Source organism: Anolis carolinensis, chromosome 3 (genome assembly GCF_035594765.1).
Source record: "Anolis carolinensis isolate JA03-04 chromosome 3, rAnoCar3.1.pri, whole genome shotgun sequence".
Taxonomy (NCBI): Eukaryota; Metazoa; Chordata; class Lepidosauria; order Squamata; family Dactyloidae; genus Anolis; species Anolis carolinensis.
In genome coordinates, this window is record NC_085843.1 from 72239246 (window position 1) to 72523717 (window position 284472).

General features: G+C 40.4%; 1 protein-coding gene across 4 annotated transcripts; it reads right to left on the reverse strand.

Annotated features, from left to right (window-relative positions):
• Positions 1-11842: 11842 nt before the first annotated feature.
• On the reverse strand, positions 11843-242525 carry app (amyloid beta precursor protein). 4 transcript variants are annotated; one of them, XM_062975030.1, is made up of 17 exons: positions 242199-242517; positions 178133-178300; positions 126828-126957; positions 100598-100710; positions 95938-96131; positions 90037-90239; positions 76246-76413; positions 69017-69150; positions 63702-63776; positions 62259-62417; positions 39551-39679; positions 37812-37911; positions 30546-30767; positions 23723-23776; positions 17980-18080; positions 15815-15961; positions 11843-13098 (listed from the first exon to the last, which is right to left on the reverse strand). In XM_062975030.1, exons 1-17 carry the CDS (start codon positions 242274-242276, stop codon positions 12997-12999), a joined length of 2277 nt encoding a protein of 758 aa, XP_062831100.1. In that variant the 5' UTR covers positions 242277-242517; the 3' UTR covers positions 11843-12996. The 4 variants fall into 4 exon arrangements, with proteins under 4 accessions (XP_062831100.1, XP_062831101.1, XP_062831102.1 ...); XM_062975031.1 differs by lacking the exon at positions 23723-23776 and having other exon boundaries at positions 242199-242525; XM_062975032.1 differs by lacking the exon at positions 76246-76413 and having other exon boundaries at positions 242199-242512.
• Between the last annotated feature and the right edge of the window lie 41947 nt (positions 242526-284472).

The window sequence follows — 284472 nt, forward strand, 5'->3', positions numbered from 1 at the left end:
CGACCAACCAAACCGCCCTGCACGGTGACCACCGCTACGGTATCCACCCGGTCGGGCAAGATGGGCCCTTCATCAACTTCGAGTTCGGTGGCTTCGGCCATTTCCACTCGATCCCGCCTGGCTTCGCCGCCATCTTCTTCCGCCATGAAGATTGCCTTCAAGAGGGCTCAGGAGGAATCCAGACGGGCTCAATCTGACTCGGCAGCTGTGTGCCCGATTCCCCCGATGCCGGGAAAATCGCTGAGGGTCGCGTCGAAACAACCCCCAGCAAAGAAACGAATGATCCAGAGGTCGTCCTCCTCAGCGTCTTCGAAGAAGGACGCCCCCTCCTCTGGGCCTTCCTCTAGGAGATCCTCTCCTATCCAACCAGCACAACGCCTCCGCTCCTCTTCCTCTCCTCATGGTCAGTCCTCGGATGCGGACGCTCAAGCCTCCCCCGACCGGTCGGTCAGGACAGTTATTAAGGCTCCCCAGCCGGCACCATCTCATCTTCTGGCTCGACAAGAACTCTTTCCCCCGGCTCAAACACCTGAGAGGGGTAGACAGATGACGCGCTTAGCCCACGCCGCCCAGGCCTCCGCGTCCAAGGGCGTTCCTCCACAGCCGGCTCTCCCTGCTCCTGAGGTAATACCTCATCAGGACTCTGTGCTTGTTTCTCCTCCCCGGTCCCCTCAAGGGCCCGAGGAGGATGACCCCGATATCGAACGCCCCGAGTCGATACTCTCCGCCTCCGTTGTCTCTCTCGGTCTCGACCTCTCCCCGCCTCACGACGCCTACGAGGTCGACCCACCTTCCCCGACGGATAATATTCGGGCTTTCTCCGACCAGATGGTCAGAATGGCAGACGCTCTGGGGATGGAAATTAAACAAACTTCAAAGGCCGTTACCGACCCCGTTTTCAAGAGGGTTCAAGCCCAAGCCCCGCCAGCCACCTTGCTGCCTTTTCTTCCATACCTCCTGGATGTCATCCAGGCATCTTGGAAGACTCCATCTTCGATACCTCCAACCTCTAAGAAAATAGAGGCCTGGTACCGAACCGATGACGAAGGCTTGGAATGGCTCAAGCATCACCCTGACCCAAACTCCATGGTGGTAAAGGCCTCCCAATTGTCGGGTTGACACTCCAACTCCCCTGCCGACAGAGAGGGCAAACGCTTTGATGCGGTAGGCCACAAGCTGTACTCCGGTGCTCTCCTCCTTTGCCGTATGGCAAACTACGGGGCCTGCATGGGCGCTTATCAACAGATCCTCTGGGAGAAAGCCCAACCCTTCGCCAAGCTTTCTGACGAAGACCGGTCAGTCCTTTCGACCCTCCAACAGGAGGCGGACTCTCGCACACCACCAAATTCAAATGGCTAAGCATACCGGTGATACCGCCGGAAAAATGATTGCCCACGCGGTCGCGATCAGACGGCATGCATGGCTTCGGTCCTCAGGACTCTCTTCTTCCTCTCGACAAGTGATCGAAGACCTTCCTTTCGACACCCAGGGCCTTTTCAATTCTGGCACTGATGACAAACTTAAGTCCAATCACGACTTCAAGATTCTCGCAACAAAGTGCGGGACCGATCAACCTCAGGCTCAGCGGACCCGATGGTTCCCGCAACGGTACCATCGCTACCCTCAGCCTTTTCGTCACCAGCCGTTTCGACGCTCATCGAGCTCGAGTCACCACAGTCATCAGCAACAACCTCGCCGCCAGCACCAGGTCCCGAAAGGTCGGGGCAAAGGTCCTGCAGCTATGCCACAACCCCAACGACGGGCCTGACGCCCACTCTCTCGGGGATCTTTCTATCTCCACTACTACTGCCACTACCATGCCGTTCCTAGGCCCCGACCAGATCCTTCCTCTCTGTTCTTTTCTCGACCGCCTAGCTCCTTTCTACCGCGAATGGGAGTCTATCACCTCAGATGCCTGGGTTCTTCGCATTGTCAGAGATGGCTATGCCTTGGAATTCGAAACTTTGCCACCCACGGGTCACATCCTCCACACCGACCCTTCACCGGAAATATGTGCCGAGGTCGACTCCCTTCTGGCGAAGGGCGCAATCCAGCCTTCTCCTTCCGAGCAGGACACTCGAGGTTTCTTCTCGAGATACTTTACGGTTCCCAAGCGGGGCGGAGGTCTTCGGCCTATCCTCGACCTACGAGCTCTAAACCTCTTCATTCTGCCTTCAAAATTTTGAATGGTTTCAGTGGCCTCCATCCTCCCGATGCTCCGACACGGAGACTACTTCGCCTCTATAGACTTACGCGACGCGTATTTCCACGTCTCGGTGCGTCGACCCCACAGACGCTTCCTTTCCTTCAAGCTCCTGGGACACTCTTACCAGTTCACAGTTCTCCCTTTCGGCCTCGTCACGGCCCCAAGGGTCTTTACAAAGGTGGTCGCCGTGGTGGCAGCGCACCTCAGGAAACAGGGCATTATGGTCTTTCCTTATCTGGACGATTGGATGATTGTCCGACCCCTCATCCCTTCAAAACCACGTCTCACAGACTCTTTCTCTCCTGCAACGGCTGGGCCTTCAGTTGAATGTCTCAAAGTCTCAACTCCTCCCAACCACAGAGATCCGCTTCATTGGAGCTCTCTTCAACTCCATCACGGAAACCGCCTTCCTACCGAAGGACAGGTTCCTAGCCCTTCAACAGCACCTTTCTCTCCTCCTCCGCAACCGCAGGATCCGAGCCCACGCGGTCCAAGTTCTTCTGGGTCACATGGCCTCCACGGTCATGGTTACCCCTTTCGCCAGATTACGTCTCGGACCTCTCCAAAGATGGTTTATAGACTCTTTCAAACCCCATCGGCATCCGAGCTCAATGTTTCTCACGGTACCGAACCACGTTCGCCTCTCCCTTCGTTGGTGCCAGGACCCAGCGAACGTTTGTGTGGGACTTCCCTTCCATCCCTCCCTACCGTCAGTCACCATCACGACCGATGCCTCCAATTTTGCGTGGGGAGCCCACATGTCGTACCTCACCGTCAGGGACCTGTGGTCCACCCAAGAAAGGTCTCACCACATAAACTTTCTAGAACTGTTATCAATCTTCAAAGCCCTCCGGGCGTTTGCTCGCTTTCTTCCCCACAAGTCTGTTCTAATCCAAATGGACAACGTAGTAGCCATGTACTACATCAACAAACAAGGGGGTACGGGCTCGAGAAAACTCATGGCTCTCTCGATGGACATTTGGCTATGGTGCATAGCGAGACACATAACTCTGTCGGCAGTTCACCTTCCGGGGGCTCAAAACACTCTAGCAGACTCTCTAAGCAGAATAACGACCTCCCCTCACGAGTGGCGTCTCGATCCCGAGATCCCGAAATCCGTCTTCGACGATTGGGGCTGGCCAGCTCTGGACCTTTTTGCCTCCCCCTCGAACGCTCAACTTCCTCGCTTCGGAGCGAGACTACCTCCAAACTCGACTCCGGGCTGTCTCGGAGACGCGTTTCTCCTCGACTGGACTCTCGAACCCGTCTATCTTTTTCCTCCCTTCCCTCTCATCTCGAGAGTAATAGAGAGACTCTATCTAACACCGACATCGGCCATCCTGATCGCCCCTGCATGGCCATGCCAGCCGTGGTATCCCACGCTACTCCGGATGTGTGCGGATCCTCCCCGCACTCTCCCAACTCTCCCTCATCTACTATCTTCGCAGAAGGGACAGGTCCTCCACCCCGACGTCCCGTCCCTACACCTGACTGCCTGGAGGATACTTCCTTAAATTCTCTCCACCCAGACCTGCAGGTGATCCTTCACGCCGCTCACAAACCGGCCACATTGAAGGCCTATGCTTACAAACTGGCAAAATTCCAAACTTTCCTTCGGGACCGACGCGTCGATCCCGCCTCTACTTCGATCCCGCTGGTCATGGACTTCCTATTTTCCCTTGCGGATCGTCAACTTTCTCTGGCCTCGATAAAATCCTATCTCGCTGCTCTCTCCTGGCATTTCCAACGTCAGGGACAACCCTCTCTCTCTTTTCTAACAACCTCATTAAGACCTTCCCTCGAGGTTACAACAACTTGCACCCTCCAGTTCAACCTCCGACTCCCGGATGGAGCCTTGAACTCGTCCTTTCTCAACTAGCTTCAGCTCCCTTCGAACCTATGGCCTCTGCAGACCTTCACCTTCTCTCTTGGAAGACTGCCTTCCTTATCGCTATCACCTCTGCGCGCAGGCCTTCGGAACTGGCTGCTCTCCGGGTGGACGAACCCTATCTCCGTTTCCACCACGACAGGGCTGTCCTTCGCCCGGACATCACCTTCCTACCTAAGGTGGTCTCTGCTTTTCACCTGAACCAGGACATAATACTTCCTGCTTTCTTCCCTAATCCTTCTTCTTCTCTAGAACGGAAACTCCATCTCCTCGATGTCAGGAGAGCCCTCCTTTTCTACAAGGACAGGACTAAGGACATACGTAAGTCACCTAGACTGTTTGTGGCTTACGCTACCCATAAACTGGGCGAACCACTTTCTTCCCAAAGACTCTCACACTGGATTGCTCAGACCATCGAGCTCGCTTATCAGCTGGCCAAACGCCAACCCCCCTCTTCGATCCGCCCTAGATCTACGAGGGGCCTTTCCACCTCTACGGCCTTCCTGAGGGGCGTCCCTCTCGACTCCATCTGTCGAGCGGCTATCTGGTCCACTCCATCCACCTTTGTTTCACACTACAGAATGGACTCAAAGAACCTCAAGGACTCGGCCTTCGCCAGGTCCGTCCTTTCTTCCTGCCTTACCTAATGTTGCCTTACTCAAAACCAGTTTTCGGGTTTATCCTTCTTACAGGCTGACCGTTGTCATCCACCCCGTTTGTAATCGATGTGCTCAGGGATTCTTTAACGTAGTGCTTGTGTACTATACTTACCCACTGCACTGAAATGTATTTTTTTGAATACTTCTCCCTCTGTTTTCAGAGAATGAGTTTATGCCTACCTCTGTATTTTCTTACAGACTATTGCTCACTTACAATGTTGTGATTGTGTTCTGGATCCTGACAACAAGGATCGGTTTTTTTGCACTATATGCTATTGCATCGCTTCTTTGACCGTTGCATTTGCTTGTTTTTGCACCTTGTGCTCAATAAATGTGTTGTTTGGACACTAGACTGGTTATCGGGTTTGCTATCCCACCTACCTACACCTCAGCTTGCTAGTCTCCATTAGTGTGCATTCACAGAGTACACGAAGAAAAAGGACAGGTTGCTTACCTGTAACCGTGTTTCTTCGAGTGTACTCTGTGAATTCACACAATCCCGCCCTTCCTTCCCCACATGCAAACCTCTCCCTTTCTCGCTGCCTTTGCGGCGTAGGAACTGGAGAGCGGGCGCGGAGGGCGCCCTTTATACCCTCCGGGAAGAGGGGCGGGGTTACCGCCAAATTTCAAACTTTAGCTTGGAAGAGTATCCGTTGGAGCCTGCGCAGGCGCAGCCTTCTCCATTAGTGTGAATTCACAGAGTACACTCGAAGAAACACGGTTACAAGTAAGCAACCTGTCCTTACATTTGATACTGAATACATAAAATAATCCACTTTACTGGCTGGTTTGTAATATCTTTTGTTTGTCAAAGGGCAAGTGTTCTAATATTTATACTGTTCTTGTCACTTGTGCTAGAAGAAAAAGCTTTAGAGCATTTAAAAACAAAAATGAAAGATGTGTTTCAGTACATAAATGAAAGAAAACACGTGCTCATCACTGAGCAATATTTGCTACCTATGTTTAGCTTGTCAGTTTCATTTATAGTTGTTCATTTTGCTTTAGAATTGCTGGTATATTAATGGAAATATCCCATTCAGAGGCTTGGAATGCCCATATTAATAGGGTGGCTTTATCCTACTTGTAACATTGATTCTGATTACCAAAATAATCTGGAAAGTTGTAAGATACCTCTCCTTGACTTTTATTAACTTTTTGGACACATTTGTTTTTCACATATGCTTCTTTTCCTTTGTTATTTTCAACTGGAAGCACAGCAATTAAATATATTCCATTATGCCAAGATAAATTAATATTTGAATTATGTGGTTGTAAATCCACAATAGAGGAATCCCCCATTTTCCATTGAAATGGTCCATTCCATGAGGTTTATGGCTGAAAAACTAGCTAGCAAAGCAAACGGTTTTTAATATTAATGATAAAAAAATGCTACGGGAAGAGTGGTGTTTGTAATGCCGTTTGTACCAAATTCATTTTTTAAATAATAATAATTAATATATGTCTCTCCTTGATGTTCGAGGTGGGTTGCAAAATGGCTAAAAACAATCATGAACATTACATAAAATACACATTTTAAAATGTATTTCTACTAATACATATATTAAAATACACAGGACAAAGATTAAAATACAGCGAACACAAGACATGAGTTTAAAATTTAGGATTAAAATGCACCTTCCACGTTCTGAATTAAACTTCATACTAAGGAAATCAGCTACCATATCCTTAATGTTTAATTGGACCCTCTATCCCCTCATGTAATTTGAACCCAGTATAAAACAATCTTGCTCTGTCTTCCACATAGCATTAACATCCCTTCAGTTGCTTAAACATGACTGTCATATCATCTCAATAATTTCTCCTCCAAGATAGACATACCCAGCTCACCGAGGTTTTTCATTGGGCGTGGTTTCCAAATCTTGTATGAGCTTGATCCATATCTGCTGAACATAGTATGCCAGGTGAGATCTGGCCTAAGGATAATACCATGGGAATATTACTGCCCTTAATGCTGATGCTGTACACTTGTTGTTGCAACCTAGAATTGCATTGGCTGTTTGGTTTCTGCAAATATGTAATTTGTGAAAAAAACTCTTGACCGTAATCGCTGATTGACAGTGGGATATCCTCCCAGGGAGCGTGGTGGAGTTTCCTCCTTAAACAGATTGGATTTCCATATGTTGGTTTGGGGGAGGTGCATTTTGATTCTGTATTCCTATGTGGCAGAGGGTGCCTTTCACTTGTTTCTATGCAAATATGGCTCTGTCTTTAAACTGGTGAATGTGACAGTTACTTCTTTTGAAAATGATTTTACTGTATGTATTTATGAGGGTGGGAAGCAGTTACATTTCAGACTATTTGTAGACAAGAAGGCAATTTAAAATCTACATATATTGAAATGAACAGGGAAAAGACTCTTAAACTACAGTAGTTTTTTGAAACACATTCAAGGAATGGCATCCTATGCATTATGTAAGTATGATATTTTAAAAAGTAATGAAGATAGTAACATTTTTACATCTGCAATTAGACCAGCAGCCAGTGATAATGTCAGGATGAGATGACCTAAGGGTCCTGCAGTGTCAGAGCCAATGGAAATCTGATGCAATATGGAAGAACTGTGCGAGCAACATTCTTCAGTGTTAGGCAATTATTTTTTGAAAAGTTGCAAGTCCTCCTAAATACTCTTCAGCTTTTTTTCAGAGCCCCTCATGGCGCAGTGGGTTGAACCCTTGTGCTGGCAGCACTGCTGACTGACAGGTTGGCTGTTCTAATTCATGGAGATTGGGTGAGCTCCCTTTGTCAGCTCCAGCTCCCCATATGGGGACATGAGAGACACCTCCCACAAGGATGGTAAAACATCAAATATCTGGGCATTCCCTGGGCAAAGTCCTTGCAGACAGCCAATTCTCTCATACCAGAAGCAACTTGCAGTTTCTCAAGTGCTCCTGACACACAAAAAAGTTTGTTTTTCACTGTTGCTTAGTAACATTCAGACGGTGAATGATTTTTGAGGCAGCAGAGGGCAGCCAATCTTGGGAAATAAAACAGTACAACAGTTTTATTGACTGATTTTTTTGTAACTTAATTTATACTTTTACTAAGGGAAATGTCACTGAACAAAAATGGATGCAGCTAACAGCTTCACAAATGACAGACATAAATGCCTAAAAGCACTTACTAGTTTCTGTTTTGAACTGTAGCTATGCTCAATCAAGGTTATTTTCTGCAGCCAAGCCAGTGATGTACCTTGAAAGGGTATGTTCGAAGTAGAAAGAAACAACTTACTTGGACTAGAGTACTTAAGGTGATCCATTTTGTTTGAGTTAATCAATGGTCGTTATTTAGCACAAAATTAGTATCACTGCAAAGAAACAAAAAGCTTTCATCTTTTGAGCATCCAGAGTCTTCAAGCTGATGTGCAGCAAAACAAACAAACAAAAGCTACTGGACTGAATGCAACTTAAAGTTGATCTTTCAAAAATGCTATTTTCCCCCTTACAAATATGTGTGCTTACATTCTTTTTTGTTAACTAGACACATTTGTTTTGAAAAGATTAGATGCTTTGGCAAAATTTTACTCTTTTGTCACCTGAGAGAATGTTCTTATTGCTAAATTTTAATTCAGCATAGTGTGGCCAGATCAAAACCTGGCTGTACTTGCTAGACAGCTCAGCAATATAGTCCAAAAAGTACACTTGCCAAAGTTTATTCAGATGGAAATAATATTTACTTATGTGCAGTATTGTAAACAAAGCAAGAAAGATGGTATTTTAAACATGTTGTTTTCCTAAGAGGTGAAAGAGAGCTATTATTGTGTGATGTCGTCATTTGAATATTGGACTACGCCTTTGGGGGACCTGGGTTCAAGTCTCCACTCTGCTATGGAAGCCCACTGGTGACCTTGGGCTGAGTGCGACTTGCCCAAGGTCACCAGTAGGTTTCCATGGCTGAGTGGGGACTTGAATCTTGGTTTCCCAAAGTTTAATACTGGGTTTCTCATCCATCATATACTACAGATTGAGTAACCCTTATATGAAATGCTTAGGGCCAGGACTGTTTTGTGTTTTAGATTTTTGTCAGATTTTAGAATATTTGTCTTTGCAAGTCCACACATAATTTTGGAGATGTGAACCAATTCTAAACACATAATTCATTTATATTTGAAGTTTAATTTATGCAATATTTCAAATAATCTTTGTATAATCATGATGCTGGGGAAAATGGAAGGAAAAAGGAAGAGGCCAGCCAAGGCAAGATGGATGGATGGTGGCCTTGAGGTAACTGGCTTGACCTTGAAGGAACTGGGGGCAGCGATGGCCTACAGGACGCTCTGGCGTGGACTGGTCGATGAGGTCACGAAGAGTTGGAAGTGGTTAAACGAATAAACAACAACAATTTTAAATAATTTTGTGTATGAAACAGTTTGTACACTTTGAACCTAAAGAAAGCTCTATGGAAACACTTTGGATTTTGACTTCTGGATAAGGGATATTCAACCTCTATTTTTATAACAGAATCATACTTGAATATATTAGAACTATATGTGGCGGCATCACAGGTCTACTACGCTTTGCTTGATCATGACATACTACTTAAAGAGGCCCATCTCTGTAATCAGTGCTAGGCTGTGCCAGTCTGGGTGTTGATAAAGACAGTTCTCTCTGGGAATAAAAATATGTTTCCTCTTCAGTACAACTCCTCCCAGGCCGCAGACATCACTCTAGCTTTGAGGAAGCCTATTAGGGTATATAACTCCCATTTTAGGTGTGCCTTTGTATTGGTTGAAAGAGCAAGAGTGGCATGTTGCCTTAGAACTGCACAGACCTACAAAGAACTGTTCCAAGATGCATACTCAGGGACAATGCATATAAAGCTGTGTCAGTTCTCAGCTGATGGATGCAAGAATATTTGTGCTGAGGTCCTGTATCAGAGGTTGTGATGATGCATGAGGCACTGAGCAAGACATCCCACTGTGTCATGAGGGGTCCCATACTCAATGGGACATGCTCTGTAATGGCCACAGTGCTGGCTCTGCTTTCATAATGGTCCCAATGAAATAGCCTCAGCTTTCCCCCTGAGAATACAAATTCAGCTTTACACAATCGTATGATGTGATTTGCCAGTTGTGGTTTTGTTAATGAATCATTTTTCCATCTGCCATCGGTGTATGTGTAGGGTGTACCATTGGTGGCTGTTTTGCTTTAGTGTGTGCCTTGAATCGGAGTAGGACTTGAATGGATGAGGCCCTGCACACCATGATGAAGGATGAAGATTCATATGCAAATTTCAGGGGTGAAGCCCAAACCTGGCTGTAAGGCAATTCACGTCTCTTACCTGCCATGCTAGTATTCATATCACATCTTCTGCAATGACTAGTTAAGACAAACAAATGAAATAAATGTTAGTGCATGGTATGTATTAAATCTTAGTCTTGCTTTCATAGGCACCCTTAAAATCCAATTCATGGTTATGATTTTAAAATAATGGGAAATATGGGTAAGCCACAATAATGATGCACTGTTTATCAGAAGAAAATGAGCAGGTGAGAGAAAATGGTTATATAATCCTTCGCACAGATGCTGCAAATTAGCATGGTTTCCTTATAGATTTCTGTGATTTTGAATATTAATATCTTCTCAAAATTTGACCAAAAATGTCCTCTTTCAAAGAGTTTTTCTTTTTGGTCTCTGCTGACCAGAATATGCCTCTTTGATGTTATGCCACAAAGATAGAAAGGCAACAGACTAGAAACAATTTTGTTGTCTTTTTTCTTTATAATTATGCTAAGCTTAATCATATCCTGAGTTATATCCTAAAATGAATTGTCCCTGTGGCAATCAGCACAGTCTATTGAGCTACATATGATATTTTGTGTGTGCATTTTGTCAGAGTGACAGCCATTGTCAGTGAAATAATACTGACACTTAAAGCTCCAAAATGTCTAACAACAACTCTATTGTTATGATTTATTCCTTTCTTTGGCACCCTTTGTAAGCTTTGAGAGATGTTGTAGGCACATGAGTCTTGATCCCTATCGTCACATTATTGAAGGGATGGCTTCAAATTCAATTTAGTAAAACCTTAAGGAACTGTTCAAGCTGAGTTCGTGTTTCTATTAAATCCTGTATCAAAGAAGAAAGCACAAAATGTAGGTGAGCAATCCAGATATCTAAGTGGTTTCCTATGCCAGGAATGCATAACCTACTGTGAAACCACTGGACAAGAAAAGATGAAACTATCACAATAAAATAAAAGACTATGTGGAGATCTGATCAGAATAATTTTTTGTGCCAGAGAATATAAAATTGATTAATCTATTATTAAGTATGTCTATCAAAATATATTTTGCTCCCTTGAAGGATGACAGAAGTATTGGCTCTGAAAGTGGAGTTTTAGAAAGTTATGGACATGTTTTGTATATTCATGAACTCCCAGTTGAGGGCCTATCAAGAAAAAAATACACAAAGCTTTCAGTTTCACATAAAGGTCTTTAACTGATTTGCTAATTTTACAAGCAATAGCTGCCCCACCTCTTATGCAGAAAATGTTAGCATTAAACAGTAACAAAGAACGAATAATTGTACTCTGGCACTTAGGTTTGGATTCTGAATGGACAGTAATAACTTTGCTGGCATTTCCAAGGATCCCCACTTGAGTCTGAGTTTCTATATTATGACTACCACAGAAGTAGCCAATGGCTGTAGAAGCCGAAGAATGTAGTGTGAACCTATGAACAGGCCTTTTGGCAAAAAGGTGTCTCATAGCTACTGCCAAAATTGTCTCTTTAGCTACATTCCCTGTCTTTCCAAGTTATAGTGGTTGTGGCAGATTAGAAAAAGCAGGATGTTTCAAGTGTCACCTGTTCCGCTTCTTCCACTGCCCCTATCATAAGGAATTAGCTTTGGTACTTTGGTAAAGGTCTGACAAAAGCCACAAATGAACTCACTTTTCCAAATTCAATAAGGCACTAAAAACATTACATAAGTCCCATCAAAAGCCCGCTCTTTGGTGAATAGTCTGTGGTTTACTGTACTTTGGTTCACGATGGGAAGGAATGCTCAAGACTTCCTCAGTAAGCAGGCAACTCAGGATAGCTGTCACAGAATCACACCACTACATTGGAACTCCTCCAGGAATGTATTTATTTACATTAAAACACTATTATACAAACTCAAAAAAGAGACATTTCAGAGGGAAGGCATGCCCAAGCAAACACCCCTCTCACCCAATGCCATTTTGTTTCACTATATTCAAAATGGGAATTCTATGATCCAGGCCTACTGGGAGGGGAGACCTACCCAAACCTCACATGAGAAGATATGGTGGGCACTGTTAAAAGAAATCTCCCCCTGAATACTTATTTCTTCATCCAAATAAAACTCTTGCCCAATGGTTTTATTTGTAATTTATTTATGTAACACAGTGTAGAAAGCTATCAGTTCAGAAGCAATGATTCTGTACAATCGTCCTGCAGAAACATTTGTAGGATCCCCGTTAATTTTTCAACCAGCAGGCACTTTCCCCACCCCCCCCCCCCACCCCTATAAAAGTGCTCACAATTAACAGGGATTCTTTTTTAAAAAAGATGAAAAGGTACATGGGAAAAAAAGTATTACCCCCTTAATGCCTAAGGTGTGCACATAAAACAGGCACAAAGAAACAAACGTGTATTCCCATGATTTCTACATCACTAGTACAGCAGAAGCAACAATCTGTACAATAAAATGCAACTGCAGAAAAAAATAATCTTAACTCATCTGGAATACTTTTCTAAAAAAAATAAGAATCATAATCTTGATCGTAAAATGCATAGTGATCAGAAGGAAAACTCAGCAAAGAGAAGCAGCTCAATCCCACATACACAGAAAGCATCCCCCATCAATTCTTAAAGCATATTTCAATTAGGACTTCCCCCCATCACAAATCACAAGAATAATATACAACTGGCTAAAGGAGCTATATGATAAATAATTGGGAAAGAATCTATTCATGCACTAGTTCGGTACAGTTAAACTTTACAGTACACAAAAAACATTCATTAATAATGTAGTGTAAAGATTGAAATGTAAAGAGAGAGAATACATTACTGATTTTATAATTCAAGTTCAGGCATCTACTTGTGTTACAGCACAGCTGTCAAAAGGCGATAATGAGTAAATAATAAAACAAAGTGTTTTTTTGTTTGCTTGTCTGCTTGTTTCCACATTATTCTCTAACTGAACACCAATGGGCAGTGAAGCAATCATTTGCTGTCCAACTCTTGAGGCTGCTGTGGTGTCCTAATTCTGCATCTGTTCAAAGAACTTGTAGGTTGGGTTTTCATAGCCATTTTGTTGCATCTTAGAAAGGTGGCGTTCCTCTGGTGTCACTGCAGCATCCACCTAAGGCAGCCGGAAGGAAAAACGAGTGTCATTCCTGGCATAGGCAGTTTATAACTGTCACATTTACTTTTGTGTTCCTAATAATAATAATAATAATAATAATAATAATAATAATAATAATAATAATAATAATAATAATAATAATTATAAACCCGTCCTATCTCCCCAAGGGGACTCAAGGCGGGTTCCAAACAAAGTGGCAAACAGTCAATGCCATAATAAAACAACAAGAAACAAGCCAAATAAAAAAAAGTAAAACAACTTGAAATAGAGTAAGTTCGAAAGCAGCATTCCCCAAACTTGGATCCTCCAGCTGTTTTGGACTTCAATTCCCTGAAGCCTCAGCAGGCTTTGCCAGCAGTCAGGAATTCTGGGAGTTGAACTTCAAAACATCTGGAAGACTTAACATTTCGGAAACGCCTCTTCAAAGGAACAATCACCTAATAAAACATCAACCAAGAAGTGTGTTACACAGGGTCCTTCCACTTTGATTGTCATGACAATATTATAAGGAATCTTGAGATTTGAAATTGAGGGAGGGGCCTTCTAGCGCTATTACATAAGCTCTGTGGCTCATAAAAATGGGAGGTCACAAATGAAGAAGTGATGTGGATCAAGAATGAAAGTGAGAAAAAAAGTCTTCAAAAGAAGAAATGCAAGATGATGACAATGAGCAACTATGGGCCAGTTTGTATTACACAATTATAAAAGTTGGGGGGCTCTAATTGGGGAGCTCTAGAAGGCTCTGAACAATGCACTGCAAGTGGTGCAAATAACCTAACTGTATGAGTTCACAGATGACCACTCAAAGAACTACAGTTGCACGTAAGCAACTGTAGTTCTTCTACCACACTCAATATTTAACTGATCCTTGATATTAAAATGTGCTAGCGGCTACTTAAATGAATATGTATTGACAATCTTCAGTTCTTCTATTCTACCTTCCCCCTAACAGTTCCCATAATGGAAGTGTCCCGTCTCCCAGGGGCCTGATTTGCATTTTCCCATGGTTGTAGGGAATAGCACCCTTTTTGCATTTTTTTCCAGGGTTGCTGCAGACTCAGCAGTACCCTGACAGTTAACCATTAGCAGAGATTTGTAACCATTCTGCAAAGCCTTTGCTGCTGAAAGCTTGCAAAGTATCCTTTTGTTCTTGAGACCGCCCCTTTTCCTGGGGATGAAATCTCCATTTTGAGAAGCCTTTTTTGCCTTTTTACAGAAGAGAAAAGAGCTCAGATGTGCTTGTGTGGTCAAGCCAGGCCAGCTCAGACAAACCATTGTAAGTACTGATCTCTTGCCTTTGAAACTGGTGCTGAGCTTAGGTAGGGAAAGACCTGCTCTTTCTAATATAGCAACTCAGCACTGGGGCAGAGAATATCTCAGGATTTCTCTGCCATTGGAAGAAACTCCTACTACTTCGTCTCCAAACTAGCTTTAAGCTTAGTTAGGGAAAGATCTGCTCCTTCTAATATAGCAGCTCAGGGCTAGGGTAGAGAGCATCTCAGGATCTCTTCGCCTTTGGAGGAAGTTAGCCCAGCAGCTAAGGGGAAAAGCAAGAAAGAAATATCTGCATGATTTTATAAGTTGATTGTTTATATTTGTAACCTTAACTACGTGTGCCATGTCTGTCAAGGACTTTGAGAAAATAAAAATCTTGTTTGATGTTCAACTTGAAGTGGCCTTGGTTACTGGGACTCCTGAGTTTCGAAGTAAGGCCCCGCAGTTCACCCGGGCAAAGAAAGCAGCACATCTTAGTTTACCAAAGGTGCCCGGGTGTGATGGCATAGGAAACATCTATAACTTTGTATGAATCACACACGATCTGTTTATAATCCATTTGATACAGCTCACATTTGAGTCTAGAGGTTAATTGTCTGAACATTCCTATTTAAATGTCCTTTAATTTTCATAACTACAAAAAGCATTAATAATCTGCTGCTTATTCAACTTCTGAGATTCTTAGAGATGCTGTCTCTGGCAGCAAAAACTATAAAGAGAAGTGTAGTGCAGTAATTGAAATCACAGTGCAAGTGTTTTTGTGAGACACTCCACACCAGTGGTTCTCAACCTGTGGGTTCCCAGATGTTTTGGCCTTCAGCTCCCAAAAAATCCTAACAGCTGGTAAACTGGCTGGGATTTCTGAGAGTTGTAGGCCAAAACACCTGGAGGGACCCATAGATTGAGAACTACTGCTCCACACAATCTCTATACCCAATACATCTAAAGAGAATTGTTCAAAGAAATGTCCTGCTTTAATTATAGCCTTAGAAAAGAATATGGATTGTGTAATACATACTATGCACGTACATTTCAAATGAGAATATTATTTCCAACATTCCTCACAAAATAGAGTATAAGTGGTTAACTTCAATAACAACAACTTTATTTTTATACCCTGCCCCATTTCCCCGAAGGGACTCGGGGCGGCTTACATGGGGCCACGCCCAGGCGAAACAGACATTATAAAACTCACAATATAAAAACAGATCAGTAAAAACAAATAATATCGCATATACAAAAATCATACATTGATAAAATCCTGAAAAGAACATAAAACGAACTGGGCCAAAAGTGCAAGTAGTGCGAGTTATAATTAGGGGAGAGGTAAGTAGCAGAGACAGTATCATACTCCTAGTACTACATAAGTAGATTCGGCTCTATTTTTACCGCTCCTACCTCAACTTGTGGAATAATACTAATTGTAACATTCACTTACCTCCACTACACCATGATGGATGGATGTATACTGTTTCTTCTTTAGCATCACCAAAGTAATGACAATCACAGTTGCAATTACAACACCGCCCACCATTAGTCCAATGATGGCGCCTTTGTTCGAGCCTACATCTTCAGCAAAGAATACCTAAATATCAATAGCAATGGTAGAAAATTAGTTTCAGAATTTGAGAAATTAAGGAACAAGGCATTCTTGGGACTTTCTAACTTAATACAAATGTTAAGCTACTATCCAGTGATTTCTCAGGCATTTTACTTGGTATCAAGTTCAATATTTAAGTTATTTGCTTATTTATTTATTTACAGTATTTATATTCCGCTCTTCTCACCCTGAAGGGGACTCAGGGCGGATCACATTACACATATAAGGCAAACATTCAATGCCTTAACATAGAACAAAGACAAGACAAACGCGGGGCTCTGAGCTGGCCTCGAACTCATGACCTCTTGGTCAGAGTGATTTGTTGCAGCTGGCTGCAGCTGGCTGCTCAACAGCCTGCGCCACAGGAAGTTACATTTCCTTGGTTGAGGAAAATTAGTAATGTGAAGTTTTTTCTTCTAATCTTGAAGATCTTATTATCTAGCACTACTAAGAACTCCATCTAATCAATAAGAACTTAGGTAAATGTTGAGAAATATGGAGCTACAAATGATGTGAACTAATAGACCTATTTGCAAGACACTCTGGAGAGGGAAATCACACATTCTTGTAATAGTTAGCATTTCTGCAGCCTCTGTAGTGGAACTAGCAGTGCTAAGGAAGAAGCTAGCTTTCAGGAGATACCCAGAGAGAATATAACAGCAGAATTCAATGTGTTTTCTGACACTATTGGGTAATAAGAGTTCTTAAATGTTTTAAAATTAAATCTGGATGCCAGATTATGGATTTTATCTAACTATGAGAAGACATCAAACAGGTAAAAGGATAAATAAAGGATTTCTACTGTTAGGGTGATGAACAGAAGTCAATTAGGATAAGTGGTATGCATCCTAGAATCAAGAGATACATGACAGTATTGTGTGGACAGTTAGCTCCTAAAAGGGTCTTCATTATGCACCAATTTGCAAGGCAGGCAGTTTACAAAACGTATTGGAAGACTAAGAAATTAATTAACTGATAAGGGCTGATGTCCTCCATGGTTGATCTTAGATTAAGAGTTGCTTATGCATGACTTCTACGGGTCCCCTACCACCAACCCCAGGATTCACCATTTCGCTGTTATAGCCCCCTTCCCATGCCATTCCATTGCAGGTGGAGAACTGACAGAAAGGCATTTGCCTATGGGAAAATGGCCAGATCCCGTCTGCTCTCTGCAAGCAACAGAACAGTAGAGGATGGGTGGGTATCAGAATGACATGAGTCCTGCAAGGCTGCTTCAGTTATAGCAGAGGAGGGAAGGGAATTCCAACCTTTACAATGACCACAGAGGTACATATGCAAGCAGCCCAAAAAGTACAGGGAAACAGGCAGAGTATCCTATTCTAGTTTCCAGAAGGAAAAGATTTGATTGCTACTCACACCATAGGATTTCATTCACACATTAATTCATTTATGTAATATATTCAATTATATAATTATTGCGATTTTTTAAAAGTTAAAGGATTGTGCATGACTGTTTGGAAAGAGACCATAAACGATGCTCTTTCTACCCTGAAAAATCCTACAGAAGTATTAAAACAATAAAAGGAAAAAAACAAAAACAAAGAGGAAACCATGAAATGAAATAATGTAATAATTACAGCTAAGGAGATATACGATACAACACAATTAAGAACAAATGAATATTAATTGTAAACTTAAAACTTGTTAGTTAACCAGATTTTGTTTGCATTTAAACTAGGCTATACTATATTCAATATATTTATATTTGACTTTTCATCCAAGGTGTATAAGGTGGCACACTTTCCGCACAAAAACAGACACAACGCAGGGTGAGTAGTGTGTTTGTCTTCTCCTGTCCATGCATGGCAACTCATAAACTTCATAGATTTTTTTTTAGGCAAGAATACCCAGATATGGTTTTGCCAGTTCTATCCTCTGAAATATAGCCCACAGCACCTGATACAGTCATTCTCCTGATGCTTTTTCTAAGGGAAAAAGTAGCAAAACATGGATTTACTAATTACTGTAAATAATATATTCACCAGTTTCTGATGATGTACTTCATATCCCGAGTCATGTCTATACTCTGCATCCATTTTTAGTTCTGAGGTCTCTTCTGTTTTCACATTGGTTAATCCAGAACCTAGATTGTGCAAACAAGCAAGACAAAACCAGAGCAAGTAATACAACCATATATTTCAACAACTGCAATTGCTAACAGAAATTATATTAAGCAAGGAAGCCTTTAAATAAATATATGCTGTGAGATAATGAAACAGGATGTGGTTTTAAAACTTAACAAAGAAACAAAATGGGACAAAATCAGGCAATGACTTTAATCCCATTAGTTAATTCAATGCAGAGTACATCTACAGACTTAATTGTTGAATACTGAGTAAACAAATACCACTGATACAATTGGTTTACTGTAGTTAATATTAATAGGATTTAGACCTCAATAGATTTTCAACAGTGGTCAAGGGAAAACTGTTTCAAGAACCAATTTAGCACAATGGTTGCTTCTGAGAATAGTTCACAAAAAGAAAACCACAAACTTAAAAAAACCCCCAAAATAATAACATAAGATTCCTAAGGTAAAGGTAAAGGTTTCCCCCTGACATTAAGTCCAGTCATGACCGACTCTGGGGGTTGGTGCTCATCTCCATTTCTAAGCCGAAGAGCCGGCGTTGTCCGTAGACAGCTCCAAGGTCATGTGGCATGACTGCATGGAGCGCCATTACCTGCATTTCTGCAATTCATTAAATAGCTCATCACATGACAGAACCACTGGAACAGACTGCACCTCATTAGCAATTTTGTTCCGAATCAAGGTGTCTCTTCCAGGTATCTTTCATGGCATTATGAAGCATAGTGGCTCAGCCTTCCAAGGTTGTGCTGCGCTTCCTTCTCAGGTACAATATAACAAATACTGAAGCTAGTATATAAGTTTTAGCAATTGCATTGTGATTACTTTAAATGACAGTTTACAATTATGTCTGGAACAGAAGTGTACGTTTAACCTCTGATGCCAAACCAGGATATAAAATGCAATTTCTTGTTTCAGACATAACATGAAACTGCAAAACAGAGATGAATGAAGTATGCCCCTTGAACTGTAAATGGCCCTCCAAGATTGGTTTTGCAGCTTGTGGTCCTGCCAGGATTCCTAAAGAAACTTTGTTCTGATTCCCTCAAAAAAGTGAAATTTCTCAGTTAAAGAGTGTATGATAAAATGGGATAAGAACTTTGGTTATAACTTACAGATGGATCACTGGGAAATATATGGTCAAAGAAGCTGAAATTCATATTGTGTTATAACTTTACAGATAACTTTTGTAAAATAATGCATTATTGGTATATGACTCCAGATAACCTGTCTACAATGTATAAAGGTGTATCTAACCTATGTTTGAAATATGAACAATACAAAGGAGCACAAGTGATGGACATGAGAAAAAGCCAAAAATTGGATTCAAAAGAGTGTCTCATATGAAAGTCCCAGGGAGTGAGGAATGACATTTAAATTGATAGCAGGGCTATCCCATACTATTTGACATTTTTTTAAAAACCCTGTTCTTTAAAAAAGTAGTTTCTTGCTCACTTCTTGTTTTAATTTTGGGGCTATTTTGGCAGCCCATGTGGGCTTGGACTCAAAGCAGTAAACTGGCACCTTGACCCACCAGATGCCCACACTGGCTCTAAAGTAATCATCAACCAAGCGGTAAAGTCAGTTCATGAGTGAAAGGGGGGATGCCCATCGGCTTGTTATTGTTTCTTGGTAAATAAACCTTGATTTATTAACCTAGGAACGTTTTGTTCTAATGAACTCACTGAGAAAATTTAATGAACCAAATTAGAGAGACACTCCTGTGTGTTTTTTCTCTGAATAATGATATTGTCAAGTTTTCTGTCAATGTATAACTTTAATATATTACCTTTAGGAAAGGGGATTGTGCCAATGCAGCACAATATTCTTGGGAATGAAGTCCTAATGTGTATTGAATAGTAATATTTAAGCACATAAAATATTTATAAAGGGAATCTCAGCTTTATTTGCATGTATTATGTAAAATGTCATAATATTTGGATTTAAACTTTCAACACTTAATCTCTTGCTATCCTAAACCTTCGTTAAAAAACAGAAACCACTGTTAATTCTAATTTGTTTATCATAATATTTCCATACACGAAGAGTCTGAGATCTATAACAGAGCAGGCTGCTAAAGGTATCAGTGGCAATTTCTTTCTAATTTCGAGATAGTCACCATTTTATGGACACAGCATGAGATGACTAGAAAGGTGCTACTATAGAACTATAAATCCCCCCCCCCCCAAGTTATATAATCAACAATGCAAATTAGTCTTAATGAAATATATAGGTTGTTCTTCAAAGTTCAGATGGGCTCCAATTTGCTGAAAACTTTGCTAAGTCAAAGAAAAACCCTTATGTCCTAAGAGGGGTCATAAACAGTACAATAGGGGTAGACAACTGTGGCTCCCAGGAGCAACCAACAGAGTTTCACAGTCTGAAATGATACAACATGACAACAGGCACAAAGCCATTTCTAATTTTGACAAAAAACTTTTTAAAGACGTTAATCAGGAAACAGACCATGTGTGCATGTGTAACTTATTTTAAAAATGAGCTGCCACTCTTGGGAGGCTTTCTGGAGAGGCAACTGATTTTTCACCATAGAGAAGAATGGTGTATGTATACTTGTTCTTTGACAAAGCTCTATCATAAATAATATTTCTGCATGGGAGATCGAGACATGGCATAATCACACCAAACCTATTGCTGACAATGACAAGAGGTCTATCTTGGAAAACGTCCTGAGACAAATCTGATACACCTTTATGTTTCTTCATGAAGCCATTATGTGTGGACTCACTACAAATAGGTTGTTATGGGTGTAATTAATGGAAATCTACTACAGTGTTCCCTCACTACTTCGTGGTTCACTTTTCGCAGATTCGCTGTTTCATGGTTTTTCAATAAACTCTAAAAGACTATTATAAATCAGACTATTATAAATCATAAAAAATTACAATTTACAGTCTAAGGAAGGGAGGAAGGAGAAGCCAAAGGGAGAGAAAAGGAGCCCAAGCACCAACGAGAGAAGAAGGGGGCGATTTATCAACACACGATTGGTTGATAAAGACTTAAAATAGTGTATAACTTACTAAAATAATGTATAAATAATAATAATAATAATAATAATAATAATAATAATAATAATAATAATAATTTTATTTTTATATCCCACCCCATCTCTCCGAAGGGACTCAGGGCGGTTCACAAGGGGCTAAGCCCAACAACATACAATAAAATACAACAGTATAAAATACACAATATAAAATACAACAATATAAAATACATAACAATCACAGTAGATCAATAACACAGCTTCAACAAAGTAAAAACATGGCCATTAAAAGAGGCGATAACATGGCTCTTCAGTCCATTGTCTTGATGGAGAGGTAATTTTGACTTTGAAGCCATTATTTTGGAGCAAATATGTAGCAAATACTGAGAAGAGTTTATTCATTAGCTTTGGAAACACTACTGATTGAACAAACAACATCCTTATGCCAGCTACATATCCTGCAACAGCTTTCTGATTGTTTACCACAGGACTAGTGACCCTGCAGTGTGCTTGCAAGGAAGTATTTTGTTAGCCCTAGCTAAGATGAAAGCACTAGAAAGATGCAAAGACAAATGTAATCGACTTGATTATCCTTACATTTGGAAATACAGATAATACATGCAGCAGTAGCTGACATCATTCCAAAGCTCTGTCATTTACAGGTTATATTTCAGATGTTAAATATGTCTGGTTTCACTATCAACAAAGAGCTTGAAAACTCTTTTATTTACTATGCCAGAGGAAGACTAAGAATGTCATTATTAAATTCTTGACCAATATTCTTCTGAGATTAAGCAGGACTTGTTCTTCACTTTAAAAGTCATTAAAATAATACATATTTCCTATGATCAATCCATTTTCTCTGTAGCAAAGAGAAATATGTTCCTCAGCAACTCAACTTGCAAATTAAGCTTCTATTTACCTTCCAATGACCAATGACAAACCATGAGAAATGGAGGTGTGAGGAAATGTACATGCTGTAACACACATCTTTAACTACTTGATGAACTCTTCTAAAATGTTTCATATTGTTTGAACCTGCTATCCTTGCAGCGAGACAGGTTGTTTTTATCTTAGTGGAAAAGATCTACATTCCCTACTCTTTGGCATGCCATAAACATCCAGAAATCAACTGAAAACTTTGTAAGATCTTTAGTGGTTCGTTTGGTGGTAGGATGCATATGAGAGGTATGATGTGTGGGTGGACAAGTCCTAAAAAAACACATCTTTTTCTTATTGTCCTAACACTATACTATGCAAAATGATATTTCATGTAAATACCTTAGGAAATATACAGTGTAGGATATTTTTATTTATTTATTTATTTACATTATTTATATTCCACCCTTCTCACCCCGAAGGAGACTCAGGGCGGATCACATTACACATATAAGGCAAACATTCAATGCCTTAACATAGAACAAAGACAGAGACAAATGCAGCTCCGAGCTAGCCTCGAACTCATGACCTCTTGGTCAGAGTGATTTGTTGCAGCTGGCTGCAGCTGACTGCTCACCAGCCTGTGCCTCAGCTATTTTAAATGTTCTTATGAGAGAATAAGTTACTCTATTTGTCATTACATATAAGTAGAGTAACTTAAGTACAGTAACCCATCTGTACTTGACCTTGGATCAGAAGATTACAGTTCCTTGTAATTTTAACAGCCGGTGATATATACTGTTTACACCCAGAATTGTGTAGTCATAGTTTTAGAAAACTTCTAAAATTGAACAAATTCATTTTATCTATTAGAAAGTACCTAACAATAATTTTTTGATGTTTTCAGACTTACTATACACCATTTACATAGCACTTTATGTGCAAGTCAACCTGATACATAAGCTTTTCAGGGCAAAATTATGGATTTTGATAAGTCAAGGGTTATTCCAAAGAGAGGGAAAAGTGCTAATGCTACCTCAGGGAGACAGCTGCTCCCTGCTTCTGCATCTTTGCATACTAGGGATTTAAAAAAGCCAGAGATGGCACAATTATGGAGAGAAAAGAGGGGAATCGGTATTTCTTTTAGATTCTCCAGTATGAACTAAACCCTGACCCTTTTGCCATGCAGAGAAGGAGGTTATTTTTTAAAAGTCTTAAGGTATGGTGTTTACACTGACCCATGGATAAGGTTTTTTGGGTTGAGTTTTTGACTACAATTTCTAGACTTACACAGGAATATAATCTAATACAGTATCTTGCAGGAAACCTAGAGAATTAGGTGGAAGTGTTTCCCTTTTTAAAAAGTGTTCACACTTGCTGGGTTATTTTTAAGTTTCCAAAACAAAATATTTATATTTCATGTACAGATATATATCACACAAAATGCACAAATACTTTGAATAATAACTAATGTTCCAAGTTCTGAGGAAAAACCCTGTATGCCAGAAGGGGAAACCAGTTCACAGATCACCTAAACACTCCACTTTTAACATTTTGGTACTGGTAACAATTATATGGGTCAGATGAAAATGTTTAAGGGAGATGGTCATTCTCAAACACTGGCAGGAGATTATTGCTCAAAGTGATGTTTCTAGAAAGATTCAAGAGTTCAACAGAGAAAAGTGATCCATTCATCTCAAGCCAAATATGGGCATGCAGGGCAAATACAGGTTAGGTAAAAGCCATGCAAATTATATACCTGGTCGTGTGGTGAGTCCTCTGTCTGCAGCTGGACGGGCATCAACAGGCTCAACTGGGTATGCACAGCCAAAGAAACAAACAAAAGGAAAGAAAAAAGAGCAAATAAAAAAATAAACAAAAGCTTCAAAATAAGTCATTTACAGTTTTGCTTGGGATAGTGCAGGAAAGATATATGCCATAAACAAAGTTAACAAAAGCAACAGCTTGAAAAAGATTTGCTTTAAGTTAATCCTGGAGGAAAGGAATGGAAACCACTTGAAACTAAATGTTTATATGCTACTGATGTTGCAATCCATTACCTCTAAGTCAACATATTAGCTTTTATGAACCAAGTCCCAAAGGCTTCCCAACAAGAATAGGCAATTTGCAATGTTAAAGGGAAACAGAGAAAAATGTGCTGTGCCTTTTGCTTAGGACAGACAGAAATATGGCAAAGCAGTTCCTTTTTTTATATATTACTAAATTCATTTATCCCAAGAGTCTATTGGCTTATGTTTCAGACATCATTTTGTAATTCTCTCAATACAATCATAGAGCAGTCTAGCATGCCACAGCACATCTAAAGAAAAATCTTTTTTAGTATTTTCCCTTGTAAAAGGAAGAAATATCTTTTTCAGATAATGCTTTCGGAGTTGTAAAAGAACAACATTTCTGAACACTAAGACCCATGGATACACCTATATTACCTATACCTATATGGGTTCATGTAACTCTCCAGATGTCACCAAAGTGTAACTTCAAGAATTCCTTACTCTGCTGGTCAGTGCTACTGGAGATTAAAGCCAAACAACACTCATGAACCAAGGCAAACCTTATTGGTCTGCCTTGTTATGGTCACACAGCATGTCCCAGCAACTGAGCTAGGAGACTTCTAAGACTATGGAACAGAACTTCTTCCCAAGAAAAGGAAGCCTTATTAAGTCTATTCCATGGTCTCTAGCATACTACTCTGACTTAGCCTTCTCCAATTTGATGCCTTCTACATTTTTTGGGCCACAATAGCTATTATTGCTGGCTGAAGCTGATAGTAGTCCAGAAGATGCAAACTTCAGGAAGGCTACTCAAGCCTGGTGCAATCCATCTTCTGAAACAGATACTGGTGAAATTTAAACTAGATGCCATTACCAGTCAACTAATTAATAAATTCATATAGCATTGTCAAAATGCACAGAGGTTCACATAATACAACAGGACAAGTCTTTCCTCAGGAGGTTCATAATCTATAGTTCAACAAAGGGAAATGACACTGGAGTGGAAGAGAAATTAAGATAAAAGAAAAAGGGAAAGAAAAAGACATTACTTCAGTTACACACATATAAGAATGGCATTGCACAGATAGTCTGGGAGAGGATTCTGAACATAAGACATAACAAGGGAGAAAAGGCACAAGCATTTCAGGGAGTAGAAGACCTTTGGAAGAGAGTGTGTTGGTAGGGCCAGATAAGCAAGGTTCACACATAGAGAATGGGGAGTTAAAGAAAAAATGAATTGCCCACAGGATGGGAAAAATTGCATTGCTTACAGGAGACAGTAAAAGGGTATTAAAAGAATTGCCATTTCATTAGAACAACCTCTGAGGATGCCTGCCATAGATGTGGGTGAAACGTCAGGAGAGAATACTTCTGGAACATGGCCATACAGCCCGGAAAACACACAACAACACAACAGGAATGGTTTGGGAATCAAAACACTGGATAAAATTGAAATGATCAAGTGGAATTTGAGAAAGAAAAATGTATCAGCCAAGGTCAGAAATGAAAAGGAGAAGCAATTGAGCATTTTAAATGTAAAGCTAATACTAAGACTGCACAATGTAGTCTCACTATTTGCTTTTAAAGCTACGTTCATCCTGTTAGCTGAATGCATAAATGAATTAGGAGGTACAAATCCATTCTTTCACATTCCTCTGGGAAAAATGAATAATGAAAAAGGAAGCACTAGTGACATTTTACACTGTCCAGTTACAAGGCTATATTTTCACTTTAATTGTCATGGCTATATCCAATACAACCTTGATACTAGTAGTTTAGTGAGACACTGGAGTATTCTGGATGAAAGTTCCAAATTACTCCAAAAACTCCAAAAAAATTAAGCATTCTGTTCTGTACTTATTCCAGAAAGTGAAAGCTGATTTGATTTATTTTTAATTAATGTGTGTGTGCTATACACACACACACACACACACACACACACACATATATATAGAGAGAGTATAATCTTAGGAAAGAGGATGAATAGCCTTGATCAAAAGTGAGCAAAGCACACCAATTGGTTACTCCAAGGGTTGACAAGTTTTGGGGTATCTCTTGCAAGACTCTTTAAGGACTCTTATACATTTGGGAACAAAAAAAGGTCACTCTTTTTAAAAGCTCTCATCCTAAAAATATACTCCTTTGAAAGTGTGCCCTCATTTTAGATGTGGTTGTAAGAAGCAAAAAGAGTCTACAGAGAGGGCCCAGGCAGCCTGTGTGACATACCTTGCCCATTTGGGGCTAGTCTATCATACACTCATTCAATTGATGTAGAACACTGACAGTACTACAGACTGAAATAAATATACTTAATAGTTGCAATCTATCTGCCTGCTAGTGTGCAGATCCATTTTAGCTATTTTCCTTCAGCCAATCCAGCTTCTTCGGCTCTGCTGGATGGCCGTAATGGCAAAGGTCTGGCCATCACATTTTCCCATCCATAATGGGGCCATGTGGCAGCCAACCACAGCTCCTACTCACCTATTCAATATTACGCGGCACGAAAAGATTATGTGTCTTATGCAAACTGTGTCTGCTTCCTTAACTCAGTTGCTGAAACCCAGCCTCCCTTGAAGGGAAAAAAGGAAAGGGTGCCAGGAAGGGGGCTTCCTTAACTCAGTTGCGGAAACCCAGCCTCCCTTGGAGGGAAAAAAGGAAAGGGTCCATGCTTCTTTAACCCTATTGCTGAAACCCAAGCTCCCTTAAATGGAAAAAAGGAAAGGATCCCAGAAATGAAAAGGGGAGTCTTGTAAGTTACTCACTGTCCCAAATGGGCCGGATCTAGCTGTATTTTTCAGCTGCAGTCTAAAAATGGCCATCCGGCTGCGCATCCATTTTCAAGAGGTGCACAAAAATGGATACGGGGCTCTACCGGTATCCAGCCAGCAGAAACGGATTGAGGTTCAGCCAAAATGCACAAGCCTAGAAGCTACAGCTTTCAATGAAACCATATGCATGAGTCTTAAATGACCAAATAATTTCCAGCTTCCAATAACAGAATGTACCAAGAGCTATTTCATAACCTACACCAAGTCAAACACATTGCCAGAGGATACACTCCAGAGAGTTGCAGCCAATTGCTTTCCTTTGAATTTACCTGTATCACATTATTTCAGAGCTTGAAATTAACATGCTAATTAACTCATTAAATTATCAACATGCTAGATTTTCTAATTAAAATGGAAATTAAAAATATACTGTAGTGAATTAGAATTTGTTAGGCTGGGTGCCTCTTCTGTCACATTAAGGAGCACTTGAAGTTTTGCTGCCTGAACAGAAGAAATATACAATTAGAAGAAATGCATCACATGACTCTGTTAGGCAGATCAATCTGTGTGACTTCTTTGGGAAGAAAGCAGCAGATAAGGAACAGAAAGACTGTTCTGGTACCTTAACCATAGCAAAAAAGGTGAGTGTCGGAAAGAAAGGGAAAAAGTGAATATAGAAAAGAAAATTGGCCGATTTGTTTGCCCAGAAAGGCAATCAAAAAGTGAGATTTCTCTTTCATCAGAATGCCACAATTTTTACACTGAAAGGGGAGTTGCTTCCTCAAGGGCCTACATGAAGTGTTCCAACTATTTCTAGTTTGTATGTATGTGTATGAGAGAGACAGCAGGTATTCCTGACTGGATTTGGTTATATATTATTGTATAATATATAATCTTATATAGTATTGTTTAAACTGCATTTAACCCCTTCATAATCTTGGGAAGTTAAGTACAATACTTTTTCATGCACACCCTCCCTCAACACACATCCACTTCTTTCTCTCTTGCCACCTTCTTCTGTCCCTTCTGCTTTTCACACACACTGCCTCCTTCTTTTTATGTACCATCCCTTTTAAATTATATAATTAAGGTAAGATGGATGCAGAAAAGATTAGCCTTGGGAGGCATTTGCTCATTAAAATTGATGATGAAACAGGTGAATTTAGGATGCCTAGCTCCTATGAACACACTCTTTGTCATCAGTACATTTTCCAGATTGCTTCTTGATTGATAGTAGAGACACAGAAAGAATACAGTTCTTTAGCCGTGTAAACAATATTCTGCATATATCCTCAGAAGTTCGCACATTATTTCATATCTCAAATTTTCAAGTCTTGATTCATTCACCATTCCTTGTACCGATTCACATATTGTTGTTGCAAGCAAAACATTTGAAGAATGAATGAAGTGTACGTATTAGTGGGAATGGAAGGAAAAGATGTACACGAGTGACAAACAGAAATGAAAAGGCTATAAGAGGAAATCTCATGCCGCAGGACATAGCTTTCCCCAGTCTGAAAGTACTGGACCCCACCATTTCCAGAAACAATCACATTATGTGTTTGTAGTCCATTGAAAGGACAGAAAAATAGTGATAAAGATATGATAGTAAATTACTTTTCCAATTCCAATGGTCAATTACAATGGTCAAGTAATTTTCCAATATAACATTTCAAGTTATCTTTTGCTATAAGCTTATTTTAAGCATAATTCTACATTATATCTTTTAATGAACTGAGAGCCATGTGTGATCAATTCAAATGGTCATCCATTCCACCATGGCCAGTAGATGCCAGTGAAGATCACAAGTAGGATATGAATGCACTAGCCCCTTCCAACTCATGCTCCCCAGCAATTGGCATAGTGGAAACAGAGATAACATATAGCCACCATGACCTATAGCTGGTAGCCATGGGTGCCATAGGTCCATATTTTACATTTATTATGCTTATTTATTTAGAAACCACAACCACATTTATGTACAATACATAATAAAGAGAAGTATTTTTCCTCCCAAACATGAAAAGAGATAATCTCTAAATTGAGCACTGATCAATGTACAACAAACCATAAAAAAGAAAATCGGACCAATTTTCAGGAAGCTGGAGGAAGAAAAGAACCAGACTAATCTCAAAAACTATGGATTCATACAACATCGCTTAAACATTATTTTAAAATATTGGTATTTCCTTGTTCAAATTGTATCAAAAGAAAAGGCAACATGCTTCGAATACCAAGTGCAAGTGTGTAGATTTCACTGCAAAAAAATATGTGTTAGATAAAATACAATTTATAAAGACACTGAAAAGGATGGGAGCTGTTTATCACACACCTGAACTGTCACAATAGGCTACCAATTGCACTGACTTTTGTACAAGAGAATCACCAGCTGATCATTTTTGTTGCTCCTTTGATGAAGTACCATTTGATTCAGCAGTTGTTTCCAAGATATTCACTGATTCCCCCATACTTGCTATAGTTTCTTGCCCCTTCCAACCCAACACCTCTTCAGAAGATTGGGAGACATTATGAAAAATGGTGGTACTCATCAAAGGAGCTGCAACAGAAGGAAGGGGGAATTTGTGAAAATTATTTCTCCCCTCCCTACTCCAAAAGATATCTTATCTCCTAGATAAGACATCTTACTCTGTATAGCAACACATTACTTCATCATTTGATAGTAGAAAAGGGGTTTGTAAATCAGCAGTGGCATAATAGTCTATGTAGAGATAATTTCAGTTCGAAGCTACACTGAATAATTTCCAAGAAATACCTAATGTTTTGTAACCAAAGAGCAAGTTGTGCAGTGTTTTTGACTATGTAGAACATATATGAATATTTAAAGTGGTACAGTAAGGTAATGACAAATATTTAAGGCTATTATCAGTTCTAAAGTGATCCATGCTTCTAGTTACCAATTCAACAAAAAAGAAACCATGCATTCTGATATTTGTTGCATTGAGAATAAAAGAAAGGTTTGGTTAGTATGTTTCCCACACTAATCTTTCCCGAATTATCTGAGTGATGATTTCACTGTTTGAGTTTGGAAAGCTCCTTTTGACAGAATAACCATCATTGTGGCTTTTCTAATAAATATGGCGGGAACTGAATAAAATCTTGCCATGTAGAAAAATGATTCAGGAACAGAATCCTATCCATTTATCAAGTCTATCCATTAAATTAAATGGAGGAAACTACACAAATTGCATGTCTAATTAAGTCCACAATTCTCCCTTCAAGTAGTTAGTCTAGCATTATTTATATTACTTTCTCTCCATGTTATACTTCTATTAGTATTATAATTCAAATGACTGGTGTAGGAGAAGTATACATCTCAGTTATGAAAGAAGTTTTAACAAGAGCAATTCTGAAATAAGCTGTCAGGTAAGGTTCTAGTTTAATGAGCCATAGTCCCTTAAATTTCAATTTACAAAGTCTCCACAGCAGCAGTAACTTGATAATTGACAGCTCAAACCACCTTTTTTAATTAGGTGCTTATTATTTCAGGTTGCACTCAATTCTGACAAGTCTGACACATTAATTTTTTAGTGGGGTCATACATTCTCATGTATATTTTGACTGCTGCGCTGTTCAAAGCAGTTCACAAAGTTTAACTGTTAAGATTTACCATGCATCTCAATGTCTGTAGACTGCCTCAAACTAGAGAAAGTTAAGCTACTCTAGCAGACATTTCACTAATCAGAATGAACAATGTTCTGGCTGAGTCACAGAGGTCAAATCTTTCTCATAATAAATTGGCTACAATGGCACATGACCTCCATCCAAGCAAAGCTTACATTACCTTCATTTTCAGTATTTGCTGGGACTGAATCAACTGCAAAGGGATGCCAAGGTTGAAAGTTATCTAGGCTGACCTCCCCATCGACTGGAAGGAGTTCAACTGTTGTTTTTGTCTCTGTCAATGAAGGCATGAGGGCATCATTTCCATAACTGATCCTGGGCTCACTGATCATGTTTGCCAAGACATCGTCAGAGTAGTTTTGCTCTTTTTGAAGCAGTTCATCTGGGGGGGGGGGGGGGAATAAATTCAACGAAAAATGTCAGTTTTGCTACTATATTAAAAGAGTTGCTTCAGTTACACTGGTAAATCATTGCAACAGAAATCACATGATTGATTTAAAACATATTTTAAATAACAAAACAGTTAACAAAAATAAATCCTAGAAACAACTGCAGCAAATGCAAGCAAACAGGATCTGGAACAATTCACATTGTTGTGGGTCAACAGCTTTGTGTTCTATACACTTTGTTTTTAAACTTTTGCTTCAAATTTATTTATTTACGACATTTATATCCCGCCCTTCTCACCCCGAAGGGACTCAGGGCGGCTTACATGCATCAAATGCATCTTATACCAATAGTACACTCAGGCCTCTGCAAACTAAGCCTCCTCTCTGATACACACATTTCTATTTTCCTTCTTCATTGTGCTGATCTGTAGTGGAGACAGTAGGTCCATGGGAAAGAATCTATCAATGAATGATATTAGTCAGCTATGTGGACTGTCAGCTATTATATGTGACCTGACATAAACCACACAGCATGTGTTGCCTTGATGTGCTATGATTATCACCCACAATGACAATACCCCTCCTGGGCAACTCACTTGACTCTGCATTATCCAGCTCTGTTGCTGCAAGAAACACATGGAAAGATCAAATTTCTCACTGGAATCCAATGACCCAGAGACAGTCAGCTCCAGCAGAATGCATTTATTTCGTGTCAATGCCAGCACTCCACTCATTTTCTAAATTGGGATTGATGCTGCCATGCAAGCTTGTCTAGCTAGCCAAGATATTCCTGTGATAGTTCATAAAGTTGGTAGAGCTAAGCAGGAAAAGAAAGGAGGAGGAATCCAAAGAATGGGTTTCCTTGACAAGAACACCAATACGCTAAACTAATGTGTTGTTTTTAAGCCATTTGGTGACAAAATGAAATGAACATAACTAAGTGTAGTTAGGACACGATTACTACTGTCTCTTCTATATATGCTGACAACAAAATAAGCTTGCAATTTTTTTTTAGTATTGACCTATTCAAATTGTTTCTTAGAATATGAAGCGACAAAATGGCTTTGGTTTCCCAATTCCAAGAGGAGCACCTTTTACATGAGTCTATGTGTCTACTTAAAGCTAAGACATACTGATTCCAACTGGACTTATTCCCAAATGATTAGCCAGTGTCTTCCATATAATCAGGGTAGAAGATACACCTCAGGTCTCAGTCCAAAGGTTAAAGGAGCTATCCAACATGCTGAATGATAAGGATTCAGCATCTTAGGTAATTCCTATTAAAACCTAGAGTACATTCACCACCCTACTTGGAAATAACTTATTACTAGTACATATTAGCTTTTGTTTTTAAAGTAGGTCAAGTTGTGGTTTTCAACTGAGGAAGTCTATGCTCCTTTCTACTCTTTTTACTGGTCAGTCTGATCCCAAGAATGCAAACTCTTTTGAATTTAACTATGAAGATACAATTCAAACATAATCCCACTGATCACTGCCTCTTCATAAAACATGACATGTCATCTGGCCTTCTGGCAACCCACCAGATAGCTTTTAATGGGACTGAATGGCAGTCTACATCTCTATCTGGCCTTTTGAAATTAAGACTGCCCAGGATTAAAAGATTGGCAGCTGGTAGCAAATCATAGAATTATATTTTACGACGTAGTGAGAGGGAGGGAAACTGAAACACAATTATCTTCATTATACCCTGCTCACTGTTACATGCCAAAGTGTAGTGATCAACTACTAGTTAAACTTTGTTCTAGAAATTTATGGACTTGATATGTGTATATGTAGGTAAAATAAAATGCACACTGATCTTGACTGCCTCAAATAGTCAGTTGTCGACAACTATTATTTTTCCTTTTGAAGAAATTAAAACAACAGTAACACTTTCATTAAGTCCGACCAAAAATCCATGAAGTTGTGCATTAGCTTTCAGGTTTTCCAAAAGTTCTTCATCAGGTGTTTATCAAGCACAAAATTGGGGAAAAGATTAGGGAAAAAAACTCTGCACAATGTATTTGCCTCAAATTTCATATTTATAAATAGACTGGAGTGGACAAAGAGTTCATTTAGTAAAATTGCAGCTTCATTTAGTAAAATTCCTGCTCTTACAGACATCTCCCAGTGTCATTCTGGTGAATTTGTCCAACAAAAAAAAGGTAAAATGAGTTAGCTATGAATTAAATCAACATCCAGCTGATCCTTCCCCACATATATACTCCCAACGATACTCTTCACCTTTCTCTGACTGTTTACAAAAAATATTGAGAATTCACAGAGGCCTTATGTGGTGAGACCATTCTCATGTGAAGAGTGGAAATGTGTATCCCAGCATCCATTACCTGAAATTAATAACCATATTCAGGTGCTTATAAAACATACTAAAAGTATGCTACTTGTCTTTCGTATTGTCATTATGGTCACCCCTATGTACAAGGAGCTCTCTTCCGAATCCAAGTGTCTCCTAGATCCATGAGAGCTCTCCAGGAGATTTGGAACCTGAAGTGCGCACAACATATCTCCTTTTCGGACTCTTACTTTTGCTCAAATATAGTAGTGTGCCCTCCACCCCCAAGTGTTTATCTGAGTGGACCTATAGTTAAATATATTTAAGAGAAATATTGACAAGCTAAAGGAGGGCAACTAAAATGATCAAAAGTGAAAATAAGGGTCATTATGGGAAGGGGGGGCTAGAAGGGGGAGAGGGGGATCAGATAAGGCTGCTGGAGTGGACGTCCCCCTGCTCCGCTGTCTGAAGTGGAGCCCGCTTCACTTGGGCATCTAGAAGGAAGGACACTGACACTGGAGGGAGGGGAAGGGGAAGAGGTTGGGCGGGCCTGGACTCACTTCTCACCAGAAGGAAGCGAATGCAGTCGGCGGAAATATGGGACAATTGATGTCCCAACCCAGGGTGTAACAGGATGCAAGACATTTTATCTAAATACGGGACTGTCCCTTAAAATCCGGGACAACTGGCAATACTGCTGGAGACCATGCCCTATGACGAGTGGCCTAAAAAGCTGGGTATATTTAGCCTGCAGAAGAGAAGTTTGAGAGGAGACATGATCATGAAGTTTAAATATTTGGAAGGGAGGGAGCAGGCTTGTTTACTGCTTTCCTGGAGACGAAGAGTCGGAGCAATGGGTTCAAATGACAGGAAAGGAGATTCCAGCTAAACATTAGGAAGAACTAATGGCCCATGTGGTTTCTTCCAACTCAATAATTCTATGTACAAAATAAAAATAACAAAAGTTTTAAAAACTCAGCTGATAGACCTACTATGCTTGGGAACTTGCAGTTATATTTCTATTCCAGAAATGGCTCCGAAGTCAGACCCCATCATCTAAATCTAAGCTTTTCAAGGAAACTTCATTTCCCTAGGGTTTTTGCTGAACCTTTTTAGTTTCTTTTCACTCTCTTATTATTCAAGCTAAAATGCCCAACTCCACCCAAAGTGGCAAACCTTTCTTTAGATTAATGGTTTGTGCTAGCAGATGAGTGCTGAAAAATTACTCTGCCCTTTTCATTGATTCAGAATCTCTATATGATCTGCTGTTATAGAACAGGAAGTACAGAAAGTGATTTTAAAGAAAGATGATACAATTCCTGCCCCTTACAGTTTTTTATGGTTGTTCATTTCTCTCTTTTTTCTTTCTTACTCTAACCTTTTTATAAAATGCCTGCACAGATACTGCATATTTAGTGGAAATATTTTAAGAATAAGTATAGGCAAAATCCAAAGGGCAAAGTCATTAATCATCTCAAGGAACACAGATCTAGCATAGCAGAAGTCTGAAGCTTATCAACATTCCAGTTTTGTTTAGATGCCAGAATAGGTTTAATAAAACTATTCTGTAAAGTAAGGAATATGTCTTAAAGGTGTCCCATGAATGCATACACACACACACACACACACACACAGGCCAAGTTAGCTTAACGTGCTTCATAGAAGTGTTCTGTTCCATTCACCCTATACAGCCAACTGTCCCTGCCAGCAAACTGCTCTTGAGAAAGAGAGCTCCCACTGAACAAGTAGAGAAAAGGGGGAGCTGGGAAATGTTTCTTCTGCCAATTTCCTTGAAGGTAATCCATATTAGGAGTTCAGCATCATTTAAGGTCATCTTCCACACTTGCCAGAGATACCTATGCCCCATTTATCGGGTGAGCTATCCTCTGAGGAGCTTCTCAGGCCCCTTCTACATTGCCATATAATTCAAAGCAGATAATCTAGATTATTTGCTTTGAACTGGATTATATGAGTCTGCACTGCCCTACAATCCAGTTCAAAGAGGTAATCTGGGTTTTATATAGCTGTGTAGAAGGGGCCTCAGATTAGGCAGCCAAAATAGAAGATGAATTGCAGGTGGGAAATTTTCCTGCTGTCTCTGTTCCTAAATGAACTAATTCAAATCACTTCAAATATGCTGCAATGCATTTCCCCTTTCTTCCCCTAAAACAAGACAAATTTCCAACTGTGCATCCTCAGTCTTGGAGTAATACCTAGCATATCTCTGAGAGTCTCCCGCATTCACTTCTGTCTTTAATATACTACCCTCTCTCTTCTTCCTCTACCTCTTCTTTATCTTTATTATTATTATTATTATTATTATCTTTATTATTATTATTATTATTTTATTGTATGACACAGCAAACAAGATAGATATGCTGGATTTCGTTTCACAAAATCACAAGTCGAACACTTCCCTAGTGTCTAGGACTGTGTGATGTATTTTCGGATGATGCGTGCAAATACCAGTAGGGTGGCCTTTTGCAGTTGACAGATCATAATTTTGTCAATGTCTATTGTAATGCCTTTCTCCCTGTGGAGACTCAAGGCGGTTAACACTCCCCACTAAACAAGTGTAAAAGGTGCAATACAAAAGTGGGGAAAAAACAATTAAATAGCAACAGTGTGGTAAAAACAGAATTAAAATACATTACATACACTAAAATGGCCTTTAAAACTCATATTCCCCCCAATCCCACCCAGCCTCCCCAAAGCCCACCCCTTACCCTTCCCCAAATGCCTGTTGACATAAGACGGTGTTGACCTCTCTGTATAGCTTGATTTTCATCTAACAATAAAGGGGACTTGCGGCTATCAGGTATTGATAGCCCAACACATTTTTTCATCTCAGTTGGGTTTCTCTGAGAAAACCTACTTGTAGTCTCATTAGTAATAGGGAATCAAACAAGTCCTTATTGCCAACAATACTATTATAGTGCATATTAGCACATTGAGATTGTTGAACAGAGAACTCAAATACCTCCCAATTTCTAGAAAGTAAGAAAGGAATACATTACACCAGGGGAAAAAAAGCCCAATATGTGATAGGGGCATTTTGGGGGTAACTGAAAGAAATTATTTTTCTATTTGAAAATACACATAGTTGTAATTGTATTTTATTTATTTTAATTTTTTATATGTCATGACACAAAATAGTTTTTAAATTTTCATATTCATATGTTAATACATTGGCACTATTTTGTAATTTGTATTATGTCATGCTTGCTGTTAGCTGACTTTGAGACCCTATATTGGGAGAGACAGGATAAAAATGAAGTTAATTAAAATGTGTGGTCTATTTCACAATTTAATCTTACTGAGTACACCAGTAATTCTCAGGCTATCTGAGGTGCGGTACTGGCAGTTACTTTTTTTCTAACATGCAAGGGACCAACACTAAATTGGTAGCCATTTGAGTACATGGAAATTAGTGAAAACAGCCTATAGTTCTGGGACCCGCACCAGTTCAGGTACCATCAGTGTAAGTTGTGTGATCTACACAAAATGGACAAAGAAAGACACATAAACAACGGTGACACCTATATATCTAGTCTGCATAATTTACCTCTTTTGGGTAGATTGCTTTCACCCTCAACAACACTTTTAAAATAATGCCCTCTTTTCTTTACAGGTCAAAAACCCATCTGACCACCCTAAATAAGAGCAGAATGCGTTTTTGATCAAGATGCATAGAGAAAGAACAAACAGTGAAGTGTACAAGTTTTAGTAATGAAGATTCAGTTTGGATAGCAAAAAAGCACCATCTAATTATATGAAAAGCTGGATAATGAAGCAAAACTAAGCATCTGTTAAGGTAGAAGAACTCAGTAACCAGATGTGAGACAGATGTTCATGGCTCTCTTACATCACAAGTACTGAAATATACATAGGATTTTTTGTTATGTGCTAGGAATTCATTAAATACCATCATCCTGTATATTGCTAAGTCTTTAGAACTTATAACTAAGGGAAGGAAATGCCTTTGGATGTTCTGTATATCCAGAAATGAAAAATCTGCTTCACATAGCAAGCATTCACAACTATCTAATGTTTTATATATAAAGGCCTGGATCATTAATGTTTATTTAGACTACATCATATTTACGGCATGGGTGTTAAAATTTGCCAAAGTGAAGAGCAATAAGAAAGGATTTAAGGGTGTAAATTAGCCAAGAAAGTTAGCTCGTAGAGTGCATTGCAGTAATCTATATGGGATGTAACAAGAGTGTGGACCACCGTCATCAAGTCTGACTTTCCAAGGTATGGGCGCAACTGGTGCACAAAATTTAATTGTGCAAAAGCTCCCCTGGCCACCACCAAAACCTGGGTTCCAGGCTCTTTGTAATAGATGGTGCTACACCATTCTTGAACAATTATGAACTGTTAAGGAACTATTTTTCCATTACAGAATTCGGAGAACAACTTCTAATACTAAAATGTTTATTCGCTTTAGGAAAAAAAAATATATAGTGAGAACCCATTCAAAACACCATAATTCAGGATGGCCAGAGCTTAAGATAGAAGACAACTTTCTCTCTTTAAACATGGATTCTCTAATCTTTTCTGGTACTGTGTCCTTAATTGAGCATATTGTATTAATTCTCTGTCCCTCTTTCTAAGTACTTCTAACTACTTTAGTAAGAATTTTTTTTGTCACATTTATTATCACTGATACCAAAAGGCCAAGTAGGTTTTTAATTTATTATTTCCTGCTTTTGTGCAATGGCCTTCTCACACAACTTACCAACTTCATCCTGAATCTCCTCAGCAACTGCTGGAACATTGTAAAGGAGGGAAAGTGACTGGTTCATGCGTTCATATGTCACACGTAGATGTGTCATGACCTACAGGGGGAAAATAGCAACTTAGAGCATAGTTGTGATAGATGCCATGTCACAGCAAGCAGAAGTAATGCATTTCACTGGAATGCAGGTGGCACTAACTGCAACTTTAAGAATATGTCACAGAACCAGACAATTCACAGCCCCATCAACCATCTTATTGATTTTATAGTTAAGAATCCATTTGGAGGTCACAAAGTAAGTCACTCTTGTCTTGAAGGAATAAGGCTTTCTGGCAGTCACATTCAACAGTGTGCTTTGTAGTTTCTGCCACCCTTGTCAAGGAGGCTTAACTCACATTAAAGCTGCCTATTAAAGCCAATGTCAACATGTGGCACAAGGTTAGTAACAGAGAGACATAAGAATTTCAAGCCTTCTAGATTTATTTAACAAAGAAGGCTTTAAACAAGCATGCCAATGCTCTTCTAGGTTGCAGCATCACACTGAAAGGCCAATACTATTCTCAATGGGAGAAGACTGAGAGAAGATGAAAGGGAACTGATATGACACCTTAACTTGGCTGGTTTATTAATTGATTGTAATGTTAATTATTTAATGCAACTACATATTTTAACTTATTGTACAATGTTTAGTGTTGTCTTTTGTTTAAAATTTTTATGGTTTTTTTGTTTATATAGGCATTGAATGTTTGCCTGCTACTATGTTGGAAGCCACCCTAAGTGCCCATAGGGAAATAGGGCTGGGTACAAATAAATTATTATAAAGTTATTGTTGATACCATATTATTTTTATGACCCTCTTTTTCCACTTACAGAGCTAGTTTATTGTTTTTCTTTGAAATATGGTAAATATTCAAAAACATTTGGTACTGATGCCTCAATTTATGTAATTTTATTGGTATCTATTTTTATTTCTGAAATTTACCAATAGCTGCTGCATTTCCTACCCCCAGCTTATACTCGAGTCAATAGGTTTTCCCAGTTTTTTGTGGTAAAGTTAGGTGCCTCGGCTTATATTCAGGTCATCTTATACTCGAGTATATATGGTATATTTATTTATTTACTATATTTATATAATGTTTTTCTCACCCTGGGGGGGACGGGGACTCAAGGTGGTTTACAACGTATTAATGGCAGAAATTTAGTGCCAACATACATATAATATAAAAAATCATAATAGCGAAACACTAACATATAGCTATACATTAAAATCATTTAAACCATTAAAGATATGCATACGCAACATTTAAACATTAAGCCAAAGCATTGAAACATCTTAATATAATATTAAAATCATATGAGTCATATTAAAATTATATGACTCTGCACTGACAAAAAGCATTTGTCATCATTGCAAGAGATAAACCTCTATTACAAAGAGACAAGGCTAACTTTCATGAAGCAAAAGGACAGGTCAAAAAGAAAAGTCTCCAAATAAAATGATCCAGGAAAAATTAGTCTATGTCTAAAAGACATACTACAAAAATATCATGATCACATTTCTTCAAAATTTCAGAGTATCAAATAGCTAGCAGATATCAACAGAATGTTAATATATAAAGAGAGATAACAAACACTAATTTGCTGTAGGATCTGCATAGCTTTAAAATAAGTCAGCTTCTTAATCAACAAGAAGTTATATTCACACAATATTAAAACAAGTTATGTGATGCATACATTACCTGAGATCTTATCTGGGCAGCTTTCTTGGGATCCACCATACGGACATGCTCAAAATGCTTGAGTGTATGTTGTCGGTCTTTCTGTTCGGCACGGACATACTTCTTCAGCATGTTAAATACATGCCGAGGCTGCAAAGACAAAACCATCCCCATATATCATTCAGATTATAAGCCACAAGGCAGTCAGAATTTTTGCCAGTAGGAATATGTAGTCATTTGAACTGTATGAGCAAAAATGTTCCAACATGGCATATGTAGTAAAAATTGAAATGATGTAAATCAAAAGAATCTTGCTTTCAATGGTATCACAAAACCTGGTTGTCACAAGAAAGAGGCTAACATGTTTAAATTTTTTCAGGCTCCTTATACAATGTTTTAACCAAAAATTAACTAAAAATAGTTAATTATCTCTGCTATCTTTCATTCAGCAGGGCACCATATTATTCATCTGGAAGCTCATTAGCAGAGCATAAAGACAATTAATTGGGGAAATATTGTGTGCCCTTCCATTACACCAATGAAAACATGACTTTCTTGCTCACCAACATGTGCTTGAATGCTCCTATTTGGAATCTATCTATGTATGTCTTCCTCTCTCCAACTGTCTCCATAAAATTCAAACCTAAGAGGATTGGGCTGGGAAAGTCCAACCCAATATAAGGAATGGAGAATCTCTTGTCTAAAGAATAGACATAGGGTAGGGGGGTTCGCATCCAGCGTCAAATGCCTTCTCTCCAGTCAGTGATGGGTGATATGAGGACCTCTACATTTCAAGTATTCTGCAAAGAATAGAGCTGGGATGTAGTGGTAGATATCCAGGATGGTTTGCACTAGGAGTTTCTCCTGTATACACAAAACTAAAACCAATGCAGATTAAAAATACACCCCTCCCAGGGTGAGAAGGACAGGATAAAAATGTATGAAATAATGTATGAAATGTATGTATGAATACATACAAATGTATGAAGTAAATAATAATACCAAAGCACCAGTGTGTGCATGTGTGTTTGTGTGTGCACATGTATGAGTGAATAAAACACAGCTGATAGTTTAATTAAATTTTAAGCTGTATTTACCTCCAGGTTGTAAATATGTAGTATTAAAGTCATGAAGTGGTGGATCCAGAAATTTCCCCCTTTATCTAAAATGCTTGAAGGAAATGAGACCTCTGTTTGAAATGGAAACAATTCAGAGAGATCGAGCATGATGGTCCTCCAAGTGTAGTGGGGTGGGTCACAGTCGGTGACTATAAACCCAATTTTTGGAGGCCTGCCGTCGGGCCAAAAGTTTGAAATAATAAAAAAAGAAACAATTCAGAGGGCTGCAATGTTTTGAATAAAAATATTTGGCCACTGATTGCTCAACCTTCCTAGCCAGGATTGCAGCAGTGTGTTTCCTCAATCATGTATTCTCATCTGTGGTTGTTTTCTACAAATGCATCCCATATATCCATTTTCCATTACATAAATAAGATTATAAAATTGACAAGTAATGTTTTGTTGGATATAGTAGCTTTAGTCCGTCACTGTGCTCCTAAAGGTAACTATATTCTTAAGATACTTACAAGAGATACAATGTTTGGAATCACAGCACTGAAATAAAGGTCAGGTGATGAAGAGTTTTCAGAATAGGTGCATCTCCTTAGATTTAATAGAAGCCGTGGTGTGCCCACTCTTTAAGCTAGTATGATGGCAATACCTCAAGATTGCAGTATCCTCTAGACCTTTTAACCACTCCACGTGGAAAAGGTGAGACATCTGCTGTGTAGCTGCAATTTTTTGGTACTATCCTGTTTTCTGGATTCACTGATCAACACACATAGAATCATAGAGTTGGAAGAGACCTCGTGGATCATCCAGTCCAAACTCCCTGCCAAGAAGCAGGAAATAGCATTCAAAGCATATTCCTAAAGGGAAACAAAAAACTGCACCTCCTTTAGTTGAACCTACAGTTCAGTAGTAGATATCATGCTTTCACCACTATCTAGAACAGTGATTCTCAACCTGTGGGTTCCCAGGTGTTTTGGCCTTCAACTTCCAGAAATCCTAACAACTGCTAAAGTGACTGTGATTTCTGGGAGTTGTAGGCCAAAACACCTGGGGACCCACAGGTTTAGAACCACTGATTTAGAACGTTTTCTGAACCTATGGCCTCTTGTGATCTGAAGCTACTTACCTTTATTTGTTTTTATACAACTTAGAATTTTTCAAAAATGTAAATGTTTAATACACACAGGCTAATAAATAAGCAACCAAATTGTCAAAATATGGCAAAAGGGTGGTTGAGTAGTATATGAAAAGGAGACAGAAGTTGTTCAGATTATATTTTGAGTTGTTTTCACATTACAAGCACAAGATGATAAGCAAAGAACTGATAAATCTTTATTTCTTTATGGAATGTGACGGACATTTTTATCTGCTGTACTGATCCAAAGATGTAAGATATGTTATAAGGAAATTAAACTATCATATCATATGAATGGTCTTGAAACACTCCCTTGAATACACTGAAGGATTTGTACAATTTTCTGATAATAATTCTTATGATGTGAAGAGCCCAACTAGGAAAAAGTGAAATGCAGAAGCACAATGACATAAAAATAGTATGGTTTTACATGAGTGAAATGACTTTAAATTGTATGCCAAGTCTTAAAAAAACAAATATGAGATGTTAGAGAAGGGGATATATTATTGACATTGGATAAGAATTATTAAAGGCTTTTAAAAAAACAGTAAACTATAACTTGAATGGAAAACCAATAACCTAATTTAGAAGCAGAATAATATGAAATAAGATACTAAGATTACTCATTGAAAGATATTATTTTCATCTTGTGTACAAGTTTATGCCATAAAAATGAAAAGTGTAAAATTAAGTATGATTTAGCGTTTATACCTTAAAAGTCAATTGAGCTATCCAACCATCTCTGATGGTCTTAAGGGAGCTAAAGTGTTTAAATGGAAAAAAAACAACAACTTTTCTGTCAGGATCCATGTTTCCTGGGCCTTCACATTGGCGCCAAGAATCAGGCCCCTGACATTCCCGCACATTCCTGGACTGATAAGCAGGCCGGAGCCGGCCTTGAGACACCAACGGACAAAGGGGGTTTTTGGCGGGCACTATGCGCGGGTTTTCCACCGAGCGGGAATTGCATGTTTGAATGTGGGAGGAGGGTATATAAGGAGGCCGAGGGCATCACCCAGTACTCTTGGCTTCTTGTGCATCAGTTATCCTTCGGTAAATGTTCAGCTTCTTTACGCACCGGTCTCGTGTTTTCATTCTCGAGCGGCTGGGGTGAGCCGACAGTCAAGCCAAGAGTACCGGCGCCATCCTGTGTTACAGTGAGGTGTGGAAATGGACGAAGAGGAAGAGACTTTAGTCGGAGCAGAGGGGGGCATGTCCCTCTCCGGACAGTTCGAGGGGTTTGCCGCTGTGGCAGCCTCTACCGCGTATGCGAACCCTAACGGGGTCACCCGCAGGCGAGAGAGGGCGCAGAGGGGCGACACGGAGCCCAGAAGCGATTTGAGCTTCGTATCCCCACAGAGGCTAGAGTTCCTGGAGGAGAGAATGGGCGCCCTCGAAACCACGCTGGATGTCATGTCAAAAGCAATGGAGCGCCTCGCCCCTCTCCTCGCGGCAAGCTGGTAGGGAATGGCCCGGGCCGGGTCCAAGCAGATGACGGGCGAGGAATGGGCCCAGGGGACCCAGAGAGACATGGGGGCCTGCGCCAAAGCCCAAGCAGGGCTCACGGGGACAGAGGAGGACGGCGGCGGCGGCGGCGAGAACAAAGGAAGACCCCAGAGAGAGCTGTTGGATTTTCCCCCCCGGCGCCCCCTGCGCACGCTGGGCGCGGTGCTGGTCATCAAGGGGAAGCGGCAGGGCATCATCACCGAGCCCCGGGGGACATGCAACGCGCTGGGCTGTGGGGACTGCCTGCCCCACTCCCTCAGCAGAGAAGGGAGGAGTTGAGAATCGAGTACGGGGGGAACCCTCCGAGCTGGACTTCTTCCTGACCACCGTCAGAGGCTTCATGGAGGACAACGGACAGACTTTTATGTCTGAAACCAGTCGGGTTAGGGCCATAGGAGCTTTCTGCAGCACTGGAAGGCCGTTTCCGCAATCCACTGGAGCAACTCCAGGCGAAGGAGGGGCTGAGAACCATCCTCCAGGGGCAGAGGTCAGTCTCCCAATATGTGGAAGAATTCCAGAGCATAGCAGAAAAAGTTAGAGACTGGAGCGACGTGACAAAATTGGAGTGCTTTAAGGAGGGGCTGAGACCTGAACTCCTCTCCTGTGTAGCACACAGAGATGATCCAGGGACGCTACAAGGCTGGATTCAGATGGTAGGGCGCGTTGAGACAACACTAGCTCAAGTGAGGAGACAACGAGGAGGCGGAGGGCCACAACGACAGCAATCCCAACCGAGCGGAGGGACCAGGAGGCCGGAGAGACCCCCTACCGGGAAGCAAGCCGAGGGGAGAGGAAATAACAACAAGGAACGGAGCGGATGTTTTGTGTGCGGTCGTGTAGGGCACCGAGCCGCCGAATGTTGGCAGCAAAAAGGGGAAGGGGGCAACCAGCCCAAGCCCAAGGCTGCGGCCGGAAAGTGGGCAGAGGAAGAAACGCCGGGAGGAAGCCGACCTAATGAGCTAGTAAGTCATGACAAAAAAATGCTGGTTGTGCCAATTAGAATAGAGGGGAAGGACAAACACGCCACATGCAAAGCCTTTATTGACTGCGGGTGCTCAAGGAACATCGTTACACCCGAGCTTGCAGGGGAATTGGGATGCGAGATGGTGGCACTTGAGACACCGCTTGCGTTCTCGCAACTCGATGGGTCCCTGGCCTCGGGAGGGGTAGCAAAACACTGCATAGAGAAGGTCAAATGCCAGATAGGAGCCTGGGGAGGAGAGGTGTCGTTTGTCATATCTCCAATGGCAACCTATAACGTAATATTGGCATACCATGGTTGGAACAGGCCAATCCACTTATTGATTGGGAGGCTAGGAGCCTACTCTTCAAGAAAATAGAGAAGGAGATAGGCAACAAGGGGGAGGAAGAGCCTGGCAGGTTAGAAGAACTGGCTAGGCAATTGCCCGAGGAATATCGTGACTTTGTAGATGTTTTCGACGAAAAGGGAGCCGATAAATTCCCGCCCAAAAGGAGAGTAGAAGTGGGGATCGAACTAGTGCCAGGGGCAGAACTCCCCAAAGCCAAAATCTACCCGATGTCTGTGCAGGAAAAAGAAGAACTGAGGAAGTATATTGACAAAAACTTGGCACGGGGTTTCATAGAACCATCGAATTCCCCCCTGGGGGCCCCCATGTTATTCAGGCGTAAAAAGGACAATTCGCTTAGGCTATGTATTGATTATAGAAATCTTAACGCAATCAGCACAGATAACAAATACCCATTGCCCCTAATGAAGGATTTATTGTCCCAACTGTCAGAGGGGAAAATATTCACAAAACTGGACCTAATCGAAGCATACCACAAATTGAGAATCAAGCCAGAAGACAGGTGGAAGACTGCTTTCTCCTGTACCTATGGATTATTCAATTATCGAGTGTGCCCTTTTGGTTTAAAAAATGCAGGAAGCGTATTTATGCAGCTAATTAACGAAATACTCCACCCGTTGTTACACAGGGGAGTCTATGTCTTCCTGGACGACATATTAATAATGGGGGAAAACAAACGGCAGCACGTTCAATTGGTGAGGGAAGTACTCCAAAAGCTAAGAGAAGCAAAACTCTATGCCAAGATAGCTAAATGTGAATTCAACAAGGACCAAATAGACTTCCTGGGGTACAGAATTTCATCCCAAGGGATAGCCATGGATCCCGTAAAGGTGGAGGACGTAAAAGGGTGGGAAGCCCCCAAAACCCGTAAACAACTGCAGTCCTTCCTTGGGTTTGCGAATTTCTACCGGACATTTGTGAAAGACTTTGCACAACTGACACTAACTCTGACCGATCTGCTAAAGACAAAAGGGAGGGGGGAAACGGCCAGAGTAAAGGCTCCGGGAGCCAAGCTGGTGTGGACGAGGGAATGCCATGAGGCCTTTGAAGCCCTAAAGAAAAAATTTACAGAGGAACCGGTGTTGCAACACCCTGATATGTCCAAGCGATTTGTTGTACATTGTGATGCGTCGGATTGTGCGTATGGGGCAGTCCTGTTGCAAAAGGACCGGGAGGGTAACCTAAAACCGTGCGGGTACCTGTCGTGTAAGTTCAATGATGCAGAGAAGCGCTGGCCAATTTGGGAGAGGGAAGCCCTAGCTATCTTGAAAGCGCTGGAATGCTGGAGGCATGTTTTGGAGGGAAGCGGGATCCCTTTCGAGGTGTGGTCTGACCATAAAAACTTACAATACCTGAGGTCCCCTCGCAAACTGTCCCCCAAACAAATGAGATGGGCCCAATATTTCAGTAGATTCGACTTCCAATTGAAATTTTTCCAGGGGAAACATAATGTACTGGCTGACGCGCTCTCACACATGCCTCAGCATGAGGGGGGGGGGGCAAGACTCCGAGGGAGGGGTGTTTTCAGAAAAGCAGTGGAGCCTAGCGATAACAACCAGAGCACAAGCTGAAAGAGAAAATAAACTCACGGCCGTCAAGACGGAGGGAGGAACTTGGGAGAAGGAATTAAAGCAAGCGTATCAGGGGGACGCCTGGTTGATTTCCAATGAGGGGAAGGGGGAACTGCGTGGAGGTTTGATGTTCGTCAACAAAAAGCTGTACATTCCTGAAAAGTTGCGACTAGAAATGTTGAAACAGTATCATGACAGCAAAGGGGCGGGCCACCTGGGGCTCACAAAAACCATAAAGCTATTAGCAAGGCAATGTTGGTGGCCGGGGATGAGGGGGGATGTGAAGTCACACATCGCCAGGTGTGATCTGTGTGCGGAAAACAAAACACCCCCGGGGAAACCACAAGGGCTGTTACAAACTGTAGTAGAACCCACGAGACCGTGGGAATGCATAGCGATGGATTTTGTGGGCGAACTACCCCCTAGCCGAGGGTGTCGATACATTTGGACCGTTATGGACCTGTTTTCCAAACAAGCCCACTTTGTGCCGCTGCAGAAACTCCCCTCGGCTGAGAAACTCGCTGAGCTGTATATTAAGCACATTTATCGCCTGCATGGGTGCCCCGAGAAGGTGATTAGCGATAGGGGGGTCCAGTTCACGGCGAGATTTTGGGGGAAGTTCTTAGAGATGCTGGGAGCGGAGAGGAGCCTGAGCTGAGCGTTCCACCCTATGACCAACCGGGGGGGGGGGGGGGGGGTCGAACGCACACAGCAGACATTGGGGCAGTTCCTGAGGATATATTCCAACCGTAGGCAGAACGACTGGGCCGAACTGTTGCCGTTCGCAGAGGTGGCCTTTAACGGGGCGACGCACTCCGCCACGGGGAGATCCCCCTTTAAGATTGTATACGGCCAAGAAGTGGCACCATTCCCAAAGCTGCCTGAATGGAAAGAGGAGGGGGAGTTCGAAGGCGGGGAATGGCAAATGAGGATCAGAGCTGGGTGGCAGGATGTAGCGGCGGCACTGAGGGAAACGCAGCGAAAGTACAAACTATTTGCTGACTGAAAGCGCAGGGAGGGGGAGATATTTGAGGAGGAGGACTTGGTTTGGCTGAGTACAAAAAACCTGAGTCTGGGGTTCCCCTCAAAAAAGTTGAGCCCGCGTTACATAGGCCCCTTCAGAGTCTCAAAGAGGATCAACGAGGTCACATACCAACTGAAACTATCAAAGGATCTAGGGAAGGTACATCCGGTATTCCATTGTAGTTTGCTCAAGAAATACAGGGGTAAGTTGGACAATGGGGAAACGTAGATGTATCTGTTGTTTCTTTCCAGGAGGAGGAGGAAGAAGAGGAGGAGGACACCATGTCAGGATCCATGTTTCCTGGGCCTTCACATTGGTGCCAAGAATCAGGCCCCTGACATTCCCGCACATTCCTGGACTGATAAGCAGGCCGGAGCCGGCCTTGAGACACCAATGGACAAAGGGGGGTTTTGGCGGGCACTATGCGCGGGTTTTCCACCGAGCGGGAATTGCATGTTTGAATGTGGGAGGAGGGTATATAAAGGAGGCCGAGGGCATCACCCAGTACTCTTGGCTTCTTGTGCATCAGTTATCCTTCAGTAAACGTTCACCTTGTTTACGCACCGGTCTCGCGTTTTCATTCTCGAGCGGCTGGGGTGAGCTGACACTTTTCAGTAACAACTGTTTGTTTAACCAAACAACTTCTAAATCTGTCTCTCAAATGAGGATGGACTTTTACATTTGCACTTGAGAAATCTAAAATAAATGAAGTAGTTTTGGCTAACAATCTAACATAGGTAGTTTGTTTTGCGTGTGCAATATTAGTAAAAAAAAGAAAAAAAGGAAACTGCACATGCTCACTCTTGCTAGTTTCCTGTTCTCATAAAATGTGGCTATTCACTCAACTAAAAGAAAAAACAAAACAAAATAAAAGTTGTGATTTTTTTTCTTATGTGACCCCAAAAGAAACTATTTTATCCTGCAATTGCTACAATGGGGAAAAATAAAGAGGCAACCTGGAGCTGTTTTAGTATTTTTGATGACAGCTCACAAATCCTTTGTCAACAATTCATGAGGTGTAGGGCTTCTGAAACATTTGAACCACATTTTAAACTGATACACTGTAACTAATAATATTATCTTTAACATGTTAATTTCAGAATGAATGAGGTTAGAATAACATTCCTTGGGGAGCCCACTGTATCTATCTGCACACTTTACTGGCCCCAACTTTCAGAATGATGCTGATGGATGAAGACTTCAAGGTGCACCAGGATACTTGAGCCAACTTAACCCACCATCTGGATCAGCTTGGCAACAATGCTCTACTTCAAACAGCAGGCTGTTGTACTGCAAACACTTTGACCTTAGACCTGGCTACAAAAATATTCAGTGCCACAGGGCTCGGCTTGCCAGGTATCGCAAATTTTAAGGGACAGTCCCGTATTTGACTAAAATGTCCAGCATCCCATAACATTCTTTCCTGGGACATCAATTGTCCTGCTTATATTTGAATGTTATTGTTTATCAAAATGTATGTGCCCTCAAAGCTTAAACACTATTTTGAATACAATTTTAATAGCACTTTACTGTTTTCATCTTGCCAATTGCAACTTTGGTGTTACTAGTATTGTATCTCTCATTTTCACTGTTGACACCTGGCAAACCTGCACAGGGGGAAGGGTGGTCAATGTCTCTCCTGTCTCAAGTTCAAACTGTTGACTTCTCACCATAGATCAAATACATTGCTGAGGTCTCCCTGGCCATGAACCAATTATTCAGCATTCTGACTGAAAAGTACAGATAAGCTCTGCGTGCTTTTTGCTCTGAGAGCTTTTGCCTATGAGAGAATTGCCCTTTCCTTAGAAACCTCCAAGGTCTCCCTCCTTTCCAACCCATGTCCTCAACAAAAGAAATGGGCTTCAACAATGAGTTACCGGGAAAGAGCCTACATAGTTAATATCATCAGGCATTTCTTTGAAAAATAACTCTGCTGATTTGCTGTTGTGAAAGCCTCTGATTTCTCACTCTAGGGCAGTGGTTCTCAACCTGGGGTCCCCAGATGTTTTTGGCCTACAACTCCCAGAAATCCCAGACAGTTTACCAGCTGTTTGGATTTTTGGGTGTTGAAGGCTGAAAACATCTGGGGACCCCAGGTTGAGAACCACTGCCCTAGGGGGTAGCAGTCATGAACAACAAGAATAAGGTAGGTCCAAATACTTCTGCTGTTTAAATATAAAACTGAGTGGTTTTCTATTCCAGGTGATGATGTCTAGCTGTACATTAAGCTGTTTTAAGCAAGCGGTGGTAAAACCGTTGCTAAAAAAGACCTCGCTAGACCCATTGGTTTGTGACAATTACAGACCAATCTCCAACCTTCCATTTTTGGGCAAGGTTCTGGAGCGGGTGGTTGCCACGCAGCTCCAGGAGTTCCTCGATGACACTGATTTTCTGGACCGCTCGCAGTCGGGCTTCAGGCCTGGGCACAGTACCGAGACGGCTTTGGTCGCCTTGGTGGATGACCTCCGCAGGGAGCTGGACAGGGGGAGTGTGACCCTGCTGGTTCTCCTGGATATCTCAGCGGCTTTCGATACCATCGACCATGGTATCCTTCTGGGGAGGCTCTCCGGGATGGGGCTCGGGGGCACGGTTCTGCTGTGGCTCCAGTCCTTCCTGGAGGGTCGTTCCCAGATGGTGAAGCTGGGGGACACCTGCTCAGACCCCTGGCCATTGACCTGTGGGGTTCCGCAGGGGTCTATTTTATCCCCCATGCTATTTAACATCTACATGAAACCGCTGGGAGAGGTCATCCGGAGTTTTGGAGGGCGTTGCCATCTCTACGCAGATGACACGCAAATCCACTATTCCTTTCCACCTGACTCCAAGGAAGCCCCTCGGATGCTGAACCAGTGCCTGGCCGCTGTGGCGGACTGGATGAGGAGGAACAAGCTGAGGATCAATCCTGACAAGACAGAGGCCCTCCTGGTCAATCGTGCGTCGGATCGGGGTATTGGGTGGCAACCTGTGCTGGACAGGGTTGCACTCCCCCTGAAATCACAGGTCCGCAGTTTGGGGGTCCTCCTGGATTCAGCGCTGACGCTTGAGGCTCAGGTGTCGGCGGTGGCCAGGAGGGCCTTCGCACAACTCAAACTTGTGCGCCAACTGCGACCATACCTCGTGAAGTCTGATTTGACCACGGTGGTCCATGCCCTAGTTACCTCCAGACTGGACTACTGTAATGCGCTCTACGTGGGGCTTCCCTTGAAGACGGCCCGGAAATTACAACTGGTCCAACGCTCGGCAGCCAGATTAATAACGGGGGCAAATTACAGGGAGAGATCCACTCCCTTGTTTAAGGAGCTCCACTGGCTGCCGTTCATCTTCCGGTCCCAATTCAAGGTGCAGACCATCATCTATAAAGCCCTGAACGGTTTGGGACCCACCTACCTCCGTGATCGTATCTCCTTCCATAAACCTGCCCGTTCCTTGCGATCATCCGGAGAGGCCCTGTTATCACCATTGCCTATATCCCAGGCTCGCCTTGTAAGCACAAGGGAGAGGGCCTTCTCTGCTGTGGCCCCCCGATTGTGGAACTCACTTCCCACTGAAATAAGGCAAGCTCCCACTCTGTTAGCTTTTAGGAGAGAATTAAAAACATGGCTCTTCCATTGTGCTTTCGGTGAGTAATGTCTGTCATATATCTCCGTATTACTCCCCTCCGAACTTCTATCCTCCAGATTACCCCTTCCAAATGTCCCTGCCCATAGTGGAGTACTTCTCTGTCCCTCTCACTCCGGGTTTTATCTTTGTGTTCAAGTGGCCTGCCCTTGATTTATAGTTTTTTTTTTTCTTGATTTCTTGATGTTCTGTTTATTATTATTTATTGTATTTTAAATGGTGTTATGATATGTTGTTCTTATATTTTATTATGTTGTATTGCTCTGGGCATGGCCCCATGTTAGCCGCCCCGAGTCCCCATTGGGGAGATGGTGGCGGGGTATAAATAAAGTTTTATTATTATTATTATTATTATTACATTAAAATAAAAAACCTGTAGATAGCACCTAGCTAAAGGTTTCTGTATGTCACCTACAGAACTTGCATGGCAGTATCTAGCACCTAGTCAAGGATCCCTGGGTCCTGCTATTATCTCCCAGCACATTCCATTTTTGTCATTCCAGTATGCTGCATTGCTACTTGAAATGATGTCTTAAAACAAGGTTTAAGGTGATTTTTGGTGGGTGGGGGAACTTGTAAATTCATTTGAAAGTGTATTATTGGATGAATTTTTACTGATTTTATTGTTTGTAGCAGGGCTGAGAGATTCATTGTAGAGAAATCTAGGTATTCAACATATCACATGAGCACAGCACTGCTAGTTCAGAAGACCCAGGGTGAATCTATTCTAGGGGTAACAAACTCATTTTCATTGAAGGCCAATCAGTCTTATAGTTGCCTTCAAAGGGCCATTGAATCCATGGAAGGAGAACCTGTGGATACAGAGGCCAACTGCAATTGTTTTACTTAGTAGTCGGTGTTCTTTAGTTTGTGCCCAATTTGGGTCCCTATGTGTTACTGAATGACAATTCCCATCACTTTTTATTATCTGCCAGGCAGCTTGAGGATAATGGGAATTGCAACCCAACAGCACTTGTGGCTCTGAAGTTGGGGAAATGTTAGCCATTTTAAAGTCAGACATCATATTCACAAGCCTTGTATCTAAATTAAAACCCTACTATCTTGACTAAACAGAATAAATTGCAGCCTTCTGGATGTTACTGTAACACAACTCCCATCAGCTCTAGTCATGATGTCTAATGATGAGGAATACAGAAGCTGTAGTCCAGGATCAGGAGGGCCATATAATATGACATGGTGAGCTGAATTTGGCCTGCGGGTCTTGAGTTTGACACACGTGACCTATACTGTAGAATAATACAGTTCGAGTTCACTTAAAACTGCCATGGCTAAATGCTATGGAATCCTGGGAGTTGTAATTTGGTGAAGCACCAGTTAAAGATCTTGTAAAACAATAATTCCCATGATTCCATAGCATTGAACCATGGCAATTAAAGTGGTATCAAACTGTATTATTTTTTCTACAGTGTAGTGTCGACGCACTTCTAGATTTCTCTACTGTATCGGAATAATGCTCCAAGTTGTAAGACTAAGAAGTCTTACAACTTGGGGAAACTGGGTAAACAACTAGGATTTTATCAAAGCAAAAGCATTACTCTAAATATATGTTATTATTTAAGGGTTTTTGTTGCTGTTTAAGCAAAGTTGCACTGATGTCTCCTACTGGCAGACATAGTACTAGAAATAGCATGGACTATAAGGTCAGGTTGCTTACCTGTAACTGTGTTTCTTTGAGAGATTCTCTGTGAATTCACACTTGTGAAGTATACTGCGCCCACGCAGGCTCTAACGGAAACTTCTCAAGCTGTATATTTTCAATTTTTAGCGGTAAGCCCACCCCATCCTCCCTAGGACATATAAGGCACTCTGGTTCCGAGCTCCCCAGTTCCTGAGCCGCAGTGGTAGCTAGAAAGGGGGAGGTTTGATGTTGAGGGGAGGACGGGCGGGTTAGTGTGAATTCACAGAGAATCTCTCGAAGAAACACTGACCTTGTCTTCTTCGAGTTCTCTGTGAATGCACACTTGTGGAGACTAGCAAGCTAAGGTTATGGATGGCTGGGCCGACATCAAACCAACACCGTATAGAAACCAGCCAATCAGCGTCTATTGTATAGTAGCAAAAGAAAGGAGCCATAGTGACCAACAGGAAAGCGCCAGTTTATCCGAGAAGGAATGACTGTTATGAGGAGACAGTCATAACTGGAAGTGGCTATTTTAACACCTTAGGTAGTTAGTGGTGATGGAGGAGGCACAGGACCCTTGGATGACAGACAGAGCCCTGAAGCAACTTGTCACTAAGAAGTGACTGTAGTGATCAGATGTCTACAGGTGCCTCCAGCATAGAACATATTAACCACCTTATGGCAATGGGGAAGGGTACGAGATACATCTTTGTTCAAGACGATGACACCAGCAAGGCTGAAGGGCCCGTTGAATCAACACAAGACAAGAAAACTTCCAAGAAAAAGGAGCTTGGGATGTGAGCCGCAAGTCACCTTGTTGTATACATGAGTTTTGTGGGGCTATAGTCCTTTTGGGAGCGGACCCAACCTGAATGTCAATTGAAACCGGGGGTGGGAGCTAACCCCGTTGCAGCTGAGAAGCCCGGTTCCGTTATGGAACAGGGTCATGGCAAAGCCGGAGGTCGGCATTGACCTAGCAAAGAAAACCGCATGTAGTTGGGATGTCGGTATAAGTCTATAATATACAATGAATGTCATGAGGGTGGTTCAAATGGCCGCTTTGTAGATGGTTCAAATGGCCACTTTGTAGATGGGGGCCAATGGAACACTCCATAGAGCGGACCTGAGAGCGTGTGAGGTCCACAGTTGGGCAGGAGCGGACCGATGGAAGTGAGGAACTGTGTGGTAGATGGCAGGTGAGCTCATTGGCCAACGCAATCCGACTGGGAGGGGGTTCCTGAGTTGGAATTGAGTGTCGCAGGTTTGCATGGTCCTTGGGGTGAGGAGTACTGGAAAACGTTATATCCCGTGGGTGTTTCAGCCATGAAAGAGAAGGGCTACTTCAACATCGAAAAGGTGAGGACACTTCTCGATCGGCAATGTGGGGAACAATGAGGACTAAAAGGAGAACGTCCTAACCTGTGCGGAAGAGTGAGAACACCTTGGAAAGGAGGGCAATGACCCCGTTGGGGACCACCTAGTTTTCCATGGGTCAGGAGACAGGGGTCATCCACCTGTAGGGCCGCAACTGGGAGGAGTGCGGGCTGAAGTAATGGCCAGAAGAAGTGCCGCCTTTCAAGAAACCCAGCAGGGATCTGCGGTAGCAAGGAGCCTGAACGGTGGTCGGTCCGAGCGTGAGAACACTAACCCTAGGAATCATTCCAAGAGAAGGGAATAGACTGGTGGGTGGAAGTTGTCGTATTGCTTTAGAAGTAGAGTTACCAGGTGCATGGCGATGGGGGGGGGGGGGTGACCTGTGCTTGCAGGGCCCAGGATATCGTTGCGAAGTATGCCTCAGTGATGAGAAGCGAGGCTTGTGGATCATCAGGTGAGCAGAAACCCAAGGGTGTGGGATGCAGAGGCTGAGAGTATGGTGACTTCTCAAGACCTGAGAAAAACCTGAGACCGAGGAGCCTTGTAGGCACAAGGCCCCGTTGTCGTTATCCAGCAGACCTAATCAGTTTAGGCCTGGACATAGAGGGTTTTTTCCCCTATCTTACTTATTTATGTTGGAAGTTTTGGTTCTTTTTATCATACCAGTGTCCCTGTAGGAGATGGTTGAGTTCACAGGTGGACGGTGTCTTAACCTGTGCAGTAAGGCAGGACCGAGAGTTGATGAACTAAACGGTATTCAGAAGGGTTAATTGACACCCATTATGTATTCATTTGGTAGGAAGAATAGACTGGGGATCACCATCTGCACAATATGTGGTGCATTCCGTGTCTGAGCTCTGAGCCTGTGTTGGGCAGGCAGCGGAGACAAAAGTATGATGGGCTCAAAGTTAATTTGGAGCCACGGGGCAGGATGAGAGAGGAGGAAAGGAACCTTGGGTTTGAGCGCGCTAGCTGTAGGTTAGCTGTGACTAGAGATGATGCGAAGTACGAGAAAGAGCGAATGGAGGAAGAGGAGGTGTGTGGCCCAAGGAAAGCACATCGGGCAACCATGGTTGAGACCACCTCTCATCCGGAAATCAGTGTCCGTCCTGTGGAAAAATATGTGGACGGAGAGCAGACCTGTATAGTCATCAACATAATAACCATTGCATAGGCATTACGCTTGGAAGGCCATTATAGGCGAACACGGGGATTGCCTCAGAAAGTGAGTAAGGAAAAAACCCATCATCATGGGTCGGTTGGTCCTCACTGATGTTATGACTCCCAGTGAATAGCCCTGAGAACGGAGCTAATCGTACCTGCAAGTGGAGGTAGCAGCTACTGAGGGCTTTTGTGTAAGCTAGGGTAAGAAGTTCGCCGGGTCTTAGCAGTTGTTGGCAGAGTTATAATCTGCCGTTGAAAAGCTATTGAGAGCAGACATATCACCACGTGGAGATGATCCGAGTATGGAGCAGTTGGAGCCACGGGGGGAGGGGTGGGGGTGGGGTGAAAACTGACATATATATCCAATAATGGGCAGAGGCTTGAAGAGGCCTGCCAGAATGTCGACCATTCCATCTGAAGTATGAGACGTTTTGGTTTCCTTGGCAAGTGAAAACATAAAAAGGTGTAGATTGGTATATTGATGAGCCACAGCCACTAAAATGGAGTTAGGCACTTTTCTTCTTTTTGTGTGTGTGTCAGGAATGACTTGAGAGACTACGAGTCGCTCCTGGTGTGAGATAAGTGGAAAACTGGAAGGACGTTGTCCAGTGGACGCCAGGATGTTTAGATGTTTCTAACACCCTTGTGGAGGGTTCTGTCATGCGCACACATGAAGCTGGAGCTGATAGAGGGAGCTCATCCATGCTCTCTCTGGGTTGGATTTGATGCTGGGAGCCTTCAGGTCAGCAATCCAATCTCCAAGTCAGATAGGTTTAACTTAGTACGCCACCAGGGGCTCCGGCCGGGCAAGTAATGAGGTTGGCATTGAGGCATCATTCTCAGGGAGAGACTTAAGAGTGGCAGTAGTAGTTGTTGAAAAGGAGGCTTTCCCTAGGGTGGGAGGCATTGAGGTCTCCATCAGAGTATGAGGGTATGGCCCAGAGGGAGATCATTGTTTGAGGAGGACAGCAATATAGAAAAAAAGAAGTCTGTCCAGCCCAGAGGGGAGGAAGGCAGAGCTATCAGGTTTCCTCCTATGTTGAGAGGGGGACCGTGGCTTATGGTTGCAGATCTAGCCGTGGGATCGACTTTTCGAGTTGGACGAGGACGTTGAGCCTCAGGATCAACTCTGACAAGACCAGCCCTTCGAATCTAGGGGAGGCCTTTGAGGAGCAGATGTAGTGAGCCCCTAGGAATTAGCCCCGGGGATGCTTCTGCTGTTCGTCAACCCCGAGTGGTGTCTCCGTATGTTGTTTCAATGGGATTGGCAAGCCCGGTATCATGTGCCGAAGGCCAGATTGTGGGCATCACCTTGGTTACAACACCAGCGTTAGTGGCGAGTGGGAGGGAAGGGCCCCCGGCAAGTGAAGTGAACACTAGGCTTCCCCAGCGGTAGTGTGGTCGGTAAGTCATTATTAAGACTAAGACCATGAACTCAACCTGGAGAAGAGTGTGCACGCTAACTTCTCTCAGAGGAGGTATAATTAATTTGGCCATTATCCTCAAGCCCGAGCTCGTGGGCCCAGCTTGGATAGGAGCATTGGGGCTGCTGACGGGACCCACTGATGAATACAGCCCAAGGCATGGGACCTGAGACCAGCATAACGGGCTGAACTGTCGCTGGCAGGCCTGGAAAACCTAGTGGGGCAGGTAGCTTCACGGTGGTGCCATCGTCTCCATATTCCAGGAGACTATGGATGTTGAAAGCATTTCCCTCTCCCGGCGTCGAGAAACACGGGGAATGAGGGAAGCTGGTGTGTTGTTGGGGGCTGCAGGTAGCGACAGGCAGGCGCATGGAAAAAGAGGGCCATCGAAAATGTAGAGCCTCCGGTGATCGTGTCAAACCCGGAGGCATCTCGGCTCCAGACACGAGGGCAACAAGGAGAGCTTGTCCTGTGCCATGAAAAGAAGAGCTATCCAGGATGGAGCTGTCGCAGCGAACAACCACCGGGGGTGGTGTTGTGGCGCGAAAAAAACAGTGGCCTGGTTTGCCCTTTTTAAAGGGTTTTTGCCTAGCTCCGGACAGATTAATCAATTTGGTCCGACCAAGGACATCATAGAAGCGGCGAGAAAGGAAATCTCGGCAGAAAGTAAGCGGTATTTTCGAGATAGTATGTCTCAGATGGTAGGAAGACCCAGATCCTGCTTCATTTGAAGGAGGATGGGGTGGGGGGGGGGTTATAAGAAATGCTGATATGCGCCTGCGTGGTGAACGACGAAAGGACAGAGGCATTACACCATGCTCATGGCCTTTCCCCCCAGGTACTTTGGAGTTTCAGTGAGGCCATCGATACTAAGCGTTCTTTTCTGGTAATCATACCCATAGAATCTCAGAGCTGGAGAGACCTCAAGGGCCATCCAGTCCAACCTCCTGCTGAAAAGCAGGCCAAAACCTTGTAAGGACGGTATCAGGATTCTTTCAGGCCAGAGAACGGATAATCGACTCACGCTCGACCCCTTTGGTGCTCGGTTTGGTGAACGCTGCACGGTCAGTACCGAGAAATGTTTTGGCCAGCCTTGGGCTGAGGTGTATGAGCTTCACATTTTCTCGCTGCTTAAGAGTCAGCAGGGAGGGGGAGGCTGCAGTTAGCCCTAAAGTCAGCAGATGGGGCTCAAGGGCAGTGAAGGAAGCCAGTCTCGAGGCACCTCTAACGTAGGAGGCGGGGAGATGGGCATATATTCTTGCGTCCTCGCCCCTCCCAGTAATGGCGAGGGTGACTATGAGAAAGCCTGCCCAGCCAAGGGAGACCAATCCTCTGAAGCCACAATTTGGGGGTCCATAGCATTGTGATGCCGATCTTTCCAGCCCCCTGTCTCCTGCTGAAGCAGGTAATGTTGCAGGTCTATTAACCATAGGTTTGACCGTTCAGGCAACAGGGCGGAAGAGGCGTTCAGCAATACCCACTTCCATGAGGGGGAAGGGGGCTGAAGCTGCCGCCGGCGGTGTTCTGAAAAGGGGGAAAGCCCAGCGAGAGAGCGGCAGCTTGAAGAGGGAAGCTCTCTTTCTTTAACTGTCTGTGCCAGGAAGGCACAACATGACCGTAGTCGCAGAAGAGGTAATCTCTTTATCTTGCTATGAACAAAGTTCAGACAAGCTGCTGCGGCGGGAAAAAAAAGGAACTGGGGAGCACGGAGCCAGAGTGCCTTATATATCCTAGGGAGGATGGGGCGGGCTTACCGCCAAAAATTGAAAATACACAGCTTGAGAAGTTTCCGGGCGCAGTATACTTCACAAGTGTGCATTCACAGAGAACTCGAAGAATCATATACAGCCAGATTAAGAGTATAATTAGGAAGCCCAGGGGCTCAGATAGTGCAGGACAATTGCCACAGAAAAGCAAGTTTATTTCAGTTCCAGAAGGTTTATTTAATAATGAAATTACTTCATTTTTCAGGAAACATATTTTGTTGTCTGCAATGTGTAATTTAGAATTATTTAAAATTATGTATTTTAATATTATGTATGAAAGCATTTTAATATTAGGTTTGAGTTTTACAAAATGTTATTTCATGCAAAATGGAATTGTTAATCATATAAATAAAATGGGCTGTGGCGCAGCTGGCTAGTAACCAGCTGCTATAAATCACTACTGACCGAGAGATCATAAGGGACGCTTTATGCGGGAGGCTAATTTACACCACCATAAAACTGCCAGCAAAACACGAGGAAAGGAATGAGGAAGTACAGCCACTACTGGACGGTGAAGCAACAGCTCCCCCTGTGGCCGGAATCGTGAAGCTGGAAAAATGTTAAAAATGCCTCTGAGTCTGTCTAATGTATGTTGTTGTCTGTTGGCATTGAATGTTTGCCATATACGTGTTCATTGTAATCCGCCCTGAGTCCTCTTCGGGGTGAGAAGGGCGGAATATAAATAATGTAAATAAATAAATAAATAAATAAATAAATTATTATAGCACAATGAAATTCAAATTTGTTGTGAGTTTTTTGCATTGTTCCCAATGAAGACAAGGCTTTGAATTTCAAGCTTTACAACATTCCACATTGTTTTAGAATCATTTTAAAGGCTTTCTGAGAATATATGTGGGAGTAAAAACTATAAAGCTGAAAAAATACTCATGGAAACCAGTAGAGGCTCTCTGAGTTCTACCAAATAATTTACTTCCTTCCTTGTGACAGGGAAAAATGAATATTTTCACTGATTTGTCCTAGAAGACAGATTAGTTAGCACTTACAGGGCTGGCTTTCTGAACATACAAAAAAGGCATATGTATTTCTTGTCAACATTGGTTCTATAGTGCAAAACCATCTGTTACACTGAAAATTGGAATTTTTAAAATACAGTCTCTAGAAAAAAAAGGTTTCCCCTTTCCAAGAATATATAGGCTGTGCCAAAAGTCTCAATACATAGGAAAAATAACAAACTAATATTATATTTTACATTGTGTGTGTGTATCTCTCTCCCCCCTCTCATACTTATAGATATAAAAAAGTAGAGAGTATTTTGTAAAAATTTCCAATGAATATTTTGTAAATGAAAGTGCATTTAGCTACCATTTCCCACCTGTATTTATTGTTATTGTGTGCCTTCAAGTTATTTCTGACTAATGGCGACCCAGAGGGAATTTGCCCTTGCCTTCTTCTTCTGAGACTGGAAGCATATGACTTGGCCAACGTTGGGTTTCCATGGCCCAGCAGGAATTCAAACTCTGGTCATCAGAGTTGTAATCCAACAGTCAAACCACTACATCATGTTGGCTTTCCCAAGACTATATACTTGCATTCATATAAATCACACATACATATTTCTTCATTTTGTTGCCAAGTTGTTGTGCTCAAAGGAACTAACACATCTTTGACAGCTTTGGCAGAAATATACATAAGAGTAATGTATGAGGAACATACATGGAAGATCAAATTTAGCACACCCAAGCCTCACAGACAATGAGTATCCAGGTACAAACTCAGAAGAGAAGCTAAAAATGTAGCTACTAGTAAAAACAGAACCTCATGAGATTGGACATGAGGATAATTAATAAGGCACAGAGCTGTGTGCCTCAAAAGTGCCATATAACCTCTGCCAAAAATTTCCCACCCTGAAGGCACAGAGCTCCAGAAGATGTCACCTTGCGACAGAGCTCTGCCCTATTGGTCCTGTCATTTTTTCCAATTGGAAACCATGCCTATCCTTCTGTTCTAAGACAGTGGTTCTCAACCTTTAGCTACCCAGGTGTTTTAAACTGAAATTCCCAGTTTTCTTGACCACTGGCCAAATTGCCTTGGGCTTCTGGAAGCTGAAGACCGAAACATTTATTAATAATATGATATAGGATATATCCTGAAAAAAAAAACCCTGAAGAATTTTGAAAATATTCTTCTTGCTTTTTTTGGAGCAAAACTTAATTTTGACACTGTATTATACTGCAAGTAGCCTAGGAAATGGTAGTCTATTCAGAGCATATCCAAGGTAAGAAATTTGTTTGAGTCAAAGAAATGGCATACCGTATATACTCGAAGATAAGCAGAGTTTTTCAGCCCTTTTTATGAGCTGAAAAAGCCTCCCCCGTCTTATAATTGGGTCAAGGTCAAGCCAGCAGTGGAGCCGGGAGGCCTTGCTTGCAATATATTATATATTTATCTCTCATCTTACCGTCTCTTATCAGTGTTTACTTTTCCAAGCCTCCCTGCTCTTAACCAAGGGAATGTTTTGGAAAGGGAAAGAAGCCCTTGCAAGTCAGGAAGAATAAATATATATACCCATTATCTTATAAAAGCATTTCCCCCTGAAATATTTGTTAACTCTGCTACAGATATATAGGCATTTCCCCATGCAAGCCTTTGCAATCCCTATGTGCCTAAATATTTGTATCTATCTATATGCATTAATTTTATATATGAATTTCTCCCTCATATGTTTAAAAGTCTTTGCAAATCCTATATACATATAGATATCTAGAGATTTCCATGTACCTGTGTATCTGCATATATGTGTATACATTATTTTATATATGAATTTTCGCTCCACATGTTTGCAAGTCTTTGCAAATCCGATACAGATATAATTATCTATATACAGAGATATGTCTAGATAGATAGATATGAATATAGATATATAGGGCTTGTAAATATTGCAGGGGAAATGCACACACATACACACACACAGGGATTTCTAGATAGATATAAACATAAATATATAGGGCTTGCAAATATTGCAGGAGGGAAATGCACATATCTAGAAAGAGGATTTGCAAACATTTCAGGGGGAAAAGCATATGTGAAATTAGTATATATAATTATAGCTCTATATCTACCTCTGCATTGTTTATGTAGGCATTGAATGTTTGCATGTTACTATGTTGGAAGCTGGCCTGAATCCCCATGGGGAGATAGGGCAGGGTACAAATGAAGTTGTTGTTGTTGTTATTATTAAGTTATTGTTAATACCATATTGTTTTTGTTGACCCTACTTTTCCACTTACAGAGCTAGTTTACTGCTTTTCTTTGAAATACGGTAAATATTAAAAAACCTTTAACCTACTGATGCCTCAAAATAATTTCATTGGGATCTATTTTCATTCTTAAATTTACCCATAACTGCTGCATTTTCCATCCTCGGCCTATACTCGAGTCAATAAGTTTCCGCAGTTTTTTCTGATAAAATTAGGTGCCTCGACTTATATTCAGATTGGCTTATACTTGAGTATATATGGTATTTTTCAGCTCCGCATATATAAATGGTAACTTTCTCAGCTTCCTCTATATATACGTCAAGAAGTGCAATAATGGAATCTTACTCCAGCACTAGCAATGAGACAGTAGCCACTACCATACTTGAAAACAGCAGTTTAAGGGGCATAGGAAAAGTTGTAAACCATGCATATATGTCTTTCTAGCTGGTTCTCCTTAGCTAGCATATGTTGTTTGAGGCAGCTGCCTCACTTTGTCTAATAATAAGACTGGCATTATTTTATTTGATGACAATGGAGCATTTCTTCTGGTATAAAAGTAGCTGGGGTTCAAAAAACTATGTCAAGAAAGAAAAGGTGGTTGTTATGATATTACTATTATACAGTATCTATTGATGTTACATGACAGGATGTTGATGATAATGCAACTTCAAGTTATTCTAGTGTACCACATTATTGGGACAATTCTCTCATGCTATATTAATATGTTAAATAATATTCTACTTAACTTTTAGCCTGATCCCACATATACAAATAGTAGTTTCAATAGGTGCAGTGAGGCTTTCTCTCAATCAGTTGTGCCTGTATTCACCTTACTACACACATAATATAAAATGACAAATCTATGCTTATTTCAGTTTTGACTGCTTACTTTGGGTGGAACAGCCTGCAGAGCTGTAATGTAATTTTCTAGGGCCACACGGCGACGGTCATTAAGCATGGCTTCCACTCGTGCCATGTGAGTCTCTACGAGCTGTTGTCTCTCATTTGCAGCTTCTTGTTCTAGTGATTCTACCTTCTCTTGGAAGTGCTGTTTGAAAACAAATGTAAAGTATCCCAAGTAAGTGACAGAAGAATTACACTAACGGATTCAAGAAAGTCAGTACTTTCTGACTGAGTTATATAGTCAAACCACTAGTCTTTCCCATATTTCATGACAAGAATTAACATTTCTGCTATCACTTAAGACTATTATTATTTATCGTGTCAGAAGTGAATTGAGAATAGTTATAATGTATAAAAAAACCACAAACAAAGTTAAAAACTTGACATTATACTAAATTTCCTTTCACCAGAAGCTGGCCACTTTGAGTGCCTCTGGTGTCTCTGTAAGATCACTTAAGACTGATCAAGAATCATAATCCAGTGGTGGAAATTACAGTTGATTCTTCATCAACTTATGGATGCTTGATTCTTGATCAACATAAAACATATTTGGATATATTTAACTGGGAAGAAACAACACATTCTTTACAAGGCTTAAGAAAAAAAATACAAGATTTCTTCCACATGGGCTGCAATCCTGTCACATTGCAGGTTCACACGTAGACAAGTTAGTCTGAGCCATATGTTATTTACTGAACAACCTTTAAACCTCCTACCTCACATCACAATGGTCATTCTCTGCTTTGTGGGCAGAAGATAAAATTGCAGATGCATCTTTCTATGTCCCCATAGCCAGGCATGAAATGATTACAGCAACTTAAAGATTCCAGGAAGACCCAAGTAGATCTCACCACTGATGTTAACATTTCATATCTTTCTATAGAGAGTCTATTCTGGAATTCTACCTTCTTCCCACAAAGCAGGCAATGGCCATCTGGGAGGCATCAGAGGCTATATTCAGTAAATTAGGGTGGTGGTGTTGCAGAGGAAAAGGAATACCAATTTCTGCAGAGTCCAATAAAGGATACCACACATGTAAGGGAAACACGTACATGTCCCAAAAAAAATAATATCTGCTTGGATTCAACAACATTGTAAGGGTGCAGATCAAAATTCCAACAGGAGCCATGCAACTACCAGACACTCAACTAGATTCAATTGTTAGTCCTAAATACAGTAGACATATTAAATAAACATAAATATCTAAGTGTTGATTTACTATATTGTCATTGAGCCAATGCCTCAGTTTAGTTAGAACTTATGATTGGATTTAGCTGAGTATTTACTCTGTTTGTGATAATATTATATTGTTTACTCTCCATCAGTTTTGCCTATGCATTCACACAGGAAGAAACACTTAACATTGTACAAAGCTGTATTTTGTAGACTTATTTTTATTTCACACTCCTAACTGGCATTCTTCTTTTACCTGGATAACAGCCTTTTTGTCAGCCTTTGGCAAATTCTTTGCTTGATGTTCTGCTTCTTCCCATTCCCTCATGACCTGCCCAGATGTAAACAGAAAATGAACACATTTTATTATGTTCACATACTTCGTAAGGTGGTTTGAGATTTATGGTTGCCTTAAAAAAGATTACTGAGCTGATAAATGTAAAATAAGCCTGAAGGACTTTCAATTTGAATAAATATCCTGAGTGCTGTCTGTATTGCTATGTCTTATGGATACTTCAAGTACATTCTAAGCATTTCTTTTCAGGCACAATGTACCATTGATTCAATTATATTTACTGCCATGTAAATCAGTTGCATTTTTAGACTACATTTTTGCTCTTAGAAAAATACTGCAAATACAATAAAATCTTCCATTCTTTCCCATGCAGTTAAGACATTAGCTTTGGAAACTTATGAGATCCAAGTATAACCTGTATATAGTCACAAAACTGTTGGTAACCTAAATGGCACACTAAAATATTGAAAAAAGTAATTGTGCAACCATATTTCTAAATACACTGAATTCCGTGTTTTTAAAGGTACCAAGACTATGTCTGGGATATTGTTAGTTACTCCCAGCTACTGCAGACATATTGAATCCATAGTTGAATAAACACATCATGTAGGTAACTCTCACTGATTCACTAGTTCCACTGTAACCAGACCTAGCAACAGGATTTAGGCTGACATATGTCTAAATATGTTTTACAAAGTACAATTTAGATAAAAAAAAAACAAGGACTCTTACTATTAAGATCTGTGAATAATCTTAGAATACAAATACATAACTCTTGATACATTTGTAAGTGCCTTCAAATCGCTTGTATGGAGTTATGTTAGGCAAGAAATACTCATAGGTGGGTTTGCAATTGCCTTCCTCTGAAATATAGGTTACAGCATGTGGTATTCCTTAGCAGTTCCCCACTTAAATATTAATAAGGATTACTCAGCTTAGTTTATCAGACAAACTTTCCAATAATAAGCTGATAATGACTAGCCCCAAACTGTTTTCTAATGAGGCTGTTCAGGTCCTGAACCGGTGCTTGGCCGCTGTGTCGGACTGGATGAGGGCCAACAAATTGAAATTGAATCCAGACAAGACAGAGGTCCTCCTGGTCAGTCGGAAGGCCGAACAAGGTATAGGGTTACAGCCTGTGCTGGATGGGGTCACACTCCCCCTGAAGGCGCAGGTTCGCAGTCTGGGGGTGATCCTAGACTCATCATTGAGCCTGGAGCCCCAGGTCTCAGTGGTGGCTAGGGGAGCCTTCGCACAGTTAAAACTTGTGCGCCAGCTGTGACCGTACCTTGGGAAGCCGGACTTGGCCACGGTGGTCCATGCTCTTGTTACATCCCGTTTAGACTACTGCAACACACTCTAAGTGGGGCTGCCTTTGAAGACTGTTCGGAAGCTTCAATTAGTCCAACGGGAGGCTGCCAGGTTAATAACTGGGGCGGCGTACAGGGAGCGTACCACTCCTCTGTTACGCCAGCTCCACTGGCTGCCGATTAGCTACCGAGCACAATTCAAGGTGCTGGCTTTAGCCTATAAAGCTCTAAACGGTTCTGGCCCAGCTTATCTGTCTGAACGTGTCTCCCACTACGACCCACCTCGAAGCTTAAGACCATCAGATGAGGCCCTGCTCGCGGTCCTGTCAGCCTCACAGGTGCGGCTGGCGGGGACGAGAGACAGGGCTTTTTCAGTAGTGGCTCCCTGCCTATGGAACGCCCTCCCCATTGAAGTCAGGCAGGCTCCCTCCTATCCTTCCGTAGGAAGGTTAAAACTTAGTTGTGGGGCTAGGCCTTCGAATAAGAATCAGCAGCATTAATTACTATTATGTACGCTGGAACTCAATTGACAGATCCAGTCTTTTAAACTTGAACACGCCTATCTGTATTTTATAATTCGTTTTATGAATGTTTTATGTAAGTTAATTTTTAACTGATTTATAGTGTATTGTATAGGTTTTATATGTGTGTTTTATTGTAAGCCGCCCTGAGTCCCCTGTTGGGTGAGATGGGCGGGATATAAATGTTGTAATAAATAAATAAATAAATAAATAAATAAATAATAGCCGGCTCATTACAATATACTGAACAATCTCAATGGCAGATATGAAAACAAGTGAGATTTTACAAGGAAGGTTTTGTAAGGAAGAAGTTGTATTAGCGATTTTAAACTCTGCACATACAACTACAATCTTGTAGTGAAGATTGTAGTTGTATGTTCACAAAAGAGATTGTGAAGTCTTTTGTAGTGGCTTGTTTAATTTTGGATGAGAATGTGTAACTCATCCAAGGTCAGCAAGGGATGAGTCCCTGTTTGAACTCTGGTCTCCAGAGTTGTAGTTAAACATTCAAACTACTATACCACACTGGTTCCCTATTTGATCTGGAAAAAATCCCAAATACTTTCACACAAAAATAACTATATTTTCCTCCAATATTTTCCTATGTAATTTAGGATGAAAAAGCTTTTGATGTGTTTCTATTGTCTATCAAGTGGAAGTCAAAGACCTTTGCTTATGTACTGTAAGTTACCTGGAGAACTAGTAGCAGATCCTGATCTATCTTCTGACCATCCCTAACATGAGGAAAGCAAAGATACTGAAATCTCTCACCTAATTCACTTCCAAAAATAAAAGAAATTGTCTATGATTTTCTCAAATTGGATCCTTATATAAGACATTTAAGCAACACTCTATATCTGGGCTAAGGAACCTGTGAGCTCTAGATGTTGTTGGATTTCCAGTAGACCCAGGCAGGTTGTCCAGTGGTAGAGAATAATGGGAATATCAGTTCTTCAACATTTAGAGGATCACAGAGTCCCACTTCTAATCTAAATCCTGATGCATTTTTCCTCATTCTTCAGCATGCATGTTGATGTCTTTCTGACAGTTTCATTTTACAAAGGAAGCTTTGCTGTTTTGAGCACAAGATGTCTATTTATGTATCCTATTTAAAGGTAATATGAAAAATTAATATCACAGTCTGTCTATTTGGGAAAGCAATATTCAGTGTGGACAAATTTTCACAGTTCCAAAACCTTCAGGATGAAGAAGACACATAACTCAGATGACTGTTTGGACTGGTAAATGCATGACAGTTTAGCTCTGCTGTTGAGAATATAAAACTCTTGAAGAACTTGAACGTGATTGTCTTTATAAGAATATGCCGCTTAAAGATGTTATTTTAGAATGCTATGTTTTGGTCCTAAATACAATCTGGAGTGTCTATTTTACTATTTGGTCAGAATATGCCATGGCTTTTGCCAGGCACCATCAATACATACTTGCACCAAATGGAGAAAAGTATCTCCTACTGTCCACAATGAATAGACAGACTATGATATTAATTTTTTCATATTACCTTTAAATAGGATACATAAATAGACATCTTGTGCTGACAGGGAGCTTTGGTGTGGACTAGTCCATGAGGTCACGAAGAGTCAGAAACGACTATGTGACTGAGCAGCAGCGGCAGCAGCAGCAGCAGCAGCAGCAGCTGCTGAAGATACTGAAGATCACAGGGTTAGGAAAAATATGAATGCTCAAAAAAGAGGCCTGCAGTGTGTGTGTGTCTGTTTGTGAGGGAGAACACCAACATGCATAGCAACAAGAAAAAAGTCAACAAAAAGATGTATATTCAATGAACATGGGGTGCTCAATGACCATGGAATTTTCCCATATGTGCTTATAAAGCTATTCTTCTTCAATGAAAACACAAAGCTATCAGAGCCATACAGATTTATGATACTTCAAAGGCTTGGCTCTTTCATGCTGGGAAAATGACAACTTCTGGGTGAAGATTTAAAGAAGCCAACCATTTCAAAGTCAAAGCAATCCTCAGAATTCAGGGCACATAATTTTGTGTGTTTGGAGAAAGGATAAAGAGAGCAACAGAATGTGGTCCATTATTAAGGAAAATTTTAATCACTCTAATCCTATTTAGACTTTGCAAGCACAGTTTTTTTCTTCACAACTAAATATTATACACTATGAGATTTCAGAATTGCTCACAGGCTACTACAGGTAATTTTTGACTTACAGAATTGTGTTTGACTTGAAGAAAATGCAAGCAGGGTAATTGTTAAAATATTGTTTCTATGGACAAGCAAGCAAACAAAATGAACATGTACAAAAGCCTGCAAAATTATTTGAAGAAGATTGTAAAACAGAGCTAGTAAAACATAGCTAACATTAAGGAACAATTCAAATAAGCCCAGAGACACTCTAACTGAACTTCTACAGTCGTTACAGGACCAATGTGTACAAGAGGTATTTGTTTCATGCCAAAAGGGCAGGTGCCCGTGAGTAATCTGTTTTAATCTGAATAGAAGAATCAAGATATCCCTATGTTTCCTTGAAATAAAGGGGGGGGGGGAAGCAGGGTGGTAAACCTGTGGCTCTTTGAACCTAAGCAATGGGCATTGCACAAAAGGATGAAAAACTGGACTGAAACAGCAACTTGAAAGCTATGCATTCTTCACCCTTGGATAGTGCTTAAATCTAACAATGTTGATTGCAGTTGTGTTGCAACAAAATTATCCCAATCATTTCAACAGTAATTAAACTTTGTTTGTTTAACTGTAAAACAAAACACAACAAAGCTAATACATTGACATCAGTGAATATCTGGGCACATCAGAATCCCCCTAATGGGTAAGCATTAGTGATGCTTGTTGGTGCACAAACCTTGTTCTAGTGGTTTGATGAAAAGAACTAACCAACAGGTGCTAACTCCCTGTACCTCAGCCAACACGGCCAGGATGGATGAGAGCTACTAAGATTGTAGTCCAAATATAACCTTTCCAAGCTGGGGCTACATCATACTCATTATGTTTTTCTTTCAGTGTTGGCATGGAAGACAACAATTATTTCCTAAATCATCTGGAGGTATACTTTTAATAAACACCTTCATGCAAGATTGAGGAACAGAGAAAGGTGAGGGAGATGTTTATACCTTGTTTTGGATAAACGTTATCACGCCTAACATTTGCCTATCAGAGCAATTATCATTTTTCAGCTATTTTTCTTTTGTTCAGTAAAGGGAGGGAGCACAAGAGAGATACCAGGAGAGACACATTGCCCAAAGAAATGGCCTTAAGAACAACTTGCCAACACTGAAAGAAAAAGAATACAACAAAAGCTCGACTCCTTGTCCCTGTAAGAAAGAAGGGGAGGAACTGAACCAGCCCAAAGTTCATTCACAAAGCACTAAATGAATGAACATTGCCAACATCACAGAGAAAAACAAGTGGGGAAAATTAAATAAAGAAACTCGTTTGTAGCTCACCTGAGACATTCTTTCACGGTGCTTAGCTTCAAGTCTCTCTTTTGCTTTCTGGAAATGGGAATGTTCATTCTCATCTCCCGGGGTCTCCAAGTACTTGTCAACAGCATCAGGAGTGCTAGCAGCTGTGGTGGGAACTAAGGAAAAGGATTGATGAAAGAAATAAAGAGGCAAAGGTTTATTTCAAAATGAAATATAGAAACATTGGTACACTTCCAACACAGCATGGCCATTCAAAGCAACTATCTACTAGAAGAGCACATGTGTGTGTAGCTTCACAAAGAAAAGGTTTTTCTGCACTGCAGAGAAAGCACACACAAATAAAGGGTCTCAAAGTAAATGAAGAAAGCATGCAAAGATTTGAGTTATTCCAGCCTATTATATATAAAGAGATGTTGCAAAATATAAAATCACATGTTTTATTTTGAAAAACAAACATGTGTGTTGATAATCAAGCACATATTTTAAAAAAACATTTCAACTTCTGATCCATATTGCCTACAACTTAATAGGACTATGCTACAATCCTTCTCTCTGAGATCTTTTCATGTAATGTTATTTTCAACAATACATGTATAATCGTCTAAATATTGCAACAAGCAAGCATCTTGTCAAACTGTTAAGACAGAATAAATTCTTCTAGGAGGTAAGAATAATGTCCTTCTAAAAGGAAATAAAGAGATTTTTCCATGCAACCCAAAATTTCTGTGACTAAGGTAGCAGAACTTTATTTCCATGGCAATCATGTGCAACAATACTTTCAAACTCAATGTTTTCTGTCTAGTTAACACTTTTGCTTAATTGTATTACAATGGTTGCCTATTTGCTAAATAGCATGGTTAAAAGGTTTTATTGTTAGTTCATAAAATCGGTTGGATTTTAGAGACTTTCATATCCCCTGTAGATTTATTCAATCCTTAAAATGATCTGGAAAAGGTAGGTGACGCCACATGTTCTGAAGTCGACTCCGAGCAGGGCCTTTCGCACTACAGAGCCCACTATGTGGAAGTTCATCTAGCTCTGTCACATATTTCACATATTTTTCTTTTCATTCTAGACACACTGAAAAACATGATTGTACAAGCATTTCTGTACAGTCCAACCTACCATATACTTTGTAGACAACATATTATCTTTTTATGTTTTTGTACTGTATGCATGATGTGTGCATATGATTCATTATGGTTGCATGCCCATTTTATTATTCTGGACCTAAAAAAAATTATAAATATCTCTAAACAATTATATATTTTTGATTCCCTCATGATTGTCAATGTACAAGTGTAACATAAAGTGCCTTATACTAAGTCATCCTATATAGTCACCAAGCACAGTATTGTATTTTGCAACCATGTGTGGCTCTTCAGATTTCCCAGACTGAAAGTTACTAAATATTTAGATTCAAACCCTTGTGCTCTTCCATGGCTGTGAAAACCCTTGCATCAATTTGAAGCACAACCCATTAAGGGCATTGTATTCATAAAAGGAATTTGGGGAAGTAATTTTTTATTTCATATTATATATTATACATTTAATAAAGCAAACTACCATATATATCAAAATAACAAATGTTTTTGATTCAGCAGCTTTTAAAATGGCTACACTTTGTTTAACAGAAAACCTTTTTACTCAGCCAAGATATTTGAAAACATTGCCTTATTGCCTATCAGTAAGAGTCAGAGTAATAGGTTTCTCCAGCTCCAGTCATGATGCTAGGAACCACTATGCAATCTAGAGTATTGACTCAGGTGTTATGTCCTTCAAATCTTAATGAAAAGGTTACAGAGCTCCCTGTCAGACAGCAAAACTTGCTTCAGAGTCCACATTAGGGAACAACACCAACACTAACTGAGCGGGCAGGATTGCACAAACAGAAATCTCCTGCCCAACAAGCACAAATTTCTGTATGTCACACAAAGTGCTTCCATCGATTTGTGGCACATTCAAAAAGGCACGTACTTTTAATGTCTCAAGAAGACATTTCTGAAGGCTCTACTGGGTCTATTTCTGCATGGTAAGTGAACAATTCATGCTTGTCAGAGACTGCATGGGGAGAAAAGTTGTTTCTTCTTCCTTTCAAGGATTATATTTCTTGCAAAGGCAGCAAATGTTGCTTTCATTATGGTTACAATATTTTGTAAATAGGAAAGTGTAAGTATGTCCATCTTACTAACATATAGTAAGAGATTAATATATATTTAACTGGTTCCAAATGAGTCAAGGGCATTAATAAGTGAAATCTAAAATGAATTATGCAAACTTCATCTCTTAGCACCCACAATTTTTTTCTGCCTTTCATATAATCACATAAAAAGGACCCTAGTAGATACTTGATCTTCCATTGCTGGATATAAAGATGGAATGAATGTGCTATGTACAGATGAGTAGATATAAACAAATTGGTCTTGGAACAGTGTTGTATGCAAAGAATATCTGTAACTATTCATTCCCACATCAGAAAATAGGTGTTGCAACAGTTAGGAGACCCTGTCAGTCAGAATAATAGATTAGCAAGAATGTTGCACTATTTTCTCTCCTATTATTTGATGTACAAAAGTATTTTGGAATAATTATTTTGCAAAGAAACTTTTTGAATAGAAATCTCTCTCTCTCTCTCTCTCTCTCCAACAGAAAATGGGTTGCCTCTACAGAAATAACTTTTTTCCTGAGCAGGAGACATGTTTTCTCTGAAGAAAATTTGCAAGGGTTGTTATTTTTTGGTTTCCCCATAGAATAATTTCTATGCAGCACTTCAGGGCCATCGACTACAGAATACTATTGAAGAACATTTATTTTCTCCTGGAGTGGAGAGAAAATGAATTATCTGGCCTCATATGTGAGAATGAACTTGTCATGGATTTACATCCCTATTGTGGGCAGTCAGATGGATAAGCTTTGATATCTGATTGCTTCTTGGGACAACTTCCATGTGCCTCAGGCAAAGAATGCATAGCTGTGTTAGAGGAATATGAACCCTGCCCAAGAATCAGATATGACAGCAGCAGCCCCGTTTGCTTAACCTTGGGCCAGCCCCATTCACATTCAAAAAGGATGCCAGAAAAATAATGCATCCATAGATTAACTCCATGAGGCCTTTCTTCAAAACCACTTTACTCCAGCTGACCTCACTTCTGGTATCAAACTGGTTGAGGGGGGGGGGGAAGCTGTCACAAAGAGGGGAGCAGACTGTGGGAGAGTAAACTGGCACTGCTGTACCCCTTCTGTTTTATAAAAAAAGTCAAGATTTTTCTTCCAAAGGTAGTGTCCTAAATATGACCCTTGTTTTCAAATGCCAAGTCTTCACCATGCCCTAATAGTTGGATACTTAGCCTCTTAAAGAAATGCACTATACAAGATATTGGATAGTTACATGGAAGGTTCTATGAGTTTTTAAAGCATCTGTAGCACCTTTGAGTTTAAATGCAGTGATTCATAAAAATGACTCTCTTTTGATGACAAGTACTGTTTAAAACAAAATAAATTGTAAGAAATGTTAGAAATTAAGTCATGACTTCAAATAAAAAAAGGAAGACTATGACATTCCACTGTCAACTGTAATACAGTTAGTTAAGGTAATGCTAATCCACTCCACCCACTTATGAGACCAATTTTTGGAAAAATCCCAAAAGCAGTGTTTCGTTTTGCTTCCAGCTTGAGGAAAACAGCCGAGCACTAGAGAAAAGGAACCTTTCCGTTTAAATCATTTCTTGATTTCTGGGGAAACAGATGCTGCCAATGCAGCAACACCTTCAAGAAATGCTTGGATGGATTTGTGGATGGGGGGAATGAAAAAGTGGAGACTACAACTATCAGGGCCTTGTTTGCATTTAAAAGTTTGCCTTGGTGTATGGCACTTAAACTCCTAACAAGAAGAACATACAGGTAGTCCCCAGGTTATGAACAAGATAGATTCTGTAGATTTGTTCTCAAGTTGAATTTGTTTGCAAGTCAAAACAGGTACATTTTTCAAATATGCAACAGAAACAATGAAATTTTGGAATTAAAAGGATAAGATGAGTTGATCCAGGTGGAAGTGGCACAAGAAAAGGGTATGGGATAACAACAACAACAACAACAACAACAGAATTTACGTAAACAGGTAGAAAATTGTAAAAGAATGTTTCAAGTGGTGAAAGTTCAAAACTATATGGGAAAAATTTTATTATCATGTGTATTGTTATTTTAGATTAGTTATTATGCAAAATGTTAACATGCTCAAGGATTTTATGTATAAGTTGTATTAAGATATAATTTTTTTGGTCTTTTAAAAATATTTACTCTCTTGGTTTAGATATATTTTTAAAATATATGGTTAATTGTATATTCTGTTGTAATAAACATAAATGTTTCTTTAAAAAAAAGAACAGGTACATTTTTTAATGTAACTCCAGTCTCATATACACACACACACACACACACACACACACACACACACACACACATATATATATATATATACACACACACACACACACACACACACACACCCTCACTTTCTGTCTCTGTGATAATTGCTTTTGTGTGTTGTCTATCCCTAAAGTAGCTTTAACTGTGGACTGTGGTATATTTACATAAGATAGATGCACATCCTTTTTTAAAATTAAGATTGTTTCTGCACACCATGTTTGAGATTAATGAATGATTTTTGGGTTTGGATGATACAATAAATTACAAGGAATTCCTCCCACTCCCCAAGCAAAAACTTGCAAATTTCTTCTCACAGCTCTCCAGGAAAGACGGTGAGGGGAAAATGTGAGCTTGAAGTTTGCTGTGATTCATTCCTTTCATACTATTGTTGAATCCCTGGGTTTTCTTTTTTAAAGAAAAAAATATTATCAAATAGATTCCCATGCCACTTTCAGTCAAGCTGTAATTGTCCTTGTCTTTTCCTTGTGATCCATTTGCCTCAGGTGAAAAAAAAAGAATAAGTAACACCTTTGTTTTATTTTGTATATAGCTTATGGAGGCTGGAATAATTTCATGTTCAGCTTTCAAAGGTTCAGAGTGATGAAATTGTTAAGAATATTGCATTATACACAGAGAGTTGGCGGGCTTGCCTAATTTAATTGGCCCTGCTAATATAAGGTTCAAATGCAAAACAATGATGAAAATAGCAACTGTTGTCTACATTATTGCACCAGTCTCATGGAACAAGTAAAGTTTATAGGATTCCATATCTGCTATTTCAGAGAACAGGAACAGGCTTCATGACAAACAAGACAAAATTCAAAATTTCAAAAGCAGTTAGCAAAACACTGGGATCAAGATTTATTTTGTTTTTAAATGAAATATCCCAAGAGCATGCACCAGCCCTATGTGTTAGTTTAAATATTTACTGGAAGCCAGTCATAATCTCTAAATCAGTTTGACCCCTTTTGTAAACTGTGAATTGATTAACACATGGGAAAAGGGAGACTAAATTGTCTAGAGTATGAAAAACGATTATAAGTATTTGGGTTTTTTTTGTTTTTTTTACTAACGGATCAAAATAACACTTAAGCAGTCTTCCTGTATCTACCATGGTAATATTTGTTCAGAACAATAAACCTTGCTTAGTATTTTGACAGCTGCTAATTGGACAAAGACTTCAAAGTCAGAAGCGCATTGAAAGGTATATTGTCTACATCAGAGATCCTTGGGGAAAAACTATTGGATGCTAGATGTGTGAATAGCCCCCATTCCCGAAGACAGAAGTGTGTGACTGGTGGCAAAATAGTGCAGTTTTGGAATGTTTCAAATGTAACATCTGCACAACATTTTAACTACCATACCCTGTTTTCCCAAAAATAAGGCATCCCCTGAAAATAAGACCTAGTAGAGGTTTTGCTGAATTACTAAATATAAGGCCTACCTCAAAAGTAAGACCTAGCAAAGTTTTTGTTTGGAAGCATGCCTGCTGAACAGAACACCAGAGCATGCAGGATTGGTAAATGTATGCACCATAGATTGTTGTACATGGAAATAATGGTAGTAACAAGAAATTCTTGACAGGATTCACAGTTTGACTGGTTTGCTGGTTTGTGATGACAACTATAGTATAGTATATAATAAATGTTCATTTTTTGTTCAACAATAAATGCGAATTTTTCTTCATGGAAAAATAAGACATCCCCTTAAAATAAGACCTAGCACATCTTTGGGAGCAAAAATTAATATAAGACTGTCTTATTTTCGGGGAAACACAGTAGCTTCATTCAACAGTATTCCAGGATCTGTAGCATGGTGAGGTACTTAGCATTTTCAAGTAGCAAGCTCTAGTAATTATTATAGAGAATCCTAAATGCTCAATGAAGTTACAAATCAACTGGATGGAGTTATGAGTAATAAAATGGTATTAAACTGTTATAGCTCAGTGATGCAGATAAAATCGAAAGGCACGTCTGCACTGGACCCCAGATCAGTTCTGTGCTGGCCAAACACCACATGGAGCTGATCTGCAGTAATGTGGGGCAAGGCCACTTTAACACAGCCTTGCTCCACATTAATCAAAGTCAGACGATAGTCAAATTCTGCCCTAGATCAGGCCCGATTTAATGGGTCAGTGTAGACACAGCCTTAGTCTTTCAACTATCAAATATACACCAATGGTGTATATATGAACCAGTCTCTTTCAACACCAATTCCCTTTCTGAAAGTAAGTATAATAAAGAACCATGTATGTATGTTTGTAAGTATGTAATACTTTTATAAAGAAAAAAAGTTTACGAAGTGTGGATTTGTGTGTCCCAGAATTTTAATGCATGCTTGCTACTTTACTGAAATGTGATAGCAAATGAAATGAAATAATGAATGGTAATTCTACAGGCTTGGGTTGCTGCTGGCTTGATTATGCATTGTACATGCATGATAACAAATATACAGATGGACAGGAGCTAAGGTACTACTACAGCAAGTCCTCTTACAGAGATTATACCTCTAAGTGCCTTGTCTCCCAATTTTCATTACATTGCTGCAAGGCAATTTGTGTCTAGAACACAAGATGAAAGAAGTCCCCAATTGTCATGCTTGAATAGAAAGAACAAGTGAACGAGCGAGCGAGACACGTACTAATGGCCAAACACACTCTACAAGACGTGGGCAATTAGAGAAGCTGACGGAGATATGGTTAGTGGTGGTACAGACAGGCCCACTTCCAGGGAAGTTTTTAAAAATCCGCTACAGAACAGCAGAGGCAGAGTGGCACAAGAGAGGAAAGACAGAAAGACTGCCACAGGCTGGAGAGGTCCACTTACTGACGCTGCCACAGACTGCCATGCAGTATTCCTCAGTGTCAAAGTTGTTTCGGTTTCCACCACATCCGCCGTAAAAGAATGGTGCACACTTTCCTTCAGTCACATCAAAGTACCAGCGGGAGATCATTGCTCGGCAAGGACCAGTCTCAGCTTGTTCAGAGCACACCTCTAATTATAGGAGATGTGGAGGAACTATATTTAGCGTGAAAGTGGAATTATCAATACTAGTCTACATATCTTTACTTGTATTTACACACTAGAATATCAAGGTCACCCTTAGAGTGATTATGATATGATTCATAATCACTTATAAACTATATGATGATACACCATTGTTACATCTTCCAAAAAGCCAACCGGTTTCAGCCCCACTTTTGAAACCGGACATAACTAAGATCTGCTGCCCTTGCCTCATTCTGGTAAGTCCAACATGCAAATTGAAAACAGTTGACTGTTGTAGAAACATTCATGCATCTCTACATTAGAAAAATATAATCTCTTATTATAAAAACAAAAAATACAGTGGAATCTATTACATTATAGAGTTGATCAGGGAAAAGAAATTGGGAATATTCCTTTTAAAACACTGCAAGACCAATTGTACTTTTAAAATTCACATCTGATTTTCCTGCATATGAGATATGACCATATCTTATGGAATGCATCACTGAATAGATTCGCTTGCCCACATTTTAAATTTTCATTAAAATTTTGTCTAGTTACTTACTACATCTCTTAATGGTAAAAACATATACCGGTAGCTCAGAATTCAGATACAGTTTCTCACCAGCGTACATATCTGTGGCCCTTTACCAATAATGTTCCAAACAGGAAAAAGTAAATATTATAAAGAAGTAGTTTTATTGTCCTTCCTTATTCCCTTTCATCATGTGTCTCTTCAGAACAGAGTTAATACTCAGATTCTTGGTGTTGGGTTAAATATGTCAATGTTTTCCAGTTTGGAGGATAAACAAATGCAGATGTTCTGTCAGTAACACAGAAGAGTTTTGAAAACATATTTTTTAACAGAGCATTTGTTTAATGAGAAAACAATTACCTGACTGGGATCTTCCAGCACAGTTGTAAAGATATCACACAGAAATAAGTCTCATTGAGTTTAATGGGGTTACTCACTGCTAAGTGACTGCAGAATGGTAGCCTTATGCTCTTAGTGGGCGTCTGAATTAATTGCTACCAAGGTGAAAATTACTAGTTAAAATGAAGTTTGAAATAGGAAACATTACACCTCAAAATAAGAGCTAAATTCACCAGAGGAGTTCTTGGTTTGTGTACATTTTCACATTTACAGTAGAGTCTCACTTATCCAAGCTAAACGGGCCAGCAGAAGCTTGGATAAGCGAATATCTTGGATAATAAGGAGGGATTAAGGAAAAGCCTATTAAACATCAAATTAGGTTATGATTTTACAAATTAAGCACCAAAACATCATGTTATACAACAAATTTGACAGAAAAAGTAGTTCAATACGCAGTAATGTTATGTTGTAATTACTGTATTTATGACTTTAGCACCAAAATATCATGATATATTGAAAACATTGACTACAAAAATGGCTTGGATTATCCAGAGGCTTGGACAAGCGTGGCTTGGATAAGTGAGACTCTACTGTATTTGGAATAAACTGGAACTGTAACACACTTTAAAAACAAAGCTGAAGCATTAACTATATACTGGCAGTATTAATCCCCCAACAGGCAGTGAATGGAAATAATTACATTATTTGTTTAGAATGCAATGTCAAAAACCAAAAAATAATTATGTATTTCTTCAACTGTAAGAAATACCCTAATTTCAGTATCACCACCAACAAAAATACATAAGATACACCTGTAAATCTAAAACACACTCCATTTTAAGGGAAAAAAGTTTGTCTTAGAATGTAAGAAATATAGTAAACACAATGAACAATTAAAATTTACTTCTAAACATTTATTTTTAGCCTATGAGAAAAATTGGAATAGGAATTAAGTAGCTTGAAATGAGTCCCAGTTACTTCATTTACATCTACTTCTATTGTATCATCATCATCATCATCATCTCTATTTTTGTGAATTCTTCGTCGCACTAAGGTATCAATGAGTTACTGCACTCTGCAAAGAAAAGAGTGTTATTTTATCTACAAACGGGAGCGGCTTACAGGGAGCGTACAACCCCCCTGCTAAGCCAGCTCCACTGGCTGCCAATATGCTACAGAGCCCAATTCAAAGTGCTGGTTTTGACCTACAAAGCCCTAAACGGTTCTGGTCCTGCCTATCTATCCGAACGTATCTCCTCCTATGAGCCCGTTAGAACCTTAAGATCTTCCGGGGAGGCCCTGCTCTTGATCCCACCTGCCTCGCAGGCACGGCTGGTGGGGACGAGGGACAGGGCCTTCTCCGTGGTGGCTCCTCGGCTGTGGAACTCCCTCCCCAGCGATATCCGGCAAACCCCATCCCTCCTGGGATTTAGAAGAAAACTAAAAACTTGGCTCTGCGCCCAGGCATTCAGCAAATAAGCTCATTGGCTGTTGTAATCGGGTCGCAAATCTGTAATTGTAGCAGTAGTGAATGACTGAGGATGGTGCAATATCGCTGCCTTGCAGCGTTTTAATTTTTGTATACATTTTATCATGTTTTTATCATGTTTTAATTGTTTTGTTTTTATAGTATATTTGTTGCTGGCCCTCATGGCAGAATGTAAGCCGCTCTGAGTCCCCTCGGGGAGAAGGGCGGGGTATAAATGCATGTAATAAATAAATAAATAAATAAATACCATCATTGCATATTTTAATGTAGAATGCATTCAATATATGCCTCACCTCTTAATGGGTCTTGGAAATGTTATTTGTATTGAAAGTTTTCAATTCTGTTCATTTGTCCAGATAATATGCGAATTCACTTTTTTGTGTGTTTGATAGAAATAATATTTTTACTAGTGTCTCAATAATACTGTTTGTCTTACATTTGCTTCAGATTTGTCTTCAGCTTCTCCGTCCTCTTGCTGCCTTCAGTTCCTCCATTTTACAGAAATGATGTTACACAGTGTGTAAAGGCTACATCCTGACTACAAATCCAAAGCCCCTCCAAAGGGATTCTAAATTACAAGTCAAAAAGCAGTATTTCCAACTCTGTAAATGCAATGTTAATGAGTCTCTGAGCCTCAGTAAATGTACTGTTCTACAAAGTCAATCCCAACTACTCAATACTTACTTCCTAAAAGACAGATAAGCATCACTGTAGATGAATAAATATGGAAAGGACAGAACAGAGTATATTGAACTTCACTGAAATGCAAAAAAACAAAAAAAAAACCCTCTTACAAATGGTCATGTATTGGATCTGAGAGGTGAATGAACAGAGTGTGAAATACTTGTTTGGATTACAATTCCCAGAATTCGCTAGCCAGACAACATGGCTAATCCTGACCATGCTGGGAATTTCTGGGAGCTATAGACAAAAGGCTAAGTGTCCCAAAACTCATCAGTATATCTGTCCAGGGCCTTAATCATATAATTAAGAAAGATGCACATTTTAACAAACACAAACTAAACCCATATCAATTTACTTGTTGACCAAATGTCCACTCTACTTGAGCATTTCAAAGTCAATTTCTTTGTTATGGATATTTCTTTTGTTATGGATATTAAACATGCAAAAGTGATTAAGACAAAGCATTAACATGGAACTTATAACATTTTCTCCCTAAATATAATAGAATATATTGACAATAACTTTCTTGTGAGGTTTCAGGAACTTTGACCTCCTTAAATCATGCAGATGATTGGGCTGTTTTCTTACATTATTACAATTCTGAACAAGTATTCTGGGCCATTTTTAAAACTATAATGCCTCCCTACAAGCAGCTTGTTAGGTTATCATTAAAGTTCTTATATGGCTTAATGCAAAGTTTTAATTTTACTCTACAATTAAGTCCTGTTAGAAAAACTTGGATGATCTATTTAATAAGGCTTGCTTTTTGTCACATCTGTTATGATGTATATATTTCTTCTGGATGCAGTGAAATAAATCCATTTTATGTTGGTATTAAACTAGAGTTGGCCCACTCTATAATCGAATTTGCTCAGTTGTTTTATCTTTTAGACATTGATTCAATGGTCTACTCAAGCTGGGACTAGCCTCAATTTAGGTTAATACGTTTTAGTGCATGAAACCCTGATTCCATTTACTGATTTGGAACATGTAGTATATTCTGTTTAAGATATAAAAATGACCTCAAGAATTACACAGGCATTCTGACATATTTATAAAGCTTCCAACATAGAAGAGTTAAGATTGTAAAAAGGTAAAGGTAAAGGTTTCCCCTGACGATAAGTCCAGTCATGTCTGACTCTGGGGGTTAGTGCTCATCTCCATTTCTAAGCCGAAGAGCCGGCGTTGTCCGTAGACACCTCCAAGGTCATGTGACTGGTATGACTGCATGGAGCGCCGTTACCTTCTCGCCGGAGCAGTACCTATTGATCTACTCACATTGGCATGTTTTTGAACTGCTAGGTTGGCAGAAGCTGGAGCTAACAACAGGCGCTCATTCCGCTCCTGGGAATTGAACCTACGACCTTTCGGTCTGCAAGTTCAGCAGCTCAGTGCACACTTCGCCACCGGGGAGAATAAGATTGTATATTCTCCTTAAGGCTACAGCCATTAGTATATTATCTACAGCTTACAGAGGAGTCTCTGTGCATGCCCTGGTGTTCTTGCTGTATTCTTTAGGACTAATGGGAACTGCAGTTCAACACTATCCAGGGATCACAACACCCCAGTCCTGGCTTTCAGGCATCTAATCTCTGCATAAAAAGCAAATACTGCGATACTGGATGCACAGCCTTAAAGGTCAAGAGCTACAATACCATTTGCAAATAAAGTGTTAGTATTTACAATATCCACTTCAAACTATTTATTGGCTATTTAGAGGGGGCATTTCAAATAAACAGAAGCATCACTAAAACATGGATAGGCAGTGAGACCTTTGCAAAGGCTCCAGTACCTGCCAGATGGTTTGTTACTTACAAGCTTGTCAAGTGTTTTACAAGACTGAGATATGACTCGTAACTTTCTTTATTGATGATTGCTCTCTCCTTCAGCAAGCACAAAACTATTTAAGGCTATTTATTTGTATTAAAAATAACAGGGGGATGAAATCTGCTAGTAAACAAGTGAATGAAAGATGAATGAGGGAGACTATATTCTTGAATGGTTAACACAAGACTTTGTAAAAGCAGATAGTAAAGAAAGGAGAATTCCAAATGACCATGGATAGTCGAAACAAAAAACTCTGGGATTGATTGGAAAAGAAAAAAAAGTTTTGGCTGAAGAAGAGACCAAGAAGAATAAGATTTTAAAAATTGATGGTTTAAAACATGATAATTGTTTTATATATTTTAAAATAGTATGGACAAACCCCTCACACAAGAGGTATTAGTTAAGAGAAAGGCTGAGCAGTGAAAAATAGGGGGGGGGGGTACAACAATGATATACAGTAGAGTCTCACTAATCCAAGCCTCGCTTATCCAAGCCTCTGGATAATCCAAGCCATTTTTGTAGTCAATGTTTTCAATATATCATGATATTTTGGTGCTAAATTCGTAAATACAGTAATTACATCGTAACATTACTGCGTATTGAACTACCTTTTCTGTCCAATTTGTTGTATAAGAAGATGTTTTGGTGCTTAATTTGTAAAATCATAACCTAATTTGATGTTTAATAGGCTTTTCCTTAATCCCTCCTTATTATCCAAGTTATTCGCTTATCCAAGCTTCTGCCGGCCCATTTAGCTTGGATAAGTGAGACTCTACTGTATATTAAATCTTGTACATATAACACAAACGTGGTTTCAGTATTAACGTGGAAACATGGTTAATAGTGATAGTGTGGTTAACAGTGAAAGTATTGTTTTACATGTTTTAATGTATTTTTAATTCTATTTTTAAATGTTTATTTTAATTGTACATTGTTTTAAGGCATCAAATAGTTGCCTATGTGTAAAGCCGCCTTGAGTCTCCTCCGAGGTTGAGAAAGGCGAGGTAGAAATGCTGTAAATAAATAAATAAAATAAAACTTACTAACAAACAGATTTGACTAATAAATTTCTAAGATTAGTGTAGTAATAAACACAACTAAACAAGAGTTTAGTTTTTAAAAAAGAAAAGAAAACAGGTTAGCAGGAACAATCAAGAACTTTTAAGGAGAAAAAGAAAAGACAAGCAACTTGAAATAAAATCAAATATAAGAAGACAACTAAAAAGACAGGACTATCAGGTTTAAAAATAATGGACAATAAGACCCCCCTTTAATATGGAAAAAAATCAACTTTTTTGGAGGATTTTTTGAAGTAGTTCAAGCAACTGATGTTAAGGTAACAGAGATTTAAAAACTGGATATATTTATTATTTATTTCCCACATTTGTACCCCACCCTTTTCACCCCGAAGGGGACTCAGGGTGGCCTTACAACAGGCAACAATTTGATACCAACAACATGCAATTCCAAAAAATAAACAATTACAATTAATACAATAAAATATTATATAATGTTTTTCCCTTGCCCTCTGTATCACTCTCCTCTCTCTTGATGCTTAATTAGATATTTGTTAAAATTTATTAATTTACTAACACTAATCTAAACACTCCTACACTTCTCCGTATCCCTACACTTTGGAAAAATAATAAAAGAAATATTTTTTAAAAAAGGAAAAGAAAACTCAATGAATGGATGAATTGAGAAATTCCTCAGCTTCATGAGAATTCATTGGAAGCTTCTAAAATGGCACCCTGCATTTAATTGACATTCCTCAGACTGAAGTGACATGAAACGTAATGAAGTTGTCATGACACACTACTATGGATCTTTGTTGATGTTGGTAAGTAAAGTTGATCATCTTTCACCCAGAGTGGTAGGCAAAAGTGTACTACAACAATCCGGCATTGAAAATCTTTCATACTTTAAACATCTTTTATGCTCTGTCATTCTTACAAGCCAATATAGACTAATGTATACCAAGACTAAGAGATTATTTAAAGAAGTGCTGCAATATAATGTTATTTGAGGACTAGATACAAACATGGCTTTGTCATAAAGCTGTGGTAGAATAGTGAAATAATTGGGACACCAGCAGCCAGCAGGCAAAGCCTAAGGTGCTGGGATGGAGGGGAATTGAAGGTTCCCATGAAGGAGACCAGACTTATTGCGCTGGTTGGCTCCACCAGCCCCAATCACATGACATGGGCGGAGCTGCAGGCTATTTAAGGCTGCTCCGCTCCTTGTCGTCCTCTTTGCTTCAGCATGACTCACCCTCCCACCCAAAGGACAGTGAGAGTTTACACTGGTTGTGCAAGGATTGAGTAGGCCTGGAATGAGGGTTTTCACACTTTAAAACCTCTGAGGTTTGGGACAGAGTACCCTCAGGATGGCCTTCCACTTATGATTGGCTGAGAGGTGTAGCCAAAGAATTTTGGATGGCTTTTGGGATCTTTGGTGCCCATATGTCCTTGGAGGTGGTCAAAAGAAGTGACATCTGGCACAGGGACAGTTAGTTCTCCATAGGTGGGTAATACATCATGAGTTGAGTCTTACTGATTAAATCCCCTTAATAGTATTTATTTTTTCCTTCATAGGTTATTCCAGAAATTCTTATAAATAAATAGGCCAGGAAATTGGCTTTAGATCCATTTTCCTGTGTCTGATCTCTTCATTTCATGGTGGGAATGTAATATCTGTTTTCTACTTCCTTGAAAAGGCTAACAAAAAAGAAGTGGCTCTATGTACCATCCACAATGATCAAGGAACAGAGAGCTCAAATAAAGCTCATTTGGCTCATTACAGCTCACAAATAACTGAATTTACAAGAACCAAATTCCAGCTTAATTACAGACCCACTGAAGGAAACAGGTGTCTAGGAGAAAATTGCTCAGTAGCAGACACTTCTGTTCCTTCATGCTACTGAATGCCTATAAAAATATAGCTTTACCTTGTCATGCAGGGATTTTTCTAGGTTATAGAAAAGGTACCACCATAAAAAGAAAATAGTCCAAGAAAGGTATTTTCTCCTCTTTCCTCATCATCTCATGTTTTCCTGAAGCAGAACAGCTGTCAAAACCACACCTTCTTTCAATATGTTTGCCGATAGGCATGAAATAACAGGCTGCCACCTGTCATTCTCGAAGTAGGATTAAAACTATTATATTCCTAGAAAATGGAAGCATATTTGTGTACTGCCTTAAAAATAATGCTTCTGATTTCCATTTATTTATTTTAATATTAACTGGACCTAGGCCAGTATGTTTTATAGCATGGAACTGTCATCAAGCTTAAAATTATGAACGTACATCCTTTGGGATGAAGAAATTATAGCAAACAAAAAGCAGATTCGGCACAATCCTTTTCTTCATGAGCACAGTGCTTATATGTGAAGAGATTTTCATATGTATAGTAGCACTGTTTTACCTCCTTCCTCTTGATACATGCAACATAGCAAGTTATGAGGGAGGGAAGCTTTGTCAGCATTTTCCATCTTATCTATTTTCTCTGTTCTGTCAAGGAATTAAAACTCTGAGCTCATGTTCTTTAACTAAACAGAATAACAGAGCTGAAGGGGGGATAGATGGCAGCTTAAATCCACCTTAATGTTAGCAGCATGAAAATCCCTTAAGACAATAGTTCCCAACCTGTGCGTCGCCAGGTATTTTGGCCTACAACTCCCAGAAATCCCAGCCAGTTTACCAGCTGTTAGGATTTCTGGGAGTTGAAGGCCAAAACATCTGGGGACCCACAGGTTGAGAACCACTGCCTTAAAGAGTGTGCATCCCATCCAAAATCCTGTGACTGCCTTCTGCAGAATTCTGGGGTTTGTTGTATAATGAGGCCCAGGACTTCTTCGGTGGAGCAGTTTAAAGGACCCTCCCTAAACCACAAACCCCAGAATTCTGCAGTAGGCAGTCCCAGGATTTCAGATGTGATGCATACTCTTTACCTACTCTGGAAGATCTAGTGTGATAAGGCCGCCTGTCAGTGTAGTTGTGATGATTTATACTCTATGAGAGCAGTATAAAGTAGTTCTGCAACCAACTGTGCAAAAGGTTAAACAACGAGTGTCACAGTCATTTGCACGGTAAAATCTCTACTGAATACCACTCTTCTACTATGCCAGGGCTGCACAACCTGTGGCCCTCCAGATGTTTGGGCCTCCAACTCCCAGAAACCCTAGGCAGTTTGTGCAATTGCCAGGAATTCTGGGAGCTGAAGTCCAAAACCCCTGGAAGAATGGTCACAGCTTGTGCAGGCTTTCCCTGTGCACTAAATCTGCAAAGGAACCACTAATAGTGTAACATACCTTGTGCTAGTTGCATATCATAACTGGATGTAGGATGAAATGTGCCCTCACTCAGGCTTCCTATTCCTTTTAACACATTGTTGTTTTGGATGCTCAAAAAGAAAGAGTCATGCTATTCTATTTGCCATGACTTTGAGTTTAGAACCCCAATAACAAAAGGACTATCTTCTCATAGACTCATCTTCCTGTCTGTCCACTGAAGTTAGTGAGGGAAACCCTTTTAAAATGCATTTGGTAGAAATGAGAATGGAAAGAATTTCTCTGTTATAGCACTCTGGTGCTGAAATCCCTATCCTAATAGATGTATTCAGTCTTAATTCCTCTGAATCGCACTGAAATGTTTTGCTTTTTTATGGCTGAGGTTTATTCTCTATATGAAATAGAAAAGTTGCTGGGAAGTTTCCAAAAATTATACAAGTATGGAAAAAGATATTCTATTGCGACTCTTTTGTTAAATACAGGCAGTCACCGAATTACAAACATCCGATTTACAAACGATTCATAGTTAAGAATGAAAATGAGAGAAATCTGTCCCTTGGAAATTCACTTCTGGAAAAGTTATCATGGGAGAAAGGTGTCTCCATTGAAGCTTCCACACATTTTTCAAAATTCAATGATGTGAAATCTTCTGAACAGGTGCACAGATAGAAAAACAAACACCAAAGGGGTGTTAATCCTTCCTTATGCTATTCAAAGATAATATATATACGTATATACATGTGTATATATATGCACATGTGTGTGTGTATATATACACACATTTAGATAGAATTACACTTAAAAATGTACCTGTTCCGAACTACAAACAAACTGAACTTAAGAAGAAATCTACAGAACCTATCTTGTTTGTAACTTGGAGACTGCCTGTATGAAAGTAATGAAAGTCCAATTAGGTCATATTTATTTGGGTTAATTTGGTCTTTCAACTAAGAATGCCATAGTTCTACTCTAATAATAACTATGTGTTTACTTCTATGTGTCTACCAAAGGGGAAAGAAGTTAATGCAAAGTGTATGTGTCAGTCACTTTATTCAGCACTTGCTCTCTTTAATCAAGTTTGGCACAATTAAGGTGAAAAACACAGTTAAGAGACAAACATCCCCCACACTGAATGTTTTCACATTCCTTCTTTTCCCTAGTGAAAAATTATCCCCTCTTTTTTCCTTGTCAGCATTACCAAGAATTTATTATTATACCCATGTAAATACTAACTTCAGTTAATGTTTGATTGGTTGGTTGGTTGAATAAATTATGCATCTAGAGCACTTGGATTGTTTTTTTAAAAGTAGAAAACAACAATAGACAACATAGTAAGGCAACTTCCAAAATGTATCAAGCATGTTAGCACTTACCAGGATTACGGTTGACTTAGATGAGATGATAAACTATGATTAAACCCAAGGAACCAATGGGGGCACCTATGAACCTTTAGCTGACTTTAAGTGACTGCCAGCATTATATTTATATTGGTTCACTGTGCTACACATTTCAGATCATGTGAGTAACACATTATGAAAAATATTTTATGTAAAATGTTATATTTGATGGCAACGAAGGAATAATGATATACATCTTTTAAAACTTATGTAGCTAAGAGTAATGATTTTTTAAAAGTTTAACAAGCCATTAGGGTGACATTTGGATTGAGTTGGAGCTATTTTTATTTTAAGTGTATTATTTCTTTTAATTTATTTATTTACAACATTTCTACCCTGCCTTTCTCACCTGAGGGGACTCAAGGCGGCTCGAGGGGACTTGCAAGTAATTAAAAATAACTTGCTAGTAACCATTAACACATTTTATTTCAATAATGAGTAATAATAGCAAGTTACTACAGGATAATAATGAAAGTAATAATAATTGCAAGTTATCATCAACATGCTATAAAAAAACTAATGATCCAAGTCTCCAAATGTTTGGCAGCAATACGTAGGCTGGTTTTTGTACTGAAATCCTTGGGAACAAGAGTTACAGCTTGGCAATGCAATACTAACTATTTAGGCATGGTTTTCTTATTATTTTAAACAAAATAAAGATGCTATGAATTACACGCATATTGCTGGGTTTTTTTTTGTTAATTTAGAGTGTTTGCAATGTAAGAAAATTAGAAAAGAAACCATCAAAATACTTGAAGAGCAGGCAGTTTATGTGACTTGAATAAACCTAGTATGATTTTAACACAGATGGCATCTGTCCTTCTACAATTGTTTTTTAAAAAACAAAACAATCACACTAACAAAAAGCCCATAAGGAGTGTGCAGATGTGATATGCCTAAAACTACAATCTTGACTGTGGAGACCCAGAGATCATGTATAAGTTGGTAATTTCTACATGCTATAAACAGGTTAAAGTGAATGTACAGACAGAAGGCACATCGCCAAGGCACATTTCTTTGTGATATGGACAAGTTTGAAGAAAGGGGGACCCATCCGCATATGTTCAAGCATCAGGGTTGAAGAAGGAAAATAGGAGCAGGAGATGGAATTGTAGGCCAGACCAGAAGCAAAATACTATGCAGCCAGAATAGCATTTAAGAGTGCTTGACTCAAAGTAGAATGTGAATTCAGACAAAAAGTTAGGGCACTTCCAGACAGCATCAAATCGCGGGTTTTTCGTCAGGGGCAAAAAATCCTGGGAAGAGGTCCAAATACAGACCTGTTAGCCCCAGGATGTCTGCCTCCATCGTCCACACTCGCTGTTTTGTTGCGGGATTTAGAGGCTACCAGAGGTCGTCCACCGGAAACTTCACCAGTTTTTTTTTAAAATTCAAAATGCAGATATGTGGATATGTGAATCGCTGCAAAAGTTCCGTTTTTGGTACTAGCCAGAGAAACTTTGTCCTGACACACAAATAAAGTTTGCAGGGTATGACTACTTCTGCCCAAGTCAGCACTACACAATCAAACAAGAACACACAATTTCAAACCAGGAACAAAGCTTTGTCATCATTATTTGACCTTGCTGCCTGGCCATGGAACAAAAAGGTGCTGTTGCTGGGTTAAAATGTCTGCTCCTGGTTTCTTTGAAAGGATGCACAATGTTGACTACAGGGTGACAACTTTGTTCTGGACAGAGAAACTTTGTGATCCACAAGTTTAGTGAGTTTTCTGCCAAACAAACAAACCTAATGGGATAGGACCACTTCTGTCCAAGTCAGCACTAGACAATCAAACAGAAACACACACTTTCAAGCCAGGAACAGAACTTTGTCATTACTGAAACTTTTTAGAGCCTGCCTGCCTGGCCATCTGTCCAGACAGATTTGGTTGTGCACTTGTGGCATGGAACAACATATTGCTGTTCCTGGTTTGAAAGTACAGGGTGTTTGAAAAAGAACTCCCTAGTTTTAATGTATTTTAACTTAAAACTAGGGAGTTCTTTTTCAAACACCCTGTATATGTTCCTGTTTCATTGTGTACTACTTACTGTGAAAGTACTTGAAAGTACCCAGAAACTTTGTTTTTCTGCCACAAATTTCATTAAACAAGTGAAGGATGAAGTTCCTCTTGCCATAACAAAGTTTTACTTTCTACTCAACTGTCACCTTCTTTTTAGGAACTGACATCTAATCAGGAACAAACATCTAAAACCCAGGAACAAACCCAGATAAAAAATCCCATGTTTTCCGACTGCAGGGACATTCAGACATTTGAAGATGCAGATTTTCGGCTTAGAACCGGGATATTCCCACACCTGAAAAACTCGTGATTTTTGCAGTTTGTAGCGCTTTCTCCCGCATTTTGAGGGACGGCATCTGGCAACCCTCCATTTTGCTGCAGAAGCTCCTGGGATAAAGGCACTGTCTGGACAGGCCCTTAGCTGAATAACTGTGGCCCAGCAGTGATCTCACAAACCATCCCAAGTTGCAAATGAAATCATTTCATATTACTCATTGCTGCTATAGTAAGTGTCTAATGAACCTGTCTAAAAAGTTCCTATTATGCTTGATTTTTTAAAAAAATGTAGCCTTTTTTGTTTCCAAATGATGAGGGATGATTGTATAAATGTAATTTATGGCCATTGGAGGAAAATGATCTAATCTACTTTAATTTAATCTATCAGGGGTTTTTATTCTTAATTTAAACTGATGATCTGTGTCACAAGTCCTCTCACTGACACACATCCTTTACCATCACATACCTTGCTAAAACTGTTCATCACATGCTTGCTACTATTTTAAATTAAAAGTTCACATCTATTTTGAATCACCATCTAGGCACACAGAGATGAAACTTTTGAAAATATGAGTCAAATGTATTTGTTACCAGAGGTCTGAAATGGCATGAGGAGGAGGGGGGAATCAACCAAGAAACTTTGCAAATCATAGTGAAAAGCGACAGGTATAGCAACTTAGAATATTTTGCTGTTTGGAACATTTTTAGTTGCAAAGGGCAAACATGCACCATGGAGATCAGTTTCATACATCTCTGTAAATAACATCTTACCTCGAACAACCTCTTCTACGGACTCTGTAGTGGTAGTGGTGGTGGTAGCAATGCTGGTTGTTCTTTCAGTGGCTTCCTGGAATTGATCTTCTGTTTCATCATCGGCCTCATCCCCGTCTTCATCGTCATCATCAGTATTTTCATCATCCACATCTGCGATGTCCTCCTCTTCTGTCAGTTGTTCTTCTGCAACTTTGTCATAACTGCAATCAAAAACAATACTCAGTTAAAGCCTTCTCAGTACAGTGACTACACACTTTATTCACAGTGTTATTCCAGCACTTCAACTAACCACCAGTGGAAAGACTGGAGCAGGGGTCCCCAAACTAAGGCCCGGGGGCCAGATGCGGCCCTCCAAGGTAATTTACCTGGCCCCCACCCTCATTTATAATATAATATTTTTATATCAGTTTTAATAATATAATATATTGTATATACATATAATATTGATAATATTATCATCTTATACAATACAATACTAACAATAATATGATATAATAATATTAATTATATGTTATATATTACATATAACATTACAGTATAGTGGTATAGTTCAATATAGTATAATGCTAATATTGTGTTATGCTAATAATATAATATATTGTATGTACATACAGCTGCTCTGAGTCCCCTTCGGGATAAGAAGGGTGGGATATAAATGTAGTAAATAAATGCAGTAAATAAATAATTAATTTTAGACTTAGGCTCGGCCAAAGTCTGACATGACTTGAAGGCACACAACAACAATAACAATCCTAATTAACTTGACTATCTCATTGGCCAGTAGCAGGCCCACACTTTCCATTGAAATCCTAATAGGTTTATGTTGGTTAAAATTGTTTTCATTTTTAAATATTGTATTGTTCTTTCGTTGTTGTTGTTGTTGCACTACAAATAAGACATGTGCAGTATGCATAGGAATTTGTTTGTATTTTTTTCCAAATGATAATTTGGCCCCTCAACAGTCTGAAAGATTGTGGACCGGCCCTCTGTTTAAAAAGTTTGGGGACCCCTGGACTGGAGACTTAATGCATTTTTGAAAGGAAAAAAGGAAAATGACTATTAGGAAGGTTTGAATGAAATGCTATATAGAATGTTTGTCTCTATGACCCTTAAATGGCCAGACATTAATGTTTTCTGCTTTGGGAGCCTGAACATTTGGCACACATCTGGCCATCTCAGAAAGTTTCTGTGATCCATGCAACAGGGTTATGTACAATATTAATTGCATAATTGATTCAATAGGCCACATAAACATGTGGATAGCTCAGGTCTATAAAATCACTATATAATTATGGGACTAGACATGTTCAAAACTATCCAATGTCTAAAATACCTCTGCATTTAGAAGAAATAGCACATTTGTTGCCAGCTTTGCTATTTTTTATAGTATGGGCATACAGAAAATCAGTTTCACAATATAAGAAGGCTCATGGACAATGAATACAAGAAAAACCATTTACAGAAAATATACATCCCAGGACATTCCAAGAGTTGGTTCAATTCCTTACAATCTATTTTATCTTGGCATGATCTATTGATCCATCTGCAGACAGAGTGCCGGTCAGGAACAAATCTACACTCAGAATGATGAAAATGGAAGCTCTCATGCCAATTACATCAAGAAAAGAATATTTACGATATGCTGCAGCCTGCAGTTTTTTGCATGAGGTACATGACAGATTTAGAATACAAGTGCAATCTGAACCCCCTTCAGATACAGGTATATCTTTACATTGGATACAAGTGCAATTCATATTGCAATATATTATAGACTTAAAAATACAGGCATCTCTCCACTTTCACAGGTTTCACACTCACAATTTTTATTATTTGCTAGTTTAAAATGCCACTGCCTCATAAAGTCTGGGCTGCAATGTGAACATTTAGGAGGTGAACCAGGAATCTGTTCAGGAAGCATGAGTATCCCAAGTCTCTGTTCCACCTTTCTTCCTTTGCTCAGGTGAAATAGAGACTCGTGGCACAAAGGTAAGAGGGGCCGCCTGCTCCACACATCACTTTGCTCACTCTGCAGACCCAGCTCCTTTCCCCCTTCCTGTGTTCCACAAATCCCTGTTTCACCTAGAAATATGAACGGAGTAATGAGGGGAACAGGAATATGTGGCACACAGGAAGGGGAAAAGCAACTGGATTTGCCAAATAAGTGATGATGCGGGTAGTTCTGGTTCCTCCTCTTTGTCCTGTTTGCCACAGTCTATGTTCTGTCCAGCATTTTCCTTTCTTTCTCAGCTGGAACAGAGACTCTTCGCGTGTAGATGCCAGGGAGAAGGGGAGCACTCAGAACATAAGATGATGGGGAAGAGCCAGATAGTCTGATGCTGGTTCATCCTCCTCTTCCAGTTTGCCATATTTCTGGTCCATTAGTATCCTAATTCCTTTACCTGGGTGGAAGGGAAGCTCATGCCACACAGAAATGGGAAAAGAACCTGGCTTCTGCAGAGTAAGTGAAGGAATGAATGAGGTTGCCTTCTACTGTTCCCAGGGATTATGGCAATGACACCCCATTCCCTTTGTGAAATATTCATTTTTCCCCACTTTCTGGGATAGTTACTACTCTAACCCCATGCAAGTGGAGGGATGACTGTAAAACAATTTGACCTTTTTAAAAAAGGCAGGTGGAGCAAGGTGAGTATAGATACATAAGTAAACAAAGAGAAAGGATCCCAATTACTGCCTATCATTCTTAAGACTTCAGATAAGAATAATTCAAACAATTAGATTATACAATCTACTAAGTGCATTTCTGAGACTACTGATCCATCTAGGTGCCCACTTGTGTCTATTTCGAATAGCAATTCATTATCTACTTCTTTATTCCCTCTAACATTTATGCTTTTACAAAAAATAGAAATGAGTACTCCAAATATAGTATCATTCCACACATCTTTTGAAAAAACATCTTATTCAAAAATTCTTGCTGCTGCATAATAGCACAGGAGATGGTCCATTAGAGGCAAATCTACTGGCCCTTAAATGTTACATAAGGTATAATTCATATAGAGAAAAATGAATGTAACTCCCCTAGAAGTCACCAATCATCTTGGAATGCTCTATATCTTGGGCACTGCAATTGCCATATCCCACAATGCTATTTTCTTTCCTTAGGGCAAGTTATTTTATTAGATAAATGAATGCATACATCTGTGCATGGAGACATGCACACATTCACTCTCTGAAACGAAGTTCCCAGATTTAATCAATCAATCTGAAATTTAGTTTGAGGTATTTAAATACTGCTTTAGATGTCAAGAGTGTACATGTGAATAATTTGTGGATGTGTTCTTCATTTCAGATTCACTACAGAATGACATAAAAAGAATAAATTAAAAACTTTATAAACTGTACTATAGCCACAGGAATAAGCATGGGCATAAGGAAATAGCTAATATTCTTTAACTGAAATGTATAGAGTTTCCCCTTCACCTTTCCTCCCCCACAAATGAACTAACAAGTCCTTTTTAAATGCTTCTCAGCAAACACAACTAGAATCCAAGGTCATCCTAAACATATTCACTGTTTTTATACTAGTTTGCTTTCCAAGTGTGAGTCATTACTTAAGACAATCTTTTTATTCAATGAAGTGTATAAAACGGGGAAAAAAATCATCCTCAAGTTGGAAAGAACCTGTATGAGCAATAAACAACAAGATAAACTAGATGTCAATTGAATGGATCAAGTGGAACCATAAAGGAAGACTAGCATAATTTATTTGCCCCATTTATACCCCACCTTTCTCACCCCAAAGCATAAAGCAAAGACAGTACATTAAAATTATGCTGAATAAACTTTCCGTTTATACTTGAGAATAAGCCGGGTTTTCAGCCCTTTTTAGGGCTGAAAAAGCCCCCCTCAGCTTATAAGCATATAATATGTTCCCTTTTTGGTTATTTAGCAGCCCTACTCTTGGTTTAAAAAATTACTTTGATTTTTTGAAACCTTGCAGAAGAGGACTCTAGTTCTACTTCTGCCAGGTAACAAGAATATTGTTTTGAACTATGTCAGCCACACAGTGTACACATACAGTAGAGTCTCACTTATCCAACATAAACGGGCCGGCAGAATGTTGGATAAGCGAATATGTTGGACAATAGGGAGGCATTAAGGAAAAGCCTATTAAACATCAAATTAGGTTATGATTTTACAAATGAAGCACCAAAACATCATGTTAGACAACAAATTTGGCAGAAAAAGTAGTTCAATACGCAGTAATGCTATGTAGTAATTACTGTTTTTATGAATTTAGCACCAAAATATCACGATATATTGAAAACATTGACTACAAAAATGCGTTGGATAATCCAGAATGTTGGATAAGCGAGTGTTGGATAAGTGAGACTCTACTGTATTCTCATTCAACCTCTAACAATAACATGTTAAATTGTCTATTTAATATGATACTGTGATGCTAAATTAGTGGTACCTCCCACTAATTGGGAAAATTATAATCGTATTGTATTGTATGTCTATTTTCATTAGCCAATCCAAAATGAAGAAGGCACAAAGTATAAGATTAATGAAATCTGTCCATGCTGCTAGGAAACATCATGGATCTAGCATCACAATACCACATTAACTTTATAATCTAAAATAAACTATTGTAAATTTGTAAACTTACTCTTTTGGCTATATCTCCCAAAATCCCTCAATCAGCATGGCCACTTTCAAACAAGGATGATGATAACATACAGATATACAATAACAAGAGACAAAAGCTTTGGGATTTAAGTTGTATTTCTTAGTTTTCCTGGCATGAACTCAGAAAGCAAAAGGGGATAAATATAGCAACAGTAAAATGTGTAATTAATTTTGAAGCCTATGAAATTACCAAGAGTGGTTTATAAATGGATTAGAGTAGTCTCCAAAACATTCAGATGGTGGTATGTCATTTGGATCACTCAACTTATCAGAGCTTCAAACCTCTTCTAGAAAGTATTTCACCTTCTACTCCCTGTGTGCTTAGCAAGTTTTTAAAAGCCATGGAGGCATGAGTGGCAGCTTCCATTAACAACATACAAATAAGAATGATTTCTTCTTCCCTCCAAGAATTTAAGTTTTGAGAATTGACAATGAAACTTGACAAGCAAACATATTTGTGGACATTGCTACAAAAACTGAATGTGGACGTACAGTTACTCATCCCTTTCTTGCCTTATCTGAATGAATGTATATACAATGAAGAAGACTGAGGCATGTGCAAAAGCAGCTGTCCATGCTACTCTACTCACATTTTATCAAACAAGACAGACAGAATGAAAAAAGCAGTGGCTAACTTAACTAACACTGACCTGACTGAAGAAATGCTATGGGGCTGGCTAGCCTAATGTTTGATCACTCTCTAGATAGAGAAGACAGACACGAAGACTTAGTTCAGATGCCATGCTAAACTACAGGCAAGCATTATATGGGTAAATATCCTCCTCTCTTCTCTCCTTCTGCATGGTTGCAAATATGAAGCTTCTGTTTTGTACTAACATTATTCAGACACGTCAGGATAAAACAAGTTTCAACTTGGCTTGTTCAGACAATTTCCTGTTTTGTTTTTGTTGCCTTCAAGTCATTTTGTACTTTTGGAGACCCTAAAGGGTTTTTTTTTTTGGCAGAATTAGTCCAGAGGGAGGATTAGTTTGATTGCTAGGTATGTAACCCATCCATGGTAACAAAATAAAGAAAACAGTGAACACAATAATTGCTGCAAAAATCATAATGTGTTTTAACACTTAGAATAATAGAATTTCAGGTATGTTAAAACATCTGAGGGATTAACCAGAAAAAATATTTCCTTTTATCCATTTCTGTATCTTGTAACAAATGGGAGATCTGAAAATTAAAATTACGGACATGCAATGAACTGTATGATGGTGGGAGGAGCAGCAGTCTTACCTGCCATCTGCATAGTCTGCATCTGCACCGCCCCACCAAACATCAGAGTCATCTTCTTCGGCTTCAGCAGAATCAACATTGTCACTCTCATCTGCTACAGGGCAGCAAACGAACTCCACACCACGAAACTTGTCAATTCCACAGGGTAGCAGCATCCCATAGTCATGTAGATTCATACCTTTTTCACTACAGGACTAAAAAACATAAGAGAGAAAAAAGAATGAATAAACATTGAAAGGATTTCTAACTGAATAGACTGCAGTTCTAAACCATAGAAGAGTTATGTAAAAGCCTTGGAAGGATTTGTATAATGTGGTAACTACATGTGGTGGTGTCATCTGAGAAATACATACAAAACGGTCACATGACTAATATCCACAGGTAGCACAACATTTAGATGCAACATTAAAAATTGTTTACTGCTAAAAGTATAAGAACATCTTTCTCCTAGTTTCATTCATTATCCTATTTTGCAGAGTTTAACATAGAATATAGAATAGTTCAACATGTAACTCAAGTCTTAAGCATCATTTAATGTTAACCAGAGCTGGGGAAAGTTACTTTTTTGCACTAGTTTCTCAATTTTACAGCCAGTATGACCACAGGCCATGCAGCATATGCTAATGTGTAGTAGTTGCGGAACTAAAACCTAGATGATATAATTCTTTTTTTTTTATATAATAATTTCAGTCTGAACAAGAACTTATATGGAAAAGAGGGCATTTAACCTTTAAACCCATGACATTTTGTCTAATAAAATCCCCTACTTGGACCATATTTTTCCTGCATGGTCAACAACAGCTTGTCAGGGGACAGGATGGAATTTGCATTATGAAAATGTCACCACTGTATATTAATACTGCAGATTACTATTTGCTCTTAAATTAAATATATGTTGTTAAAGTCAATGGAAAATTACAGCATACCCAATGGAACTTCCATAGTGATTGAATAACAAGTCCCATTCCTTCTATGAGTGAACTCCAGTAGGAACTAATAAGTGGATTTTGTTGTTATTGTGTGCCTTTACATTTCTGCCAGTTTATGGCAATCATAAGACAATCCTTGCCACTACATAGCCTTTCTGAGGCCAAGAGTGCATGACTTGCCCAAAACCACCCAGTAGGTTTCCTTGGCTGAATAGTGATTTGATCCTTGGTCTTTCAAGTCGTAATCCAACAGTCAAACCACTGCACCTTACCAACACTTACATTTAGTCAACAAATTTCAATCACAATTTTAACACACCTAGTTTTACCACTCAAGTGTATGACTTGCCAAGCAGTATTTAAATGTTTCCTCAGAGAGTCTGTGAGTTTATTAGTGAAAAATTAATTCAGACAATGACAAGCAAAGGTGTTTCTAGCAAATTTACTTATACATTTTTAATTGTCTGAAACCTATCATGAAAAATGCAGGGCAGGTCATTCTGGAAAGTTTTTAGAGCAAACATCCAATTAAAATGCCTAAGCAACGCAGGGACAAAAATGAAGAGAATATTACAAAGGGACTAAAGATTTATTTATTTTTTTAAAAAAAATAAAAGATGTGAAAAAGAGGCAAGGCCACACATCCAGATGGTATGGACAGAACTAGTAGAACAAATAAATGATACATTACACACTTTCATTGTAAATCACACAAAAGCTGAAACAAAAGAAAATGTGTGGAAGTGTGTTTATTATATAATTCTCAACTTTTAGAATTCATTTCAACTGATTGTTATGATGACCACAAGTCTGAGCAGATTTCACTAATATGAATAATAGTAATAGCTATGCACAACAAAAAGAGCAACCTATTAAGTAATATCATGTACGATCATGTTTTCTGAGTGGGAGGAGATATGGAGGAAGAACCAAAAACTTATATATGCAACTGAATTGAGGGAGAATTGGTTCAAGGTTTTTTACAGATGGTACCTCACCCCGGAGAGGCTTGCAAAGTTTAGTAAAGGTAAAGGAGACGGGAAATGTTGGAAATGCCAGAAACATAATGGAGACTTTATGCATATGTGGTGGGGATGCAGAAAAATAAAAAAGTATTGGCAGGAAATAAAAAGAGAAATGGAGAAAATACTGCAAATTAAATTATATACAAAACCAGAATATTTCTTACTGGGTATGGTGGATTTTCAAATGGACTCCAATATGGAAAAACTTTTTGTATATATGGTAACAGCAGCCAGGATATGTATTGCCAAAGTATGGAAAACGCAAGAAATACCCTCAACAGAACAATGGATGCTGAAGTTAATTGACATCAAAAACATGGATTTATTGACACAAAAAGTATCACAGAACATTTCGCCAAAACAACGGACCGACTGGAGCAAACTTAGACAATACTTGGCAAGAAGTAACATAGAACTTCTGTGACTTCTGCTTTCAGGAATTCCTAGACTTCTGGGACAAACGGTAGCTTGCTGCAATATATTCAACATTTATAGGACGATGCACCAAGCAATGTAGAGGAGCTGGAAGTGGACAGGGTATTGGGTTTGTTTTTGTTTCCGTTTCTTTGTTTTTGTTTCTGTTTTTTCCACTTCTGTAATCATCTGTTTTTCACAATCTTGTGTACATGTTAAATCCATAAATAAAATATTAAAAAAAAGTAATATTATCTTTCTGGCTAACAATTCATGTGCAATAAAAAGGAAACAAATGTCTCTACTAGCCCCCATACTTCTTAATTGTCTTGTGAACCTTTCTGTGGCATCAGATTAGCAAGTTCTGAAAACCAAATTTTTAGTATTATAGTTTCTCATTCTGAACTAGAAACCTCTATGTTTTATTAATTCAATGTTTTCAAACATTATCACAGAATTATGAGCAAACACTTGGAAAGCTACACAAAATGAATGCACACACAAATGTGTGTGTGTATCTGTATGTACACACATGTATGTGTGTATGGGAAGCTCCAGTATAAAAGGAATGGTGACTTCATGGAAAATGGTTCTTTAAAAATAATGTTTTCCAAGCATGTAGATGCAATGTTACAGATATAATCTTGCACTATAAGTCAAGAGCACTTGGAAATCAACTTGACAGAGCACCCTCTAAAATATAGAAATATGCCTTTAGTATTCACTGGGAAAAAATAGATACACGTGAAAGGAATGAATAACATGATGGTCTAGACATTGAAGTTAGTTTCTTTTCTACATGATTTTCTTTGCAGTATTTTCATCAGACACAATGAGACTAACTTCATCCACTATCGGTGCAATTCTATGCACATCTAAGCATAATTAAGTCCCATTATGATCACTGGGGCTTGCTTTTTGGTAAGTGTGTAGGACTGCAGTCTACATCTTTCTGCTTCACAAACAGCAAATAGCACAAAACAAGATGAATGAGAAAAACATTCAAAGCTGGAGCCATCTACTCAAGATTCACATGATAATTTCAAATGTTTTGTATTTATAACACATGTACAATGGACATTTACTTTGAATAGATTCTAGGCCTCTTTCTCAAATGCTGAAAAGAATGAATAGCAGCTAGTTTGTGAGAATAGTCCTTTTCATTTTTACAAGAGGTTACTCACTGTAATCATCATCTTAAAGCAATGCACCTTTATTTATTCCATTCTAATTGAAACAATCCAATCATTCCCTCAAGGCACGCACCAAACTGAATCACTAATCCTTCTTGTTCTGCTGTCCCTCTGAATTAATCTGTTTCAGGAATGCCAGTTTTAGGTGTGACGCGAGTTAACAGAATTCCTTCACAGGTTGGCTGTATTCAAAAATTTTATTATCAGTTTTTAATTATTCAGTTTTGCATTTGAAGAACCTATGCCAACTGCAGAAGGACTGGCCTGGCTTATGGTGACTGTAGCTGGCCACTATTGATATAATCTGTACGTTTTGAATATTATAATAAATTACACTGTTGGAAGGATGCTGCAATGTTAATCAAGGGATTTTTTATTTATTTATTGAGGACTCCTTGCCTTAATTTGTTAGCAGCATGCAATCATTTAAAGTTGTGTGACTCTGTTGGCCCTATCATAGATCTTTCAAATACTGCTTTCATGCAGAGTGTCATCAGTATGAAGGATGGTGTCTATGGCATTGTTTATGATATTCCACATTAATTGCAATACATCTGTATTCAGCTCCAGTTGCTCCTGACACGAAAAAAAAGAAAAGAAAAAGCATATGAACTTCTACTGGGCTTTGATGTACTTGAAGATATTCATGCCACTATGATTCTAGCCACTTCTCTTTGTTTGGTAATTGTTTTAATTTGATAGATGAGGCTCAAGGGTGCTAATCATTAGGATCTCAGAAGAAATATATTTTAAAAAGTGAATGTTTACCAGATCAAAATTAATTAAATTCCTGTAAAATAAAATTGTTCTATTTGAGGTTGCACATTCCAATGAAAATTTGTATCAGGAATTTAAGAAATAAGCCTGAGAAATAGTAATCACTGTTATTATTGTTTTATTACGACATAACCATAACAAGGCATCTAACAATAAAAATTTGAAATACTATAGCTGTGTTTGAAGGCATACAAAAGCCTTTATAAAATGTAACCACATGATCCCTAGTTCTTCCATATGACATTGTATCACTTTTTATTCACCAGAATGGAAACAGTGCCATTTCAAAGTAAGGTAGTTAAAGAAAATAGTGTTGCTATACCTCCTTAGCAGCTGTGTGCCAATGCAGGTGGGTCTCACATACATCCATTCTTTCTTGGTGAAGGAACTTGCATTTATCTGGCACTAGAAGAGCATCACTCACGAATTCTCCAACTGGAAGGGGAAAAATGACACAACATTTTATGTTATGAAACTCTAAAATGTGTTTTTCAGTTTTGTACAGTGCAATCCCTGTACCTACAGACCTGGTAACCACAGTTTCACCTACCTGGATCTTGCAAAATATGTTCCTTCTATGAATTCTCTAAGTCCTTTAAAACACTGCTTCTTACACTGTGGTTCCCAACCCAGAATGGGGTCCCCTTAGCTCGATGCTTAGGTCTCGAAAAAACTTTCTGAATATCACTTAGTGGCTGTTTTAGACATTTACATGAATCAATTGTGCAGCGTTTACAGTGGACTCTGTAGAAGATGCTTCAGCTGTACTTCATAAAAATTTAAATCAGCTGTTTAGCTTATTTAGCAAGCATTGCAAATGCTGATTTGTTATCAGTAAATGTTTGCTCTTTATACCTGTCTTATATACCTATATACCCGGGGTCACATAAACATTTATCAGGCCAAAAGGGGTCCCGAGTGGAAAAGTTTAAGAAGCCCAGTTCTATAATGTTCGAATCCAGCCTGCCATGTCATTTTATGAGGCCCTCCAGATACTGGACTACAAGTCCTGTATTCCTCATCATTAGACATCATGACTAGAGCCAATGGGAGTTGTAATTCAGCAATATCTGAAAAGTTGCAGTTTTTTCTGTTTAGTCAAGTGAGTGGGGTTGAATTTAGATACAAGGCTTATGGATATGATGTCTAATGTTAAAATGTCCTTTAACCTTTCCCCAATCTCAGTCACAAGAACAGTTGGGTTGCAATTTCCATTATCCCCAATCCACATGGTAGATAATCAAAAGTTATAGGAGTTGTTGTTCAATAATATCTGAGGACCCACATTGGGTAAAAATGAAAGAGTCTAAAATTGACAATATTTCTCTCCAGTATAAGGAAAACAAATAGCAAAAGTATATAAAACCCTATCAAAATTAGATACAGAATAACAACTGGTTAAATATTGTATGATTCAATGGTCAAATAATGTGGGTCATAATATTCATCTAGACAAGTGGGAAAAGATGTGGAAAACAAACATTAAATTCACAAGATGTTATGGACTAAGGTAAAAATTTCTGTAAGAAGGTGTATAGCTGGTACATGATACTAGAAAGGCTAGCAAAAATGGATGCAATTTTTTAAAAAATGCTGGAAATGTCAGAAAAAAGAAGGAACCCTTTACCATAGGGACCTTCTGGATTACAATAAAGAAGAACATTGACAATATCTTAAGAATTAGGATACCACTAGTACCAGAAGAATTTCCCCTAGAATTTACAAATCCAATATTGCCAAAGAAATTTTTGAAACTTTTTCTATATATGGGGACTGAAGCAAGTATTGTCTATGCTTATTACTGGAAACAAGAAAAAAATTACCACTCAAGATCTATGGATTAAAAAAACGATGGATCTGGTAGAGATGGACAAACTGACTAGGCTTATATCATCGCTAGACCCTCCTGTCATGCACCTCAAATTTGAAAAAGAGTGGCAGCCTTTTATTGACTTTTCAGAAGAAGAGAACATTGAGTTTTACATGATAGTAAGAGATAATTACTAAGATGTGAGAATAACAAGAAAAGAAAAAGGGGAGTTAGCAACAAGAACAGCAGGATCCATAGTGATATACAAGGGATCCTGAAAAGTTAATGAACCAGAAAGCACAAGACAAAAAAGATAGGTATTTTGACTATGAAGAAGCAGCAGTGTTAGGGCAGGAAGTGTTAGACAGGGCTTTCTGTTTTCTATTTTCTTAACTTTCATATCTTCTATTTTTCTACATACTCTATACTTGCTTTTCTATTTTTCTGTTTTGGACTAGATAATACAGTGTTCCCCGCTACTTCACGGTTCACTTTTCACTAACTCGCTGTTTCACGGGTTTTCTCCTGGCCTGTCCTCCTCAGCCGCCTGCAGGCAGTGCCCGGCCTGTGCCTCAAAAAGCACTGGGTCGGGGCGGGGCCTCTTGCCTCCCCCACCCTGGCTAGATCCCTGAGGGCCCTGTTCTGGATGGCGTCACCTCACATGGCACTGTCCCTGCTGCCTCCGCATGCGCGTGCCCCGTCACCACTGCCAATGCTCCACGTGGAATGTTGGCGGCGGGGCACATGCGGAGCAGTGGTGATGGGGCACATGCATGGAGCGGCGTTGGCGGGGCGAGCGCAGAGTGTTGGCGGCGGTGCTCCTCCTTCAAGTCCATGCACAAAGGAAGGCTATACAGTATTTATTAAAATAGAATCCCTACTTCGCGGATTTTCACGAGTGGTCCTAGAACAGAACACCCGCGATAAGTGAGGGAACACTGTAAATGATTTTTTTCTTCTCCTTTTTTTATCATCATAGTAACCTTTTTGTAGAAGATGATGATGGAAGAAACCAATAATATAAGATGTTAAATAAATGTCCCTGCTCTATATCTAATCCTTTACCACTCCCTATTTCTTATATATTATCAATAAAAATTGCATTAAAAACAAACAAAAAACAAAAAAATCTTAGCGTCCCAACCATGATGTAAAACAATAATTGTTGGCCTTCTGTGTCCAAGGATTTTCCACCCATGGATTCAACAACCCTTTGAAGGCAACCATAAAGCTGATGTGACCATCAATGAAAAGGAGTTGGACACGCCCCTTCTATGGTATGTTTCTGGCAGAAGTTACCATAGAAACATGTTGGAGGACCTAGTACATTCTTAACTAGGATCTATCTCTAAGAATTCTCTATGTTTTCCAGGTGACTTCAGAGGGTTCATTTCAATAGGGTTTGTTATGGTTTTCTGTTTTCACAAAAAGTTCAGGATTATATCCTCCACAGACACAAGATTTGTAGTGCACTTTATAGACAGTTTATTAAAGATTAGAACGTTACATTAAAAAGAGAAGATTTCTTACACAACAAATCACACCATAATTTACAGTGACTAAAACAGCAGCAGCAACAACAACAACAACAACAACAACGGATGAATTAAATATTTATTATGGCTTCTCTGAATCTTCTATTTAAAATATGAAAAGCATCTGAATGGCAAATTGATTACCTTGCTTCTATTTGTGGGCCGTGGGGATTCAAAAGGTTAGACATTTGACATTGTATACAACAGAAGCTATTAAGTTATCAATTACATCTCCACCAACTCCTATAACAAGGTTATAGCAGACTACGCTGCCTTAATTTATGATGCATCTGATATAGCTATTTCAAAATGGTTTAAATAAAGATATCAATTTATCACATACTAAAAATACACTATAAAAGTAAGAAGGATAAACAATTAGAAAGTTAATGAAAGGGATCCTTGAACACAATTCTCCTCTCATTCATGCAAACTGTCACTAGAACACTGGAAGTGGACCAAAGAGGAAACCTGACAACATTTTAGCTATTGCCATTTTTCTTCTGGGTGAAGCACTTCATGTCTACATTTCAACATAAGCCAATTCATCACAAAAGTAGAGCATATGCTTCCCAGCTTTAGAGTGCAATCAGAATATTGTTCTTCTTTGGAATACTACAGTATTTAATAACCAGAAGAGATCCACACTCTTAATTACAGGCTGACATTCCCTATCTGGAAATGATATTTCTCTATGGAAATCTGAAAAAACTCCAACATTGTTACACTTTTACTTTCTGATGCTTCAATGCACACAAATGTTGTTTCAAGTACAGTACTAAATTATTAAAAAAAATGGGAATACAATTGCTTTCAGGTTATGTGTAGAATATATATATGATTATAAATGGGCTGGGATACCATCTCCAAGATATCTTATGTACTGTATATACATATCCAAACAAATACAAAAAATCTGAAATAAAAAACCACTTCTGGTCCCAAGTATTTTGGATAAAGAAGGCTCAACTTGGATGACAATGCAGAAATACTGCACTTACAAATCCCCTGGGAATAAATATTTGCCTTTCTGTGTTTGTAGTGATTACTCATCAAGTAGCAGCATGATTTATTATCCTGCAACTGCTCTCATTCTTTGGCAGGTTTGGCACTAACAATCCATCTTAATTACAAAAGTGATGTATAGTTAAGAAGCAGGTTATGGAAAGGCTATGCAAAGAGAGAGAAAACTGTATCTAAGGATGCTTGCAACTGAGCAAAAGAACAAGATGTAGCTATGATTCAAACTTTCTAAAGTTGTGTGAACAGCAGTTGTTCAGATTGTGGAAGTGGCAAAAGGAAAACCCACACACACACCCCACACCGATTATGTGCTCTTCTATTTACTTGTGTCAGCTTCATTCAGACTTAGCCCTAAAGTTATCAAGAGCCCACCTGATCTTGAAAGCTAAGCAAGGCCAGCCCTGGCTAGTATTTGGATGGGAGCCCACCAATGATTGCCAGGTGTTGTAGGCTATATATAGAAGAAGAAATCAGCAAAGCCACCTCTGAGTACTCCTTGCTGAAGAAAACACTTTCAAAAATTTTACACATTAATAAATTGACAAATGATGTAAAGACACATCCACTCACAATGGTTTAGGCTCCTTTCCCCAACCCTGACTTCAGTGTATCTGGAAGTTCCAAAGCTTTCCTTCCTAATTTCAACAATTTTAAGTACATTTAACATTGCTTCTCAGCCTCTTCAAACTGTGGTTGGTCTTAAAAACAAGTGACTCTCAAATGGCTGTTCATGAAATTGACCTGTTTTAAGGGGTGATTAACTGAAGTTTTAAATTTTATACATAAAAAACAAAAGCAATACATTTCAATCTCCCCTTCTTAGCAGTGCAAGAGAAGAGTTAAGGTTGAACATACAAAGAAGTCTGTGTAATTCTAAACTGCAGTTTACTATAATATTTAAACCAGGTCATTTATAGCAATTGCTGATATATCCAAAGTATGAGTCACTAACAATTATACCTCTATACATTGGGGAAACAGTTCACTCTTCATCTAGCATATTGTACTGCATTGCAACCTGAGCACCTCTTATGATGACAACCCTTTTTATTAATGGTTCAGTAAGACCATTTATTTTGTGCCTGAATCAATACATTTTTACTGAAGTACTTCACTATCATTATGGGTCAACACCTTGAAACAAATGGAAACTTGAACTCACACAACCTGAGCACAAAGCCAGAGGCAATGTAGAATACACAGAAGCCCACTGGTAGTGATAATACAAAGCAACACAGCTAGAGAACATGGCACTGATGTCACTCTCTGCGTGTAAAGTTACAAAATATTTTCAATGAGGAAAAACTTTTACTCAGGCAGAATGGAAAAGTATGTGTTATATACTATGTACAAGGCACGACAAAGCATAAAAAAGATGACAGGCCTTTAGGTACCACAATAAGCTACATGAGCCCATTAAAAGACAAGGGTGAAATACTTCAAGTACTACCAACTTGCCATAACTTAAAACAGATCTTGAAATGATGTCAGACTAAGGAAGAAGCAAGCTTGTTTTCTGCTGCTTCAGAGACTTGAACACAGCGGAACAGATTTGAATGATAGGAAAAAAGACTCCACCTAAACATTAGGATGAACTTCTTGATAGCATGAACTGTTTGACTGTGGAATATGTTACCTCACACGGTGGTGGAATCTCCTTTTCTGGAAATTTTTAAACAGAAGCTGTATGTCCATCTGCCAGAAGTGCTTCAATACATTTTTCCTTTTCGGCAGGGGGCTAGACTAGATGGAATTGGTGCTCTCTTCCAACTCTGATTCTATGAACATCAGACCTACTTTAAAAGAAGTCACTAGGAGGGCAGATAGTACAGCTAAAAATATAACACAAATCCATCCCCTACAGAGATGTTCAAGGTTCTAACCATAGAAAAGAAATTATAGTCTAAAATTGTTTATATTAAGCATATTGTTGTTATATAATTAACACTATTATGTCTTAAAGGCATAACATGCTCTAAATGGGGAAAAATAAGTCCATGTTATTTTTCTTAAGTGTTTTTTTCCTCTGCACTCAGTCATACATTGCAGTAAGAAACCTGAAGCTCCTGCCTTTTGTTTAAATTAACTGTGCTAACTTGTGTTCAAAATTTGATCAGCTTAACTCTATGATTCAATGAAACAAGTCAAGATCAAGATTCTGAAAAACAGATGGTGCTAGATGTTTTGATTTATTTAAACAGTACAGAGAGTGCTTCCTCTTTTCATCTCTTTCAAACAAGACAAGGAGGAAGAAAGGAACACTTAAACACACAGGGGCTCATTTACAGTGGATGAAACAATAATTTTATCATTATTTCTAAACCCAGTCAATGAAATGGTTCTGATATAATGCTAAACTATGATTTGACCCTACAATAATGAGCTTAATTACATTTTCCCATCTCCATTTCACCTGGGCTGAAACATCCCTCCCCTCTTCTTGCAAAGATTCCAAATTTCCACTTTTGACTAACCATGGTTTGTCATGTTGTCAGAATTAGGAAAGCAAAATAATTTCAAAGCATAATTTGTTTTGTTGTTCCAAGCCAGAGCTCCTTGCCACTTGTTGCCACCCCCAGCTCCTTCAAGGTCAAGCCAGTCACTTCAAGGATACCATCCACCCATCTTGTCTTTGGCTGACCCTCTTTCTTTTTCCTTCCATTTGCCCCAGCATCATGATCTTTTCCAAGTTTTCCTGTCTTCTCATGATGTAGCCAAAATACTTCATCTTTGCCTTAATATCCTTCCCTCCAGTGAGCAGCCGGGCATTATTTCCTGGAGGATGGACTGGTTGGATCTTCTTGCGGTCAAAGGCACTCTCAGAACTTTCCTCCAACATTACAGTTCAAAAGCGTCTATCTTCCTTCACTCAGCCTTCCTTATGGTCCAGCTCTCACATCATATAGTTTATTAGAGTGGTGTTTTTACAACTAACTACAGTTACAATCAATGATAGTTTATCTTGACAACCTGGGACAATTAAAAACCAGAAACAAATGCTGATAAACTATTCTTTATGCTGAAAAAAGGAAGGAATGTATGGAACAGGGAAAGGAAAGGTTTTCATTAGTTGGGAAACTTCCAAAATTAGCACAAAGCAAGTTACTTTCCCTATAGTAATGGCATTTTATTTTCAAAATATACAACCTTATCTGTAAGGGGAAAAGATTTTCTTATAGCTCTATGCTGAAAAGAATATATTTTATAGGATACTCTACCATGGAGGCACAGAATATTTTTAGTTAGAGGCAGCCCAACCCTCTCATCAATGCAGGTTTTCCAGCTAAATAATCACCAGCAGGTCCAGCTATTTTTTGAAGATGCCCAGAGAAGATGACACTGATTCCATTGCTAAACTGCTCTATCAAAAAGTTCAATCTAATGTTCAACTGAAATCATTCAAACCATTCAATCTGGTACTACCATCTGTGGGATAAGAGAACATGCTCTTTGACAATCTTTGAGATATTTATTGCAAGCATATCACCCCTCACTCTTCTCTTTGTTGAACTTTCCAAGCTCCTTCAAGCTATGTTTTGTTCTCCATACCTCTTATTGTCTTTGTTGCCATTATCGGAACATGCTCCTATTTATCTATCTCCTTAAAACAAGGTGCACAGAACTCTAGATGAGGTCTAACCAGTGCAAAATGTATCGGGACTATTACTTTCATTGACTTAGAGATGACATTTCTATTAATGCAGGCTAAAATAGAATTCACCTTTGTCGCTGCAGGAACACACTACTGGTTCATATTCAACTTATAACCAATAATAATCACAAGGTCCTTTTCACATATACCGTGTTTCCCCTAAAATAAGACCTCCCCAAAGAATAAGACCTAGCAGGGGTTTGGGGGGATTGCCAAATATAAGGCCTCCCCTGAAAGTAAGACCTAGCAACTAAGGCTGCAGCAGAGTTCCATTGGGAAGCATGGCTGCAGGGCTAAAGCAGCACTCCTCATACACACACCAGAGGGAGGAAGGGAGGGAAAGTGCTTGCTTTCTGTGCCTCCCTCCCTGGCTGGCCTTGCCTTGCCTGTCCCCCAGCCGCGGCTTGAAAAACCTTCCGTGGCTGCTGCTGAGCTGCTGTTTCTTCCTTCGGAGACAAAGCCATGCTGGCCATGGTTCCTTCTTCCCAGAGGCTTCTGATTGGCTCCTGGAGCCCGGGCACGGGAGGGTGGGAGGGAAGGAAGGAAGAGGGCTTTCCACTCGTCCCCAAGGCTTCTGCTCCTTAAAGGTACAGGACGCATTGGGATTCTCCTCTCATCCTTATTCCTATCCTATGCCATGAAACTGATTATTTTATACTATTATTCTATTACCATATTATTATCATCATATTCTGTTACTATTATTATATCCCATTATTATATTATCCTATTAATATATTTTAAATCATATTATATTTTTCTATTATTATTATTATATCATTATATTATTATTCTATTATTATTCTATTATATTTTCATATTATTATTTTATTATTATTAGCATATTCTGTTATTATTATTATATTCCATTTTATATTATCCTATTAATATATTTTATATCATTCTATTCCATTCTATTATTCTATTATATTATCCTATTATTATTATATTATTATGCTATTCTATTATTATATCCCATTATTATATTATCCTATTAATACCATATTATTATCATATTCTGTTATTATTATATCCTATATTATATTATCTCATTAATATATTGTATATCATTATATTATTATTATATTATCATATTATTATTATAGTATATTATATTATTCATCATTCATGACTACATTGAAACTAGAATAGAGAGAAATCTGCGTGGAAACCTTGTGAAACCTAAATTGCAAGAGGTCCCATAGATTGTTGTACATGTAAATAATGGTAGTAACAAGAAATTCTTGATAGGATTCATAGTTTGTCTGGTTATGCTGGTTTGTGATGACAACTACTGTACAGTATATAATAAATGTTCATTTTGTTGTTCAACAATAAATGTGAGCTCTTCTTCATGGAAAAATAAGACATCCCCTGAAAATAAGACCTAGTGCATCTTTGGGAGCAAAAATTAATATAAGACCCTGTCTTATTTTCGGGGAAACAGGGTAGTACCACTGAGGCACATATCTCCAATCTTATCCCTGTGTGTTTGTTTTTTGTGGTCTCAACACACATTTTTGCATTTTTCTTTATTCAAGTTCATTTTATTAATTTACGCCCAATTATGTGCAGGTTTATTTAAGCCCTTTTGAATTATGTTCCTATCTTCCAATTTGTTAGCCACCTCTTCTAGTTTTCTGTCACCTGCAAACCTGAAAGGGATTCCCTCCATCCTGTCATCTAAGTCACTGAGAAATGACTATGCACCAGTGAAATGTGTTACTGGTCCCATTTATTTTTATTTTTCAACAGCAGACATTATGTCAATATACAATTCAATCAGAACTGCCTTTATAATGTTTTTGACAAGTACCAACAGCATCACAGTTCTCCTTTTGAGCCAGAAATTGGCTCTGAATACCAACTCAAATTCCCATCACAAAAGTAGAGAAGGCATAGGAAAAACTATTTTCCAGAAGTCTACACACTCAAAGAATATATTTTATGCTTGAGAAACCGAGGCACTTCCTTTCGATAGTGTATAAATTGCTACTACGGCTCCTACGTGTCACCTTCACCAACTCTGGATTTCTATGATCTGATTTACTCATATAAATCTTGAATAAAACAATTCTCTTCTTTTAATACAAGCTCTGACTATATTTGAAAATGCCAACCAATAATCATTTACCTGTGTGTAACTCTCATTTAACTTGGTGAGCTTAATTTTTAGTATACATGCACAGGATTGCCCTGGAAATGTGGTTAATTTCCTTTGTGAATCAATTTCAGACATTTTGACCGACGACACCATCAACACTTTCCCTTATCCTGTTTTGTAAAGTTTGCTAAATCAACATTCAAGGGCAATTTAGAATGTTTTAAAGGCATGTCTTATACCCTGTCTGGCGCCTCTGCAGGAAGCACCTGATGGCTCAAAGCTGAAAATATGCTTCAATCAACCCCTCTGTCCTTGACATGAAAAAAGAGAAGAACGTACAATGAAGTCATTTGCTCTGATTGGCTAATGCGCACTTGATTTCACAACAAGTTGTTACCATCAACATGGATTGGCCCAAGTGAAATGCAGGATCAGTTATTCTTTTCCCCTAGGAGACAGGGAAGAGAGTTTTCAAAATAGCTCATGAAAGAGTGAGTATGTGAGAGTGGAGAGGGGTAGTTATACAGTTAATGTCTCTTTGTTCATGTGATTGGCTCAGTCTTCACAATGTAGGAAACAAAAGATTATTTTCTACAATTGAGTAAGTTTGGATAGCAGTTAGAACAAAGGTGGGCAGCTGCAGAAGGCTAGAGGTTGACATTTGACCATCAGGAAACTTTGGAGAGCCACTTCCTTGCACCTGATCCTGTCCCCCAAAATATCAAAAGTTTGTCCCTCTTCCAGATGCACTCCAAAAGACATGGGGAGTATTTTCAGAATGTTTTGGAGTTTTGTTGGACCACTTTTGGACCAAGGACAAGAGGGACTTTTGACAACAGACGAAATCACTTTCTGTTTGCAAAAAGGCCTCCTTTGGGTACTGTTCCTGTGGATACAGGGATCATACTGCATCCAAATAAATGTTATAATGAGGATGAGGGATGTGCCGTTTTTTTCAACTCCACTTAAGCCTGGCAATGAAAACATCCGATACAGTACTCACATCATTACTGCAACTCCCAAAGGAGCAAGAGAAAAGAATGACAACTGTGAATTAGAAGGATCTTCCCTGCTCTTGATTTCCTAAGATTTACTTTGCAGTAATGTATTTCACCTACAGTACTAAAAGAAACAAACAAACATCACATTGGTACAGGAGCTAAAAAAAACTTGCATGCACTGAGAATCTCAAATATTTCATTTTCTGCACATAATATAAAAATGATTTGATCTATGTCTTTTTAGAAATAAATTGGCCATTTCTGCGAGATGTTGATTATTATAGTCTCAGATTTTGGACCCTCAGGAATCTCAGGCTTTGAAAAATATATGCATTTGTGTTCATCTATATATATAAAAGGGTAATAAAATTTCGGCCTAGGACAAAACAACAAAACTACACATCCCAGAAACACTAAACTTGGCAGCACAACCCCTCATCCATGCCTCTACGTTCATACAACAAAAAGAAAAGAAAAATAAAGTCCTAATTAGAGGGAGAGGAATAATTGTTTTTATCCAATTGCTGCCAGTTAGAAAGCTAAGCTCCACCCACTTGGTCTCCTAGCAACCCACTCAGTCCAGGGGACAGGCAGAGTTAGACCTCACGTAGGCCTCTTCCACACTGCCTATAAAATACAGATTATCTGATTTTAACTGGATTATATGGCAGTGTAGACTCAAGGCCCTTCCACAGTTATATAACCCATTTATAATTGACTTTAATGTCCATTACCCTTTACCTTAACTACCACCAATTCCTCAATACTTTATTTCCCATACCACCAGACTTCGCCACAGCAACGCGTGGCCGGGCACAGCTAGTGTGTCTATATTTTCCTTTGTTAGAAAGGAGATTCATCTATTTTACTGCCATGGCTCAATGTTATAGAATCATGAGAGCTTTGGTAAGGTAGAATCACTTTTTGGCAAAGTAGGTTCAAGACTGTAAAACAACAGCTCCCATGATTCCACATCATTGAGCAGTGGCAGTTCAAGTGGTGAACTGCATTAATTCTACAGTGCATTTGTGTTTTAATTTGAATGGCATACCGTGAACAATTGTGGTTGATGCATAAGGCATCATATTTAAGTATTATATCAGGGTCTGCTTCTTGTAACGTTATCAGTGGCTGCCTCCTTGTGACTTCACTGAGGACATCTCTAGATTGTAGAATGGAGCCCTGCGACATCAGAGCCTGGGATGGTACTATTATGGCTGTTAGTGATGTACTGCAGATATTGTTTATTTGGGTCATTTGATATCCATGTGTGCACTAGAGATACATTTTCCCCCTCAGGCAGTGGCAGTGTATTAAATTTGTATTGTGGGAACTGTTTTATATTTGTAGAAAGTTCTTCCTGTGATTTGACACATAATACATTGTCAGCAAGATAGAATCTTGCATGACTCTATTGTAGCAAAAAACAAACAAACCACATATTCTAACAACAAAAAGATATTACCCTTATTTACGCAAGTCCAATGCACTATTTAATCTAATGCACACCTCAATTTTCAAAACCCTGAAACCAAAAAAAGTGTTTGCTGCTGAATGTAATCACAGCAGCAAAAAGTGCACTTTTTGTAATTTGGCACAAAAAGTGCACATTACAGTTGCTCCCTGCTTAGAATCCCTTTAAAAACAAAAGTGTTGCAACACCAAAGTTTCAGCAATGGAAAAAAAAAACCTTGGGTGCATCTATGCTGTAGAATGAATCTGATTTAATTTCCTTGGTTCAATACTATGGAATCCTGGGGCTGTAGTTTGAAAAGGTCTTGAGTCTTCTCTGCCACAGAATGCTGGTGCTTCACCAAACTACAAATCCCAGGATTGCATAGCATTGAGCCCTGGCCATTTAATTAGAGATGATGTCCCTCAAAGAGGAGTTCAAGGTACACTAGCTGAAGCAGCTTCCCCTTTTGCTTTGGCTCAACACTAAAATGACCGTATGATGCAAATCTAATGTGCACTCCCATTTTGGCAAGGTCAATTTAGCGAAAAAAGGTAAACATTAGATTCGGGTAAATACAGTAGTTACTGTCCATTGTTCAACAGTCACAACATATGGTTAACAACATATGCATAACATTTTAGAGATTTGAAACAGATTTTTTTTGGGAAGAAATGATTAGCTTCTATGCCTGAAAAAGTCTAGTCTACTCTGCCGCTCTGAGTCCCCTCGGGGAGAAGGGCGGGGTATAAATGCATGTAATAAATAGTCTACAACTTTTTGGGAGGGAACAGTATGCATTATCCTTTTTTTCAACCTTTTCCCAACATTTTCAACAAACAACTAGCTTAAAGGTTTGCAATCCTGCTAAGTTTATGTCAGAATGTTACATTTTTCATACTGTTCCTATAAGCGACTCCACAGGACAAACAACAAAACTACACATTTATTCAGCTCACTTGTTTGCCTTGAAGCAGCAGCTACAAATCACATTTGCTAGACTAGCATATATGATTGAGCGTGTGGTAAAGAATATATCAAAAATGATTTATACCATCTAAGTGAATTTTACTGTTTAGTCTGTATTTGAAGTACTGCAGTTCAGTTTTATTTTAGCAGTGGCAAAATGAAGATGTCCTTAGAGGCCACAGCTGCTATCCAAAGTACTGTATATAATGGTCTGATCAGCTCTTTCTCAGATACTTCTATTCCTACACTATAAACCAACATTATAAAACTCTCCATGTTTTTTTCTTAACACATGAGCTCGATTCCAGCTGGTTTGACAAATCATGCTTACACCAAACTATTGGTTATATCTAAACACAACCTCTATCAACAACTATAGTACCACAAAAGAAGGCAAGAAATCAGCAAAGGGTTCTGAGGTGGGGCAAGAGACTAATGTAACGTATGTTCTACTCAGTGGGATGGAAATAGCAAATGGCAGTCTGCAGCAATTCAATTAAATCTCAGATGTATGCAAATAAGCATTCTGCCTATTCACAACAGAAGTAATTGGACATAATAACCGTATTAAAATGATTGCATTACACAAATTAATATCCATAGCAGGTCAGGAAGCATGGTCTCTTTTAGAGGACTAGATTTGCTGACATAACTGTATATGGTTGAAGCAGTTCACTATAATGGGAACACAGAAAAAAATTGTCTTGAATGTAATACTTTTGTAAGGCTTGAGAGCAGCAACCTCAGATATGTATATCTATGGGCCTCCAGTATATGTAGCAACACTAAAGTTCTTTCTGCTGATGTTTAAGAAATGATCATTCAATAATTTGCTACTTTAATTATACTTATACTATAAAATGAGGAAGAATAGAATATTTTATCCTTCAATATTTTTAATAAGTACCATGAGAAATCAAAAAGGCATAAAACTAGCATCTCAGTTGTATATTTCTGTCCTATCTTCCTCTGACTTTAAATAAGGCATAATTCCTATAATGACATTGATTTCCTTTCATAACGAAATAGGAAAACATACATTTATTCAACAAATAAATAAATATGTCCAAAAGACAAACAATTTATGGTACCATATAAAGATACAACTACTTTAAACGGGCAGAGGATGAGTTATTTATTTATTTATTGTGTCAGAAATGGGCCGAGGGTACAGTTATAATGTATTTAAAAACACAAACAAGGTTAAAAACTTGGCATTATACTAAATGTCCTTTGTTCAGTAGCTGGCCACTTGAAGTGCCTCTGGTGATGCTATAAGAAAGTCCTTCATTGTGCATGTGGCAGGACTCAAGACTGCATTGTAATAGGTGCTCTGTGGTTTGCTCTTCACATTCGCATGTTGTGGACTCCATAACAGGATGATAAAATCAGCTAACATTAGATCACTGTGTGATATACTGTCTTACAAATATAAAACTTGTTTTGTTTTACTTAAATGGTGCAAATGAAATGCCTGATGATTCCAATTTCCTCAACTATGCTTGCTTCAGGATGCAACTACAAAATTCCAGTATTATAACAATTGTAGTCCACATTCACTCAGTTCCCAGATTAACCAAGGCTAAGGGGTTGGTTAAAAAATGAAACAGAGACTTAAATACATCAAAACAATGTTTACTGATTACATTTTTGATTGCACAAAAGTGTTAAATAGGATGCAGTAATAAATCGAAGGCAAAGGCAAATTCCTTTTGCTAATCAAAGCAGTCTGTCATTCACAGAGTTCCCATGATGAACCAAACACCACCTCAATGGATTACTTTCCTAAACTTGGAATATGGATGACAATTTCCCATGCATTCTAAGATGAAAACATACTTATCCATCCCTATAGCATGAGCTGATCTTGCCCAGTCTGCTAGAAAAACTGCAACCAATGAATTCCATATTGTCATTATTATTTGTGATAGGTCTGCTTGATTAACAAAGGTAGCATGTTAAGCATTTCTTAAGCATATAAAACATGTACCTAGGTTGAATATGAGAACTTGCTCCTTGCCAAGTCTTTAGGAAATTCCAGGACCGTATAGTTTACAAGGTTCTTGGGGAAAATGAAAACATATTCTAAAAGTGAGTCTAAAGCTATACAATCCACCTTCAGGTGACCCAGTCTATGTTACTACAGTAGAGTCTCACTTATCCAACACTCGCTTATCCAACGTTCTGGATTATCCAACGCATTTTTGTAGTCAATGTTTTCAATATATCGTGATATTTTGGTGCTAAATTCATAAATACAGTAATTACTACATAGCATTACTGCGTATTGGACTACTTTTTCTGCCAAATTTGTTGTCTAACATGATGTTTTGGTGTCTTATTTGTAAAATCATAACCTAATTTGATATTTAATAGGCTTTTCCTTAACGCCTCCTTATTATCCAACATATTCGCTTATCCAACATTTTGCCAGCCCACTTATGTTGGATAAGTGAGACTTTACTGTAATCACATGATCTTAACAAGAGAAGCAACATCCCTTGCATTTTGCATTCCTGTAGCACTTAACAGTACATAGAGAATTCTTAAGGGTTCATCAGGACGAAATGACATTCCTGCTGAGCTTAAGAAACACCACCAACTTGAACAGGAAGGTCAAGAAGGTACTAGGAACATAATACAGCTTATCTATTACTTAAATGAAAGTAAGGTAACAGCGCTCCATGCAATCACGCCGGCCACATGACCTTGGAGTTGTCACTGTCTACAGAGTCAGACACGACTAGACTTAATGTCAGGGGAAAACCTTTACCTTTACTTTACCTATTACTTAAAATTATTTGGAGTACTTGGTAATCTATTGTCAGGTATTCCATATTTCATATTGTTATGAACTGTGTTTGCATATACATTTTGGCATTTCTCTCTGCTCCACAAGAATTTCTACTCCTGTAAATAATAATTCAACATTTTAACTCATCATTTGAACTCTCTGAACTTAACAGAGACTAAATACTGTGTAAGAATCTTGTTTTGTGAAGATTTAGCATGTACAAGTTGAATATTCCTTATCCAAAAACCTATGACCAATGTTTGGAATTTTGGATTTTTGGGGGATTTTGGAATACCTATATTTGCATATACTGATATAATGTGACATTCTGGCTATGGGACCCAAGTCTAAATAAGAAATTTAATTATGTTTCATACATACATTGTACACATAGCCTGAGGGTAATTGTATGCAATATTATTGGTAATATTAGGCGTGAAACAAAAGTTTGTGTACACTAAACCATCGAAAGAAAAGATGTTACTCTCTCAGTCACCTATGTGGACCTTTTTTATTTTGGACTATTCCGGATGTCAGAATTCCAGGAAAAGAAGGTTTGTAGATACAAAGCTAAGGAAAAGAAGACGCCGTCACCTAGTAGAGAGAATAAGTAAAAATGACTAAAAAGAAGAAAAACAAACTCTATAAAGTAACTGTGTATGAGATGGAAGTCTCTATTTTTTTTTCTTTATTTTTTTTTCTTGTAGTCTATTCCCTTCCCTTCACCTCTTTCCTTGGAAATCATTGTTCTCACACTTTCACTGTAAGCCTTTTAGTTGAAAATCTAATAAAAATTATTTTTAAAAAAAGAATTCCAGGAAAAGAATACAAAAAGCTTGTATGAATGTATTTGTTCTTCTTTCTAGAGCATTCCAGTTTGTTCTGTTTGATTTTTTTAAAGTCCCCACTAGTATTCAAGACACAGACTGCAAGGATAAAACAGGGGCTCATGTGTAACTGTTACTCTGTCACATAATTCTAATGTGAGGTTTAATACCTGAGTAGAACAGTTTTACCACTGGGAAGGTGAGGTAGTCACCTCACGTATTAGATTTTGAGTATCCTGAAATGATGGTATACTGTTATTTACATGGTTATTTTCAAATTTTTACTGGTTGGGGGGAGGGTTGCAAAATGTATTGGATCAACCCAAGGATTATATTCTTTAAATGGAAAATAAGCTTACCATCATTCTAAAATATACCCACTCGATGAATCAAGAGAAGAAGCGTTGCAGTATTCTTGACCTTCAAATGTTAACATTCTCTTTGCACATACCCTCTTAAAATGCTTTCATTTTTACACAGCCACCAAGTGCTATAACCTTCCCTGGGGAGAGGATCTGAGCAAAACGATCATATCAGCTGAAAGCTGGCAGGTGCCGTCATTGTGCAGCCTCATGGAAATCAACTCAGCATCGCTGAACTCCAAAATGTGTCATTTCACATAAGGTAACTTCTACACAAAATTGATCCATTAGTTCTCACTCCACAATTGTCCCCCCTCCCCTTTTCTAGTGCTTTCAACAAAAAGAATGGCTAAAACATCGAGACACATACTGTAAATCTTTTTCATTGTGACAATACAGAATACTTTTTGTGATATTTGAGCTCAAAGCTAAATTATGACAAGTTACCATTAAAACTCACTGGGAACCAAGATTAATACACCAGGCTTTACAAAATGGTCATGTTTAATTTTGAAAGTCACATATATTAAAACACGGGGAAATGACAATGAATTATTATTCAGAAAAAACAGTAACAATAAATGCTAAACTACATGTTGCAGTAAATGTACAGTCTGCATATCTACTTTAATTTTTAAATAGGCAGCTTGGAAAAGTAGGGGTTGATCTTGATAGAGTGGTGGTTTAAAAAAAATTACATATCAATTGCCTGGAAAGGAACTTGCTACGGATGCTAATAGAAGCCTGTTTCCCAGTACAAATAACCACTGGAAAAGGAATCAAGTTTATAATGAATAAAGATATCAACTTCAATCCTGCCATGTTTTCAATTTGGATAAGCCCATCCAACTGTCTGTTTGTGGATTTTGCTTTGTTTTCAGTTTTTGTGTTTGAGAGAAAAAAAGGAGACATAGAAACTAAAAAGTAAGTGGAATGTGCTCATTTCCATGTTCTTTCTAAGAGTCTGTAAATCCTCCAGAGCGACTCTAAGGACCTCATCTAAGGTCCCTGATGAAGGGGAGAGTGGGGAAACCCATAGGGTAGCAAAGTAAATCATGAAGTAGTGGGACGAATCTGGCACCCAGTGCCCTGCATCACCCACACCACCTGCTTGCCTGCATTGTCCCCATGATTCTCTACCTGATCATGGGTAGTCTCCTGTGTTGAGGTTTACCCATCCTACCACGCTTTCTCGACGCAGCCAACACGGAGCCCCACCGGAATGGATCCGGTGGGCTCAGTGCCGGCTGCATTGAGGAAGTGTCATAGGCCGGGGAATTTATCTAATGTGATGAGTTTTTAAAGCCATTTTAATGTATTAGCTGTGTTTTAATTCTGTTTTTACCATACTTGTTATTTAATTGTTTTTAAACTTTTGTATTGCTGTTTTTAAATTGTTTAATGTGGAAAGATGTTAGCCGCCTTGAGTCCCCATGGGGAGAAAGATAGGATATAAATAAAGATGATGATGATGATAATCTGCCAGAAATTGAACCATCAGAGTTCAAGCCTCCACTAGCCTGCTTCATATTTAAAAAATAGGCCACCAAAGACTATGCCAGATGATTTCCTATTCTGCTACCAATCCAATAATTTTCTCTGTCTCTAGTAGCAGTTTGGCCTGAAAGAAGAATCTGGGTGGTCATTCTGGTATAACCACATCAATTCAACACACCAATCTTGGCTAATTTGAATGAAAAAAAAACCCCAATAAATAACAATAAGGAATTTCAGACAGGACTGAGAAAGATTCCTGTTTGAAAACTTGGACAGCCATTGCCTGTTAGAGTTGGTATTACTAGAATAGATAGACCAAAGGTTTGACTTACTATAAGAAACATACATATTTGCAGCCTCAAGGACCAGTTTCATATAATCTACAACCCGCTTAATCACTGGCAAAACCTTCTTGCCAACCATCTGAACTGTTCTGACCATCCTTTGGTTAGTATTGCCCTCCACGGCCCAAATCACCAACATCTGATTTTCACATTGCCCCCGTGCCCACTGCTTTGGCAGACCAAGTATGCACCAAAACCTACACACTGTTGAACATGCAGAGACATAATACATTCCTTATTTAAAAGTAAAACAGAACTTTGTGGGGCTTGTCTCCCTCAATCACACAGCCAAGTGGAGATGGAACCAATTTGAAAAGCCCGAATAAACTAAACCTACAATGGCATTAAAATTCTGAGACACAATTAGTTAATTTTGTCTCATCGATCAAGCAGTGAACAGTATTCAGATTTATAGCTCTTTGGAGGCAGAAAGCTCATTTGAAAGCAGAGAAGCTAGTCCAATGGGGACTAGTGACAATGGGATTAAGTAACGAGCTAGCAACAACTACAAGGGTCTAGTTATTGCCAAAAACCACACAGAAAGACGGTATCTTACATTTATACTATCTGATTATACTCGTTATTTTAAATCTCTGTAACTATTTTAGGTCATAAACCCATGTGTGGATGCTCCAAATTAGTTCCTGTAAAATCAAGAGAATTTCTTCAAGATGAAATGTAAAAGCTCTTGAATTTCAGTCAAAGGGCCTGAAATTCTTACTGCATCTCATTTTCACTAAATATATTATCTTAAATGATAATATGTTAATTTTATCATTTGGTAAGTTCTTTGGAAGTCAAAAGCAAATACCACATCAATATATTCAGATATCTTCCAAACCATGCAACTTTATCTGGGGTGGGGAATCAGCAGCTCTCCAGATCTTGTTGAATTAGTGTTTAGAACTATAATGTAATGTCAAAGGAACTGAGTGGGACAAGGATTTGCTAATATTTTAGGTATCTGACAATACACCTTATTTAAACTGTTCTGATTGCGTCTTTTAATCATGATTGGTGTTTTTCAACAAAAGGATGGGATGTAAATCTTGCACATAAATAATGATGTTATACTGCCTTAAACATACTTGATCTGGCCTTGGAGGTTATGCAGTTTCAGACCTAGCTGTTGCATGGATGGAAAACCATTAGGAAATACCAGAATTCTCCAGAGGTCAATTCAAATTACACAAATATAGCATTGTTATTCCACATTAACTGCCATGGTTCCATCCTATGGAATCCTGGAATGTGTAGTTCACTGAGGCACTAGAACACTCTGGCTGAGAATTCTAAGTTCCTTTCCCGGTGGTGTAGTGGGTTAAAGCCTTGTGACTTGAAGGTTGGGTTGCTGACCTTCAGTCTGCTAGGTTCGAATCCAACCCGGGGAGAGCGTGGATGAGCTCCCTCTATCAGCTCCAGCTCCATGCGGGGACATGAGAGAAGCCTCCCATAAGGATGGTAAAAACATCAAAACATCCAGGCATCCCCTGGGCAGCGTCCTTGCAGATGGCCAATTCTCTCACACCAGAAGTGACTTGCAGTTTCTCAAGTGGCTCCTGACACGGAAACCCCCCCCCCCCCTACAAATCCCAGGATTCCATAAGATGGAACTATGGCAGTTCAACATGAATAATAGTGTTATAGTTTGGTACTGTGAATGGCCCCCCGGTAGAGCTAGGAAAGAATCCTGCTTAAACCTTGGAGCTGGCATCCAGAGTTCACATTATTGGCTAAACCAATTTCCAGATTCTCTGAAAGGCTGTTTCCTAAGTTTCTGTATTAATAGCAAGATTATGTGGTTAACAACTAAACTTCATTTTGAGTTTTAAACTATTAAAGTAATAGCTATTCTAAAACCCAGGAATCCAGAATGAAAAGATGGATAGAATAACCTTCATAAGCATACAAGTACCTAAGTAATTGGCACTGAATTAAATTAAACTGAAATGCATGTAAAGGTAACTGACATTTAACAAGAATAACAATTTTGATTACATTGTCACTTACACAATAGGCAATTCTAAAAGCAAAAGAAAGAAGGAAAAACACTTTTTAGCTGCATCCAAGTTACTACATTTAATTGAAAAATATCAGTAACAAAAAGAGTACCATTCATGTGTGCGTGTGCCTTTAAATTGTCTGTCAACTTATGGTGACCCCACAGTTTTCCTATGCACATAACTTTTTATTATTAAAGATTTAAGAAGCACTAATAATATAGCAAATTCATGACTATATTTACAGACAGATATTTACAATAGGACCCCATGCATGTATTCTCAGGATGGAGCTATACTGCCATATAATCCAGTTCAATGCAGTTAACTGGCAATCTAGATGGGGCTTCAGAAGTAAGTCACATCAATCCAGTTTATTCATGGCTAAACATGTTCCCATTACCCAAACTTTCTTTGGCTGAAACATATATAGGATGTCTCTATTAAATTGTTAATATAGTAGGCAAAGAGTATGTCTCTTCATTAATGTAAGTTCATGCATGTTACGATCACTTATTTCCTCACTGCTAGATTTAAATAGCCACAGAATTAGTGATGGGTTTCACAGATAACAGGTTTTGATTTAATGCTATTTGAATTATTTCTACTTTGCATGCTTTTACTCACATTAACTCAAAGCGAGGCCTGTAATCTAATAAACTCAATCAATATGGCTGGAGCACTTGCTACACACAAACTGCCTGTCATACCAGATAAGTCATTTCACTAGGAAGAAGCTAAAGAATTAGTTAAGTGTTGAAGGGGTTTGCTACAGCAGAAGGGCAATGCTACAGCAGAAGGGCAATGCTAAAGGCCAGCAGAACAATGGATCATGAGTATACTTTGGCATGAGAGTAGACCTATTTCTGCTAGTCAAATAATTGGAAGTGAAACAGCCTTGGTCTCCTTAGTGGATGATCTGTGCCGGGAACTGGACAGGGGAAGTGTGTCCCTGTTGGTTCTGCTGGACCTCTAAGCAGCCCACAATACTGTAAACCACAATATCCTTCTGAGACGCCTTGCGGGAATGTGACTTGGGGGCACTGTTCTGCAATGGCTCCGGTCCTTCCTGGAGGGTCACTCTCAAAAGGTGTTGTTGGAGGACACACCTGCTCAGCCCCGCAACCATTGTCCTGTGGGGTCCCACAGGATTCAGTAGTGTCCCCTATGTTGTTTAACATCTACATGAAGCTGTTGGGAGAGATCATCCGGAGTTTTGAAGTTCAATGCCATCTGTATGCAGATGACATCCAACTCTATCATTCCTTTTCACCTGCTACTAAGGAGGCTGTTCATGTCCTGAACCAATCCTTGGCCACTGTGACGGTGTGGATGAGGGCGAACAAATTGAAATTGAATCCAGACATGACGGAGGTCCTCCTAGTCAGTCATAAGGCCGAACAAGGCATAGGATTACAGCATGTGTTGAATGAAGTTATACTCCCTCTGAAGACACAGGTTCACACAGTTTGCTACCGAGTCCAATTCAAAGTGCTGGTCTTGGCCTATAAAGCAAACTAAGTACTGATAGGATGAAACAGTCATAAGATTAAGAGTGTTTTAAACTGAGTCTTGTATGCCACAAATGTACATTCTTTATAGAGAAGAAAGAAGTGTTTTCAGTCATGAAAATTCACCAGATAAACTTGGACAATTTGCACACTCTCAGCCTAAAAAGGAGGCATAGGCATAAGAGAACCCTGTAATAGGTTGCCTTAAATCAAATTCAACTTTAAAAGGCATGTTATTAACATTAGAAGTTTTGACTTTATTTGTAAGATTGAGAGGATGTTTGGCCACATTTAATTTTATAGTGGGAGAAACCACCTATTATGAACAAATTTGACTAAGGAATCAAAAACATTTGTAAGAGCTACTGGTGTAGATTGTTTTGTAAGAGCAGTGTTGGACTTTTGGATAAACCTGACTGACCACTGGTTTGGTGGAAAGGACTACGGGGATCCATAAAAGTCCATGAGTAGATGGGAGATGAAGACAATACTAGCCTGTGTGAAGAAGACAGAAGACAAAAAGAAAAAGTGAATGGATAACAGCAGGCTATTTACTTAAATAATTAAAACCATACATTTTGAATAAGTTATATGCAGGTGTCATGCCTTCATCTGAGATGACAGCAGTGTTTGCTGGGCATTTAATGCCCAGCAAAGAGACAATCTGAAGACATCTGCAGCTGAGACCCAGTTGTCCTTGTTCAGCAGTTAGTTTCTGTAGAAAAGATGAGTCACATATCTAGTTCTGATGCTAGAAACATTAGATACTCCCTCATCGTGGAAAATGGTGTTGTAAGCCCCTATTTATTATTCCACACTCTGACTTATGACATCATGTAAATAAAGGCTTCATCTGAAGAAGTCCTTCGGAGATTGAAGAATTGAGGAATAAAGGTGAGCACTGAGAAGTCTAAGTCATCACACAAGTCAAACAAACATAAAATAGATAACAAGCCTATGAGCACAGATTTGTGAGTGAACCAGGATAGAACCTGGTAGGGAACTTGTTTGGGGAAGCGATCAAACTTGGTAGGGTAAAGGACCAAAGTGAGGACTAATGGAAAGTTCAGTGGTTGACAATTGGGCCAAAATGAGGTACAGTCATGCTAAAGTAAAAGTAGTCTGAATCAAGGGAGAAGCTGTAGAGTTATTGACATTGTACAAGGAGAGACAAGAAGAGTAAGCATTACCAGGGCATTATGACCTTATTATTTACCAATTTGGGCTTTCTACTAATAGTGACAATTACCTGAAATGCAAGGAAATTTTTCAACACAAAGTTTTTACATGGTGCTTACTTGGTGACTTTCCATTATGAGTTAATGACTGCTGCTTCATTACTAGTTAATATATATTTAATATCTTCCCACTGTATGCTATATGTTATTATATGCTGCCAAAACTCCTGTAAATTGCAAGAGATCAGATTGCTCAGACTGAATACTGATATCTAGATGGCCACTATCTTGTTCTTAAATGAACTGCCATCTTTAATTCATAATGCTCCATTCTTGCATCCAAAATAGTGCGTTTCTCCTTCACGGTTAAGACCGATAGGTATTAGAACATTGGCCATTCAACATTCTAGGTATCACATTAAAACTGTAATGGCATTTTGTTTAAGAGTGTTTTAGAAACAACATCTAATATATTACCATATTTTGTTTCATGAAATTACTTCTTTTAACTTTCAATTATCATGTTTTAAATTCTGTTTTTCTTTCCAAAAGATGACATCACATTAATCACACCATCCTATGCCACATTACAATTATATAATTCATTTACAAGCAATCGAAAAGACACAATTGATATGCAGAAACATAATTTTAACTTCTTGTTCTATGATACTGCTTTGCCTATGTCTGCATACAACAAACAGGAATTCAAGCATGCTTTTCAAAAAACTGGAAGAGATCAGAATCTTTCTTTCTGCCTTCAAGTCAAGAGATCATGGATGATTGATGCAACTGGAGATTGGTAAGGAAACCAACACAAGAATGTAGCTATTCTATGTTTTCAGAAGCACTGGAAACCAACCTTGATATTTCATTTTTCATGCTGTTGAATCTCTGACTAAGACAGGTATAGGAAAAAGTCTGCTGGGTATAGCTGAAATCTTCTAATCCACCACAACCGCCTACAAAACAACTAAATCCTCCAGGTACTTATTAATATCCATTAAACCCCAGAAAATATTTTCACTAGGCTGAAATAAAGCACAAAATAAAAGTTGGAACAAACACGATCTGAGGCTCTACCAACAACATGTCTTGTTAATGCTTTGCAGCATTTGAAACTAAATTGTTGACACTCATAACAAGCTACACATAAAGATAAAAGATTACTACTTGTTCAGTGCCAATCCTTGGGTAATACAACTGGCAAGAATCAAAATCCAGGTTTCCTAAGACCAGCCTTGGGCACATAAATTGCATGATACACACATATAGAAAAATGCAATGCTAATTTTTGGAATACAAGCTTGCATTGTTTCCTTAAATCCATTCTAAATATAACAAATCCAACATTTTGGCAAAGGCTCCTCAAAATCTACAATTTTTTAAATGGGTCTTAATTTTTCCCTAATTTATATAACCCTTTAATCCTAAACAGACCAAAAACCAAATCCCCATGAATAATGAACTGATCTTAGTCCAGGAGCATTGTAGTGGCTGAAAAGGCTAAAAATGACTCTAGATCAGTGGTTCTCAACCTGTGGGTCCCCAGATGTTTTGTCCTTTAGCTCTCAGAAATCCTAACAGCTGGTAAACCGGCTGGGATTTCTGGGAGCTATAGGCCAAAACACTTGAGGACCCATAGGTTGAAAACCACTGCTGTAGATTGTATGAATACTTAGCAAATGACACCTGTCATTCTGAGCATGAAGTCTAGCACATGTTCATTTGATTCATATGGAACAAAAGAAAGCTCCAGTCAATGAGTTCTTGGCTTCCTTAGGCTTGTCAAAACGCCACTAGATCTCAGAATAATGGAAGACACATCCTGTTTGTTCCTCTAGACTAAGTACACGATTCTTCCTCAGTTGTTTTATAGAACCCATGATATCTGTGTTCAAGAGTGTCAGATTTTTCACAACATGCAAGTTATAATACTAACCTACTGGGAAAACACAACTATTGCATCTGGTCACATATCTAGTCATGTAGCATTTATTGATGAGCTAAGTTGCATATGAATGCTATGTGTCCCACCTGACTAGCACTAATACTGTACAACAAGTATTATGTATGTTACTCCCTCTACAAATACAAAAATCAGACACACACACTCTATACAGGCTATTCATGAAGATGTCAGCATGCTACCCTCACCTCCTCCATCATTTCTGTCCACAATTATTGACCGCATGGCGGCTTCTCATACATAGAGGAGACTAATTTTCAGACAGACTCCAAATATGGAGAGCAACAACAGGGGAGAGTCATGCAGTGCATTGTTCTTCACATGTTTATTTTAAATAATTTAGATAATATGTGAACAGAATTGTATTTAGATTAACACACAAAAATACACTACCATGTAATATTTCCTCACATGTAATACTTAATAATGTGAAGACAGAATTGCCTGTAATTTTTAGAAAAAGACTAGCACACTCTTGGTCAAGGATTATATTAATATGAACAGAATTCCTGATTACACTTACCTAAGCACCTATAGGGAACTACAATGTGGGGGTGACTCCTGCATTGTTTCCATCCACGTTTGCACCAATTTTGTATTGTTACAGGCTGGTTGGCTTCAACAACATTGGTAATTTGCAGTTCAGGGTAAACCTGTTATTGAAAACACAAAGAATACAGTGAATTGAAATAAAGATATATTACATAATATAATTATAGGTGTCTCTGAACACTTACTAACATTTAAACATATCAATCAATCATTTACAACACAGGCCAAAATCTTTTATCTCTTCACAGTAGCATAAATATGGGCCAGCAGAATTACACTACATAAGCCTTGTATTGAATATCATTATAGTGCAACATTTGTGGATAAATAAATGGTCAATGCTCATGGTTTACAACCCACTGTGCAACTTCAGAAAACAAGAGGCAATGAACATTCACATGTTACTGTTTGTACTTTAACAGAATACATTACAAACAATATATTGTGCATGTGGTATTGCATTAAAATACATAAAATATTATGTGAATGCCTCTTACTTCTATTGCACAGCTCCAGTTATGCACAATCATCTACACCAGGCATGGGCAAACTTGGGCCCTGCAGGTGTTTTGGACTTCAACTTCCACAATTCCTAACAGCCTATTGGCTATTAGGAATTGTAGGAGTTGAAGTCCAAAACACCTGGAGGGCCAAAGTTTGCCCATGCCTGATGTACATGCATAACTCAAACTACAATAGTCTATACGCATAGCTCCACCATAATCTGGATATGACTATTATGTATTGTCCAAAAAGTCACTCTGGAGGAGTGGACATGATATGCTTCGCAGATGTCAGTAGCAGGTTGCCAGCCATTATAAATAGTATTCTGTGGACTTCTGATTGACTCAATCTCAATTCTCCATGCATCCGAAAACTCCTGGAAACTCAACAAGTGTTCACAAACCATCACAAATTATACATCTTCCACTTCTTATTAAATGAAGAACAACCACAGTTCTCATGTCCAACAAATACAACTGACTCAACAATATTGATTCCTTTCTCCCTCACTATCAGATAGGTTCTTATCCACTCACCTGTCACTCAAATGCATCAAAATCATTAGCAAACAAGTAACAGAAACACTTCATATTCCTCTTTCCTTCATATGTTGTTCAATGAGAAGGATCCTGTACCCCATATGAAAAGCCACAGGACTACCACAAGCCAAGTGAATAAGGTAGGGAGGTTTATATTACATATCAATTTGTTTTACTGAGAAACTTTAAATATCAAAATAATTCCTGTAAAAAATTTCCACAGAGTTCATGCACAAGATCTTTTGTTTAAAAATTATCAAGAATTATTTTCTTAATCATATAGTATCATTGTACTTGACTGCTTTGAACATGTTGATGGCAGTGAAACAGACCTTGAAAGGCTGTGGAAGTGTGCTGGAGCTTGCATTTACTAGTTTGCGGATGCCCCAAAAGAACTAAAATAGCTACTATTAGCTGCAAATCCTTAAACTACTTAGGTTTCACACACTGAAAATATACCTTGCACATCTTTAACTTCTAAAAGAGAAGGTAATCACTGTGCTTTTGATAAGACGGTTCCCCAGAAAACCTTGGCCTCAGCTATGACCTAAAATCTTGTCCTTGCATTCTACCACTGTTTCTTACCCAAAGCTATAATGCTCTACTTTGTAGTGCTCTCTATCCCTAATTTTTCCCATCTGACATCTGCACTTTATCCATCAACCCTCTTCTCACAACTGGTTTGCATTAGCCCATTTGTCTGAGCTCAGAAACTGTTTACTATTTCAGGTCATGGATTGTTTGATGGTTGTTTTATACTGTGTCATGTCGTTGTTGTTTTATATTGCTTTATGATGCTGTTTATGAATTTTAATATGTTACATTTTAACTATGTTGCTTGGGCTTCTCCCCGTGTAAGCCATCCCAAGTCCCTTTGGGGAGATGGAGGCAGGATGCAAAAATAAAGTTATTACTATATTATTATAACCATCCCATTTTCGTTATTTCAAATATCCAATTTTTTGTTCATTTTCCAAATGCAACAATGCACCATCAATTGTGACAAAACATCCAGTACAGCAGGACACTGGCATAGTGCCATTATATTGCCAGCCTTTATAAAGTACTCATGTAGAAGATTAAGTATATCTTATATTTATAAACATATGGTTCCTAATTAGAATATTTGATTTTGGCTTAGAATTTAAACTACATTTTTTAAAAAAACCATTAACTGAAAACAAATTGAAAAATAAACCAAAAAAAGCCCATCCATCTGTAAATAACTTCTCCTGCCATCTCTAATCAGTGACCAGAGATACAATGTTATTAAATGTTTAAACAATGTTGCAGGACTGAGCTGTCCTAAGCTGCTGAATTAAGGTGACATTAGCTTTGTAGGCAATGAACGGATTGTACTGAGGCTCCTAAGCAGGTACGCGCAGGAATGAGTCGTGTTTTTAACAAAAGTCCAGTGTGTGTATATGTTTGTGTATGTGGAATTCCCCATTCCTGCCTTAAAAGCATTAATCACCCTGAAGTAATGTTTATCCTTTCACAGTTAATTAATAGAAATGACGAGGAACTGATTGTCTTCCAAATTAGAGCCACAGCACACATTACAAAAATGACCTCATTCTTACAAGTGATTTCCACCATAGATGTAAAACTATTTACACTGTGTGCTAAACAAAGCCTGGAAACAGAAAACTGACAATACAATGTAAAGGGTTTTTAAAGACATATTGTCCTAAACAGGCTGGGACAAAGCAACATGAAAAACAACCTTCTTCCAAACAGTATGATTTGCCACACTAGCCCTTCTCCAAGCTTCCTCAATGAATGAAATGAAGAAAATGCCAGCCAAAGGAAAGGACATTTTAACAGTTGCACTCCAGCTATGGATGTTTTATGGGTTGTGAAGCTGGCACTGTTATAGATGTTTTCTTGACACCACATGGAAACCTCTCTCTTCAATCCAGACTTTCAAAATTATTAAAGTAGTCGGACAACTTGGTTTTACAGTACATGGCCCAAAAGTCAATTGTTAGACCAGTAAAAGAAGATGTTGTGTATCAACAGAACTCAAGTTACACAAGTTACCAAGTTGCCACTGATTAAATGGGTTTCATTTTAGAATTCTGGCAGATCTGTTTTTTTGTTTTACTTTATGGTGCTTTTGATTTTATGTCCTATTTCGTATTAGTTTTTATGTTTACTGTCAACTTGCAAGGCATAGCATATGGATAGTGTAGATCAAAAGGGAGAGCTTGAACAATTTGCTCCAGAATGAATATTTTTGCTAGGCTCTCTGCAGCAGCTCTAAGGTCTGCCCTAAATTCAGGGTTTGGTATTTGTTTGTGTGTGTGTGTGTGTCTCCAAGATGCCTATCAATGTTTGGAGATTCTATGAATTTATTTGGGGTTAATTAATCCATAGAGACATTATGATCTTGCTTAATTGAGATACAACTCAGCTCTCCAGTTCCAAATATCTTTTGTTAGTTTTAAACATACATTCTTGCAGAGATATAATAATTTAAATCAAAGAGTCAGAGAAGCCCTTGTAAGATTACCTATCTGAAAACAAATCCCTATAGACTATTCCCACACAGCTTCTGGCACTCTTCATTTATATCAGCATGAATCAGAAAGGTGTATAAGGCAACACTGCTGAAGCCCAGGGGTCTGTGGCAGCAGGCTTTAATTTTCAACAAGAAGCTTTAGCTGTCAGATTTAAAAGCTGTGGAATATCCCTGAGATAACCTGGCACACATTCTACCACCTCCTGAGCCTTGGCAATTATTTTACCAAGCATCTGTAGGTGGTGTGTTTACAGAATTCTGTCCAACACTTGGAATCGTAAGATAGACAACTAGCTTGTCATAAGTTAATGCAGATGTAAAACTTTGAATTCTCTCCCCATAGTTCAGGGAGAAGCTTTAGGGATCACTATGCTGGCCTACTCTCCATCTGGTATGCAATTTCTCCTGGTTAACATTGGCCTCAATATTAAGTATTGTTAAAAATGTGAGGGTCTGTGCGAAGGAACTGCTTCATGTTTTTTGTGGAGAAAATTCCCTTTGTTACTGACTCAATGAAAAACTGATGTTACTGAGTATAAACAGGCTACAACATGCACAGGGCCATAAGAGAGCTTTAGATCTAGAGGTTTTGGATATCATCCCAACAACAAAAACCATTTTTGGTGTCTTGGTTCCTGGGGTTATTTGGGATGCTGCTTCAGAAAACTGCATTGGATAAACGGCATCAGCCCAAGTTTCTTAGATATGGTTATTATGATTTTCTATGGACAAGCAGATGAAGACTGGTATATGGCATATGTTCTGTGTCTCAAAAACAAGAAAATAGAAAAGGCACCTTCTTCCACATGTAGTGAAATTGTAGAAAGGCGAAAAATGTCTGGAGAGAAATTTATGAAGCAATCCAAAAGATATTGGAGATAAAATTACAATTTAATTCAGAATATTAGGAATGATACACATAAAACCTGATAAAAATAAAAACATTCTCTTCAATTACATGACAACAGCAGCCAGAATAGTCTACGTTTGACATTGGAGAACTACAGAAATCCCAACAATAAAGGAATGGCTAATTAAGATGGTGGAAATCACGAGTATGGACCAACTAACACAACAATTAACTTATTGACAAAGCATCACTAAAAAAGATACAGACTGGTCACCATTGATTAAATATATGGAACAAGAAAAAATGAAGATGTTGGTATGGACTTATGAAGAGAAGGAATAACTCCCTTTGGACCATAGGAAGGAGGAGGAAGTAGATATAAGAAACTAGTGGACATTTCAGAATTTAATACCATGATGAAGAAGACTGGGAGCCAACCAAATACCCCCCCTTTCTCTTTTTTGCTGCCCCCCCTTTTCCCTACTTTCCTTCACTATCCTGCCACCCCCTTCATCCCCCCATTCCTGCCTATCTCTTTCCATTTTATTATGATACTGAGAAAACTTAATAAAAATCATTAAAAAGAACTAGAACATAGAGGAAAACTGGTGCAATTTTTGGAATCAACAGGTCAAATATACACAGAAACAGGTCTAACATTTGAATATGTGTTGGTCAATGTAATGGGCTGAGTAGATGTGATGTAACCTATATGTGTGAGTCATAAAGACCATGAAGAAGATAGCACTGTGAAGACATGATGTTGAAGCCCAATTCCCCAAAGTGTTGGGAGAAAAACAGAGTGGTGTACTGATTACAATGTTGGAATAGCAGACCAAGGTCCGAATTCCCATTCAGCCACAGAAACCCGTGGGATGACCTCAGCCAAATTATACTCTGCCTCAGAGGAAGACACTGGCAAATACCCTGTGAACAAATCTTGCCAGGAAAATATCCTCATCTTGGAAAGTCCTTGAAGGAACACAGCAACATATAAATAAAATAATTTATTGATTAAAGAAATACTGATTTCAAAATAATAATAAAAATAAAATAATTAGAACCAACCAAAAGTTGACAATATCAGATATCAGAAGTCAAACCAGGAAATCCTCTTTATTAATATTTCCTACAGAATGTATTATTTGATTTACACTGATTAGCTGAACTTAATATATTAACTCCCCGAGCTAATCTTATTCAAATCATATTTTGTAGCTAGGAACTGGCTCGCTTTATGAGTATTGTATAACAGCAGTACATTCATCTTTCAACAAATGCTCTTTGGTTCTGTAAACAACATCTCATACAGAAAGCAGCTGTATATCAAACACACCATGTCTATTTGGGAGTTTGTGATGGATTAATATATGTTTCCACTATCATCCATCCTCATGAAATCCAAACATGTCTTCACAAAATCACCATTAAAGCTGATATTTAAAAATTACTAACCGTGACTATTTCAGTCTGTCTGACTTAATCGATGCATCATGAGATCATGTTGTTTTGCTGTTTCTATAGCTTTGGTTACCTCACCCGGTTCTATTTACCTCATTAATGCAGGTGAATAGTGTGCATTTACTCATTTCTGAATAGAAGTCTTTGCCTACACACAGCAGGTGAACCCAGAGAGAGGGTGTCTATTATTCACCGCTAAAAGATATTGTGCAGCTGTTCTGTCTTTTCATTTTGCTTTAATAGATTTTTTTTTGTTAAAAAAAGACAAAAGAAACAAATGAAAAATATATGAGAGCTACAAATTCAGGACAACAATATCTTGGCCTTCCATAAATGTCATTAAAAGAGGCACTGCAGTTATACAGTAAATCCTAATCTAGAATAGGTGTGAGAATTGTACATATTGTAGTCAATTCAGGATCCAGGGTGGATGACCACTAACCATCCAAAATGAATAGTACCCCCTAAAAAAACTGGCCAGGCCAACATTTTTCAACTGAAAAATGACTTCCTGTCATTCAAAATATACTTTGAAAACTTTACAATGCTGTTTCAGGGAGTCACTATAAAACAGCAAGAAGTCATAAAAAAGCAGTACTTTAACTGCTGGGGCTCAATGCTATGGAATCATGGATGTTGTAGTTTGCTGGGGCACCAGAACTCATGAGCAGACAAGTTAAAGTTTTTATTAAACAATACTTCTCAGGATGCCATAGCATTGATCTTCAAGCAGAGAGGAATTTGGACAATTTAAGTTCTGCAGAACTAGTGTCAGTTCAACTGGCCCTTGGCCATATTTGTGAGCTAGGACTTCTTTTCTATACAGCAACCTATCTAGACAATAATGTTGGTTTTGACATTTTCCCCGACTTTCTCTTGTCAGAACACACACACTTTAAAAAAAACCCACATCCTTTTATGTCTTCATCAATCACAGTTCAGCAATTTGTTTATACACCATTCAACATAATGTCTAATATAAAAAGAAACAAACCATAACTCACATCAGTACATAAATAGCCTCTAGATACTTCCAAATAATGTAATTTTTAACTTGGTCCAATACCAGAGTCTGCTTTCAACAAATGTTGCATAATGACAAGAGCAAGCAAGGAATATAAAGAACCCTTCTGTTCTATTTTATTTCAATGACTAGATTCCTAATTACTTTTGACATGGCACAGAAATAAGGCTTTGTGCACAGAAAACAGTTTTGAATTTCTCAACGAAGAGTATCTCCAAATAAGGGTTTGAATGAGAAATCACTCTGCCTTCTTCATGGAATTTTACTAGGGGAGGCTGTTTACTGGTATCTTCTTCCATTTGTAACTTTCCTGTGCTTTCTGCCACTTTTTCTATCTTTTTTGTCACTAAAGAAAAAAATATTAACAATGGAAAAACTCCTTCACTGCCTCCTGACTCGTACTGACACTCTGGCACTGTTTGGAAGTACAGAATCTAATACCAGTAGCATGAGTTCTGTACTAGAAAATAGAATTTCCCATGTGAAAATGTATAAAGGGCTGCACAAAGGACAAGTCATTTAAGAGTTTGTCAAGTCACTTGGTGTTAGTCAAGGAAGACTATCAATTGTTGAGTATTTTTATAATTCTCAAAAGAGCAGTGAAGACTCGAATGTGTTTTTGTTAAAACTGAAGGCTGCAGTAGTCTGAAATCAACATTACAAACTTTGCTAAAGATGCAGAACAGAATGAATGTCTCTAAATCTCTAAATCTACTCATAAAATATACGTGCCATGAGTTCTGCAGTCTACATAATGATTATTTTTAATGAACTGCAATTGTAATTTTAAGTTACTCTGTTGGATATAATTAATAAAGACACATTCCTAAGATATTATTGTTATTTTTGATACTACTATGTTAGAATTTTCATAATGTAAAGATTCTATATTGAAGAATAAACTAGGACAGTGCCTGCGTGGATTTTCAATACAATGCTGTCTTAATGATGGCCAATGAGACCTCAACACCACCACTCCTCAAGATAGTACCTCCAGAAATTGTCTGGACCAACAGCTCAGCTACAATCCATATCAGATGGCTGCCATGTTACAGCTATGATAGTACTACGTGAGGACAAGTCTTAGTTGGTCTAGCATTGCATTGTGTGACCTGTAACATAATATGTGTCCTGTTCCCAACAGCACTCACATTGCTGGAGACTCTATAAGCCATTAAATGGAATGGAAGCCAGGGCCATTCTGTTGGGAGAAGCAAGTGGTGCAGCAAAAATAAGTAATATTTTAATTGCTGAACAAGTCATGTGTCTCTGGTTCAAAAGGTTGTAACGAAGCAATGATGGCTCATGTTTCTGTCCTAGAAATTACAGTGAGACAGAATGGAGCCAAAAGCACTGAGTAATAAATGAACCATACCATGGAAACTGATGGAAAAGAAACTAGTCAGAATGAATTAGTGATGCAAACAAGGATGACCAATAAGAAAATTAACCTACTAAAAACATCAGCTGTATTAGTTACAACTATACAGAACGTTAAGGAAAATATCAGACCCACTAATATTTAAGCACATATGTTTGATACCTAACCAACACCATTATATATCTAAAAAGCAACGTATTTTACAAAGTATATATACTGTTTTCTTTATTGATCTATCAGGGATGCTAATGGATAACATGTGAACTCTTGAATTTTAATTTAGAATCATAGAATCATAGAATAGTAGAGTTGGAAGAGACCACATGGGCCATCCAGTCCAACCCCCTGCTAAGAAGCAGGAAATCGCATTCAAAGCACCCCCGACAGATGGCCATTCAGCCTCTGCTTAAAAGCCTCCAAAGAAGGAGCCTCTACCACGGCCCCGGGGAGAGAGTTCCACTGTCGAACAGTTCTCACAGTGAGGAAGTTCTTCCTGATGTTCAGGTGGAATCTCCTTTCCTGTAGTTTGAAGCCATTGTTCCGTGTCCTAGTCTGCAGGGCAGCAGAAAACAAGCTTGCTCCCTCCTCCCGATGACTTCCCTTCACGTATTTGTACATAGCTATCATGTCTCCTCTCAGCCTTCTCTTCTGCAGGCTAAACATGCCCAGCTCTTTAAGCCGCTCCTCATAGGGCTTGTTCTCCAGACCCTTAATCATTTTAGTCGCCCTCCTCTGGACGCTTTCCAGCTTGTCAACATCTCCCTTCAACTGTGGTGCCCAAAATTGGACACAGTATTCCAGGTGTGGTCTGACCAAGGCAGAATAGAGGGGGAGCATAACTTCCCTGGATCTAGACGCTATTCCCCTATTGATGCAGGCCAAAATCCCATTGGCTTTTTTAGCAGCCGCATCACATTGTTGGCTCATGTTTAACTTGTTGTCCACGAGGACTCCAAGGTCTTTTTCGCACACACTGCTGTCAAGCCAGGCGTCCCCCATTCTGTATCTTTGATTTCCATTTTTTCTGCCGAAGTGAAGTATCTTGCATTTGTCCCTGTTGAACTTCATTTTGTTAGTTTCGGCCCATCTCTCTAGTCTGTCAAGATCGTTTTGAATTCTGCTCCTGTCTTCTGGAGTGTTAGCTATCCCTCCCAGTTTTGTGTCGTCTGCAAACTTGATGATCGTGCCTTCTAACCCTTCGTCTAAGTCATTAATAAAGATGTTGAACAGAACCGGGCCCAGGACGGAGCCCTGTGGCACTCCACTTGTCACTTCTTTCCATGATGAAGACGACGCATTGGTGAGCACCCTTTGGGTTCGTTCGCTTAGCCAATTACAGATCCACCTAACCGTAGTTTTGTCTAGCCCACATTTTACTAGTTTCCTTGCCAGAAGGTCGTGGGGGACTTTGTCGAAGGCCTTACTGAAATCCAGGTAGGCTACATCCACAGCATTCCCTGTATCGACCCAACTCGTAACTCTATCGAAAAAAGAGATCAGATTAGTCTGGCATGACTTGTTTTTGGTAAATCCGTGTTGACTATTAGCAATGACCGCATTTGTTTCTAAGTGTTCGCAGACCACTTCCTTAATGATCTTTTCCAGAATTTTGCCTGGTATTGATGTGAGGCTGACCGGACGGTAATTGTTTGGGTCGTTCTTTTTTCCCTTCTTGAAGATAGGGACCACATTCGCCCTCCTCCAATCTGCTGGGACTTCTCCCATTCTCCAAGAACTCTCGAAGATAATTGCCAGTGGTTCTGAAATAACTTCTGCTAGTTCCTTCAGTACTCTTGGATGTAGCTGATCTGGCCCTGGGGACTTGAATTCGTTTAGAGTGGCCAGGTGTTCCTGGACAACTTGTTTCCCTATTTGGGGTTGGATTTCCCCCAATCCTTCGTCCATTCCATGTTGCTGAGGTTGAAGATGGCTTTCTTTTTGTGAGAAGACCGAGGCAAAGAAGGCATTAAGCAGTTCTGCCTTTTCCCTATCCCCTGTCACCATCACCCCATCTTCTCCTTGCAGTGGCCCTATCGCCTCCTTTTTCTTCCTTTTTCTACCAACGTAAGCAAAAAAGCCTTTTTTGTTGTTTTTTATGTCCCTGGCAAGCCTGAGCTCATTTTGCGCTTTAGCCTTGCGAACCTTTTCCCTACAGGTGTTGGCTATACGTTTGAATTCTTCTTTGGTGATTTCTCCCCTTTTCCACTTCTTGTGCATGTCACTTTTGAGCTTTAGCTCAGTTAGAAGTTCTTTGGACATCCATTCTGGCTTCTTTGCACTTGTCTTATTTTTCTTCTTTGTTGGCACTGTTTGCATTTGCGCCTTGAGTATTTCACTTTTGAAAAACTCCCATCCATCCTTAACTCCCTTGTTTTTTAATATCGGCGTCCATGGAATGCCGCTCAGTAAATCCTTCATTTTTTGGAAGTCAGCTCTCTTAAAGTCCAGAATGCGTGTTTGACTTGTCTTAGTTTCAGCATTCCTTTGTATTGCAAACTGCAGGAGCACATGGTCACTTGCCCCTAAGGATCCAACCACTTCAACTGTATTGATCAGGTCTTCCACATTTGTTAAGATTAGATCAAGAGTTGCTGATCCCCTTGTTGCCTCTTCTACCTATTGGACCATAAAATTATCTGCAAGGCAAGTGAGGAATTTGTTGGACTTTGTACTCTTGGCTGAGTTTGTTTTCCAGCAGATATCGGGATAATTGAAATCGCCCATGACTACTATATCTCTTCTTTGTGCCTGTTTGGTCAGCTGTTGACAGAAGGCTTCATCAAGTCCTTCATCCTGACTCGGAGGTCTGTAGTAGACACCCACGACAAGATCTTTTTGAGTCCCGGTTCCCTTGATTCTTATCCAGATGCTTTCAAGCTGGTTTCCCGGATTACAGTCTTGCATTTCTTCTGCAAAGTAACTGTTTTTGACATATAAAGCTACTCCCCCTCCTCTCCCCTTTGTTCTATTTCTGTGAAAGAGGTTATAGCCCTCAATGGTTAAATTCCAGTGATGGGAGTCATCCCACCAGGTTTCAGTGATGCCTATGACATCGTATGTGTGGTGCTGTGCTAGGAGTTGGAGTTCGTCTTGCTTATTTCCCATGCTCTGAGCATTAGTGTAAAGACATGTAAGTCCCTGTGACCTCCCCTCGAACTGTTTATTTGGGATTATTGTGCTCTCTGTACTTGGTCCTTGCTGTGTTTGTGCAGCCCTCCGTTTAGCCTTTTGGCGGTTCCCTGTGGTCGTGGGTAATATAGTGTTCGCCAGGCTGTTGTTCCCCTCCCCCAGTGGATCTAGTTTAAAGTGCGCCTGATGAGGTTTGTGAGTCTGTGTGCAAAAAGATGTTTTCCTACTTGTGTGAGATGCACCCCATCGCTTGCCAGTAGTCCATCCTCTTGGAAGAGTAGACCATGGTCAAGGAAGCCAAAATGCTCCTCTTGACATCATTTTCTGAGCCAGTTATTGAGCTGTACTATTTTTCCGGCCCTTGTAGAGCCGTGTCCTACAATGGGGAGGAGGGATGAAAAGATCACATGTACATTATACAGCTTTAGCTTTGTTCCCAGAGCTCGAAAATCATTTGTGATCTTTTGAAAAGTATGCCTAGCAGTGTCATTGGTACCTACATGAATCAACATAAGGTGGGGAGGGTGATGGGGCTTTAGGAGCCTACTGAGCCTCTGAGTGATATGGTGTATTTTTGCCCCCGGGAGGCAGCATGTTTCTCGAGCCATTCCATCCGGTCTGGAAATGATGGCTTCCGTTCCTCTAAGGAGGGAGTCACCTACTACCAAGACCTGTTTCCTTTGAGGATTGACAGGGTCCCTTTTGTGCAAGACAGTGTGTATGTCCCCTGAAGAGTGTTCCTGTTGAAGTGAATCATGTAGGTGTAAAGTGTTGTCCTCCTCCTCAACATCCCCAGTGCATTCATCAATGACAATCCATTGAGATACATCCGAGAGCCCATTACTCTCCCAAGGATGTTCCTGTTGCTCCTGGTCTATGATTGGGGATGGAGCATTTGCATGATTACATAAGTGTGACTGTGGTGATGCACTGTCCCCGTCAGGGCTATCCCCTGTGTATTGATCCAGGGTGGTCCACTGAGTGGTATCTAAGAAACTGTGGTCCTCCACAAGATGTGTTTCCTGATTGTATGTTAATGATGTAAGAATTTCAAATCTGTTGTGTAAATGCAGCTGAGCAGAGGAGTTCTGCGGAGGCTGCCTGGTCCTGTATCTCCTTCTATGGGTGACCTCCTTCCAAGCCTGAGGGTTGTCTACCTTTGAGTTGATCTCCCTATAAGGTTCCTGATCATAGTCTTGGTGGTGTTGGTGTGATGCAGGCTGCAGATCTACAGCAGCGTGTTGTGCAGTGTCCAAGAAGAGCTCGAGTGCCTGAATGTCCTTAAGGGTCTTAATACGGTGCTCGAGCTGTTGGATCCTCTGCTCCATCAGAGTCATCTGTTTGCATTTGGAGCAGATGTAGTTGTCTAGTTTTTGTGTGAAAAAGCGGAACATGCCACAGCTGGTGCATGTGATGGGAATGTTTTGCTTTTGTTGCATCTCTTGGTGAGCGTGGTGGCCAAGTGGGATCTTTGTACAGTTAAGTAATATGCACGCACTTTATGTGCAGACTGCAACAAACCACGTCTTTGTGTATTTGTTTATGTTGCTTTGTTTCCTGTATGTACTGCAAAGGATAGTTAGTAAAGGTGCCTTTTTCTTTGACTTTGACCACAGGAGCCAAGCCCACACTCAGTTTAAAAACACCTCCTTTCCTTTGTAAAGCCAACTAAGAGGCATTTTTCTATTCTTTTTCCTTCTTTCAGTACTGAAACATGCATACATACATACAGAATTTATGATTTTAAAAACTGTTTTCTTACATTTATAATAATAATAACAATAACTTAATTTTTCTATCCCGCCTTCATGTCCCCGAAGAGACTTGGGTGGCTCACATGAGGACAAGCCCAACTACACAAATTAAAACACAGAACAATCAATTAAAACAGGGGTCCTCAAACTTTTAAAGTGGAGGGCCAGTTCATGGTCCCTTAGATTGTTGAGGGGCCAAATTGTCAATTGGGAAAAAAATCGAACAAATTCCTATGCAAACTGCACATGTCTTATTTGTAGTGCAAAAAACCCCCCAACAACAATCATTTATTTATTTATTTATTTGCTACATTTATCCTACACCCACTCTCACCCCCCCCCCCAGGGGACTCAGACCGGCTTACAAGTTGTATGTACATACAATATATTATATTATTAGCATAGCACAATATTAGCATTATATATTACTATATTGTACCATACCACTATACCATATTATTATTAGTAATATTACATTTAATATATAATTAATATTATTATATTATACAACTTTGTATTATTATTATTAGCCACCATGAGTCCCCTACTGGGTGAGAAGGGCGGGGTAGAAATACTGTAATAAATAAATAAATAAATATTATATTGTATTACATTATAATATTATTATCAATATTATATGTATACACAATATATTATATTATTACCATAGCACAATATTAGTAAATGAATAAACAATACAATATTTAAAAATAAAAACAATTTTAACCAACATAAACCTATCAGGATTTCAATGGGAAGTGTGGGCCTGCTTCTGCCCAATGAGATAATCAAGTTAATTAGGATTGTTGTTTTTGTGTGCCTTCAAGTCATTTCAGACTTTGGGGGAGCCTAAGTCTAAAACTGAGGGCGGGGGCCAGGTAAATGACCTTGGAGGGCCGCATCCGGCCCCCGGGCCTTAGTTTGGGGACCCCTGAATTAAAACATTATAACTACATAAAACAATAAAAACACACCAACAGAATTAAAACTAGAACAATAATAATAACTAAGCATTCAGAGGGTAAAATTGTGTCGAACTCTGAATAGGGCTCCTAGGAGGTATAAGGGCGAACAAAAATAGTGGTGGAGGAGCAATCTCAATAAACACTAAAACCATAAAGTGTAAGGTACAGTGATAAAGTGCAATAACTGATGAGTTGTAAGCGGGCTGAGTATCTGGTGGGAAAGAGCACCGGAACATCCATGTCTTTAGGTCTTTGCAAAAGGTGGACAAGGTAGGTGCCAGTCTGATCCGACTGCTTGACTAAAATTCCAGAAGATTCCACAGCTTAAAAATGAGGGCAAAATGCTTTCAAAGTGAATGAGAATTAGCAACCAATGCAATTTCCAACCTGACCAGCTCTTCTGTGAGTGCAGTCTTGAAAACACTTATGAAATTTATAAATCCTTATTGAGGCAGACATTTCCTAACTGTAAAGATTGCTTTAGCCATTTGATTTCATGATAACTTCCTTTAGGACTCAGATTAAACAGAATCATCTTCTCATGCCATCCTTGCTCTTACTCATCCTAAACAGAGCTATTATATTTAATCAGTCTTGTTTATTCACGCATGCCAGCTCTCAGCAAGCTCATGGGATTCTTATGCGCTTAACCCCATAAGCAACCTAAACCCCTCCAAATAGGTTTCAAAGTGTGTCATCCCATAAAGCACATCTATTAAAATGTTCTCCAGAATAAACATTTCTAATCTTCATGAAAAACAGTTGTGCATCTTGGAATACGAACAGAAATTACTTGCAAAAATCATCTCATATTTCCCCATCTTTTTTTCTACTTTTGTATACATAATGGACATCAACACATTCTAACACCCTTTCGTCAAAACAGTATTATTGACTGAAGGATGCATTAATGCAAAGTCATCATCTGCAGTTTAGTATCACATATGTGGGTCCTAGACACATTTTGTCTCCTTCCCATCTTCTCTTCTAGCACCCACTGGAGGACCAGAAGTTTTTCAACTAATCATAGTTAAGCTATAACCTAAACTGACAAACTGCAGAGATGCAATTCAAATTCAAGAGCATAATAGGTTACCATAGGCCATAACCTGACCAATATTCAGTGGAGAATGAAAACCAGAAGTGTAGGGAAACTACTTCCAATTCCACGCAAACCGTATTATCTCTGTAAAGCAATCTGCATGCTCCCTTGTATTTATTAAGGAAATGTAGCACTTTTATCTGACAGGTCCCTCAATTTGGCAGTAGTTGGCTTCATGGGTGGCAAAACACCCAAGAAGCCCATCCAGGCCAAATGCCACACTGAATTCATTTGCAGAGAGGGAAAATGGCAGGCTGCTGAAGATTATTCAACTATACTACATTGGCACACAAAGATATTTTTAACATCTCTTGCAAAGAAAACTGTGTGAGACATTTGCCTTAGGGTTGCCATAAATCAGAAACAACTTGAAGGTGCACAACAACAAGAAAAAATTTCAGATATGTTAAATCCAAAAGCCTTCCAAGTTCATTCTGTTGATATATGAAGTGAAATCAAAACATCCCACTGCCAAATGACAAATGCCATTTGGTATATCTCCCTTTAAAGAGACATCACTTGGTAATTCTATTCAACAGCTGTTCCAACTTTCACCACTTTATACAATGACCTACTTTATGTCAAAGTTCTCCTCCAGGCCTTGTGTGAGCTGTCACAAATGAGCAGGCCTGGGAACTCATTTTTTTAATAATCTAATTAATTTATGCACTCCTGGTTTTACTACAGAACTAGCCAAAGGCAATTTGCTAATCTGAGAAGTTGGATTCCATTTAAAGCATATCCCAGGCAACAGAAACAGCTGTGTTTCTCCTTCTTGTGAAGCCTACTTCAGGATCTAACATTTAAAAAAAGATGTAAGCACACCAAAACTTTGAAATGATGATCCAAACAATTCAAATTATATCAACTAATTCAAAGTCAAAGTAATATTTGATGTCAGTTATATATTGCAAAAGTCCTGAGTGCAAACTGAGTGATAATGATTCCATCCAAAACAACAACTTCCAACTTTGTCCTTGGACTTATTGGGAGGGTGGGCAGTGGAAGATCTGAGGGTGAAGGTTGTGATCTTGAGTGTAGAAACGATAAGAGTGCAGAAAATATTTTTAAGTGTCAAATGATTTAAAGGGCTCGGGCTGTGGCGCAGGCTGGAGAGCAGCTGCAATCAATCACTGCAATGAATCACTCTGACCAGGAGGTCATGAGTTCGAAGCCCGGCTCGGAGCCTATGTTTGTTTGTCTTTGTTCTATGTTAAAAGGCATTGAATGTTTGCCTATATGTGTAATGTGATCCGCCCTGAGTCCCCTTCGGGGTGAGAAGGTCGGAATATAAATGCTGTAAATAAATAAATAAATAAATTTGCATAAAAGATTTCGAACATTCCTTTCAGATCCCTCATAAAGTGATTCGCCAAAAGTTACAAGAGCAACTATGCCATTCACTTCTCAAAGAAAACTTCAGACAAATTTAGAATACGTTTAGATACAACATTATTTTGTTTTCATAAGCATAATGCTCAGGTATAATCATTAGTAGCATGGGGTCTTCTAATCTGCGTTTTAGCCTCCCTTTATAGCAGTGGTTCTCAACCTCTGGGTCCCCAGATGTTTTGGCCTTCAACTCACATAAATCCTAACACTTGGTAAACTGGCTAGGATTTCTGGGAATTGTAGGCCAAAACACCTGGGGACTCACAGGTTGAGAGCCACTATTTTATAGTGAGCTCCCAACAACTACAGTGAGCCACCACTGTAATCTTTGGCATGAGTGTTAGGAGTAAGACTCTGGGAGACCAGAATCTGAATCCTTGCTAAGCCATGGAAACCCACAGGTTGACCGTGGGCAAGTCACAGTCTATCAGCCTTAGAAGAAGGTAAAAGGTGAAAGATTTATCTACTTTTTATGTATATTTAAAATCATAAATAATTTTTTAAAAAAGCCTTAGAAGAAGGTAATGGGAAAACTTCTTTGATCAAATCTTGCCAAGAAAACGCTGAGAGAGAGCATCTATAAATTTGAACCAACTTGAAGGCATATAGCAACAACATACTGTGTGTAATATTTTGTTATCTGATGTTGTTTTTATATTAAATTTTAAAAGTTACCTGAGATAGCATTGTTTTTGTAAAATTAGTTACTTTTAACACTGCTTATGTCCCCAATGCAACAGTTATTGTTTTGTAACTGTTTTTTCATGCATTTAGTTTTATAGTATAAGGAAATTATTTTGGAGTAAACTGCTATATGATATAGTACAAACCATGATACAGTTCAATTTAGAAATCATTGTGGAGGCAGCCAGAAGTTCTGTAAACATATTAAAAGAGTAAAGGTTTGATGCTTCTTGCCTTCTCAGTCATCCAATCACATGTAAAAAAGAATCCACATGTTAGAGCAAAAGATTTCTGGCACAAATATTTTGCATTTGATCAAGCAGCAATGCAATAATATCTTGTCTCTGCCATAAATCAAAGTCAACTTGGAGGTACATAACAACTAAAAGCCTATCGGGTAGAAAAAGGAGCAGCAATTTGATCTTATTAATATGATTCCTGGATATCCATTGGTTTCTCCCAATCTTATCTTATTTGTCTATAAGTCTATGTATGAATGTATTTATCTACTGTATGTATGTATTTATCTATTAACACATACATATTCTTTCCTTCTTGGAAGAGAAGTGATGTAAATTATTGTCTTTTATTCACACTATATAACCCTACAGCACACTTCAGACTGAGAAATAATGTTTCTCCCCTGAAGTAGTTCGTTCTAAACCATTTCCAGATTTATATTTTCAATTAAATATGACAACAACAACAACAACTCTTTATTGATTATTCAATTTTGACCGTATCAAAACATGCGAAACATACAAAACGTACACACTTACCCATACATAAAGTAAAACCATGTAAAACCATGTATAGACACAAAGCATCCCGGCTTACTAGCCTACCAACCCACTCCTAGGTATTTGTGTAAATACTAGGCTTGCTCAAATAATTTGTTTTCCCCGTTAACCGTTATTAATTCGTTATTTTCGTTTGTTTTGAAGCAATATATGGCATTGGTTGTCCACACGTCTGGATATCGCGGTTTCGAATCGCGAGAGGCCGTTTTTCGTTATGTCGTCGTTTTTTTCGTTAGGAAAAAAAAGCTTTTGCAAATCACCCAAACTCCCACCATTCAGGCCCTTTCCTTTTGCCCCTCAGCAAAAGGGGCGTCACGGGCTCAGCCAATGGGAGGGGGCGAGGGGGAAGGAGGCCGAGGAGGAGGAGGAAGACGGAGGGGGGAAATGGCCGCCGCCGCCTCGCCTCAGCTCAGGCCTGATACTCAGAGGTTTTGACGTCTGTGCGAAGCTAGGCAAGTGGGGTTTATATATCTGTGGAAGGTCCAGGGTGGGAGAAAGAACTCTTGTCTGTGGGAGGCAAGTGTGAATGTTGCAATTGGTCACCTTGATTAGCATTGAATAGCCTTGCAGCTTCAAAGCCTGGCTGCTTCCTACCTGGGGGAATCCTTTGTTGGGAGGTATTAGCTGGCCCTGATTGTTTCCTGTCTGGAATTCCCATTTTCTGGGTGTTGTTCTTTTACTGTCCTGATTTTAGCTTTTCTGTAGCTAAAAATGCATATAAAATTGATTCTATAGGGAGGATAAATGATTGGATTTCAACTCCTACAGCTTAGCTTTCTCTGCCAATAATGGTACCATATCAAACTAAACCTCCCAAGATTCTGTAGCAGTGAGCCATCTTGGATATTGTAAGGGATTTATTATTATTATTATTATTATTATTATTATTATTATTATTATTATTATTATTAGACCTTGCTCCCAGGAAGGTGCCTTCGCTGTGGCTCCCAACTTATCTATCTACCTTTCCACATATTCTCCACATTGTGTGTATGTGTATGTATATTATATATACATGAGCCCCGATGGCGAAGTGTGTTAAAGCACTGAGCTGCTGAACTTGCAGACCGAAAGGTCCCAGGTTCAAATCCCGGGAGCAGAGTGAGTGCCCGCTGTTAGCTCCAGCTTCTGCCAACCTAGCAGCTTGAAAACATGCCAATGTGAGTAGATCAATAGGTACCGCTGTGGCGGGAAGGTAATGGCACTCCATGTAGTCATGCCGGCCACATGACCTTGGAGGTGTCTATGGACAACACTGGCTCTTGGGCTTAGAAATGGAGATGAGCACCAACCCCCAGAGTGAGACATGACTGAACTTAACGTCAAGGGATACCTTTACCTATATATACACACACACACACACACACACACACACACATTATGCAGGGACTATATATATACACAGTATATATCACACACACACCAATTTAACAAAGTTTCAGCCACAAAAACAAAGTTTCTGAAGTAGAACAATGACTTCCACAGTAAAGACAACCCAATTTAACAGGAAATAAGACTTTCAAACCAGGAACAGATTTCTGCAATTATTAAAAAATGGTTTATTATAAAAGCTATGAAAATTTGCCAAAAATCAGAGGATAAGGGAAACGTTCCAAATTTTGGTGAGCTATCAGTGTTAAATGTGTTCTACCACTGTACCAAGTTGGAAGAAGATCACTCAAAAAATGAGGGTGGGAGAGTCCTGTAAAGTCCTCTCCCTCTGTGCTGTTTTTGGGAATTGCGCATGCGCGTCCGCCATTAACGAATTAATTTTGAAAATAACGAATTTTTGTTAATTTCGAATTTTTTGGGGGGCCAAATTCAGAAATACCATCAGAAACGAAAAGCTGCCCCCCTCTAGTTTTGAAACGAGTTTAGAATCAAATTTTTCGTGGATCGATCAAGCCTAGTAAATACAGAATAAAAAGATTAAAATTAATTATTCCCTTAAGGTAAGGTTTAAGCGGGGGCAAGGGTAAGTAAAACTAGTGGCTTGTCCATAGTAAATTTTAAATTTGGGTTTTGTTATTGGCATTAATATCGCAGCTGTCAGCTTCCATCTTCTCGCGGATGGCCAGCGCTTTTTGTGTAAAAAGGGTCAGTTTTAAAATAGTTTTTATCTGAACCCTGTAGAAGGATGTGCAATTTCTCCTTATTCTCTAAATGAGTGTGGTTCTCCAGCAGAGGCTCTAAATAGAAAGATCGAATCCTGTTGTAATAGGGGCATTTTAAGAAAAAGTGTTCTGAGTCCTCCACTTCTGCATCTACCTCACGGCACCCACAGGTTCTCTTCGTATAGGGGATATTGTGACATCTACCTAGCTTAGACTTAGCTTAGGCTCGAATCTAGCCCTGGTAAAAAGTTTTCTAATATATAGTGGAAGTGTAAAAAAGAGGTAGGTTTCCATGCCCACGTTGCATTTAAATTTAGCCAGGTATGGAGTGGCTCTAGCTTGCGCTATGATCATAAGATCATTTTGTGCAGCAGTGTCAAGGGCTCTTTGGCAAACAATTGAGCACACTTTAGCCCCAAAATTTATTAGCTTGAGAGGGGCAAAACCTAACTTTCTTTGTGGTTTTCTTGCTCTAATAGGCATATGGCTGGGAGTCTATGTGGTTGCATTTGTCTTATTTTGTACCACCAATTGATCTGCCTCTTCAGAATTACTGTGGAAATTGGGGGTACTCCCATCTCTGCTCTCACTGCAGCTGACAGGGATGAGCTCTCCACACCTAAGCCAATTTTCAAGTAGCGAAGTTGGAATCTTTCTACCAATGCCAGATCTTGATCCCCCCATATTTCAGCTCCATACAAAGCAATGGGGAACACCTTAGCCTTAAGAACCTTCAGGAAGGGACACAAAGATGTAATTGTGGTTACATAATTTATGAATTGCCTGCGCAGCATTATCAGCTTTTGCAATACTTAATTTTAGGTGTTGGGACCATGCCCCAGATGCCGCATAATGTAGACCTAAGTATGTAAATGTCCTCACTTGTTCCATTTTGTGCCCATCAAGGAGCCAGTTGTAAACCTTCTTGCCAAAGACCATTATTTTGGATTTTTCTTTATTTATGGTGCGGGCATTTTCAGGACAGTATTGGCTAAGTTTAAATTAAATATGACTTTCTATGGACGTTTCCTATAGCCCTGCCCCAATACTCCATCCAGATCTCATCTCAATTCAGACTTCAGCTTCGACTGTGGATAGAATATATGTATCTGCTTCCAGAAAGATTACTTCTTTGGATCAGACACTCTGTCAACTGAGTTCTCACATAGGAGATGCACATTGGTTACTAGAAAGACGACTACTTAGGATTATAGAGACTGATTCCTAGGATATGAAGCTAGGCAATGGCTAGGCTGTGCAAAGGCAATAGTTTTGCAAAGGCAATGGTTACGGTAAGTAGTCAGAGGGCAAGCAGACAATTTGGACAATACTGTAACAGCACTGGACACCACAGCAACTCAACAAATTATGTCAGCAGACTAGAGTCTAAACTCAGGTCCGGGAGAGAGTGGAATTCCTGGAGCAACAGTGTCATGTTTGTTCGCTTAATGCCCTGAAGTTTGTCAGGATTTGGAGAACTAAGTACATAATTAACATAGCCTAATTGTTTTTTGCAATTTGAACTTTAACTCTTCCCAAGGAATTCTAAACTTATTAGCGACATTCAAAATGTGCAATTTGGAACAGCATATTTTGATGAATGGAGTATAAACTCATTTATTCCTTACAAATTCACAAACAAGCCAATCTGTCTTAATAGCAGCTTGAGTTGCCAACAAATGCACAAGTTGCCTATTTTGTCAAGCACAAGATGCCACATCATAAATTTCATGAGCATATCGGAATAACCTTTTGTTCTATTTCACAAAATGACCTTATCGTGCTTATAGCAATTGTCTTGTGGTAAATCAATAGTGATGTAAAATAATTCTTGCCACCAGAACTCATCTGGAGTGGGATGGGGCTTCTTTGTATTTGGGATGGGCCTTGAACCAATGTTTACTATGTTTCAATTTCACTGCCTCTCTGTGATGACTCATGGGCCATGTAGTCCCGTCCCTAACACTGTTGAGACAGATGAGGAGGAAAACTTAGGTTTTCCTCTGTTTCAGTCAGAATTGGAACTTTCTCAGCCAGAACTGGAACCCTTGCACCTGCAGGAGATTTGCCTTCCAGAAGTTTGCCAAACAAGCCCTGAGCCAAAATCTCCCCCTTTTTCTCGCCGTGATTATTGTCAACAACAGAGAGGAGCTCAACAGGCTAATCGCAGAAGCCTGAGAATCGCGGCCAAACAAATGGTTGATTAAACCTGTTTCCCATGAGAAACTTTAGGGAGTCATGCATCTGGACCCAGAGAATGGATTTCGCTTCTGGTTCCCCAGAGAATCTGCTCTTGGCGGGAAACTGAGACCCTACTTAGGTGTTTTGCCCACGAAGGAGTCTTGCGGAGTCAATTCGTCAGCTACGGGAGTAGGTTGTGTGTGGACTACGCTACTCCCGCGGTCGAGTTCTTGCTCCTGTTTCCAGCCCTGTATTGCTTCCCAGGACCTTGCCTTGCTTCACGGACCTTGCCTTGTTTTTGGACCTCGCCACGAATTTACCACGGATCCTGTCCTTGCTCCACGTTCCTTGTTGCCTTGAATCAAGCTTTGTGTACCAAGAATCAAGCTATTTCCTTGCCTTGCCTAAGTTTCATGGACTAAAGGACCTTGTCATCTCCCCTCACTTTGCTTGGCAAAGTGAGTGTTTCGGTTACTGGATTACAACTTTGGACCTTACTATTTCATATTGGACATTGTTTTCCTGGACTATATTTGACCTTTCCTGAAAGGTCATCTTCTGAACTATATTCTACATTTACTTTTATTGACTTTACATATTTCCTTAATAAAGATATTAGATAGATTCTGGCCTCTGTGTATGGTTATTGGTGCTCTGCAGCCTGGGTCGTGACAGCTTGACTCCGCCACCTTAAGCACCAATTAAACCAGGCCAGAATGCCTACCGGAGCCGGGCCGGGCGACCAGCCACTCAGCTACACCATCGCCAAGGATGAAGTGGACCGAATCCGGGATATGCTCAATACACAGGCGGGAGAGATACGGGGCTTGAAAGACCGCGGAGCCCGTCTCCCTGCCCTGGCGTTGCCAACCAAGTTTTCTGGGGAGGCTTCCAAGGTTCATGTTTTCCGTCGCCAATGCCAGGCGTACCTAGAGGCCCGTAACGCCGAGTTTCCCCAAGAAGACATCAAGGTGGCGTGGATTTATAGTCTCCTAGACGGGCCAGCGGCCAACTGGGCGACGGCGCTGTTTGATCAAGCCTCCCCACACCTAAGTTCCGCGCAAAACTTCTTGGATCACCTTAAGGCAACTTGGGGGATCGAGGACAATTTAGAGGCGGCCAGCCACAAACTCCGACGCCTTTCCCAAGGGGACAGGCCTTTGTCCCAGTACATAGCCGAGTTCCGAGTGCTGGCCCATAACACCGGCTGGAATGACATAGCCCTCAGAGGACAGTTTCGGGAGGGTCTCAGCATCGAGATGTTGGAGGAAATCTCCAAGGTGGATCCTCCAAACTCTCTTGAAAGACTCATTGATCAATGTTTACGGGCCGAAGTCATGCTTGCCAACAGAAAACAGTGGATCCGAGGCCAGAGTGGAAGAGCTGGAGCAAAACCTCCCGCTCCCACCGGCATCCAGCCGCGTCCAGTGTGGAGACCCCTGCCACCAGCCCCATACCCCAGAGGAAGTGAGGAGGTGCCGATGCAGTTGGGCAATGTGCGTCCCAGATTAGATGCTGCCGAGAAGGCCCGCCGCCAACGTCTAAACCTCTGTTGGTACTGCGGAAACGGGGGCCACTTTGCCAGAGAGTGTCCAGCCAAGGGGAAGCCCGCCGCTCGTCTGGCGGCGGCGTCCTCCGTGGAGGCGACAATGTCCGAGGCGGCGGGCGCAAAGCCGGCGGGGGAAGCCAGCGACCGGGCGTAGAGAGGCTCGCCAACCCGGTCAAAAACCCCACTCAAGAGCCGCCAACCGGGGTCCTATTTCTCCTAGTGGTCACCTTGTGGTCAGCCAAGAAAGGACCCGTCATGATCCATGCCATGATAGACTCTGGAGCCACAAACAACTTCATTGATAGAGAGTATGCCGACTCTCTGGGACTACAATATCACGATTTCAAGAACGCCCGTGTGGTACAAGCCATAGATGGCCGCCCCCTCAAGACAGGTCCAGTAAGCCAGTGGTCTGAACCCACCAGAATGTGGATAAGGGAGCACATGGAAGAGATTTCCTTCTTTGTTACCGAGGTTCCCCACTTTCCTGTGATTTTGGGAATCCCATGGCTGACACTCCACGACCCCAGCATCTCTTGGACCAACAGAGAACTGCAGTTTGCGTCCAAATATTGCCAAAACTATTGTCTTGTAGCCAAGGTTTGCCACGCTACAGACGCTGAATCCATTATCACCTTGCCCAAGAAATACTCAGACTTTTGGGATGTTTTCAATGAGAAAGAAGCCGAGAGACTACCCCCGCATAGACCTTATGACTGTGCCATTGACTTGGTGGAGGGGGCCCCGATTCCGCGAGGACACCTCTACTCCTTGACTGAACCAGAGCAAGAAGCTCTCAGGGAGTTCATAGAGTCAAACCTCCGCAAGGGGTTCATCAGACCCTCTCAATCCCCAGCCGCTTCTCCAGTGATGTTTGTGAAAAAGAAGTCAGGGGACCTACGCTTGGTGGTAGACTATAGGGCATTGAACAATATCACTAAGCGAAACCGCTATCCCCTGCCTTTGATCTCGGACCTATTAGACCGGCTTCGAGGGGCCAAGGTTTACACCAAGCTGGATCTTCAAGGGGCTTATAATCTAGTTCGCATTAGGGAAGGGGACGAATGGAAGACCGCCTTCCAGACTAAATTCGGATTATTCGAGTCCCTGGTCATGAATTTCGGTTTATGTGGAGCTCCCGCAACGTTCCAGCATTTTGTCAATGATATCTTTCAGGATTATCTAGATCGGTTCTTGATCATCTACTTGGACGATTTTTTGGTGTTTTCTAGATCACAATCAGAACATGAGAACCACGTCAGAATGGTGTTACAACGATTGCGGGATCATGGGCTTTATGCCAAGCTGAAAAATGCGCTTTTGATCTACAAGAGGTAGATTTTCTGGGATACCGTGTCTCGCCACAAGGGCTCTCCATGGACCCGGCAAAGGTTTCAGCAGTATTGGAATGGCGGGCGCCAACCAACAAAAAAGAGGTGCAGCGTTTCTTGGGGTTCGCGAACTATTACCGTAAGTTCATTCCAGACTTTGCCCGCTGGTCTGATCCAATCACCAGCTGCATCCGTGGGAAACAGCCTTTCCGCTGGACGGAGCAAGCAGAGAAAGGATTCCAGCAACTAAAGAAATTGTTCACGTCCCAGCCAATCCTTCAGCACCCGGATTCTCAAACCCCTTTTGTTGTACAGGCTGACGCCTCCGATGTGGCAATTGGGGCTGTACTTTTGCAACCAGTGGGAGATCATCTTCACCCTTGTGCTTTTTACTCCCGTCAGCTAACCGCCCCAGAGAGAAATTATACTATTTGGGAAAAAGAACTTTTGGCCATAAAGGCAGCCTTTGAAACTTGGAGACATTGGTTAGAAGGGGCCAAATTTCCCATTGAGGTCCATACTGATCATCGGAATCTAGAACATCTAAGAACTGCCCGCAAATTAAATCAGAGGCAACAACGCTGGGCTTTATTCTTTGAGCGTTTTGACTTCCAGATCCATTATGTGACCCCAGCTCAGACCAAGCAAGCAGATGCTCTATCAAGAAAACCAGAATATGCTGCAGGGCGCAAAGAGACCTTTGAATCCCAATTGCTGCAGCCCGAGAACTTTGCCACACTCACAGTGGGAAATACCAAATCCACTCCAATTGAATCTACTTCCTCTACTCCAGGGCCCCTTTGTGCTCAGGAAATCAGGGCCAGTCAACAGGCGGATGCCTGGGCTCAAGATCAACTTCGCCAAGGATTACAATTTCCCTTCTCGCTTAAGGATGGGTTACTTTGCTATAGAAATCATGTCTACATTCCTCCAGGACCGGGCAGGGAAAAGGCACTTCGTCTGTGTCATGACTGCAAGCCAGCAGGGCATTTCGGACTATTTAAAACCATGCATTTGATCCTAAGAGACTTCTGGTGGCCCAAGATCCGCAAGGATGTGGAAAAATATGTCAATACCTGCCCGGTATGCCAGCGTTCCAAGACAAGAAGGGAGAAGCCCTCAGGGCTACTGCATCCCCTTCCTACTCCATCTCGTCCATGGGAAATAATTTCTGCAGATTTTATCACTGACCTACCACCTTCCCTTGGATTCACCACGATCCTAGTGGTGGTGGACCTTTTTACCAAGTTAGCCCATTTCATTCCCTGCGATGGCCTCCCTACGGCCAAAGAGACTGCAGATTTATTCCTTCAGCATGTTTTCAGACTACATGGATTGCCCAAGAGTCTAGTCACAGACCGTGGATCTCAATTCACCTCACGTTTCTGGAAAGCACTACAAAACCTATTGGGCATAGACTCTCGTTTATCTTCGGCTCACCATCCCCAAACGGATGGGCAAACTGAGCGCACCAATGCCACTTTGGAACAATACCTTCGCTGTTATGTAAACTATCAGCAGGACAATTGGGCTTCCCTGTTGCCGCTGTCGGAGTTTGCCTACAACAATAGTGTCCAGGCTTCAACTAAAGAATCCCCGTTCTTTGCAAACTATGGCTTTCATCCACGTTTCTTTCCTTCTATTATTGAAACCTCAGAAGTGCCCGCAGCAGAGGACTGGCTGCAAGAACTCACAGCGGTGCAACAACTTTTGCTCCAGCAACTAGATCAAGCCAAGGAGGACTATAAACGCCACGCTGACAGTCATCGCCAGCCGGGCCCCGAAATCAAGGTAGGAGACCGGGTTCTATTGTCCACCCGCTTTTTGCCCTCCCACCGTCCCTGCCGGAAACTAGATGCCCGTTTCATTGGTCCCTATCCAGTGGTGGCGCAACTTAACCCCGTGACTTTCAAACTCCAACTTCCGCGCTCTATGCGCATCCATCCAGTGTTTCATCGCTCCCTGCTCCTTCCGGCGGATGGTGTCCGCCCTGATGCGGACCGGCCGGCCCCCACTCCCGTTTTGGTGGATGGGGAGGAGGAATTCGAGGTTAAGGACATCTTGGATTCTCGCTTTCATCGCCGCCGCCTCCAGTATCTCATTGACTGGGTGGGGTTTGGCCCCGAAGAACGCTCTTGGGAAGACGCTTCCACAGTCCATGCCCCCGATCTAGCCCGCCGCTTCCATCAGGCCTACCCCGCTAAGCCGCGGCCCCACACCTCGGGGAGGGGACCCAGTTTTGAGAGGGGGCTTGAGGAGGGGGATAGTGTGATGACTCATGGGCCATGTAGTCCCGTCCCTAACACTGTTGAGACAGATGAGGAGGAAAACTTAGGTTTTCCTCTGTTTCAGTCAGAATTGGAACTTTCTCAGCCAGAACTGGAACCCTTGCACCTGCAGGAGATTTGCCTTCCAGAAGTTTGCCAAACAAGCCCTGAGCTCCCCCTTTTTCTCGCCGTGATTATTGTCAACAACAGAGAGGAGCTCAACAGGCTAATCGCAGAAGCCTGAGAATCGCGGCCAAACAAATGGTTGATTAAACCTGTTTCCCATGAGAAACTTTAGGGAGTCATGCATCTGGACCCAGAGAATGGATTTCGCTTCTGGTTCCCCAGAGAATCTGCTCTTGGCGGGAAACTGAGACCCTACTTAGGTGTTTTGCCCACGAAGGAGTCTTGCGGAGTCAATTCGTCAGCTACGGGAGTAGGTTGTGTGTGGACTACGCTACTCCCGCGGTCGAGTTCTTGCTCCTGTTTCCAGCCCTGTATTACTTCCCAGGACCTTGCCTTGCTTCACGGACCTTGCCTTGTTTTTGGACCTCGCCACGAATTTACCACGGATCCTGTCCTTGCTCCACGTTCCTTGTTGCCTTGAATCAAGCTTTGTGTACCAAGAATCAAGCTATTTCCTTGCCTTGCCTAAGTTTCATGGACTAAAGGACCTTGTCATCTCCCCTCACTTTGCTTGGCAAAGTGAGTGTTTCGGTTACTGGATTACAACTTTGGACCTTACTATTTCATATTGGACATTGTTTTCCTGGACTATATTTGACCTTTCCTGAAAGGTCATCTTCTGAACTATATTCTACATTTACTTTTATTGACTTTACATATTTCCTTAATAAAGATATTAGATAGATTCTGGCCTCTGTGTATGGTTATTGGTGCTCTGCAGCCTGGGTCGTGACACTCTCCTCAGTGAATTCATGAGCAAATAGTTTATGATAAGCTATTATAAGACTGCTGTCATATCCTTTGTTCTTGCTGGTGTATATATTCCTTGTGCACAGTCCTACAAACGCTGCTCTTCCTGGGAGGGACAGCAATAAGCAGTCTGTATCCTGTAGAATGGGGAATGGGTGCTGAGCCTGAAACTACATGTTGTAATTAAACTACCCAAATCCTCCTAACAGTATGGCCCAAACTCTGACTGTCTACATGGAGATGCTTCTCATACAGCAGAAATCAAACTCTCTTCCTAATAAAATGTCTTTATGTCAGCTGTTTACATGCAGTATAGCAATAATTTGTGTGGGCTTTGGCACATTCTCTGGTTTATAGATTGTCGCAAAGGCATCCAACCTTCACCATGCCTTTTAATAGAACTATGCTTGGTGGGAAAGTTGTAAGGGATGCTATGTTGTTTATTCGTTCAGTCACTTTCTGACTCTTAGTGACTTCATGGACCAGCCTACGCCAGAGCTCCCTGTCAGCCGTTGCCACCCGCAGCTCCTTCAAAGACAAGCCAGTCACTTCAAGGATACCATCCATCCATCTTGCCCTGGGTTGACCCCTCTTCCTTTTCCCTTCAATTTTCCCCAGCATCATTCTCTTCTCTAAGCTTTCCTGTCTTCTCATTATGTGGCCAAAGTACTTCTTCTTTGCTTCTAATATCCTTCCCTCCAGTGAGCAGCCGAGCATTATTTCCTGGAATAGGGACTGGTTGGATCTTCTTGCGGTCCAAGGCACACTCAGAATTTTCCTCCAACACCACAGTTCCTTTGCTCAGCCTTTCTTATGGTCCAGCTCTCACATCCATAGGTTACTGTGAGGAATACCATTGCTTTAACTATGCGGACCTTCGTTGCCAGTGTGATGTCTCTATTCTTCACTATTTTATCCTTGTTCATTGCTCTCCTCCCAAGAAGTAAACATCTGTCAAAACTGATACGGATGCTATGCATTTCTGAATTGTTGACTATAGTGCTGGTTACTTAGCTACTGTGACTATCTTATACCAGAGTTGGTCAGAGTGGCCTATCAATTGATGGAGAAGGATCACAAGATTAGATTGCTTACTTCTAAGGCACCAATACTACCTCTCATCAATAAAAACAGCATCATTTACTTCTATCTCCCATTTTCAAGAGTACAGGACAAATATAACAGACCAGAAGAACATGAATACATGTAGTGCCTTTGTTGTGCATGTGTATCTATTTATGTATTTGTAAACCTTGTTTCTAAAAGGTACCAAATCCATTTCTTTTAAAAAAAATGAGTTATAGGACTTTGTTAGCTAGGAGCAGAATGAAAACTAAAGATAGATAAAAACTATCAAAACGTATCAAACCACTTGGGTACAGGGCTTGAAAAATTGTATTTTATAGCAAAAGAATGCATATTCTCATGTTTTTTCCTGATTCCTATAAAATTAGTTCAGACGGATTTGCTAGCTTTTGAAAAGAAGCTCTACACAAATTCGCATACTGCATTTCTTCAATTCTAAGATGCAATTTTCCCCTATATAAACATCTCTTAACAATGGGGTGTGTCTTAGAATCACAGGTGTATCTTATGTATATTTAGTGGTGGTGGTGAAATTATAATTGATAATGTCTTATAATAGAAGAAATATGGTATGTGTATATGTGTGTGTATACACACAGAGAGAGCACTGCTGATTCAGTAGGGGAAAGTGGTTAGCCTCATATCCCAGAACTTGGCCAGAAGCCAATTCTTGACGTTCTGTGAGAAAGAACAGAAGGCAGAACAAGACAAGAACAGAGAAGAAAAGAGAGAACTAGGGTTATCTCATGCTACAGTGGAGAGGAATAGTATAGAACATAATATATCTTGTTTTTAAGTCTGAGTGTATGAGATGTATATGCATACTGAGTATAGAAACAATGTTTCCGCTATTGAATTTACAGTATGCAGTCAACGCAATTACTTGCTGCAGGGGGGTGTGTGTATTTGTAAGGGGAAAAAAGAGTGTTTGTGCATGTGTGTTCCAAATTAAAATATTTGGAAATGCCACATAGCAGACTCCCAGTAAGACACACATATTTTATAATTGAACTTGTTATCTAAGTAGGTGTTAAACCTCATGAAAATCTGTAGGCAGAATGGCAAAACAAACAGCAAGTATGTGTCTGACAGTAAGCAGACATATTTTTACTCATCTCTACAATTTTTACCATTTGCAAAATTTTGACAAAGTACTAAAGATGGCAGAACAGGCCAAGAAATTTTACTGGAAGTTGTTGATATTTGATTAATTTGTATTATCTGTATTTATTAGCTAGAGAAAATTTCAGTACGATTTCCAGAAGGCAGTATAAATCCATCATAAATCCCAACATAAGAAAGTTTTTGTTTGTGTCTCCCCCCCCCCCCCCCCCGCTATACAAGAGTTGTTGACTTCTCCTGGGGCTGCTTCATAAATGCCACCACCAGACCAAAAAACTGTACAACTCATTATTGTTTCCCAAGAGACCAATGGTATAGTTCTTCCTGAGAAGCAATTCCTCCTGCCACCTGGCAAACTGCTTTTGTAATTTAAAAAATAAAACACAAACTGGAATGGCTGGTATATGTACATTTAAAGACACACATACACAAATAAACACCCACATTAGATTTTCCTAAGGTAGTTTGTATCCTAACTTACACCTAGGGCAAGTAATGTTTTAGTGAGTAGCTGGTGTTGGATACATTTTTAGATCACCTAAATTTTCATAGTTTTCAGGACAGCAGTTAGAATAATTTAAGTGCTTATGTCCCAATGCAATTACTACTACTACTACTACTACTACTACTACTATTTATTCATTTCTATCCCGCTTTTTTCCCATGGGTGGGGTTCAAAGCAAAGAATTTTATACAACATATAAAATTCATACAAGTACATCCGACTACAATACATAATCAGTTAAAACATCACATCCCAATACAAAAACCCAATTAACATATCAAATAAAACAGTTTAAAATCTTGCAATGCATATGTCCCAATGCAACTACATTATTAATACTAGACAATGGTAGAGAAATCACTACTTTTTCTACATGTTTTAGTTCCTAACCCCACTAGTGAGGATTATGACAGACAAGGTTTTAACATCATATATTCCAAACTACTAAACAAATGGCTGTTTCAGAATGTAAATGGTATTTTATTAAATATATGGTTAAAAGATCTTCAGAAATATCAAAGTCATAAAATATACGAAATCTTCAGTAGTTTTCTGAAAACAAAACAAAAAAACTTGAGGCAATCATTACTGACCCATGCTGACTCATAAATTATTGCTTCACTATTACATTTTTAAATAGTTCTTGTACTAAAAATAATTAGGAAATATGTGCAATGACAATCGGAATTGTCATGATGTACGGTTTTTCGATCATGTGATTTTAATATTTTTATTAAATTTTAATGCTTTGTTAGTGTTTAAATTGTGTTTATGTCTATGTTTAATGGTTTTAATTATTTAAATTTATAGTTGTATGTTAGTGTTTAAGTCATTAAGATTTTTTTTCTATTATATGTATGTTGGCATTGAATTTTTGCCATTAATATGTTGTAGACTGCCTTGAGTCCCCCCATGTGAGAAAGGTGGTATATAAACATAATAAATAAATAGACCTCTTATGGTGTTCCAAATAGTCTGGGACAGTAATGGCTCCCAAAGTGACCAATTTAAGGTGGAATCAGGTGTCAAACAGGGATATGTTATTGCCCGAACCTTATTTTCCATCTTCATCACTAAGATACTGCACCTTGTTGATGAGAAGCTTCCCACCAGCATGGAATTCATCTATCCACCAGATGGCAAACTATTAATCACAGCAGACTGATCCAAAACCAAGATCACAGCAATGTCTGTTATAGAACTCCAATATGCTGATGATATTTATTTATTTATTTCAATTATTTATACCCCACCCTTCTCACCCGAGGGGACTCAGGGCGGCTTAAAAGTGGCAATTGATGCCGTTACGCCGTTATACAATGAACTAAAATGTTAAAACAGTTAAAACAGTCATAAAATACAATATACAAAGTTTAAAACAATGCAAAGTGCTTATGCCATTCATCCACCAGACCTTATACAAGAGCCTTAATTCAGACTTCATCGAAGCTAACACATACTTATTTTTCAAACGCCTGCGTACATAGCCAGGTCTTCAGTTTTTTTCTGAACCCCAGAAGGGATGGAGGCTGCCGAATAATAATAATAATAATAAAACTTTATTTATACCCCGCCACCATCTCCCCAACGGGGACTCGGGGCGGCTTACATGGGGCCATGCCCAAGACAATACAATAGACCATAACATAATACAATTAAATAATACATTACATAAAATAAAACAGTACAACATAAGATCAAAACAGCAATATAACACGAGCGGGCCGCATGAATACTACATTTAAAAACTAGATTAAAAATTAAAACTCTGGGTGAGAAAGGGATCAGAATAAAACCTCGAGGGACGGGACATCAGATAGTGAACCAGTCTAGAGGATAAATATCGGGGGGGAGTAGCATAGAACATTTACTCTCCGAAAGCACACCGGAAGAGCCATGTTTTTAAATCTTTCCTGAAGGCTAAAAGGGTGGGGGCTTGCCTGATTTCAATGGGCAGCGAGTTCCACAAGCGAGGGGCCACCGCAGAGAAGGCCCTCTCCCTTGTTCCTACAAGGCGAGCCTGAGATATAGGTAGTGGCGACAGGAGGGCCTCCCCCGATGATCGGAGAGGTCGGGCAGGTTTATGATAGGAGATACGGTCACGAAGGTAGGCGGGTCCCAAACCGTTTAGGGCTTTATAAATGATGGTCTGCACCTTGAATTGGGACCGGAAGATGAACGGCAGCCAGTGGAGCTCCTTAAACAGGGGAGTAGATCTCTCCCTGTAACTCGCCCCCGTTATTAGTCTGGCGGCCGAACGTTGGACCAGCTGTAACTTCCGGGCCGTCTTCAAGGGAAGCCCCACGTAGAGCGCATTACAGTAGTCCAGTCTAGAGGTAACTAATGCATGCACCACCGTGGTCAAGTCAGACTTCACGAGGTATGGTCGCAGTTGGCGCACAAGTTTGAGTTGTGCAAAAGCCCTCCCGGCCACCGCCGACACCTGCGCTTCAAGCGTCAGCGCTGAATCCAGGAGGACCCCCAAACTGCGGACCTGTGATTTCAGGGGGAGTGCAACCCCGTCCAGCACAGGTTGCCACCCAATACCCCGATCCGACGAGCGACTGACCAGGAGGGCCTCTGTCTTGTCAGGATGTCACTGGGGAGGGAGTTCCACAGCCAGGGAGCCACCACGGATAATGCAGTCTGTGCTCATTCCAAAGAAGACCTACAAGCTGCTCTATACATCTCTGCAAAAGCATATGAAAAGCGTGGCGTCTCACTGAACATCGAGAAAACCAAAGTGCTCTATCAGCGAGAACCAGCCAAACCCCTTGCAATGCCAGAAATACAGCTTATTGGTGTAACATTAGAAAATGTTGACCATTTCCACTACCTTGGCAGCCAGTTCTCCACAAAAGTCAACATCGATACTGAAACACAACCCCGTCTGAGGTCTGCGAGTGCAGCATTTTTTCAAATGAAGCAGAGAGTGTTTGAGGATCAGAAAATTCGTAGGGATACAAAGATGCTTGTTTATAATGTTATTGTCCTCCTAACCCTATCAGTGGCACCTCTGAAAAATCCTGCAAGTCTCTTCGGAAGACAGGCGGACAAATGTCAGTGTGCTGGAGGAAGCAAAGATCACCAGCACTAAAGCGATGATCCTCTGCCATCAACTTTGCTGGACTATCCACGTTGTCCAAATGCCTGATCTCTGCCTCCCAAAATAGTTACTATACTCTCAACTCAAGAATGGAAACCGGAATGTTGGTAGACAGCAAAAGAGATTTGAAGATGGGCAACCTTAAAAACTGTGACATAAATATCGAGAACTGGGAAGCCCTGGCCCTTGAGCCTTCTAACTGGAAGTCAACTGTTACCAACAGTGCTGTGGAATCTGAAGAGACACAAATAGAGAGGCTACATTTTTGTGAGACGCTTTGAGAACAGAAGAAAACTTGTGATAAAACAGATCACAAACTATCTAGTCCACAGTGACCCACTAGGTTCCTATGGGAAACTCACAAGCTGGAAATGAGCACAAAAGCATCCTTTTGCTTTTCTTCTTTAGTAACCATTACTCCAAGCTATATTTCTTCTCAATGTACATGTGCATGTTTCACACTCTGACAATCCTAGATACAGACACTCCCTGAAGAGGGACACTTAAGCTCTATTAAGGCTTTATGAAATAAAAACCAAAGAAGAGGAAAGTGCTGTAGACTCACCCCTTCAGTTTACACTTTTGTCAAGCTCAGACGAGAGCCTCCTCAATGCACAAAGGCTCTCCATACCATTCATTGTATATTATCACACTACAGTTAAAGGGCTGGTATCCCACTTTAAATTCTATGACTACTTGCTGAATCCTGGGCCTCCCTAAACTACAACCCCCAGAATTCCGCAGGAGACAGCCACAGGATACCAACTCTTTAAAGCATAGTGTGATAATCTCCAGAATGCAGAGTTTCCAGCATTACCAAGGAAAGCTTCCACAAAAAAGCGGATTTTCTCTTCAGAAAGTCCCACTATATTAAGAGAATTACAGAAATATGTGAAGATGTGTTCCCAAGACACAAGGCTATAAAGAGATGTCCACAAAGGGTGATAAGGAACTGGTATTAACAAAAGGATAATAAGGTGAGTAATAAAATATTGTATGAAATTGCCTTCAGATTATGTATATGAGTTATATAGGAAACATTAAAAATTGTGTTTAAACTTCAATTTTCATCTACAGATATCTCATTAAAATTAATAAAATATATGGAATGTGTGTCTATATAAATACAGGTAGTCTAAAAATCCCCTGCAAAAAAAAAATCCAAAATGCTCTGGTCCTAAGTAATTTATGGTCCAGGCCCTGGTTGGACCATACTTAGCATGAGAAGTAAACTACTAGTAATATACACCAAGGAAGAAAAATGGGCAAATAAAACAGGTAAATCATATGTAATAGTTAGCATAAAAATGTTTTTTTCAAAATTGATTATATGGAGGAAGCCAATGACCCATATCTCATTGTTCATAAAAAATAATGAACAGGTATCACACAGCAGTGAAGACTTCTTTCACACTTCCCTTTTACCACCTTTGGTTTGTATGACACTTTGTCCAACAATACAGTCAACTAAACCCTCCTAAGCCAACAGCACATGCTGAGTCTTTCTAGTGTTTTCCAATGTATAGCAATTCTGAGGTATCTATTGACCAGTAGGAGCGAGATCATATCTTTGTGTGATGTTTTCTTGTAGTTTAATCCAGCTTTAGCCACTCCTTTCAACCTAACAAATCTCCATGATGTATGTCTGATACGCAGGTATCCCTTGGGAGAGGGGGAGACAAACATACAGAAAGAGAAATTGATATTTTAATCCTTCTTACCAAAGATCCTAATACAGTTGCTATTGTCTATTGAGAAAACTCATTGAAATCATTGGGTTTTATCAATTTCCTTTAGTCATGACTAACAAACTGATTGAGGAAAAAAATCTGTACACAATCTATATGACTTTAATGGTATAAACCTCAAGAAAGAGAAAAGATATGAGCAAATTAAACCAAATACAGGAAGATAACACTAAAAGTTCATATCCAATATGATCTTTGATGGTGGATAGATCTCAAAATTCAGTCCAACATCTAACACACCACATTTTCTATTATTTATACACATTACTACTACATGTGTGTGGTGCACTTTCCTGGGAAGAGATACAAACCTTTCTGTGATATTTTAGGTTTAGGCCATTTTTGCAACAAGTAAAGGATCCTTCCCCTTAGCCAGTTAAGTGAGGAAAAATGGCAGATGTTGGAATAGTTGACCCAAGATTTCTTCCAACTCAGTCATTCTATGCGAATCATATGGGTTGTCAGTTGGATATTTGTAATGTGGCATCAACTGCATAGATGCCATGAGTCTATTCCAGCAAACAGAAAGGTGAGAGGTTCTGCCACTGACAGGTATCTGACTGGGTACCATGCTCTGCTGACATATTGCCTAAATATGGGACTACAAAGGATGTGGTATAAAACAGCTGCCATTTCCCAGCATTTTGGGATCTTAACAACATAAAGGAGACTTTAGAAACATGTTAAACCAAATGTGTTTTTTGTCAAAGAAACGATATTATTTGAGGCTGCTTCAATGAGAAAATGATGTTTCAGTACTTTTTTTTAGCTTAATACTTTTAAAAAATAGTTTTCTTTGGCAAGGAGTACTCAGAGTTGGCTTTGCCTATTCCTTACTCTGAAATATAACCTAGAGCACCTGGAATTTATTGGTGATCCCCCATTCAAGTACTAACTAGAGATGACCCTGCTCAGCTTCCAAAATCAGACAGAGCTTTTAGGCCACTGAACAAACCTTACTGTCTTCAATATTGAGCAAAAATCTTTGCTATTTAGACAAACTCACCCAAAACAGGATTTCATAGTTGTATTTTTCCTATAAAATGTGTTACACAAAGAAGTCACGGTTTGTGAACACTTTTAGAATTTCTTTTTACATTTCTCTGTCATCAAGATTCAGAAGTACACCAACAGGCATCCACTTCAGACAGAGAGATTCTGCCAGGATAGATTATGTTCACCTAACCAAATACCTGCAGCATTTAAAAAAAATGTACACTAACTGCATTCGATAATATTTCAACATTTTCTTCTGGCCTTCACATACTACATGCACTCCAGATTCTCAAGGAGAAGGAAAACGGTCACGATGATACAGCATTTACATAAACATTGTATGCCTGGAAGCATACAGATATAACAGCACAGCAAGAGTACTTCTGCTAGTCATTTGGGTTACTAACATGACCAGTGTTGTAAATGTGTTCCTTAGTTTGTCCACAGATAAAATGGCTGCCTAACCAAAGTTGGACCCATTTTTTCCCCCATCCTACAGTGGAAAAGAATGGGACAATATTCTTCCTGAGGGTTCTCTGATGTTACCTATCCAAGAATCTAGGCTTTACAGTGTGAAGGTTTTGCTTCTAACCCCGTTTATCTTGTAAATCCTCAGGACATAGACAAGGTTTGTTCTTAAGCTGAATTTGTAAGTTGGAATAAGCAAAATTTTAAAATGTAACTCCAGCCATTTTTTAAAGCTTTGGATAGCATCGAAAAGGGGTAACACCCCTGTAACATAATTTCCAATCCAATATACCTTTATTGGCATATATAACAAGACAGTTTAAAATGTGGTATATATTATACAATAAAAAAACTTCATGTTTGTCATACATTCAATTTGCAGACTTCATTCAGAAATCTTGCCACTGTGAGGTAACAGTTAAAATCCTGGGAATTAAAAAGCATGATTACTTTGTCTGGCTCTGTTTAGTGTTTCATAAAATCTATAGCTTGCAGTAGCAAGCTTGATTTTAATTCCTGATAGAGTGGGCAGTGGAGAAGAATATGTGGGATGGAGTCCAGCTGTCCTAAGCTGCATGGACAAAGCCTTGTGTCCAGGGGTCCCCAAACAACAGCCTGCAGGCCACATGTGGCCCATTGGAGCCATTTATCTGCCCCCCATAGGATGGTTCCCTCCTCCTCCGCCAAAAGAGAAGGAGGGAAAGGCATGCACCTTTCTCTCCTCCCTTGCCCCCCGCGTGCCTTTCCCGCCTCCTCGCTTGCCCCGCGCACACCTTTTCCGCCTCCTCCATCACCCGTTCTGTGCCTTCCTCGGCGATGGAGGAGGCGAAACAACAGAGGGTGCCTGTAGTGAAAGGAAGAGGCCTCCCATTTTATCTTGCCACAGCAGACTCCCTTCTTGTGGAAGCATGCGCATGCGCACATGGCAAAACAAGGAGGGAGTCTCTGTGGCAAGATAAAGACGGAGGCCCCTTCCTTTCACCATAGGCATGCCTCTGTTGTTGCTTTGCCATGGGTACATCCACAGGCAGGGAGTCTGTGTGTGCCTCTCCCTCTCCTCAGTCATTCCAATGTGAATGAATGAAAGAAAACTCAGCAGCCCTGTCATTCTTCTTGAAGGCTAGTGGTCACTTCCAACCCTGATGATTACAGTATTATTATTATTGTTGATGGTGGTGGGTGGCTATCTGTCAGGAGTGCTTTTATTTAAAATAATCTTTATTGATTTTTTTCTTTATAAGTTAAAATCCAAAAGAAAGGGTGAAAAAATAAAATTCTTAACAGTAATAAATGCTCTGAGGAAGGGAAGGGTGGAAAAAAAAGAGAGTGAGATAAAACAAAAAAAGGAAAATAAGGGGGGGAAGAGGGGACGTAGAATCTACATACTTGTCATATCCCAGCCACCCAGGTCGCCCAGGCCACCCAAGCCGCTGCCACCGCGGGTGGCCCCACGGCCCCCGTGGGCGGCCCCACGGCCCCCGTGGGCGGCCCCGCAGCCCCCATGGGCGCTGCGCCGAAAGCACCAGTACCTCAATACCAGATTCTCCAAGAGGAGTATAATCGGATGAGAGACAAGATCCGGGAGCAGGAGGGTGAGATCCGTGGTTTGAGAGACCTTGTTGCACGACCCCCCTCTCTGGCGATGCCCACAAAATTCATGGGAGATGCGCAGAAAGTACACGTTTTCAGACGCCAATGTCTGGCGTATCTTGAGGCTCGGGCCAAAGAGTTTCCTCAAGAAGATCTTAAAGTGACTTGAATTTACAATCTGTTGGATGGACCAGCCGCTGCTTGGGCTACTGTGCTTTTTGACTCCCAGTCTTTAACCATCAACTCTGCTGCTGAGTTTCTGAAACATCTTCGGGACACTTGGGGGATTCAGGACACTCAAGACGCAGCGGGCCACAAACTTCGTCGGCTATTTCAAAGGGACAGGCTTTTGGCCCAGGATATTGCTGAATTCTGAGTTTTGGCCCAAAATGTTGGATGGAATGACATAGCTTTGAAGGGGCAGTTTCGTGAAGGACTCAATTTGGAAATGCAGGAAGAAGTATCCAAAGTTGTTCCTCCAGAGACTTTTGAGAAACTAATTGCTTTGTGTTTGCGAGCAGAGGCATTGATTGCCAATCGAAAGCAATGGACTCGGGGTCAGGGGGGAAGACTGGGAATAAAAGCCCCCGCCGTGACTTAATCCCAACCCCGGGCCAGCTGGAAACCTCCACAAACGACATCCACTCCTGCTCTAGATGAGGAAGAACCGATGCAATTGGGGCACGTTCGACCCAAGCTTGATGTGGCAGAAAAGGCTTGCCGCCATCGCATGAACCTCTGTTGGTATTGTGGGGTCGGAGGGCATTTCGCCAAAGACTGCCCAGCCAAGAAGAAGACCTCTACTCAGCTCACAGCAGCTTCTACCCTAGATCCAGCACCTCAAGAAGAAGCTGAACAGAAGCTGGCGGGGAAAGGCAACAACCGGGTGTAGAGAGGCTCACCAACTCGGTCGATGCATCTTGTCAAGAGCCACAAACCGGGGTGTTATTCCTTCTAGTGGTCACGTTATGGTCCGCTAAGAAGGGACCCGTCATGATCCATGCCATGGTTGACTCTGGTGCTACCAACCATTTCATAGACAAGGACTATGCTGACTCATTGGGATTACAATATAAAGATTTCAAAGATGCTCGCATTGTTCAGGCCATTGACAGTCGACCACTGAAGACTGGGCCAGTTAGTCAATGGACTGAACCTACTCACATGTGGATTAGGGAACATGTGGAAGAAATCTCATTCTTTGTCACCAAAGTGCCTCATTTCCCTGTGATTCTGGGAGTCTCCTGGTTGACTCTACATGATCCAAGCATGTCCTGGTCCCAAAGAGAACTACAATTCGCCTCGGAATATTGCCACCATCATTGCCTAGTAGCAAAGATTTGCCACACCATAGAATCAGAGACTCTTGTAACCCTGCCCAAGAAATACTCTGAATTTTGGGATGTATTCAATGAAAAAGAAGCGGAAAAGCAACCCCCTCACAGACCATATGACTGTGCCATTGGTCTCATAGAAGGAGCCCCACTTCCTCGTGGACATCTCTATTCCCTGATGGAGCCTGAACAAAAGGCTCTGAGAGAGTTTTTAGAGACCAACCTGCGAAAGGGATTCATCCGCCCTTGCCAATCTCCAGCTGCTTCTCCGGTGTTTGTAAAGAAAAAGTCAGGGGAGTTACGTCTGTGTATTGACTATCGGGCGTTGAACATCACCATTCGGAATCGCTATCCACTGCCGCTGATCCCTGACTTGCTCGACAAACTCCGGGGAGCCCGAGTGTTCACTAAATTGGATTTGAGGGGAGCCTACAATCTAATTCGAATGAGGGAAGGGGACGAGTGGAAGACAGCTTTCCAAACAAGATTTGGATTATTTGAATCCCTTGTGATGCCTTTCGGATTATCAATCACCTCCGCAACATTCCAGCATTCTGTCAACGATATTTTTCAGGATTATTTAGACCGTTTTTTAGTGATTTACCTTGACGATTTTCTTATATTCTCAAAAGATCAAAGGGATCATGATCAGCATGTGCGAAAGGTGTTGCAAAGATTGAGAGATCATGGACTATATGCAAAGTTGGAAAAGTGTGCTTTTGACTTAGCAGAAATTGATTTCCTTGGATACCATATCTCTCCCCAGGGGCTCACTATGGATCCAGCCAAGGTAGTGGCTGTACTTGAGTGGCGAGCACCCTCTAACAAAAAAGAGGTGCAGCGCTTCATGGGTATTGCTAACTACTATAGAAAGTTCATCCCAGACTTCGCCCGGTAGGCTGATCCCATTACCAGCTGCATTCGAGGAAAGAGACCTTTCCGTTGGACTGAGCAAGCAGAGAAAGGATTCAAAAAGTTAAAGCAGCTTTTTACCTCTCAGCCCATCCTGCAACACCCAGACCCCAAAACCCCTTTCATTGTTCAGGCAGACGCTGAACAATGTAGCAGTGGGGGCTGTACTGTTACAACCTGTTGGGGAACATCTGTATCCATGTGCCTATTACTCTCATCAGCTAACGGCCCTAGAAAGGAACTATACCATTTGGGAGAAGGAGTTACTAGCCATCAAAACAGCGTTCAAAACTTGGAGACATTGGTTAGAAGGGGCTAGATTTCCCATTGAGGTACACACGGATCATCAAAATCTAGAGCATCTAAGAACTGCACGCAAGCTTAGCCAAAGACAACAGCAATGGATTTTGTTTGAACGTTTTGACTTTCGCATCCATTATGTGACTCCAGCCCAGACAAAGCAGGCTGATGCTTTATCACGCAAACCAGAATATGCAGAAGGACGCAAAGAGATTCCTGACTCGTGCCTTTTGAAACCAGAAAACTTTGTTGCCTTAACTGTCTCCAATGAGGAAACTCACCCTATTGCTCAAAAAAACCCCGAGTCAGACCTCAGCCATGACTCAAAGGCAGGGGTCCCCAAACTTTTTATGCAGAGGGCCAGTCCACAATCCTTCAAACTGTTGAGGGGCCAAATTATCATTTGAAAAAAAAAATACAAACAAATTCCGATGTAGACTACACATGTCTTATTTGTAGTGAAAAAACAACAACAACAAGAACAATGAAATAACAATAAAAGAGCAATACAATATTTAAAAATAAAAACAATTTTAACCAACATACATTTATCAGGATTTCAATGGGAAGTGTGGGCCTGCTTCTGCCCAATGAGATAGTCAAGTTAATTAGGATTGTTGTTGTTGTTGTGTGCCTTCAAGTCATTTCAGACTTTGGGCGAGCCAAAGTCTAAAATTTATTTATTTATTTACTTTATTTATTTACTATATTTATTTACTACATTTGTATCACACCCTTCTCACCCCAAAGGGGACTCAGAGTGGCTTACAAATTATATGTACATACAATATGTTATATTATTAGCATAGCACACTATTAGCATTATATATCACTATATTGAACTATACCACTATACTGTAATATTATTAGTAATATTATTAGTAATATATAATTAATACCATTGTATGGTATTATTATTAGTGTTATATTGTATTACATTATAATATTATTATCAATATTATATGTATATACAATATATTATATTATGAAACTGAGGGCGGGGGCCAGGTAAATGACCTTGGAGGGCCGCATCCGGCCCCCGGGCCTTAGTTTGGGGACCCCTACTCAAAGGCATCTCTCTCCCAGAGAATCCAGGCCAGTCAGCAAACGGACGCTTGGGTGCAGGAGCAAGTACACCTTGAACCACGTTTTCCTTTCTCTTTGAAGGAAGAACTGATCTTCCCTGTTCTAATGGATTCACCACTATTCTGGTGGTCGTAGATCTTTTCACCAAAATGGCCCATTTCATTCCTTGTGCTGGACTCCCTATGGCAAAAGAAACTGCTGATTTATTTCTGCAGCATGTTTTCCGGTTGCATGGACTGCCTAAGAGTATAGTTACTGACCGTGGAGTTCAGTTTACTTCCCGTTTTTGGAAAGCCCTCCAGCATTTGTTGAGCATTGAACCCCGCTTATCTACAGCTCACCATCCACAGACGGATGGACAGACTGAACGCAACAACGCCACCCTTGAACAATATCTCTGATGCTATGTGAATTATCAGCAGGACAATTGGTCAAAATTATTGCCTTTTGCTGAGTTTGCTTGTAACAATGCCACCCAGAACTCCACCAAAGAAGCGCCATTCTTTGCAAACTATGGCTTCCACCCTCGTTTATTTCCCTCTGTTGTGGAAAAAGGGGAAGTGCCAGCAGAAGAGGATTAGCTTCAGGAGTTGACTGCAGTTCAAGAAGTACTTCACAACCAGCTTGAACAAGCTAAAGTGGATTACAAGTGGAACGCAGATCGTCACCGACAACCAGGACCTGAGAACAAGGTAGGTGACCGAGTTTGGTTATCTACAAGGCATTTGTCCTCTCAGCGGCCCTGTCAAAAATTAGATGCCCGATTCATAGTGCCATACCTTGTGGTTGCCCAAAGTGACTTTTAAACTACAACTTCCACGCTCCATGCGCATTCACCCTGTGTTTCATCACTCCCTCCTCCTCCCAGCTGATGGAGTACAGCCGGATATGGAACGGAAACCCCCGCCTCCTACTGTTGGATGGGGAGGAGGAATTTGAAGTACAGGACATTCTAGACTCCCGTTTCCGGCGTCGCCGCCTCCAATATCTCATTGATTGGGTGGATTATGGCCCGGAAGAACGCTCCTGGGAAGATGCCTCCTCCGTACATGCTCCGGACTTGGTGGATCGCTTTCATCGTGCCTACCCTTCCAAACCTCGTCCTCGAGGGGGGCTAAAGGGGGGCCCTGGTAGGGAGGATAGTGTCATACCCCAGCCACCTTTGGTTTCTGAACCTGATTCAGAAATGAACTTTGACCAGAATGAAGCTTATTCTGACCTTTTGCCTAGTCCGCAGAGCTCCTTTCAGTTACAGCTGCCGGCTGTTGATAGTTCAGATGCTTCCTTAATTGGGAGAGATACTGGAGATGTTACTCCCGTGGCTGAACCAGATGTCCAGAGTTCCCCAGAGAACGTGCCCTTTAACTGAAGGGAGTTTCTGCATCGCCAGAGATAAAAAAAACAAGGTCTTCGAAGGAGTAACCGCTTGTCATCTCGAGGGGATTGTGGATAAGAAGGTTCCCTTGGGAACCTTTGGGGAGTTTGGTTTCCCTTCACTGGGATCTGATCTTCGTTCCATAAAAGTGTCTTGCACTGCAAACACTTTGCGGTGTCAGCGTAGCAAATACCTAAGAACAGTTCACCACTCTAGCTCCTGGTGTTTACCCAGCCAAGTTTCCTGCTCCTGGCGGCCAAGCCGAGCCGTGACTCCCAAGTAGAACCGGAGTAAATCCTCTTCCTTGCCTTGTTCCTGAATCAAGTTTGATCTTCGCTTCGTCTCGTTTCTGCCTTGATATCCACGACTTCCTAGTGATTTTGGACCTTGTTATTCAGCCTTGTTTCCTTGTTGTTCCCCGCTCAAACTTTCCAACAGTTTGAGTGTGTTTCGGTTTTTGGACTTTGGACAATTATATTGAACATTTCTCTTCATCTTTTTGGACTTATTCCTACCTTTTCACAAAGGACTATTTCACACTCATCCTTTCCACTTATGCATTCCTGAATTTATATTTGCTTTAATAAAGATATTATATGGTTATTGGTCTCTGTCTAGTTTTCAGTGCTCATGCTGCCTTGGGGTGTAACAATACTAAAGATCTGAAACTTTTAAAAACAAAAGTTTTCCATGGTCTTGACTTCCCAACATCTTCTTTGAGGTTTCTACCTTTTCCCTCTTCTTTATTGTCTCTTAATTCCTTTCCCCTTTGCTTCTTTTCTGGTCTCTGCTCTGTCAGGGGTGCTTTGATTATGTTTTGGTGCACAAAGGCAGGAGGGGGTTGGACCAGATGGCCCAAGGTGTCTCTTCCAACCCTCTTTATTATTTTGATGATGATGATGATGAACATTGAGGCTGTATTTGTTCCAGTTTTGTTTTTTTTACTCCAAAATAAGATATGTGCAGTGTGCATAGGAATTTGTTCATAGTTAAACTATAGTCCAGCCCTCCAATGGTCTGAGGGACAGTGAACTGGCCCCCAGTTTAAAAAGTTTGGGGACCCCTGCTCTTGTCGCTCAGTAGGCCATTGAATCTTTCTCTATGAAGCGGGGATGGCATAATATTGCATCTAGCCAGCATATAGGCTCTCCTGTATATGGGGTTAGTGCATGCTGCAATATAATAGGCTGGGATTCCCTGTGTGAATGGAATTGCCATGTTCATTGGCAAACAGGATTTACTAGCCAAGTTCTGTAGTTGTTGTTGGTCCATTGGTAGCAACCTCTTTTTAATGAGGGTGAAAGTCTCAGTGAATGTCACTATCATAGCTCAGTTTCCAGATTTTTGCTAGGACTATTGTGCACCATTTTGAGTGGTGGAGTTCGCTCAAGGCGAGTTGCGTCAATGAGTTACTCGAGCTGTGGAAGTGGATATGTAACCAAAATTTTATGATGGTTAACCAAATAGTGGCCTCTATAGAGCATTGGCCAGATTCTAAACATAAAGCTGCGCACAGAACGCAGTTTGGCACGCCAAATAGTTTATGCAGAAATTTTGAATGAAATGATCTAATAGCACTGTTATTTGGGGTTAACCAAACAGGGGCTCCATAGAGTATTTGTGCTCTCACCTTTGCTTGAAAGACTTGCAGGGCTGGGGGAATATACTGGTTGCCCCTGGAGTGATAGAACCCTGGAGTGATAGTGATAGATGGCATTGGTATGTGATTGGGCCTGGGCCAGTGTTTATTTTAAATGAGTGGCCCATGACAAGTTGTTGCTAAACCAAAGCCCTAAGTATTTGAAATTTTTACTTGCTCAATATAGTGGCCCTTTACTTTCCAGACTTGCTACCCCGTAACATATTTGCTGCTGCCTGTGCACCTGTTCAGAAGACTTCGCTTTCTGTCCCTGAGACAATTGGATTTTGAAAATGTTGGCTTGTCGTAGAAACAAGGATTGGCAAGGAAGCATTAGTGGAAACACTTTTCCGTCATTATAACTCTTCCAGGTGTGAATTTCTCTTCTTAAAGTTAAATTTCCTCCAACTTTGTGTAGTCTCACCCCTATTCTTAACTATAAGTCAGATGTCTGTAACTCAGGACTGCTTGTATTATTAAATGTAATGAGCAGATGTTAACAGGGCAGATACGCATAGAGATTAATAGCTGCTGGTTTCTAAGCAGATATGGATAGGGATGCAGAACCAGTTACAAATTATGCAGAGCTTTATATGTACAGATTCCAAAATCATCGAAGCACTGAGGGGGAAAGAGGCTGCAAGACATGCTACTGCAACTTATGGGTGGCTGCCTTTTAACTTCCCTGTTACCGGAAGATGCTGCTGTTGACATGCAAAACCTGAACACTGCAGGACCAGGCCATCTGGCTGCTTATTTTCCTATATGTGCTCACTCAACCCCAAGACCCTTATGTGTATTTTTCTGTAACCAGCTCAATGTCATCATGAGACATCAAGAGGTTAAGACTTCTCTATAGTGACACACACGCAATCTCTTCTGCATGACCTGAGAAGCAGAGACTAAGTTCACTTCTAAACACCTACTCAAACTTCTGCTTAGATTAGCCTACCCTAATTGATGAGAATTGTATTGCTTTCCATGTATTTATTTATTTACAGTATTTATATTCCGCCCTTCTCACCCCGAAGGGGACTCAGGGCGGATCACATTATAACACACATAGGGCAAACATTCAATGCCCATAAACACATCAAACAGAGACTGAGAGACACACGCAGAGGCAAGTTAACCTTCTTCTGAGGGGATGTTCGATTCTGGCCACAGGGGGGAGCAGCTGCTTCATCATCCACACTGACGGCACTTCCTCATTCCAGGTCGTAAATTAGTTAATCTTGCCTCCCCACTTTATAAGTGGTACCTTATCTCCTACTTGATAGATGCAACTATCTTTCAGGTTGCTAGGTCAGCAACGAGCAGGGGCTATTTTTTATTTTTAATTGACAGGTGCTCACCCCGCCACGGGCTGGCCTCGAACTCATGACCTCATGGTCAGAGTGATTTAAGGCAGCTGCTCAACAGCTGCGCCACAGCCCGGCCCATGTACTGTTTGAATGCTTAAACATTCAACTTGACAAACTGTTTTATACTGTGAACCAAAGATTCTGAAACAAATAAACGAAACAACATATAAATACTATAAAGACAAACATTGCAGATCAAGCAGCAGGACAATTCCTAAATATCTTTACCCCTATTCATGTATAAGGCTTAGCCTATCTTGTTGGCTAGATCAAAATGAATAAAGTTTATTCCACAGCTCACTTTTGTGGCCTTTCAGACCCCCCCCCCCTTGCCAATCTACCACAGCACTCAACACATACAATTTTGTTTTTTAAAAGTATATCTGTGATTTTTCTCCTGAAAACCATGAAGTAAACCATCAAATGCACAAACGTTTAACAGAACACCCTCACCTCCCTAACAATGTCTTCATTTTTGAGGCTGTATTTTTAAAATGGAAATGAGAAGTGATGCAACATAATTTCTGCTCACCATTTTCAAAAGTTCGCTGCTGAAAATGAATGCAATTGGAGGTGCTATATGTGAGGACAACATGATGACGATCAAGGTCCTGATCTCTCTCACCGTTCCTTTTTCTGAGCACGTACCCTGCCTGCTTTATTCAGCAATCAAACCTGTACCCTCTGAAGTAGAATATAATACTAGAGAACGGCTTATTGAGCTCTCATTCTAGTGATGGCTACTTATGATGTCCACCAAGCCCAATCAGGAAGAAAAGAGATAGCTTTGGTCAGAACTCTACCATCATGCAATTGTTGTGGTGAACCTTCAAAGTTGCTTCTGACATGATGATCCTAAGGCAAAACTATTTCAGGATTTTATTGCCAAAATTTGTTCATGTGGGGGTCACCTTTCTTTGCATTTGAGGCTATGAGTATGACTTCTCTAAGGTCACCCAATGAACTTCCAAGTCTGAGCAAAGAGTCAAACTCTGGTCTCCAGAGCTGTAAATTCAATGCTCAAACCACTACATTCTCAAATTCCTGGAGTAAGGCATTAATCATCTCCTGGTACAAGTGGCCCATTCTTACTGCCATTCCCACCAGCTATAGCTACAGAAACCCATTCAGTCACCTTCTCCTCACCACACCTCACAGGCATCTTTAATCTGATTTAGGGTGCATCCATACTGTAGAATTAAGGCCATTAGGTACCATATTAACTGCTATGGCTCAATGTTATGGAAACATGGGATTTGTAGTTTCGTGAGGCATGAGTACTCATGGCAGAAAGACAAAAGATCTTGTAAAACAACAACTACCATGATTCTATAGCATTGAGCTATGGCAGTTTAAATGGTGTCAAAATTCATTAATTAATTAGATGTACCCTAGCTCTCTGGTTTACTTGGCACTACTCCTTCCACATGTGTGAAACCACCACAGCAAGAGCAAGCCTTACAGCAGGTGTGTTTCCGGTGGTGTAGGGGGACGGTGACCACCAGTGGTGCAGCTTCTGATATTGCTGTCCTCATGTCCTTCCAGGACTGGGATTTCACATCACCAACATATATTGGAACTTGGCCTAGTTCCAAATTTCTAGTCAAAAACATTCTGGAGTCAATTTTCTTCAACTGTGTTTCAGTGGGTGAGGGAAATAGACTTTAAAAACCCCCAACAAAACAGAGCCTGCTTATTTGCCCGATAGATCTTTCATTAATATTAGAAGCAGCCATCCATGCCAGAAAAAGGAGATTAGCCTAACTGAAAAGTATTGAAAGCAGGTGAGGAGAATGGCGAGTAATTCTGTTTGCTAATAAGAAGTCAGAGGAGAAAAATTATACTCCTAGATTTTTTCGTGCCTGCAGTTACATTCCTCTGCTTTGACATTATACTTCTTCATGCTCACCGGAAATTTGAAAACCTCACAAATCTCCCTGCATCTGATCTGCAGTACAGTCCTGCTAGCTAGAATAATTGGCATGGCAAATAGGATAAAAAACCAATGGGATACAATGTACTCCTTTGCCTGTGTGTTGCACAGAACAATTAACTAACACACACACACATGCATATAATTTTATAAAGAAGGTTGCCTTAATATTACTATATATGGTTGATTCTTTTGTTGTTGTTCAAATTTGCAACTTGCTATTCTCTGATGCCTGGATTTTAATATAAATATCTATTAGTTACCACCACTTCTCAAATGTCAACCATTTGAGAGGAGGGAAAGTATAAAATATGCTGTATATGGGTACATTTTATTTGAATACAGACATTGTTTTTAGGAGGTATTCACACTAATTCCCCTATCTCTGCCATTCAGAATATACCTTACTTTGTGTAAAATTATTCCAAAATCTGATACCTTGTTTCAAGAACATTTAAACAGCCTTTAGGATTACAGAAAGGTCAACCCAGACAAACAAAGCATGAATTAATTAACTTTTCTTGGCTGTGCATTCTGAAATAATGATTTGTATGCCACTATTAATGTTGTAATGTCAGAAATACATTCCTCATAATGTATTGTCTGGTGACGTGGTTCAAGTGGCTGCCACTTAGTAATACATTGCTACTTATAGAATTTAGAACAGGACGTCTGATTTCCATAGAACAGACTGGCAACTGTGAAGGGAATGGAGGAGAACAAAACCAGTTTTGGTTTTCAAAAAAACACTGTTTCTGGTATTAAATAGCACATGAGGTCATTGTGGCCTACTGAAAAGGTGAGTTGTCAATTCTAGAGACTTCACTTTTTCTGATTTTTAAAAATTTATCAGAAAAAATGATAGCCAGGGAAAATCAAATATCAAAACAGTCTAGTGACTTAAAGGCCAAAACTGATCCATCCATCTTTTAAGGGAGGTGCATTTCAATAATATCTCCTCCTTCCTGAAACAGCAAGGACCAGGAGAAGAACAGATGGACATTGCATCAATTAAATGCAATGCAAGAGCCAAGAACTGCCAATTTTACTCCCAGTAATTCCTCATACTCAAAATCTGCCACCTTGAAAGGCAGTGTGCTGCTGTGGTCAGTATGAGGTTGAAACAGAGAGAAGGAGAGCCATACTGAACATGCTGGAGGCATGATGTGGTGTAAATATAAAGAAACAAATCAATTTTGCTGGAGCTCTATGAGCTACAGCACTTAAAAGGCTATTTGGTCTGATTAAACATGGTGGCTTAAGGGGATGGGGCTTGCAGAGTCACGAAAGCCAGCTTTAGTATTTTCTCCTTATGTTCGTTTTTAACAATTAACAAACAACAGCCTCAGGTGAAGCATTTTTTTTTATAAACAATGATCTTAAGCCAAAGTTGCAATAATTTGCATGTATTACAAATTATGAGCATTTGAACTCATTTCAAATTATTGACTTGTTACTGTTACTATTAAAATAGTTTCATTTATTATAACTTCTGCATAGTCTGGTATAAATGAAAAATCAAAACTAGGAGCCAAACAAGCTTGGTTGTGTGTTATTGCAAAGGTAAGACTTCAAGGACAAATCTTAAAAACCAGAATTACAATTTTCACATAATTTTGATTTGTTATTTATACCAGACTTGGCCGTTCTTTAAAAACATCTATTTTCAGTTAGCTTCATAGAAGCTGACCACAAAGCTGGCAAAAGCCCTGTTTTGCTCCTTCACTGAAATGTCCAAATAGTCATCACCACTCTGACTCTTCTAAGAATACAAATCTGGGGACAATAAACTGCTTTTATTGGCCTGTTTTGCAAGCCTGACATCCTGCAGAACAACCAAGATACATATTTGTGTACAAGAGAAAGCAATAAGCTAGATCTTGAGACACTATGTTGCATTATGACAGAGTCCCTTATCTCCACTGGTGAGCAGTACAGTGAAATGAACTGGAGATTTGATTAAAAGGCAGCCCTTATCTTCAGAAGAGCTATATCACCTAGTAGACACAATAGACCAAATGCTTTTTACAAAGATCAAGAGGGGCTCACTAACCACAAATTGGACTAGATAAATTCTCAAGAAATGGGTGGGGAAACAGGGGAGGAAACAAGTCTTAGAAAAATATAAACCACACAGAATCTCTCTTTTTAAAGCTGCAAAAAATTGCATCTTTCTTAGTAATTTGTGCTTCATTTTTTAAAATTGACTTCAAGTAAAAACTTACTTGCTGACAGTACTGCAAAATGCCTTCTTTTGTTCCAATGCAGCTCTTGGTTCCAGAAGGATCTGATTCCCATTTCCCATTCTGAACATTCATATGCATATTCAGTTTGCCACAAAACATGGCCACTTGGGGCTCTGCCAACAAGCCAGCATTTCCATCAGTAGGCACCTAGGAAGAAAAGGTAGATGTCATTACATCATTATTACAAGCATAATCTGAAACAACATCAAGCCAGCAGTAAGAGAGAAACATGCTTGGAAGAGCAGACAGCTTGTACAAATCAAAACAGATAATCATAGCTCTGATTCTGGCTAACACAGTAAAAAAGAAGAAGATTATTTTAGAATCTTGAATTAAGTCAGCTCTTGATCGGTCTTTTCCATTTTAGAAAATAGAGAAAACAGAGAGCTGCCAGCCTACATTTATCTCTCTCTGCAAACTGGACACTTGAGGCTAAAAGGAAAAGAAGGGAAGGTCAGACTATTGATCCATATAGCTCAATATGATCTGTGCAAATATACAGCAGCTTCCCAGGATTTTAGGGAGAGTTTTCTTTCTTTTCTTTTTCTTTTTAGTATCATACAGGTTGAGTATCCCTTATCTAATATGTTTGGGACCAAAGGTGTTTTGATTTTCAGATTTGTTTTGTAGTTTTGAATGCCTGTACTCGCACATATTTACATCATGAAATCTCTTGAAGATGAGATACAAATCTATAAATAAAATGCATTCATGTTTCATATTCACCCTATACATATAGCCTGAAGATAATTTATAAATAATATTTTAAATAATTTATGCATAAAACTAGGTTTGTGTATGTTAAACCATCAAAAAGCAAAGGTCTCACTATCTTAGCCACCCATGTTGACAATTTTGGAATATTTCGCATTTCAGAATTCTGGATAAGGGTTATTCAACTTGTACTAGAAATGCAAAATTTTGAGATTTTTTTAAGTCAGGGGAAATGGTTTTCCTTTTATCTTCTTACTTTTCTGAAAGCTGTATGAATCTGCAACTCAAGTGTCATCACTAGAGGTGTGTAGACCCCACCCAGTGACCCCATCAGATAATCTGATATCAAAAGTATACTGGAAATACCTCAAAGGTGGGCAAGTGGAAGAAGCAAAGATCTCTTTTAACCAACAATGGAGTTACTTTGGAATGGGTTATCACCACTGTGGAGCAAGGCAAGCTCTATGCTAATGAAGGCTGTCAGGTAAACATGTCCTTAGGTCTGACCAAAGAAAATACTCGCTATTGTTGCTGTGACTTATTTCAGTTGTTGTTGCCACCGCCCTTTGACAGAAGATAAAGCAGTGGTTCCCAAGCTTTTTTTAACCAGGACCCACTTGACCAGGGACCACTTTCTAACATTGGTACCAAAAGGGTTACGAATCAGTTTTTGATCAACTTTAGATTTGGTGGGTTATTTGGGGTGCTGATTCAGAAAACTACATTGAATAGACAACATCAGCTCTAGTTTCTGATACAGAACATATGACATCTAGTAGTCACCATCTGCTCACCCACAGAATGCCATATCTATATATATATATATATAAAAGAGTAATGGTGTCCCCCCACCACCACTAAACAACAAAAGTACAAGCCCCAGAACCTAGAAATTTGACAGCACAATCCACCATCCTTGCCCCTAGGTTCTGACAACAAAAAGAAAAGAAAAATAAAGTCCTAATTAGAGGGAGAGGAATAATTGTTTTTATCCAATTGCTGCCAGTTAGAAGGCTACGCTCCGCCCATCCAGGGAACAGGCAGAGTTAGGCCTCACTTAGGCCTCTTCCACACTGCCTATAAAATACAGATTATCAGATTTTAACTGGATTATATGGCAGTGTAGACTCAAGGCCCTTCCACACAGCTATATAACCCATTTATAATCTTATATTATTTGCTTTGAACTGGATTATCTTGACTCCACACTAAAATATAATCCACTTCAGTGTCCATTTTATACAGCTGTGTAGAAGGAGCCTCAGATAATCCCGTTCTAAGCAGGGATATTATAAATATACAGTACAGTCTCACTTATCCAACATAAACAGGCCAGCAGAACGTTGGATAAATGAATATGTTGGATTGTCGTGACACAGCCGCCTCTTAAAAAGCCACAAACATAATGGCTTAAAACATAACTTCTTAAATGTTTATTAAAAGGTATTTTAAACTCAGAAACGCTTAGCTGCAGTGTTTCTCTTCAAAAGTAAACGTCTTAGTTCAAAAGGGGTCAAAAGCAAGAACAAAAGGATAAACTGGATTATCTGTCTTGATAATCCACAGCAAATGTAACAGAAACGTTACCAGAACTGACGCCACTCAATGCTGTGGCGCAAAGGGCTGGAAAAGAGCAAAACGCCCCCAAAAGGCAGCAAGTAGAATCGTAGTCGAAGCTAGGCCAAGTTTCAAAGACCAAAGGGAGAAAACTGGAGACGCCAAGTCAGGAGCAAGCTGTTGTATCCCAGCCACAGGCTGGCCACGGCCACGTTCAAGATGATGACACTGAAGGGGGTTTTGGTTTCCAAGATGGAACAGAAGAGGATTCTGGTTTGGGGATTTTGCAGCAGTCTGAGCCTCCTGTTAGAGACATGCAGTTTCACTTTGAGCAAGATGACCTGCTGGCCCCAGAAGAGTCAGATAACGGTCAAGCTGACATTCTTCCTTTTGGAGTTTTTGAGGAGGATTCGACAGTTGTGAGAAATAATGAGGTGGTAACTGGAGAACTAACAAATAATGACGGAGCCGGGGCAACTGAAGACCAGGTGCGAGATAACAGTAACCCTGAGCTGTCCAGGCAAGACCGTTTGTCTTGGCGGGGCTCTGAGCTCCGCAGAAGTGATCGTTTGGCGCGCAAAAGACAGCTTTCGAAAGAATCAAGCTGTGGCAAAAGAAACGCCTTCTTGGGTTGTTATTAAAAGAAGCCTGTGCAGACCATGCCCTTTGTCAGAGCAATTCATCGCTTTATCCTTGTGCATGCTTCCCTTGCCAGCATCTTGGAAGTCTAGGGCCTTGTTTTGTGCTTTCTAAGGACTACACCTTACCTCTGGGATTACTTTGGATTCTTGGACCCTGTTTCTTGCTTCCTATGGATTAAAACCTGGTTTGGTAGATTACCTATATTTTTGGACCTTGTGTTTTGGATCCTGTGGACTAAGACTTTGTGCTTTGAACTTCATGCTTTGGATTCTATGGACTAAGACCTTGTGCTTTGGATCTCATGGACTAACTCTGTGTCTTATGGATTATTGCCAGTACTTTGCCTTTTGAACCAATGGACCTTGCCTTTTGAACTGATGGACATTTATGCATTATTGATTCCCTTCTATCTTTGGACCCTTTCCTTATAACATTGAATTATCTTTTGATTGCTTGCTTCATCTATATTCTGCTTTAAAAGACTACTTGTGTATTGACTGGGTATCCTAGCAAGGTGAACTTAGCCTGAGGTGAGACACAAGCATAGACAAAGGTCAGGAGCCGGACCGGGTTCAGAAGCCAGAAAAGCTGAAGTATGAGCGCCAAAGCAAGGATGCCAAAGCAGGGACGCCAAAGCAGGGACGCCAACGCAAACGCCGAACTGGAAGCGCTGGAGCAGAAACGCCAAGACAAACGCTGAACTGGAAGCGCTGGAGCAGAAACGCCAAGGCAAACGCTGAACTGGAAGCGCTGGAGCAGAAACGCCAAGGCAAACGCTGAACTGGAAGCGCTGGAGCAGAAACGCCAAGGCAAACACCGAACTGGAAACGCCGGAGCAGGAACGCCAAAGCAAACACCAAACTGGAAACGTCGTTGTCAGGAGCCAAACAGGAGTCAGAAGCCAGGAACACCGAAGCAGGATTCAATCCGGATTATCAGGAAGCTGTACAGCCAGAGCCCAAGGAGAACAGGCAGCAACAAAGCAATGTCCCCAAAACGACACCTTGCCTTCTGCAAGGCAATAGTTCTCCAAACTCTACTTTTAACTTACTCGTCAGAGTCCGATGCTGATGAGACCTCCGCCCTTTCCTCATCAATCACAGCTGATCTTGATCTTGTTAGTGGACCTTGCCTCCCATCCCTCCAGCCCCTCCATCTCTGTTCAAGACTTAGATCTCCCCATGTCCCAGAAGTATGAGAGGCTTGCCAATCCCCTGATGCAGCCCCATGGGCTGGCTCATCATCCATATTTACTTGAGTCCAGTCAGCACTCTCCATCTCACTCCCAGACCCATCATTCCCAGAGAATCCCTCAAAAGTCTCCTCATCCGTGGGAGCAGTGAGTATATCCTGGATCTTTTTCCTTTCTCTTTCCTCATCCGACTCCTGCTCTCGAGTAGACCTTTTAGATCCTCTACTTTCTGTGAAATCATCATCTAGTATGGACTCCTCTTCACTAGAAAACCCATAAAACGTCTCATCCTCTGAAGGAGCCATAAGTATTTCCTGGACCCGCTTTATTTGTTGTTCTTCATCAAGCACCTGCTCTCTATTAGCCCCTTTTCTCCTTCTAGCTGTTTCACCCATAGAACCACTACTGCCCCTTGGCCCAACTACAACATGGATAATAAGAAGGGATTCAGGAAAAGCCGACTAAACATCAAATTAGGTAATCATTATACAAATTAAGCACCAAAACATCATGTTATACAACAAATTTGACAGAAAAAGTAGTTCCATGCGCAGTAATGCTATGTAGTAATTACTGTATTTACAAATTTAGCACCAAAATATCACAATGAATTTAAAACACTGACTACAAAAACATTGACTACTAAAAGGCACACTGTGTTGGATCATCCAGAACACTGGATAAGCGAATGTTGGATAAATGAGATTCTACTGTAATACGAAATAATTACTGTGGTAGAATAATACAGAACAATATAATCTCTAAAACCAGGACAGTAAATAAACAGCAACACCCTGAAAGCAGGGAAATTGGGAATTCCACAAAGGAAACAATCAGGGCCAGCTAACACCTCCCAAGAAAGGATTCTTCCAGAAAGGAAGCTGAGAAGGGAGTGAAGCACTGTGTGTTACCAAAGTCATTATTATTATTATTATTATTATTATTATTATTATTATTATTATTATTATGTTGCTGTGAACCATAAAAATGGATACAATCTGGCTCCAAGTATTAAAAAACACTAAAATCAGAATATAAAAATTACTGTGGTATAATAAAACAGAACAATACAATCTCTAAAATCAGAACACTAAATAAAGAACAACACTCTGAAAACAGGGGAATTCCAGACAGGAAACAATCAGGGCCAGCTAACACCCCCCAACAAAAAAAATCACTCAGGGAGGAAGCAGCCAGTCTTTAAAGTTGCAAGGCCATTACATGCTAATCATTTTGCCTAATTGCAGCATTCATACTTGCCTCCAACAGACAAAAAAAAAAAAAAGAACAATCAGAAATATTGTATATTCACAAGCTTTAGGAAATAACATCCCTGATGGTGCAGCGTGTTAAAATGCTGAGCTGCTGAACTTCTGGACCGAAAGGCCACAGGTTTGAATTGGGGGAGCGGAGAGAGCTCCCACTGTTACCCCCAGCTTCTGCCAACCCTAAAGTTCAAAAACATGAAAATGTGAGTGCATCAATAAGTACTGCTCCGGCAGGAAGGTAACGGCGCTCCATGCAGTCATACCACATGACCTTGGAGGATTCTGCGGACAACGCCAGCTCTTCAGCTTAGAAATGGAGATGAGCACCAACCCCCAGAGTCAGACACGACTGGACGTAATGTCAGGGGAAAACCTTACCCTTTACTTTAACTACCACCAATTCCTCAATACTTTATTTCCCATACCGCCATACTTCGCCACAGCAACGCGTGGCTGGGCACAGCTAGTTTAATAATATAGAGCTGATGTGGTCTATCCAATGCAATTTTCTGGATCAGCACCCCAAATAATCCCAGGAACAGACCTAAAAATGATGACACCAAGGTGTCCCTGCTTCCAGGCGCCACATGGAATGGCTCCACTTAGGGGAAGGGAGGAGGAGGAGAAGCAGCAGTAAGGGGGCTTGTTGTTATGCCTTTCGTGGGTAGTCAGCCTCTCCCCTTTTGACATCCCCGTTGCCTTGACACTATAAAAGGGTTTCATGATACCAGTCGCTCTCATTTCAATTGAGTAGTAATGGTGAGGCCGTGGATCATATTTTAGTTCTTAGGGACTGCTGGCTGTCCACGAACCACAGGTTGGTAAAGATAAAGGATAACTGTAACAGAAATAACAGCAGCAGTGCCTCCAGTAGGTGGCTGGCTTACGGCTAACAACACTGGTTCTATTGTACAACCAAGTACAATCCTGGCATCCGGGTCATCATCTCCCTTTTGCTAGGGGAAGAATGGCACAAATAAATAGTGACTAGTCAAAAGAAAGAACATGACCATGTACTAAGTGCATGAATCTACATACACCCACAATGTGTGTCTCAAAACAATAAAAGAGGGTGGAGTTTTTCAAAACTTTGAATTAGGTCACAGAGAGTCTCAGACCCTCGATTAGATTAGGACTGAAACAAGGTAGTGGACTAGATACAGTGATGCCGCCGCCACCACAAGCAAGAAACAAAGGGTCAAAGCCACCAAATACTTTCGTAGAATTCCCAATTGTTTGTTTTCTATCAGCCCCAAGGCAGACAAACTCGCCCCAAGGGAGTTCTTCTCACCGGGGCTTTTCAACCCACTCACTTCATTTTCTAGTACAAAAAACATTACTAATGATTCTGTGCAGTCTGGTACAGGGGGAACTCCATGGGGATGACACATACTGAGTCATATCAACCCAATTAGCACTGTAAACCAGCTCCGACCCTTGGACTACCACTCTGAGTACACCTTTCTAAGGAACATTTTTTCCTGGTTTACTAGGTACAGGCAGAAAACAATACAAAACCAATGGAACCACTAAAATATTTCATCTCTTCTATTGCTCCATAATGTCAAGTACACAAAGTAGTGATAAAATAAAACTAAGGGTAGGAATTGCATCGATTTATAAAATTGATTGTTTAAACAGCTTTATGAACATCTTGTGTTAAAAATTCCATTCATCATTCAAAAAGGACATATTTCATCATTCATTTTCCCATTTTCACAAATTTACAAAGAAAAAGAAACTTTAGGAAAGCAGGAAAACCTATGAATTTTTATTCCTGAACATAATTCCAGTACAGTCCCCGATGATGCAGCAGGTTAAACCACTGAGCTGCTGAACTTGCTGAATGAAAGGTCAGCGGTTTGAATCCGGGGAGTGGAGTGCACTCCCGCTGTTAGCCCCAGCTTCTGTCAACCTAAGTTCAGAAACATAAAAATGTGAGTAGATCAATCGGTACTGCTCCAGTGAGAAGGTAATAGCGCTCCATGCAGTCATGCTGGCCACATGGCCTTGGAGGCATCTACGGACAACACCAGCTCTTCGGCTTAGAAATGGAGGTGAGCACCACCCCCAGAGTTGGACATTACTAGACTTAATGCCAAGAGGAAACCTTTACCTTTTAATGCCAGTACAGGGCTGTTAAGCAACTAAGCACCACCTTCCTAACACAGAATATACAAAATGGCCCTTCTTTTACGTACTACTGCAGAGAAATGGTATCCTAGCCATAGGGCAATTTACTTACTAACATTAAACAGAAACTCAACTCTTCCTTCATAAAGCAGTGGACGGTGCCTCTTCTTTACTCCCAAAAATGCTGCTACATGTTTTGAAAGGACAATTGTTTCTTTCAGCTTGAAAAATATTTTTTATGATAATTTTCAGAATTCTCATCTACCAGGAGATTCAGGGAGCTGTCACACCATCAATGAAAGAGCCCAGTTTCCAAAGCTATTTTCCCACAATAGTAACTAAGGTTTTGACATGTCTGACACAACTACAATAGGGCATGTTGGATCATTATTTGCAGAAACGATTTGTTTGCCTAGAGTTTAGAAAATTTAGAATGTTATTTTTATTTTATTTTATTGATCATTGTAAGGTTTGCAGCTACAATTTTTGGAAACTTACAGAGTACGATAGCATCCAACTTATTTCCTAAAATATTGTAAAATACATAGTGCTTTGCTTCAGTTCACCCAGGTTCAAAGAGGACAACATACTTTCAATGAAAAGTTCTCCAGCTCAATTCCCAATATTTCCAATTAAGAACTAGGCATAGTAATAAAAAAGTTCTTCTTGGCATCTTGGAAAGTATCAGTGAAGGGCAAAAATGGCAATGAGTCAAATGTACCAATGTGTGGAGTGAAAGACAACTCCTTGTGATTTACACAACTTTTCTCTCATGCTCAATCATTATTAATGCCTCTTGGCACATCTCACTGAAAACAATGAATAGACACAACACCAATGAGATCAATTTGTAATGGAATACAATTGATTAGGGAGCATATAGCTTCAACTTTCCCTGCAAACACTGTAATATTTTAATGCATAATCCAGTAAGACAACTTTGCACATTATCTGATAATGTAAATACAGTAGAGTCTCACTTATCCAACATAAACGGGCTGGCAGAATGTTGGATAAGCGAATATGTTGGATAATAAGGAGGCATTGAGGAAAAGCTTATTAAATATCAAATTAGGTTATGATTTTACAAATGAAACACCAAAACATCATGTTATACAACAAATTTGGCAGAAAAAGTAGTTCAATACGCAGTAATGCTATGTAGTCATTACTGTATTTATGAATTTAGCACCAAAATATCACAATATATTGAAAACATTGACTACAAAAATGCGTTGGATAATCCAGAACGTTGGATAAGCGAGTGTTGGATAAGTGAAACTCTACTGTAATTTTAAATTTCCATCTCTAAAACTCATTGCATTAACAGAATACACTTTCAATTTGTTTTTTTATATATATATTTGTATACTTGGAATGCTCTGTGCATGCCTCATTCATCTAGATCAGAACCTTCCAAATTGTGTGTCATGACACACTAGTGTGTCACCTGCAGTCCATAATTGTGTCACATGAAAAATGCCCCCCTCACCCTCACAACAAAGGCTGCCTGGCAATCGCTTAGAATGAGCGTACAAGCTGCCCATTGAGGAGGAGAGGCAGAGGAAGAAGAGGAGGGGGCTTCCCACCCATTGCCACCCCTTCCTGGTGTTCTTTTTACTGCTGACACCTGCTGCTGCACCTCTGGAGTAAGGCATTCAGCTGCAGGCATGCTACAAGCCTGCCTGCATACCTTGCCAGCCGCCACAAATGCTCTACCACACTCTCAGATAATGTGTGTATGGCAGGGCCTGCAAGCAGGCCCGGAGCTCACCTACAGGCCCAGCCAGCTACCAAACACACCCGCCACACTCTCGGAGGCAAGGAGGCAATTTTGGCTCAACACGAATGCAGGCTTTCATGTCTAGCAGATTTCCATGTTGGGAGGGAGCTTTCTGTTTTGTGCTTCTGAGTAAATGGAAGTCACGAAAGAAACAGGAAAAAATGTAGGAATGAATTTTGCACACATGTCTAGTAATGACTGCTAAAAAAGATGAAACTACACAAGAATCAACTGTAGTGCATAAGAGGTGTAAAGGAAAAAAATCAAACCTTGTGGTTATAGTAAAGATTACATGAAACATACTGTATATCAGGGGTCCTCAAACCTTTTAAGTGGAGGGCCGGTTCATAGTCCCTCAGACTGTTGAGGGGCCAAATTCTCATTTGAAAAAAAAACAACGAATAAATTCCTATGCACACTGCACATGTCTTATTTGTAGTGCAAAAAAAACCCCCCAACAATTGTTTGTTTGTTTGTTTACTACATTTATACCCCACCCTCTCTCACCCCGAAGGGGACTCAGAGCAGTTTACTAGATGTATGTACATACAATATATTATATTATTAGCCTAGCACAATATTAGCATTATATATTACTATACTGAACTATACCACTATACTGTAATATTACATGTAAAATATATAACATATAATTAATATTATTATATTGTATTATTATTAGTATTATATTGTATTACATTATATTATTATTAATAATATTATATGTATATAGGTACACAATATATGATATTATTACCATAGCACAATATAAGTAAATAAAATAATAATACAATATTTAAAAATAAAAAAAAAATAACTACATAATCCTACTAGGATTTCAATGGGAAGTGTGGGCCTGCTTCTGGCCAATGAGATAGTCAAGTTAATTAGGATTGTTGTTGTTGTGTGCCTTCAAGTCATTTTAGACTTTGGGTGAGCCTAAGTCTAAAACTGAGGGGGGGGGGGGCAGGTCAATGACCTTGAAGGGCCGCATCCGGCCCCTGGGCCTTAGTTTGAGGACCCCTGCTGTATATTGTATGAAACTCTGATAAGGGGTCAGTTTTCCATCCTGCTTGCTAGTAACACTGGATCACAGTGTCGCGAAAGAATAAATGTCTGACGAGTGTGTCACCAACATGAAAAGTTTGGAAAACTCTTGATCTAGATTTTTGAAAGCAAAGCCTACTGTATTGTAGCAAAAGTTTTCAAATGTTGTATTTTCAGGTCCATAGAAATTCAACGTTCCCAAAAGAACTGTTATTCTGGCACTTAGGAAGTCCTGAAACATAGTATCAAGTCAAATTACTTCAAAATGATCGATAAGCAATAATAAAAGTAACAAAAGACATTCTTCTGCCTCAGCTGACAGTATCAGCAGATATATAAAACCACAATGATTCTGTCAGCATGGTGTAATTGACATAAATACAATGGAAACATGGTAAAACATCTGTGTCTGGGAGTAAGTTTCCAGAGAAAAATAACAAAAAATGCCCAAGTGTAAGAAGAGCTTTCCAACATTAGGAGACTGAAGAATTATTCAATTTTTTTCCATATAGAAGAACACACAAAAATTACATTTTCCTGACCAAGTAAAGCTAACACATCTCTAGATGAAAGTAGAATAAACTATCAGAACATCGTCAAACTAGAAACTCAAAATGACTTTATTGGAGGGTCAAAATGGTGGCAACACAGATACAAAAAGTCCTACTTTAAAGAGCTGACTTTGATGTTGACTGAAGACTGATCACCCAAGCTTTGAAGCTTAATTGATGGTTGCTTGGCTTTGGTCTACTGGGCTTAGCCTCTATTTTATTATTACAAACAAGAATGGCCCTGTCATTCAACTAAGAATCTATAGAAAGACTTGAAAGTAACTATTTGCCAACAGCCCTCATCCAATCTGGCAAAGTTGGAACAGTTCTGACATGAAGAACGTGCAAAATTTGCAGGATCCAGATTTATCTCAAAAGACTCAGTCCTATTTCTGTCACTGATATTTCCATTAAGTATTGACTCTGGGAAATGAATACTTAGCAGCAGTTCATAGTACTTAGGATTCATCTATGGGCTACTGAGATTTGTGAATAAATGTTGTTTCTTCTAAACTTTAACAACCATTGGGAAAGAATGAGCAGTAAATTGAGCATATAGATATGCAGTGAAGAAGTGAACTGCAGGCAAATAAATGCTGGTGGGAAAATGGAACTACTTCTCACATTGCAAAAAGTTTGTCACCCAAAGGAAGGTTTGAAAATTGGAAGTAAAAGGAGAAAAACAAGGGGTATATCTGGCCACCAAAGGCAAATAAAGAGTCTTTAGTTACCAAGAAAGAAAACATACCTGGAGAATAGAGGACAAAGATTTCAACAGAACCGATACAGGCACAACAGAATTGTCCTGGTTTATTCTGTCAATTTATAAAAACAGACCATATGGGGGTATCCTATAAAGCTAGTAACCACTCTGCTTCCTTCAGCTTGATGTTAGATATGATGCAAAAAGATGTGTGGTTTCCTGACCTAGCTAAATTAAAACTGAAATGTCACACTGACATCTGCTACTGACAGCTGTAAATATAGGAAATTCATTAGCTGCCTGGCTGATACACAGGAGCCACATTAGGATATACTTGAACTGTAGGAAGTTATACACATCTATATTAATCATGATTATGATCTAAACTTTTCTGTACAATTTAAAATGTCCCTTAATTGCATCCACATCTCCATATGACAAGAAACATTAAACTGTCTTCAGCAAATAACTAATGTGGACTACTAAACATGCTTAAGGCTTAATTAGCAAATGCCTGTCAACTTCAGTGCAATGAATGAGTCTCAGTGTACTCATGACTTGTTTTAGTAATTCAATTAACAACAGAGAAAAAAATATTATGTTGCTATGATTTTGAGGAGTGGCTATTTAGTGGCCAAGCCAACTGAATAATGAATATTTAGTACTTGCTTGTGTATACTTAGAGGTCTGTCTGATCACACTCGCTGGGACTTGCTCCCAAGTGACAGAAAGATCAACGTAGTTCTTCCATATCAGGCATGGATGGAATCAGGACTTTATTCCATTCCCATTTCCACTGGAGTCCACTCTGGCACTAAAGGCACATTTCCATGCTCTCCAAATAAGCTTTTTTTTAAAAAAAAAAAATGAGGATAGGAAGGGATCACTTACTCTTTCAGGAGCAGTAAGATCTAACAATAGTACACCAGTGGACCCTGGCCTCAGTGTACAAGGACATACAACTTAGACTGTGTATCCACACTGCAGAATTAATGCAGGTTGACACCACTTTAACTGCCATGGCTCAATGCTATGGAAATATGGGAATTGTGGTTTATCATGGCATCAGCATGCCTTGTCAGAGAAAACTTTTAAAGGCTTATAAAACTACAACATCCATGATTCTATAGCATTGAGGCATGGCAGTTAAAGTGGCATCAAACTGCATTAATTCTACTGTGTAGATGCATCGTCAAATACAGACCCTACTATATTCTGTAGAACCTAAATCCCAAATTAATAGGATAGCATTGTAACTGTTCTCAACATCAGTTTTCATACACTTGACTTTATGATACATTGAGGACTTCAGAAAGGTAAGTGTTCTTTCCAAACTCTCCTTACTTTCTATACTAATTCTACTCAGATTGGTAGTTCATGGATTAGTACTGGTCTACATCATCAGTTGTGAGTCCATGTAAAGTTTCCAGGAAAGCAAGCCAGCCAGCAAACACACACAAAAATTGTCCCAGTTCCTGATACAGTGAAGGGGCGGGATTGCCAGTCCCCTATATCAGATAGCTTGGGAAACACTGCTCTATGCAACAAAGAGGTTGAACACCAACAGAACAGAGAGTGGCTCAAATAGGGGAAAGAATCTCACCATGCACACAGTTAAATCTTTATCTTTGCTGTGCAGGGCTGTTAAAGTTAATCATACTAATGCAGACTGTATAATTCCACCTTTGATGAATGCTTATGGACTCAGATCTTATTTATCAGTGGAGAATCAATTTACGCTTTGCCTACAAACAAGATGGAAAATTAGCTTTAAAAGGATTGATTGTGAATTACTTATGCAGCCCTGTAAATCCAAAGACCACAGCCCTGTTGAATAGTCCTCATTGCTTCTAAATTAAACTGAAGATGTAGAAAGATGGGCCTATGGGGAAAATTAGTCATAATTTGGCATTTTTTTCTTGAAACTCAGAAGGAATGGTTTTCCAAAAGAATCTCAAAGACATACAAATGTTGACAGCAACATAACAAATCCAAAAGTAATAATACATTAACAGTAGCTTTCTCTCACTATCCCATAAGAAAACATAGTTTTAGAACTTTTAGAATATATGGCTTCCTAAAATATGAGTTAAAAGAACCATCTAAAATCTAGTAGATAATGGCCATTCTGTAGCAGAACAGTCATCTAAGGGAGGCTGGACAGGTCTACAGAGACTTCCAGGGAGGGCTCCAATCCCCTTTTAATTTCTCAGAATATACTGGATTACGGAAAGTGCAGCCCATGGGGCTTTTTGTGGCCTCGCAGGATGCCTTGGGCTTCCCAAAAGCCCCCAGGCTACATCAAAAGTTTGTAAAACCCTGGACTTTTCAATCTAAACATCCTTCCACCTTAATCAGGACAGTTCTACCAGGTTTTTTCCCTAATCCTTCTTCTGAACTCGAAAGAAGGTTGCATAGTCTCGATATCAGGTGGGTGCTTTCTTTTTACCTATACAGGACTGTCTTTCATAAATGCTCCATCAGACAAATGGAGAACTTCAACAAATATTGCTTAACATCATCAACTTATGGTATTATGGATCACATTGTCCTTGTATTCAGGTTCCTTGACAAGCTTGTTCTGCTGATCATTAGGGTTCACTTGAATGAGAGTATGGTGATTTTTACCACTGTCACCATCCAGAAACCCTCAGAGAACAAACAGCCAATTGGTCCATGCTTTCACCTGCCATTGTTGGATCAATAAGCATGCCCTGGCTGAGGTCTACTTCAGTCACAGGATGGTACAACATGTCACTAATTTACCTGCTGGGCAACACAGCTTTTGGACATCATTTTCCCTTTGGGTGCTTCTCATGGAGTTTCTCATGGAGTTTCTTTTGGTCAACATAACCAACTGTCTTCCCCTGCTAATGAATCCTTCTGCAATAGGTATCTTGGTAACTGCATTTTTGTGGTTACATTAGATACTTAAGGCTCCCCTTATTCGTCCTGCCTCTTTGTTGTTTGCTGCTGGTGGTGGTGACATTATTGCTGCTTTCAGTTCTGTGGCTGGAGGAGATTTCCTTTAGCTACCTGACCAGGACTTGGAGTTTTGTTTGATGGTATGAAAAATTCAGTAACTTATGGCTTCCTTTTCAGCTGACAAACCAAACTCAAAGTGACGTAGCTACCCTGTTTCCCCTAAAATAAGACATCCCCAGAAAATAAGACCTAGTAGAGGTTTTGCTGAATTGCTAAATATAAGGCCTCCCCCGAAAGTAAGACCTAGCACCGTTTGTGTTTGGAAGCATGCCCGCCGAACAGAACACCAGAGCATGCAGGTTTGGTAAATGTATGTACCATAGATTGTTGTACATGGAAATAATGGTAGTAACAAGAAATTCTTGATAGGATTCACAGTTTGTCTGGTTATACTGGTTTGTGATGACAACTACTGTACAGTATATAATAAATGTTCATTTCTTTGTTCAACAATAAATGTGAATTCTTCTTCATGGAAAAATAAGACATCCCCTTAAAATAAGACCTAGAGCATCTTTGGGAGCAAAAATTAATATAAGACACTGTCTTATTTTCGGGGAAACACAGTAGTTACAGTGGTAAAAACTGCCTGCCTATACATGCTGTAGTTGCTTGTCTCTGGGGTAGACCAACAATCAAAAGCCATGTAGTTGATTCTTTGAACTTAGCACACCAAATATAGTCAGTCTATCATCTGGAATTTAGCACTATCTTCCTTCGGCTTTCCTCAAAAAGACTACAAGAGACTTGATCGTGCAGAAACAATCAGATACCAAACTGGAGAGAAATGGAAGAGAGGTAACAGTTTTCATGCACATATCAATGAGAATATTCATTAGAGAAAAAACTATGGATGAGTAAAAACCAAACAATATCTTTTATATGTGGAAATTTGGAAGGCCTGAGATTTACTTTCAAAGGTCAAAGATTCTAAATAGACTCAGTGTAGAAAGCAAGAGATTCGTGAAAAATGACAGAAAATATTTGAATGAGTTCAACAGCAACATAAGAACAAAGACAAAGGAAAGATCAAAGGGATCTGACATCTTTGAATGAGGGAGATCAAGGAATGGATCAACAGTGTCAATTGGATAGTAAAGAGGATTTGGTGACACCAAGTACAGTTGCTTGGTATTCATTTAATTAAAAGGCCAATGATGGATTACAAATGTTTTTGATGGAACAAAATGGAGCTAATCAAAAAGAAGAAAGATTTTTCATTATTCCTGGAAACTTAATCTGGATATAATTTTACAAGACACACATTAGAAAAAAATAAAGCATCTGATACATAAAAACTGGGGCAAGACCTTGTTTTAACATGTCACAAAATGAGGAATAGGGTAGTTTTGTAAATTAATTGTGATGAATTGCAAATGGCAATTTGAAGTCACTCACAATGATTCTTGGAAATAACAACTTTAATGCCTGGTTACTACAGATCAGCAAGATTCATAATAAGAACATGTGCAAAAACTGGATTTTTTCCCTCTTGAACCCTCCACTTTCGAGTTTACTGAAGTTCATTTGCCAGCTTCCCAGTCAGTTTGAACCACTTCTCATTATCACTTCTTTCAGGGGCCAAGTCCTTTCTTACTAGCCCTTTCTCATGCTAGCCCTACAGATGTCCAGATGTTTACATATATCTCTCTCAGACCTCAAAACTGGCGTGGGTAAGTTCTTATGTTTCAACAATGTCACACAAATCTATGACATTAATTATATTTTTGATCTGGGTGGTAATGACTGATGAGAAAAGTCAGTACATGGAAGTCCATATTGATTTACAAGGGATTAAATGTTTGGTGGTGAAGCAATATGCTCCAAGTGAAGACCTTGAAATCCCTCAAGAGATGTTCTCTCAGAAAAAAATAGCATTTTTTTAAACTTGTAGCTTTTTACTTTCGCCTCTGTGCTTCTAACCCCAGCAAATATGGAGGGATGACTACTCCATTCCAGTCACCCAATAAACATCAATTGTTATAAGGCAAATTAGTTAGAATCATAGAGTTGGAAAAGACCTCATGGGTCATCCAGTTCAATCCCCTGCCAAGAGGCAGCAAATCACATTCAAAGCACCTCCAACAGATGGCCATCCAGCCTCTGCTTAAAAACCTCCAAATAAGGAGCCTTCACCAAACTCCAGGGCAGAGTTCCACTGCCAAAAAGCTCTCACAGTTAGGAAATTTTTTCTAATGTTCAGGTGGAATCTTCTTTCCTGTAGTTTGAAGCTATTGTTCCACGTTCTAGTCTCCAGGGCAGCAGAAAATAAGCTTGCTCCCTTCTCCCTATGACTTCCCCTCACATAGTTAAACATGGCTATCGTGTCTCCTTTGAGTCTTATTGGTCTTATTGGCTTTGTTCACTGTCTAGATTTCAGAACCATACACAGAAATTGGAAATATGATGACATGGATGCACCTGTTGTACCTCAACGCTGGTTCACCTTGTTCTTAACACACAGTCCACCACAACAGGCTTGGTTAAAACAGTTCATTGATAAAAGATAGTAAAGTCTAAATAAAAAGCAGTAAAGAAAGCAATAATCCAAATGCAAAGGCAGTCAATAGAAGGCAATAATCCAAATGCAAGGCAGTCTGTACAATAAAGTTCAAAGTCTCCAATATAGCAAATCAATCCTGAAAACAAGGCAGCAGGAACTTCAAAACACAATCCAAAATACAAGATCCAGGCAGGAACAAAAGCAAGAATACTTTTCCATGCTCATAGACAAGACAGGAACTCTGCTTCCAAAACCAACGTTGCTTCATCTGAAATCTTTCCCTGTTTCTCTCTTATTTAACCATGCTTACAAGTCAAAAAAGCATTCCTTTGTCCTTGGGTTCCCATATGCTTACCAGCTATCCTAAGAGAACGTCTGGGACGATGTACTTTTAACCTTAACCTTGTATCCCTATCTAAGGAAGACTCCTCTGTCTTGCCAGAGACACCTTGGACTTGTTGAGGTTTTGAATCCTGTGAAAGGTCACCCTTGTCACTGGCTTCTGCTTCACTGCTAGTCTGTTTATCACAAACTTCTGCTTCACTGCTAGTCTGCGGCCTGTCTAACAATTCAGAGCCTTCAACATTTCCCTCATCAACATTTCCATGGTCAGCCTGCATAAACCCAAATCTCCCTTCATCATCAGACTTAAGCACAATAGCACCTGGCTTTGCTATCCAATGTATACATCACCGTCCTTCTAAGTCCTAGTCTTCTTCTGGTTTCTTGACTGGAGTCTACATTATGATTAATAAATGAACCAAGGTATGGAAAATCTGGAACTATTTCAATGTCTTTTTTAAAGTTATGTAAATCATTTGTGGTCAATATTTTTGTTTTCTTAATGTTCAATTTAAAATCTGCCTTACTCCTTGACTTTCTTCAGGTCTTTCTACTAGTACTATAATGTAATTTGCCTTTCTTAAACTATGTATGTGTCTTCCTCCAATGTTCACGCCTCCTTTAACCCAAGTTTATATACATGTTCAAATAAAAATTACACAGATTGAGTGATAAAATGCATCTGATCGCCTTGCCAGTTGGGAACAGTTCAATATATCCATACTCTTGTTCTCAGTACAAGTTACACACCAAGACAATAAAATGTGATCCATAGTTTAGCTTCACAGAAAAAAAAACCCAACACTTGTATCTGATTTTTCAGCAAAATGTACTTTCCTAACACTTGTTTAAATTTATCAAGGAAAACCACTCCAGCAAACTATGGATAAGATGCTGTAGCTGTCCACTCATGTACTTCCAATACAGTAAAAAGGAGTCATAGGAAACACTGAGTTTCACTGTCTCTGGTGTTTATACTTCATTCAAGTATAAATTGAAAGAATCTAGTGTCCATGAATTTGATGAAACAAGTGTTTTTGTTAAATAATGGAAAATGTCTGCATCCAACTATAGAAAATGTTATATGGAAAATGTTTTGCTTCCCATTGCTGGCTACCCCCAACATTTGTACACAGATCTAGTGTCAATCTACAGCTCCCACTCATGGAGACAATTTCCCCTTTATATTCTTCCTCAAAGATATCAAAGTAAATGCAAAAAATATTCATTTCACTGTGATTTGACCTCCTGACAAAGATAAAACAAGCCAATAAGGCCTGCAGGTAAGGGGTTAAAGAGTTACTCTGTTTGTAGTCATAGCACTAACTGGAGTGTATGCTATCATCCAAACCTGGACTTCAAAGTAAGGGAAACTCCTGAGTAAAGGAGGGATGAATGGATAGCAATGTAAGTCGCACCTTATTGTCTAATCATAATTAAGAATGAATTAATCCTAATTAATCACCAATAAATATGTCTCCTTTAGATCTAAAAATCAAGCATAGGAAATTCCTTATTCTAAATTCTTTGCCATTTTAATTTCAGCTGACATTCTATGTACACACAGCTGACTACATGTTTTTGGACTACAAATTCCACTAACCTTAGACACCATAGCCTATGGTGAGCTTAATCCAATATTATCTAGATGGCTGCATTATTTGTGTGATTTCCACCCCCCCATTCCCACTGAAGCAAAGGCTCACAGGACCTGTATCTAACAACACTTCTGTGCTATAGAAAATATTATATTTTAAATATACTAATTTGATACAAATTTAAATATACTAAATATTAAAGAGAAATGTAGCCAGGACATTTGGACCACCAGGAAAGGTTGAAATACATTATAGTATAATGAGGGGAGAAACTATCAACCAAGTCTTGTTCACTACGCTAGATTGTTTGTTATTCACATTATTAGTAGTAGTAATTGTGTAAGTAAACTATGTTCACAAAAATCCACAACTGTATTCCCAAGCACAAAAGATACACTGCATGATAAACATACATACAGTATACAAACACAGAGATAATTATGAACAGGGCACCTTAAACTATAAATGGAACTGTAAAAGTAACTTTCAGTCAACAAATTACACATGTGTGAGGGCATAGCTCCTTTGTTTTGTCTACGCTAACTTCCTATTATTTTCATTACAAGACTCTTGCCTCCTAGTAATCCAAAAGAGGCAGAGAAACTTACATCCTGTTTCTCCATGCCATGAGTAATTCCATAAAACTCTATCTACCATGTCCTTGTAGTTTAGACTACTTTTCCTTCTCAACCATAAAAGAGAGGGAAACTAACCTGAATGGAAACAGCATGTGTAATCTTTAAAGGTGAGAATGCTATCTTTTTAGAGCTGAGACTATCACCCAAAGAATGAAAGCAAACCTAGAGAATTTTGGACAGGGTAGATAACTATAGGCAAATCTCCAAGTTCAGTTTCAGCCAGACTTCTAACAAGGTGATGCAGACTAAACTGAATGAATAATAAAGTTTCCCCTTTACACTGAAGACATCTAAGGGAGGAAAGATAAGGAAGATTAAATTTCTAGCTGTCTATCTCCCTTTGAATAAAATTACAGTGATGGTCTTCTGCCAGTAGTTCAAGGAATGTACCCAGGAACAAAAGATAAGCTTACGAAGGCAGCTTCAGGAGAATGAGCTTGTCAAAGTGAACATAAATAATTTGTAAGCAGTCATGAAAGCTACAGTTTAACTTTGTTTTATTATACCATGCAGTTTTTTTTTTCTCCGCTGGGGATCGGATGAAAAGGAATTCATTTCCTTTACAGGTTGAGAAATAAATTAGATTCATTTTCTTTTTAAGAAAAAAGTGAAAACATGATCCAGTCAAAATGAAGCACCGTTAAGAACTGCCCATTTCAGTGGAAAAATTTAATATGTTGAGAATGGTTCAAATTCCTCACCAATATTAAGGAGGTGCGAAAAGAGCTTAAGCTGAATTTGCCTGGTTACTTCTCCAGTTACTTCCTCAGCCATTAGCAATAATGATAAATCGGTAATTCAATCTCTTTCTTTTACAATATAAAAGGATTCTGCTTTTTTTTAAAAGAGCAAACACTGAAAAAAGAACAAATAATTAGTTTTGCACCAAATCTTTTCTTTAAAAAAATCTGTTCATTAGCTGTTAATACCTAGACAGCAGTCTTGCAGGACACCAGGTCGGTTTTCCTCACTATGAGGAGACTCACTCTATTTGTATTTATATTATCTGTATGATTTCTACATTTGCATGTTCCCCGATAAATTGGAATATGCAATTGGGGGCAAATCTGTGTCCTCTTTTTGGCCTCTTCTTCAATCATGCAGAAGGGGCTATCCTAATTTGCTGCAATATCAGAACCTATAGTAAGTTTCACTCTCCCACGCAGGAACAATCGGAAACACTTGGCGCCACTAAAAAGTTTTAATAGAGAGTGAAAAGGTTCCACACAGAACCCTGCTTTGTTCTATTTTCATCTACCAAATTTCTGGAACACTGCAGCCTGACAGTACCATAGAGGCCATTATGGGTAGTAATATGCAACAGAAGTTTGAACGCCCCACACGTATCTGCACTCTGGTTTTCAGGCAATGTTTTTTATAGTTAATTTTTTTTAAATCCTACATGTGACAAGACAAAGCAAGTTCCTACTGTTTTGAGGTTAGTGACATCTAAGCCTCTTATTCTAGCAAAAAAAAATCATGCAGAAAACACAATACCACTGTGGTATCTGGGGATATGTTTTCCACTAAAGGGAATATGATACAATTGAAAAAGACAGAGATTATACTTGCAGAATTTCACTAACCTATCTGGAGTCTGTATGTGGGAATGGCGCATTTGCCAACAAAGGTTAACTGTCTGTCAACACAACATTATATTATCTCTACCAATTGTACAAAGGATTTTCGAGAATGCAAGTGAGAAGGGTCTGAATGCTTGCTGAATTCATGAAAAGGAGACACAGGCTGACATTAAATAAATATTTTCTGGGTCACAGCTGAAAAATGGTTCACACCTGAGACATTCACCACCCTTTTAACCATGGTGAAAAAATACAATAAACTGCTGGTATTTTTCAGACAAAGGAAAAATGTTCCTCATTACACATGTAAAGTATACTGATGTATTGAAAGGATCAGACAAAGGGGGCAGTGGAGATAATTTCTAGGTCGATAGATCAGAGTTGCCAGAGCTATTTGGACCAAGTATTATGTAATGTGTAGTTATTAGTAGTACAGAAACTCGTTACACAAAAACACGTTAAAATAATAGCACAATTCCAAATATCTGATGCCTAGGTCTACATTACAGGTGATAATGCTTGAATCTAAGGGTCCTTCCTGACAGCACCAAAATGAGCATTTTAAAAAACGGAGGCAAAAAATCTCGGGACCTGATAGCAGATCCTATCAGTCCTGGAAAATAATCCCCTGCCACCCTCACATCTTTCTTTAAAGCAGATCAAGATGGAGGGTGGACGGAGGAAATTCAGTGGAAGGTTTTTTTTGAAAGAAATTCACTCCATCATGTGCTGGACCTCATACGCAAACATGAAAATATCTTAATGTAAACACAAGCAGATTTCTTATCTCTCTCTTCCCCAATTGTTAATTCAAGCTCTGCTTAATATTATAAAGTTTAAAAGAAAATTTCAGAGAGTTCTAATTGCTTTCTGCTTGTGCTTCCCTTGAGCCACCTGTGTCTGTGACTGTTTCAAGCTTTTGAAGAAACGCACGTGTACTAGAGCAGTCCACACAGGGGAAAAGGAAGGAAAGCAAGTGTTTTACATGACTGCAGGGATATACACTCATGCAAAGGTGTGCATTTTTCAAATCTTTTTAACACATGCTTTTTAGAAGCTAACCCAATTCCACTTGCACTTTGGCTAAACATAATGTAGCTACCCCACCCCTTTTAACCCCATTACTTCTGGGTTTTAGCCATGTGTAGAAGGGTCCTAAGAAAGCTTGCTATCAGCATGATTCCTAATACTTAGAACTAGCTTTATTAAAAACAGTCAGTATTCCTTTTAAAGCAAGGTGGTGTATACTCCTGAACAAACAAGACTGCACCACCCAATTTTCTGCTGTTCTGGAGCATCAAAGGGCTTCAGTAAGTAGCTGCAGCTACCAGTTTGGACAACCAGAAGTGATGTTGTATCATTATCAGTCACAATTTAGAGCTGTTTGAAGGGTTTCTGTATTTTTTTAAGGTGGGCAGCATTTTGAATGCTGCTGTTGGTACTATGGGCTTTGGGAATTCCATGATTTTTGACCTCCAAAACAATTGGGGGGGGGGGGGAGGGTAGGATGGCTTGAGAGTCACTGAGTACCTCAAGCTTACTCATTCCTGCTTTTAAATATTCTGTGTTTAATTTATGATTTCTCATGAAGTAAAAAAGCATCCCTCGTTAGCAAGCAATTTTTCATACCTGCTGGCCAAAATGCTAGTCCAGTCAACCTTTTTAAAGTTAAACACACACTGTTTGTACCATGCATAATCCTAAATATTTCAATAGAGCAGTAAACATTGGAGCATTAATGGTTTGCTCTCATTTGAGTGGACTCAGAATGGCAGGCATGAAAAGAAACTGGCCTTGCCTTGAGAAACCACCATTAACAATCAGGAGTCATTCCAATTATATTCTGGAAGAGCAATAACTGACAGGTGGAAAGGATGCACAGGCAAGATTAACAGGATGCTACTAAAGGAGATTTATATGTTCATGGAAAGTGCTGTAATGTACACTAGAGCTCATTTATGTGAAAGCATTCAGCTGTAGCATTCTGACATCAAAGTTATAAATAGAAAGAAGACTCTCTTATCCCCCAGGATACCGTTTTTTGCTGTTTTCTTATTAGGACCTAATGAGAAGCAGTCACACTGTGAAACGGGTCATGAGTTCCACTATCACCGAGAAAGAAAATGTCTAGTCCATTTTGGCTCCAGTGGTTCAAATTTCATTATGTTGAATTACACAAAACCCGAATAGCCCCACGCAGCAAGAATACAGCAGCTTCACTGCCACACTCTAATGAGGCAGCAGAGAAACCAGAACATAAAATATCATGGCATTTTACAATCCATCCATTTTATCACAAATCTCAGACCTTCTTTTTGAAATTACATTTAACTACATCTAAGTTTCCATCTCTGCAACACTGAGACTGCAGAGGACAACTATCTTTAATTAGCAGCAGCTTCTCACTTCATTCACTGATAATGAGAAAAATATGTGATGGCATTCGCATCACTGTGTGTGTGTGTGTGTGTGTGTGTGTGTGTATGTATATATATATACATGGAAAAATCTGCCAAATGTGAAAACACTCTCATGGGAAACGAGTGAGGTTCTCAATGTCTATCTAATCACCAGGTCACAAAACACATCAAGATTGTGGACCAATCTACATTTGAAAAAAAGAAACCTTAGCTGAATAATTCCAGGGAAGGTTATGATATCCAGCATGAACAACAAAAAAATGCCATAACATCATAAAAGGGCAAATGAATCCTTCTTTTTAGACTAAAATTCGAAAGACAGTCACTCAGTAGTTAAGTCACACTGAACATAGCACATGCACATGATTTTAGATTGCTTGACAAGCTCTATAAAGTAAAAAAGAACAAGAAACAGGAGCCTAAAATAATTATTGTATTTCCTCTCAACTCCACTCAATTCAGCCTTGGTCGCCAGGAACTGGACAGGGGGAGTGTGTCCCTGCTGGTTCTGCTGAACCCCTCAGCGGCCTTCGATACCGTCAATCACGGTATCCTTCTGGAACGCCTTGCAGAAATGGGCCTTGGAGGTACTCCTTTTCAGTGGCTCCGGTCCTTCCTTGAGGGTCATTCTCAGAAGGTGTTGTTGGGGTACAACTGCTAGGCCCCACAGCCTTTGCTCTGTGGGGTCCCGCAGGGTTCTATATTGTCCACGATGTTGTTTAACATCTACGTGAAGCCACTGGGAGAGATCATCCGGAGTTTCGGGGTACTGTGTCACCTGTACGCAGATGATGTCCATCTCTTATCACTCCTTTCCACCTGCTACTAAGAAGGCTGTTCAGGTCCTGAACTGGATGAGGGCAAACAAATTTTAATTGAATCCAGACAAGACAGAGGTACTCCTGGTCAGTTGCAAGACCAAAAAGGGCATAGGGTTACAGTCTGTGCTGGATGGGGTCACAGCTTGGGGGTTCTCCTGGATTCATCGCTGAGCCTGGAACCCCAGGTCTCGGCGGTGGCCAGGGGAGCTTCTGCAAAATTAAAACTTGCGTGCCAGCTGTGCCCGTACCTTGGGAAGTCTGACTTGGCCAAGGTAGTCCACGCTCTCGTTACATCCCGAATAGATTACTGCAATGCGCTCTACGTGGAGTTGCCTTTGAAGACTGTTCGAAAGCTGCAATTGGTCCAATGGACCACAGCCAGATTGCTCACCGGAGCTGCGTACAGGGAGCACACAACCCCACTGTTGCACCAGCTCCACTGGCTGCCTATCTGGTAGTGAGCACAATTCAAAGTGCTGGCTTTAGCCTATAAAGCCCCAAATGGTTCTGGCCCAGTTTACCTGTCTGACCATATCTCCTCCTACCAACTATCTCAGAGTTTAAAATCGTCTGGGGAGGCCCTGCTCTCGGTCCCGCCTGCTTTGCAGTGCAACTGGCAGGGACGAGAAACAGGGCCTTCTTGGTAGTGGCCCCATGGTTATGGAACTCCCTCCCCAGGGAGATCAGATCAGCCCCCTCCCTCTTGATCTTCCGCAAGAAAGTGAAGACACGACTCTTCGACCAAGCTTTTGAAAACCTGGTGCAGCAATAAACATAAAAGGCTCGGAATTTGACTAATGGAACAGCCCAAACCTTGCTCTTGGATCACGTGATGCTGATAGTTTTAAGTGTGTTTTATTGTAAATTAATGTGTATTTTAAATTATTTTCTGTGATTCTTTGTAATTGTTTTAAACAGCATTGGATTATTGCCATGTTGTAAGCTGCCTTGAGTCCCCTCCGGGGTGAGAAGGGCGAGGTAAAAGTATAGTAAATAAATAAATAATAAATAACTCCAATGATTAGTACGCAAGAAGTTTAAAGAATGGGCTAGAAGTGCTGTACTATTTTAAACTGAACTGTTTTAATGGCATTCCACATTTTGAGTGCATTTTATACTTTTAACTTCATGGCTGAATTGTTTTAATACAATGCCACCCCTGTATCTGTGGGGGAATACATTCCAAGATCCCGTATGTACCTGAAACCATAGATAATAGTAAACCCTGTGTTTAAACTATAATTGGCTGGAAACATACCATAGAATGGTGGACCCATTAAGATGGTCCGCCCCAGGAGACTGATGGATCCGGATGGACTTCTGAGGTCTCTTGGGGATCTTCCTGTCTTGGAGACTGGCGATCCTGTCGATGCCCTGGCTGATCGCTATAACAGGGAGTTGGCAAGGGCACTGGACACGATCGCTCCCGAACGTCCCCTCTCGCTACGTAGAGCCACGTCGACTCCTTGGTTCACTGAGGAGCTGGCTGTGATGAAGCGTGCGCGGAGGGGACTAGAGTGCATCTGGAGGAAATCTCGGGATGTGTCTGACCAAGCACGGGCTAAAGCCGCTATTAGGGCTTACTCCGTGGCTTTGCGAGCAGCCAGGAAAGCTTTCACGACTGCCCGCATAGCGTCTGCGGCCAATAGGCCATCGGAGTTGTTCCGAGTTGTTGGGGAGCTCCTACGGCCTCCTGAGGCACAGGGGCTTCCCGATGACTCGGCAACTAGGTGCAGCGATTTCGCTCACCATTTTGCAGGCAAAGTTGCTCAGATACGCCTTGAGCTAGACTCCAGTTTAATTGTAGTTCAAGAGGAGGTAACCGAGGTACCTGTCTGTTCGATCTTATGGGATTCTTTCCGGCTTGTTCTTCCTGATGACGTGGAGGGGATTCTCGGGTCTGTGAGGGCGACCACCTGCGCTCTGGATCCTTGCCCCTCCTGGTTGGTCAAGCTGGCCAAAGATGGGTTGTTGGATTGGTTTGTGACCATAATAAATGCCTCTTTGGTTCAGGGGTCAGTTCCATCCTGCTTTAAGCAGGCGGTAGTAAAACCACTATTAAAAAAGCCTTCGCTTGATCCATCTATTTGTAACAACTACAGACCAATCTCCAACCTCCCATTTTTGGGCAAGGTGCTGGAGCGGGTGGTTGCCAAGCAGCTCCAGGAGTTTCTCGATGACACTGATTTTCTGGACTGCTCGCAGTCTGGCTTCAGGCCTGGGCACAGTACCGAGACGGCTTTGGTCGCCTTGGTGGATGACCTCCGCAGAGAGCTGGACAGGGGGAGTGTGACCCTGCTGGTTCTCTTGGATATCTCAGCGACTTTCGATACCATCGACCATGGTATCCTTCTGGGGAGGCTCTCTGGGATGGGGCTTGGTGGCACTGTGCTGCAGTGGCTCCGGTCCTTCTTGGGGGGTCGTTCCCAGATGGTGAAGCTGGGGGACTCCTGCTCGGACCCCTGGCCATTGACCTGTGGGGTCCCGCAGGGGTCTATTCTATCCCCCATGCTATTCAACATCTACATGAAACCGCTGGGAGAGGTCATCCGGAGTTTTGGAGGGCGTTGCCATCTCTACGCAGATGACACGCAAATCCACTACTCCTTTCCATCTGAATCCAAGGAAGCCCCTCGGATGCTGAACCAGTGCCTGGCCGCTGTGGCGGACTGGATGAGGAGGAACAAGCTGAGGATCAATCCTGACAAGACAGAGGCCCTCCTGGTCAGTCGCGCGTCGGATCGGGGTATTGGGTGGCAACCTGTCCTGGACGGGGTTGCACTCCCCCTGAAATCACAGGTCCGCAGTTTTGGGGTCCTCCTGGACTCAGCGCTGACGCTTGAGGCTCAGGTGTCGGCGGTGGCCAGGAGGGCCTTCGCACAACTCAAACTTGTGCGCCAACTGCGACCATACCTCGTGAAGTCTGACTTGACCACGGTGGTGCATGCCTTAGTTACCTCTAGACTGGACTACTGTAATGCGCTCTACGTGGGGCTTCCCTTGAAGACGGCCCGGAAACTACAATTGATTCAGCGCTCGGCGGCCAGATTAATTACAGGGGCGAGCTACAGGGAGAGATCTACTCCCCTGTTCAAAGAGCTCCACTGGCTGCCGTTCACCTTCCGGTCCCAATTCAAGGTGAATACCATCATTTATAAGGCCCTAAACGGTTTGGGACCCACCTACCTTCGTGACCGTATCTCCTATTATAAACCTGTTCGATCCCTCCGCTCATCCGGGGAGGCCCTTCTTTCGCCACTGCCTTTATCCCAGGCCCGTCTAGTGGGAACGAGAGAGAGGGCCTTTTCTGCTGTGGCCCCCCGACTGTGGAATTCATTGCCCTCTGAGATCAGGCAAGCCCCCACCTTATTGGCTTTTAAGAAAGATCTAAAAACATGGCTTTTTTGATGTGCCTTCGGGGAGTAAATGTTATATACCTTTTTGATTACTCCCCTTGGATTTTATCCTTTGGACTGTTTGGACTGTTCCATCTTATACCCCTGTTCTCTTTATTTATATGCCTCTCTCTCCCGAGTTTTTAATTAAATGTTCATGTGGCCCGCCCTGTCTGCTCTGATTTGTGTTGTAATGTATATGATTATTTTTGTACTATTATATTGTGTTATGATATATTGTTTTATTTTGTTATATTGTATGGTGTCTGGGCATGGCCCCATGTAAGCCGCCCCGAGTCCCCATCGGGGAGATGGTGGCGGGTTATAAATAAAGTTTTATTATTATTATTATTATAGAATCACACAGGAAGAGCTAGAGAGGGTATGGGGGGAAGGAGCGTGGAAAGGTAAAAACCATAGATATTGACTTTTGCATGTTTTAATTGTATTGTTCTTTTAAATTCTATGTTGCTTTGCATACCAATTTAGGGAGAAAAGCAGGAGACTAATAATAAATATACTAGTATAAAAATGGTAGTAATAACAGTATTTTAGTAATGTATACAATAGAAGTGGCCAACCTTTGACTGCACAAATGTTGGATTGCAATCCAGTAACATCTGGCAGGCTACATCCTTCATCTATAGCTTCAAGCAAGGTTGGGTACCATGCAGGCCATATGCTCTCTCTCCTATAAGGCTTTTGTATAGTTTCTGAAGCCCTCCTCCACTGAAAGCTGAGAAATCACATCTCACAAAGCTTGAAGGGGGCCATTCTCCATTGCAACAAAGTGATCCCTCTGTGCTCATTTGTGTTAGAAGTATCTCCAATTTTAAAAAGAAAGCATTTGTTTAAAAAGATATGACTTTCTAGTCAATTTTCTGAGAATGACAGGCCCAGTTCATGGAGAGGCAAAACAATGGTACAAAATGGCCTATAAACTTTTTAAAGTTGCCAATCTTTAATTTAAAGATTACATAAAAGTGGTCCAGATTAGAATTTTACTAGGATCCTAATAGAAACAGAGTTCCTTTAGAGAAAGACATAACATCCATCTCTGTTTTGATTACAGAGACACATGCTGGGCAATTACACACTTAATCTCTTCTCAAATGCACTGCCTTTTTCAGTGCATCTTATTCAGAAAGATGGCTATCAAAAACAGTCTATCCCTGCACGTTATACAGCACCACCACATCCCTTACAATTACCACACTGATATTTCAAGCACAGACAAGGTGATATGATACCCAGAACTGATTCTTTCACAGAATGACAATTCACAATAACAGTCACAGAAAACCCCTTTTTTCCAGGCCAATATAAGGCAAAGAGGAGGGGAAAATTAAAGAAATAGAATAAACCTCTGCCCTCATTTCACAACTGCTTAAAGCTACTGTTTTTAAAAAGGAGACCAAGCAAAGAGAAACTTTTGTTTCCTTTGGTCGCAGAAACCTGCCCTGTGTTGAGTGATCTCCAGCCCCACACATTTTATTCTGACATTTCTTTTTCTCTTGTCAAAATGTATGCTGCTTTATGATTTCCAAATCCAGCTGTGTTTGCAATAGTATCCTTGTTTTGAATCCAACCCCTTGGATCGACAAATAATATCATTCTCTGCCAGCCTTTTAAAAATATTTTCCTTTGCTTTTTCTGCCTGTTTTTTTCTCTTTCTTGTACTGTTGGTTTTTAAATACATAGTAATCACATTCAGTCATTGTGTGTGGAGTTTAGTAAACACATACAGAGACCTGTGTGCTAGAACCCAGGAAAATCAAGGTTCACGATCATGGGAGAGACACCAAATTTCCAGAAGGCTCTCTTGTTTGAGCTCACAGTCAATCATTCACATAAGCTAAGTGACCATGAAGGGGATAGGAACTGCATATTAGCATATTTAGATGTATACTTAACCATGAAGAAAAAGATTGACTAGGATGCAATCACATGCATATCAGCTCAGAAATAAGCCTCAGTGAACTCAGTGGACCGAAGGATTGCTCCAGAAAAGGCAGCTGCCCTGTCTCATAAGCCTAATTTTCCAAGTAGCTTGCTGGGCCTTTCAGACCAATAGAATGATGATTCCACTTCAATTGCCATGTTTGCATCCCATGGAATCCTGGAATCTAGTGGGACTCCAAATACACTAAAATGAAAAAGCCCAAATTCCATAGATGAGACCAAAACAAATAAAATGGAATTGTTGCATTGTAATTGTGCCACATTAAACAAGGATAATGTATCTATTCCTCTGTGTTTTCCCATCACTTCTTCCAACTCCCCCTCCCACACACAGACACACACACACACACACACAAAAGGAAGGTTACAGAATAAACCAAAATATGCAAGAGAATTCACATACTTTGAAAAAATTGTACCAGTTTATCCACTTTTCTCACAAAAGGCCAGCTTACATGGCTTCACAACTGAGCTATTATACTACAGCATTTCTGTTCTAATGATTTCAAGAAAGGGCCCGAGTGAAACAAATGCTATCAGCAACAATAGGTTTATTGTTCCCCAATGGAAGTAAGATACTCTTCAAGTCTCTTCATTATCCTAGGTTTCTCAAAGACGAACCCATGAGACTTAAATAACAGTAGCAAGCAGTACAGTCTACTACTATTCTATTCACATTAATAAAAAGATCTGAGATAACTCATCACCTCTTTCGAAAAGAAAGGGGGAGAAAATCCTACTGGTCAAGTTTCAGTCAAACCAGCATCCAGGGATCTTTTAGGATAGACCAAAGCTTACAGACAGAGGTACATGGTTTGCCACAGAAACATAAAATAAGGTTCAGTCTTCAGAATTTTTTATCAAAATATCACAGGATGATAATAAACATCTGCCTGAGGTCTTGAGGAGCCACTGTCAGTATGAGTCTGCAAAGCTGAGTCTGCAAAAATGGACAAACAGGCCATCTTATTATGAGAAATGAGTGTTGGACTGGAGAAGACCCAGGTTTATTTTTCCATTCTGTCATTAAACTTTCCCTAGACTAATCTGCTAAACAGGATTATTGTGGGAGTGGAAATAGGGAAGGTTCCACTGAACTCCTTTGGAGAAAGTCAAGACATGAATATAAAAAAAATACAAGATAAAGCAAATTTGTACAATCAATTTTTTCCAGCCACCCATTTTTAAGACCGATATTTCTTAAGTGAGGAAGAAGAAAGGAAGGAACCACAGAATGAGCAATCTGAGAGTCTGGAAGAATTAAAGGAAATCATTTTATGTGTCCTTCCTTTTTCTTCCAAGGCCAGATCTAGCAACTTAAAATTGGAACTATTTTATTTTATTGGCAGCTTGTTTCTGTAGTCAGAGAGATATCCAGAGGTATGGAGAGATAAACAAGAATCCTTTAAAAACCCCACAAGCAATGGATAAAGACAACAGATTTATCTTCTAGAATAGAAAAATAAGAAGTAATTCAATGTGTTGCGGTATCACTGCCAAATTGTTTTTAATGCTTAGAACACCTCCACTAACAGCTTCTGAATTGTGGTCATCAACTCCAGTATTTATATTTAATAAAGAAATATGCTATTTTAGGCTGAAAGTTTCAAGTACTACACCGTAATAGAACATCTTTAAAATACTCTGATACAATACTGTGTGTCTAGGCAGGCAGATATACCTTTATGAAAATTGCATGACATTTTGAGTTTTCGGTTCATTCAATTGTAAACAAAACTAGATAGAACAGCTGCTGAACAGATCAGTATCAAATAGACACTAAAATATTTGGAACAAGCTACAGGATGTGAGTGTTAGGAGATCACACAACCTAACATTTGATCTGGACATATCCATGCCAAGTTCATCAAGAGGTCTTCAAGCTTCCCAGGATTGAATGTTAACGGAGTAGCTACAATATTGAAATTATTAGTAAAATACTAGAATACACAAAAGCTTGACAGAACATAGTGTGTACATAGACACTGTGGGTTATTCTATATTAATGTGTTTATTATGCAAAATCAATCACTTTCTTTGAAATAAAATCAAACTCAGACCTCCCCGATTGTAAATTAACCATAGTTTAAATATGTCAAAATAATTCATATGTGTCACACACACACATACACACACAAACAGGGATGTAGCTGGGGGGGGGGGGTCAACCCCCTTCCAAATGTGTCAGGTTAAAAAGGCGGTTTATTCATTAATTGGTTAATCAATTAAAATCCATGAGTAAACCGGGTTTTTTTAAAAATCTGACACATTGGGGGGGGGGGGTGTTCACTGCTATATTGGTCCAAAGAAAATGTTACATTTTTTAAAAGTTAACAAAATAATAAATGAATTGTGGTGTGCCTACAAGTAACTTCAAACTTACAGTAACCCTAAGTAAATCTATCACATGGTTTACTTGGCAGGATTTGTTCACAGGGGGACTGCCTTTCTTTGAGGCTGATAGCATGTGATTTGTCCAAGGTCACCTACTGAGTTTCCATAGCTGAGTATTGATTCTGACCTTGGGTCAGGGACCAGGGTCAAAACAGAAAGCTCAACCCATTACACTATGCTGGTTCATCAAGTGAATACTTTAATGAATATAAAAAATAAACACTTTCTAGAATCTACTTTTGTATCCCAATGACCACATTCCTCTACTTGTAACTAAGGTGTACTTCCTCCAATCATGCTGGAAGATCTAGAGATTTCTAGGTTTATCAGTGCAATTCTGTGGTCAATGTCCAGCGTACATTGACTATACAGTCATGCTGGAAGACCTAGGAATGCCTATAGAGATGTTCTTTCAGGTTAAAAAAAACCCAGCAATTTATTTGTGTTTTTTTCATTTTCATAGGATTCTCGTGCTTTTAACTCCAGTGAATGTGAAGGGCTAACTGTATATCTGAAAAACCTCTCTCTCTCTAATGCACATCTCTTTCTAATTTCTTAAAATTTCTTTAATTTCTAAAAAATTAAATGAAGTAAGAGACAGGCATGCCTTTAAACTGACATGGCTCTATAAGTATTCACATTAAAATCTCTTCCATGTGTATTTTAGATTTTGTCTGTAACATTTAACTCACGAAACAGCTGTATTCCTATGCATGTTATTAAGGAATAAGGGACATTATGAGAGTCACTTCTGATTCATATTCATAGGCTTGCACTGTTAGTAAACTTAACCTGTATCATTATTTTCAATTAACCAAATATTTTGCTATTTGAGAAATTTTTGAAATATGAAGGCAGGATTTAAGTATTTTCAGATAAACATAATTCATACACAAATGGTGAGAAAAGCAACTTGTATACAGGGCTGTCTCTGAGTTACAAACATGTGACTTAAAAACTACTTATAGATAAAATGGGGTGAGACAAAAGGAAGTGACAAACATTAATTTATTTATTGACTGTATTTTTACCCCGCTCTATCTCAACCCCAAAGAGGACTCAGAGCGGCTTCCAAATTGACAATAATTCAATGTCACAATAAACATAAACATACAAATCCAATAAACATTATACATTAAAATCAATAAAAAAATCTTAAAAACCATAACATATCAATACATTAAATAAACTGTTAAAGCATAACACAAAGACCCGAAATCATAATCCACTCTCTAAAAATATTTACTCTCTAAAAATATATCCCTCAAAATGGAAATTCACTCCTGAATGAGTTAACATGGGGAAAAGGTGTCTCCAATGAAGCATTCTTACCAATCTTTGTTTCAACAGCAAGCCAAACTTTCCAAAATCCAATTAGCACAGGGACAGAAAGTGACATGAAATCTTCTGAACAGGGGCACAGACAGCAATACAAACACCTACATGGGTGTTAACATTCCCTATGTTATCTAAAGCTCGCCCCGCTCCCCTCTCTCTATATAGGCTAGAGTTAACTTTTAAAATGTACCTGTTCTGACTTACATACAAATTCAATTTATTTGTAACTGTACTCTGTAGTCGGTGGCGGAGAGCTGACTAGAGCCTCCCAATTCCATCTTCACTTCGCCTGTTGCCCAAAGGGGAGGGGGTGGACCGGAGCTGGGGGGACCATTGAGGTTGTGTGGGGAAGGAGGAGTGGTCATTGTCATCCTAGGGAGAAGCGCAACAGAGTTTTTGCGACCCTGGAGAAGGTTAAGTGTGGTAGCACCCATGACAGTCCCCTTGGATTGAGGATCCTGCTGTTCAATGCCAGGTCCGTCAATGGTAAATCAGTTATCATCCAGGATCTTATCTTGGATGAAGCGGCAGACTTGGCTTGCATCACTGAGACCTGGTTGGACGAGCTGGGTGGGGTAAATCTCGCCCAGCTGTGTCCTCCGGGTTTTGGGGTGCAACAGCAGGCCAGATCTGGGGGGCGGGGAGGCGGGGGTCTTTCGGCAGTCCATCTCCCTGGTCAGGTGCGCAGTCCCGCAATCTACAGGTTTTGAGTGTGTACATCTTAAGGTGGGTGCCCGGGACAGTTTGGGGATTCTGCTAGTGTACCGTCCACCCCGCAACACTGCAGTTCCCCTACCTGAGCTAGCAGAGGTGATCTCTGGTGTAGCGTTGGTCTCCCAGCAACTGGTAGTGCTGGGGGACTTTAACATTCATGCCGAGTCTACCTTAACAGGTGCAGCTCAGGATTTCATGGTTGCCATGATGACCATGGGGCTGTCCCAAGTGATATCTGGTCCCACCCATCAAGCTGGTCACACGCTTGACCTGGTTTTTGTTGCGATGGACGGTGAGGTTGGAGTGGAAGAGGAAAACATCCTTCCGTTGTCATGGTCCGACCATCACCTGATCAGTCTAAGACTTACCGTTTCCCCAAAAAACCTCTGCAGGGGTGGGGGACCCATTAAGATGGTCTGCCCCAGGAGACTGATGGATCCTGATGGATTCCTGAGATCTCTTGGGGATTCTCCTGTCTTGGGTGCTTACGATCCTGTCGATGCCTTGGTAGATCGCTATAACAGTGAGATGTCTAGGGTAATTGACACGATCGCTCCCGAACGTCCCCTCTCATTGCGCAGAGTCATTTCGGCTCCCTGGTTCATGGAGGAGCTGGCAGTGATGAAGCGCTCGAGGAGGGGACTAGAGTGCTGCTGGAGGAAAACTCGTAGCGTTGCTGACTGAGCACAGGCTAGAGCCACTATTAGGGCCTACTCCGCGGCTTTCCGGGCAGCCAGGAAGACCTTCACGACTGCCGCATAACGTCTGCAACTAACAGACCATCAGAGTTGTTTCAGGTCGTCGGGGACCTCCTTCACCCTCCTGAGGGTGGGGAGGCACCCGAAGACCCGGCAACTCGGTGCAGCGAGTTCACGCACCACTTTGCAGACAAAGTTGCTCAGATTCGCTTCGACTTGGAGTCTAGTTTTGTTGCAATGCTAAAGGAGGTAACCGAGGCACCTGTCTGTCCATATTTGTGGGATGCGTTTCAGCTCGTTCACCTGGATCACCTGGAGCTGTGAGGGCGACCACTTGTGCCATGGATCCTTGCCCTTCTTGGCTTATAAAATCGGCCAGAGGAGGATTGGGAGATTGGTTTGTGAGTACAATTAATGCCTCATTGGTTCAAGGCAAATTTCCATCTGCCCTAAAACAGGCTATAGTGAGGCCAATTTTGAAGAAAGCCTCCCTTGATTTGACCATCCTAAATAACTACAGACCAATCTCGAATCTTCCTTTTTTGGGCAAGTTCCTGGAGCGGGTGGTGGCTTCTCAGCTCCAGGGGTTCTTGGATGACACTGATTTTCTGGATCCATCACAATCCGGCTTTAGACCTGGGCACAGTACCGAGATGGCTTTGGTCGCCTTGGTGGATGACCTCCGCAGGGAACTGGATAGGGGGAGTGTGACCCTACTGGTTCTCTTGGACATCTCAGCGGCTTTCGATACCATCGACCATGGTATCCTTCTGGGACGGCTCTCCGGGATGGGCCTGGGGGGTACTGCTCTGCAGTGGCTCCAGTCCTTCCTAGAGGGCCGTTCCCAGTCGGTGAAGCTGGGGACACCTGCTCGGACCCCTGGCCATTGACCTGTGGGGTCCCACAAAGTTCTATTCTCTTCCCCCATGCTTTTCAACATCTACATGAAACCGCTGGGAGAGGTCATCCGGAGTTTTGGATTTTGGTGCCATCTCTACGCAGATGACACCCAACTCTACTACTCTTTTCCACCGAAATCCAAGGAAGCCCCTCGGATACTGGACTAGTGCTTGGCCGCTGTGATGGGCTGGATGAGGGTGAATAAACTGAAGCTCAATCCCGACAAGACAGAGGTCCTCCAGGTCAGTCGCATGTCTGATAGGGGTATTGGGTGGCAACCTGTGCTTGACGGGGTCACACTCCCCCTGAAGGCGCAGGTCCACAGCTTTGAGGTCCTCCTGGACTCAGCGTTGACGCTTGTTGCTCAGGTGTTGGAGGTGGCTGGGAGGGCCTTTGCACAACTAAAACTTGTGCACCAGCTGCAACCACACCTCGTGAAGTCTGATCTGGCTACGGTGGTCCATGCTTTAGTTACCTCTAGGTTGGATTATTGCAACGCACTCTACGTGGGGCTGCCTTTGAAAACGGCCCGGAAACTACAACTAGTTCACGGGCGGCAGCCAGATTCCTAACAGGAGCAAATTACAGGGAGCAGTGTATTCCCCTGTTTAAGGAGCTCCACTGGCTGCCGTTTATTTTCCGGACGCAATTCAAGGTGCAGGTGTTGACCTACAAAGCCCTGAACGGTTTGGGACCCACTTACCTTTCTGACCACATCTCCCCCTATGAACCTGCACGATCCCTTCGTTTGTCGGGGGAGGCCCTCCTCTCGCTTCTATCTCTGTCACAAGCACGGTTGGTGGGGACGAGGGAGAGGGCCATCTCCGTGGCAGCCCCCCAGCTCTGGAACACGCTCCCCAGGGAAATTAGGCAAGCTGCCACCTTGGAAGTGTTCAGGAAGAGTCTGAAAACCTGGCTCTTCACACAGGCTTTTGAATAAGTACCGCCCACTGTATGCTAAACCCTTATACTAGCGGTTACCTTCTAGTTACCAGTTGTACCTGTTGGTTAACTCCTCAACATAGCCACAGGGTTCACCCCAGTTTAAGGTTCTCCCCATGATCTCATAGCACCTTAACTTCCTTCATGTTTACAAGTTTCACTCAGTGCACTTTGCCCGGTCCATTGTATGATTTTATTGCTGTGTTTTATCATGTGTTTTATAATGACTGTGATTTTATTTTATGCCTTTTAATTTTATTTGTGCGTTTTTTGTATTTGATACTCTGTATGCTGGTTTTATATCTGTGAGCTGCCCCGAGTCCCTCTGGGGAGATGGTGGTGGGGTATAAAAATAAAATTATTATTATTATTATTATTATTATTATTGTCCATACAGAAAATACCTTACATATTTAGATCAAATTTCACAGTAGTGTTTTAGGATATATTACCAAGACAATGCAAGTGCATGTTAAATGAAAGCATCCTGATGACCTCTTATCAGCCGTTTCCAGACAGATGGACAGCCTCTGCAGCTGCTGAAGTTTGATTCCTGTCCTAAGATTTCATTCTCCACTACACAAGATTTAGTCATTTTTGTATGTCTGCCAAGTCATTGCACAAGGCTGTGAAATTTGTATGTATTCATCACCAGCACTTCAAGAGTACAGTGTGCACAGATGTACTTATAACATCTGTTATCAAAACTGAGTTCAACAATGAATATTTCAAGCAACATCATGCAAGTATCCCTATAATACAGTGTTTTAGTGGAGGTCACAGTAGAGAAGGCCTGTGAGTCAGACACAGACATAGCTGTTTGTAGAGAAAGCATTAATGATCACCACCTAGAACAAAGAGAGGAAACTTCGGTACTATTCCATTATCTGAACTGAGGACAGAAAGGGGCACTGGACAGAAAAGGATAGTCCATTTTAAGGGGGTTGAAGGAGTAAAACTATTTTCCCCCATTTTCCTGTTATTCCCCCCACCCATGTCGCCATCATAGAAACAGCGCTCATTTATGAAATGGAAAATGGGGAGGAGGGGAAATAATCAGAGAAAACAGGACAAATGGTTTTCTTCCTTCAATTCCCCCCCCCCCTTCTCTGTCTAGGCTCCCTTTTGGAGTCCACCCAGATAATGGAACAGTACTAAACTTCTAGCTCTCCAAATGTATAACTGCAAGTCTCAGCACTCAGCAGCACAAGTCAGTTGTGAGGAATACTGGGAGTTGCAATCCAGTAAAATCTAGAAGGTGATACAATCCCGACTCCTGATCTGGCAGATTATTAAGAATGCCTTTTTTACAAACCAAAACCATTTGAAGTATTTTACCCAAGAACAACAAAATCTTACACAAATTGAAATCTAAGCCACCTAGGTTTGAAATAAAATGAAATGGCTTATTAAAAATGTATTTGCTCCTACATTAACCCTATTTAATTGGAATTTAGGTGATCTAGGGTGGATCTGCATTGTAGAATTAATGCAATTTGATACCACTTGACTTAATTAGGCCTCCTAATGCAATTCTATGGTCAACTTCCAGTCGAAGTGTACTACAGAGACACACTGGAAAATTTACAACCTTATCACATTAACTTTTTAAATCAGGGGTTCTTGCTTTCCTATTGTGTGGCTGCCTCCTGCAAAATTCCGCGACTTGTAGTTTAGAGAAGTGAGGACCTCTCTGGTTGAGAATTTTAAAGACTTGTAGACCCTAACTACAGAATTCTGCAAGACGCATCCACATGATAAGAAACAGGTGCACCCACATTAAAACACTGTGATATCATCCTTAGAGATTGCTAGAGAGGGGCTCGATCAGGGTAAAAAAAAGGTTTATTTTTTATTATTCATGGTTTTTCCACATTCACGGGGGTCTCTTGATCCTAACCCCAGCAAATGTGGAGGGCTAACTGTAATGGTCTGTAGTGTTTGTAATACCACAGAAATGTTTTATTTTGGAGAAAGAATCCAGTCAGTAAAGAACAGTTAGCAAGCTTAGGAAAGTAGTAATTGTACACAGAAAGAGCTGAAGAGTAATTTTACCATCAAAACTGGAGGTTAAGAGCCGGAGGTGGATCGGATGGAGAACAGAGAAACACAGCTTCTGCCTATTCTGCCTTTGACCTGAAACTGTGAAGATGATTCACAGTCGTAGCTGAGCAGGTGCAGAAGCGGCAGGGGACTTCTTTCGTGCTGCTGCTTTCAAATAGAATAGCACCCCAAGGCATCCCTAGGAAACTGAAAGAAGTTGTGTAAACCAACCATATGGTTGTTATGTGTTTGCTTCCAGTCATAATGCTCATTTCATTTCCAGCAGAGGACTTTTTATTAAAAGATTACTCCAAATAATTTGTTTACTGAATTGCAAATCTAGGCTAAATGATGTTTTTAATTTAATATGAAATGTTTATTTGTTTATTTAACTCAGAGATAAAATGAGGACAGATTTGCTTATACCCAGCTGACAAAGCTTGTATGGATCTGAACTTGGAACTAATTTTTGTTTCCTTCCTATGAAACAACAATATACAACAAACAAGTTAGTCTATGACTGTGTTCTTTGCACAATGTACTTCTTCTCTTTTAAAAAAAAACACATTTAGAAATTATCAAAATGCCAATGAAATTATCAGGAAAACGGAAAGGTCGCAGTTTTAAAGATGTTAAAAAATCTGCAAACAACACTATATTACTTTCTTGTGTCATAAAGGAACCTTGTAATGCAACTTCAAATTGTTTTCAACACATAGCAACACTAAGGCAACAATATCCGGGATTTCTCAAAATTGTTCAGGGGAAGTTTGCCAAGGTCTTCCTTTATAGATGAATGGCTGTGATTTGCTCAATGTCACCCAGGAGGCTTCCAAACGGAGATTCAAGTACTGGTCTCCTGGATTTCTAGTCCAACACCTAACCACTAAAAAAATGTTGGCTCTTTTGCACAGCAGTAATTAAACCCCAAGTTTCCTCGAGGGAATCAATAATTCAGGTCTAGACAAATCAAACCAAACTGAAGTTGGTCTTTGGTATCCATAGATTCTGCATCCACTAATTCAATAATCCATGGCTTTAAAATATCTCTCCTCCCCCCCCCCCCCAAAAATACAAAAAACAAACCTTGATTTTTACATCGTATAACATAAGGTATTCACAGATTTTGTTATCCATGGAGCAGCGTTTCTCAACCTGGGAGTTGGGACCCCTGGGTTGGGGGGGGGGGGCAGAGGGTGTCAGAGGGGTCACCAAACACCAGCAGAAAACTCCAAAACTCAAGATCAATGCCCACCAAATCCTTCCAGTATTTTCTGTTGGTCATGGGAGTTCTGTGTGCCAAGATTGGCTCAATTCCATCCGTGGTTGAGTTGAGAATGCTCTTTGATTGTAGGTTAACTATAAATCCCAGCAACTATAACTCCCAAATGACAAAATCAGTCCAGTCCTCCCCTGATGCTACCAGTATTCAAATTTGGGCATATTGAGTATTTGTGCCAAGTTTGGTCCAGTGAATGAAAAGACATCCTGCATATCAGATATTTACATTATGATTTATAACAGTCGCAAAATTACAGTTATGAAGTAGCAATGAAAATAATATTATGGTTGGGGGTCTCCACAACATGAGGAACTGTATTGAGAGGTCGTGGCATTAGGAAGGTTGAGAACCACTGCCATGGAGGATCCTGGAACCAAACCTGTTTTAACCAATTGATGTTTTTAATAATTAATGTTTAATTGTATGGTTTTTATTGTATTTGTTTATTTTTATTTATATATTGGGGCATTGAATTGCTGCCTGCTGTAAGGCTGCCCTCAGTCCGCTTCCAGAATGAGAAGGAAGGGATACAAATATGTGAAAGAAATAAATAAAAGCATCAGAAGATAACAAGGGCCCACTGTACAAAGAAATGGAGCAATGCCTTTCTATAACCATTCTTTTGAGTGCTGTATCAAAATCCCCCTTGTTCTACTCTACTGCCTTGAACAAGTATTTTAATCCCTCTTCCTTCTTAAAGTTCAGCAGTTCCATTCAGAAGCTACTTAGTCAACTGAGAAGCATTCCTGATGCCAAATTATGCCATGGAATGAGAAGCCTGGAACTTGAGGCATCTGGAAATATTCACTCACAGACACTTAACACCATCCAAGAGGGTAATGAGCACCCGATACTCTACTATAAACAGAGACAAGCAGATCAGAGGGGGTAAACTGCAATCCATGCATATGTGCCTTGGTTAGGCTCTGCTTCCGGAACCAATCCAGAGGGGTGTATGTGTGCATTCATGAGCACACATGCACACGCACGCACGCACACACACAGTCAGTTGCTATGGCAAAAAAATTTGACAAACACTCCTGGAAAAAGGGAAAGCTTCACCACTCCTCTTTCAAAACTTACTTTAGCTGAGGCATAAGGTACATCTATCCCTTAAAATGTTTACTTAAAAATATTTTATAATTACTGTATTTTCATTTCAAATAATATTATAGTAAAACCATGCTGGAACACAAATATTAACCCAAACTGGAATGAGCAAAGGTGAGGAATCATGGAAGCTACAGTACAACAATATCTGAATAACTGTTTTCCATCCTTGTTTCTTCTGGCCAAACTGAAGAATGGAGGAGCAAGAACTAAATGTTGGCCAGCCAGGGAAGCACAATTCAAGTTATATAATGTGGCACCAGCATGGTGCAGTGGTTGAGTATTGGACTAGGGCCCCTTCTATACTGCCATATAAAATTCAAATTATCTGCTTTGAATTGGATTATATGGCAGTGTGGATTTTCTGCTTTGATAATCTGGATTATATGGCAGTGTAGAAGGGGTCTAAGGCTCTGGAGACCAGGGTTCAAATCCCTTCTTGGTCATGTGGTCTTGGGAAAGTAATACTTTCTTTGCCTCAGAGGAAGGCAATGGTAAACATCTTCTGAACAAATTTTGCCAAGAAAACCCCGTGATAGGTTCAGATAAGGGTCACTATAGGTTGTAAGTGATTTGAAGGTACAAACAATGATACAGCAAAAGCCAAGGATTTAAAGAATGAATTATTGCATTAAAATCAACAGTGAGTTTGTGTGCCACGTTAGCACACTTTTTTGGCATTAGTTATGCTGCACTCCACCACACTTCAATCAGCAGCAATGTATGTAGTTTCTGTTGGCAGATATTTATATTCATACTACAGTTGTGAGAGAAAGGTGCCAACAAGTGATTATCTTAACAGTACAGTTGTTGAGAAGTGATAAAGACGCCCTAACATAGATCAACAACTTCACACTTGTATGGTGATGTTAAATCCTCATCCAATTCAAGTAGAATTCAACCTCTACGGTTGGATGCATGGATAGAGAAGGAAAACAGGAGAGCCAAGAGATTGAAAATAATGTGAAATTATTCATTTCTATCTCCCCTGGCCCTTCTATTTTGGCCTTCTGCCTACCACAATTCTTACTTGAACAAAGATATGTTATAAATTAATATGTGTATCTATGCTACCCTGTTTCCCCGAAAATAAGACATCCCCTGAAAATAACACCTAGTAGAGTTTTTGCTGAATTGATCAATATAAGGCCTCCCCTGAAAGTAAGACCTAGCAAAGTTTTTGTTTGGAAGCACGCACGCCAAACAGAACACCAGAGCATGCAGGATCAGTACCATAGATTGTTTTACATGGAAATAATGGTAGTAACAAGAAATTCCTGATAGGATTCAGTTTGACTGGTTATGCTGGTTTGTGATGACAACTACTGTACAGTATATAATAAATGTTCATTTTTTCTACAGTAAATATGAATTTCTTCTTGATGGAAAAATAACACATCCCCTGAAAATAAGGCATAGTACATTTTTGGGAGCAAAAATTAATATAAGACACTGTCTTATTTTCGGGGAAACACGGTAGGAAGTCTTTATTATTTCTCAAGAACAGTTAAACAAATACTGTTAGAATAATTTCTTTCTGATACCTTTTCTAATTCTATTCCTGTATGTTTCTCACCATTGTCAGCCACAATCCTTGTAAGATGGGATCTGCGAAAGGAGCAGGAGTTATGGCTTGACATTTCATTCGAACGCTGTGATATTGGATGGTGCAGTGTGTACCACTTTTGTGTGTGTTTGTCTATGTGAGTGTGCATATACATACACACACTTATCATGTTTGAGTGGGAAGCTCAATATTTCCTTGTAGGCTACTAAACCCATTTCACACCCTGGTTTCTTTTTAACCAGTAAAGGCAGTCCTATTTAGTATTTTTATGCAAGCATAAAATCTAATGTCAGACAGAACAAAATGACCCCCATCCCTCTCCAACTACGTCAGGCTAGCTGAGCTTAGGATGAACTGCTTTGATAGATGGAGAGGGGAGGAGAGAAGGAATTAGAGAGAGAAGTGTGCACTCCAGCCAACCTGGCATTTTTATGTCAACAGCTTAATACTTAATAATTTATATTATTCCTGTCTGTATGCAGTAATGGGAGGCCTCTTTGGATAATGCGATCGCTTTACTATAAAATTCTATCCCTTTTATTTCTACAGACTGCCCTACATCTTCAACCTAATTCCTTTTCTATTAAATGGGATTAAATACTCTTTCAGGCAGTCCTCTGCTGAGGAATTCAAAAAAGGCTTCGTAGTCTACACACTCCTCTCCTTTCCCTGATAGTGTTGCAACTTTGAGAAGGTCAAGAATTTGCATATAAGAACCATTAAAGTGGGCTATTTAAATAAATAAATAATTATTCTCTTGAAGCTTGAGGTAAGCGCCAGTAACTCATATTGAAATATTGAATTCGACAGAAGGCACCTTTGCTTTAGACTCGGCTGCATTCTTACCATCAAGACAATTCAGGCTGAAAGACCACAAACAGCATCTGAGTACAGATCAACTGAACACAGTACTAGCCTAAGGATAATTCCAGCATGTAAACTGACAAGAGAGCTTAGCAACTAAAGAGTAAATAAGGTTAGATATGTGAAGGAAGCAGTGAAATCAGGCAAAGCGGATCTGCTTTCTGTGTTATGCTTTCTTATAAAACCATTAAAATTTCAGTTTGAGATATTTTTGATTCATTAGAATATTATCTATATATATAAAAGAGTGATGGCATCACGGCAATTCACAAAACAACAAAAGTACAGGCCCCCCAACCTCAAAATTTGACAACACAACCCATCATCCACGCCTCAAGGTTGATACAACAAAAAGAAAAGAAAAAGAAAGTCCTAATTAGAGGGAGAGCAATAATTTTTTTTATCCAATTGCTGCCAGTTTAGAGGGCTAATCTCTGCCCACTTGGTTGCCTAGCAACCAAGGGACAGCCAGGTTTCAGTTAGGGGACAGGCAGATTTAGGCCTCACTTAGACTTCTTCCACAGATTATCTAATTTGCACTGGATTATATGGCAGTGTAGACTCAAGGCCCTTCCACACAGCTATATAACCCATTTATAATCTTATATTATCTGCTTTGCACTGGATTATCTTGACTCCGCACTACCATATAATCCACTTCAGTGTGCATTTTATACAGCTGTGAAGAAGGGGCCTCAGATAATCCAGTTCTGAGCAGATAATATAAGATTAGAAATATACAGTAGAGTCTCACTTATCCAACGTAAACAGGCCGGCAGGATAAGTGAATATGTTGGATAATAAGAAGGGATTCAGGAAAAGCCAATTAAACATCAAATTAGGTAATCGTTATACAAATTAAGCACCAAAACATCATATTATACAACAAATTTGACAGAAAAAGTAGTTCCATGCGCAGTAATGCTATGTAGTATTTACAGTAGAGTCTCACTTATCCAACACTCGCTTATCCAACGTTCTGGATTATCCAACCCATTTTTGTAGTCAATGCTTTCAATATATCGTGATATTTTGGTGCTAAATTCATAAATACAGTAATTACTATATAGCATTACTGTGTACTGAACTACTTTTTCTGACAAATTTGTTGTCTAACATGATGTTTTGGTGCTTAATTTGTAAAATCATAACTTAATTTGATGTTTAATAGGGTTATCCTTAATTCCTCATTATCCAACATATTCGCTTATCCAACGTTCTGCCGGCCCGTTTATGTTGGATAAGTGAGACTCTACTGTACTGTATTTACAAATTTACCACTAAAATATCACAATGAATTTAAAACACTGACTACAAAAACATTGATTATGAAAAGGCAGACTGTGTTGGATAATCCAGAACATTGTATAAGCGAATGTTGGATAAGTGAGATTCTTCTTTAATATGAAATAATTACTGGGATAGAATAATGCAGAACAATATAATCTCTAAAACCAGAACAGTAAATAAACAGGGGAATTCCACACAGGAAACAATCAGGGCCAGCTAACACCTCCCAACAAAGTATTCCCATCATCAAAGTCTGGCAAATCCTGTTTTCTCAGGGCCACAGACAGTAGAAGCACATAAAATATCGCAAACAACATCACTCTGAAAACAAGGGTATTCCAGACAGGAAACAATCAGGGCCAGCTAACACCTCCCAACAAAAAATTCACTCAGGGAGGAAACAGCCAGGCTTTAAATCTGCAAGGCCATTACATCATTTTTCCTAATTGCAGCATTCATACTTGCCTCCAACAAACAAAAAAAACCAATCAGAAATATTGTATATTCACAACCTTTAGGAAATAATATCCCCTGATGGCGCAGTGTGTTAAAGCGCTGAGCTGCTGAACTTCTGGACTGAAAGGCCACAGGTTTGAATTGGGGGAGCGGAGAGAGCCCCCACTGTTAGCTCCAGCTTCTGCCAACCCAGAAGTTCGAAAACATGCAAATGTGAGTGCATCAATAGGTACTGCTCCGGCGGGAAGGTAACGCCGCTCCATGTAGTCATCCCACATGACCTTGGAGGAGTCTACGGACAACGCCGGCTCTTCGGCTTAGAAATGGAGATGAGCACCAACCTCCAGAGTAAGACACGACTGGACTTAATGTCTGGGGAAAACCTTTACCCTTGACCTTAACTACCACCAATTCCTCAATACTTTATTTCCCATACCACCATACTTCACCACAGCAACGCGTGGCCGGGCACAGCTAGTTACATATATTGGGAGTATACTTCTGCATTCCTCACAAAGTCCTCTGTCTAGTTCAATTTCCACTGTCCATCTGTAAGTAGGAATTGAGTACTTCAGTGGCCTAAATCCACTGCAATGTTACTAACAGCATGCTAAACAGTTCGGGCCCGGCCTAACTTCGTGATCGCATCTCCCCTTATGAACCAGCGCAGGCTCTAAGATTTACTGTGGAGGCCCCTCCTCTCGCTCCCGCCAGCGTCACAAGCGCAGTTTGTGGGGACAAGGGAGAGGGCCTTCTCGGTGGTGGCCTCCTCTTGAAAACCTTCCTCAGAGAGATCAGGCAAGCCCCTACACTGTCCTCCTTCCGGACGGACTTGAAAACCTGGTGGTTTCAGCAGGTTTTCGAGAATGATTAGTCCCTAGGCCCTTCCCTTGGTTGGAAGGACCCTGCTCTGCACCTTATCCACTTCCCTGGCCCTATGTTACTCTGTGCACTAGTCCTTGCCTAACCCTTATAGTTGGCCATGTCCATTCTGAAATTCTGGCCATTGGTATTTTGAACCCGTCTGTTGGAGTAAATTGAAACTGGATTTGAAATCTTTGTGGGATTTTAGTAGGATCGTATGTTATGTTTTATGATGTTTAATTTTGTTGTATGGCTTTCTCTTGGCAATTGAATGCTTTGCCTTATGTTCGAAACTGCCTTATCTCCTCTTGGGGAGACAGGACGGTATATAAATAAAGATTATTATTATTATTATTACAGCAGTGCAAGTGACAGATCATCTCTCTTGAGTCACCAGTTGTGCAATGACAACTATGTGCTATTCTCATATTGTACATTCATTCCAGCACTGCTCCCACTAAACTACCCAGTGCTTTGCCACTACTCAACTAACTAGAAACTGAAAGTTTGATGTGTTGCCTGAATGGGAGATGTTAGTATTGAGTTCCCTCTACAAGCAAGAATCTCAAAATTGAATTGGATGTGGCTTACAAAATCTGATTTGTTATAAAATTATGAACAGGATCCTCTGAAGTTTTGTTTTGACTTCAATGGTATTCAACAAATACAGGTTGTCACCTCCAAAGCCTCATGAGGGTCAGGCCTGGCTTTCTGAAGGCCCACCTTTTCCATATCAACCTGTTTGGTTATCCTTAGGTCTTCGACAAATGGCCCTTCTCAGCTTTACCACCCATAGACGTGTATCTGGTGGGATCACACACTTCCTTTCCCCCTGCTATTACTTTGTAGGTAGGTGAATACCTTTTTGTTTTATCAGTCCCTTATGGGCTGACAGCTCAGTGGGAAAGGGTTATTCACGTGCCTTGTTGTTATAATAGTTGTCTTATTTCTTGTTTTTAACTGCTTTTAATGTTATTGATTGAATTATATTGTACAGCAAGAGGGTTTTTTCAGCTTTACTTCTTTTAGCTTTTGTAAGTGACATTTCCTCCCAAGCTTTTTTTTTTTGGGGGGGGGGGGGGGAGAGAAAGGATATAAACAAACAAACATAAACACCACAATAGTATTAGGAGCATCTTCAATTTACTTCACTTTCAGAAAGAAAGTATGTATAATCATTTGGAAAAAAATTCTTCCTGGGTTTGTTTTGATTGTTGTTAACTTTATTAATATACGAGAGTGTCCACATCAACAAAAAAATGTAATGGGTATGTTTTTGGGGAAACCAATTTTTCCTTGTGTGCTTTCAAGCTGCTTCAATACTCTATCATGGGGCTTTTGTGAAAATATTGATGCAGAAGGGATTTGTCTTTGGCTCTCTCTGAAACTGAGAATGTGTGACTTGGCCAAAGTCAGCGAATGGGTTTCCATAGCTGAGCAAGAATTTGAACCCTGGTATACAGGTATAGTCCAATGCTCAAACCATTACACCACACTAGTTCTCGCTGGAATAGAAAAGGTTAAATGCAGAGCCTGCAATATTTTAACAGGCCCCAAAGGAGAAAATACTGTGCAATAATGACAATCAAAAGAATTAATATGAAATCCTATTAAATTTATTGGACCCTATTGGCCTCAGTAAGATGAAAACCTGAAACCAGCTTCCACGGAAATCAAGTTCTGACTTTACTGTTGACTCATTACAAGTAGGGAAGTGCATGAGTCATCAACAATTGCAAATATCAAAGATGAAATGCTGAACATCCTTGACAACCTAGCATCCTACTACATCTGTTTTGAGTCTGCTCCATTCCTTTTAAGAGATGCTAAATCTCAAGAAAGACCACAAATCTGACCTGCAATGAAAATAAACTCAGAAGTAGTCTTACCAATAGGAAATGAAACAGTTACTTTATAGCATTTGCACCAAAATTTACATATTTGATAGACCAAAGGTGTTTACTCTTGGGAAATTACAGTAGTGTCATTTGATGAAAAATTATTCAAGAATTAGAAAACATTTGGGTTTCTTGTTCTGTTTTCCTGATTAATAGAATCATAGAGTTGGAAATCAGATCCAGTTCCATGCGGGGACAAGAGAGAAGCCTCCCACAAGGATGGTAAAAATATCCGGGTGTCTCTGGGCAACATCCTTGCAGACGGCCAATTCTCTCACACCAGAAATGACTTGCAGTTTCTCAAGTCGCTCCTGATACGGAAAAAAAAAATAGAGTTGGAAGAGACCTTACTGGCCACTCAGTCCATCTCCCCTGCCAAGAAGCAGGAAAATCACATTCAAATCACCCCCGACAGATGGCCAATTCTTCTGAGATTGTTTACTCTTCTTAATTTATGTGGTTTATAACAAACTACCAAACTAATGACTTCTTCTTTAGAAGGACTAGCAGGTAGAAAGTCAACAGTCAAAATGATGGAAACTTTATTTAAAAGAAAAAATGGTCTAGATTAAAATACACACTTCCTTAATTTGCTCTACCCAATGCTATATTTATATATATATTTAAAGCCGCACTAGCACATCTTGAACTAAAAAATAAATATAGCTCTGAGCCGAATCCATGCAAGCTGTTCATCAGAGCATATTTATAGTTAAAACAGTGGCAATGGGGCCAAGAAAATAAGAAAAGTAAATCAGAAGTTAGAAAATTTTAAGAAGCTGTGATTTCTATTAGTGATCCATTTGCAATTCATTTTCTTAAATTAAGTACAGAAACATAAGAGCACCCCTAATGGATCAGTCCAAAAGAAACTGAATGAAAGGGAAAGCTAGAAGAAACCAAATATAAGGGGAGTATCACTTATCTGGAATTCTAAAATTAAAATATTGCAAAAAATTTAAAATTGTCCACATGCATAGCTGAGATAGAGACCTTTGCTTTTTGATAGTTCAATGTACACAGACTTTATTTCATGCATATTATTTAAAATACAATACACAATGAACTTCAGGCCATGTGTATAAGATATATGTGATACATAAAATAGTTTCATGCTTATATTGGGTCCCTTCTCCTAGTTATCCCATGACTAGAGCAAGTTGTAGAAAAAGTAATCTATTGCAAACTAGGCAAGTCCCTCAGAACAGACTCAGCTAGTTCTTTAAAATATGCAAACAAGTAAAGCTACCTAAAACTATTATTTCTGTTGGTGTTAGGTTAACATTTTTTCATTTAACCAAGCCTTTGAATATAATGAGTCATGGCTGCTTTAAAGTGCTGGCAAGTGACCACACTGAACTGAGCAAAAGAAGGAGCATGCTCAAATGCGGAGTATATCCTATGGGAAATCTATCCATTCTGCACAGCCCCAGCTTCAGCAAAGCCAAGATTATGTACTATGTCATATATAAGATACTAGCTGTGCCTGGCCACGCGTTGCTGTGGCGGTCTGGTGTTGTTGGTGAGAAATTGTTGAGGTAGTGGTGGTATTGAATGTCTGTTGTATGGTTGTCTTTATGTTTAGTATGCACACTGAAGTGGATTATATGGCAGTGTGGAGTCAAGATAATCCAGTTCAAAGTAGATAATATAAGATTCTAAATGGGTTATATAGCTGTGTGGAAGGGCCTTGAGTCTACATTGTCATATAATCCAGTTAAAATCTGATAATCTGTGGAAGAGGCCTAAGTGAGGCCTAACTGTGCCTGTCCCCTGCGCTGAGTAGGTTGCTAGGAGACCAAGTGGGTGGAGCTTAGCCTTCAAACTGGCAGCAATTGGATAAAAACAATTATTCCTCTCCCTCTAATTAGGACTTTATTTTTCTTTTCTTTTTGTTGTATCAACCTAGAGTCGTGAATGATGGGTTGTGTTGTCAAATTTCGAGGTTGGGGGGCCTGTAGTTTTGTTGTTTTGTCCGCTGCCCTGATGCCATCACTCTTTTATATATATAGATGAGCGCGATTCTAGGAATAGCTGACAGGAAACTATTTTGCAAGAGAAAGGTGGCTCTGGAGTACTAAGAAAATTAAGCCACAAACTCTTGCATTACAATTAAACAGTCCTAAAGATTGTCCTGTATTAGCTCATCATAAATCCTGCAAAACAAGATCTCAGTTTTTAACTCTGGACTACTTCCACTGGGAGGGCGTATAGGTCCTTGACTGCCTAAAGGTATAAACACTGCAGAAGACTGCTACACCTTTAGATATGGTTTCTATTGTCTGCCCAAGAGGGGTATCAAAAGATACATTTCACATGGCACAATTACAGTGCTATGGTTCTACTTCAACTATCATGGCAATATTCTATGGAATCCTGGGGTTTCTAGTTTGGCAAGACACTGGGACTCTCTGGCTAACAATTCTAAATCCCTATTCCTCAACAACAAACCCCAAGAGCCAACAGGATGTTGCAATGGCAGTTAAAGTTGATTCACTCTGCTGCAATTTTGCAGTGTGAGAGGGCCTCAGGGTACTGACTGAATCCAACTATAAAGGCAGATAATGATGATGCCTTGAGGCTGTAAAGATAAGGTCATATTTGAAGTTTACTGCCGTTACCTTTGCTTTGAACACATTCTTTTTATTCCCCCCCCCCCCAGTACAAATTCTGAGGTGTCTATTACTATGGATTAACTGATTTGTAAGACTATTTAAATCTTGATGTATAACCATATATTCAGTAACTGTAATAAATAAAAATGTAAATTATCTTAAAAATAGGCTAAGGGTTTCATAGTAATAGACACCCCAAAGAACCCTTTATCTGGTTTTTCAAAATCTGAAACACTAAAAAATGCAAAATTGTTCATATGAATGGGAGAGATAGTGACACCTTTGCTTTCTGACAGTTCAAGAAATGCAAACATTGTTTCATGCACAAAATTATAAAAGATACAGTGTACAACAATTACCTCCAGGCTATGTGTATATAGTTTACAGACAATCCCCGAGTTGCCAACATCCAACTTATATACGACTCATAGTTAAGACCAGGGTGAGACAACAGGAAGTGCGAGAAATCTACCCCTCAGTTGGGAAATTCACTCCTCAAAGAGTTATCATGGGAAAAAGGGGTCTCCACTGAAGCTTTATCACCAACTCTTGATTCCACAACAAGCCATAACTTGGGAACTGCCTATATATGAAATACTAATGAATTTTGAGTTTAAACTTGGGTTCCATTACCAAGATATCTTATTATACTTGTATATACAAATGCATCTACTGAAAAATGGCCCAAGTATTTCAGATACGGGATATTCAAACTATAATTAAATATGCAAATTCTAATAGTGTTTCTATAGGCTTTGAATATGGTTTGATCATGGGAAATGTCCACCTATCCATGAAACCCACTGGATTATATTGGACAATTCACACTCTTCATGCATCAGAGGAAAGCAATAGCAAACTTCTTCTACACCAATCTAGCTATGAAAATCTGTGATAGGGTCACAATTAATGTAATTATAGGTCATAAATGACTTCAAGTCACATAACTCCAATAAATTCTGGATATGCTGGATCAATTCAATTTAAACATAGACATTTACTATTTATAAATAAACCCTGATCTCTGAGCACACATCAATTCAATGGCAGAGGAAGTGCTCTTCACACTAAGAGTGTCAGATTTAATTATTGGCATCTCAGCACAGATTAGAAAATGCCCCTTTCTGAAATCCCCAAGTCCCTATAGAATGAGAAAGGAGGGATAAAAGGTAATTAAACAAACAAATAACCTGGGGCCCAGTCACACCACACAGTTGGCTGATCATTCTAAGTTCTTGTTGTTGTCAAGGCATTTTTCACATATGGCAGCCCTAAGATGACTTTATTATGGGTTTTTCTTGAGAAGATTTGTTCAGAGGCATTTTGTCTTGATGTCCTTTCAGACTGAAAAAGCATAACTTGTCCAAGGTCACCCAGTGGGTATCTATGTCTGAGAGAGATGTCAAACCCAGGTCTCCAGATTCATAGCCACCACTCAAACTACTACACATCATTGGTTCTCCCTATTAATAGTAGTATAATTCTGTAGTGTATATGAGCATGTCGAGACCCATTGCCCATTATTGTAAACAGTGCTGAAACACATGAGTGACGCAGGCCATGGCAGCTTTCTAAAAAACTCTGAATTCATGTTTTTGTGTGTGTCGTCGAACAAAAAATTATTAAACTTTTTCTTTGTGCACAGATTTAACAATTAGCTTCAGCAACCTAAAATAGTGCATGCTTTAAAAATACATTTAATATTTTTATGTCGCACAATTTCCATTTCCAAAATCAGAGTAACTTAAAGATAATTATAAAGCAATTTTAAAATTGTGTATTAAAATCATAACGTGCAACAGACATGATAACATTGTAAATATGCACAGCAAAGCTAACAACATATTTGGGGTTCTATAACTATACAAAACTCTTACTCTAGAAATACTTTTACATTTAATTTCTTATGCCATTTATTTGTGATATCAAGGTAAAAGAAGAAAAACTGCACCTTGACCTTTACATACACCAGTTAGAGGATAATTATGCTTTTTTCTTGATACCTTTTTATAAAAATGAGGCTAAAATGAAGCTAGGAAACACGACAAAGGAGCCCCCAGTGGCACAGTGGGTTAAATCGCTGAGCTGCTGAAGTTGCTGACCAAAAGATTGACATTTTGAATCCAGGGAGCAGGGTGAGCTCCCGCTGTTAGCCCCAGCTTCTGCCAACTTAGCAGTTCAAAAACATGCGGGAAGATAACAGCGCTCCATGCAGTCATGCTGGCCACATGAACTTGGAGGTATCTACAGACAATGCCAACTCTTAGGCTTAGAAATGGAGCACGGACTCCCAGAGTTGGATACGACTAGACTTAATGTCAGGGGAAAACTTTTACCTTTACCTTTTAGAATGTGATTGTGTCAGTACCAAAAAATACCTATGAAAAACATGCACTTTATGAGTTCACATAGTGCTGCAGCAGATGTGTTCTAGTATACAACTTATGCTTCTGTTTGGACAACTGACTGCATTAGAATTTTTGTGAGGATAGCTAAATATATTTTTGTCTATCTTCACCTTTTTTAATGAAACACTTCGTCACGAGAACAAAAGCAACTTTTTGGTAAGGACAAGATACTGTCGACAATGAAGAAAGGCAGCCTTTAGATCCAACAACTTACATTAAGAAAACAAAGTTTAAACCACTAAGAAGAAGAAAAATCCCATGTACAGTAGAGTCTCACTTATCCAAGCCTCGTTTATCCAAGCCTCTGGATCATCCAAGCCATTTTTGTAGTCAATGTTTTCAATATATCGTGATATTTTGGTGCTAAATTCGTAAATACAGTAATTACAACCTAACATTACTGCGTATTGAACTACTTTTTCTGTCAAATTTGTTGTATAACGTGATGTTTTGGTGCTTAATTTGTAAAATCATAACCTAATTTGATGTTTAATAGGCTTTTCCTTAATCTCTCCTTATTATCCAAGATATTTGCTTATCCAAGCTTCTGCCAGCCCGTTTAGCTTGGATAAGTGAGACTCTACTGTAATTGTTTGGGAAAAGGTGCCAAGAGTCACCTCAAAGCAGTGAGATGATGTCAACAACAACTGACGTCATATCCTGCAATAAGACTTCAATGTTTCATTCTGCGACATCATTCCCAGAACTATTCTACAAACATAAGAAACTACCTTGTTAAATATTGCAAATTTACACAAAACTATGCATATTTCAACAGAAGCATTTACATCAGCATGTTGCTTAATTATCTGTAAGCAATATGTACAATCGGCAAGGAAGTGACCTTTGTTAGTAAGACACTAAAACGGGTATGGTCTGAGAGTAGACACGCAATCCACCTACCAATCGATGGACAAATTCTATCAGACTACTGAGCATCTGCAATGGACTGTATGAGCATAAACCCCATTAAATTCTATAGGACCCTATAGTTAAGCATTTAGTTATGTATTGAGTATTACTTGTTTTGTAAATTTATTATATGTCAACAAGACACAGAATTATGACACCGAAAATGGAACTCCCAATTGTTTAAGAATATAGTATGACCCCACATACCCCTTGGGGATATGTCCCATGGCTACCTGGAGATATCTTAAGCCATAGATAATAGCCAGCCCTATATTTTTATACTTGGGTCCAAAGCATATCATATCATAATTGCACTGTAGGACATAGAGAAGCCAACAAACAATTCCGGGGAGAACATCTCTTGGATTGTGCGTAAGTAAAATCATAGATAGAGAGGTATTAAGAACAAAAAGGATTTCCTCATTCACTGCCTTCTCCAAAAGAAAAAGGAGGTTTCTTGAGAAGCTCATCTCTAAAAGATGAAATTCAGATTCTTTACAAAGGATATCAAAATATACAGCTAATGGGATGCAGGAGGCAACAGCACTAATCCCTCCAAGTTATGGCTAGTGAAAACCAGATCCTAATAAAAAACCAAAACACCAAACTAGGTTCTCAAAACCTCAAGTATACCTATTGGCCTAGGCCAGGGGTCCCCAAACTAAGGCCTGGGGGCCAGATGCGGCCCTCCAAGGTCATTTACCTGGCCCTCGCCCTCAGTTTTATAATATAATATTTTTATATCAGTTTTAATAATATAATATATTGTATATACATATAGTATTGATACTAATATTATGTTACACAATAATTAATTATATGTTATATATTACATATAATATTACAGTATAATGGTATAGTTCAATATAGTAATATATAATGCTAATATTGTGCTATGCTAATAATATAATATATTGTATGTACATACAGCTGCTCTGAGTTCCCTTCGGGATGAGAAGGGTGGGATATAAATGTAGTAAATAAATGCAGTAAATAAATAATTAATTTTAGACTTAGGCTCGGCCAAAGTTTGAAATAACTTGAAGGCACACAACAACAACAATCCTAATTAACTTGACTATCTCATTGGCCAGAAGTAGGCCCACATTTTTCATTGAAATCCTGATAGGTTTATGTTGGTTAAAATTGTTTTCATTTTAAAATATTGTATTGTTCTTTCATTGTTGTTGTTGCTGTTTTGCACTACAAAAAATAAGACAGGTGCAGTGTGCATAGGAATTTGTTTTTTTGTTTTTTCCAAATGATAATTCGGCCCCTCAACAGTCTGAAGGATTGTGGACCGGCCCTCTGCTTCAAAAGTTTGAGGACCCCTGGCCTAGGCAATGGAATCCTGGTTTTTCACGTATATCAGTTACAACAAATCACTGTTCTCTAATATTTCTACCTATATATGAACTATGACTTGTTCTAATGAAAAGGTAAGGCTGTGTAATTCAACAAATGTTGCTAATCCGCTACATTCAGCATAGTTCACCATTGATAGAGCTGCAAGAGTTTCTTGCAGTTACAATTCAAAAACTTCTTGGTGACAACACAATTTCCACACTTGCTCAAAAAGTGAAAGCAGAAATGTCTTCCCCTTCTTACAAGAGGAAGAAAGGGCATGCAGGTAAGTTGAAAACTTACTGCAATTTCTAATTGTTTGCATCTTGGATTAGTAGGAGTTACTCTGGCCATTTACCTTATTAACGAACCCATTCACAAAATAATGGCCTGCCCCACAAAGTCAGTTATCACAATGACCAAAACCAAACCCTAATTTATAATTATGTATCATTTGAAGATTCAAATGAACTTTGACTTGACATTATTCTTCCTCTAAGGCCCAGAGAGTGCAACTTAGCCAAAGGCATTCACTAGGTTTCTATGGCTAAGCAGGGAATTGAACCCTTGTCCCTTAGAATCATAGTTTAACACTCAAACTGCTTTCAGCAATTGAGCCATGGTTTAGAATTATCTGATGGATTAGGCCATTTTAAGACCTCTTTTAAGACTACTGACATACTACACATGACCCATAATGATACAGTGGACTGACAGGCTAAATGAATAATTGATGTGGGCCTCTATGGACTTGCTTTGCCAGCCTGCTCTAACCATAACTTTAAAAGATAACTTTTATTATAAATTCTTAGAAACCCCCCCCCCCCCCACCACCACCACCACCACCACCACACACACCCTCTGAGCTACAGGTTATAAGTAAGAACAAGTAAGTAGTACTAATACAGAAACAACATATTTGCTGCTTTCCGTGTGTGCAACTAATTTTACTTACTTTTTTAGAATAGTTTGACCCAATTAGGGAAAAAGCAATGGCTTTAAAAAAAAAAAAACAAGTAAAAAAGCGAGAACTAATATCTAAAGACACCAGATCCTGGGGGCATCTACAGTGCAGAATTTCTGCAGTTTGACACAATTTTAACTGCCATGACTTGGTGCTATGAAATGAAATCATGGGGGTTATAGTTTTTACAAGGTCTTCTCTGCCAAGGAGTGGACATGGCACACACTGAAACTAAAATCCCAGAATCCCACAGCATTGAATCATGGCAATTAAAGTGGTGTCAAACTGCATTAATTCTACAGTGTAGATATGCACACACCCTCATCATAGAAGCTTGCAGGGTCAGACCTGGTTAGGATTTTAAAGGGAAACTGCCAACAAATTCAGGACTCTGTAGACAATATCTTGGAAGAAGGAACTGGCATAACCACTGAATAATGTATCAATTGCCTAAGAAAACCCTATGAAATTAATGGGGTCACTGTAAGCAGACAGCTAGATTGAAGGCACATCCTATATATACTGCAGGTAGGTAATAAAATATATAACAAAGTGCATTTTCTTAGCCTGCGAAAAAGCCCCACTTAGTTGAAGTACAACAAATCACATTGGCTACCTCACATAATGTATGCATATTTTCTGGCCTAGCCGATAATACGAAACACAAGCAACTAGTCAAGACCTTTTTCTCCCAGTCACTTTCATCAATCCATTCTATTATCTTAAAATTTTCATCTAACACACTTCAGTGCACAATGCCTAGTCAGAACACAGGCCCCATCAAGTCTGAATAACAGCCATTTAAAAGGATCTTCTTTCAGCAAGCAACTCAGATACCATTTGGGGCATCATCTTTCACAGGGAATAAAGAACTCATTTGGGCTGATGTATTTTGAGATGATACCTAAAGAGTTGTTTCAGCTCTATTGCTGTTTACAAAATTCTCTACCTACATTAGACATCTGACTCAACAAAATTAAACAAGCTCTGCTTTTTGCATTATTTATTTATTTATTTATTTAGACATAGTTACTTTCAATAGACTCAAGAGTTGCAACTTCCTTTGTAAACATTGCCTATGGAGTTAGTCCAATGCTCAAAAGAAGCCATAAAATCTTCCATTTAAGGCTGTAATTAAAATCTTCATGTCATCATTTTTTTGTTCTTTAATAAAATAAGCTTGTTCATCAAGAGGTTCACACAGACAATTTAATTACGCCCAATTGTGTTAACACTGAAATCTGTCAATTTGCAGCAACCGACACCAGAGTTGGGGTGGTGGGGGTGGGGATGGGACAGAGCAATCTATTCAAATCCATAATAAATTAGAACAGAAGAACGAAATGGTAACCATGGACATTGTTTGTTCAATACAACACCAATTTAAACCTAATGAAGCTCACATTCTTCATAACAAGGACTGGGCTCCAGCAAATCATGTCAGTACAATAGAGCAATTTCATTTTGTACAATGAAAAACAACCTGTGGGAACTGCAAAAATATGTTGCATATGTTTCAACCCATAAGAGAAGTGCTCCTTTCTGGGGAGCCAGTCAATCAGCTATCAGGGACTCAAGCAAGCCAATTCACCTTTCCCTTCCCATTTTCCTTTCCAACTGATACTCAATATTCTGTGAACTCTAGCAAATAGTGAGTATGGTTACTCTTAAAATGGGAGGTGAAGATTACAGAACTTTACAACTGCAATTTCCATAGGAGTTGCCTTCCTAGGTTTCATGTAGATATGTGGAATCACGGATAGTAGCAAATCCTATTGAAATCAAGGAGACTATACATTTGTGCTGAAGGTCCTAGAAAGGACATATTTTGTAAGACATAAATAAATGAAACCACAGATACTGTAATAGTCCCATGGATACAGGAGCCATATTGTAATAATAATTTGCAGTATGTTGATACTGCATATCTATTGCTTCTTAGTAACCTCGTGTTGGGCTTATTGGTGCAGGGCCATGGTTCTCAACCTGGGCTCTCCAGATGTTTTTGGCCTTCAACTCCAAGAAATCCTAACAGCTGGTAAACTGGCTGGGATTTCTGGAAGTTGTTGGCTAAAACCCTCTGGGGACCCCATGTTGAGAACCACTGGTGTATGGCAATCCACCTTCCCCAATCTGGTGCTCTCTGAATGTGTTTGACTGCAACACAATTTTGGTCTTAATTCTAATGCTCATATATGCATCCCAAGTAACAACAGCAGTGATTCATTCCAAAGATGGAGCTGGACGCACAGGCTTATTAAACAAATACCAAAATAATAATGTAGCCTTTTGTGGACTTGCTTTTGTCAGCCAGTTTCGGAAAAAAGTTATTTACAAGAGACAAACTCACAAGTAGATACTTACCTGGGGCAAGTTAAATATAAGGCCTTAAGTGCATATTGAGAAAACTATACAAAAGTTATAGGCCTGGGTGCTATTGGTTAACTGTAGTAGGAGCATTAAACGGTTGATTAGTGAGTCAACAAACAGGTGAATTTCACTGATCCAACAGACAAGCTGAGTGGTGTGGTGGTTTGTGCGTTAGACTAGGACTCTAAAGAGCCAGAGTTCAAAATCTGTTCAGTCATAGAGAATCACTGACTGACCTTGGGCAAGTCCATTTTCTCAGCCTTCAGCGTGGAAAAGACGTTAGTAATATATTTTAACAGGGGCTGGTAGATTTGATAGAATAACCTGAAATGTCCAGCGATAGATTAAGCAAAATGGCTGCAAAGTAAACAATAGGTCTAAAAGTGTAGTGGTTTCCAAACTCTGGCCATCCAGATGTTTTAGATTTTTAATAAAATACTAGCCACTTGTGATTTTCAGTAGCCAGGAGACATCAAGCAAAGAAGATCATTGCTTTTATTCTTGCCTTCCCATATCCTGGTTATTGTCCAAAATAAGATGCTGGATCAGACAAGTCTTCAGTCTGATTCAGTTGGGCTTAAGTCCAAAACCAACCATTGAACAAGCATGTGATCTTTAGATACACCGGACTACATCTCCCATCAGTTCCAGTGAATAGGGCAAATGGTTGACAATCAGTTTTTATTTTGTGTCAAGAGTGACTTGAGAAAATACAAGTTGCTTTTGTGTGAGAAAATTGGCTGTCTGCAAGGACGTTATCTAGGGAACGCTCGTGTTTGATGTTTTACCATCCTTGTAGGTTTTTCTCATGTCCCCGCATGGGGAGCTGGAGCTGACAGAGTGAGGTCACCTGCTCTTCCTGGATTCGAACTGCCGACCTGTCAGTCAGCAATCCTGCCAGCACAAGGGTTTAACCCATTGCGCCACCGGGGGGATCCTGTTGACAATAGTGACAGCTGCATTCTAAGACACCTAGGGCAAGGTTGGGCAACTGTTTTTCCCATCACTTCTCCCTATGGTTGGGACTAATGGGAATTATAGTAAAGCCTGGAGGGCTGAAGTTACCTACCCCTGACTGAAATGGCAGAGGCTTAGGGAAAGGCTGTTCAAAGCCAAAAGAGCCAGAAATGAGATGGTCAAGCTCTCTTGGAACTTGAGTTAATCAATTATGTACACACAATGTTTCCACACTGACACATAATTGAAATCCCAGTCTCACAAACATTTCTAAAACTCAGTGTCTTTAATGAGCACATCATTTCAGAGCTCAGGGAACCCTTCAAAAGCAACAGCTGGTGTGATGCTGGCTCTAAGCGTGGTCTGTGAGCCAGAAAGATCTGACCCTGAGCCATAAATTCAGGCAAGCCTCTAATTCTGTTAAGCCTAGCCTTTCCATACCTGCAGTAAGGCACTAATAAGAGGCCTATTTTAGAGAGCAGTTGTATCTAGTATGTGATGTACTTTGAAGATCTAAAATACTCTGTATATATCACAACTGTTAAAAAACACTACTGCTAGTTATTTTTGGAGGGGTTATAATTCCTAGGTCAAGATCCAATACACTTTCAGTGTTGTTTAAATCTATGCCAGCCTAGTCAAGCTGGCTCCCACAGATCCTCACCTGTTGTGTTATGATCAAACAGCTCCCCAATCACCATGTCAAATGTGTGCAAGAAAAGGTTGTGAAGGTGCTTGTGGAACAGGCTGTACAGGGAACCATATTTACACAACCTCTGAGAAAATGGGATGTGTTTAATTTTTACACTAGCACAGTACCTCAAACCCTTATTGGCAAGCTCTGATCATTATTTTCCAAATAAGACTTTTCTGCCTTTTGCACTCCCATCATTGTTAGGGATTACTCCAGATTAAATCTAAAATTACCACATCACTTGCTAGAACTTCATTTGGATGTCTGTAAAAGCCCCCTTCCTCCCTCATTCACTTGCAGAGGGGTCAATGACAACGATCTCAAATCAGGTTGTTCCAGTCCTCTCACCAAGAATGCTTTTTATAATGTTTTCTGATGAAAACAACGATCCCAAACATCTCTGTGTATAGATAGAGTTAGCCCTCTGTATTCAGATTCAACCATCCATGACTCCCCTCCCTCCCAAAAAAAATCCAAAAAGCAAATTGTGATATTGATATTTTATATATGAAACACCATTTTGCTGGGCCATTGTATGTAATGGGAGCTGAGCACCTGCAGATTTAAGTATCCACAGATATCATGCCCCAGCAGATATCAAGGACTGCAGCAATTTTTTTGCCTTGAAAAAGTATTGAATCTAAGTATTATCTTATTGTGACATTTGAGTAGTAAACCACAGTGGCGTTGGGATGGATCCAGCACTGTACGAGACAAAAACCCAGATTCATACCAGAGATTGAACTCCACTGGATGACCTTGGGCTAGTCACTATCTCTGAGTCTAAAAGGGAGAAAAGCCAAGACATTAGATTTAGCTCAGTGCAGACTCCTGGGGCAGGTTTAGACAAATTACTCTGAATGACTACTAAAGTCCTCATGTCAGCAGATTCCCCGATTACTGGAAAAGACAGGCAAATTATTCTGCCTTACAGTTTCAGGAGTCGCTAGAAGGCATTTCTACTGAAAAGGTGACACACGAGACTGCAATAACTATTTGTTGTTGTTTTTTTTAATAAAAGGAGTTGGATTGTGCCTCGCCTGCTGCTCTTTTGCAGATTTTTGTTTTGTTTAGATTTGCCACCCACACCTTACCAGTCAGACATCTAGCAGCCTCATCCTACACGCGGTGACTTGGTTCACGTTAATTTCCCTCCTTCCCACAAAAGCAAATGAATGTTCACCAGAAATGGAACCTAGGGCTGCAATTTTTTGCCCGCTTTGGACGCAGTGTGTCTGACTCCTATGTAGGAAGGGCTGTGAAATCAGCCAAGGCCTTTCTAAAGAAAAACCTGTCAAGAGCTGGAGAGTCTCATTCTCTCTCCCTCCCTTCCTTACAAAGGAGCAAGAGGGCCATTTAGATCAGAGCCGAGCACAATTCATTTCATACATCGGGAGTATGAAATCCCCACATTATTTCCAGGGGTGTCATAGAATCATAGTTGGAAGAGACCTCGTGGGCCATTCAGTCCAATCCCCTGCCAAGAAGCAGGAAAATAACATTCAAAGCACCCCGACAGATGGCCATCCAGTTTCTTAAAAGCCTCCAAAGAAGGGGCCTCCACCCCAAATTAAACCAAACCCCTTTCTCTGGGTTGCTGTGAGTTTTCCAGGCTGTTTGGCCATGCTCCAGAAGCATTCTCTCCTGAGGTTTCCCCCACATCTATGGCAGGCATCCTCAGAGGCTGTGGGGTGACTATCAGGCAGCCTCTTTTCAGGGAGGTGTGGCTGGGTTTCTGACACTTCCCTGCCCTTCCTTTTACCAAAACATGGAAGCCAGGCTGGAGTCGAATCCCCAACGGAGGGAAAGGAGCAGTGGGGTGATGCAGAGGCTCCAAGGACCCCTGGAATCTCACAGGAGCCCCTCAAGCACCACGCCAGTGAATGGGAGGGACGGGGAAGAAGAAGGGGGGCTTTCTGGCAGCTGTGGAAGCTCATGCCTCCCATCTCAATGCCAAGTCTGAAAAGGGCTGCCCCAAAGCACCTGATGCCCGGGGGTCCTTGGTCATGAATGGGCCTGTGGCCCCAACACATGCAGAGGAGGCGGGAAGGGTTTTTTTCCTTCCTCCTCCTCCTTCTCCGGCTGCGGCCCTCATTACAGCGTCTGTCTCCTTGCTGCACTGCAGAGGCGCCATCTTCCCGCGCCTCCCTCCCCCTCCCGATAAAGCCTTCCTTTCCGAGGGGAGGAAGGGGGCACCAGGGGGAGGTAGCCGGGAGGGAGGGGGGGCGTCCCAAGGAAACTCCATTCTCCTCCCCGATGGCCTCCCTCCTTCCCTCCCTCAGACAAAGTCAGGGAACCTGGGCCAAAAGAGACAGAAAGAAAGGGGGGCCCTTCAGAAAGGGATGAAACGAACGTATTGTCGAAGGCTTTCATGGCCGGAAGCACTGGGTTGCTGTGAGTTTCCCGGGCTGTGTGGCCATATTCCAGAAGCATTCTCTCCTGACGTTTCGCCTGCATCGATGGCAGGCATCCTCAGAGGTTGTGAGGCACACTGGAAACTAGGAAACTGAGGTTTATATATCTGTAGAATATCCAGGGTGGGAGAAAGAACTCTTGTCTGTTGGAAATAAGTGTGAATGCTGCAATTAATCCCCTTGATTGGCATTGAAGAGCCTGGCAGCTTCAAGGCCTGGCTGCTTCCTGCCTGGAGTAATCCTTTGTTGGGAGGTGTTGGCTGGCCCTGATTATTTCATGTTTGGAATTCTATTTATTTACTGTCCTGATTATGGCGGGGGGGGGGGGGTTTCAATACTGGCAGATTTTGTTCATTTTCATGGTATCCTCCTTTCTGTTGATATTGTCCACATGCTTGTGCATTTCAGTGTAGATGGGAGGGGAAGGGGAGGCTTGAAATGCCTTTTTAAAGACTCCAACCCCTCCTCATTCGAGGGGGAAGGGGGGCTGCTCCTCCACAGGAACCGCAGTGGCATATTTCAAGTTGCCCCCTGGGCCCCTGAGGCCAGGAACTTGGTGGCCCTCCCCTCCCTCCAGGCTCTCGTTGGCTCCCTCCCTCCCTCGTCCCCTCCCTCCTTCCGCGTTTGTTTTGCGCACTAAGGTGCGGAGGAGGCGAAAGGTAACCCAACTGGCCCGGAAAAGAGATGGGAGGGAGGGGGAGAAACGCCAATCTCCCGGCTGCTTTTCCAAGGCAGGAAGGCGCCCCCCCCCCCTTCGCCTTTCCCTCCGGAGCTTGCAGACCCCAACCCAGTAGAGGCGTCGGAGGCCAGAAGCCAAAGCCAGCCCTGCCCGCCTTCCTTCCCCCGAGAGAGTCTGGTTGCCAGGTTGGCGCGCCTCTGGAAGAGAAAGGGAGGGAAGGGGGAAGAATGGGTGGAAGGGAAGGGAGGAGAAGGTGGCCTCGCCCCTCTCCCTCCGGACCCCCCCCCCTTCCCTTCCCCCCGACCCTCCCTTCTCCGAGATGCGCTCAAGCCCCCCCCCCCCCCCAGCCTTCAACGGAGAAGCCCATTGTTTGTATCGAGCGAGGGAGGGAAGGAAGGAAGGAGGAAGGGAGAAGCAAAGCCCAGCCGAACGCAGCATCCCCTCTCTGCCCATCCGCATCCTCTTCGTGCCGAACAAAGACTTTCCCTTACCTCCGAAGCGCCGGCGGCCGTCCAGGAGGCCACGAGCAGCACCAGCGCCCAAGGATGCGGCGGCGGCGGCATCGGCATCGCGGTCGGCGGTGGTGAAGCAGAGCTTCGTGGAGAGACAAGGAAGCCAAGATCCGTCCCGGCCGCTTCGCTTCCCGTCCCCGCCTCTGCGCTGCTGCTGCTTCTGCTTCTGGGGAATGAAACGGCGGCGGCACCAGCCGGACTCCGGGGAGGAGGAGGAGGCGGCGGCGGCGAGTCAGCTGATGATCTCCTTTGCCCACACGAAGCAGCGGCGGCGGCGGCAACCGAGCAGGCCGACTTGCCTCCGCAGTGACCCCTAGCGGAAGCGCCGCGCACTGCGGCCTCTTGCCTCCTTTTTTCGATTCCCCCCGTCGCTAGGGTTTGGGGAGAGAGGCGGGGAAGATGGAAGCTCTTGGCCTCGCCCGGGGATTTCTTCTTTTTCTTCTCACATCGGACAGTCGAGGCGGCTCTGCTTATTTTTAGAAACCTCCCACCTAGCGGCCCCTCCTACTTCTGCCTGTCGCACAAATAACAAGAGAGACGAGGATTTCCCATACTTTGCAGCCTCCTCCTTCCCCATCCTCCTCCTCCTTCCTTCAGCCGTACCCCTCCCCCTCCTTCCTCCTCCTCCTCTGAGTATCCCTTCTCCAAAATGGATCCAGAACCTTTAATGGAATAGCTGTATATGATAAATAATGACATATTTTAGCAATAGGACCCAAGTCTAAACGTGTCTAAATGTGAAATTCATTGTTGTTTCATCATGGGCTATCACCCATTGTAGGGTATGATTGCCACCCAAGTGTAGAGTCTTGGGGGTAGCTCCATAGATGACTGTAGAGACCTACAACCTTATCAGACGGGCCTCATTTCAGGCGGAGAACCCACCAGATCCCATCACATGACATAAGTGAGATCGAACAGCAGCAGAGAGGCAGCACCTTAAACTCGGGAGGATTCCCATGTTCCAAAGGGAAGCCAGGTGGCAATGCATATTCCAGTCAAACAGCTCTGACTGACAGGAAGTCCAACTTTATTTAATTATCGTGTCAGAAGCAAATTGAGGGTACATTTATAATGTATTTAAAACACAAAGTTTAAAAACTTGGCATTATACTAAACATTCTTTGACCAGAAGATGGCCACTTGGGGGCCTCTGGTGTCGCTGTGAGAAGGTCTTCCATTGTGCATGTTGCAGGGCTCAAACAGCATTGTAGTAAGTAGTCCGTGGTTTACTCTTCTCCACAGTCACATATTGTGGACTCCACTTTGTAGCCTCATTTCTGAAAAGCGCAGTCTGTTAGGCACCTTCCAAGTTGCCCAGTCTTCTGTGTGCCCAGGGTGGAGTCTCACATCTGGTATCAGCCATGGGCTGAGGTTCTGGGTTTTAGCCTGGCACTTTTGGACTCTTGCTTACTGATGTGTTCCTGCAAGTATCTCTGTAGATCTTTAAAAGCTATTTCTTAATTTAAAGCATTGGTGAGCTGGCTGATATCCGAACAGAAGATGGGCCAGAGATGTCACTGCCTTGGTCCTTTCATTATTGGCTGCTACTTCCCGATGGATGTCAGGTGTTGCAATATTGGCTAAACAATAGAATTTCTACAGGGGTGTGCGGTATCATCCTGTGATAATGCAGCATGACTCATTAAGTGCAACATAACACTATTTTAATGTGGTGAGGTGTGTTCCACACTGGGCATACATGTTCAGCGGCAGAGTAGCAAAGGGCCAGGGCAGATGTCTTCACTTTAACCAGTGGTTCTCAACCTGGGGTCCCAGATGTTTTTGGCCTACAACTCCCAGAAATCCCATCCAGTTTACCAGCTGTTAGGATTTTTGGGAGTTGACGACCAAAAACATCTGGGGGCCCCAAATTGAGAACCACTGACTGAAACTTAAGTTAAACTTAAATTTCGTCAATCCCGCTAAGTCGCTTCTCATATGTTTTTGCTTCCAGATCTTTTACCATTGTTGCCCTTCCCTCTACACTTTCCAGCTCATCAACATCCTTCTTGAACTGTGATGCCCAGAACAGCAAATTTCTAAACAAACCTTTCTGAGAAAACTCTTAATACGTTTACCTTCCAGTGCCCATAAGAAAGAAATTACCTGAAGGCATACAATAAAAATATATCTTGAAGGAAAGGTGCGTGATAGAATGTTATTTCTGCCCATATCTGATTCCTTGTTCTTTTACACTGCTAGTGCAGTTAAGGAAATGGTGCTGGTGCTCTAACTCAAGACATTTGCTGTCCAGGGCAAATTATCAGATTGTGTGCCCTTGTTCAGTTGACCGATGGGCAATTGAGTCAACAGTATCATGCCAGGGGCAAAAGACTAGCTGAGCAGACATGGGCTGGACTGTGTTGCATGTACAGCTGTGGTATCTAAAGTAGTTCTGGTACATTCTGACCCTTTCCTTGCCATCCTGCTACCCGAGGCAGCAACCTCACTCTACCAATGGGAGCCTCTCCTCATCATGGGAGTGATGGCATCTGATGTGGGAAATAATATCCTGAATTTCCGGAATAACATCTTGATGGTCTTCTAATTGGGTTCTCTACGTATAGACTCAAATTAAGACATTGTCATAAAATTTTGCAGATATTCAGCAAAGGGCAAGATGTGATAAATCATTTTAAAATAATGATTTATACAGAATTATGTAGTAATTTGTGTAACACTAAATCTCAGCTCAGTTTCCCAGCTGGCCATTAAGGTCACAGATAGTGCTTAAATCAGTCACCGGCTCTGAGCCTCACCTAGCTCATCACTACACACATACAGTACTATAATTCCACTTTACCAGCCATGAAACATCCTTTGAAATCCAATTTGCCTCTTCAAATGGGAAATCCTAGAATGATGATACTGATGATGTTAATTATATTTATTTATATCCCACTTTCTCCCCAAGATTGGGACTCAAAGTGGCTCACAATTTTTAAAACACTATAATTAAAACATACCAAAAGTAAATGATACTATAGAAGTAAACTACTTGTAGTATTGATATAATTGTTACTTGAGCAAAATACTGTAATGCAATTTTTAAAATATAAAAGTTCCCAAAACAAGAATCATAATGCTATAGTTGCCGAAATCACAATGGCCTTAGTTCAGCACCTTGGATGTAGGAGCCATCAGTATTGTAAATCTACTCCAGGACTTAATCTACACTTCGAAGGAACCATCCATGGTGCTGAACTATGTCCTCTGTACAGTTTCAGCACCATGGATAATACCTTTAGGTAAAGGTAAAGGTTTTCCCCTGACATTAAGTCCAGTCGTGACTGACTCTGAGGGTTGGTGCTCATCTCCATTTCTAAGCCGAAGAGCCGGCGTTGTCCGTAGATTGTCCGTAAAGGGTCTCGTTTCCCACCAGAAGAACACTTTCCCTGGAGAACTAAAAGTGAAACCCAACTCTGTCCAGATGCATGACTCCTTAGAATTTCCCAAGGGAAGCAGACCTAATCAGCTAATTGGCTGCGATTCTGGCGCTCCGGCGATTCGCCTCCCTAGTTCCTCTATCTCTATTATAATTGTCCCTTCGAGAAAACGGGGGAGAATTCTGCCCAAGGCTTGTTTGGCTGACTTCTTGAGGGCAAACATCCTCCAGGTGCAGGGGCTCCGATTCTGGCTGAACCGGTGGAAATCCCATGTTTTCCTCCTCATCTGCCACAATAGTACTAGGAACGGGACTACAAGGCCCATGAGACATCACACTATCCCCCTCCTCAAGGCCCCTCTCCAACATGGGCCCTCTCCGCAGGGCGCGGGGCCGCGGCTTGGCAGGGTAGGCCTGATGGAAGTGGCGGACTAAGTCGGGGGCATGGACTGTGGAGGCGTCTTCCCAAGAGCGTTCTTCGGGGCCAAAACCCACCCTGTCAATGAGATACTGAAGGCGGCGGCGATGAAAGCGAGAATCCAAAATGTCCTGAACCTCGAATTCCTCCTCCCCGTCCACCAAAACAGGGGTGGGGGCCGGCCGGTTCACATCAGGGCGTACACCATCCGCCGGAAGGAGCAGGGAACCATGAAACACTGGATGAATGCGCATGGAGCGCGGAAGTTGGAGTTTGAAAGTCACGGGGTTAAGTTGCGCCACCACTGGGTAGGGACCAATGAAACGGGCATCTAGCTTCCGGCAGGGACTGTGGGAGGGCAAAAAGCGAGTGGACAATAGAACCCGATCTCCTACCTTGATCTCGGGGCCCGGCTGGCGATGACCGTCAGCGTGGCGTTTATAGTCCTCTTTGGCTTGATCCAGATGCTGGTGCAAGAGTTCTTGCACTGCTGTGAGTTCCTGCAGCCAGTCCTCCGCTGCAGAGACTTCTGAGGTTTCAATGACAGAAGGAAAGAAACGTGGATGGAAACCATAGTTTACAAAGAACGGGGTTTCCTTAGTTGAAGCCTGGACACCGTTGTTGTAGGCAAACTCTGACAGAGGTAACAGGGAAGCCCAATTGTCCTGTTGGTAGTTTACATAACAGCGAAGGTATTGTTCCAAAGTGGCATTGGTGCGCTCCGTTTGCCCATCCGTTTGGGGATGGTGAGCTGAAGATAAATGAGAGTCTATGCCCAATAGTTGTTGCAGTGCCTTCCAGAACCGAGAGGTGAATTGAGATCCACGGTCAGTGACCAAACTCTTGGGCAACCCATGTAGGCGGAAGATATGTTGAAGGAATAAATCTGCAGTCTCTTTGGCCGTGGGAAGACCATCACAGGGAACGAAATGGGCCAATTTGGTAAAAAGGTCCACCACTACTAGAATCGTGGTGAATCCAAGGGAGGGTGGCAAGTCAGTGATAAAATCCGCGGAAATTATCTCCCATGGACGAGAAGGAGTGGGAAGGGGATGAAGTAGCCCTGAGGGCTTCTCCCTTCGTGTCTTGGAGCGCTGACATACTGGGCAAGTATTGACATATTTCTCCACATCCTTGCGGATCTTGGGCCACCAGTAGGATCAAGTGCATGGTTTTAAATAGTCCGAAATGCCCTGCTGGCTTGCTGTCATGACACAGACTAAGTGCCTTTTCTCTGCCGGGGCCCGGAGGAATGTAAACATGGTTCCTGTAGCATAGCAGGCCGTCTTTAAGTGAGAATGGGAAACGTAGTCCTTGGCGAATCTGTTCTTGAGCCCAGGCATCTGTCTGTTGACTGGCTCTAATTTCTTGAGAGCAAAGGGATTCTGGGTTAGAGGGAGTTGGTTCAGTTGGAGTGGATTTGGTGTTTCCCACTGTGAGCGTGGCAAAGTTTTCCGGCTGCAGTAATCGGGACTCTGAGGTCTCTCTGCGCCCTGCAGCATACTCCGGTTTCCGTGATAGAGCATCTGCTTGCTTGGTCTGAGCCGGGGTCACATAATGGATCTGGAAGTCAAAACGTTCAAAGAACAAAGCCCAGCGCTGCTGCCTTTGAATTAGTTTTCGTGCAGTTCTTAGATGTTCCAAATTACGATGGTCAGTATGAACCTCAATGGGAAATTTGGCCCCTTCTAACCAATGTCTCCAATTTTCGAAAGCTGCCTTTATGGCCAAAAGTTCTTTCTCCCAAATAGTGTAATTTCTCTCTGGGGCTGTTAGTTGACGGGAGTAATAGGCACAAGGATGGAGATGCTCTCCCACTGGTTGCATGAGTATAGCCCCAATTGCCACATCAGAGGCGTCAGCCTGTACAACAAAAGGGGTTTTAGGATCAGGGTGCTGTAGAATTGGCTGGGTCGTGAATAACTTCTTTAGCTGCTGGAACCCTTTCTCTGCTTGCTCCGTCCAGCGGAAAGGCTGTTTCCCACGGATGCAGCTGGTGATTGGGTCAGACCAGCGAGCGAAGTCTGGGATGAATTTGCGGTAGTAGTTTGCGAAACCCAAGAAGCGCTGCACTTCCTTCTTGTTGGTTGGCGCCCGCCATTCCAATACTGCTGAGACCTTTGCCGGGTCCATGGAGAGCCCTAGAGGCGAGACGCGGTACCCAAGAAAGTCTACTTCTTGCAGATCAAAGGCGCATTTTTCTAACTTGGCATATAGTCCATGATCCCGCAATCGTTGTAGCACCATTCTGACGTGTTTCTCGTGCTCCGATTGTGATCTAGAAAACACCAAAAATCGTCCAAGTATATGATCAAGAACCGATCTAGATAATCCTGGAAGATATCGTTGACAAAATGCTGGAATGTTGCGGGAGCTCCGGATAATCCGTAATTCATGACTAGGGACTCGAATAATCCGAATTTGGTCTGGAAGGCGGTTTTCCATTCGTCCCCTTCTCTGATGCGAACTAGATTGTAAGCCCCCCGGAGATCCAGCTTGGTGTAAACCTTGGCCCCTCGAAGCCGGTCTAATAGGTCCGAGATCAAAGGCAGGGGGTAGCGGTTCCGCTTCGTGATATTGTTCAATGCTCTATAGTCCACAACCAAGCGTAGGTCCCCTGACTTCTTTTTCACAAACATTACTGGGGAAGCAGCTGGGGATTGAGAGGGTCTGATGAATCCCTTGCGAAGGTTTGACTCTATGAACTCCCTGAGAGCTTCTTGCTCTGGTTCAGTCAGGGAGTAGAGGTGTCCTCGCGGAATCGGGGCCCCCTCCACCAAGTCAATGGCACAGTCGTAGGGTCTATGTGGGGGCAGTTTCTCGGCTTCCTTTTCATTGAAAACGTCCCAAAAGTCCGAATATTTCTTGGGCAAGATGATGATGGGCTCAGCGTCTGTGGCATGGCAGACCTTGGCTACTAGACAATGGTTTTGGCAATATTTCGAGGCAAACTGTAGTTCTCTGTTGGACCAGGAGATGTTTGGGTCGTGGAGCGTCAGCCATGGAATTCTCAAAATCACAGGGAAGTGGGGAACCTCGGTAACGAAGAAGGAAATTTCTTCCATGTGTTCCCTTATCCACATCCTGGTGGGTTCAGTCCATTGGCTTACTGGGCCCGTCTTTAGGGGACGACCATCTATGACTTGCACCACCCGGGCATTCTTGAAATTGTGATATTGTAATCCCAGAGAGTCGGCATACTCTCTATCGATGAAATTGTTTGTTGCCCCTGAGTCTATCATGGCATGGATCATGACGGGTCCCTTTTTCACCGACCACAGCGTAATCACCAGGAGAAATAGGACCCCGGTTTGCGGCTCTTGAGCAGGGTTTTTGACCGGGTTGTCGAGTCTCTCTACGCCCGGTCGCTGGCTTCCCCCGCCGGCTTGATTCCAGCCTCCGCGGAGGACGCCGCCGCCAGGCGGGTGGTGGGCTTTCCCTTGGCTGGGCATCCTTTGGCGAAGTGCCCCCCATTCCCACAGTACCAACAGAGGTTTAAACGTTGGCGGCGGGCCTTTTCGGCAACATCTAGTCTGGGGCACACATTGCCCAACTGCATCGGCTCCTCCTCGCTTCCCCTGGGGTTTGGGGCTGGTGGTGGAAGTCTCCACACTGGACGTGGCTGAATACTGGCGGAAGCGGGAGGTTTCACTCCGGCCCTTCCACTCTGGCCTCGGAGCCACTGTTTTTTGTTGGCAAGCAGGACCTCGGCTCTCTACGCCCGGTCGCTGGCTTCCCCCGCCGGCTTGATTCCAGCCTCCGCGGAGGACGCCGCCGCCAGGCGGGTAGTGGGCTTTCCCTTGGCTGGGCATCCTTTGGCGAAGTGCCCCCCATTCCCGCAGTACCAACAGAGGTTTAAACGTTCGCGGCGGGCCTTTTCGGCAACATCTAGTCTGGGGCGCACATTGCCCAACTGCATCGGCTCCTCCTCGCTTCCCCTGGGGTTTGGGGCAGGTGGTAGAAGTCTCCACACTGGACGTGGCTGAATACTGGCGGAAGCGGGAGGTTTCACTCCGGCCCTTCCACTCTGGCCTCGGAGCCACTGTTCTGAGCCAACACCCGGAACTCGGCTATGTACTGGGACAACGGCCTGTCCCCTTGGAAAAGATGCCGGAGTTTATGACCGGCTGCCTCCTCGTTGTCCTCGATCCCCCATGTCGCTTTAAGGTGATTCAGGAAGTTTTGCGCGGAACTTAGGTGCATGGAACCCGCATCAAATAGCGCCGTCGCCCAATTGGCCGCAGGCCCTTCTAGGAGGCTGTAAATCCATGCCACCTTGACTTCTTCTTGGGGGAACTCGGCTTGGCGGGCTTCTATGTACGCCTGGCATTGGCAACGGAAAACATGAACCTTGGAGGCTTCTCCAGAAAACTTGGTTGGAAGCGCTAGGGCAGGGAGCCGGACACCGCGTTCCTTCAAGCCCCGTATTTCTCCCTCCTGCGTACGGAGTGTATCACGGATTCTGTCGAATTCATCCTTGGAAATGGTGTAGCTGAGTGGTTGGGCTTCCGCCCCGGTTCCTGTAGACATCCTGGCCTACGGTTAATTGGTGCTTAGGGTGGCGGAGTCAAACTGTCAGGACCCAGGCTACGGAGCACCAATAACCAAGCGCAGAGGCCGGATTCTATCTAATATCTTTATTAAAGGAATATATAAAATCAATAAAAACAAGTGAAGAATAAAGTTCAGAAACAGACCTTTCAAGAAAGGTCAAATATAGTCCAGGAAAATAATGTCCAATATGTGATATTAAGGTCCAAAGTTATAATCCAATAACCGAAACACACACTTTGCCGAGCAATAGTGTGGGGAAATGACAAGGTCTTTTAGTCCATTGGAGCTTGACAACAAGGCTGGAAAACAACTAGATTCTTGGCAAACAAGACTTGATACAAGGCAACAAGAAGCAAGAACAAGGTCCGTGGCGAGGTCCGGGGAAACAAGGCAGGCTTGGAACTTGGTCCTGGAATCAAGGAACTGGAGTTGCGTAGTCCACACACGATCTCACTCCTCAAGCTGACGAGTTGACTCCGCAAGGTTTCCTTCGTGGCAAAACACCTAAAGGGTCTCGTTTCCCACCAGAAGAACACTTTCCCTGGAGAACTAAAAGTGAAACCCAACTCTGTCCAGATGCATGACTCCTTAGAATTTCCCAAGGGAAGCAGACCTAATCAGCTAATTGTTTGGCTGCGATTCTGGCGCTCCGGCGATTCGCCTCCCTAGTTCCTCTATCTCTATTATAATTGTCCCTTCGAGAAAACGGGGGAGAATTCTGCCCAAGGCTTGTTTGGCTGACTTCTTGAGGGCAAACATCCTCCAGGTGCAGGGGCTCCGATTCTGGCTGAACCGGTGGAAATCCCATGTTTTCCTCCTCATCTGCCACAATAGTACTAGGAACGGGACTACAAGGCCCATGAGACATCACAGTAGACACCTCCAAAGTCATGTGGCCGGCATGGCTGCATGGAGCGCCCTTACCTTCCTGCCGGAGTGTTACCTATTGATCTACTCACATTGGCATGTTTTCGAACTGCTAGGTTGGCAGGAGCTGGGGCTAACAGCAGGCGTTCATTCTGCTCCCGGGATTTGAACCTGGGACCTTTCGGTCTCCAAGTTCAGCAGCTCAGCGCTTTAACACACTTTGCCACCACCAGGGGCCCAGGATAATACCTTTAAATCTATCCAAAACTGAAGAGCCTTCACCACCCAGTGAGATGGAAGCCAGCAGATATCACTGTCAAAATGTTGATTCAGTGTGCCTGCATTAGCTGGGACAGCCAATTAGATTTAGATTATAGATATAAAATTATATAAATAAATCCTTATCATCTGCTCTGTATGCTCCATTTGATCTACCATGCTAAAACATGCTCCATGGAATCTCATACTGAACATTCAGACCAGGGGAATATGGCAGTTCCAAAAGGCAGCTCCTCTCCAGAACCTGAACAAAAGCAGATATATAATGAAACATCATACAGAGATGTTCTAGCCACCATAGCTAGATGATGAGAAGAGACCACTGTCCTTTACACAACAGCAACAATCAAAACACAAGCAAAGGAAGGGCCAATTTCTCGTTTACAGGCTTAAATACCAGGCACCAATTATCCATGAGCTGTCAAGGTCAAGCAGCTATATAGCCCTTAACAGAAGAGGAGAGTCCTCATTGCATATTATGGATGAATACCCTCATAAATCCAACCTCCTACATAGGCTATAATATATACAAAATGTCTTAATTTGTCTCCACTTTCTTCATAACTTTATGACATTTGAGACTTGAGGTCGATTTACACTACAGAATTATAATGTTACTAGCTGTGCCCTGCCACGTGTTGCTGTGGCCAATTGGGATTGCACTGAATAGCCTCGCTGTTTCAAAGTCTGGCCGCTTTGTATATAGGGGCCTCCTTCCTTGGGCTGGTTGAATGGGATGGAATGGCCTGATAGCTTCAAAATATGAGGGTTTTCCATGTGGGGGAAATCTTGGTTGGCCAGGTTGAACAGCACTGAATAGCCTTGCTGGTTTCAAGCGTGGGCACTTTCTATCTTGTGGAATTCTTGGTTGGCCAGGTTGAATAGCAATGAATAGTCTCAGTGCAGCAAGTATGAATGCTGCAATTAGTTACCTTGATTAGCATTGAATGGCCTTGCAGCTTCAAAGGCTGGGTGCTTCTTGGCTGAGGGAATCCTTTGTTGGGAGGTGTTAGCTGGCCCTGATTGTTTCTTGTCTGGAATTTCCCTGTTTTCATAGTGTTGTTCTTTATTTACTGTCCTGATTTTAGAGATTATATTGTTCTGTATTATTATACTACAGTAAATATTATATATTGTATTTATAATCTTATATCATCGTCTTAGAACTGGATTATATGAGGCCCTTTCTACACAGCTGTATAAAACCCACACTGAACCGGGTTATATGGCAGTGTGGACTCAAGATAATCCAGTTCAAAGCAGATATTGTGGATTATGTGCATTGGCATTCTGGGTTATATAGCTGTGTGGGAGGAACTTGAGTCTAAACTGCCATATAATCATATAATCCAGTTCAAAGCAGATAATCTGTATTTTATAGACAGTGTGGATGAGGCCTAAGTGCACTCTGCCTGTGCCCTGGGCACCATTTTGGCTGACGGAATTGTTAGGATACAAAGTGGGCAGGGCCTAAAGGGGGCAGGGCTTACCGTTCTGAGCCGTTTCTAAAGGGGGAAAACGGCTCTTTCGCGTCCTCTAATTTGGGCTTTATTTTTCTAGGTTTTTTTTTAAAGACATAGACTGGGTGGCTATGTCTTTTGTGGCCAAATTGGGTGTGATTTGGTTCAGTGGTTTTGCTGTTTACTCCATAGTTAAACAGCACATTACTTTTATATATATACGCGTTGCTGTGGCATTGTCTGGTGGTGTTGGTGAGAACTTGTTGAGGTAGTGGTGGTATTGAATGTCTGTTGTATGGTTGTCTTTATGTTTAGTATGCATTTGGTTGTTTGTGTACTGTGAAAGTGGTGAGGGTAGAGGGGGTCTATGTCCCTGTGTAGTATTGTATAGTACTTATACGTTGTCCATATGTTGTGAATGCTTGGATTGTGTCCTGCTGCATAGTAGAAAGGGTTGGGCTGGATGGCCCTTAGGGGTCTCTCCAAACTCTTGGATTCTATGCTTCTATTATCATCATCATCATCATCATGTAGAGGCTGGATGGCCATCTGTCAGGAGTGCTTGGATTGTGTCCTTCTGCATGGTAGAAGGAAGTTGAGCTGGATGATCCTTAGGGGTCACTCCAAACCTTAGGATTGTATGATGATATTGTTGTTATTATTATTATTATTATTATTATTATTATTATTATTATTAGTAGTAGTAGTAGTAGTAGTATTGAGAGGCTGGGTGACCATCTGTTGGGAGTGCTTGGATTGTGTCCTGCATGGCAGAATTGGGTTGGACTGGATGGCTTTTAGGGGTCTCTCCTAACTGTCTGATTCTATGATTCGATGTATATTATTATTGTGCAGATATTGGATGGCCATCTGTCAGGAGTGGTTGGATTGTGTCCTCCTGCATGATATAAGGAAGTTGAACTGGATGATCCTTAGGGGTATCTGCTAACCTTAGGATTGTATGATATTCTTATTCTTATTATTATTGAGAGGCTGGCTGGCCATCTGTTGGGAGTGCTTGGATTGTATCGTCCAATGGCAAAGTCGGGTTGGACTGGATAGCCTTTAGGGGTCTCTCCTAACTGTCTATGATTCGATTTGTATTATTACTGTGCAGATCTTGGATGGCCATCTGTCAGGAGTGCTTGGTTTGTGTCATCCTGTATGGTAGAAGGAAGTTGAACTGGATGATCCTTAGGGGTGTCTCCTAACCTTATGATTGTATGATGTTCTTCTTCTTCTTCTTCTTCTTCTTCTTCTTCTTCTTCTTCTTCTTATTATTATTATTATTATTATTATTACAGTAGAGTCTCACTTATCCAACATAAACGGGCCGGCAGAATGTTGGATAAGTGAATATGTTGAATTTTATTTCGTGTCAAAAGCATTGTACATTTCAAATAATGGAAATAAAAATAAAATTAAAAAAAGAAAAAAAAAAGAAATCACAAGCAACTAAATAGTTTTGGACCAAAAGCGGGCAACAGCAACCACATTGTCTGTAGCTTTAAACAACTCCTCCTCTGTACATGAGGCAGGGCATTGTGGGCAAGCATACATATGCTGAGTTGTTTGTTCAGCTCCACAGTCACACAAGGTGGAGGATTCCTCCAGGTAGTGCCACCTTGCCAAGTTGTCTTTTGATCTGCCCACTCCGCTTCTGAGTCTGTTCAGGGACTTCCAAGTTGCCCATTCTTGGTTTGCCCCTGGAGGAAGACCCTCTTGGGGGGCCATCCAGTTAGAATTGCCAGGTTTAGCTGCCCAGAGGGACACCCTTGCTGTTGCTGGATGAACCTCAAGAGGAGTGGTGGTTCTCATGAAGCTCTTCCTTGATTTGAGTCTGGTGGGAGGAGGCTGATAGTCATGCAGTGGGTGGCTTTCACAATGTTCGACCTTTTTTCTCTCACCATTAGCAGCAACTTCCCGTCGCACGTCAGGAGGGGCAATGCCAGCTAACTTGTTGAATATGTTGAATAATAAGGAGAGATTAAGAAAAAGCCTATTAAACATCAAAATAGGTTATGATTTTACAAATTAAGCACCAAAACATCATGTTATACAACAAATTTGACAGAAAAAGTAGTTCATTACACATTAATGCTATGTAGTAATTACTGTATTTACGAATTTAGCACCAAAATATCATGATATATTGAAAACATTGACTACAAAAATGCGTTGGATAATCCAGAACGTTGGATAAGTGAGTGTTGGACAAATGAGACTCTACTGTATTATTATTGAGAGGCTGGGTGGCCATCTGTTGGGTGTGCTTGGATTGTGTCCTCCATGGCAGAATTGGGTTGGACTGGATTACCACAGTAATTATTTCATATTACAGTAGAATCTCACTTATTCAACATTCTCTTATGCAGTGTTCTGGATTATCCAACGCAGTCTGCCTTTTAGTAGTCAATGTTTTTGTAGTCAATGTTTTAAATTCATTGTGATATTTTGGTGCTAAATTTGTAAATACAGTGATTACAACATAGCATTACTGAGCATTGAACTACGCTTTCTGTCAAATTTGTTGTATAACATGATGTTTGGTGCTTAATTTGTATAATCATTACCTAATTTGATGTTTAAACGGCTTTTCCTGAATACCTTCTTATTATCCAACTTATCCAACGTTCTGCCGGCCTGTTTATGTTGGATAAGTGAGACTCTACTGTATATTTATAATCTTATATTATCTGCTTAGAACTGGATTATATGAGGCCCCTTCTACACAGCTGTATAAAATGCACACTGAAGTGAATTATCTGGCAGTGTGGACTCAAGATAATCCAGTTCAAAGCAGATAATATAAGATTATAAATGAGTTATATAGTTGTGTGGAAGGGCCTTGAGTCTACACTGCCATATAATCCAGTGAAAATCAGATAATCTGTATTTTATAGGCAGTGGGGAAGAGGCCTGAGGCCTAACTGTGCCTGTCCCCAGGGCTGAGTAGGTTGCTAGGAGACCAAGTGGGCAGAGTTCTAACTGGCAGCAATTGGAGAAAAAACAATTACAGTAGAGTCTCACTTATCCAAGCCTCGCTCATCCAAGCCTCTGGATAATCCAAGCCATTTTTGTAGTCAATGTCTTCAATATATCGTGATATTTTGGTGCGTAAATACAGTAATTACAACATAACATTACTGCATATTGAACTACTTTTTCTGTCAAATTTGTTGTATAACATGAAGGTTTGGTGCTTAATTTGTAAAATCATAACCTAATTTGATGTTTAATAGGCTTTTCCTTAATCCCTCCTTATTATCCAAGATATTTGCTTATCCAAGCTTCTGCCGGCCCGTTTAGCTTGGATAAGTGAGACTCTACTGTATTCCTTTCCCTCTAATTAGGACTTTATTTTTCTTTTCTTTCTGTTGTATGAATGTAGAGGCATGGATGAGGGGTTGTGTTGCCAAGTTTAGTGTTTCTGGGATGTGTAGTTTTGTTGTTTTGTCCTAGGCCGAAATTTTTTTTTATCCTTTTGTATATATAGATAGATGATTTCAGTTTCATTGCCATGGTTCTGCTAGTTTAGGTAAGGGCTTTTAAAATCCTCAGCCAGAAAGCACTTCTTTTGTCTCTGGCCAAAATAATAACACCCTAGCATTCCATGAGATAGAAGCAAGGCAGATGAAATGAAATAACCACATTTTAATTGTGCAGTGTGAATGGGCTCCTACACCTCTCATCTGGCAGTCATATAGCCTCAACACTGCCCAAGCCCAATTTCCCCCAGTATTTGCTACATCTAAGCATAGGATGTAGCAGAATGGTACACTCATGCTTGCAACTCATGGTAAGACGTAAAGTGCTAGATAGTGACTTTTTATTGTGTACTGTGGTACATATGCAGTGGCTACACAAAAACACTCATTTTTTCCTTGTGTAATTTTGGCTGCAGTATTTAGAAAATTATTATTATTATTATTATTATTATTATTATTATTATTATTATTATTAAACTTTATTTGTACCCCGCTAGCATCTCCCGAAGGACTCGATGCGGCTTACAAAGGCCAAGGCCTCAACACACAATATAACAATACAAAACAAAAGGCAAATTAAAAACAATTAAAACAGTATAAACAACAAGCAATAAACAATACGCTAAAACACAATAAAACTGGGCCGGGCCAGAGTAATGGGTACAAGATTAAAAGTGCTGATGTGACAGGTGATATATAAGGCTTATAGGGCAAGTGCAGAGTGCGATATACGATCTTAGTTCTAATAAAGTGCTTATGGGACTTGGTGTTGGAGATTTCCTATTAATCTGGGAAGGCACATTGGAACAGCCAGGTCTTCAAGTTCTTTCTGAAGACTGCCAATGTAGGGGCCTGTCTGAGATCCTTGGGGAGGGTGTTCCAAGCAGAATTTATTTGTACATTGTATTTCAGTTTTCTCCCAATGAGTTCAAGGATGCATATATGGTCTTCATCCTCCTGTTTATCTTTGTGGTAGTTCTTCGATTGAGTTAGGCTGAAAGATTGAATGATCTTGGGCAATAGGCCCAAGATCATTAAACGAACCATATGCAGACTGGAACATGAGTCCTGGACCAGCATGCTCAATCCTACATCACAGTGCCTTTCAAGCAGGACCTCAAACCTGACTGTGCTCTAGTATAGGGCAGGCTCACAATACCCGCTAACCTTGCTTGTAATTGTCACAGACTCTCATTGCTAGTAGTCCTTTTTGTACCTATGCTGCTGATGGATAGCCACCCATGATCTTGTTGGTTAGGTATGGAAAACTGCATGACCTTTCCATATGTTATTGGACTCCACCTTCCCTTAGATCAAGTCAGTGATGGGAAATGCTGGGTGTTGCAGCCCAATAACCTGTCCTGTTGTTTCACTCCTGTTGTAGACCCTGCCTCATCATCCCCAAACTTCCACATGTACTCCCTCTGGGCATCAAGAACTGCTACACATTTGGGTAATTTTTAGAATAGAGTAGAAAAGTTACAGTTTTGAAACACAACCCTCAGAATCCACCAAGCAGCACTGGCCATGCTGAGAATTGTGGTCCAGCAAGTAATTTTATCAGTTTGATTATTAGGAATTAACTTTTGCTCCAGAAAAAAAAATTGAAGGCAGTGAACGATACAGAGATGCAGGACATTACTTCTGACTGATCATCATATGAGGTTACAAACTTTCATCCCAAATCAGCAAGTGAAATTAAAGGAGAATATTTTGCTTTTAATTTATCAATAAATTTGTTTTTACAAAACAGCAACTGTAGAGGCAATAGTTTACCGACACAAATCAAAGCACAGAAAGAGCAGGAGAACATCTGTTATAAAGAGTTAACTTAGTTACTTGCGTTACCTCCATCTGTTTTGGTCTTCAGTTACATTTGCTACAGTGTACCTATTGGCATTTTATTCTACAATGTTTAGTTTGTTTTAGAAACATGACTGTTTTATAAATGATTTTTGTTTACTACAATTTAACTTTATTTATTTGCTTAACATATTTATCAGCTGCTATTCAGCTATGCTCGCCAAATGACTTACAAAGCACAAATATAAAAAACTTAAGCTCAATTTCAGCACAGTCATGGGGCTTTTTCCTTGTCTTCTGCTCACTGAAGTGCCTGGCACACAACACAGAAATTTGCTTAAGAATTCTACTCAACACACAACTCAGAAATCTACTCAATCAACCCTACAACATTTTAACTGTATGTATGGATCTGGTAGAAGGATAAGATAATATCTTCTCCCATTCCACTGATGAAAACAATTCTGCCAAGAGAAAGTGGTCTCCTTCCTTGCCAAAACTATAGTCAACTCTCATCTCCATTCCTTCCCACATGAATAACACCTTATATGGTACATCCAAGATATGCAACCTGATCCAATGAATGGGTTTTTTTTGGGTCCCCCACATTTATGAGTTTAACTTTTGTGGATTTGATTATTTTCAGAGTTAATTTAAATGTTCTCTAAAGACCCTTCAATAAAATTATATGTTCAGCTTCAGGCAAAAGTTGATCATAAATTCGTGTGGAAGACCTAGAGATTCCTTGAGAGTGTTCTCTCAGTGAAAAAAATAGTAGATTTTTTCACTTTGATGGGGACCCTGTGCTCAAAACTCAACAATTGCAGAATGCTGAGGACCCTTCTACACATGCCCAAAACTCCAGAAGTAACGGTGATAAAAGGGAAAGGGTTTGTGGCTAAACCATGTTTGGCCAAAGTGCAGGCACAATTGCATTAACAGTTGAAAAGCGCTAAAAGTGCTAAAGTGTTAAGTGTTAAGTGAAAAGTGTTAAAAAGGTTCACTTAAAACCTGATTCTGCCCCTAAAATGCACACCTTCGCATGTCAAATATATCCCTGCAGTCATGTTAAACACGTGCTTTCCTTTCCCCCATCTGGACTGCTCCAGCACTTGTGTGCATTTAAAATGCCCAAAACAGCTGATTAGCTGATCAATCTGTCAAAAAAATGGAGCCAAGGATATACAAGTGGCTCAAGGAAAGCACAACTGGAAAGCAATTAGAACTCTCTGAAATGGTTCCTTTCAGTTTAGAGTTGGGTGAAGAAAAAGAATCAGAAATCTGTTTGTATGTACATTAAGATATTCACATGTGCGCATATGAGATCCAGCTCATCTCTGAGATTTTTTTAAATACTTCCACAGGATGTCCCACATCCACCTTCCATCTTGATCCACTTCAAAGGAAGATGTGAGAATGGTGGGGGAGTTTTTCCTGGGACTGACAGGTCTGTGTGTGAGTCCCAGAATTTTTTGCCCCAGATTTAAAACCCACATTTTGGTGCTGCCTGGAAGTGCCCTAATTGTAATCACGCTGCATTTGGTGGGATTTACTTCCAAACAAGTGTTGCATAGATTGCAATCTGTGATGTACTTTTTTAAAAATCTAGTAAATAACACCCTTTAATTCTAATTTATTGAATTTATCCTATCAGAATGATCTACAGCAAAAAGGATTCCAAAGTATATAGTATTCAGAGTCAATCCGAATGTAGGGTAATTAACTTCTGAGGAACTGAATATAATAAAAAGTAAAAAATAATCAAATTTTGAATCTGAAGTGATCTCTGCCTTTTGCAATTTTCTGTTTATAAATGTTGAACACTAATTATTAAACTCCATTTTTAATCCTACTTTTATTTTCTGATGTCCAGTGAAGCACTGGGCACTTGTTTCTGGTAGAAGATAAAGTTTACACGCAACAGGAACAAGGCAATGAGAGAAAGAGGGTTTTTTTAGGTGCTTGCAAAAAGACAGATGGATACAGTTAAAATGCTACAAAAGCCAAGTTGCTACTGGCAAAAACAATGAGACTGCGAAGGTTTTTGATTCATAGAGCAATACTATTCCCAAGATATGCCTGCTGGCTAAGACAGGAATGCTCTAAACCTCTTTGTGTTGCTACTTGCTCATAGAAAGAAAGAAAAATCTACAGCAGCATAATGATAGATGTAAACCAACAGAACACCAGTAGTCCAAGACAGAAAATGTGGTGCAGCGAGTGTATGCTGGGAATATATTCCACACAGTTGGGATGTCAGCAGCAGTGAAAAAGGTTCAATATCAATAGGGCAAGGAATTCACTCTGGATTTTTGTTTGAACTTTAAAGGAGCTATGAAAGGCACTGTGGCCATTTGCGGGAGCCCCCTGAATAACTCCTTTAAAATCTGGACCAAAATCTAAAACTGATTCACAGCCTACAGAGAGACCCACCACACTGCAGAATTACAACAGTTTGGCACCACTTTAACTGCCATGCCTTAATGCTGTGGACTTCTGGGAATCGCAATTTGATGAGCACTAGCACTCTTTGGCAGATCTTATAAAACTATTCCATAGCATTGAGCCATAGCAGTTAAAGTGATGTCAGACTGCATTAATTCTACAGTACAGATGCACCCTGAGATTTCACATGGAAGGAATTAGAAGTTAACAGGAACCTTGTGTGAAAAGGGAAGAAATAGGTTTTTGCAGGATTTTTAAGGTTCTCCGGTTTATTTCAGAATATGCATTAATGGGATATACCGGTAATCCACTCATTTAGATGCAAATTTCAAGTTCAAATGTAGCTCACAAAAGCTTACACTGAATTAAATTGGTTTCTTTTAAAGGTGACATAAGACTATTTTTTCTTTACTTTTTATACTAAAAAAGGAATCATCTGCTCACTCAAGTTGTTTCAATCCTTGGCAATAGGATAATGCTATGCTAGAAATCCTATATTTGGAAGTTAAAATATTCCCATTGGAGTCAACAGAGCATTCTGCCCACCACACATTCACAGCACTATGATTCTGTGTAAAACTGCCACATTTCCATCCTAAGGAACCCTGAGGTTTAGAATTGTATAGAATTTTCTGCCAGAACACTCTAGTGTCTCATTAAACCACAAATCTAAGGATTTTTTGGAATAAAGTCATGGGAGTTAAGGTGGTATTGACATACTACTGAGTAATGTGAAAGAGAACTATGTCAGTATTCAGACCATCAAATCAATCAAAAATGGGGATATACTGACTATTGTCTTAATGAACATTGGCATGTGGGCAGGAGGCAAATGGGGGTCGCTTGCTGTTGAAAGGAGTTTAATTGACTGGATTCTGGTGATGTTTTCTATTGATGTGTTTTGAATTTAATTAAAAATTAAAGTACAGCTAATGCAGCTTCAAACCATTATTAAGAAAAGTGGTTTCACTGTGCAGATGATTACATAGAAAATCCTGAAACTAGTTTGAAGTACGGATGGTGATTAGACAAACCACAGAGGACTGATAACTATGAGGGGTTTATTTCTCACACTTTTGTGGGAGTTTGTTGTCTGGCCACTTCAGTCAGAAGCTAGCTTTGAACTGCATTGAATGGTTAGTATAGATGGGACCCTGGCCTCCAACAGAAGGATGATCCACAACTGGGGTGCCACAACAAAGAAGACCCTCTCCGGCCCCATCCACACTGCTATATAAAATCCAGATTATCTAATTTGAACTGGATTATATGGTAGTGTAGATTCATATAATTCAGTTCATAGTAGATAATCTATATTATCTGATTTGATAATCTGCATTATACGGCAGTGCAGATTCAGCCTCCCATGTCTTCCTGCAATCCATTGCTTCCATCAGTAGGAGACAGAGAAGGACCCCTTCAGAAGACCTTAATGTTCAGAGAGATTTATATAGGAACTGGCTGTCAATCAGTATCAGTATCTCTGGCTGTTTATGGCTTGGAATGCTGAGAGCTTAAATTTAGATGGAAAGCATATTGGTAGCCAGTGCAATTCTTTTACAACTATGATTTAAGAATGATAGAACTGCAGAACTGAACGGTACCAGAAGTACAGTGTTCCCTCACTTATCGCTGGGGTTAGGTTCCAGGACCACCCGCAATAAGTGAAAATCCGTGAAGTAGGGACGCTATATTTATTTAAATATTTATACATTATTTTAGTAGTTATACACTATTTTAAGTCTTTATTAACCAATCGTGTGTTGATAAATCGCCTCCTTCTTCTCCCGTTGGTGCTTGGGCTCCTTTTCTCTCCCTTCGGCTTCTCCTTTCCTTTTTCCTTAGGCTGTAAATTGTAATTTTTTATGATTTATAATAGTCTTTTAGAGTTTATTGAAAAACCACAAAACAGCGAATCTGCAAAAAGTGAACCGCGAAGTAGTAGTACCTCATTTTTTGTCCTGTAATGCAAGAATTTGTTGCCAAAGCATATCTGATGGCTGACCATACAACCTTTGTTTACATGCCACACATGAAGGAGAGCCCACCACTTTCCAAATCAGTCCATTCTACTGAAGGTACGCTCCTTCTCATAGCTCTTACTGTCAAAAACTACTTCCTTTTGTTTATTCAGAAACTTCTTTGACTTCATTCATTCAAATCCCTGGAGCAGTAAAAAATGCTTTATCGTCCATGTGAAAACCTTAGCTATTTGAAGATGACTATCATACCTCCTCTCAATCATTTCTTCTCAATTTGGGCTCCAGGATTGATAAAAAAAAGCCACAGACAGGTCCCCTCCCAGCTCTTCTGGAGTATGCAGGTGAAACTCATGGCCTACAGATTGTGTACCTTTCCTATTCTTCATTCAGGCCTCTTAACTGCTGGGAGAACTGTTTTCATCTCCTTCTGGCTACCTGTTGGACACTGTATATGGAAGATAAATTCTGGACTGATTGCATTTGTAAGTTCACTGTGTGGTTCATGACTTTTTTTTTGGGAGAGCCCATTGATAAACATTATAAGTGGTGGTGGAAGAATTGTCAGGAATATTGTAGAAGCATCTGTTAGTGTTGTATTAGGGGTTTTTTTTTAGCAATTGTTGTGCTTCTGTTGTTGTGTGTGCAGCATGTATGTTTTATTGGATACTGCCTTAGCATAATATCTTATGTAATCCTTGATCCTGCAGTGTATTCGTGTAGCATACTGAGGCACTAGGAGCCCGTCCACACAGTCTTATAACCCAGAATATTAAGGCAGAAAATCTCACAATATCTGCTTTGAACTGAGTTATTTGAGTCCACACTGCCATATATTCAAGCTCAAAGCAGATAATGTGGGATTTTATTCAGCTGTGAGGAAGGGGCCTGAGATTGCCATTTCTGAGAGACAAAATAAACTATGATTTTGCTTACTTGTTGTTTACAGCAATAAAGAATTCAATAGTCAACATAATTTTTATGGTTCCATAAGGTCTTGTTTAGTGGTGGTTTAACATAAAATAGCCTGTTCTTTCATGACTGTAGAATTAAAATGGCACAGTGGTGCTAAGTAGGAGGGTTACGTAGTTCCTTCTCATCTTGGTCTTGCTATGTGGAGGCACAATTCACAGGATACAGCTGACATCCTAAAGGAAAGAGACTGACTGAATGAATTTGTACCAATGTGAATAAATAACAGGAGAGAGAAAGAAAGAAAGAAAGAAAGAAAGAAAGAAAGAAAGAAAGAAAGAAAGAAAGAAAGAAAGAAAGAAGAGACAGGCATATTTAAGGCTATTAAAATAAATGCACATACTTAACTCTGTATTAACTATAGTTTTGTATGTCATTGTTGTTAACTGCTATTAACGTTGGCTTATGATAATCTTATGAATGATTGGCCTAGGTTATATGGCTGTGTGGAAGGGCTTTAGGGCCCCTTCCACATAGCTAAATAAAATCTCACATTATCTGCTTTGAACTGGAATATATGGCACAGTGGACTCAGATAATCCAGATTAAAGCAGATATTGTGGGATTTTCTGCCTTGATATTCTGGGTTATATGACTGTGTGGAAAAGCCCTAAGTCTAGCCACTGCAATGCAATCTTCCTCTTATCTTAATACTTTGTACTTTGCCAAGCATTATTGTTCATGCAGCTCATGTTTTCTCATGATATGTTCAAAGTATGACTGTATCAGCTTAATCATCTTGACTTCTAAGGGAAGCTCAGGCTTGTTTTGCTGTAGGGCCCATTTATTTGTCTTTTTGGCCACTCACAGGGTATCCGCAGAAGTCTATTTTTCAGCTTAACCTACCACAGAGGCTATTATGAGAATGAAAATAGGGAGGACAATTACTGAAACAAATTAGAATTACTCAGGTGATGGGGAGAAAGGTGAAATTCTTTCAAGACTAAAATGCAAAACTCTATGGAATACTATGGAATGGACATCCAGTCAAAATGACCAAGCCACAATACATTCTGATTACATATTCTTAGCAGAGTGTCAAGACACAGAGGCCTTAAAGAGCCACACACACTATTTAGTCCAACAAAAGGTTTCTTGCAAAAAACAAATTAAAGCTCAGAGACACTTAGTTTCAGTGTCTCTGGCCAAAACTCAAAGAATTTACCCAAACTGGGCTCCAAAAGGCAAACGGAAAATAATCCAGGTTAAACAGGAGGAAAAACCGGATTAAAAAGCAGTCAAAGTAACCAGCAACAAGCAGCGCTGTACACAAGAGTTCCAACAGACAGCGCTGTCCCCAAAGAGTTAACTGCAAGAAGGAGTTGCCAAAGCCAGTCGTAATCCAAGAGTCATCGCCGAAGAAGCCAAAGGATACGTCATTTCCAAATCTGTCAAACAAAGTCGTCGTCAAGTCAGTCCACAATCCAGGGAGGGAGAAAGCCACACTCACGAGAAATCAGTCCAAGTTGAAGATCCACAGGTAACACGAACTCCAGGCTGCAGAACCCAAACCCAAAACCCAACATGAGAACAGGCAGCGACAAATACACACGATACAATAACGTAACCGACATGGAGACTTCTGCAAAGGTTCCCCATTTCAGAGCCTACTTTTATCTTACACATCCTCATCCAATGATGAGCTGGCCTCCACCCCATCATCATCTCTTACAGCTGTCCTTGTCTTCACATGTGAACCCCTGTTTCCATCCCTCCATCCCTGTCAAGACTTAGGCTTCCCCATGATTCAGATGTATCTCCCATTTGCCAATCCCCATGTCCTGAAAACACCACAAATGTGTCACTAGAGGTTGGCTCTGCACATATATCCCTTATCTCTTGTACCTTAGTCCAATCCATTATGTTCTCCCCATCCTCATCACTCTCAGACCCATAATTCCCAGAGAAACCCATAAACGACTCATCATCTGTGGGAGCAGTAAGTATATCCCGGATCTTCTTCCTCTCCCGTTCTTCATCTGCTTCCTGCTTCCGAGTAACCCTCTTTGTGCCTCTATTCCCATCCACCACATCTCCTTCCTCGCTCATTGACTCCCCGCCACTTGAAAACCCTTTGAATGTGTCTTCATCAGTAGGTGCCATAAGTATATCCCAGATCCTTTTCCTTTGCTGTTCATCATCTGACTCCTGCTCGCGAGTAGCCCTTTTCCCCCTTCTGGTACTCATACTACTGCTTGAAAAATTACTTACTGGCTCTATTACAAAACAGAGAGATAATTAGAACAGTCAGAATATTATTTATTGCTTTAATTATCACACCATTATTGGGTGTATGTGCATATATACATAATATATTTGTCAAATTTTCAATTATATATGATATCCGTCTAATTTCTAATTAGGCATGTTTAATCCTATGAGTAGATCAAGAAACAGGAAATCTATGTGTTCAACGGAGATGGACAATGTTTCCATTTCTACTGTCAAGAGTCAGACGCCAGTTAACATACAAAACAGAGTTTATTCCGAAGATAAGCCAGAAAATAACATAAACACAGGAAATATCCTTGAAACACTTCACTTTTCAGTGTTTCGAGAGTAGATTGGACAATAATAACTCAAAAACGAGTCACGCTAATTTCCCATGCTGGCATTCAATAAAAAACTGTGCAACTCCTCCAGTGAACCCTCATCACGAGGGTTTTTTCTTCCTCTTCGAATTCCATCACCATCAACCATAATCCCCGAAGGCGCAGTCACAACACTATCCCTCCCCGCAAAGGCCCCACCCACTGGAATTAATGTGGGATCCGAGACCTCTGTATTTACTGAGGGCCTGTTACATGATGTGTCCAGTTTCAGTAAAGACCGGTGAAACACCGGATGAACCTTCAGCGTGGAAGGCAATCGCAATCGAAACGCCACAGGAGAGACCTTAGTAACAATGGGGAAAGGACCTAAGTACCGAGCCCCAAATTTCCCCGCATGCCTCCTGATATGCTTAGCAGACAACCACACCATGTCCCCTTCTTTCAATTCCACTCCAGGCTGATGATGTTTGTCAGCTTGTGACTTTTGTGTTGCTTTAGCTTCCACCAGAAGCTTCCTCGCAACGTCTTGCAAGGCCTTGAGTTCACTGGAACGATACACTGGATCCGGCGACACAGTATTTTGCGCAGGCGCTACTACTCCATGTGGATGGCAACCATACATGATTTCAAAAGGCGAGTATTGGCTAGCGCTATGTGTCGCCGCGTTATACGCAAACTCTGCCACCGGTACCCATTGAACCCAATCCCCAGCTTGCTGCAAACAAAAACAGCGCAGATACTGTTCTAACAGACCGTTCACCCGTTCAGACTGCCCATCAGTCTGCGGATGGAATGCAGTAGAGACGTTCAGTTTAGTTCCAAGCTGCGCATGGAACTGTTTCCAAAATTGTGAAACAAACTGCGGCGCTCTGTCCGAAACAATAACCTCTGGAGCCCCATGCAGACGGAAAATATGGCGCACAAATAATTTGGCCAACGTTGTAGCCGCCGGTACTTTAGAGCATGGGATAAAATGAGCCATCTTGGAAAACAAATCAACCACCACCCAAATACAAGTGTAGCCACCCACCCTAGGCAAATCAGTAATGAAGTCCATGGAAATAATCTGCCAGGGCTTTTCAGGGACTGGCAGAGGCGACAATAGACCACAGGGCCTACCTACTGGATGTTTACACTGTAGACAAATAGCACAGCTATCGCAGTATTTTAAAATATCCTGCCTCATCTTGGGCCACCAATAATGACGAGTAATGGCTTGCACAGTCTTAAACCTGCCAAAATGTCCAGCAGTTGGCTCATCATGATATGCTTGTATGATTTCCAAGCGTAGTTTACCAGGCGGCACGAAAATCTGCCCATTACGTGATAACACCCCGTCCACATCCTGTAAATTAGGCAGTATAGTTCTCATATCCTGAGAGAGCAATATCAACTGCTCTTGTGTCCACCTATCCTCTTTTTGAGAAGACAACACCCGTTCATGAAGATCCTGCCTGTCCTGTACCACATTTAACACTGAAACAGGTAAAATGGTTTGTTCAAGAAGGATTTCAGCAGTTTTGAACTCAGGCTTCCTAGATAAAGCATCAGCCCTCAAGTTCTGCTTCCTCTCTACAAATTGTACCCTGAAGTCGAACCTGGAAAAGAACAATGCCCACCTAATTTGTCTCTGATTCAGTTTCCTTGCAGTTTGCAAATGTTCCAAGTTTTTATGGTCAGATAGGACCACTATCTGATGTTTTGCCCCCTCCAACCAATGCCTCCAAACTTCGAAGGCCACCTTGATCGCAACTCTTTCTCCCAAATCGTATAATTTTGTTCAAACGCAGTGAGTTGTCTAGAATAGAAATCACAAGGTCTTAATCTACCAGACGGGTCCTTCTGCGAGAGTACTGCTCCCAGAGCATAATTAGAAGCATCTGCCTCAACAATGAATGGTTGGTTCACATTTGGATGTACTAAAATGTTCCCATTCTGAAAACTACATTTCAGTTGTTCAAAAGCCTTCTTGGCCTCCATAGTCCATTCGAACGGACGCTTCTTTTGCAGGTGTTGGGTTAACGGCACTGTCAATTGTGCAAAGTGCGGAATAAACTCCCTATAGTAGTTGGCAAAACCCAAAAACCTTTGTACATCCTTCTTGGATGTTAATTCTTGCCAGGTATTGACAGCGTCCACTTTTCTCGGGTCCATTTTCAGTTCCCTCCCAGATATAACATGTCCCAAAAACTCCACCTCAGACACATGGAAAACACACTTGGAGGCCTTAGCAAATAACCCATTTGCCCTGAGCCTGGACAACACTTGACGCACATGTTCCCCATGTTCGCGAGCGTCTTTCGAAAAAATCAATATATCATCCAAGTAAATCACCACAAATTTGTCCAAAAGGTCCCGGAACACATCATTAATAAATCTTTGAAATACCGCTGGAGCATTACAGAGCCCAAACGGCATTACTAAATTTTCGTAAGCGCCGAAACAGGTGTTAAACGCTGTCTTCCATTCGTCCCCTTCCTTTATACGCACCAAATTATAAGCCCCACGCAGATCTAACTTCATAAAGATGGAAGCTCCCTGAACCCGAGACAACAACTCAGGGATTAGAGGCAAAGGGTACCTGTCCCGAACAGTGTACTTGTTTAGCACACGGTAGTCACACACCAGTCTCAAGTCGCCTGTCTTTTTTGCCACAAAAAAGACTGGAGCGGCCGTAGGCGAATTAGAAGGTCTAATGAAACCCTTCTGCAAGTTCTCATCTAAGTATTCTCTTAAAGCCTGTCTTTCAGGTACAGTAAGCGCATACAACCTGCCTGCAGGCAACTTAGCACCTTCCACCAATTTGATCGCACAATCATAAGGCCTATGTGGTGGTAATTTATCCACTTCCTTTTGGCAGAACACATCCCAGAAGTCCTGATAACAAGATGGAACTCCCTCCATATCCCCACCAACTTCATTTAGTGTTAAACACACCGGCGGGTCCAAACTGATAGTTCTGCGTACCCAATCCACCCGAGGATTGACCTGTGCCAACCAGTCCATGCCTAAAATGATGTCATATCTAGGTAGTGCAGTGACATCAAAAGTTAACATCCCCTTCTGCCCTTGCACTTGCCAGGTTACACCCGCTGTTTCTTGATCCACCATCCCGGAATGTAACAACCTTCCATCAGCACCCTCCACCCGAGCTGTGACTTTCTTCTTCACAATTGGAATTTTATTCTTCTCCGCAAAGCTTTGGTCTACGTACGAAACTGTAGCCCCTGAATCCAAAAATGCCTGGGTACTAACTGGTCTCTGACCCATTACACTTAATTGTATGGCCACAAACACATGCTTATTCCCCCTAGGCAATTGCATCATAGGCCCTAATGCGCTGGATTCATGGCGCATTAGGGCTGCCCTTTTCCCGGCAGCTGAGATGGTTTTAGAGTGCAACCATGAGCAAAATGCCCCCCATTTCCACAGTACAAACACAACCTTAATCGTCTGCGTCTGTCTTTCTCCTCTTGGGACAATTTGCGTTGCATCCCAAGCTGCATGGGTTCTTCCCCAGAGTTCACAGAGGCACTAGCATGATACTCCACTACTGGAGTCCCACGAGTTTTCTTTCTGAACTCCATTCGAGCCTCTATCCTACAAACTTTGGTTACCAGCTCATCCCAATTTTGAGCTGGTTCCACACGAGACAGCTCATCCTGTAAACATTCATTCAACCCAGCAGTAAAAACCAACATAAAAGCATGTTCTCCCCAGTCCAGTTGATGCTTAAGCAAATTAAACTTATTCAAATAATCAATTAAAGACCCTTTACCCTGCTTTAACCGATATAAAGCCCAACCTGCATTTTCCTTTTGTAAAGGATCTCCAAACGTCTCATTAAGAGCTGCCTTAAAGTCCACCAAATTATTCTTAATTGGGCTATTGCCCCTAATTACATTGACTGCCCAACGCCCCGCTGGCCCAGTTAATAAACTTAAAATAAATGCAACTTTGTTAGTGTCTGTAGGAAACGAAAGATCAGATATTTGCAAAAAATATAAGTCCACTTGAGCCAAAAAAGTTGGTAGTTTTTCTCTGGTCCCGTCAAAACGTTCAGGCACAATGACCTGTCCTTTAATCTGCTGTGCCCTCTTTAAGGCTACCAATTCCAATTCCAAAGTGGCCAGCCTGTCGTCCAGCCCAGCCATGTTGACTTGGCTCTCTCTGTTGTTGTTGTTTGGGCGTGTGGCAATCTGTCAAGAGTCAGACGCCAGTTAACATACAAAACAGAGTTTATTCCGAAGATAAGCCAGAAAATAACATAAACACAGGAAATATCCTTGAAACACTTCACTTTTCAGTGTTTCGAGAGTAGATTGGACAATAATAACTCAAAAATGAGTCACGCTAATTTCCCATGCTGGCATTCAATAAAAAACTAAATAACGCTTCAATTCAGCTTTGGAAAACAAATAGAGTTAATTGCTGGAAAATAAACAAACTAGAAAAGCAATAAAGCTGCTTCCACGGTGCAGATAAGCCGAAAGCCTCAAAGGGATGATGAATAGCCATCGTCAGAAGATTCCAAGGTCAGGTCAGGAGGCAGCAGAAATTCCGAAAGACAAACCAATAGTCAGAAGCCGGGAGTAGCCGTCAGTCAGAGGGCGTAGACAGAAGCCAGGTCAAATTCAATCCAAAGTCCCAAGAGGGTGCAGTCATCCAAAACAGGTCCACGATAAGACACAGCGAGAGCCAAGCTAGGTGATATCAGCAGATTCAAATCATAGTCCAAGTCCAGTCTTCATGGAAACACAGAGATCCCAATGGCGCCTCAGCAACACCTTGCCACACGCAAAGTGCAGTGGCCAAACATTCCCATTTTATTCCCCTTCCTCCTGGGTGACCAAACACTCACACCCAAACACCAGGTGTCCCAAATCTACTCAGAGTCTGAACTCCACACAGCTAGAGCTCGTGGATCTGGAGTACCTAGCAATTCATCGGAGTCCCAATCATCCTGCCCACACTTAGCCCCATGAACACTTAAAGAACCATCCTCCCTTCTCCAAGCATCCCAATTGGGATCAGCTCCTGCAGAAACCCCAGGTTCAGAAGTATCCATAGGCCCCAAATCCCCAGACATCTCCGGTGGCTGTGCCCATTCAGTGCCCGCTTCCCCAGCCACCACCTGTTCCTCAGCATCCATCTCCCCATCTGAATCTTCCTCAGAAGATCCCCCATATAGCTCTCTAAGTCGCTTCCTGCGCAACTCCTCCAGTGAACCCTCATCACGAGGATTTTTTCTTCCTCTTTGAATTCCATCACCATCAACCATAATCCCCGAAGGCGCAGTCACAACATCTACCCTGGATCACTTTCACCTTTGTTCATCCATCTATATTGGTCAATTTAAAGGGTAGTCTCCAAACAAAATTTATCTCTCAATTGACACATCTTTGCACATACTTTCTTTGAAATATACTGTTTTATACATACATATTATCTTTTAATGTGTCAAGGACAGAACGCTACAAGATAAGATATAACAAAGTTTATTGGAGTTACAGAACCAAAAATGCCCGTAAAAGACAAGGGCTAGGCAAACATTGGCCTTAAAAGTAAAAAGACACAAGGAAAACGTTCAAAAGATAAACCGGATTAAACCGGAGTTTAATCCGGGTTAAACCAAGAAAGCTTACTTCAGCCCGGAACTAAAACAAACAAAAGCTGGTGAACAAAAGGTTCAAAAGAATACAAAAAACTGGCAGCAGATGCTTCTCTGCTGCCAAAAGCTATGTTTGAGTAACTAAGAGGTTACTCCTCCACACAGCAAACAATTTCCAGATACAAACGCAGCATTCAAGGGCAGAAGCGGTCAGCGAAGTTCCAATCCGGTCCGAAGGTCGTAAGGCAGGTACAGACGTTTGTAGTTCACCAGGTCCAACGATAATCACAAGAAGGAGAGTCCGAGGCCGTAGTCAGTCAGTCAGTCCAGAGTAAACAGATGGCGTTCGTCAAGAAGACGACGGAGGTCCAAGCTATTAAGATTAAGCACAGGTTGCACAACAAAAGCCCACACAGTTCCTCCTGCCGTCTATGCCCAGTGTCCTTGGTAACTTACGTAGTCAGCAAACGAATCACACCCGTCTTCAGGAATTTCCCACACAGAGCCCAAGCGTTCGTCCAGATTACCTTGCCCAACGCAATTAGCCGTTGCTTCCAAACCCCATTTTATGCCAGTTTATAGCTCCTCATCACTATCAGCTGTTACCCTAATTCCAGGCGTTTCCTCATCACTTTCCTCATCAGAACTGAAACACCTTTGACTACGCCCCACAGCATCCCCAGCTGTGGATCCCGTCCCATCCCTCCAGCTTGTCCATGGGTCTAATCCTGAAGGTCCCCAATCGCCTTCCATACTATCATTGCCAGTGGCACCCAAATCCTCCCTCACACGAATCCATTCCATGTCATCCTCCTCTGAGCCAACCATCTCTTCCTCCATTCTCTCAGTAAAACCCTCAAAGGATTCCTCGTCAGATGGTTCTGCAAAGATATCCCGCAGCCGCTTCCTTTCTCGCTCCTCGAGAGTATCTGACTCCCGAGGAGTCTTACGACCACGTCTCCCAGTATCGGAGCCATAAGGCTCAACCATAACATAATGCATGTGCTTAAATATATTTTTCTGATTTCTTTTTTAAAACTTTGTAACTACATTAAAATGTGTAGGAAATATGAAAGCTAATTTCTGAAAAAAATGCAGATGACAAAATCAATTTTCACAATAATCTCTAATGATTAAAATCATTCCTTTTAGCAAGTCTTTTATTAAAGCCTATGGTGGAACAGAATCAAAGACCAGATTAACATTGTTCATTGGGTACAAATTTCTGTTCCCCATTTCTACCAGAGAACGATCTGTACACATTCAAGTCAATTCAGAGCCATCTTCAGTGGTGGACAAAATGAAGAAATCCTAGCTCCAGTTGTTGGCATCATATAAGAATGAAATGTTCAGCTGTATGCTGGTCTGTTTTATTGGGTCTGATAAACTCCATCTTGACAATAGCTGATGTCTTCCGATGGCCTGTATTGTTTGATGAGCTATGTCATGCTAGAAATCCTGTAACTGCAATATTAAATGCCCAAGGCCAACAATCAGAGGTTATAGCTACATACAGAATCCAGTGCCGGATTTAGGACAACTGAGGCCCTGTGCTAGTTGAGTTATGAAGCCCCTTACTTGGTCCCTGAAGGAGGTAGGCCTATACAGCCTGCTTTGTGGCACAGTCCCATCAACTATCAACTGTCATTATGTCTGGAATCACTCCGAAACAGAACGTCTTCAAATTTAGAATTGCACCACATAAGCAAAATCCATCATAAAAAAACAATTGGGGCAAGAAGATGGGCTCCCCTGGCCAACAGAGCCCTGTGCTTAACCACACCTAAGCACAATGGTAAATCCAGCACTGACAGTGTCAGACTTTAAGAACATCCTCTTAAGCAACAAACAAGACCAAGATACATCCTGTGTTGATCAGATAGACCTCAGATAAAGATTACCACATATACATTAGGTATCAATCACAAACATTTTGCTATTGCTTGTATAACTCTGAATATCTATGAAGAACTGATGACTGATCTAAACTTTATCTATGTGCTGTGAGTAGGTTGGACTGTATTTAATGCTGGGGCTTGCTAAATCTTTTGGCTAAAATTATTGTTTGTATCTGTTATGCCTTCTGCTCAGTTTCCTAGTTCTGTGTCCCATCTCGACTGATTTTTCAGTCTGGCCGAACACAGAACTTTTATATAGTACTTGAACATATGCATATATTATCGTGATATTTATACTTTATGATGAACAGCCTTTGCCACTCTAACCCTTTCCTTGGACCATAGCCTACACCATTCTGATCCAATGGCTACCTGGTTGTCTAGGGGAGATGAGGGTTGTAATCCAGTGCATCCTGGGTGTAAGGCAAGACTGTAGACGTAATATTCTAGTATTGTTATCTCCATACTGCAGCTGACAGCCTGAGAGAAAATGACTTACCTTTGCTCAATATATTGAGAATTGAAACAGAGTGTTCTTGATTCTTTGTTGAGTCACTGAATTAGATTGGCTCTCAGTGAGTTAACTTGTGTACAGAAATCACTGTGTATGAGTGCTCATGCCTTCCAGTCATCTGTCCACTTATAATGACCCTATGAATTTCATATGGTTTTCTTAGACAATACTCAAGAGTTGGTTTTGCCAATGCCTTCCTCTGAAAGATAGCCTACAGTATCTGGAATTCATTCACATACCTGACAATTATAAGAATGTGGTTGTCTGCTTGCTATGAGCCTCATCTTGTTCTAATATACTTAATTCAGGTAAAGTTGACAAGAGAAGTCACTAACCGCAGGAAAAATGTATGCTCAAAATCCAATTAGAATCCCATTTGTGGTCAAGAAGCTCTTTCTTTAAGAATCTGTACTTCTCAAATGCTAAATACATCCAGTAGGCAAAGGGAAAACTGTGATTGTCTAGCTGATGGCTATGTTCCTGGCTAGAGAAATCAATCTACAGTATTTAATAAACTACTGATTCAGATCCAAGATTAAGTTTTCTTATTAATGTCTTTGTTAGTCTAACCACCTGCCAAGGAGAACTTAGTACACTAAGAATATAAGCAACCGTTTGCTGGGTCAGGCTGCCTAATTTATCATTCTTTTCTAGCAGTAGACAATAACCTAAAACAGAGGTGGAAGTCATGTAACTCTCCACCTTTTGTTGGACTGTAATGCCCAGTAGTTCTCACTTTTCACTGTGATGGTTAGGATTGCATCTTAAGAAGCATATGATTAAATTGTATTCTTGTGTCAACTAGACTACCTACCTATCCCACCCTCTCTCCCTAATTGAGGGACTCAGGGTGGCTAACATATGGTGCAATTAGATGCTGTTCAACAATCCATCTTACATTTAAATACATGAAATTAATACATATAAAATCTGATTTCCCTAAATTAATTGTGAGGCCCAAAGTTTTACCAAAATCCTTGACTGTTCTGACTATTGCTTGTAGTGACTCCTCCACCTCCCCTAAAATTATCACAACATCATCAGCGTATAGATTAATCTTGATGACTTACTTGCTCACCTTATAACCTTTAATAGCTGGGTTGTTCCTTACTGAGTTTGCTAAGGGTTCAATGGCCAATGAGAATAGGGCTGGGGAAAAGGGGCATCCCTGTTTAGTTCTCCTGATAATGTTTGTCTAGTTTGTGCCCCGTTAACTGAGATGGTAGCTTTGTTTTAACTATATAGTTCTTTTATTACCTTACATACTTCCCCCCCATATTGCTTTCCTCACAGAGTCTGTTCCAATATTTGTGGTCTAATGAATCGAATGCTTTGCAAAAGTCCAATTTTAGTATGAGTACTTTTGATTTCTTTTTCTGTGGCATGATTCAAAATGTTCAAAATATTCCTTATAGGGTCCTCTAATTTCCTGTTTTTTGCAAATCTGTATTGATATTTGTGAATTATCTCTGGGATTATATCCTTCAGTCTATTAGCTAATATTTTAGTGAATATTTTGTAATCCACATTGCATAGGGATATTGGTCTGTACGAGTTAGGATCTGTTTCATCCTTATTTGGCTTTAAGATTGTGAGAATTTTGGAGAGTTTCCAAAAATTTGGTACAGTTTGTTTCCCTATTATTTCATTAAAGAGTGTAAATAGGTTGGGAGTAATTTCATCTTTGAATATTTTATAAAAGTTTGTTGTTTCTATTGTTTTTTCAATTTCTGTTTTAGTTATTGTACTATTTAGAATAGATTCTGACTGTTTATTTATAATTTTTCCCAAGAGGCCAATTTGTTTAGTTAAGTCTTTACCTTTGTAAAGTAATTTAGGGAAATCAGAGATTTTACATAAAAATCTAACATGGGAAGAACTTAAGAAGGTTCAAAACATCATGGGAATAAAACTGGGAAATAAGAAGATGAAATACCTGGGAGTATACCAAAAAATGTCAATAATATTATACCAATGAACTACAATCATTTATGGAAAAATATGAGCAAACAAAATCATTTCATGGGGAAAGAAATTTTGAGATATATCCACAAGGCTAAAAATTTACAAGATGAAGATCTTGCCCAAGTTCCTATTCTTGTTCCAAACCCTCCCGGTGAATATCCCTACCAATTTGTTGAAGAAATGGGATAACTCTTTCAAAAAATGGGTAGTGGTAGGAAACAAAAACAGAATTGCTAACTTCCTATATTATAGTAAACAAGAATTGGGTGGATGGGGGGCTCCCTCGTTGGAAATATACTATGAGGCAAGTCAACTAACGAAGTTACTAGAATTCAAATTGGAAGGGTTAAAAAAATGGGTGCAAATAGAAAAGGAAGCAAATAATTGGCAAAAGGGAATGTCAATGGGAGAGAGAATAGTCAGAAAAGACCTAAAGAACATAAAAGCAGGCCCTTGCTTAACAATGTTGTCAATCTGGAAAAATGGCAAATTAAATTACAAATAAATAAAATTGACCCTTTCCCATTAGAAACATTCGAAAATAAGGACAGGACATTCAGGAATATAATTAAGGCACTGAAGGAAAATGTTATTAAAAGGACTGGGGACCTCATGGACCCCAGTGGAGAAATATTAAAGTGGGATAAAATAAAAGATAAATGTGGCCAAGGGAACTGGATAGCATGGTTAGGGCTGTCCAGTAAAGCTCAAGCCATGAAAAGAAGAGAAGCTGGTGAAACCTCACTGGATAGAATAATTAGAAGGAAATTAGAAATAGATAACGACTGGGCTATGGTATGATGAACTAATTACCTTAACTTATAATACAAAAGCAATGCTTATAGAGAACTGGAAACAGGAAAAAAACTTTACTGAGAAACTAATTGGGTCTTGGATTGATAATATTCATAAAACTAATAATATAAGGATCAAAGAAACACAAAGGCAAATAATCTCTAAATGGTATAGAACCAGCCTCCAATTAGCTCATATAACTGGAAATACCTCAAACAAATGTTGGCACAAATGTGGGGGAATAGGTTCATTCTCCCACATGTGGTGGGACTGTAGAAAAATTCAAATCTTTTATAGTAAAATAAGAAAAGAAATGGAAGAAATAATAGGGAAAGAATTAATATGGGACAAAGCCAGATATATGTCTCTCACAATAAAGGTAAGGGACAATAACAATAATTGGACTGAGATCCTAAAATATATGACAGCCGCAATACAAGCCATGATAGCCCGAGGATGGAGGGATGAGATAAAATGGGACGTAGAAACTTGGTGATCTTATATATCGGAATATATAATTAATGATTTCATTAATCAAAGGAAAAGAAAATATACAAATAACCTAAAAGAATGACTGGTTCAGGAAATGGTCAGTCCTAATTGACAAAATAGATGGAGACGAAAGATACACCACCTTGAACCAGGCGTTCCACATGGTTAAAATGATACAATGATAATATATTGAATTGCTGTTCCAGGGGGGAGGGGGAAACAGGGGGAGGGGAGGGGGGTGATACATTTCAAAGGATTGTTTAAAATGTCATTTAAGCATTCATTACTTTTGGTATTATGTATATTGAAATAAGACATGCATCGCAAGAATTTTGTTAATTGTTGGAATGTATCAAATAAATTTTTTAAATTAAAAAATACATATAAAATTATAATACTCATCTAATAACAACCATACATGGTAAAACTAACTATAATTAAAATTCAAGATTTCAAAATGCAACATGTCCACAGGAGAATGATTAACGTACTAAAAGATCTGGAACTCAACCACTATGAGGACCATTTAAAGAAGAAGAAGAGAAGACTAAAAGGTCACACAACAGCAATCTTTAAATAGTTGAAGAAATGTCATGCCAAAGAGCAAAGCTTGATTGTTTTTTCTTATAAGAAAAAATGTTTCCATCTAAACACAGGGAAGAACGTCTTGTTGTTAAGACCAAAGTGGAATGAATTAATTAGGCCATCTAAGGCAGCTACCTAATTCTGTCTAGTGGTAGAGTTGTTCATAGCTGTCTGGCAATACTGACTCTTGGTGTTTGTCAGCCTTGAAACACTCCATACAGTGTAATATGAACACTACACCTATCTTTATTATCATATATGTGGTGCTCTTCCTCAGCCCTTTATCCTGAAATGGTTCCAGATATTCTAGATTTCATTTCAACAACCTAAACACTAGACCACATTGGCTCTTTATAGATAAGTTCATTCAAATACAAAACACTGATTGTGCTGTCGCGCCTGGGGCTGTACTCTTAGTGAAAGAGGCATGGACGTGACATCTTTCCCCAGGGGATTGCTTCTTGCCCTCCTTTAGGGAAACTGGAACTCCCAAGGACCAAAACGCTGTAGATAACTCAAAAACTGGGTTTATTGTTCACAAAGGGGGTAAAAGAAAATATACATTACAGTCTTTGATTGTTTAAGTCCATGGAGCTTTTCCAGATCCCTCTTTCTCTGGCTGTGAATGCCGGAGCAAACTCAGCCTCAGTCCAATGACCTATATCTGAAGACAGAGTCTTCCTCTGTTGCCAAATGACTGATGTGAAGGCGCTTGAGACTCCTCAACTTTGTTCAGGTTGGCCCTGAACATGAAGTGTGAGTCCCAAGGGTAAGAACCTCAGAATTGGTGCTGAGAGGTAACTTTTCAAGGGCTTTTAGTGCCAAGTCTCTCTCTCACGTCCATCCAATAGAGAGCTTGCTGGTGGAATGAAAGGTAGGAAACACTGTCCTACTCCAGGAAGAGGTGGAGCCAAACAGTTGAGCTGGGTGAGCAATATAACAGGTGCAAACAACATTGATTGACAGATATAAATAACCAATCCAACTACATTTGCAGGGTAAGGGCAAAATCAGGCATGATACAACAATTCAAATCTTGCAACTTATAGTTTGACATATAGATGGCGCCACTCGCGCCGTCACACTGATGTTTCCCTTGATCCTATTGACAATAAACTCAATTAAGTAACCCTAACTTCTAAACATTATGAGAATCAAAGAAGGAAAATTCTTTCTTCTCTTTCACTATATTGTTAATAATGCAATAAACATCTGTTGCACTCATTTTTATTAATCTCTTTGGTAAACTAAAATCCTCCAGGTGCTTTTGAAAAACTTTGGCTTTTTGGGATTTTGTGTGTACGTGTATGTGTAGAATGTATTAGATAGATATTCTATTTTCCTTTCCTAGCAAATAAAATAAAATAAATTGATGATATTCATTTGAAGGATCTGCATGTATGGTTGTTCTATCCTGTAGAATTTAATTAAATAGAATTTAATTTTCCTTTCTAATGCTATGGTTAAGTATTTTAAAAATAAAATTGCCGTTGCTTTAAACTGCAAATCAATCACCATACTTATCCAGCCTCTCCATCTATTCTTCAGAATTTTTGCAAATTTTTGGCTGTGGGAAGCATTCAATAACTTGTACCATTTTCATAAACATTGGCCAAAACTTACAGGAGGGAGAAGAGTTACCCCTCAATTGCATTCCCCTTCCACAGAAACTGCTGCACTTATATTTCAAAACTTAGCAGGTTTGTCAGTCATTTTCATTTCTATACTGTTTCTTATCTTCATAGCAGTAGTCTGCTAAGAAAATAGGGATATTAAGAATATGCTTTTAGGGTACTCTCAAAATAGAAAGATTTCTGTTGCAAAAACCCAAGCCAAAGCCAAGTCTTTGTGTGTCTGTCCCATGCAAGTATCATACCAGTATTGAAGAAAATGGTTTTGCTGTGCAAATGATTACGTAAGAAATCATGGAACCAGTGTGATGTCCGGATTTCACAAGCCACAGAGCACTGAGGCACATTAAGGGCTTTCTTTTGCATGCTTTTGTGGGAGTTTGATGTCTAATGAGCTTCAAATTGCATTAAATAGTCAATGTAGATGGGACCTAAGAGGCCAAATTCATTCCATTTTTCTCCCAATTTTTTAAAGCAACTGGTAGTTTGTACACTTTAAATATATGTAGCACGAAACCCTTAAACCATTTTATTTTCAGTCTGGCAAGCTTAATCCCCCCTTAAGGGTCTACTTTGAAAAATTGCATTTTTTTGTACTAAAACATGAAGAATCTCTAGCCAGTATAACTCAGCCCTGAAGTCAAAATTTTGCCATTCTACACGATTGTGTGAATATTCTGAGAGGAAAATCATTGCTTATATTGTGTATGAGCTTATGTAAGTATGTAGGACATACCAGCTAGATTCATTTACTACCCACATCTAATTGTGCTATGGATTACATGAAAGAGCCAGTACCCCAGTTTTGTTCCTTGCAGTTCTGTTCTCCTCAGTGGCTTTCGACTCCTAACAGATGGGGCTTACAGCATGTCTCCAAGATGAATAGATTTGATGGAATAAAGCGATGAGATCTGATAAGCTTCTTTTAAAAGGAAATATAAAAACATAACAAGGCAACTGAATGAATGTTGGTCTTCTGTTGGAATATATACTGCACAGATTTCAGATATCTAGTATCATATACTGAATTTTCTGTGCTCTAGCAAATTGGCTTTGTTCTTCTTTTGATGACTTTGCAAATCTACTTTGTCTATGTACTTCTTAGGGAAAGCTAGACATAAATTTCTATGCCTGTTTCATGCAACTATTCACCTACATCTTAGATGTACTTTTCTATCCTTGGGCTTTTTATACTTTAGTTACAGTTCCTCTTAAGGACATGGTGATGTTCCATCTACTCCCTATGATGAAAAGGCTCCCCCCTTTTTTAGGTTAAGGCTAGATTTGTATAGTAATTGACAGCAGGAGACAAATCAAAATTAATTTGTCTTTCTTTTTTATTTTTAGTAGTAAGACTTTACTGTGAACATGGAGCCTTTGTAACCATATTGAGTAAATATTTCATTTTCAGCCCTTTACATTCACTGATGTTAGTGACGAATGGTTCTTGTGCAAGGAGAAAAACCTTGAATTAAAAAAATACTTAAAAACATTTCAGGGAACACATTTCAAGGTCCACCAGCATAAATATATGGTCAACTTCCTAGGATCTTATCACATGGAGGTCCCAAATGTGGGTGACAACAGGGCAGTGTGGCGAATCTGTGGGGCTGTAGGAGAAACCATCACCCATGCCCTGAATCACTGCTTTTTCAATCACGTGGGGAAAAGCTTACACACACACCCCTTACACTGGCTCCATTCTAAGCAATGAGAACACAAGAAGCCTCCTGTGGGCTCCATTCTAGGATGCTTCTAGGACAGAGCCAGGACCCTGCCAGAAGTAGCCCTGTGTCATGCGAAGGGCCCTGGTGGTCTCCATCCTGGCTTCGTCCTGGAAGCATCCTAGGATGAAGCCAGAAGACAATGTGATGAGGTCACTAGAGATTCCTAGAGAGAACATTTTAATTAAATCTGCAAACAATCAAATCCACAAACTGGGTTGTTGTGTGTTTTCCAGGCTGTATGGCCATGTTCCAGAAGCATTCTCTCCTGACGTTTCGGTCTAAAATTATTTAGTTGCTTGTGATTTCCTTTATTTTATCACTTTTAAACTTATTATGCAATGCTTTGACACAAAATAAATAAATAACCCACATCTATGGCAGGCATTCTCAGAGATTGAGGGGTCTGTTGGAAATGAAGTAAGTGAGGTTTATATATCTGTGGAATGTCCAGGGTGGGGGAAAGAACTCTTGTCTGCTTGAGGGATGTGCGAATGTTGAAATTTTCCATGGCCTGCAGTTTCCAAGACCAAGAACACACCACGAAAGTAAAGACAAAGATGCCCCCAGAGAAAAAGTGTTCTTACCATACATCAAGGGACCCACTGACGGCATAGGGATGCTGACGAAGAAACACAAGCTATAAGCTATCTACATACCCATGAAGAAAATCCAACAAATGCTACATTCAGCAAAGGACAAAAGAGATTTCTCACCTCTGCAGGAGTCTACCGTATATCATGCAGCTGTGGACAAGCCTACACAATCGGCTGGTCCGATTGCAGTGGTACTTATAATTAATTGATCACAGTCAGTTACAGGTTTCTTTGTTCTTTATCAGTGTAACGGCATCAATTGCCACTCGTAAGCCGCCCTGAGTCCCCTCGGGTGAGAAGGGCGGGGTATAAATAATTGAAATAAATAAATAATAAATACATAGGGACCACCAAACGTAGCGCCCAAACACAAATCAAGGAATATGAAAAGCACTGCAGACTAATTCAAGCAGAGAGGTCAGCCATAGCACAGCACTTGATGAACCAACCTGGGCACAGCATATTATTTGAGAACACAGAAATGCTGGACCATTCTAACAACTACCATGTCAGACTACACAGAGAAGCCATTGAAATCCAGGAACATGTGGACAGTTTCAATAGAAAGGAGGAAACTATGAAAACGAACATCTGGCTACCAGTATTAAAAAACTAAAATCAGAACAGTAAACAAAGAGCAATTATGTTGCTCTTTAGGAGAATTCCAGACCAGACTCAATCAGAGCCAGCTAACACCTCCCAACAAAGGATTCCCCCAGGCAGCTACCAGCCAGGCCTTGAAACTGTGGGCCATTGAAATGCTAATCAAGATGGCAAATTGCAACATTCACCTCAAGTAGACAAGAGTTCTTTCCCCCACCCCGGACATTCCACAGATACATAAACCTCACTTACTGAGTTTCCAACAGACCCCTCAATCTCTGGGGATGCCTGCCACAAAGATGTAGGTGAAACGTCAGGAGAGAATGCTTCTGGAACATGGACATACAGGCGGGAAAACTCACAATATGACTTGTCGAAGGCCATGAAAGCCTTCGACAACACAAATCCACAAATGTCAAACCCACAAACATGAAGAGCCAATTGTACTGTTTATGTTTTCTTTTAAAAAGAAAACAAAAATCTGTGTAGGTATAGTTATTTGCTGTAGGTAAAATGAAGATGTCTGTCTTTCAAAAAGAAGAAAAGGAACATTCTAAGACAGACTTATTTTATTATGTTAGCAGACAAACAGCTGTTCCCTGCCCATCATAATTGGAGAAGAAAATGTATATCCTCCATTGCTAATACATCCCTAGAACAAAAAGGCACTTTAACAACACCTAATGCAATCCATGCTTTGAAGTTGATGGAAAACTCCCACTGATTTTAATGAAGGGGAGCTGTATATATATATATATATATATATATATATATATATATATATATATATATATATATTCATTGTTGCAAATGATACAAAGAATTTCTGAATTTCTGCACTCCTGTGTTCAGGAACAGTGTACAGTATTTTAAACAAAATCTGAGCAGGTGATGTTTCATTTTGAAGTAAACCAATTACACATCGATTTAACTTGGACCATATAATAAGAATGTGTTTCTGTGGTATCGGGGGAAGTTGGGGAAGAATAAGATGTTCCAAACATTATTGGGACAGATGGAAAAATACTCTGTTAGTCTTCATCTTGCAGATAGATTTTTTCTCACTTGGCAAGGTCAAAGTAGTTTCATTAACTACAGATCGCTGTATAAGGAACAGACAATGCCGACCTCAGTTCTACAAAGGAACTTTATAGTCTGGTTCCAGGAAATCTAGAAAAGTCAGGTAACATGTAGTCATAGCAACAAGCTCTGAGAGGAAAGTTCTCTCATCTTCCAAAATCTCCTGAAGAACTCATAGGGCCAAATAGTACAATAACCATGCAGATCTTTATGTGTCAGCCCATTTCCACTGTTGGAAAGGACTACAGAACAGCTCAAGTGGAATAACTCACTCGCGAATTAGGATGGCCCTGGATACAAAATAGATGAAGGTCAGCGTTCTCTCATTTTCGTAGGTATCAATATAAAGAAATCATGTAAATGATCATGAAAGTTCAAAGTCTCCACCTACTCATTCCCTTTTTCAAGCTGAAGTAGAAATGGTTGCTTTCTGTTATCTCCCCAGTCAAGGAAGATCATAAAAGAGCAGTCATTTCCATAGCTTCTTGCTTTCCCCAGGTTTCTCTTCTGACTCAATAAAAATGATTTGACTCTGCCTTGACTACTGCCACTAG

Coding starts and splice junctions, on each gene's coding strand:
- app (XM_062975030.1), bottom strand. CDS start 242,276: ATGCCGATGCCGCCGCCGCCGCATCCTTGGGCGCTGGTGCTGCTCGTG. Junction 23,777..30,545: donor AGCAAATACTGAAAATGAAG/GTAATGTAAGCT, acceptor GTGCATACCCAG/TTGAGCCTGTTGATGCCCGT. Junction 15,962..17,979: donor AAGTACATCATCAGAAACTG/GTGAATATATTA, acceptor ATTGATATTTAG/GTATTCTTTGCTGAAGATGT.